The sequence below is a fragment of the Clarias gariepinus genome, chromosome 3 (genome assembly GCF_024256425.1).
Source record: "Clarias gariepinus isolate MV-2021 ecotype Netherlands chromosome 3, CGAR_prim_01v2, whole genome shotgun sequence".
NCBI lineage: Eukaryota > Metazoa > Chordata > Actinopteri > Siluriformes > Clariidae > Clarias > Clarias gariepinus.
In genome coordinates, this window is record NC_071102.1 from 21,272,348 (window position 1) to 21,560,705 (window position 288,358).

At 39.1% G+C, this 288,358-nt stretch overlaps 8 protein-coding genes and 1 pseudogene across 13 annotated transcripts; 5 read left to right on the top strand and 4 right to left on the bottom strand.

The window, feature by feature from the left end:
• Positions 1 to 12,932: 12,932 nt before the first annotated feature.
• psmb2 (proteasome 20S subunit beta 2) lies at positions 12,933 to 20,829 on the top strand. Its single transcript, XM_053493453.1, has 6 exons — positions 12,933 to 13,146; positions 13,876 to 13,998; positions 14,927 to 14,997; positions 19,406 to 19,568; positions 20,351 to 20,400; positions 20,639 to 20,829. The coding sequence occupies exons 1-6, from the start codon at positions 13,056 to 13,058 to the stop codon at positions 20,738 to 20,740; spliced, it is 600 nt and encodes a 199-aa protein (XP_053349428.1). The 5' UTR covers positions 12,933 to 13,055; the 3' UTR covers positions 20,741 to 20,829.
• Positions 20,830 to 24,137: 3,308 nt separating this feature from the next.
• tfap2e (transcription factor AP-2 epsilon) lies at positions 24,138 to 34,907 on the bottom strand. 2 transcript variants are annotated; one of them, XM_053492710.1, is made up of 7 exons: positions 34,780 to 34,907; positions 32,071 to 32,517; positions 29,518 to 29,572; positions 27,192 to 27,423; positions 26,333 to 26,451; positions 26,054 to 26,192; positions 24,138 to 24,491 (listed from the first exon to the last, which is right to left on the bottom strand). In XM_053492710.1, the coding sequence occupies exons 1-7, from the start codon at positions 34,822 to 34,824 to the stop codon at positions 24,230 to 24,232; spliced, it is 1,299 nt and encodes a 432-aa protein (XP_053348685.1). In that variant the 5' UTR covers positions 34,825 to 34,907; the 3' UTR covers positions 24,138 to 24,229. The 2 variants fall into 2 exon arrangements, with proteins under 2 accessions (XP_053348685.1, XP_053348686.1); XM_053492711.1 differs by lacking the exon at positions 34,780 to 34,907 and adding an exon at positions 33,947 to 34,122.
• Positions 34,908 to 39,820: 4,913 nt separating this feature from the next.
• On the bottom strand, positions 39,821 to 46,036 carry ncdn (neurochondrin). Of its 3 annotated transcripts, none has more exons than XM_053491333.1 (7): positions 45,995 to 46,036; positions 45,320 to 45,537; positions 42,909 to 44,093; positions 42,559 to 42,800; positions 41,437 to 41,652; positions 41,144 to 41,286; positions 39,821 to 40,350 (listed from the first exon to the last, which is right to left on the bottom strand). In XM_053491333.1, exons 2-7 carry the CDS (start codon positions 45,518 to 45,520, stop codon positions 39,932 to 39,934), a joined length of 2,406 nt encoding a protein of 801 aa, XP_053347308.1. In that variant the 5' UTR covers positions 45,521 to 45,537; positions 45,995 to 46,036; the 3' UTR covers positions 39,821 to 39,931. The 3 variants fall into 3 exon arrangements, with proteins under 3 accessions (XP_053347308.1, XP_053347310.1, XP_053347309.1); XM_053491335.1 differs by lacking the exon at positions 45,995 to 46,036 and adding an exon at positions 45,926 to 45,951; XM_053491334.1 differs by lacking the exon at positions 45,995 to 46,036 and adding an exon at positions 45,739 to 45,806.
• A 1,488-nt stretch (positions 46,037 to 47,524) lies between these two features.
• zgc:114119 (Mediator of RNA polymerase II transcription subunit 30-like) lies at positions 47,525 to 57,705 on the top strand. The gene is made up of 5 exons (XM_053492778.1): positions 47,525 to 47,622; positions 47,804 to 48,079; positions 55,365 to 55,523; positions 55,752 to 55,841; positions 57,046 to 57,705. Exons 2-5 carry the CDS (start codon positions 47,804 to 47,806, stop codon positions 57,139 to 57,141), a joined length of 621 nt encoding a protein of 206 aa, XP_053348753.1. The 5' UTR covers positions 47,525 to 47,622; the 3' UTR covers positions 57,142 to 57,705.
• On the top strand, positions 50,321 to 50,468 carry LOC128519700 (uncharacterized; annotated as a pseudogene).
• Positions 57,706 to 57,785: 80 nt separating the features above from the next.
• Positions 57,786 to 122,292, bottom strand: LOC128519636 (exostosin-1c). The gene is made up of 12 exons (XM_053493430.1): positions 121,510 to 122,292; positions 113,160 to 114,415; positions 63,470 to 63,563; positions 62,033 to 62,140; positions 61,797 to 61,916; positions 61,347 to 61,479; positions 61,026 to 61,144; positions 60,845 to 60,940; positions 60,654 to 60,740; positions 58,640 to 58,800; positions 58,270 to 58,441; positions 57,786 to 58,177 (listed from the first exon to the last, which is right to left on the bottom strand). The coding sequence occupies exons 2-12, from the start codon at positions 114,095 to 114,097 to the stop codon at positions 57,992 to 57,994; spliced, it is 2,214 nt and encodes a 737-aa protein (XP_053349405.1). The 5' UTR covers positions 114,098 to 114,415; positions 121,510 to 122,292; the 3' UTR covers positions 57,786 to 57,991.
• A 1,592-nt stretch (positions 122,293 to 123,884) lies between these two features.
• On the bottom strand, positions 123,885 to 131,071 carry LOC128518359 (probable thiopurine S-methyltransferase). 3 transcript variants are annotated; one of them, XM_053491435.1, is made up of 9 exons: positions 130,996 to 131,024; positions 130,732 to 130,835; positions 129,990 to 130,082; positions 129,727 to 129,859; positions 128,530 to 128,582; positions 128,091 to 128,165; positions 127,295 to 127,380; positions 126,941 to 126,985; positions 123,885 to 125,495 (listed from the first exon to the last, which is right to left on the bottom strand). In XM_053491435.1, the coding sequence occupies exons 2-9, from the start codon at positions 130,827 to 130,829 to the stop codon at positions 125,371 to 125,373; spliced, it is 708 nt and encodes a 235-aa protein (XP_053347410.1). In that variant the 5' UTR covers positions 130,830 to 130,835; positions 130,996 to 131,024; the 3' UTR covers positions 123,885 to 125,370. The 3 variants fall into 3 exon arrangements, with proteins under 3 accessions (XP_053347410.1, XP_053347409.1, XP_053347408.1); XM_053491434.1 differs by having other exon boundaries at positions 123,886 to 125,495; positions 131,020 to 131,071; XM_053491433.1 differs by having other exon boundaries at positions 123,886 to 125,495; positions 131,004 to 131,041.
• A 690-nt stretch (positions 131,072 to 131,761) lies between these two features.
• Positions 131,762 to 139,377, top strand: LOC128519235 (protein phosphatase 1 regulatory subunit 36). The gene is made up of 11 exons (XM_053492881.1): positions 131,762 to 131,810; positions 131,942 to 132,006; positions 133,169 to 133,255; positions 133,428 to 133,564; positions 133,726 to 133,795; positions 133,894 to 133,992; positions 135,828 to 135,968; positions 136,377 to 136,419; positions 136,873 to 137,078; positions 137,185 to 137,379; positions 137,512 to 139,377. Exons 1-11 carry the CDS (start codon positions 131,787 to 131,789, stop codon positions 137,783 to 137,785), a joined length of 1,341 nt encoding a protein of 446 aa, XP_053348856.1. The 5' UTR covers positions 131,762 to 131,786; the 3' UTR covers positions 137,786 to 139,377.
• Positions 139,378 to 143,599: 4,222 nt separating this feature from the next.
• On the top strand, positions 143,600 to 184,870 carry sdc2 (syndecan 2). The gene is made up of 5 exons (XM_053492925.1): positions 143,600 to 143,964; positions 178,571 to 178,685; positions 178,828 to 179,003; positions 180,506 to 180,635; positions 182,679 to 184,870. Exons 1-5 carry the CDS (start codon positions 143,905 to 143,907, stop codon positions 182,840 to 182,842), a joined length of 645 nt encoding a protein of 214 aa, XP_053348900.1. The 5' UTR covers positions 143,600 to 143,904; the 3' UTR covers positions 182,843 to 184,870.
• Positions 184,871 to 288,358: the final 103,488 nt, after the last annotated feature.

Below are 288,358 nucleotides of genomic sequence, written 5' to 3' on the forward strand. Positions count from 1 at the left end.
TCACAATCGATAAAACTAAACCAACAAACGAGCAACAATATGTAAGTGCTGCTGTGCTGTGTCAAGTCTCGTTTCGTCTGAAAAGGTGACGAAGGAAGCAGCAGTAGAACTAGTGCTGTAAATGCTCCTGCTGTTGAGCTAGAGGTGGTGGACAGTTCAGCGTTTGAGTCAGAGCAGGGACCTTCAGGTAAAGTTAAAGATAAGCAAAACTAAACATGCAGGCAGCAGGCTATACTTTTTAAACAACATGTGCTTTTTTATGATTTATAAGATCAGTAGTAGGACTGTGATTTTGGGGACATACAACTGATGGCTGCACAATTATAAGTACAGATTATTGAACACGCTTATTTCATATTGCAGAGCAACTAGATGTGCAGAGTGAGAGAGAGGAGTCAGGGAAAGATTAAGGAGACAGTGAAAGCCTTTATATCTCTTTTGATTATTTTGCCTGTCCACAGTCTAAAGATTTAGATTTTTTTTTTTAAGTATCACCCAATTCAAACGCCTACTGGTGTACTAGTAGTGCTAATTACTTACTGTTTACTCTTACTGGTCTGTTTCACATAATGCCATAATTGAGTAAACATTGTTATCTGTTACTTACGCTGTTATAGGTTTTGTTAAGTTTATTTGTGTTTGTGTTTCTGATGCATTTGATATACTAGAGTTGAGCACTGAAAATACATAAAATGTAAATATTTCAACATGTGAATGTGTCTCTTATTATCTCTTTTAAAAAGCCAATTTTCTATTTGTCATTGGTTTGGTAGTATAAATGGTGTATTCCTAGTGAGTTGTTAAGGGCAATTTTTTTATTCATTTATATTGCATCTGGTAGTCTACCTGTTACAATAATAGGGTTAGCCTACAAGTTTATCAGTCCAGTAGATTACATGAATAGGGTGGTGGTGACTGCAGCAGCAGAGGTGGCCTGGGAGTGGAGTCAAATTCCCGGGCTGAATTATTGTCCCAGTCCGCCACTGGATGGGTGTATAAAACACCTCACAACTGTAATTAAATAATACACAGATTAGTTTGCATTAAATCATGTTTTTATGAAAACTTTTAAGAAGCAGGGGAATATGCTTGGAAATTAAGTGTTACTGTAAGTTTACTGTGTTGATATAATTTTAAAGATTAATGTTTTTTGTGGTCAGTTTTCTTTTTTGATATTTTACATAATCTGATTTCAGATTAAAGTTTAGAAAAGATTGAGCATGAATTAAAAAAATAAAAAATTCTATAAACCCTATAATTTCTGTTATTGCTGTAAGACATTAAATGATACAATGTGACCCAGTCCAACCTCATCATAAAGTTACATCGAAAAACTAATGCAGTCAATTGTCTGTTGTGTTCATATACAAACCCGATTCCAAAAAAGTTGAGACACTGTACAAATTGTGAACAAAAACAGAATGCAATGAAGTGGAAGTTTCAAACATTTCAGACATTTTGAAATGTCATGCCAAATATTGGCTCATTTTGGATTTCATGAGAGCTACACATTCCCAAAAAAATGTGGGACAGGTAGCCTGAAAAGTTGAATGTACATATAAGAATCAGGTCAATTAGGTCAATTGGCAACATGATTGGGTATAAAAAGAGCCTCTCAGAGCGGCAGTGTCTCTCAGAAGTCAAGATGGGCAGAGGATCGCCAATTCCTCCAATGCTGCGGTGAAAAATATTAACGCAATATCAGAAAGGAGTTTCAAAGAGTTTAAAGTTATCATCATCTACGGTGTATAATATCATCCAAAGATTCTGAGAATCTGGAACAATCTCAAGGCCAAAAGACCATACTGGATGCTTGTGTGATCTTCGGGCCCTTAGACGGCACTGCATCACATACAGGAATGCTACTGTAATGGAAATCACAACATGGGCTCAGGAATACTTCCAGAAAACATTGTTGGTGAACACAATCCACCGCGCCATTCGCCGCTGCTGGCTAAAACTCGATAGGTCCAAAAAGAAGCCATCTCTAAACATGATCCAGAAGCGCAGGCGTTTTCTCTGGGCCAAGGCTCATTTAAAATGGACTGTGGCAAAAAGGAAAACTGTTCTGTGGTCAGACGAATCAAAATTTGAAGTTCTTTTTGGGAAACTGGAACGTCATGTCATCCGGACTAAAGAGGACAAGGACAACCCAAGTTCTTATCAGCGCTCAGTTCAGAAGCTTCATCTCTGATGGTATGGGGTTGCATGAGTGCGTGTAGCATGGGCAGCTTACACATCTAAAAAGGCACAATCAAATGGTAAACATGCTGGTAAACATGGCCTTATCCCAACTTTTTTTAGATGTGTTAATGCCATGAAATTTAAATCAATTTATTTTTTTTCTTAAAATTATAAATTTTCTCAGTTTAAACATTTGATATGTCATCTATGTTGTATTCTGAATAAAATATTGAAATTTGAAACTTTTACTTCATTGCATTCTGTCTTTATTTACAATTTGTACAGTGTCCCAACTTTTTAGGAATTGGGTTTGTAGAACACGGTGATGATGAATTTTTTTTATTGATGAAAGGAACATTTTCAAGTCTTATTGAAAGTTATTGAAATTTGATTTATTGCTGCCATAAATGTGTTATAAATTAATAAAGTATCATATCAAGATTTATAAAAAGTCTGCAAGCAAAATTACATTTTCTTATTTTTTTTCCCCAAAACAGATCTAACCATGTTTAGTTTTATGATCAAACATATGCATAAAAATTTGCCACTATTATAATAAGCTCTATTTCTTTTTTTTTTTTTAAGATTGCGTCCTGAAAGTAAAAATTCCAAAGATATTTTGATCTTCAAAGAGGCAAAGACGATTGTTGGTCAGTCTGAGGGTGGACTGTCAGATAAACACCTAGGAATCTTGAAATATGTCATTCTGCTGTTAACAAAACTATAGTTCTATTTAAAAAAAAAACACACACACAAATTAAACAGAGTCATGACCTTTAATTGAGTCAATTGAATGATCGGAGGTTGCATAATTATTCTGCCTTTTGAAATTCTAAATCAGCACAAACAAGTAGATAATGCTGCTTAGGTTTTGTACAGGGCAAAATATAAAGATCAATCTGTGCCGCTACTGCAGGACAGGATTACTGGTGACTTTTGTCAGTCAAAGGACAAAGTAAAGTCTCCAGTAGGGGGCAGCACTGAGCAGATCCTTATGTTTATCTATGGGCAGCCCTTTACTCTGCACTTGGGGGCAACATTATTCATATCGCTCATCAAATGTGCATGAACAGGCCACCAAGTAGAAACACTTCTGGGTTGTAAGATTAAAAAAAAATCTTTCTCTCTCCCTTTTTTTTTCTCTCTCTCTCCGTCTCCCTCTATCCCTATATTGCTCCATCTCTGTCCCCACCTTTCTCTCTACCTATTCCTCTCTTTATATATCCCTTTCTCTCTCTCTCTCTCTCTCTCTCACTCTCTCCACCCTTCCCTCTGCCTGATGCAGTGTGACAGTGCACTAGCCTCTAGCACTCTGTTGGCGCGGAAACAATCAGCTTTGACAGAAAGGGGGTGGTGGGGGAACGGAGGGATGTATGCAGCCCCGGGCCAGTGTATGATGAAGTGGATGGGGAGATCTGTCTACAGAGAGTTCGAGATAACACAACAGGCCGCATCCAGCCCATTCTGTTCGAATTTTGGTTTCAAACCTTTAATAAACAGTTTCGAATAAAATAGACTCTTTGTTGCCATGTGACTGACCGAACACGACACCACGAGTGATGCACTCAATGCACTTTTCGTTGATTTATTTATTTATATTATTATTATTATCCTTTTTTTTTTACATACTCCTGACACCAGAGCTGAAGTCTCTCCCCTATTTCTTCAGTTGACACAAACCATTTTGAGCTTATTTGTGTTGTATGTTCAGTAAAAGCCCTGTATTGAATCAGTGAATAAAACACTGCATAAAATTAAAAAGAAAACAAAATAAACTGGCAGATCGCCACAAGCTGCTAAAACAGCACACCTTTCAGTGCACCTTGGTAACGACTATATGAATCAATGGATGAACCCCATTCTTCAATAAAAAAATACAACATTGTTTTGTGATCATAACCCAAAGGAGCTCTCAAAAATGTATCATTTATGTCTTAAGTATGGGGTCCGTGTGGAACGAAAATAAATGTTCTTTCCCCCTCTAAACACAAAAATGTACAAAACCTCAAATTAGCCTCCTTTTAGGTTTCAAAAGAGCTTTCTTCAAGTTCTAAAATGTTTCTTGTACGACGTTCATACATCTCCATGCTGGGCTCAGAGAAGGTTATCGTCAGGACTCAACTTTTATTTCTCAGCTTAAAGATTCATTTTGTATTATATTTGTAGGTTAAATGAACAGATTTGAAATTATTAATTGTAGGCTGCGCCATTTACCCAAGTTATATATAAACTCAGCAAAAAAAGAAACATCCTCTGACTTTCAACTGCTTTTACTTTCAGTAAACTTAATGTGTAAATATTTGTATGAATACTAAAAGAGTCAACACCATAAGACATAAACTAAAAATGTTTCACAATGTGTCCCTGAATGAAGGGAGGCTCAAAATCAAAAGTACCAGTCAGTATCTGGTGTGGCCACCAGCTGCTTGAAGTACTGCAGTGCATCTCCTCCTCATGGACTGCCTATTGCGGACAGTCTGAGCACTGATGGAGGGATTGTGTGTTCCTGGTGTGACTCGGGCAGTTGTTGTGGCCATCCTGTACCTGTCACGCAGGTGTGATATTCCCGATCCTGTGCAGGTGTTGTTACACGTGGTCTTCCACTGCGAGGATGATCAGCTGTCCTTCCTGTCTCCCTGTAGCGCTGTCTTAGGCGTCTCACAGTGCGGACATGGCAATTTATTGCCCTAGCCACATCAGCAGTCCTCATGCCTCCCTGCAGCATGCCTAATGCACGTTCACGCAGATGAGCAGGGACCCTGGGCATCTTTCTTTGGGTGTTTTTCACAGTCGGTAGACAAGTCTCTTTAGTGTCCTGCGTTTTTAGAACTGTGACCTTAAATGCCTACTTTCTATAAGCTGTTAAGGTCTTAACGACCATTCCACAGGTACATGTTAATTAATTGATTATGGTTAATTAAACATGCATGGAAAACATTGTTTAAACCCTTTACAATGAAGCTCTGTAAAGTTATTTGGATTTTTACAACATTATTGTTGAAATACACAGTCCTGAAAAAGGACTTCTTTTTTTGCTGAGTATATTTTTGAATAACTATTCTACTAGACATTATTCAATTCTAAATCATGTACTTCTCAATAAAACTTTATTATAGGTGTTTATCTATGATTGATTTGTTTTGGATTGGGTCCATAGTGTAAAATCAAAAGTGATTTATTGGTGTTTGGACTGTGTGAGTCACTATTTATCATGCACTTTTTCAAAATAAAACTCTTTTTTATATATATTTTTTAATCTGTAGGATAGCTGTCTTTAAAAAAAATAGTTAATGTGTAAAATATTAAAATTTCCATCTTAGAGTTGCCAGAGGTCTTAAACCTTCACACAACATAGGTCTATTATGCAATCATCAATAACAATAAGAAGATCTTTTAAACAGAACTTTTTTCTTAGCCTTATGAATAATAAGAATTTTAAGGCCCTGTTCAGCTGTATAAGGAAAACACTATAGTTTGGACTTTGTAAAAATGACCCAAGCAGAGGTACCTCAGAGGTTAAGGGGTTGTATTTCTGGTCAGCAGGTTCCAGTGTTTCCAACCGGCCACTGTTGAGCCCTAACACCCTCGACCACTTAGATACAATGGGGCATCAAGCTTGCAATTCGACCCTAAGAGGAAGCCCCGTAAGAAGACCGCCGCTGAGATAATGTCTCCAGGGAAAGGAGTATTTTCTTGCCCCATGACCTGTGGCTGGACCTTACCTTATATATATTATATAGTCTCATATACTGAATTGCTCCATAGCAGCTGTTGTATTGCTCACTTTCTTCTCCAAAGAAAAAAGGCGCCATTAATAACGGACTTTAAGAGCCATTAAGAATGGAGTTTGGTGAGGCATCGTCCCTTACGTCTCAAGGTTCGGTCCTGTTGCTAATTGTCCTGTCTCACATATTTCTTCTAGGGAATTTCAGACAAATATATAGAAACTACATTACAGTTTTGTCTCCTAAGTTTTGAGCAGTGATTTTTTTTCCTCTGCAAGCAGAGAGTAATTTCGAATACGTTTGGTTGAGATATCATACAGGTGTTTAATCGTTTTATTTATCTGATATCCTGGAAATCCCTGGCATATGATTTATATGATTTTCACACTTGTTTCTTATACTTTATATACATATTTTATTACAGTATACTAATGTATATGTACACTGAGAAAAGTGTTTTTTTATATATAATTGTAATTTTTATAGCTTAGTTATTAAATTCCTTAGGCCTTAGAACTTCAATTGCGATGGACAGTTTTGCACATAATTCTCCATCACTGAACGGTTAATAACTTCAGTTCAATACAATACACTTTAAAAAAGTTAAAAAAAAAAAACTGTAATGAATTCAGAAATCCCTCTGATGCTCATATTCATAAGTTGCTCATAGGCTCATAAGTTCCTTTTAACACACTTAGCACACTTTGACACCACGGTATACAGTTATAGAAGACAAATGATTTATAATCTCATTATCCGGTGCCACTCAGACGAGGATGGTTTCCCTTTTGAGTCTGGTTCTTCACAAGCTTTCCTCCTCATATTGTCTCTGGGAGCTCTTCGCCATTGTCACCTCCGGCTTATTCTCTAAGAATAAATTCCTAAACTCAAAAGGTACATATTGACTTGATATATATTTCTGTAAATCTGCTTTGCGATAGTTACTTTTCTCAATAGTGTTATACAAATAAAATGAAATAAAAGTAAAATAAAAAGGGTTCGAATATGAACGAGGGAAACGATCTACATTGCTCAGAGGCACAACACAAAAGCTGTGTTGTTGTTGTTAGTCTATACCGTTATTCAGTGGACCATACGATCCGCACACAACTTGGCAGAGGTTTTATGCTGGATGCCCTTCCTAACACAATCCTCCTGTTTAAACTAGGATTGGGACTGGCACTGCATCCGGTGACTGGGGTTTGTGCATTCAGTGAGAATCAAACCTGAGCCTTCTGCATGGCAGGTGAGAAACCTACCACTGTCTTTGTATTATAAATTAATTAATTAATTAATAAAGCAAAATATAACACAGGAGCACATCTGTATACATTCTCAGCCATATAGGAGAGTATTTTATGTTACACTGCATTGTGAGTTGGCCTTCCTGTTTATTCAGAGGTTATATCTGACAGAATAGCTTATGCCCATAAGTTAGCATTTTAAGAAGGGTTAAAAAAAAAACTTAAAAGCCGAAAAAAAACCAAATATGCAATATGAGGCTATGTGTTATGATAGAAAGCCTATAAAGCCTTTGGCCGCGGGCTGAGAGCTCAGCTGTGGCTGCTAAGGAGCAAAGCTTTCACATGAATGCGGTTGAAGGAGCAATGCTGCTCGGCTGGCCTTCCTTCAGCTGCCTCGGCCGCTTTAACCAGCTAATAAATATGAAAACAGCGGGTTTAAACATTCATTCGTTCACTTCTTGACAGGATTATCCCCGTCTATGGAGTCCCATGTAAATCTCTAAACCTCATAATGGCCAATGTTGTCCCATAAAAACGTGTTAAACAATAGGGTTGAATGCAGGCTCTTTCACGCATTAAGGATCTCATGGGGGCCTCGTCGGCCCCGCCCCTGGCTTAATCTCTGCGCCGGTGAAGGCGCGCCTCTGAGCGGCAGGTGCGTGTGCCGAGCACCGGGGGTCACAGCGGCGGCTTGGGGGAGAGCCGCCTATGTCGAATCCTAACAGCTGCTCCAAGGAATTTTTTCAGAGGCTGTCACTTGCATTTAGCTTGCTCTTTTTGTCCGGATGAAGTGGTCTCTCTCGTGCTTGTGCTCTCTCGCCGCCCTCTGCTACTTAAGGGGAAAGAAAAAGAGCCGCTAAACGGCGACAGTCTCGAACAAAAGGGGAAAGGCACCCGGCCTCGGCAGCGTGAAATCGGCGATTAATCGGCCCGGCTGACACCCCGCGCTGTTTCCCTTCAAGAATGCAAATGATTAAATTGCTAGGTTAAACACTCGAGCTCGGACACTATTCCCCTGATACTGCCACTTTTGTTCATCTGCAGGCCTAAAGTTTGCAAAGATTAACTGCAGTAGTGACTGTATTAAATTTAATCTCTCTCTCACTTACTCACCCACTCACACACACACAAACACATACAAACCTCACACTCTCACAAGTTCTTCCAATGATTAATTGTAATTTTTTTTTAACACCATTTATCAACACCAAGCAACAATCTCCGGATTTGCGTCCTTTGCAAGCTGCTAAACACACACTTGAACTTAACTCATGAATATCATTAATCCAGCCAGTCTCAGGCTTTAATCAGAGCTCAAAACCTGTCTCAGTCCAACAAACTCTACCCTGAGGCTATGTGCGCCCGCAATCTCGACACTTTTTACTGGCTGGTCCCACTGGGACGGTGCGAAACTGCTGTGTTCCATGGTCGCTGCCCTGAAATTGGTACATTTGGACCACTTATAGGCCATGCTTCCTATTTTAGGCTAAAAACGACCAGTACGCAATAATCTTTCCATTAATCTTTCATTCAAAGTGAATCAGATATTCAGGGATCCAATTATAAGTGGTGTACTTTTAGCAGAACAGTTACGGCCAGTGTATTTGGCTTAAGGCGCTATGATGATGAGAGCAGAGTGAGTGGGATTTGACCCCACAACACGCTGATGGACAAGAACCAGATGCAGCTGTGAACGGCGTGACAGACAAGTAAGTAAAATATACACAGAGAGTTGTATAGATTTTTCTAGCAGATAGCATAGGGAAGCGTTGTGCAAGAGATCTGTGTCACTGTGTGTATGTGTGTGTGTGTGTGTCAGTATATTAGCAGTCAGTGCACTGGAGGCCGGAGGCGATTCCTGTGTGTGCTTATGATAAAGGGAAAGAGCGAGGAAGTAAGAGAGTGGTGGGGGTGATAGTGGGGGGAAAAGTGAGAGCTGGAAAGAGTGAGAGAGAGAGAGAGTTAGAAGAGCAGGATGTTGGGGGTGATAGATACAGAGAGAGAAAGTGAATGAGAAGTAGAAGAAAGAAACAAGGCTAAAAACCAGCAGAGCTTGAAGCTTCCATGATGCTGTCAAGATCACATCCCCATCGGGCACTTTGTGCTTGTGTGTGTGTGTGTGTGCATGTGTGTGTCACTTTCTTTCTCTTTCATGAAACAAGGGGAAGAGTGCCTTGGCAGGGTAATTAAGAATGGCCTCTAAACACTAAAGTATGGCAGAAGCACTCCAGATGAAAGTAAATGATTAAAATAATTACAGGCACTGAGCTGACAAGCTGGAGTACGGGGTGGCCGCCGGACATTTGTCGGTAATTAGATAATTAATCTGAATGCAAATTATGAGTCCTAACGAAGCAGTCAGGCTAAACCAGTGACAAATGTAGAGAAAGAGAGAGATAGAAAGGCAGGGGGACAGAGGATAAAATAATAAATTAAATGAATGCGACACATCCAGACTTACTTCCACTAGAGTGATTACCTGCGTATAGGAAAACAAACTTGAATGTGTGTCGAGTGAGTAGGTCATTTATAAAGAATGTTGGGGGGGGGAATGTAATTACCCATTAATGTGCTTCTGCTATACTGTAGGTGCTGCTGCATAGAGAATTAATGTTTAAGCAAAACTATACTTTTAAATAGTTCTTATTGTCTTTAGAAATATGTTTTTACCACTCTTAAAAATACAAAATAATTTATACACCATTACTCCGTACACCATTTAAAGTAACCACATGTGATATGAAGCTTTGGGAATTTGTTGACTACTTTCCAAAAATCTTTTTTTTTTTTTTTAAAAGAGAAAAGCTTTAGCCACCCCTCATTTCTTCATACTTTGCTTCCAAAGACACAGACTTTCTTGTATTTTTAATGTAGTATCAAGGTTTGGTTCTCCAGGCTTCCTGAAGGACTTTTTGGCCCTAATTTTTGGCAAGGTTTTGTCTCAATCCATGTTCAATCCAGTTCCTGTACCTGAGAGTTTCAGAGGAATGTTTTTTTGTTTGTTAAGCCACACAGTGACCAATGAATCATTCATGCATTAAAAAATCCATCTAACTTAAGTCCTGATCCAGTGAGAAACAAGTGCAGATGATGACAGATGATCAGGTGGTGATTAGTAACTGCTGATGCTGAATGGTGAGGGGTTGGAACAGACGAGAGGGGAAATGAGGTCGCTGCTGAGGCTGTTACATAAACAACCAGGTTTTAGATTTTATCTTTAGGCCCTTTGCAGCCTGTAAAACATTTTGTTTACATTTTCTTAATTTAATCTACATTAATTTCTTAATAAAATGTGGCCTTAAACGTTTACTGTATATTGAATGTAGATTTATTTTCCAGTCAAAAAATTAAATATATAATTAAATTTTCAACTACATAATATCTACTCTAACAATGGCCATATTTAATAGTAAAATCTATGGTGAAACTAATTATATTTTATATAAAATGAACTTCATTATGTTTGTGATTTTATGATTCTTAGGTCATTTTGCTTTACATAAAAAAACATGCCAGACCATAGAGACCAATAAAATAAAAAAAGGAAAATAAATAGGTGAAGAATTTATAGAAGGATCTGTAAAAAAAAAAAAAGAGAGAGAGAGAGATTTGGAGACCATGCTGGAAACGTTGTTAAAGCACCTTGTTAAATATTGTAATGTCTCCCCTGGGCAAATAAATCTGATGGTTAAGTGTCAAGTCAAGGTATACTCAACAAAGAGCATTCAAGTATGTATTCCAATTTTATTTGTGAGAATATATTAATTTGCTAAGGGGACAGTATATTCTCAGTCTTACTTAAGTCATATAGGAATGAAATAAAAAAGTGTATTAGCTAGGAGTGTTGAAATAAATCAGTCAGAAAGTAACAACAGAGCATAGAACTGTATATTTCAATAAATATTTAAAAAGAAATATTTAAAGAAAAGTGTTTATGTGACAGAAATTGCTGGATGATGCTCATGTTGTCTTTTAATGTGATGCATTTGATATCACACTGAACCTTCTAGCCTACTATTTTATTAGCATGTAATGCATTCCTTTTTTTTGTATTTGATGTATTGTCTGCCTGTACTGTTTTATGTTGCACCATATGGATAGGACGACAATAAAAGTGATTTATACCTGATGTATGAGTCATATTTCAAATACAGCCTGGGAGCTTTGACTTCAATTAATATCAATAATTTTCACTTTTGCATAATGAATTTAAACCGCTCATGTCACATTTTGGTGTATTTTCTTTATTACTTCTTGCTAGGATTGTTTACCTGGAATAGATGGCATTGGCGTTTGATATCAGAGATCGCAACAAATTCTCTGAACAAATCTCAACAAAACAAAACAAAGATTAGAATTGGATTTGGAAAATGAATGTATTATAGAGTATGGCTGCCTCGTACCTCCAGATTTGGGTGTTTGAATCTTGCCTCTCGTCTGTGCGTGTGAAGTTTGCATGTTCTCCTTGTATTTTGTAGATTTCCTCCACTTTCCAAAGACATGCATTGTGAGGTGATTGGCATTTTCAAATTACCCATAGTGATTGGGTATGTGTGCTTGTACCATGCGATGAATTGGCACCCCATCCAGGGTGTCCCCTGACTTGTGCATGATTGGAATGGCAACTACAGTATGCTCTATAACACATTTATTTTCCTAATCCAATTTTTATATTTGCTTTGTTTTGTTTTGTTCTCATCAGTGGCCTCACAGGAACTCCTTTAATTGATGATTAATCATTAAGTCATTCTTTATTTGCATGACAATATATTGCCCACTGCACCACTTGCCCATTCCAGGAACCTGACTGAAAGTTATTGCTACATCCCATGTACAGTCCCGAGCTGCTCCAAGGGATTTCCACATGTTTGGGCCATTATAGGAGTTCCTGGGAGGCCAGTGTTTCAGACATCAATCAGGTATTCTAGTCATGGCTCTAAAACTCTGTGATAGGTTTATTAGTGTAGCTGGGAATTATATAAATAAGTTAACAATTGTATGCACCTCATAATTAATTTTGATTTAAATATAAAGTGACTTTATTTGTTAGCTCTAAACATGTCTATTAGATGCATTATATTATGTGGCATAGTGGTAAGCACTGTTGCCTTGTACCTCCAGGGATTCCTCCCTCAGGGTCTGTGAAGTTTGCATGTTCTCCCCCTGCTTGGCGGGTTTCCTCCTGGTATGCTGGCTTCTTCCCACAGTCCAAAGACATGCACACTAGGTTAATTGGTGTCCCTAAGTTGCCCGTAGTGTGTAAATGCACGTGTGAGTGTTCAGAATAAGAACCAGGTTTTATTCGGCAAGTATGTTGACAGACACAAGAAACTTGATTCCGATGTTTGTGGCTCTCAGAATACAGACCAACATAAAACACTGTACATTTGTTGCAGACAAAACACTATACACAGGAATTAGACAACATTACGTCCTACCAAGGTCGTGAAATGGGAATAAGTACAAATGTCACCATTTGCCTCCTAGTTGTATCTACAGAGGTTCCTAGATGGATGAATTATGTTTATTATTATTTAATAGGAGTGAAAGGACTTATCTGTGAAATAATAATTAAGGTTTTAGCATCTTTATTAGTATTCTTAATGGAAAGAAATTTGTATCATGTGATCTTTTTTTTTTAATGTACAGAAACTGATTTAAAAATATTTGTTTAGTTATAAAACTGAATGTGTTATTTTCTCTTTCCTTCTCTCTCAATGGCACTGTCTAAACCGGTTACAGATCACGTGACCTGGAAGACTCTGTCTGCGACCTCACTTCCGGTGACGTCAGAAAAGCGCGCCGGTGTGCTGAAGTTTTGCTGTGTAATTTCTTTCAGTGTCCATTCAATACCGGTGTAGCTGAAATTAAATATAGTTTGTTCTACTTTTTTCCTTCCAAGATGGAGTATTTGGTTGGTATTCAGGGTCCGGACTTTGTCTTGGTTGCGGCTGATAACGTGGCTGCCAGCAGCATTATCAAAATGAAACACGGTAAAGATTTGACAACTCACGAATCTTAGCATAGTTTAGCTTAGCTTAGCCTAGCTTAGCTCGCAATCTTAGCGGGGTTGTTAACAGACGCACAGCTACAGTTAGCATAGCCACGCAGCTCCCCGGTTAGCTATTATGCAGCTAGTTAATAGTTGTTGGATTTCTTTATTAATTAATCTAGTTAGTTTTTTTGTATTTAGAACTCTTATTTACAACGTAATCACAAATAACTATGGAAATTCTTTGTAGTAGCCTGTGCTAGTTAATGCTAACGGGTTAGCCAGGCGCTTGTGTGCGGAGACGAGATTTCTTGCAGTTCAAAGTTAGTGAATTATTTAACATACTGTACTAAAGAGCATTTGTTATAAAGTATGGAAGTTGAGAATAAATCTATTTCTACGGTTTTAATTTGTCCAGCTGTAAATATCTAGACCGGCTAGTCTTAGTAGATGAGTTTGCGAAATCCGTTTAGAAAGTGAAAGTGAAAACTCTTTCCCTTGTTAGTCCTCATTAATCAAGAATATTCATGAATTAATATCTTTGCCTATTATTCATTGGCCAAATTAAGTTTTAGTCCTGTGATGATAAAATTATAATAGCTATTTTGCAGGTTTATCTTGTAGCTTTATATTATACAAGGTTAATGCTTTTGTGTTTCTGTCTATCTCTCTTTGTTTCTGTGTCTTTGTGTAAGGAAGTTAAACCTAATATGCAATGTGTTTATTTCAGACTATGACAAAATGTTTAAACTGAGTGAGAAGATTCTGCTGCTGTGTGTCGGGGAGTCTGGAGACACGGTACAGTTTGCAGAATACATTCAGAAAAATGTCCAGCTCTACAAAATGAGGAATGGTACGTATCGTTGTGTTCGTGCATACTTAGTTATTTACTTACATAAACGTCTCTGTAATACTGTTAGTCGTGTTTTACATGTACCAATATATTAACCGAGTAAGTACTACCAAGGGCTGTGTGAATCACCTCGATATCATCTTGTTTAGGGTTCTCCGATCGATTGGTCACAGGTCGGTTGGCTCTCAACTGGCCGATTACATAAACCGATATTATCGTGATGACTCAAAATACATGATTCCACAGCCATAAGAAGATGCCACCACGGTTCTGGGAATATAATTTTACAAGATGTAAAATTTGCAATATATAAAGTTTTTATCTAAAAGAAAACCATGATCACATGCCCAAAAACTTTTCCGTATTTGCTGGTTAACAACACAGTATGAATAATTTAACTATGAAAAGTCATCTGCAAATAATTATCTGCTAAGTCTTGTAAGTCAGCCCTTACTCAATCACTTGTAGCAGAAACCTTTAAAAAGGTAGAGCCTTACCTCACCACTCCACACATTCGGGTTGACAGTGAGCGACTATTCAGCATGGCTGCCAACATTCTGGATAATAAGAGGAATAGATGGTCTCTTAAAAATGCAGAAATGCTGATAAGTGTGAAGAAAAATCTTGTCCTTGCTGCTTAGTAAGATTAGTTATGATTAGATTAGATTAACTCGCCAATACAAAGTGACTGTATATTTATAATCTTCTTCATGCTTCATCATTGGGATTTGATAAGATCAGGTGTTCACATACTTTTGGCTGTATACAGATGTTACTTTAAAAAAAGAAAGTATACAGATTTCTACAGATTGTGTAAACTTAACATCTTTGTTTAGTTTCACAGGATAAGCATCATGTGTTTATATTGTGTTGTTTTTATATCTTTACTGACATTTATGCTAAGTTTTGTCCTCTGTATATCTTTCAGGATATGAACTCAGTCCAGCGGCTGCTGCAAACTTCACCAGGAAGAACCTAGCGGATTACCTGCGTAGTAGGGTGTGTATATATGTTTTTGTCTAGGTTTGTTTCTACCATCGCTAAGTTTAAAACTTGGTGAATGAAGCATTAGGTCTATCCACTGAACTTCAGCCTGCCTGCTGATCGGCTTGGACACGGTGGCCGACTGGGAGAGATCTCTACACACACTAGATGGTGGGGGGTTGTTTGATTCAGTTAAGAACCGCAATTCATGCATCCCCTTATAGACTCCAAATAAATAAAAAGAAATTATAATATAGATGCCCGGTCGTGTGCCCAGTGACGGGAATTATCTAGTTTTCAGCTTGAGCAGCCACAGAGATAACTGATTCTGTACTGAGTGCACAAGCTTCTAAGTGGCACAACAAACACATTTTTATTGTGTCGCGTTATCAGAAGTTGTCTGCATTAAAAGCTTCTGATCTACCCTTTTCTCCAAAACCCACTCATTACACATGCTTATACCAGTCTAAAAACACCACGAGCAAAAATCAGTCTTGAAATCATGAGCATTGGAAACTCCACATCCTCAGGGCTGCTCAACCTGCTGTTTGTGGTCAGGTCACCTTTTAAGGCATTTGAAGTGGTAAAATTGTATTAAATTTTTTCCCCCCTAAATCAAGTAGTATAGCTTGATGGTGTCCATGCATTCGTGAAAAATTGATAAGTACATTAGTGTAGCAGCGGATTATATAGAGAAATAAAAGGAGTTTTTACTCTCAGAACTGTGTTCTGTTATTCTGTACAATCAAAAGTCCCAGTTTGACTTAAACACTCCTTGTATTTCTAAGCACCAAGTTCAGCCTTTATTCGTCATTTTCGCGTGTCCCAGCTTCTTGTTAGTAGACTGGTGTCAGAGCGCAGGGTCAGCCATTATATGGCCTTGCTCAAGAGAGCTGGGGCTCGAATTGCAGACTTTCGATCAGTAACTCATAGTCTGATTTGTGTTAGTATCCTACCACCTAAACAATGTTAGTTGAACTTATGAACAACTTGGTCTTACAAACAAGCTCTCAGAACCAAACTGTGTACGTAGGAACTTACTGTAGGTCTAAGGTTGTTATTAAATAGTGTGTTAATAACACTACTCCTGCTGCTCATAATAATTCAGAGCAAATCTTTTCTCTTAGAAATATGTTCAGTGCTTTATTTGACAACATTTTGTTTATTTTAATGTTGTATCAGTCACAGCTGCCTGTACAAGCGTAACGTAGGATTACTGTATAGGTGTAGTTTATTAGATGCATCGAGAGCATCGTCAAAAATCACTTCATTGTCTAAATGCACCAGTAAGATCGATAAATCCTGAAGTTTACAATGGCGCTGCTCTAAAGGTGTGAGCATATTTTTTTTTTCCCCCTGCTTTCCTGCCCTCAGAGCGGTGGTATCAGGTTTTTAACACTAAACTAATCTGTAAATCGAGTTCATGCTGCGGTGGCGGACTTGCCTCGTACACCGCTCGCTGTGTCGAGGCTGATCGGAGACAGATGTCAATATGTTATGTGTCTACATTGTGAATATGAGGTGTGATCTAAGTGTCTGTGCTCCTGAGCACCTGAGTGTGTGTGCGCCGTAGTACGAAACTATCCAGATGGGACCATCTTGTCTGAGTATATATATATGTATGTATATATATATATATATATATATATATATATATATATATATATATATGTGTGTGTGGTTCTGTTTGTGTGCATGTATGTTTTTTTTGCATGTGTGTGTGTGCGTTTGTTCATTCGTGCACCCATCTGTGTCAGCGGCCTGTCTACACCCCGGCCCTGTTGTCTGCTAGTTTTCGTGTTAATTTGTTAGGAAGAGTAGCTGCTGCTTGTCACAATAGCAGAAGGGAGAAAATAATTACAAAAAACAATTAGAGCATTTGTTGCAGGAGGGGCTGCAGAGCGAGAGCGAGCCCGTGGGGGGAAGCGGGAGCCCTCGGGGGGCATCGGGCATCGTTCCCAAATCAACATGCTTCAGCTGCAGCACATCTAGTGCATGTTTAAAGAAAAGCCTTCACTGGCTGCCTACCAGACTTTCCTCAGAGGATTCGTTTTAGCGCGCTGGTCTCAAAGGCTGGGTGTGGTTAGGCAATGAGCATAGTGGAAAAACAATTATAATTATTTTTTTTAATTCCTAATGCATACATCTTGTCCTTTCGGTTTTTAACCCTGAATCGCTTTAAAGTTTAATTTTCATGTGTAAAGATACGATAACAGCGAGCACTCTTATTGCTCTAAAGTTTAATCCTGAAAGCATCTCTAATTTATTATCGAAACTTCAGTGTTAAAAGAAAGATGTAATACAACATTTGAAATGATTCTTTGGTCTCTAGACTGTTGTGTCTAAAGGGAGTTAGAGAGTGTATGGTGTGTGTGTGTGTGCGCTGTATGGACCGAGATTTAGGAGGGATTAAACAAAAAATAAACGGCAGGGAACTCTTGGAGTCTACCTGCTTCTTCAGAGGTAGCTATTATTATTTATTTATTAGAGAAATAAATAAATTGGTGTGATGTTGGGTCACATGGTTGACCCAAGGTTACCTTGTTTGTTTCTGAGGTTTTTCATTACAACCTATTCTCTGTCTACAGGCTTAGGTTCTTATGACTGTTATCATCATATATGGTAAAAAAAAAATTGGTTATGTGATTTAAAAGTAGAACTATAATGTACTACACTATATGTAAAATAACTATAAAACACTGTTAAAGAAAAAAGCTTTTAGAGCTGCTTTTTAGTTTTTAGAAAAAACATTATGTAATTTGGATGCACTATTCAGAAACATTTATGTAGTTTACAAGTTACTTAAAATTTCTACCATGAAATACAAAAAGGAATCTTGATGCTAAAAAACAAATGTATATATTTGGAATAAAATTCCCAAATAATGTTTAACAAAATAACTTGGGGAAAATTATTGTTACACGTGGAAATTAAACGCCCGCCCTAGGACGTTTGTTATAAACAAGATACAGATTTGCAGAACTGATCGTTCAGGTATGCTAAAAAAGACAATAGACAACGGTAAGCCTTTCAAATCTACTCGCGAGTATGGCTTGGCATCTTTTGACTTCCTGAAATATTGCCTGGTCCCTCGACACAAATAATCGCAAACGCGTTTTATGTTGTACTTTGGCACAGCCGTACTTTTTGAAAAGAAAAAACGAAAGACGCCAGGACAGAGGAAGAGAAGGTTTGCCTTAGGGCTGTCTGAGAGTGTGGAGGAACGCTGGAACACAGACAGGGAAAAAAAAGGAGGTGGAAGAGAAACATCTCTATCTTGGCTGTCCCCAAGCCCGAGTATCCGTGTCAAGCCGCGTAGCCTAGAGCGCTGCCGTCGAGCCGCCTTCGTACGCTCAGGCGCTAATATTCAACGTTATGTTCTCTCGGGTGAGGTGAGAGAATCAGTGTTGTGTTAAGAACTCAGGTGGGGTGTGTATGAAACAGGTGTCGAGTTAAGAGAGAGCGGATGGAGATAGCACCCCTGGGAGCTCGGGCGTTCCCCTGCCTGGTCTCTCCAACAACCTGGGCTCGAAAAGCCCGTGTCTTCAGGGATGCTTGGATCACAGCCAGGTTTCTTTAACACTCACCAAAAAAAAAAAAACATGCCCCTGAGAGCGTCAAAGCCAAGGCCCAAATCAGACCGCGGGCTTTTAAGACGATACAATGTGTACCTCCAGCATCTGAGCTCCATCCTAGATGGCAGAAAGCCAGATGCTGTCTCCTCCCGCACCGCAATGAAGTCAGGAACCAGGTGAGTTATTATTAATGTAGTTGGACACCGGTGTTTTTTTTTTGTTTTTTTTTTTTTAAGAAAAAAAAGGAGCTCGAAGCAGTTGTAAAAAGAAGGGTAGGTGTAAAGGAACAGAAGTAGAAGATGGCGAGGCAAGTAGGAAGGAAAGAGACTAAAGGAAGTTTTAATGAGATCTGGCGCAGCTCCAGGGCGTCAGAGCGAAGGTGGGAGGCTCGGAGAGGGGAGAAGGAAAGAGGAGAAAAGGAAAGGTGGTGAGGCGCTCCGAGCAGCGGGGGTGCTGTCATCCAGCAGATGTCACACTGCCAGTGACACCAACGACCCCCCAGACCGCTTAACACATCCCCCCCCCACCACCACACACACTCTACCTTGCTTGTTCTCCCATTTTGGCTTTTCACACCCTCCCCTTTCTCTTTCTCAGACACTGGTTTTGATGTTGATGATGCTACTTCAGTCCTGAGTTTTTTTTTGTTGATTGAGTTTAAAACCGAACTTGTTAATTAAAAACAGTGTGTTAAGATCGTAGCGAGAACGCCGAAGATATAACTGTAACCTCTTTCTTAAGGCACCTCATATGCTTTTAATGAGAATCCCTGTATATATTTGTCGCTCTTTCTTGATTATGAAGAGATCTCTCTCACTTTTCTCTCTTTTTCACTTTTCTCTCTATAGACTCCGTATCATGTGAACCTCCTTTTGGCTGGTTACGATGAGAGCGATGGGCCCGCGCTGTACTACATGGACTACCTGTCATCGCTGGCTAAAGCCCCCTTCGCTGCACACGGATACGGGGCTTTCCTCACCCTGTCCATCATGGACAGATACTACAGGCCAGGTGATGCCCCTCTCCCCTCTGGTGTTCTCTTTTATTCCATGTAGGAGTTTTCCTGGTGTTACATCACAACAAAAATAAGAAACCAAGTAAAAGGACGTCATTTTTTAAAAAATTTATTTATTTTTTGTCTGAATCCATAGGCAAAAAGAAATGGTAGAAATTAGTCGGCCTCACTGGTTTTAAATTCAAATTTTTGTCTTATACACAGTACAATATGCAGTGAAATGCTTAGACGACTGCCCGTGACCTTAAAATAAAAGACTGTTAATAGGAAATAAAAATGAAAAAGAAATTGAAGGTAAATGTAACTAAGAAGAATAAAATAACTGTATAGTACAAAATATACAATTTTAAACAATTTATGAAAAATAAAAAAACAGCTGTAGTTTTAATCAATCAGTCCGGTAGTATGATGATCGAAAATGCCCACTCGCGATTTAAAGGTGCAGTTTAATGAAAGGATAATGTTGAACCAAAACACCAAACTTGTTTCTTCTTATTTTTATGCTTTATATTTGCTTTATAGTTGTATAAACGTCACTTTGTTGGACTTGCGAATGAATCCAACTTACAAACATGCTCTTGGAACGGAACTCGTTTGTAAGTCGGGGACTTACTGTAAGTGAAAATTTATAGCTTTAACAGTTTGTCCCTATTGAGTAACTCCGAGGCAGAATTGCTTAAAGTGCAATCTGCCCTTTCTTGGTACACTTACCAGTTGGGTCCGACACACTCGCTGCCCAGGAGACAGAACTAAACCTTTGTTGTTGCTCTGTGTGCAGATCTGACACGTGAAGAAGCAGTAGATCTCCTGAAGAAGTGTCTAGAAGAAGTAAGCTCTCGCTCACTCACTCACTTTAACTCTTCTCTCTGTCATGTCTCGTTTCCTCCATCGTTTATGTCAGCCTTCTCTTGTACTTCTGTTTCTGATGGTATGAATTTTAGCGCTAGTTAATGAAGTCAAATTAAGTTGTGTATATCGTTTAAATAATTTAAGCCATTTTTCAGTGATTATTAACTTTCCCCCTTATCTAAAAACTAATGTGTGGTGATGATTTTCTGTTTTATAGCTCAGCAAGCGCTTTATCCTGAACCTGCCGTCTTTCACCGTTCGCCTCATCGACAAGGATGGCATTCACGACCTGGAGAAGGTTAATGTGGGGGCAAAGTGACAGTCTACTGTGACATCTTCACACCATTTCTTTTTTGTACTGCATATCTAATTCTTTATGTTCTAATAAATCTTCAGTCATGTTAAGTATTTTTTGTTTTGATTGTTTTTGTTGAAAGCAATGTTTCTGGTTTTACTTGTACGTTGTGACAATTAACAGGAAGTAATAAGAATCCATTTTTAGCACTTAAGCACCACATAAGGAGTAGAATTGGTAGTTGTTTTAATTTTAAGATGTAAATGGTCAGCACTGTCCCCTCGCACCTCAAGGGTTAAGGGTCGTTGTGCGGGGAATGTCCATGCTCCTAGTTTGCTTGGTGAGTTTCTTCCCTCAGTACAAAGAAATGCAGAGTAGGCTAATTGCCAATTAGTGTGTATACTTGTGTGCCCTGCCATGAGCTGGCACCCTGTTCGAGGTATACCCCACCGTGTACACCGAATCCCCTGGGCTAGACTCCAGGCCTTCTGTGACCAAGTACAGATGATGCAATGATAGAGTTATAAGGTATATGGACGTGTATGAACTGTTTGGGGCAAAAAAGTATTTAGTCAGCCACCAATTGTGCAAGTTCTCCCACTTAAAAAGATGAGAGAGGCCTGTAATTTTTATCATAGGTATACCTCAACTATGAGAGACAAAATAAGGACAACCTTAAACAGTCACACTCCAAATTCCACTATGGCCAAGACCAAAGAGCTCTTAAAGGACACCAGAAACAAAATTGTAGACCTGCACCAGGCTGGGAAGACTAAATCTGCAATAGGTAAGCAGCTTGGTGTGAAGAAATCAACTGTGGGAGCAATTATTAGAAAATGAAAGGCATGCAAGACCACTGATAATCTCCCTCGATTTGGGGCTCCATGCAAGATCTCACCTCGTGGGGTCAAAAAATCACAAGAACTGTGAGAAAAAAATCCCAGAACCACACGGGGACCTAGTGAATGACCTGCAGAGAGCTGGGACCAAAGTAACAAAGGCTACCATCAGTAACACACTGCGCCGCCAGGGACTTAAATCCTGCAGTGCCAGACGTGTCCCCCTGCTTAAGCCAGTACATGTCCAGGCCCGACTGAAGTTTGCTAGAGAGCATTTGGATGATCCAGAAGAGGATTGGGAGAATGTCAGATGAAACCAAAATAGAACTTTGTGTTTGGAGGAGAAAGAATGCTGAGTTGTATCCAAAGAACACCAAACCTACTGTAAAGCATGGGGGTGAAAACATCATGCTTTGGGGCTGTTTTTCTGCAAAGGAACCGGGATGACTGATCCGTGTAAAGGAAAGAATGAATGAGGCCATGTATTGTGAGATTTTAAGTGAAAACTTAAAGTGAAAACTTCCATCAGCAAGGGCACTGAGGATGAAACATGGCTGGGTCTTTCAGCATGACAATGATCCCAAACACACTGTCCGGGCAACGAAGGAGTGGCTTCGTAAAAAGCATTTCAAGGTCCTGGAGTGGCCTAGCCAGTCTCCAGATCTCATCCCCATGAAAAATCTTTAGAGTTGAAAGTCTGTGTTGCCCAGTATGGAGGAATGGGCCAAAATACCAGCAACAGTGTGTGAAAACTTTGTGAAGACTTACAGAAAACATTTGACTTCCGTCATTGGCAACAAAGGGTTTATAACAAAGTATTGAGATGAAATTTTGTTATTGACCAAAAACTTATTTTCCACCATAATTTGCAAATAAATTCTTTAAAAAATCCTACAGTGTGATTTTCTGGATTATTTTCTTATTTTGTCTCTCATAGTTGAGGTATCCCTTAAAAAAAAGGCTCACTAAATACGTTTTTGCCCCACTGTAGTTCAACATGTCTACAAACAGCTTTAAATGCTTAACAGTTTTTAGTTTTTTAATTTAGTTCTTGCAAACAAAAACCATCAGCTCCTTTGGTTACGTTTCTCACACCTGAGGATTAAGCTAAGTTTCAGTCAACTCCAGTATTGAAATCCCAGTTTTGACTTCATCCAACATCTTGAATTAATTTCCTGCATTTTAAAGTGTTAAAATTTACCTGCGACAAAAATAATGAAAGAAATCATAATAATAAAGCACATTTTTTTTAAATGTGCTGCTGTTTCTCACCTTGTGCAGAGAAAGTATTTTTGTTCTCTGCTTTATTTATGAGATCGTATGTGTGTGTGTGTGTGTGGGTGTGCATATCTTCCCTCTGCAGATAGGTGAGATTAATAAACATTAAACAATCCCCTCTGAACATACCCGGAATCTGCAGGGAAGAGGAGCATATGTTCGCCTGCAGGCACAGAGACGCTGAATAGCGTCTCTGTGTATCAGAGAAAAAGAGAGAGAGAGAGAGAGAGAGGATCAGGGAATTGACACTCGGGGCGTGTGAGCTGGTAGGGGGGCAGGTATGGAGGTGTAGTGCCCCTGAGCAGATGAGGAAAGGTAGAGTGGCAGATGGAGTGAGAGAAGGACTGGAGGGGGATTAGCTACTCTGAGATTAGTTACTTGTGCTTGCAATCGTCCTGGAGGTTTCATGCTACCTTCTGGATTACCTGCTGAGAACCTGCAACCTATTGGTGCGATCTGATTTTTAACACTTTAACATCAAAACATTTGGATTGCACTCATGTAATGATGGAGAGGATTACCGAAAATAACTTCTATACAACATCAACTGTGAGCTTGACTTAAACATGCAAATGAATATTTATTACATATACTGTATAAGCAGGACATGAATTCATAAGCAGCGAATGTAAAGATTTCAGCTTTCTTGTGATGAAGCGGAAATTATATTATATATATATAGTTATCGTAATATTGTAAGATTCTTGACGCATCTTCGAATATGATTTGAGTAAAATGTTTGAGGGGGGGAAATTATATAGTAAGAATAGCAAGATTAAATATATATTTAAAAATATACATTTTAAATTGTACCAAAGATAATACGTCAAAGCCAAATAAGAAATTAACACCAGAGGTATGAACCAGACACAATCCATTATTTTGTTTTAATAATATATTACATTTAGCTTGAAATACATTAATAACAGTAATAATAATAATAAGGATAACATGGGTAATAAACATACAGTAGGGAGTACAAAAAGACAATATTTGCATTGCTTTTTAACAAATCCTCCCGTGCGCCCTCTCTAGCTGCCCTTCACACTTCCTGTGGCTCTTTTATTTATTTTATTATTTATTTTTTTCTCAGGACGAGTGCACAGGGGAGCTGTTGTGAATGTCCGCCTCACGATCAGGAAGAGTGAGACACTTATAATTCTCTCTCTCTCTCTCTCTCTCTCTCGAGGACATCACATCCTAATTGCTCCTGTAACACAGAGGTTGAATCAAATCCAGCAGCTGATTCACTCAGATCTGGATATCAAGCACACACACACACACCCACACACATAAATACACACACACAGTCTCTCTCTCTCTTTTTCTTTCTCCCAAGGTCTGGGGAAGAGCTCAGTCTCTGTCTTGATGATGTTGCCAGATATGCTCGACTGCTTCATTTGCAGTGTTTGAGGTCTTTCTCCTGGTGGCCTTTGCCACCTCCTTCGGCTTTGTCCAGCACTTTGACGGCCTCCAGCAGGTAGCTCTGGAAGGCGCAGAGTGCGGCGCAGATGGCTGGCGTGCCGAAGCCATGGGTGAGCAGGCTGAAGTGGGTCAGGCTGCCTTGGACCCCGGGCTCCAGGCACGGCGTGGGCCGACTCGCACCCAGCGGCGACCTGTCCTGGGACATGAGGTCAACAAACTCTTTGCAGATCTCCCTGAGGACAAGAAGAAAATGAAGGTTAGTGCACAAAGCAGGGAAGGGCTTACTAAACCTTTGGGGTCTATACTCTGATCAACCACCCAGGTTTCAGGTTCTCCACCAGAACATCTGGTGGTGTGCTGTAATGTCCGACACCAAGATGTTAGAAGAAGATGCTTTGGGTGCTGTTTGTTGTGGGTGGGAACCTCATGGAGCAGACTTGTTTGTCTAGAGCATCCCATGGATCCTCGCTCAGATTGAAATGAAGGGAATTTGGAGGCAAAGTTTGTAACCACCTTGTACTCTTTGCCTGCTGATCCCCAGAAACAGCAAGCTCTGATACCCCTTTCTAGTGACCAGGGTTGACTTTTATTCAGCTTTTATTTGTGCTACATTGGCTTGTCTGTGGGATCCAAACGGATGGATTGGCCTTTTCTCTCCGCAATCATAAATATATATATATATATATTATGATGTATCTGTTAAATGATTCAACTTGTTGTTCAATGCACAAATGCAGACTTTAAACACAACTGTATAGTATGTAGTAAGTAAGTAAGAGTTTTTGTGTGTGTTTCAGGAGCTATATAACAAGCTATAACTATATAAGTAGCTATATAATAGTCACTCTTTCTTAGTATTAAAATATTTATACAAGTTTTTCTCTTTCATAACATGACTCATGACATCATTAACCATGTGTTTATTGTTGGTTATTATATGTACATTTATGTATTGAGAAAACTGGTGGTTCAAGTTGTCTTTGTTTTGCTGCTTTTTCTGTTCCCCTGTGATGCAGGACTTCAGGGACTTTGTGTTATATACAGCGTAGTAGATCTTTACATATAGAGACAATATGCTACACTGTATGTATGTATGTAAGTATGAACTGAAACGAAGTTTTGCATGACATTCAGATTTTTAAAAAAAGAAATGCATAAATGAATGCCTAACTATCAGTGATTAAATAGTAAATAGATATCTGTATTTAAAATATTAACACTTCTGACCCACATATGCTATTGACTAAGATATGAATAGTTTAAGAAAGCAAGAGAATTTTCACCTTTTCTCTATTTAAGTGGTATGAAGTGTGTAATAAAGCCCTACTCTTAACCTTCAGTCTGAGTGTGCGCATATAACATATATAATATGATCTGCAGAATTTAATTTTTGAATGCAAAAACTATCATACACTTGTTTTTTTTTCCTTGCATGAGTGTATTCTCATATGCAGTGATTATGTCAGTAGTTTATAATATGAAGTTCTGGAGAGGATAACCCTCATCAGCTCGTCAGCTAATGATCACGCTGCCTCAGCTGTGTTGGGAACAGAGTAGTGGATCCTGAGGCCTGGATTTGGATTCGGATTTGCTGCTGTACTGCACAAAATATTTGGATCGTTCCGATGTTAGGATCAGAATGGTAAAAGAGGAAGAACTCGCATCATCAAGGTTCCAAACCTTGAATTAATTGTATTATTGAATATATAATAAATATATAGTACATTTATACAGCATATAGTACATTATGGGAGTACTGGTGATGTTAAAAACCTGAGATAAGACTGGGACTTACTTGGTGGCCAGCAGCATGCTTCGCCGTGTGGGTAGCTGGTCTGGATCGCTCTGCCTGCATAAGTACTCTGCAGTCGCCCTCGCCGGGAACTCCGTCTCACACACGTAGCCAAAGTCCCGCGCCAGGTGCACCGCCTCACCTTAAAGATTGATCATTTAGATTAGACTAAAGCTTGGAATGTAATCAGTGATGTAATTTCTTAGCTGTAGTTAAAAAGTACATTTTTCCTTTAAATTTTATTCTGTCTATTTAATGTCTATATATTTGGTGTGTGTGTACCTTCAACCAAGGCTGTGAGGAGTGTGACGTTAGCTGCCTTGCGGCGTCCGGCGGGGAGGTTGAGACCGATCTTCTCCAGACGCTCACGGAGGCAGCGGCCGCCATTCTTTGACTTTGCTCTGAGGAAGGGGACAAAGAGATGCTTAACACTGCTGACATGCTCTCATTAGCATCTGACCGGTTCACCTCTGTCCAGTTTATAACCTAATTTCCCCCAGATTAACCTTTAATAATCAAGCAAATAACTTTTTTTGTGGTCTTTTTGATGTAATAAGGTAATAGAAGCAAAATGCGAAAGTAAAAAGTGTCGAAGTTAAATCATTAAAGAATATAATGTATATAATGAATTTCTGTACAGCTGGACTAAAATTATCTATTTAAATATAATTAGAGCAATTCAGGAAATTATTGATAGATTTACAAATATTTAAATAACACATGATCGACAAATGGTATTGGACATATTGGACATTTTATTTCAAGTTTTTCTATATTTGTATCATTTTCTCTTATTTCATATTTTATTTCTTTATTTGAATACTCTATTTTAAATTTTAGGACATGTAGAAACCTTTTACTGCATATTATACTGTGTATGGCTGTGTATGTGACAAACACCATTTTAATTTAAATTTATAAAAGTAACACCCTGTTACAGTTGAATGACGTATTTTACTTTAACTGTCCTCACTGATTTGTTTTTAAGTGATGTCCATAACCGTACTCTATCTGGACTAGAAGACTCTTGGCTGTTTAGTAAGATTATCCATATAAACTGTTGTGATTTCATGTGATTTGATTCTATAACCATTTCTTTTTAATATCTGATGATCTCTCAGTGCTGTTCCCCCTCGCTCACCTTCGCAGCACTCCTCCCAGCAACGAGGCGTTGAGACACTCAGGAGGAGACAGCCTCCTCTGGACTTCCCCTACTGTCACCTTGTACTTGGACGTAGAGCTGAGGAGGGACAGACGTCCAGGTACCGAGCAGAAGACCTCAGCAGGGTTGGACACACCACCCAGACCCAGACTATCCTTACCGAATGACAGGACAGACAGAGCCGATCCATTTAGCTTGGACGGGACAGGAACTAGAGAGAGACATTGACAGTGAAAGGAGACATATTAGAATAATTTCAGAGACCTGACTGCATTTTTCCTCATGCTGGTAGGGAAACTATAGAAGGAGGTAATGAAAAGTGGAACACTTGTGCAATAATTTGGTGCATTATTAAAATATTAGATATACTCCAAGATAGCAGTTTCTTGCTAAAAATATGTAGGCTTTAAGGTTTTAAACTCCGTTTCAGTGCTTTTGGAAGATGATGTCAGTCATATGGACTTTTAAATTGACCTCCTGAACTGTCTTTAAATAACTGAATTAGTCTGCACAGTCCTGCATCCTTTAATGGCTACAATCTTTTTCACAGATAGATCAAGCAATGAAAACAAACCGGCATTTAAAACGTACTTTAATTATATTTTTGAAGCCAACAAACAGCAAGAACAATATTGCAAAATAATAACAATAATGAACGTATAAAAATAGATGACATTCCGAGAAATTTAGGGATACATTGAATCATGAAGCACTCTTTGCTTTCTAAAGCAGTTCTCCTTGGAAACTTCTTTTATAGAAAAAAAAAGACCTAGAGGATTCTTAGATGTGACATTTTTTTCTAGCGGTTTAATATGCACCACTCAGTAATGATCCCCCAAAATTCACCTGCTTCTAACTTTGGTTTTGATGGCATACTATATCGGAGCCTGAATTATAAACCATTGTCTTTTTTAAACATGAAGCTATAAAACTTCAAAAATGGCTTCTTTGGATTGACTCTCTAAGGATGCCCTTAAAGAAGGAAGGGTTTCTCTTTTAAAACTATTGAACCTCTTTAAAATGTTAGAACCAGTAACGATGCAAAAAAAAAAAAAAAAAAAAAAAAATATATATATATATATATATAAATATATATATATATATATATATATATATATAATATTTTGAGAATGTATATATAGTGTAAAAGCGGCAAAAAGTGGGGTCCAGAAATGCGCAGAGGTATGTAACATCTGGCCTGGGGGTCTGTCAATTCTATATATTTTTTATTCTGTTATATTGTAGAAGTCTTAACCCATCATTACCAATATATACAATATATTATATTTAGGCTGAAGTTATTGACCTGTTTGACAGATCACTTTTTATGGAATGGGTTTAATCCAAATCTTAAATAACTAAGTCTTTTAGACTTAAACCTAATGTATTTTATTGATGAAAAGTTTAAAACTAAAATCTTTAAACAGCCAACATATTATACTAAACATTTAAATAACAAGCCTAATATTTGATAATAATAAGCCTAATAAGTTATTCAAGTTCATAAAAAAAACGTATGCTGATGGGGTTTTTGGAATTTCTTTTGCATTCAAGAATAGGGCCCTTGGCTGCAAAATTATATTTTATACATGCAGCACGGGTGTACAGTATTTATTCTCTCTTGGTGTTTGTGTGGTGTCCTGTGTGTGCCTCTGTGTCTTACCCTGCTGTGATAGCCAAAATAAGCAGTGTGTGTGTGTGTGTGTGCATGTGTGCATGTCTGTAAGTACTCTACACACCTTCCGTTTATTCATAGGAGCTTTAGAGCTTCTTATCCCCCCAGAGAATCTGCTAAACCCCTGAGAGTGCTCTGTAACCGATCCACAAACGTGTGAGTTAAGATGGCATTTGTGTAAAATACATGATAGCTGCAGAGCTTGGAAACTTCTGAGAGCACATAGAGCCTGAGTGTCTGCATGACCTATAAAAATCCAATTTCTCGGTATTTCAGTGGAAAGATCACACTGTGAATTCTTCATAACTCTTCTTCATCACCCCTCCTCCTCCCCTGAGCTGGTTTCTAATCCCTCTTTTTTCCTCTCATATGACCATGAACAGTTCATTAAGACTTACTGCCTTAAGGGTGAACTGAGCCTTGGATGATTTCTTGACTTCACATGAAACGACACTGCTGAATTATTTTGTGGTGGGGACACACTGTGTGTGTGTGTGTGTGTGTGTGTGTGTGTGTGTGTGTGTGTGTGTGTGTGTGTTCACATGCATGTGTTTTAATCTGTAAATATCTGAGCGTGGAAATCTTATGATTTCTATTTCTACTTATCCTCAACAAAGAACAGTTTCTTACCTTTCTTGATCACAGAATGATCCAAGATTCCCAGAGATGATGTTTCCTCCATGCCCTGTTGAAGAAATTAAGGATTTGAATTAATACATTTGTGCATTCATTACAAAAACAATAAGTAATGTTCTTATTGTTTGAATCTTTTTTTTAATAATATGCAATCTGACTGTCCTATGTGGGTAGAAATTAACTTAATTTAATTAGGTAAAATAAAAAAATTAAATCTGCAAGTCAATGCTGATTATTTATGCTTCAAGGATGAGTTCTCCTTGTTAATTAGACTATAGAAAAACCCAGATAAAGCCACTGGAAAAGCTCAGATTTAATTTAATGTCGACACATTGTTTTTTAATGTGAATACTTAACACTAAAATTATGTTTAGAATAGATAGGAAAGAAAACATTAGTGCAAATAAAAAGTAATCATACGATTGGCTATTTTGAAATATTGCCCAATTCTGTGCGTAATTTATGGATTTGTGGTTATTAATACCTTGTTCCAATAAATATATTGTATTTTTTATTTGCATAATTATAATATAAAGTAGTTCTCAGTCGAAATGCGAGAAACTCGTTTTCCAGTCTGCATTTTTGCTGAGTGTTTTGCAAAATTAAAAACGCGTTCCTGTGTTGCGCATTAAAATAGTCTCACGCGAAACAAAACAAAACAAAACAAAACAAAAAACCTTTTTGTTGACCTGAACTGCTTTAATAAATCGATTGGTTGCGCTCAGTTGTCAAACAGAAAGTCATTGAGAGCAGTTTGATCCTGCACCTGCTCAAAACCACCGACACCGCCGAGTCGGGAAGAGGATTGTACAGCCCTGTGGATGATAAAGCCGACTAAATAAAACCTTTTCCTGTTCATATCGATCTAACCGTCCTATTGTTTATTGTTTACATGTAACAATGTGTAGCTATTTTATCCGGTATGTTTACAAATATACAGAAAACTTTGTTTCTGTTCAATCGCTTTACAAAATAAAAAAAACTATTATTAAATCTATTCACGAGTTCTGGCTCTTTTTAATTTCTGTCCAGTCCATCTAATTCATATTAAAATGTAAATAATTAGTCTGGCACAAATAAATTAATCAGCTACATTGAATTAAAATTAAATTGTGTGCCTATAGTTTTACGCCAAGTCTACACTTATTAAATAATAATAAAAAATCACTATAGCTTTAAACAAATCGAATTTGTTCATTTAATTTAGTGTTTTTTTCGCCTAGAATGTGTAGGGATATGCAATGTGATTATGGAGGTATATGCAGGTTATAAGAGTAATTCTAATTCTGGGAATAATATGTGAATAATTGTGACAGTAATTATAACAATCGTACGTGATTATAATAGCAATTAGGTTGAACTGCGTGCTTAGAGTGATATTAAATGTTATATATTAAATTACATGATTATATGTGGTTTTTTTTTTTTACTTTTTGTGATTATGTAAGAACTGTACGATTATGGGAGTAATGAAAGTAATGTGTGATTAATTATGAGAGTAATTATAGGTGTGATGTGTGATTATGAATGTAATGTGTGATCATAGAAGTAATATGTGATGTTTGGTGATTATTTGAGTAATGTGCGAATAATTGTGAGGTAATTATTAAGGTCGTACGTGATGATAGAATTAATTAGATTGTATTGAGTGGTGTTGTTATGGTAATAATGTGCAATTATGAAAGTATTTCCTGATTTATGATTATGATTATGAAAAAACTGTGTGATTATGGGATAAATTAAAGTAATGTGTGATTAATTATGGGAACGATTATGAATGTTATACGTGATTATAAGAGTAATTACGGGAGTAAAGTTTACTTAAGGGAGAAATATGTTATTATTAGAGTAACGCGTGAATAATTAAAAGCAATTATGAAAATAGTATATGATTATAGGAATAATCAATTTGTATTGTGTGATTAGAGTGGACTTATTATATTGTAATAATATGCGATTATGAAAGTACTGCATGATTATATGAGTTTTATGTGATTATGATTATAAAGGAACTGTGTGATTATGGGAGTAATTAAAGTAATGTGTTATTATATGACTATAGGAGCAATTATGTAAGTAATGTGTAATTACGTTGGTAAAATATGATTATAGAAGTACCGTTTGTTTTGGTATTGATATTGATTATGGGAGTTTTACCTGATTATTAATGTAATGTGTGATTATGGAAGTAATTATAAAAGAACTGTGTGATTATGGAAGTAAAATGTGACCACTGCATATAAAAAGTGAAAGTATTAATCCCAAGTCTTCATTAAGTCTTAATTTTAAACATGAAATATGAAATATGAAAAAATAAATGGAACATTATATCTGAATTTGCTAACCATCACTCACATCATTCATATATTTGATGTTTGTGTAACTTATTTTGTTGGGAATATGTCCAGATGGTGGACTAAACAAAAGTTGCTCATGGGGAATTATAAAGATTTTATAGAAATGAGAGGAATACTTCTGGATTCCGGTGGGATTGGTGGGTGTTCGATTTCCTGCATGATGCACTGAGTGTGTTGTGTGAAGACTTGCCTGCAGATCGTCGGTGCCGTGCTGACCCGCGTGCACACCGAGCGCCGCGTCTCCCAGTGCGCCTGGGCCCGCTCCCTCACCGAGCGCGTGCAGGAGCCGGGGAACCCCGGGGTAGTCCCGCCTGGGCTCGAGGCTCAGCGCGCGGTGCGGCTGCGGTAGGACTCCCGCGTCCTCAGGGTTGCGGCCCCGGGGCGGGTGCCAGGCGGCTTGCTGGTGCTGATGCAGGGAGCTGATGGACTGGTACGGGTCGGCCAGGTGCGGGTATCCTGAGTCCTGAGCCTGCGAGTAGGAGAGCGACGCCTGCGGATACGGAGGAGGGAAGTACGGCGGCTGGAAGTCCGAGGCCGGGGTGTGGCACAGCGGAGGGGCCGTAGAGTAAGCCGACTGATTGAGGGAGCAGAGCTGAGAGAGTCTCGGTGAGGAGCCCGAGAGCCCATCCGCGCGCTCCTAAACAACCAAACAATCACCAGCATCGTCAAGTTTTCTTCAAAATGTTTAAGTACGTGTTCCAATTTGTGTATCCAAAAGAATCCATTAAAAGGTCTGGCTGTGTTAAAAATGCAATTACTATAAATTCTTGCTAAAAAATCCATAATTTTAATGAGAGCATTTAAATGTAATGTCCTAGTTTTTAAGGAAACGCTACAATACACAGGTTACACCTATGACAGGTATAAAGTAATTTCACCTACAGGGTGTCTCGAAAGTCGCTATACATTGTGGAAATGAATAACTTTTATAAAGCACAAAACCTTTGCATGATCTTCGGCATCATCTGCCATTTCTTTGTAAGCACACACAGAGACGTCTCTAACACTCTTGACTGACTCTTTTTTAAACACATCTGGTGTTACGCATGGAATAGCTCTGCTATCCTTTAAACGATCTTTGTGTTATATACATAAGTATGATATCAATATTTTCTTTTTTTTTTGTCAAATGCATTTTCAACGAAAAAAAAAACAATAACTATAGTATCAAATATCAAAAAAGTGTTACAATTTTGGAAGATGATTTCCCCAAAAGTGTTAATTTACCCTAAGGCAACATTGGAGAGTTTCGAGTTGTTTAGTTGTATTTACACTCTTTAGATATCTTTTTTTTTTTTTTAAAGAAAATAAATAATTCTAAAATAATATTAAATAAACAAAATGGCACGTTGGGAGATCCTAATTTGATTTACACACTCTTTACACTTTAAATTTCAGGTCATTTTACAAAACAGCAACAAGATAGAAATACCATCATCATTTGCATTATAATGCAGCAGGTGTTTCAGTGTTTTCAGGTTAAATAAACACGACTTATTGTGCTTTTTTTATGAGAAACGAAATAAGCAAAACCTTCCTCTCATTTTATTTTTAACAATCACAGACCCATAATGAAATAGTGTTAGAGCCCTGCGCAGTAGCTCAGGACGCTTTCAGCCAGAGCCAAATCAATTCTGTCAAAGTAAAATCAATCTTGCGACCTGTGATCTGTGAGCACGGGTTCATTTTGTGATATAAATCATGAACTGTTTCCAAATATCCTCCTGGAACTACCACGCATGCGTTAATTACAGTTAATAATCTCTCTTTAATAACCTACTTTCTCCTGCACACATTTCTGAGTGATTGTCAGTGCGCACAAATGCACAAATGGGTTGGATTATTCCAAAGCTAATATGTTAACCCGATATGAGCGTATTTTCCAACTGAAAACATCTGTACATTAATCCGGCGTAAAAGCTCAGGTCCTCCGTTTTTACGCACATGGCAATAACAAACGCCGTAGAATAGAGCAAATCCAGCGCATCATCTGCACTTTAAGTGATTATATAGCCTAATAGTATATGAAAAAGCATATGCACATCTATAGTTTCTGCTCGACTCACCATCGTTGAGTAGGTGTGCACTAACATGTGGATGCCAAAGTGGGTCGGCGGTGAAAGTTGGCTCTCTGTCCACTTACAGGATCCTCGCAAACGAACAATCAGATGAGTTTACACACTCGTGTACGTGCTAGATCCATACAGACAGGCCTGTGTTTGTCAGAAGTGTCGGTGTTATGAGTGCTCTTTGCGTGTGTGTGTGTGTGTGTGTGTGTGTGTGTTCGTGCGCAAATGTTCAGCTCTCCAGGACTGTGCGCAGTGTGCGCTCTTATAGCTTCACCACAGCTGGGTGTACTATACGGGGGAGGGGTCGTGTGGACCACCTTAAAGGGACATTTATGCATTTTTTAAACTGATAATTTACTAATTATGCATTAAACGGATTAAGATTTTAAGACTAGTAAATGTTATTCCATTTAAAAGCAAGTGAAATAAAGGATGTTAGGTATTCTTCTCTTTATATAGATGCATGATCATAAATAGGCACAAATTATATATTAAAAAGTGCCAATGCTATAACCTTTATAATAACATCACATATATAAAAGTTATGATAATTTTAAAGGGTGTCCCAAAAGTCACAAAACTTAGAGGGAAATAATATATTTTTAAACTAAAATGCGTCCCATGAAACATTTTAATATTTTGTAATATTCTACATTTTTTATTCAGATTTCAGAGAGTGTTAATTTGTCTTATACTGTAAGCTGAAACTTTTGGAAAACCCTATGTTTGTCTTGACAAATGCATGGTACTATTCCCCCGTTTCCTTGGACACTTGATCAACACAGATGTATCAATAAGGCTATGATGGAATGAGCTGGCTGCTTGCTTACCTGTGCGCAATAGGGATCCGTCTTGGTGCGGGATTTCCACAGCATCTTGTTTACGCTTTAAAGCTCTTGGATGCGATGCTGGAGTCGGTGAAGGTTTTTAAAGCTGCAGGTTGAGCAGTGTGTGTGTGTGTGTGTGTGTGTGTGTGTCTGAGAGAGAGCGTGTGTGTGAGAAAAGAAAGGCGACACTCAGGACTTTTATGAACACAAAGAGAGACGGGACACGGAAAGGGGCGGGGGATGGGTTAGAGTGACATGGGGTGAAAAAGTGGGGACACAATGAACACCTGCTTAAACCATGGGATGTGTCCTAAATCACACGGCCTATAGTACAGGACTAACTAGTGGGCGGATTTTTCTGCGATTGTTATCATTGTTTATTTTTCTAATGCAAATAAAAATATTACACAATTTCTTCTTGACATGTTATTTATTAAAAGAAAGTTGTGTGTAGGTTAGTTTGGGGGAAACTGATGTATTTAAGATTGTTTGTCTGTATTTCAGCTAGGTCATATGATCATGTTTATGATCTAAAAGAGAGAGATGCTGCCATTTCGGTGTGCTCACTAACTTTGCAGCTCAGTCTAAGGCAAGTCTATCAAACTTAATAGATTTCAAAATCACATCTACGTTAACACAAGGATTTGTGCAGTGGTCATAGGCTCAGTGGTTAAATATCTAGTTTATTGATCAGAGAGTCAAATGTTCAAGCCCCAGCATCCCTGATTGGGCCTTTGATGAAGGCCCTTAACCCCTGGCTGACCTTATGTTCTGAATCCAGGTAACAATCTGAATATACACTATAAAAAAGTATTAGGCCAAACCAGCAATTCCATATAAAAACTTCAATATGGAGTTGGTCACCCTTTTGCCAGTATAACATCTTTCAATCTTCTTGGAAGGCAATTCACAAGATGTTGAAGTGTTTCTGTAAGAATTCATGCCCATTCATTTTGAGGTCAGGCACTGATGTTGGATGAGAAGGCCTGGCTCACAATCTCCATTACAGTTCATCCCACAGCTGCTCGATGGGGTTGAGGTCAGGGCTCTGTGTTTGGGCCAGTCAAGTTCTTCAACACCAAACTCGTCAAACCATGTCCTTATAGTTCTCGCTTTGTGCACTGGGGGAGTCATGTTGGAATAGAAAAGGACCTTTGCCAAACTGTTGGCACAAAATTGCATAAAAGTATAGTATTAAGATCGCCCTTTACTGAGGATAAGGGACCTGATTGACTGAAACAGCTGAATTCAATAATTACAGTAACAGGTTTGGACAAATACTTTTGTCCATATAATCTATCCAAAAAAAAAAAACCCACATTATTTATTCACTATAACTAAATGTAAATTATAACTATAAAATGTAAAAAATTAAAAAGCGTAAAAAATGGTAACATGACTGGCAGCAGTGGCTGCCAAACAAAAACCGTAAAATTAAGGTAAAATTTAAACACCATTATTTGTAAAGTTTTTTCCTAAATTTATACGATTAAACACCTTCATTAAACTAAAAGCACTAGAAGTTTAGCAGTAAAATAGTTATTTTACTTTTTTTCTTCAGATTTATACGATTAAACATCCTTATTAAAGCAACAGCACTAGAAGTTTAGCACATAAAACACCATTATTTTACAGATTTTTGCTAAATTTATAGAATTAAAGACCTTTAATAAAATAACAGCACTATAAGTTTAGCTGTAAAACACCATTATTTTACATATTTTTCCAAAATTTATACGATTAAACATCTACGCTAAAACAGCACTTGATGTGTAGCAGCAAAATGTTTTTATTTTACAGTTTTTTAAAAAATTATTACAATAAACACCCTCAATAAAGCAAAAGTATTAGACATTTAGCAGGGAAACACTGTTTATTATTATTAAAAAATTTTTTTTTTACAGATTCTTCCTAAATTAAAGATCAAACACCTTCAAATAAAGCAATAACACAAAAAACTCTGTTATTTCACAAATTTTTCATAAATTCCTATAAACACACATGTTCAATAAAGTGTTAACACAAACTCAAGATTATAATAATTGTAAAATAGCCAGTAGAACTGTGACACAGTATAGTACAAGTATGATGCAAAATACAATAAAAAAGTTCAGTTTTATAGCATTACAGTAAAATTTTTAAATGAAAAACAAAATAAAATATTTAGACTGTTGTGCTATAACAGTGGAACATTACTCTCTTACAAACTTAAACATTGCAGCTACATATACTTAGAAGTTTTCAACATATTGATTTCTATGGAATTAGAACAAGATGTGTCAATATGTATACTATATTATAATTGTGAGAATATTTAGATAAATATACATTTATTTTGACTGAAGTATTGACATTAATTTAGTGAATGGAATGAGTCGTTTAAGTACAAATACACAATGTTTGTGAAACTTTACATTTTGGAGAGTAAAAGCAGCTGTTAATGTAACATAATTCATCTATCTGCCCCTGTCAGGCTAACAGTGTCAGACACTAATACTTATACTGCAGTTAGGTTTCAGAGTACAGTACACACACTGACTCTCTCTCGAAACTCTTAATGCTGCTCATCCAATCAGAAATAATATAAGAATGTTCCCACCTCCAGTTTCTGATTGGCTTTGACAGGTAATGCAGAGAGTTCCTGAAGTTTTCACTAATGTTTATGGTACAAAAATAACACCACACCCCACATACAAGCAAAATATCAAAGTGTAACTTAAAGCTCTGCTTTAAAACAGCTACACAGCAAATACATTATCTCTGTGTCAGAATATTCAGGCCTGCATTAAGAAAGCTGATGGCTAGATTGCCATGGTGATATTTCAGAACAAATGTCTTCAAAACAAACAAAAAGTAGGCTATTTGTGGCGTTTATAACGTGTGCATGGGTGCCGCACTATATCAGAGTATCAGTCTCCTACAGTACATTCTCATCACATTCTTTGAAGGCATTAAGGCGATACTATAGTCTACATGTAAGGGTGGGGCTTCTGCTGCCTTACCTCTGCCACTTACTGTGGATAATCTTTTAAAAAGTCGTGAAAAAATGCTAAAGTTGCATCTAAAACTTGAATGTCAAAGTATTATAACACTAATATGATTTACCTTAAAATTACAAAGAAAAACACATTTTTAGTATGGACATAACCCAATTTAATTACAATGTATTATTTACAATAACAAAAAAAACCAGTAAAAATAATATGGTATTTTTACTGTTAAAAATAAATTTTTCAGTATTGAAATAATACTTAAAAACACAGTCGACTTAATAATTTACAGATATTGTAATGTCTGTAATTTTACAGAGATTTGTATTTAGTTACAAAAACTACTCTAAAGTTTTAAAGTTATTTTCTGTAAAATTAGGACTTTTTTTTTACAGTATAGCTTATACCTGGGCTGATTGAAGTCTACTGCATCCTTCTTTAATTTTAAACTGCTTTATTTAAATAAATGTTATAGTTTAGACCAATACTGTACAACAGTGTACAAATATGATCGGTTGCTGTTTATTGCCTGCATTTTAAGAAAGGATTACTAGATTTTTACACATTTTAGGTACCAAAGATGCTTTATTGAAAATTATATGCATGAAAATAATGACATAAAAACATTTATGTGTCTGTCCAGCACATTTTTAAGACATGGTTGTACATAATCAGGGAAAGATTTTATGCTCATCCAGTTTAGCTAACCAGATTTGTAGTAAGATCGCCATCTAATGGCTGTGTAAGCTATTGCATGCAAACCTTATATTTTTATTCACCTTTACAGATAATTCACTTTGAGGTCATTTTGCATTTTGAGGTCACTCACTCACTCTTTCTCATTGACTATACTGCTTTATCCTGTATACAGGGTCGCAGGGGGCCTGGAGCCTATCCCATGCGACGTAGGGCATGTGGAATACACGGGGGGTGCCAATCCATCGCAGGTCACAAACACACACATGCTCACTCACGGACTTTGGGTACTTTGGAAACACCAAGAAGCCTAAGGAGCATGTCTTTGGACTGTGGGAGGAAACCAGAGAACCCCAAGGAAACCCACCAAGCATGGGGAAACATGCAAACTCCAAGCATACAGAATCAAACCCGGACCCTGGACAGTGCTAACCCCTAAATTACGTGCCTTTTTTTTTCCATCAGTGCAAATTATGAGAAGCATCAAGTCCTAGAAATAAACTGCAGTGATGCAATCACGCTGTCTGTATTTTGTGCAGTTTGTTCATGCTCCTCACTGTTACATGTCACATTTGGTTTAACTGTTGAATAGTTAGAGCTGACCCTGTCTGGAACATTTCATTAAAAATGTAGTGAATTGATTCCATGTTGTGACAGAAGTGACAGATCTTGAATTTGTATTCCCAAAGTATATTTATCACTTGGCTCTATTAATCATTTTTTAACTGCTCTTAAAGACCTCTTTTTTTAAGCTGGCCTACTCACTTTAAACTGCATTTGGCAAGTTAAAAGTATTGTTTTTTTTTTTACTGTATATTTGGGTTATTGTGTTTTGCTTTTATCTTGCCATTCCTTTATACATTGTAAATGATGGACGAGGAAAAACAAAAACAAAAACGATTCCTTTACGTATTCCAAATGTTTTGCGAGGCAAATAATGTATCACCATACTGACTCCAAAATACATTTTTTAAAAGATATTTTTAATTTATATATACAATTGCATTTGAGGTGATAAAATGTTGCAATTCCTCTATAATCCTACAGGTGGTGCACTGTAAACTACCAACACACTGGCAGGCAGCACAGAATCTTGTGTGGTACGAGCAAACCTTTTGCTAAGTTTGTTTAAAAATGTAACAAAATCTAAAAAAAGGAAATATATCAAATCAGGACATTTATAAAATTGTGATTACCACAACACAAATCAAATCTGCACCCAGGTATCGTGATAATATGGTATCGACAGGTCCCTATTTCTCTACTGTAAAGTGACTGAGTGTTTTGGAAGGCGCCATTAAACAAAATGTAGTACTTATTATTATTAAAAATAATCAAACAATAAACAAAAATTGTAAGCAAAATATTTTTATTAAATCTCTGCATTATAAATCAACAACTTTAGAAACCGTTTGGCAGATGAGTAATGTGAACGTGACATATTAGTTATTACCCAACAGCTCATGCTCTTAGCTCACTAGAATCTTCCTCAGCTGTGACATGCAGTGGAGCGAGTCCTCTGCCCCCCTGTTCATGTGTACACTAACATCTTGGCGACAAATTGTGCACTCCTGTGCGATGGCACACAGAGCCTCCTCCAGGGCTTCCTGTGTTTGTGGATCGGGGAGACTATAGCAGGACTCCAGGAGGCTGAGGATGTTCTGCAGCCAGCCCTCCTCTCTGATGATGGTGGTTATCCAGGGCTGCACTTTCACGCAGCTGCCCAGAGCCTGCAGACTGAGCCTCCAGAGCTCACACACCTCGTCCCACCACGGTGCCCACACTGGGGAGACTCGTGCCTGGCTCTCCCCCTCGACCGCCTGTAGCGCCCCCCGAAGGAAACGCAGGGCGGAGGAGAAGAATTGCTGCTGATTGGAATTCCCCAGACCTGTTGCATACACAACCCACACACACACAATTATTTTATTTAAAGCGTATAAATGATGTACGAGTAAAAATTACAACTGCAAATGAGGATATCTGATAAAAGACGCTCTTTGCCTGGTTGTCCAATATCATTTTTATTTGTGTAGTGTTTGTAAAGTTTAATTTATGATGACTAATTGGGAGGTCTGTCTGTCTGATCACTTGTGCTGAGCACATAATTAAATTCATCATGGTTTATCATAGTCTACATATTTGTTTACATAATTTGTGGTCATAATAAAAATAATAAAATAATAATAATACACATTGCACCTTAGAGACAATATAAGGGACCAAAGTCTTTTTCTTAGTAACTAAACTTAATTATTAAAAGGCACCTATTACACAAAATTCACATTTTTAAAATCATTATTAGACATTCAGATGGATCTCCAGTATGCGTGTACGAATAAAAAAAAACATTCCTTGCTTTTTGAAATTTTTTCATGTTAGTCTCAGCCGGTCCTCCTCAAGTGAATAGATTTTAACCCCTAATGTGACCTCACATAAGAGCACCCATGATCTTGCAGGCTTGCAACATTCTGTCTGGGTGAGGCTCAGCAGTTTGTTTATTTACATAGACACTGCCGCATTAACACACACACACACACACACACACACACACACACACACACTTAGGAGGAGCTGTGTTCTATTGTTAAAGAAATATAAGGCCTTTAAATATTATACTTCTACATAAAAGTTTTGGATAAACAAAGAGCAGACTTTATGACTGCATTGCTTTATGTTCCCACCTGTTAAGGTCGGTTTTAATCTGTTAATCATTAGACCCAGAGTGCAGAAGTTGGCTGTCAGAACCAACAGACGTGACTTGTGAAGGATGATCGGGAGCGCTTCACTCAGTAATGCATCAAGGGAGGCGAAGCAAGCATCAGTCCTGAAAACACACAGACCAGGAACAATCAGTAATTTTACGAAAAACCTTACAGGGGAAAAAAAAAAAATTAGTGACACACACACACACAAATGATTGAAGATCAAAATTGGTTTCATCAGCAGTGTGTGTAACTGTATAGCGTCTGCACACCTGACTCGCTCAGGCTCCGTGACAACAAAGTTGAGCAGGGCGGAGCAGGCCGTTTCCAAACTTGGATCTCTGCGTACCGTCTTCCCGCTCTGAGTCTTCAGGACCCTCCAGCCGCGGGTGAGATAGTCCACCAGTAAAGCCGGAGTGTCCAGAGAGAGCAGCACCTTCCTCGGGCCTTCCTCGGCCGACAGGTGGCAGAGTGCTGGGAGGAGATATCTGGGAGAGAAAGATCATCTGATATAAACTAGAATAAAACTGTAATTTAGGATTAAAGATCTTCATAAGGTGAGTAATTTGGATTTTTTTCTTAGATCATTCTGAAGCTTGCAAATCGAAATGCATTAAAACCGTTTTCCAAAAAAAGATTCGGGACCGCTTTGAAAAATCTTTCAACTCTGTAAGGTTTGTATGGCAGCATTGTGGTATAATGGGTAGCACTACACTGACTGCTACACTTATTTTAATGTATATGTGTTTCCATTTGAGGTGGTAAAATCTGCCAGTTTCTCCATATATAAAAATTCTGATCGAATCAAGATATTTATAAAAACATTAACAGAATTGTAATACAAATTGAACTGGCAATTATCAGCATAATTTATCGGGACGTCCCTGTTGATTTCCATTCTTGGTACTGTGCAAACGTTTTAAGTCAGTTCACATTACTTCATATTCTGCTCCCAAAGATCCAGCATTTCTTGTATTTTAAAGGTATTTTTAAGGAATAGTTCTCCAGGGTTCCTAAAGGACTTTTTTTTTGTCTCTCATTTTCAGTCCAGTCCCTAAACAGTTTCAAAGGAATGATTTTTGTTCGTCTGTTAAGCCACACAGTGACCTATGAATCATCCAATCATTAAAAAATATTATAAAAAACATCTAACTTAAGTCCTGACCCAGTGAGAAACAGGTGCAGATGATGACAGATGATCAGGAGGTGGTTAGTAACTGCTGAGGCTGTTACATAAACAACCAAATTTTAAATTGTATCTTTAGGCACTTTGCAGCCTGTCGGAGTAAAACATTTGTTCCCTTTTCTTTAATTTATGAGTTTGATACAGAACCTGTCCTGAAAATAATTTCCCTATAAAGCGACACAGTGTACACTTTAGTAATGTTTTTAACCTTAGCACTTGCTCGTTTTTCCACGGTTCAGCTTGTGAGCCATCGGTGACTGACATCTCTGACATCCAGTCAGCCAGCCCCTTGTCTTTCTTGTCTTGTAGGTGATGTTTGGTGTAGGTAATGAGGAAGGGCAACAGGGCTACGATGTCTTCCTTTAAACATGACGTCTCCTCGGCCAACCAGGCGCACAGAGAGCGGAACGTCGCAAAAACGAAGGGGTCGTCGTACTGGCTCGGTTCCACCTGGGGAAATATGTGTTACGACACGAACGTGATACGCTGTGGAGATTTGGACTGAAGAATAACGACACAATTTTCATTTTGAGCTGAGAGCGAGTATCTTGTCCTCACCTGTTTCAGGTAGTAAATCACAGCAGAAAAAGCTTCCTCTAAGACCCCCAGCACCTGCCTGCTCTGCTGCAGACTCAAACCTGCAATGGCGACCCCCGGCTGAGGAGGACTCCTGCTCTCCTCCGTGATGCACGCCTGCTCCATCGCTGCTTCCAGGATGCGGTAGCAGGCGGTGAGCGTGTGCTGCTGCTGAGCCGTTAGCATCACACTCGGAGGCTCCTCTAGCGCCATCCTCACCTCCACGCAAGCCCGGTTCACTAGCAGGCAGCAGAACTTCGGCGGACCTGCTGGATCCCAACCACACAAGTCCAGCAGGCAAGCAGACAGCACCAGAACGTGGCCCAGCTGCTCCAAGCCGAGCTTCCCCTGAACCGCCGGGCGTAACGTTGCCCAAAGACGACCGACCGCATCCCTGAGCTCTTGATTCGTTGGCTCGCCTCCAGGCGGCGGAAGAAACTGCGGTATCTGAGCGCACATCTCCAGACGCTGCAGATCCGAAGTCTGGCTAAAGTTCTGGGTGATGTGATTGAGGAGAGAGAGCAGTTCTGATGGGTGTTTGCTCCAGGCTCGCTGCCTAACACTGCTGGATAGGAGATGAGCCAGGAGCGGAAGACCCTTCTCATAGCTAAGAGCCTGCTTGTGAGACACGGCCCTGCACAGAGCCGGAATAGCACCGCGGGACAGCAGACGATCCGGGCCTCGCGGCAGGGCGCACAAAGAGCTCAGGACCTGATAGCAGTCAGCTGCCACCGCATCATCCAGGGTGCATGCGGGAGGCTGGCCCGCCTCATCTCTGTCCTCTAACCCTGAAGGACTTGTTGGTGCTTGCATTCCCGGAGTGCTTTTGCTGCTCTGATGTGACGCAGGACTGGAAAGCGTCTTCTCAGACACTCCAGTGTCACACCGGACTCGCTTCTGGCTGACCGGCGCTCCACCTTCCAGCAGACCCAGAACGAGCGGGACGGTGCTAAGCAGCTGGGGATGACTGGCCATTTCCGGGTCTGTGCTTAAAGCAGCCAGCAAAGCGGTACCAAGAGACAGCAGCTCCTCGGGAGGAAGCCCGGAGCTCTCGCCCCCTCGGATCGCCGTCACGAGCAGGCGTGCAGGAAGGTTAAATCCCACCGCTTCAAAGACTCGATGCAGCGTCGCACGATCCAGCTGATTGGCGGGACACAACCGTGTAATCTGGACATAAGGGAAAAATGAAAACATCAAATGAGAATCATTGCACGTTTTGTTCTTTTATTATATTTTATACTATAACCAGATATTTAAGTAAGAAGTTGATAATTCATTAAATGCTAATTTATAATCAGTAGAGTCCTAGTCTTTTTGATAAATTCATTTCCTGTCTGTAAGAATCAGATGTGTCCTTATATTAGATTATTTACATTTTATGAATTACATGCAGGAGACCACAAACGCCTTAAAAATCAAACTAATTACAGTAAACAGTAATTAATGAAACAAAGACGGTATCTGCCGTGATGATGCTTTGAGGACCTTTTGGTCTCAGGTACAATTTGTGCCATTTTATAAAGAAATTTCCTACTTTTTTTTATTTTATTTTTTTTACTGAGCATCCTGCAGAGCCACACACACTTCTTCTGAGGACTTCTGCACCTGCTTTCTTTATTTTATTTTTTCTTTTTCAAAACCCGGCAGCTTCCACTTTGTTTTTTTTTTGTCTAAAAAGTGGTTGCTTATACAATGTGCTGCTTACTTTTCTGGCATACAAATATTCAGAAATAAACAGAAACTTTGTGGTGGAATGTTGATGTTCAAAAATCAGAAATGTTTTCTGGTACTTAATAATAAAGTCCTTAAATAAAATAAATAAATTAAAATTTATTGGAAACATTTGTATTACGTGGCACAGTGGTTTAGTGGTTAGCACTGTAGCTTGATTCCTGTGTCAGGTCTGTGTGCATGGAGTTTGCATGTTCTTCCCGTGGCGAGTGGGTTTCCTCTGTTTCCTTCCACAGTCCAAAGACATGATCCGCATGGGCTAACTGACGTTCTCAAATTGCCTGTAGTGTGTGAATGCATGTGTGAATGTTGACGGGAGGTTCTACCATGGTCAGAAAAATGGGAATAAATACAATAATAACCAACATTGGCCTCCACGGTCCCCGGTTCCTAAATGGATGGATATATAGCTAGATAGACTTTCTCCTTTTAAGGCATAATAACCGTTAATAATAACCGCCTAATAACCGCAGTGTGTGTAGATTTAGAAAGATAAATAGATAGTTATAGGAGGATACGCTACAGTTCCCCGCTCACCTGGTACAGAATAAGCAGTCGAGATAATGAGTAAATAAATGAATGGACGTTTGTGTCATAAATCACAGGTTGCCTTCTTGATGAACTATGAAACAAATAAAACAGATTTTTTTTGGTGACCTCACCAGGAGTAGAGCTGCCAGAACGTGGCTGTCATTTTTGGCGTGAGTGAGCGCATGGAGACAGCGCTCCAGGACATCTTTCTGTGCAGCAGACAGACAGTCCGCTTCGGCTGCAGGACTCGAACCCTCGGCTCCTGATTCTGTCTCATGGTGTGGATCAGAGTGTATGGAGTTCTGCTCCGAGCTGCTCTCAGTTTCAGCCATCCTCTAACTCCTCATACCTATAAACACATGAAAATGGATTTCCACTTCATATAAAATGCTTCCAAGTACACATTCATGCAATAAATAACGTTTAGTGTGTATTTAGGTTCTTTAAATGAAATAAAGCAGCAGAAACACTGTATAATCAGTCAGGAGAAAAGATGAGCTAGAAACAGAATAAAGATAAAACTATCTGCTTAAACACACACAGTTCTCACCTTTCACAGAGACACAAATAATCACAAAGTTTTAAGAACAATTCCTTCTTTATAAAAAAAAAACAACAACACTGCTAGCTAGCTAATGTTGCTAACTATCTTTGTCATTCCTGCAGCACAAATCTAAAGATAATGTAAATATAATATAAAAGGGAAAGTAAACAAAAACAGCAAACAGTCAACGTACAATAAACACCTGTTTGGGCAACAAACAAACACAGAATCAGAATAATAGAAATAAAAACGTGTCACTTACATCGCCCACGTGACTCACCATGGACGGTTTGTTGACTTCCGGTAGAGACCGGAATTACAAATTAAAAGCAAGAAATAAGAATTTCTAAATAATCATATATACAGTCGGTCATAAACCTTTTATTGTGCGTTTTTATTGTGATCTTATTAGATCATTAGTCTATGATAAAAATGTAACAACAACTACACGTAATAATAATAATAATAATAATAATAATAATAATAATAATAATAGTACGGATTTTTTTCTATACACAGAGTGAGGAAAAAATAAATAAATAAAAATCAACTTAATATGTGGGACCAACACACTAAGTATTAAATTAAAATAAACATTTTGTCATTTCATGTCGAAATAGCTTAATATTTTTTAGAAGCAAGTTATTTAACTTGTGCCCACACAGCTTACCATCAAAGCACAAAGCAAATGAATATATTCAAATACTTTTTTTAAACATGAAAACAATTATTATTATTATTATTATTATTATTATTATTATTATAACTCTGTATACAGATTAGGCAAAAAATTTATACACATTAAAAAAAACCTAATAATCTTATATGATAATATTATGATGATATTATTAATACTTTAATTCAGTTCAATTCAATTTCATTTGTATAGCACTTTTAACAATTGTCATATACAATCAAGATAATTATTTAAGTTTGTATGGAATGTAAATGTGTATGAATCAATATTATCACCCAGATGAGGATGGGTTCCCTGTTGAGTCTGGTTCCTCTCAGGGTTTCTTGCTATTGCCATCTCAGGGAGTTTTTCCTTGCCACTTTCGCCCTCGGCTTGATCAGCTTGATTTGATTCATACACATTCACATTCATATTATATTAATATAATATAATCTATATTACTTTTTCTTTTCCTGAAATGTGTATACATTATCTTGGCTGACTAAAATATACAGTATATACATATGACACCTTGATTTTAGTACATAGGCTGACATTACAGAATTTTAATTTTAACGGTTATTAAACCTAAAAAGGAGAAAGTCGGTTTTATTTGTAAGACCAACACACTAAGTATAAAATTTAAATATATACTGTATGTTTGTCATTTCTTGTGGAAATAAGCTATTGTCTTTTTGGAGCAGGTTATTTAACTCGTGCCCACACAGCTGACCATCAAAGCACAAAATAAATTAATAAAGTCAAATAAATTATTATTATTATTACGCACACTAAAAAGGTTGATGATATACAGTGTGTATCTTTATAGCTGGGACTGATAATGAACTTTACTGAATCATATATTGCTCTAAATATACTTTGAAAATGAGCAAAGTCTTAACTTCTTATAGTTGTCATGCAAATGGCTAGTATTCCTTTTAAGATAATAACTTGTTCGTATTGTGTGTGTACAAGATAAAAGGACACACACTGGGCATTGAGAGATTCTGCTTACAATGAATACTTTAACACTAATCTGTATGCATTTGCTGCCCCCTGGTGGTAAAATAACGCGATGAATGAAAAAAAAAACTAAAACCGGAAACAGGAAGTGACGACAGATTGGTGTTGCTGCGGTGTTTGAAAGCGAAACGAGGATCTTCTTTAAGCTAAAACGTGAACCTGTGTAATTTTTAAAGCTTCGCGTTGTAAAAGTAAGTCTTAGCGAACTTAAATCATTTAATTTATTATTCAATTAATTTATTCATTCATTAATTCTAATACTTTCACTGTGTGCGTTATAAACATTCAGAGGTAACTAATTGTTAGAGAGCAGTGTGTATTGTTGTTGTTGTTGTTGTTGAAGATGCTAACATGTAGCCCCCTGTCCTGTAGATGTCCTCTCTGCCTCAGAAGGCTCCAGGTCCGGGTCTGGGTGGTGTTCCGGGTGGAGTTCCGCTTCAGCCGCAGAGCCTCCACATGGGCGCGGGGTCAGGACCCTCAGTCCCCGGACAGGCCTCCTCCTCCTCCTCCTCCTCCTCCAACATGCCCCCGAACCCCGCCGCCCTCAGAGAAATCTCCCCCGTGTTCCTGTGTCGCATCGGACAGGACACCGTGCAGGACATCGTCACCCGGACCATGGAGATCTTCCAGATCACACGGGCCACTCAGGTGAAGTTACAGTCTTACACACACACACACACACACACACACATATATTTACACACTCAGCAAAAAAAAAAAAAAGAAACGTCCCTTTTTCAGGACTGTGTATTTCAACAATAATGTTGTAAAAATCCAAATAACTTTACAGATCTTCATTGTAAAGGGTTTAAACAATGTTTTCATGCATGTTCAATTAAACATAATCAATTAATTAACATGCACCTGTGGAATGATCGTTAAGACCTTAACAGCTTACAGAAAGTAGGCATTTAAGGTCACAGTTCTAAAAATGCACAGGATCGGTACATCCGAATATCACACCTGCGTGACAGGTACAGGATGGCCACAACAACTGCCCGAGTCACACCAGGAACACACAATCCCTCCATCAGTGCTCAGACTGTCCACAATAGGCAGTCCATGAGGAGGAGATGCACTGCAGTACTTCAAGCAGCTGGTGGCCACACCAGATACTGACTGGTACTTTTGAGCCTCCCTTCATTCAGGGACACATGGTGAAACATTTTTAGTGTCCTATGGCATGTCTTATGGTGTTGACTCTTTGAGTGTTCATACAAATATTTACACATTAAGTTTACTGAAAGTAAAAACAGTTGAAAGTCAGAGGACGTTTCTTTTTTTGCTGAGTGTGTGTGTGTGTATATACACACTCACTTAAAGGATTATTAGGAACACCTTTTCAAATGCTCATTAATGCAATTATCTAATCAACCAATCACATGGCAGTTGCTTCAATGCATTTAGGGATGTGGTCCTGGTCAAGACAATCTCCTGAACTCCAAACTGAATGTCAGAATGGGATAGAAATGTGATTTAAGCTATTTTGAGCGTGGCATGGTTGTTGGTCCCAGACAGGCCGGTTTCTGCTCAGCTACTGGAATTTTTACACACAACAATTTTTAGGGTTTACAAAGAATGGTGTAAGAAGGGAAAAACATCCAGTATGCTGCAGTCCTGTGGGCGAAATTGCTTTGTTAATGTTAGAGGTTAGAGGAGAATGGGCCGACTGATTCAAGCTGATAGAAAAGCAACATTGACTGAAATAACCACACCGTTACAACCGAGGTATGCAGCAAAGAATTTGTGAAGCCACAACACTTAAGGCGGATGGGCTACAACAGCAGAAGACCCCACCAGGTACCACTCATCTCCACTACAAATAGGATAAAAAAGGCTGCAATTTGCACGAGCTCACAAATTGGACGGTTGAAGACTGGAAAAATGTTGCCTGGTCTGATGAGTCTCGATTTCTGTTAAGACATTTAAATGGTAGAGTCAGAATTTGGCGTAAACAGAATGAGAACATGGATCCATTATGCCTTGTTACCACTGTGCAGGCTGGTGGTGGTGGTGTAATGGTGTGGAGGATGTTTTCTTGGCACACTTTAGGCCCCTTAGTGCCAATTGGGCATCATTTAAATGCCACGGGGTATCTGAGCTCTGATGGCTACTTCTAGCAGGATAATGCACCATGTCACAATGCTCGAATCATTTCATATTGGTTTCTTGAACATGACAATGAGTTCACTGTACTAAAATGGCCCCCACAGTCACCAGATCTCAACCCAATAGAGCATCTTTTGAATGTGGTGGAACGGGAGCTTCGTGCCCTGGATGTGCATCCCAGAAATCTCCATCAACTGCAAGATGCTATCCTATCAGTATGGGCCAACATTTCTAAAGAATGGTTTGAGCACCTTGTTGAATCAATGCCACGTAGAATTAAGGCAGTTCTGAAGGCGAAAGGGGGTCAAACACCGTTATTAGTATGGTGTTCCTAATAATCCTTTAGGTGAGTGTGTGTGTGTGTGTATATATGTATATATATATATGTATATATATATATATATATATATATACACACGCATAACACTTATCCTTATACACATGTATGGTTAAATGTATTTGTCCAAACCTGTTAATTATTGAATGCATGTTTCAATCAATCGATCAATAATTGATCAATCAATTATCTCCAATAAAGGACAATCTTAATGCTTCAAGCATAACAAGACAATGCTATACTTCACTTAACTTCGTGCCAAGAGTTTGTGTAAGTTTTTTTTTTATTAAAACATGACTGTAGACCCTGTGATGGTTAGGTGATGCCTTTTTTAGGTGTCCAGGCTTCACCAGCTAATAGTTTCACAAAAAACGTTCATTTTTTAAAAACGTATTGATAATTTTTATTATTTTGCTGACAATAATACATACATGCATACATACATACTTACCTGGCAGGGGTGGTACCATGATAAAGAAGGTGGTTTTCCCAAGACAAGGCTCAACCATTGCACTCTTTGCTGACTCTTGCGAATTGTATCTCAACTGCATAATTTCTGGTAGTGGGGAACCACGTTCACACTGTTCTCTGATTCTCTGGGGCAGTGGTGGCTCAGTGTGTTAAGGCTCTGAGTTACGGATTGGAAGATCTGCGGTTCGAGCCCCAGCTCCGCCAGGTTGCTGCTGTGGGGCCCTTAAGCAAGGCCCTTAAGCCTGTCTGCTCCAAAATGGCTGACCCTGCACTCTGACCCCTGCCAACTAACAAGAAGCTGGGATATGCGAAGAATTAAACATTTTATTGTGTATGACTGTGTATGTGACAAATAAAATTTCACTTTGAATTTAATATTAAACAACACACAATTTTAACAACATATCCAGAGAGGATAAAATGAGCAGTATTTTAAAAATGTGTGTTTTTTTTATCTTTTGTTTTTGTTATCTGCTTCCCTTTTTATCCTATTTGTGTACCTAGTGATGGTGAGATGAAGCCTCATTTAGGTTTCCAGGCTTCTCCCAGCCAATAGTGTCACCACTAATAGTGTTTTTTTTTTAATTAATTAATTTATTTTTTATTAATCAGTGCAACTGTATGACCAAGTCAAAGCAATTTCCCTCTGGGATTAATAAAGTTCTTTGAATCTTGAATTTTTACATGCAGCTGCATTGGCCAATGCAATGTTTATGTACATAATCAACTTCTCTGACTCTTTGAAAATTAACTGAAGAGTGCACGATCCTTTACGAGTTGGTTATGTCATTCCAAAGGATTAATTTGGACACGCCCCCTTGTGCTTTTATACAAGCTTCAGAGCTTTTGTGTCACAAAAACATCACCAAACAAAACGAACAATCAAAAAAACAATGTAAAGGAGCGCCAGAAGTAGGGACTAATAATCTATCCGATATGACTCAAGTAAAAGTAACATTTTAATAGCTTTGGATTTTTTTTTACTTTCCAAGTATCTCATAATTTCATTTTTAAATACAAGAAAGAGGGGTGTACTACTATTGAATTGACATTTATGAATTATAAAGATTCCATTTACCATTAAATATCTATCCTCCTCTTTGTAATCAAAGAAACCAAAAATATCTTCTTTAAAAAAAAAAAAAAAAACAGGAAACAAACTTTGTGAATAAAACCAAGAATATAAATTTTTTGTATAATCACAGGTCCAAAACAAATTGTTACAGAAGGAACAGCAGGTGTCCACATCCCTCTTAAATACCAAAAGGTTCAATTCATGGAGCTGCATTTTAGAGCTCATTGTGCTGCCACAGATTTTGTGTTTTTGTGTGCATTTTCCTTATATATATAAGATAAGAACGAAATGTAAAGTTCCTTATGACATGCAAAATATGGCTTAGTTTTCCTGAATCTTGATATATGAATTAAAAATAAAAATTACAAATATAATGATTCACAACAGTATGCCAAGGTACCGCTGTATATGTATTTGGATACAATGTTTTTGCAGGTTTGGTCAAATACTTTTGTCCATATAGTGTTATAGTGTAGGTGTTCACCAAACCATCATACCTGTATGTGTATCTCTGCATGCTCCAGCTTTACAGTTCACCTCCACTAAAACCAGCATGAGAAGTTTTCATTTAAAAGAGCTCTTGAGTCTCCATTACAGAGCCTTGACCTCAACTCCTTAGGGATGGTAATGGGAGTCGGTAACCATTCCTTAATCAATCATCAGTTTGAGTAAACCAATCAATGATCGATTAATAATCAGTTAAATAGCACAGTACAATGCTTCTTGTATGTGTTGTGTTTCCTAAAAATCCGTCCCACCACCACCATTCGCTATTACTACACCACCAGTCGAAAGTCTGGACACTTGTAAAACAATACTGAAGGTGTTTATCCAAAATACCTAATAATCTGTAAAGCTTTATAACGGCTCTAATCTGAGGTGCTGGTTGTTAATTGGTGATTTCTGAGGCTGGTGACTCTAAATGAACTTCTCCTCTGCAGCAGAGCTCAGTTTTGGTCTTGCTTCCATGGGAAGGTCTTCATGAGAGACAGTTTCATCATAGAGCTTGATGGGTTTTACAAACCCACTCTACACAATACTGTTCTTGCAAGAACCGTTCCAGAACAACTGACCATCACGTTTTAAAATAACAACTGACTGGGTATAAAATTGTTATTTTATAGTTCTGAAAAAATCCAGTATTGTTCTAGAATGTGGTGGTCATTGTGTCATTTCGTAAAAAAAAAAAAAAAAGTACCCCTATATCTGTGAGCAGCCTTTTTTTGGTGGTGCAGTCACTTTATGATGCACCATCCAGCATTTTACCCAACCGTCTTGTGAGCATGTGCAGTTATCGGCATTATACGTGTGCTTGTTCTTTTAACTTTATTTATGTTTCTTGCCATGATGCACAAAAAAAAAACACGCACAACATGACTTTTATTAATTTTTAGCAATTAATTAAAATCGACTGCCATGTTCCATAATCAGTCACATATAATGTACAGGAAATCAGTCTGTCATTGACTATAAGCATTGATTGTCTCGTCAGTACCTTGGGATGAACTGGAACACTGACTACACCCCAGGCCACCTCAATCGATCCCAGAGCCCAACCTCATTAATTGTGGCTAAATGGACACTCACACTCTCCTTAATTACACCCCAAACTCTATTGCAAAGCCTTCCCAAAAGAGTGGAGGTTATTCTAACAGCAGATGAGGACTAAATCTGGGATGAGACACTTAACATGTACAGATGAGGGAGGGGGTGGGGTGGGTCAGATGTCCACATACTTTCGGCTACAGAAGTTGCAGAAGACATGCCACAATATAAAGTTTTTTTTTTTCCTTTTTCTTTTTTTCCCCCTAAAATTAAATATGAAAAGAAATGGAAAAAAAGGTGTGTTTGCTGAGGCAGCACTATGGATGCTTCAAAATCAAACAAAAAATGATGCATCATGAACCTTATGAGGTGGTTGGGTCTGGAGTTATTGGTCTGGAGTTATTGGTCTGTTATTTGGAAATTCTGTCAGCATCTGTGAGCTCGTGCAAGCGGAAGCGGCGGATAGCGTTTCTGTTCCAGATGTGTTACTTCGCCCACTAATGTTGAGAAAGCAGCAGTTTTATTTATTTTAAAAAATGTGGTTGGTGGATTCCAGCAAATTTTTAGTATGTGCATTTTTGTGCTTGTGTTGATTGCCTGACACCAATTTGCTGTACATTTAAAAATCCAAGGATTTCCATAAAGTTCTAAAGGAGACAGTAAAGCATGTCTTTAAGTCATGCTCAACAAATTTTACACTAGATGTGGATTAGTTACACACAAGGTTTTAATAAAGAAAAAAGTCTGGTGATTCTGATTTATTTATTTTTTTTCCAAATTAATGTTGCCCTGGTAACTAAATGATATCTCTAACATTAATTAGACATTTCTTGCCAGACTAGATAATCATACATGAGTACACAGAAAGAAATAATAACTCCCAATCCATCTTGAGAGTCTTAACACTGAAATGAACTGACGTGGATTAAACCACAGGGATAGTTATTATTTATTAATAATTTTTTCCCCCTACAGTGCTCACAGGCGCAGGTGTTGAGATCGAAAGAGTCTAAATTTGTTGCACTCGATGCTGTTTCGCTTTTGTGTGACCGTCTTTGGAGTAATTACTTTAAATGAGGCACCTGCTGCATGTAATCAGTGTGTGGAGGGAACGAGACTGCGGCTGTGTGCACGTGGAAAACCTTAACAGGATCTTAGTATGGGAAGGAAAGATGATCTGTGTTTATTTTATATATATATATATAAATAATGTGTATGATAAGTATAATGATATATGTTAGATTATATATAAGATATAAGTGTAATGATGTATACTGAATTAAATTGATTATTAAATATAAGATTTGTTTAACTAAATTGAATTAGATTAGATTAATATAATAATCTACTTAAATTACTATGATATGACCATATTATTTCAATATATGATAATAGTATATTATAATGTTGTGACATCATTGCATAAGCTTATTTAAAGGATGGCACTGTGAATTAAATTTTTTGGTTTGGCATACATACACATACAAACACACACACAGTCTACTGTATGTTTATATGTCAAGTCTTACAACCTGCATTGTTTGTTTATTAATTTATTTTTTTCATATCTTTTTTTTTTTTTTTTTAACCTTACTTGTTTCTATAGTAACAGCTTGCACTGGGACTTGCATGCTACTCATGACACACAAACTGTTTAAAAGGAATGTGTAAATGTTGCTATGGTGAAGTTTCAAGTTACAAGTTAGTTTTGCAGTCTTCGATTCTTTTAACAGCTTTATTGTCATCGGGACAGATGGGTTTTTGGTTTATCATGACATAACATGACAAGCTACAAAGTTTTATTTTATTTTTTCATAAAAGAGGAAAAAAGAAGGAACTGCTGCTTCTGGCTAATATGTTTAATATGTTGTTTTTAAAAAGACCGTTAGCCTTGTCACATTTCGGTGGTGTAGACTGAAGAAAACAGTAATTGATTGGAAGAAGTCTTGAGATCCATCACTCTAGTTTCCTTTATCAGCATATTGAGTCGTGTACTGTTCCTTATTTAACCTTCATGTTGCATCACTATACTTATACTATACTGTGCCTAATGTACTAACGTTTCACTAGTGCAGATATTGGGTCCGTGCTCAGTATTTTAAACTAAACTAATAATCAATTCACTAAATGTCATAAAGCAGTTTATAATTTATTGCTATCTTTAAGATCGTGTCATGTTGTTCAGCAGACTTATTCTTTGCTGAATTTGCATGTTTTGTGTAAATTTCTGAATTTAAAATCTTTAAATCTAATAAATCTTTATTTACGTCACATACTGCTAATGTCTACTTGAAGACGGTGTTCTTCTAAGTAAATACCCTGTTGTTTAAGTTTTATGTTTTTATGTATTGTTTTATTTATTTATTTATTTATTTTTTGGTCCGTCTTTTTTCTAGTTGCCGAACGGTGTGACACAGAGTCAGGCAGCGTATCAGGACCGCTTCGGGAAACTACAGGAGCACCTTCGCCAGCTCACTTTGCTCTTCCGCAAGCTCCGACTGCTTTACGAGCGCTGCGTAGAGATGACCTCTGACCTTCAGGAGTCTCCTGCTGAGGTGGGACATGACATCACCGTCTCGGGTCTAACGGCGTTACATAAAAGATTAACATTCGGCCAGTTTTACAATATTTCTTACTGTTAAAAATAAATAAATAAACACTATGTAATATGAAATCATTAACAGGAAGTAGAATCAGGAGTCTAATGAGGTAAACCTATGAATTTCTAGTCATCATGTAAAAGACGTGTGTATGAAACTGATTGGTGCGGGTTGTTGTTTTAGCTGGTACCGTATGTCGGAGACGAGATTGCTCCGGTGCGAGTGGAGCCCTGCAACCCTGCCGTGACTCAGGACAAACAAGAAGTTTTAGAGGTTTGTGCCAATGTATTATTATTAATAGTGATAATATATGGGAAATAAACATACTTGGCTCGAATTGGAATTTAAAATTCAGATCAAGCAGTACATAATTTAATTGTTTTTGTGGTCGTATTCTACCTCTGTGTTTAATTTTCTATTACAGCACACATGGTGTATGTGTATGTGGCATATCACAGGTTTATAATTTGCTCCTAATGTTTTACCATTTTTATAATTAAAAAAACGGCTCATTGTGTGGCAACAGGAACTTGTTTCATGGATGTTTGACAACATGAAAAGTAAACATAAATACAAAATATCATTCTTTAATTGATTTTATTGCTTACTAATCTGGAATTTTATTTATGACCTCCCTGTTTAAGTTGTCACTCTTAAACGAATAACATTATACTGTAATGCTGTGATTTATCTTACAGTCTGAATAAATTTCGTATAGTTTATATCACTTATATACACTGGCCAAAGAAAAAAAAAAAATCACTGTTTAACAAAGGTCAAATTATTGGCCTGAATCAAGCAAAGAAAGTTTTAAAGGTAGTGCTTTAGAAAAATGTGGTCAAGACACAAATCGTCAATCGTCGGATCCCTGTCCATGTGACCTGATGAGTCCAGATTGAGCTTATTTCAGAGGGATGGCCAGGCAGGGTAAGAAGGGAAGGACATGATGCATAGTGTCCACTGTACAAGCCTCTGGAGACAGTGTTATGATCTGGGGTTGATCAGTTACTCAGGTCTAGACTCAGCAACATTATAAAATAAAGTCAGCTAATTATTCAGGAGTCAAAATTATATTTCACAAATCATCCCTGAGTGAAGTACAAAGAACTAATTTGAATAAAATTTTACTTGCTAAGTGATGTTATATTGCAAGTACATGGCTTTAAATACTTTCAAAAGCAAATGAGCCATGATGGTTTTATCCTGTGTGTGTGTTTTCTTTAAAACAAATTAATGACTGTTCCAGAACAGCTGTTAAATCTCTCCGCCTTCCAGGCTGCGTAAATTAATCTTTAAACAGTTTGAAATAAATTACATATATATTTTTTTTCTTTATGGTTTGTTACCCTAAAATAACGGGCATTTAGATGTTTAAATTAGCAGATTTGACTTGCATGATGCAAAGCTTTGTTTATTTATTTATTTTTTCAGAAGAGTTATTTAATTAGCTCTAAAACTCTGTAAAAACTCTCCACAGAAAGTGAGGCAGAAGAATCAGGAGATGAAGGTGCTGATGGACCAGATGAGGAACCTCCTGTGGGACATCAACGCCATGCTCACGATGCGCAAATGACCAGAAAAAAAACAAACAAACTGTCAAGTCTGCCTTTATTTACTCGTAATCCGATCTCCATCAAGTCTCTTCTAGTCAGGCAGCTAAAGACAGCAGATCCACCGGTACCTGTTACTGCTGCATTGTTTAGTCTTGATTAATGAGAGAAAGATTCAGGTGGAGAACAGCATTCATCAGCTCTCATCGGTGATATGTACTGTACTTCTTGCTATAAAAAAAAAAAAGAAAAGAAAAAATGTTCATGGATTGGCAGGGATCTAGGGATATGAATTCCAGGCCAAATGTTAAGGCATGATCCCAGGTAATGTCAAGAGGGACAGATGGAAAACCAGCCTGAGACACAGGTCTCCTGTGTGTCATGAACATGGAATTGCTGAGCCTTTGAGCAGGAGACTGTTTGATGTCTCATGTATTTCTTACTCGTATTTTTAGTATTTTTTTTTTATAATCATGTGGATGCTGGAGTGTAAGTCTATGTGTAAATTTTCACAGTGATAATCTTTGTAGGGTAAATATTTTGTACAGTTAAATATCTTTACAGCATATTTTTTTTATATATGAAATAAAAAAAATAATGGAAGAAAATTCTCCCTCATTTTCTTTTTAAACACAAGTTCGGAACACGATGCATTTCCGAAATGATTTATTGGTCATGTACATACATACATACATACATACATACAATTTCATGTATTGAGTCAAGTTGCTCTCTAACTTGACTCCACAAACACACAATAATGTGTTAGTCCAGGATTCTGTTAGCAAGGGGAATTCTTGCCCTCTGTAGAGTTTATGCGCTCTGAAAGATGCTGAGGCGACTTCAAAAGATCGTCTGTGCTCTCCGCGTGGTTCAAGCACGCTCGAGGTCCTTGTACTTCTTGCGCAGGACGGATACGTGGTCCTTAAAAAGAACAGGGTCCAGACGGAGCTGCGAGTGCACCAGGGGCATGTAGCCGAACCAGCTAGCGAAGGTGTTTATACACTCCTGTCTCTGGGTAAAGTGCTCAGGGTTTGCCCAGGGGGCCATGTTGGTGCTCTGATTAAGAGACGAAAAGAATGGAGTACATAAAAATGTTAAACTGTGATCAAACCTACTTTTGTTTCTTCGGTGTTAGACTAATGACTTACCTGTGGGCTCGGCATCTCTTTGTACTGCTTCCTCTGAGCCACTTTAATGGGTGGCAGGTGGGTCACAGAGGACACTAAGAAGTTCATCAGGATGTCCTCACAGTTTGAGCTGCGGTCCACTAATGCCCGTAGTGAAGGGGGCAGATAATGAGAAAACAGGTAATGATAATACCTATCAGAGGAAAAGAAGAAATAACGTGAGCTAACACTCAGATTCAAAGAGCGGTTATGAAAGATCTGTTTTTTTTTTTTATGTCGTTATAAAGGTTATGTGAGTTCGAAATCTCCACACATCAGCTTTTTTGTTGATTCAAGCATATTTCGTTTTCGTTTAGGAAAACTTTTTGGGAAAATTTGAGTAAATCAGTACCTGTGATAGAAGGCTGCTCCAGTCAGCACGATTGAGTATTCATTTGTCCATTTGGAGGTGTAGCCCCAGATTTTCTTCACTGGATCCCAGAAATGACTCCTGGGTGGATACCCGACTATTCTCTCAGGGAAACTCCGCCACACATGAAAGGCAAAGTTGATCTGAAAAGAATCAATGCAGTTGCTTTAACTACACCTGGTCAGGTCAAAAGTATTCGGACACTAGAGCGTTTGGCAGAAGCTTTTATCCAGAGCGATAAAATGCTCAAAAGTTTCCGTCATTGGATAGATCCTTACCCTGAGTTACTAGGTTACTAACTATGTACCATCAGTCAAACACCGTTGTGAAGAAACAAGAAAGGACTGAAAAAAAAACAGGTCATTGTGTAAAGATTAAAGATTGCCAGAGAAGTAACATTTTTATACTTTTGCTTCTTTTGTACTTCTTTTTTCTAAAAAGAAAGGAATCAAGATTTGCATGTTGGAGTTTAAACTTGTAGAGTTTCTGCTTTAATTAAAAAAAAAATTAAAACAAAAAAAATTACGTGAATTGTAGCTTATAAACAAGGTCCCGGCATTTTTACAGGCTGAATTTTTTTTAAAAATAATCTAACAATTAAATGTATTAGGATTATTAATATAATTAATTCTTGATGCTCTGAAATCTGGATCCCATGGACATCCAGATGAGGCTGGGTTTCCTGTTGAGTCCCCAAGGTTTCTTCCTACTGCTGTCTCAGGGAGTTTTACCCTCGGCACGGTCACCCGCGGCTCGCTCATCAGGGACCATCTGATCATTCTGATTCATACATATTTTCATTATTTTTTTGGGATTATGTAAAGCTTCTTTGCGACAATAACCATTGTTAAACGCGCTATACAAATAAAATTGAATTGAAGTAAAATTGAATGGACATCACCACATGCTGAATGTTCTCCCTTGAGACACTTTCCCCCAGGGCTTTACTGCAGCTGGCTCCAGTTGCTTCTTGTTTGTGGGCCTTTCAGACTTCAGTTTGTTTTCAGGAAGTGAAAATCATGCTCAATCAGGTTGAGATCAGGTGACTAACTCTGCCCTGTAAGAAGATTCCCTTTCTCAGCATTGCATTGAGTCTTTGCGTACTGTGACGCGTTCTCCTATACATTTTGCAGCATGTGACTGAATCGGAGCAGAATGTAGGAGAACTATCAGGAGTCACATCATCAATGACCACCAGTGACCCGAGTCCCAGTGATAGCCATAAATACCCATGCCATAACACTGCCTCCAGCATATGACAGATGATGTGGTCTGTCTTGAAACATGAGCCCTTCCTTTTTTCCCTTCCATGTACTTCTGGTACTCTGTAATCTGGGTTTCATCAGTACAAGGAATCCTGTTCCAGGCTTTTAAAAAAAATGTTTTCCAGCAAAGTCTAATCTGGCCTTTCTGCTCTTGACAGTTATCCGTGGTGTACAGCTTGAGGAGGTAAATCTCTCCGTATTTAAATTCTCAAAAGTGCCTCTTGATTGTAGACTTTGCCACTGTTACTCCTACTTCCGTCCGTGACTTGGCTGGATGTTGAGAAGGGGTTTTTCTTCGCCAACTAGACTTTAATTATCTTCCCTGCCTTCGGGTCTTACAGAGCTCCCCAGCGAATTCCTTCTTTTTAAGAATATATAAAATTAACTTTGGCAACTCTCAAAGTTTCTGGTATTTCTCTTAGAGGTCTGTTGAAGTTTTTTCTTTTATTTTTTTAAGCCTAATGATTGCTTTCTTCACTTGCATCAATTCCAAACTAGGAATCAACTCCGAACTACTTTCTAAACTGTGCTGTAAATACATTAATAATTTTAAAAAAATTTTTTTTTTTTTAGCATTTTGCATTGATTATAGCCATAAAGATCATACCACATTATTTAATGCCTAAAGTCAGGATGTTCAAAGTTCAGACTTATTCATGCAAATGTTAAACCAAGACTTTCAAAAATAACCATCACAATTCTTGGATTTATTATAAAAGGGAAAGTCTAACCTCACTAGTCAGTAGCACTGAGTCTTCATCAAGGCTGAGCACCGCTTCAGTCTCAATCGCGACATGTGGCAGGAACCGGCTGCTCGTCTGTAAGAAGAAGAGAGTAAGTCATGGAGTGAGCCTTGGAAAATGTGTGTTTGTTCTTTGCATATGGCCGCAGCTTGACTGTACCGTCGTGTGGAGGCACTTACTTTCCTTCTGCCATCTGTGACGACGAGGGGCACTGGCATGGGCGGCCACTTGCTCCGGTGAGGGGGCGGCTTCTCGCTGTTCCACAAGATGATAATCTGTAAAGGGCCAGAGTGGAGTAGAATACGGTATGTAAAGCTCAACAGAGAAGAAAATTATGTTTTCTGGAAACAGCTGGTGTACCTGTGAGCAATATTTCGACTTGGACACCACCTGCAGGAGCTTCATAATTGGCTGAGACTGGGAAACCAGCGGAGATGTGGCATGGATGACGGCAGTGAATTCCTGGCCAGGCATGACTCCTGCATTAATGGAAGATATGGAGGACTGAGACTGCTACAGAAAATTTCGACTTTGGTCACGATTCGTTTTGTGAATTCTTCTTCAGGTTTGATTCAATTTGTGCCATTTCTGTGCACTTGATCAGAAAATTTATTGTGAAAAAAAAAGCACTAGGTGTGTGTTGTAAAAGGAGCAACTTGCCTCGCCGTTCTTAATACTTACCCAGATTCAGATAGTAGAAAGGGTAATGGGCCAGGTGGATTGAGTATTCGGGCAACACCAGCAGACCTCCAGGCAGAGAATTCCACATGAACTTGTTCCTTGAGATGTGGGCATACACTCTGTCCTTGATGATCTAACAGACGGCAACAGTGAATCAATTTACTGTTTATTTACCTCCTGAAATGGACAGTCTCATTATATCATCCCTAATCATCTGTTTACTACTTGCTTTTTCAAAACTACATTCCCAATTTCTCCAGCAGAGGGCACTGCGGGCTCTTTTCATTTACATTAAAAACCAACATTGTGCTTGGCAATTAACCTGAAGGCACAGCACTAAGTGGGTGCTAATGATGCGGAGCGTCTTCATCCCCGTTTTAATTTCCCCTGACAGGCCCTGTCGGATCGTCTCTGCCTGAAACCTACATACAAGAACCGCCTTACGCTCACCTCTAAAGTGGTGAGAACAATCTTGTCCACTGAGGAGAAGTAGGCCTCCCAAAGCATCTGGGTGCGCTGTCTCAGAGCCAGCACCCGGTCGATGCCCACTGCCCGCACGGTAGACGGCACCTTATGGAACAGAGACAGGGATTTTATCTAGGGGACACGCTAAGTGAAAGGCTGTTCAGTCGTCCACTAGCATGTAAGGGTTGATCGCGCTTAACAGTTGTTAGCGTGCAGTATACCTGAAGCAGCAACCTCTCGTCTCCCTCGATAACTGCCTGGTTCCACTGGATGACATCAGAGAAGGGCAACTCCCAACCGTTGCTGAGCAACACTGGGATACAGGCCGCCTGGGGATGGGGAGACAGGAAAGAAGAATTCATTGAGGTTGACCAAAATTTTGCTAAACAAAGTAGGTTAAGAAATGTAGCCTCCATATAAAAAAAAAAAATCCTATTAAGGACAGAATTCTTGTTCAGCTGGATCAGGTTGAAAGGTTATCCCAAAGTATGTCTCAACCCCCATATCAGTTCTCCCAAAGAAGCGGCACTAAGAGCACCTGACGTTTTGTGGACCCTGGGCTGCTAATTAAACAGTATCCTTCCCTTTGATCAGCAGTGGGAGGATGAGCCATGGATTATTAAATTCACTCTGCTATTCCTTTTTTCCTCTTGTTTATCAAAGATGCTGTACTTTTCATTCCCAGAAATGTTGTGTTCAAAGTTTGCTTTTTATCTCGCAGCATGTGTTTTGTTCTGTTGTTAATTATTTGAGAGAAATCTTAGGAGAGTATAACTTTAAGAACATGCAGAGATCAAACGTCCCATCATCAGCCCCATCTGGTGTAGTGATTTCCAGCCTTTATACTAAGGAGGTTTTCTTTGGTGCTATTCTTGGACAACAACAAAAAATAATAATTTCTGTTTACATCTTCAGTCTAGATCTTGCCTGTGTGTTTCTACTTGGAGAAGGTGGCTTTAGAGGTGGAGGAAAGATGCTGCTCCTGGCCGAGAGTCAGGCATGTGTGCACATTGTGTTAGGTTTGGAACCTAAGGTTGATTGCGTCAGAGATACTGTATTAGCGCGTCAGTCTGGATGGAGTGCGTGTTTTTGTGCGTTTGGAGGGTGGGATGTTGGGTCAGTGGACGTCCTAGAACTTTCCGCTTACAAATCCACTGATAATTGCCAGTTCTTTAGTGCTTTATGTGGCTTTGGCTGGCGCTAAAGAAAAGACGCTCTAAAGAGGAGTGAATGGAAAAGCGATCGTGCAAGAAGAACTTGTACCAACGGAATGAGAAAACGTGGGATCGTGAAGAGGAGTTACTGTGAGGGTAAGGCTGCCAAACTCACCCGTTTTTTTGTGGATTTGTCCATTCAGCACTCCTCAGCGGCGCTGCGGGTGCCCTAATGTGAGCTTCCGGCCCTTTCACACAATGCCAGTAAGCCTATAAATATATGCGCTGCAGTTTCCCACCCAATGCCTTGTGATGCTCTGCTTTACCAGGAAACCCCTGGACCATTCCTCGCTGTTTGGAGTTTCCAGCCACAAGGTGGATGTGTCACTTTATTTATTTATTTATTTATTTATTTATTTTTGTGTTGTGGATCTGCTGAACCATTGCCGACCATCGACATCAGGTCCGACCGGTTGAAGTAAAACCCAGCTAAAGCTGTCGTACCTGCAAAGACTCGAGGAAACGGAAGGATCCCAAGCGCCGCCCACGAGGAACCAGGCAGAAGGTGGAGTTGTGGAGCAGCTCCTGATAGTCGAACCTACACAAGAGACAAACACAGGGCAAGCATGAGCACAAGCAGGAACATCCTAAACACTGCAGAAAGAAAGCTTTGTAGTTCATTAGCACTGCTCTGGCACGGCTCGAACCACAGCCTCACTGAGAGGCGTTCTGATCTGGCCACCGTCCCTGCCTCAAGCTGTTGTCCCTGGCAACCTTTTAGCCATTTGTAAGAGTACGCTGAAGGAACCGAATCCAGCTCCTTTGTGCAGTTGCCACCATCAAGTGATTAGTGGGACAGAAATGGGGAGAGAAGTCACTGTTGACCCAGATTGAGCTAATGAGCGTGGATGACAAGGATTGGGCAAGTGATCCGGTTTGATTAAAAATGAAATTCTTCCAGTTTGTCGCAGCTGTCAACAGAAAATCTGCTGGAAGGTGAAAGAAGAGAAACAAATGATGTGAACCACAATCAGCACACGGAGGCATCTTTACTAGAAATCAGAAAACTTAGCCTAGACATGCGCTTTGGAGGGAACGCAGAAGACCAAACTGCTTCCTTTAGCAAATGCCCACTAAAATGGCTCAGACTTTACAGCAAAAAATCTTCTCTGTGCACCTGAGAGCTGGGATTAATATTATCATCAGGTTTCTATGAGAGAGGGAGTGCTTGACTACAAGGGCAACAATTAGCCTATCAAACCCAAACTCACAATTAGCTGCTTTGGAGAACACTGACCTTCTCAGTGTCCTGTAGAAACAGAAATGACACCACCTTCTTACCATAGATTTGTATGCGTTAGCATACACAAATCTTCCTTTCACCGATAGCTGGCTCGGACTGTAAGAACCCTGGTTTTGTTTTCGCACCAGGCCGACCCTGTGTGGGCAGCAGGCTTTGCTCTTGAAAGGACCCAGTGTTCCTCTGCAGGCCGGCAGGGTACGGCGACCGTGGCTCGCCTCCAGTGCCACTCCAGCAGGAGAGCAAACACTCTGCCATAAAAGCACCTCTATCTCTGTTCACTCGCATACATGTTTATTTACCGCTGCAGCGGGAGAGCAAACGCCCCCGTCATCCATCTTAGCTCCCCTTCTGGCTCTCTGTCTAAGCCCGGCAAGTGGCCAAAGCCGAAGCACCAGGTTGACTCAACATGTGTCTGAATTCGAGTGTGTAATACAATTTATTTAGCCTCTCCTAATGCTGTTTGTATTGATATGAACCTGGAATTACGCATTAAATGTGTTTTAATGCTACATAGTATCCCTGAGCTGTCAAGCTGTCTAGCCAAAAGAAATCACTATAATTTATTTATTTATTTTTTTTTTATATTATGACAATAACAATGAAACGGGAACATTATAATTTGCAAAAGTATTACAGATTAAAAATTTGAATAAGGTGTATAAGTATTTACTCCCTTGCTTCAAAAGCCATATATAAGTTCTTAAAAAAAAAAAAAGCCTAAACTCTTAACTCTCGCACTCCTTTTCCGCCCATAATGATCTAGACTGTTACTAAAAATGTTGGTACATGTGGCTTATCTCATTTTCAAGTGAAGATTTTGGTCTATAACAGACATGGGATTTACTTTAGCAGAGGAATAGAGGCTGGAATAAAGAATAAAATTTCTCCTTGCTTTATACACCTCTGGACAGAGCAGTGCCTAGTGCTTCAGGGCAGCAGGGTGACCTTAGAAGGTCTACCAGCCCAGAACTGCAGGCTTTACGCAGCTCGGGTCAACGGGAATCCTAAAGATATGAAAAAGTCATCGTTTTCACACTTGTTTGTTTATTTGTTAAAATATGTCTATGCACTTTGTTAATGCATCCATATATTATTATATTACTGTTATTATATAGATTTTATTCCAGTGCTAGGTCATTCAGTCACAAATTAGGCTATTGTAATTCCTAACTTGCACATAGCATGTAACAAAAAAAATCGAAGCTTAAATTCTAAGCTTTCTACTGTAAGGATATTTTGGGGGCTCAAAAGTCTGATGCTTAAAAATGATGTAAAATATAGTAGAAGTGTGCGCGATGAAAATGTGGTCATATGAGGGCTGGTGACAGAAGCGGTTATAGTATCAAGTTTCTGTAGGGTGGAGGAGCATCGTTTATATAAAATATTAATCTGCACTATTTCACATATAAGCTGATGTTCTCTTCATTTGCTCATCTCTATAAGGGTTGAACGATTATAGATCAGATAGTAATTATTGCTGAAAATAGGAATTGCAACAAGCGTTAATATCCACTGGGGCAGGAAAGACGCTACCCCAGGAGGCAGGACCGTTATTGCCAAGCTGTGCTGCGTAAAACTCTCTGTTTTAGGACATTAAAATCTAATTAAATGTAATACATTTCCAACCAAAATGCCGCTGGTAAGCACCATTTGTGCACCAGGATGGTTTCTTAAGAGAATGCTAGTAGAAAAATCTCTTTCTTTTAAAGTGGCTGAATTTATTTAAAGCTAATTTCAAGTGTTTTGTGTGGTTCTATCGAAATTTTGTTTGTAATTTTTATGTAGTTAGGCTGAAAATTTGTCCTGAAACCTTTTAACCCGAGTTAATGAAATTCCATCAAGGTCTGTAGAACGAATGCACATCTAAAAGAGCTAAAGACTATCTGATAGACTGTATGCTGAATGCCTTTTTTGAGAGCTCCTATCTGACTACTCTATCCATCCATCTAGGAACATCTGTAGTCCAATTAGGGATCATGGAGGCCAATGTTGACCACTGTATTTATTCCTGTTTGTACGACCTTGGATCAACATTGATACATGCATTCCCAAACTACAGGCCATGCCAATTATCTTAACCTGCATGCTTTTGGACTGTGGGAGGATAAAATACTTGGAGGAAACCCACCAAGCATTGGGAGAGCATTGGGAGTATATATATTGACTGTTTTACCCTCAAGTTTACATCCCTCTGTTTAAGCAATGAGCTCTGCTGCTTGTGCAGATAGATGTTTAGGAAGTGGCTCTGATTTCAATATACCATGTGCAGTAACCACGGCATACCCTACACAATTTTGGCCTGTTTGTTTGTCCTGAATGCTGATCCATCTACAAACACTTCCATTTTTGCATTTTGCAAAAGAATACTTGTAAATCGGGTCTTGGGCTACAAATATCTAACAGATTAGAAATGCTGGCGATGGTTTGTACATCCTTGATTTAAACATATGATATTTTCTAGTCATTCCTCTAGGCAGAATCAAGCAATTCATTAACATTGCAACGTGGTGACTGTGAAGAACTGATGCTACCAATATAGTACCACTACGTAAGTACTGCAGTAACCTGTAATGGGGAAAATCTCATACAGAAGCTCACATGAGTTTTTGGGTTAGTAGCCTCACACTTGTCTTTTAATGCTGAGTTGTTGAAGTTAATTCATGTATTGTTATGTGTTGTGTTTTAGTATCTAAGTGGATGGAAAAGAGGATTCATCAGAGCCGCAGTTGAGTACCAATCAACCTGTTTTTAACACCACCACAACTATGTGGGTGGTTTTGAGATCTTTTCTTAGCTTTTATGCACCACATGTTACACTTGGTTTGTTCTATGTGTCTGAACTCAACGTCTATGTTTGAATATAAATTAGGTACGACCCACTTTTCCCTCCCCCCTCTCTCTATCTCTCTCTCTCTTGCTCTCTCGCTTACTCTTGCTGTGTGTGTTTTTTTAATGAAGCCATTTACACAGAAGTGACGGAACAAACAAATGATGTAATTGTCCCTTTTGTTTTCTACTCGCTATTAAACCGGCTTCTTGCTCTCGCGTTTACAGAGGCTGAGTGTTGAAGTGGGCCAGCTTGTCTTTCCACGGAGTAAATGCATGCATATATAGCACACTACTGCTGTTACGGGACACAAGGGGACATGGAGCGTGTCTCCAGTCTGTAATGTTGGGGCACGACCCACAGCCGCACTGCATACCGAGCAGCTCAGTGGTGTGTTTATGATTTATGCTTGTGTGTGGGGTGTGTGTGTGTGTCAAGGTCAGTGTCTAAATAGTTGCTTTGTACTGTATATCTCAGAGATTTGCTTTACAATGAATTAGGGCTGCATGATTCGATCAAAAAAATTGTCAATTATTTTTGACACACGTTTAAAACAGCAAATAATGTCACAAACAAATCATTATGAGTTGGTTTGCCAATATACATTACTGGCCAAAAGTTGAGAATGACACAAATATCAAATTTTCACCATCAATCCTGCATCATGCCAACAGTAAAGCATCCTGAGACCATTCATGTGTGTGGGGTTGCTTCTCAGCCGAGGGAGTGGGCTCACTCACAATTGTGCCTTAGAACACAGCCATGAATAAAGAATGGTACAAAAACATTCCCTCAGAACAACTTCTCCCAAACATCCAAGAGCAGTTTGGTGATAAACAATGCCTTGTACAGAATGATGGAGCTCCTCGCCATAAGTGATAACTAAGTGGCTCGTAAAACAAAACAAAAAATTTTGGTGTCCGTGGCCAGGAAACTCGCCAGACCTTAATGCTATTGAGAACTTGCAGTCGATCCTCAAGAGGTGGGTGGACAAACAAAAACCCACAAAAATTCCAAGCATTGATTATGTAAGAATGGGCTGCACAATCAGTCAGGATGTGGCCCTGAAGATGATTGACAGCACCCCAGGGCGAATTGCAGAGGGTGGTGAAAAAGAAGGGTCAACACTAGAAATATTGACTTTACTTAATGTAATTGTCAATAAAAGCCTTTCCATCCCTCCCTCCATCCCTCCTGGAACCTCTGTAGTCCATTAGGGACCGTGGAGGCCAATGGTCACCATTGTATTTATTCCCATTTTTGAATGACCATGTTAGGACCTTTGGTCAACATTCACACTCGGGCAATTTGGGAACTCCAATTAGCCTAACCTGCAGGTCTTTGGATTGTGGGAGGAAACCAGAGAATCCAGCAAGCACGGGGAGAACATGCAAACTCCATGCTCACAGACCTGACGCAGGAATCGAACCCAGGGCCTGGAGGTGCAAGGCGACAGTGCTAACCACTAAGCCAGCGTGCCGCGTCTCTACAATGAGAGAGATGGCTAACAGTAGATATTGCATTAAACAGTGCTATCAGTGACTTAAGTGTTAATATTTCTGTAAATTGGTCAAGCTCTCGCATTCGGACAGCTGTCAATAAAAGAATTACTCGGAGACTAAACTCTGGTCTCTGCGGCTGCCCCAGGGCAGGAAAGAAAAAAAAAGAATGATGTGGATAATCAACATCCAGCCATTCAGGACAAGCAAGGTCAGTCATATTACCTGTCAAATTAGAAATATCTCCCTGCTGCATTGGCATTCTAGGGGTGTAGTTTTGGTATGTGACGACAAGAACATTTTAACACAGCACACGGTAAAGTCCATATATATTTGGACATCTAAAAATGTTAATGTTCTTTCAGCTGTCTGTGACCGTATATTAGAGAGGAAATGACATCATGAATATGATGTCAATTTGGACAAGCTAAAAATCATACATTTTATTCTTGGTTGCAAACCCTCTGCATGCAATGACTAATGCCTAAAGTCTGAAACCCGTGGGATCTCCATACACTGGGCCATCTCCTTCCCTGGTGATGCTCTGCCAGACTTCAGTCTATACTTCACTTTTTAGTTTCCGTTTGTTCTTGGCGTGTTTTCGCTTCAGCAAAGTGAAATGCAGCTCAGCTGGATTCAGGTCAGGGAGTTGACTTGTGCTGTTAGAAAAAATTCTATTCCTTTGCCTTATAAAAGTCTTGGCTTGCTTTTATACTATGCTGCCCATCTGCACTGAGGAACAATGAGTTCTGAGTAACAGTACTGGGAAACAATGAGGAAGTCCAATGAGTTTTACAGTATATGGACTTCTCTATACACTTCCCGAGTCATCTTGCTGAGGGTGTCGATAGTCATTGATAGCAGGCTTTGAATCATGAGCAGTTCCTTCCCTTCTCCATGCTTTTCTTTTCCCATCATTCTGGTACTAGTAGATGTTGGTCTCTCCTGTCCCCATCCATAATCTGGTCTTCCTGATTGTAAGGTTTACTATATTTAGTTTACATCTTCTGATAAACCCTTTTTATTTACTCTAGCTAATTCTTTTCTTGATCGTTGACTTTGGAGCACATACAGAACCAGTCAAAAGTTTGGACACACCATGTCCTTAAAGTTTTTATTTTTATTTTTATGACTTTCAACATTGTACATTAATACTAAAGATATCCAGAGTATGATAGAACATGTATGGAATTATGTAGACAACAAAAAAAAAGGGTTAAACAACCCAGAATATGTTTCATATTTTAGATTGTCCAAAGTAGTTACAGTACATTTAACTTGGATGCCAGCTTGGCACACTCATGGCGTTGTCTTATCAGACTCTTGAGGTAGTCACCTAAAATGGTTTTCAGTCCACGGGTGAGTCTTATCAAGAGTTTATTTGTGACATTTCTTGATCCCTATTAGCGCTACTACAACTACTGTACAGATCCATATTATGGGTAAGTAAAGAGAAAAAAAAACAGTCCAACATTTAATTTAAGAAATGAAGGTCAGTTAATAAAAAAAAATCTCAAGATCTTTGACTGTGCCCCCAAGTGCACTCGCCAAAACCATCGAGCGATATGACTAAACTGGCTCTCATGAGGACTGTCCCAGGAATGGGTGACCAAGAGCTGACTCTGCTGCAGTGTATAAGTTTAATAGACTGACCAGCTTCGGAAACCACTGGTTTACAGCCCCTCAGATTAGAGCCCACACAAATGTTTCTCGGAGTTCAAACGGCAGACATATTTCTGTTTCATCCACTGTTCAGAGGAGACTGCGTGAGTCAGGCCTTCATGGTCGAACTGCGGCAAATAAAACATTACTTCGGAAGAACAACAAGCAGAAGAGCTTTGAAACCGAAGGGCCAAGAAACAGAAGGAACGAACATTTGATCAGTGGAAAAACCATCCTTCGGTCTGATGAGTCCAAATTTAAGGTTTTTGGTTTTAACCACTTTGTGTTTGTTGGAGTTTGAAGGGGTGAATGGAAGGTTCCTGAATGTGTGGTTCCTACTGAAGCATGGAGGAGAAGGCGTGATGGTGTGGGAGTGCGCCACTGGTGACGCTATTGGACACTTAGTCAGAATTGAGGGCAGACTTGACCAGCATGGCTGCCACATCATGTCATCCCATCTGGTTTACACGTAGTGAGACCATCATTTGGGACATCGACTTTCAATAATCGAAAATGTAAAACATGTTCTGTGTTATTTAACATGTTTTTGTTGACGACATAAATAATACAGTTATTTAAAGTCTTCAGCATTGATGTACTGTAGAGTGTTGAAAACAATAAAGATAAAAGAAAAAAAAAACCACAATAAGAAGGTGTGTCCAAACTTTTGACTGGTAGTGTAGATCTACCTTCTGTAGTGGTCTCGATCTGGCCGACTCTTGCCAAGGTCTATTTCTATTCCCTGGGGAAAGAATTCTCCTGTTATGTACCCGACATGTTTTCCAGGCCTTTTGATGTTGCTGAGTTTACTGGTGTGTGTTTATTCTCTTTAAGATGGTGGATAAATCGACTATTTGGTCTAATATTTTTGCTTTTGTTCCGTTTTGATTGAGTTCTTTAAAGTTAAGAACAATGTATATGTATACATATGAAATTTCTGGACTTGAAATCAGCTCTGGATCTTTTATGTGTAAATGTAATACAGTAATGTGTATCTGGGCACGGACCAGCCAAGCAGCAAATTTTTTCCAATTAAACTATACAAAACTTCATTTAGCCCTAATTGATGCAGTGAGTAGTTTCTTATTTCTTTAACCTCTAAGTAGATGTGACACGTAGTCATAGAAAAAGTTTGTTTTTTAGAAGGGTCAAATTATTGGTCTGGATCAATCAAAGAAAATCAGGGAATGAGGAGTGCAGAAATTACTGTAATTGGGTTAAGAACTGTCAAACTCATCATCAAACTCAAAACCTGGAAAGACAGAGCTGAACCATCAACCACGCAAGAAAAGTATAGTCGAGGAAAAAAAGCTTAATTAAATGTTGGGTGAATTAAATGAATAAATAAAAAAATCGACACCAGAAATCACAGCTATGTTTAACAGGGCAAGTGAGAGCGAGCATGCACTCGCATCGACTCTCCCGCCATCAATGCGATATAGCGGCCAAAATGTAACGCAAGACTGGGCAGAAATAAACGTTATGATGTTGCATAAGAGTTTTTGAAAGCATGCCACGCCAGATCTGCATCGCAATCAAGACTATTCCAGTGAAATATTAGTATCTGGCCAGACGGTGTATTTTGAGTTTTACATTAATTAAATTTTATATATATATATATATATATATATATATATATATATATATATATATATATATATGCTTTAAATAAGGAAAGTGGTATAAAAAATATGGTATATTGTGGAAAAATGGGAAAACAACATTTAGTCAGTGTTATACTGCTTTGTTTTATTTATATTCATTAATTAGTTTATAATTAACTAACTTTCCGAATTCTATGATCTATATTTTGGTTATAATGAAAAGGCAAAAAGTTTTATTTTTTAAGTCTGTGCATTATGCTCTTTATGTCAAATTTTAGAAATTGATGGCAGTAATCTGGTCTGTCTGTGTATGTGCTTGCATGTGTGTGTGTGTGCTTGCATGTGTGTGTGTGTGTGTGTGTGTGTCCTGGCATACATGGACATGTTTACTCCATCGTAGCACAAAGATGCCTTACAGTCTTCTTTCCGATTGCTGGCGACTCCTTGGGGAAGGGCTTGTCAACATTTAAAAAGGAATATGCAGGAAATCCTATCTGGATCGAAACGAGCGGATTTTTTCCGTTGCCAGTAACAGATGAACTGTTCCTCCAGTCTGTTCCCTCTCGACTTCCTCTCTCTTTTTCTCCTGTTCTGTCTGGCTTGGCTTTTTTTTTTTTTGGTGTGTTTTCCCAATAAGACCCTGCATTATTTAGGCATAAATAAATTATAGCTTCCCTCTGTATCACTGAGAGGTCTGAGGAGTGTTCTCTGGAGGCAGCTGCTCGTCTCTCTCTCTTTCTCTCGCTCTCTTTGTAACATCACTGCCCGGCATTTTCTGACTGCTCAGCTGTTGCCAGTGCCTGGAGAGCTGCCATGTGGAAGTGTGAGAGTAAGAGAGCGTGCGTGTAAGAGTGAGCCAAGTGAGGGAGTACCTGTTTGGGAATGCAGGGGCGGAAGAAAGCGGATAAGAGAATGGATAAGAGAATCCTAATCGGGCACGCGATGTGTGTGTGTGTGTGTGTTTAGGTTTAGGTGATGGAAGCTGGAACTGGAAAACTGCTCCCCGGTTACGACACTGCGGTAGATATGATGGGACGGCTGTTATACATTTGATATAGTGCATTACTGTGTGTGTGTGTGTGTGTGTGTGTGTGTGTGCGTGTGAAAGCAATATTACAGGGTGCATTTTCTCAGCAGCGTTTTATAATGAATCTCCCGAATGCAGCAGCCTGCCAACCTCTCTGTTTCTCAATGATTTCATTATCATTGATGCTCCTGCCAGACAGACTCCAGTAGCTATCTCACACACGCAGCTGGGCCAGACCCATCTCTAATGACAGACAGCCACCAGTTGTGCGCTGATCCTTCTTTCATCCATATCGGAAGCGCAAAGGTCATCGGTCAGACTGTCTCACATTGGTTGGTGCTTGTGAGGGATCAGAGTTTTTTTTTTATCTCTACGCTGGTACATACTGGAGCTCTGGAACAACAACAACACAAGACTCTTGAGTTAAAAATATTCCGTGCTTAGAGCTACACTTCAAAAGCCCCCGATCCCGCTCGTAACTCAGAGTGTGTGAGCAAGTCGATGATTCGTCAGTGATGCACAGATATAAAAATACTGAACATGCTTAACATCTAGAACCCCATAAATCATGTAATATATTTAAGGCAACATTTTATATTTGTGGTCTATATGTTATTTTATATTCGTCCATATTGACCTACTGATCTCATTGGCTAGTCTTTTTTTTTTTCTTTCTTTCTTTTTATTACCTGCTACAGCAACAAGCCTAAAATAAAGATTAATGCAACACAAATTCAGTGCATTAAACTTAAAATAAATAAATAAATAAAATGTTCACTTCCAACCTGGCAAGGGCACGGATTTAACAAAGCATGTCCTTTGGACGCCCTCATAAGTGTCTTTATGCCATTAAAATTGATCTGCACGAGTTGGGGAAAGGTCACTATGGTAAACGAGATTTATTTCGTCACTGCAGACGTCCCTGAAAACATGCTCTATGCAGAGATTATTATATAAACGAATGGCATCTCGAGGCGGGAATCGCATGAATCAGCGGGCAGTTTTTGCAGTTTTCTTTAACTGACATGTTGAAGTGTTTGAGGTTTTTGCTTGCCAGTGTTTGTACGCTTCATTAAACTGCGCTGTAAGACTCTTGTGGAGACTCACTGCTGTGGAAAATTTGTGTATAAACTTCCAAATGAGTATGTGGAGGGGCTGATGGCGTGAAATTATCGTGGAAAAAAAGATTAATACAGTAATAGTAATATAGTGTGACTCGAAAAAGGATCACCAGAATGAAAGAGAATATTATTATTATTATTATTATAATTATTATGATTATAACCGAGCAGAATTACCATTCATGTTACCACCCATAACCTTATTTAATAATTTACTGTTTATATACTGTATATGTATATTATGCTGAGGTGTTTTGGAAGCCCTGGTGTCTCTGATGGCAGCCTTCAGCTCTTCCGCATTGGTGGGTCTAGTGTCTCATATCCTCCTCTTCACAATACTCCATAGCTTGTCTATGTGGTTTCGGTCGGGCGCGTTTGTTGGTCCATCAAGCGCAGGGATACCACGGTTCTTAAACCAGGTATTGGTACTTTTGGCAGTGTGGGCCGGTGCCGAGTCCTGCAGGAAAATGAAATCAGGTCTCCATAAAGCTGTTCAGCAGAGGGAAGCATGAAGTGCTTTAAAACTTCCTGTTTCCTTCCTGCGCTGACACTGGACCTGATAAAACACAGTGGATCGACACCAGCAGATGACGCGGCCCCCCAAACCACCACTGACTGCAAACTTTACACTGGACCTCAAACAACTTTTTTCCTGGAGGCTCTGGGAACTTGGTTTCCAAATGGAATGCAAAATTTACTTTCATCTGAAAAGAGAACTTTGGCCCACTGAGCAACTGTCCAGTCCTTTTGTTCTTAGTCCAGGTAAGACGTCTCTGACGTTGTCTATGGTTTAAGAGTGGCTTGACACGGGTAATGTGACAGTGGTAGCCTGTGTCCTGGATACAGTATGTCTGTGTATGGTGGCTCTTGAAGCACTGACTCCAGCTGCAGTCCACTCTTTGTGAATCTCCCCCAAATTCTTGAATGGGCTTCGTTTCATAACCCTTTCCTTCTTCTACCACATTTTTTCCTTCCATTCAACTTCCATTCCATAAATGTGCTTGGATATGACACTCTGTAAACAGCCGGCCTACTGGATCAGACTAACGCCATGAGTCTCCAATTTCAAACGTTTTCACAATATTCAAATTTTTTAAGATACTGAATTTTGGGTTTCATTAGCTGTAAGCTGTAATCATCAAAATTAACACTTAATAAACACTTGAATATATCAGTACATGTGTAATGAATCTATATAATGAGTTTCACTTCTTGAATTGAATTACAGAAATAAATCAAGTTTTCATAAATAAAATTTGAGATGCACTTGTATGTATATATACTGGATATATAATACACATATGTGTAAACAGTCAATTATTATATCAGGTTATAATGCCCAATATATGTGCCCTTGTCGTGACAAAACATCTGCAAACCCAGACCTCTGTAGGTGTGCTGTAGTATCTGGCACCAAGACTTTCGCAGCAGATCCTTTAAGTCCTCCGTTTTGTTGGGTGAAGCCTTGTGGATCAGACTTGTTTGTCCAGAGCGTTCCCATACAGATGCTCAATCAGATTAAGATCTGGGGAAGCCAGAGGCCAAATCAATATTTTTTTGTCTTCCACAAACCATTCCTGATAATTTATTACACTGGATCAGAGTGCAGTAGACCTTTTGAAAGAGGCCACTGCAATTACTAGGTCTTAAAGTAACATCCACATGAATGGCAGGACCCAAGGTTTCCCAGCAGAACGTTCCCAGAAGCATTGCATCGTGCCACTCCCTCTCCCACCCTGCCTTTTTTTCCATAGTGCATCCAGGTGACATCTCTTTCCCCAGGTACAGTAAGCGATGCACACATGCAACCGGCCATCAATATGATGTAAAAGAAAATGTGATTTACCAGACCAGGCCACCTTCTTTCTCCGCTCCATGGTCCAGTTCTGATGCTCACATTGACCATAGGAGATCTTTTAGCTCTGGACCTGGAACGGCATGAGCACGCTGACTGTTCTGTGGCTACGCAGCAAGATGCAAAGCACTCGGTTTAGACATTTCTTGTCACAGCCAGCATTAACTTTTTTCATCTTTTCTGTAGGATTGGAGCAGACGGGCTTGGCTTCACTCGACATGCACATCTGTACGCCTTGGATATGAATACCTATAACCCTGTTGCTGTGGTTTAGAAGATCATTACAGTTAAAGTCGGCCAGATCCTTATAATTACCTAGTTTTTTTTTCTGCTCGCGACAGTGACGCCTCCCATGATAACGAGAGAATCAATGCTCTTCCCTGTTCCTGCTTGATTTTTACCGTTATGGCTGACGTTGTGTATACTGCGTACCTAAAACGTATTCTAATTGCTTGTATTCGGGCTTCTGGTAGACACTGAGCTACAGTTTGTTCCTGAGTACCTGGTCTGTGTAATAAGAATAAAGTTCTATCTATTTGCCTAATAACACTAATGAATACGTTACTTATAAAACTGCACTGTATAATCAGTGAACTTTCTTTTTACTAAGCTGCGCCAATACTACTAGCGTAATGGGGGAGTTTTTTTTTTCTTGGCAGGCAACGTGATTGACGCATGATTGAGGCAAGTGGAGAAGTTTTTTGTCCTCACTGGCTGAATGTTGGTCATTTTGGTTTTCCTCCAATTTTTATTTTCTGCGCAGATCTTTCTTTTATTGATATTTGGTGGCAGAATGTGAGGAGATCTTGCCAAATACAGCGAAAACCAAACATGTGCTAATCTAAAAACCACTGACTGCAACGAAAGAGAAACATACTGGCCATATTTTCACTTGGAAGAGTTGATCGCTCGTTTTGTTAGGTTCTTCAAAACTCCAGTGCGTCTCGTTATACTGAATGCATCCATCCATCCATCCATCCATCAATCCATCCAGGAACCTTTGTAGTCCAACTCCGGACCGCGGAGGCCAATGGTGACCAGTGTATTTGTTCCTATTTTTACAAAAGACGGCATGCACAATCTACAGGCAATTTGGCAACGCCACTTAATCGCCTAATCTGCATGTCTTTATTTTATTGTTGGAAACCGGAGTACCCGGAGAAAACCCACCAAGCACAGGGAGAACATGCAAACTCCATGCACACAGACCCCGAAGTGGGAGTCGGACCCCGACCCTGGAGGTGCTACAAGGCGACACTTTTAACCGCTAAGCCACGGAGCCGCCGCTATTGTACTGAATGCGTCTCGTTAACTGCTTTTCATCCAACATGTCAATCATGTCCTAGTTCTAAGAAGATGTTATATAAAGAACGGAGTGTGTCGGTATTTACAGAAATATTCCACTAATATTTGTGCTGTTAAATGTTTAAGTAGAAGACTAGACTCGGTGACTCCAAAGCCTCCTGATTGTTTATAAATGTCCTAACACTGATTTCAGGTCAGTGATTTCAACCTGCGGCGAATGAAACCGAGGGTAAAGTAACAGGTAGGTTAGATTGAATACGCGCAATATGTAACGACTCGATGCGTCTGTATAGAATGCACCTCTCACCCTGAACCACGAAGATAAAAGTGAGAAGGAGAGAAGGCGAGAGAGAGATGAGAATGACATCAAGGGTGTGAGAAAGTAAGTCGAGGGGAAAAAAAAAAAAGTCATATTGTTACTGTAAATAGATTTCATCTGTGACACGAATGCAATCTCTCTCTCTCTCTCTCTCTCTCTCTCACGCTGTCCTTCTTTTCTTCTTTTCCTTCTGTGAAATCTTTACTATTAGGGCTGCAAAGTCAGAATGTCGCTGATAAAGCTTGAAAGTGTGTTGCACGCACACACACACTCTCTCACTTTCTAATCTGATTAAACGTCCAAGTTTCTTTCTTTCGTGCCTTTTTTCCTTTTTTTTAATCCGTCCATATGCGAGTTACAGCGCTGTTGCATTGCACAACAAGCTTCTCTTATTTTCGTCTACCTGTCCATCCATTCATGTCTTAGACACCTGCACACAAACACACACTCGTACACACTGTCTCCTTTAGCGTGTGTGTGTGTGTGTGTGTTTGTGTGTCTGGTTTATGAGTCACTTGATGGTGATGTGTCACCCTGAGCGGTCCCATTAGTTTTTTCGTTGTACAAGAACAAACCTTTATTACACAACAATGCATGCATTTATACCATCAGCCTGTGTGTGTGTTTGTGTGTGTGTGTGTGTGTGTGTGTGTGGCTTTCAGCATTTCAGCTCAGTGCAGCAAAACACACAGCTAAATTCAGCACTATTTGTCCTGGCTTCTAAACCGATGCCTCCCACTATGTAGTCGTATACTGCCAGCTTGCTCCCTGTCATTAAACATACACACACATACTTGTGTGTGTGTGTGTGTGTGTCTGTGCGCAGTTCCTAAACCCTTCCATTGAAATGTGTGTAGTTCCTACTTCTTACCCCATCCATTTTATTCTTTTTCTTTCTCGCTGTTAATTACAGAAGGATGGGGATAAAAGGCCTGAGTTTTCTAATCTCGACTGATCCTTTTACACAGTTACTTACTCTTGTACCACACACACACACACACACACACACACACACTTCTGTAAGAAAAAAAAATACAGACCCATGCATGCTCGCGCACACACACACGCACACAAAAAGGCATGAATTTAAAGGACGCCGGTCTGCCATGTTGAACGCATTACACTATTGACTCACGTGCACCGCGCTGTATATAAACTTTTGCATATGATGATATTAAAGGCTTGATATGATATAATTAGAGATTACACTATAGGCACACTGTGTACTGTGTCATAGTGCTTGTCAGGAATATACCAGCCTACATCATTACGTGGTAAATTTAGCAACAGATCACAGCAGGCTAAAAGCATTATGGGAGGGGTGTGTCTATGTGTCTGTGTGTTTTAGTGAGTTAACGCGGCCGTGTTGCTGTTGTAATGCTGTCACAACTCTTCGGGAATCCGAACGCATACCCTGCCTTTTAAACCGTGCACGGTCGTTATTTCGGGAGGAGTGCAAACCGTGCGGAGGGGGGTGGGGGGGATGTGGGGACACACGACCCAAAACATTTTACTGATTAGAATACAGTAACGGTGATGTGACTTGGCAGGACATATGGACTGAATACACACTTTTATACCATGTTCTTGATTCTGATGGAACATTTAATGGATAAGAAAAAAAAAAAAAAAAGAAAACCTCCACTGGTGATTCAGTACATTCAGGTGGTCAGCTGACTTCATTTTATTGCCCCATAACGTTACTGAGTCTAGACCTGAGTAACTGATCAACCCCAGATCATAACACTGTCTCTAGAGGCTTGTACAGTGGACACTATGCATGATTTTCAGTCTCCATCCTTTTTATATATATATCACAGATTTTTTTTTTTCTTCTGAAGTTTCTTTTTGAAGTTGACGGTTCTTCCAGGTTTTAATAATGCATCGTTCTTAACTCAATTCCAGTCATTACAGCGATTCTCTTAGTTATTATATCTGTTGCATTGCCAGTAATTTAAGTTTTTTTTTTTTTTTTTTTTTTTGCCAGGCTGTGTAGATTTAACTTAGAAATCTATCAGGCTCAGTGATGGTCACTGGAGTGCAATTTGATGCCGAGGCCTTCAAGTTGATGAAAGCTTAAATTCTAAGTTCTCTAAAACATGAAAGGCTTTTTGCACATCTGAGTATCAGTAAGCTTGTTCCGTTTGCCATTTTCCACACATGTTCCATCGTTTTTAATGTCTCTATTCCATGGAAAATGAAGATGTGTTGTTGTTTAATAAATAAGTAAATAAAAATCTAAGCATTGGCAAAATTCTGCGGTAGAAGATATTCATCACACCACGCTGTCACTGATTTTTCCTACACCAGCAGATTCCTCGTCATGGTAGAGTATGTAAGAGAATGTAATAACAAGAGCTCTACTTGTGTGGTGTGCAGTTGCATGGATAATACAATGTTCTAATGTTATATTGCTTTTAAATTGGGTTTTAAGATTTTTTTTCTAAGTTTTTTGGTCGGTTACTATTTTCACGAAATGAATGAGTTTGAATTAAATGAACGCACCTGCTTTGATGTGGATGAAGCGAAGGCAAAGTAGGTGCGATTTATAATTCCAAACTCGCTTTGATCTAAAAACATTATAGCCTCGGGGGACTCTGGGTTAATCATGACACAAACCCAAGAGAACCTGGGATTCATAAAGCTTGCTTTTCAGATGTACTCGAATAAAAAAATGATTCCACTTTAATACGAATAGCTTTTCTATTAATTGATGATGAAATTATTTTATCAGATCTATAACGGACAAGCATGTTAAATTTAGCAAGGAAATGTAAATCAGAAAGTTGACACATCAATCATTAAACATGGAGCATCATATAATAGACAGCGGTCATGGCTGCGGCTGGCCGTGAGGACATCAACGTCCAGACCTGGGTAGTCTCAAAAGGTTTTGTTTTTCTGCAAATGTCAAATTCAGTATGGAAACGTTGACATCCTGATAATGTAGTCCCTTATGCAAACGGGCTGTACATAAGGTACTGTGTCAAAGTCATAGGCAAATGCATACGTCGAAAGTTAAAGATGGAAGTTTAAGATATTGTGCAGTATTTGGCATAAAATAAGCAAAACGTAAATAAGAATACGTATTGGGCATAACAAGCCATTGCTTTTTACGAATCATGAAGGCCTTAGCAACATTTTGTAATATGCTCCACTCTTGATTTATGCAAACATTTTTCTGTAACACTGAATTTTTTAGTTCAGTGAATTCAACATATTTTTTTCCACTGCATCAATAATGCAGAAAACACTAATTATAAACCTAAAACAAATTCTGTATCAAAATAGGGCAGCTAACACTTCTGCAGAGCAATGCAAATTAAAAAAAAATTATAATAATTTACAGTACATAGAGCTGTAACTTTAGGCTACAAATGAACACTTTGGCAATAAACAAACACTTAATGTAATTACATTTTCAAGTGATTATTTTGCATAATAATCACTAACTACATGATAGAATGTTGATGGAACGTGTTTAGTTAATTGTTCTAATGATCACTTAGTACCATGTAACATACAGTTGTGGTCAGAAGTTTACATAAAGTCATCATGAACATGAATGTCATAGAAATATAAGTCATGAAATGATTTTGTTGAACTCATCTTTCATATGTGTTATTTTATAGTTTTGAAATCCCCAGTATCGTTGTAGAATGTAGAAAATAAACCACTAAACAAAAACAAAGAAATTTGCAAGTGACCCAAACTTTTGATCGGTAGTGTATATATATATATATATATTGTATATACATATATCCAATCAAATTCAATATATTATGAAGTATATTGTTAAATATAAAATTATATAATAATATTTTAATATATTTCTTAATATATGAAAAGCTGCAATTCCTTATGCATTTTTAAATATATTATATCAATCAAATGTATTATTCTGTATATTGTGAAGATATCTTTTTGAATATTTATATATTTTTTCTGTTAATTATTAGTTACTATCAGTTAGTGTAGCAACGAGGAATATTAACATTATAAAATCTTTTCAATTTACCAGTAGATCAGAACACTAAATCATTTAATATACTGACAGTTAATATATAAGGAAATATATTTACTTTGCATAAGGGTTGGAAGCACAATTTAACCAAGAAAAAAAAATAAATAAATAGCAGTGGATGTAGAGCACCTGCTGCGTTGTGTATAATTTCTGCCATATTTTCATCCTGGTTACGACGCTGGAAATGGGATCAATTTATTGCAAACTATTCCTTATTCCACCACAAAGTCACGGAATCGGCTGATAAATCACCTCATTAGCGTTACGCCCAGAAAAGCCTGCGAGACAACAAAACACCTTTCTTTAAGTGACGTCCTCCAGCAGGCTATTTCCACCGCTATAATACTGATGTGTAATCTGTATGTCATTGCGATAATGTTACTACGCTGCACTGCCGGTGCACTCTGTCTGGACATACTGTATTAACAGCACGCCTTCATTTAACCCAAGTGACGCAGCTTTTCATCAGGTTGCCACGTTACCGAGTGTACGGCATACAGTATCTGTCCCACCAGCACTTCCATGTTAAATCGTATGTCTGTGCGTGTGCACTATGATCACCGCAACAGGGCCTGTAGTTTCCAGAGAAGTAACACTTCCTCCACTTCTTGCCAGTATTAATCTTGAATAAAGCTCTGCGCTATTTGTGCGAGTGCCGACAAATTTATGAGTGCGAAAACCTGAAATATGAAACCGCAGAACTATAACTTTGTCGCTGTTTCAGTCCATATTTATTTTGATGCAGTATCGAAGGCCAGTTTCCAAACTTAGCTGGTGATGCTCGGGTCTAGGTAAAGGGAGAGATACATCACTGCTGAAGGAAAAAGAGAAGGAGAAATGAAAGATAGGAGGAGAGAGGGCTGCGAGAAAGGAGAGATGCTTGACTGGTTAAAAGAAATGCTGATGAATTATTTATACACAATTTACACATCACTGACGGTTCTCTCCTCTTGACTCAAGTCTTCTTTTTACATGAATAAATTGAGGTCATGTGCCCAGATCTGCAATCTAAGAATTGGGGAGGGAGGGGCTTGTGTGTGTGATTGTATGATGAGATGCGAATGCGATGCGTGAGCTTGTTTATTCCAAAATAATCTAGTCCTTATACACATGGTATACACCTTCCTTTCTTTCTAAGTGCCCCATGTCAGTGTTCATGATTGTTTTTTAATTCCACAGCCTCCTCTATGTGTTTGACTTCTGTTAGAAGGACCAGTGTTAAACAAACCGTCCCCGCCGGACTTCAGACCTGTCTAAGGAGTCCTGTCCGTTTGATTAAAAAGTGATCCAAAATGTAGGCGAGCAAAACAAACATCTCACCCAGCCGTCGCAGGAACTCGTGTCGTACCGTTCTCGATTCTCCCGAAACACCTCGCATAATTGAGCTTTTTTGTTTGCCTCGGCACTTTTAAACAAATTAATTAACGCAGCCTGGTCATGGACAAACAGAAACAATGAAGTGTTTTGTATGGGAGCGGCTGCGATAATAGTGGCAGGTCTACACCCTGCTCTCGTTCACAAGCCCTCCCGTGTCTAGTTTTTCGGCCGTGTCTTGCTCTTTTGGTCCTTTTGTTGTTTCTTTATTCTGGCACCGCTGATTGTTTTTTTTGGGATGCTGATTGACTCGGTTTCTCAGAGTTGGCACATTATGTTATGGCTCATTAGGGCCATTAAATCATTAAAATACAAAGATGATTGAAAAAAACACAAAGACGGTTGAGGGGAACTGAAATAACATGACGAGGCTGAGAGCTGGAGCTTGCTCACTATGAGAGATCTGCTCCATTTAGACCAGAGTTTCGCAACAGGGGGTTCATGGTGGCGTTGTGGGGGGTATATGACGGGAATGTCAATGGCACATGTCTATAATTGAGGAAAGAAAAAAAAGAAGTACTAATAAACATTTTGAAAAACATCGTTTATTACAAAAGTTTTCCCTTAATGCCAGTCTGCTTACTATCTTGATGCGCCGTCTGGTCTAGTAGCAGTTATCACCAGGGGATGCTTGGATGAATGACCTACAACTTCATGCCAGCGTATGTGTTGCTAACAGAGAGAAGACTTGGAGTCTTGTCCATGTGGTGATATTGCCTGGCTAGCAAATTTTTTTGGCCGTATATTGTGTCTTTTTTTCTACTTATCCTGTCATTGTGGCTTTTTCAATAGTGTCTCTGGGTTTTTTTATTTTATTTAAACCTTACCTAGAAACTCAGGAATTGATGGACACATTTATTCCAAAAGCTTGGATTCCTTTTGGTGCAGAGTTCAGGGTTCACATACATTGGCTAGACTGAGGCTTTAACAGGTCTGATCTTTGCCAGTAGGTTTATATTTTTTCCAGATCTTGGTTAACACCAATGAGATTCATGTTGATTGTGGTCTTGCTTTAATATCTCAAGTGCAACCAGTGATCTCTTGTAAGTAAAGCTCTGAACGTGTACTTACTGTATGCTTTTCCATTTGATTTGATGTTTTGGCTTGATATTGTCATCACCTCTGACTTACACAGATTTATTCGCAGGTTGTAGTTTTAGTTCACACCTAGTTCGTGTTGGCTCAGCTTCAGGTACTTACAAACATCCCACACTTCGGAATCTTGTTGATCATGAGGTTTGTAGAGCAAGACGTTCATGTGTTCATGGGCAATTCAAGGTAGGTATGGCAACATCAAAAATGATTAGAGTTTTGTTTGATCTGAAATGTTGCTGGTTAATTGGTTACAGCGTCAACAGCTTGATTGTTTGCTACATCAAGTGGATTTTCTAGAGGTAGCAAGAAGACTTCTGCAGCGAACAAATCTTGACTTTGATTGGGATCTGCATTTCCGTTGTCTATTAAAGCAAAGCCTGAAATACTACAAACAAAACTGTAGTGTTTGTATGACGCAAAGCGATAAATGGGAGGTGACATTTTCTTCTGAATTCTAGACATGCTCTTTATGTTCCATAGAGCTGTTACTTTATTAGGGAATGTTTTCACTCCTTTGGAATCTGACTTGATTTCTATTTATTTCTGCACTGCTATAAAACATCCACAAGGTAAACAAGAGCCCTTCTTGTCCTTGCCAATAATTTCAAAATCTTTGCTCTGTCTTTGATCTTTGATGGATTATATTCTCTTTAATTCTCCATTTTCGTCTCGCGAGGTCTGCCCACAGACGTGTTTAGATTGGCGGGAGGCTTGCGGCCATTACATTGTTCAAGTGAGTTCTTTTATACCCGTTTTTATTTCTTCCAAGCTGCATTGTTTATATTTTGCTTTGATTTTCATGACAATAATTAAAATGAGGTTTGCCTTGATTAAGTTTTTTACAATCAATAAGTATTTCAGCAAAAGTTCATCCTTAGACGAGTTACCAGGTTCCTTGATCGACTTGTGATTCGCATTTGGCGCCTTCACCGCGATGGGCTAAGTTTGATTCCTGGTCGAGGAACAAAACCACCAGCCGCTTGGGGGTTAAAAAACAACAACACGCTCTCAGTGCCAGTCTCAAGGCAGGATAAATGAGAAGAGTTGTGTTAGGGAGGCCATATGGCTTAAAATTTTTGACTTAACCCAAACCCACGACCAAATAGTTTCTATAGTGCCCTTTATACAGAAGTGTATTTCTACATAAATAAAAGAGAGGTTTTGTCTGTGCATGGGTCAGAACTCGCTTTTCCAATAATATCTTAACGTTTTATACATTGGAGAAACCAGTCCCCAAAAATTTTCGTTTTGTATGTTTTGTATGTTTATGTCGCAGCATCACACAAAACTGTCTGGACAGAATTTATTAAAACTTGTGCAGTACTTGGATATCTGCCTGAAGTTTAACCTGCACCATAAGTAAAATCTAAATGTTGATTAAAAGGGATGGTATGAATCGATTTTATAATCTACTTTAAAATAATCTACTAATGCGCTACTGTCTCAATGTAAACAAACACCTGCAGCAATAGATATTAATTAGAAAAGATAAAGTGAATATTTTTACTGAGATTAGTTCATATTTTCACTTTGGCTGTAATAACAGTGCTGAAGTGGTATAAGTGAATTTTAACACGCTGGAGTCATTTTAAGACAAAACTTCATCTTTCATTTCTCATCTGTGATTCACTCTCGATTACCGAACAGGGAGTGTATTTGTCTGACCACCAAAGAAGGACAACTTAGTGTAAAACAAGGTGTAAGATACTCAACCTTACAGAATGTGATTTCTGTGTATTAATAAGTTAGACAGAGAGTTCTGCTGTACAGAAAGACACACAGACAGACATGTACGTGGGCTTTAACCTCAAATAATAATAATATCACTAATTAAGATATTATTAAAGATCAGCATATTTTTACCTTTAACTCTTTTCCCGTCAACGACGCGTACTTGTGCTAGGTTCTATGTATATGTTTTCATACGGGACAGTTCTATAGTATTTTTAATCATTTATTTCTATAGCCATTCTATGGTATTGGTTCTTTTGGATTTTTTTTTTTCGGTGAGACAGTACTATGACCCATGGACCAAAGATCTTCACAAATACACCTAAACACAAGCAGATTTTTACCTAGGATTATTCCTATTTCACATCTTTCCCATCTTGTTTCAGCCGTACAGAACGCTGAGCAAATTTAGGTGGCTGCACGCCTAAGAGGAAAAACAGTGCTTAGTGAAGAATGGGAGAATGTTGAGGAACGGGAGGTAAAATATTAGAAGCTAGCAGGGTGTAAATATGTAATTCCTCCATTACTGCTGCGAGACAGAAAGAGCGAGAGATTAAGTGGCCCGTCTTCGGCAAACACGCGAAAGAATCGATCACCAGCAAATGGATGACAGGTAATTCCTATTACTGCCTCTGCTTTATGTTGCTGACATCGCCTCTGCACTTTAATCAGTCTTAGGCTGACACACCTACTCTCTGGGTGTGTGTGTGTGTATGTGTGTGCGCGAGCCTCTGTGTTACGGAAATAGTAGTTTAAAGCCACTTTCAGAATGTATCAGGCTGTGGCTCTACTCTGTCTCATGCAGGACGCATGCCGTAGATAAATATTCACGTCATCTGCATAGGAAAGCACTTTAATTCTTTTCTGTCAGAGAATTATTAAGCTCTTGGCTCGGTGCAGCAGCGTTACGACTCCAGCAGGGGATGTTTCAAAGCTATTTCCGTTCTGTCTCGCGGGACGGCGTGGTCGCATTGTTTACATGTCACCTCTGCGGTTGTGTGGGGATCACTGGCGTGTCATGGAAACGTTACTCAAAAGAGCGAACAGTAGTACACCGGATTGCCTGAATTGATATATGTTTCATACAGTGTAAAAGGAAGGTCAGTCCAGCAGAAGATGGTTTTAGTAGGTTTAGCCAAGGCGTCGGTACGCAGAGGTGGGTAGTAACAAGTTACATTTACTTAGGTAACTTAAAAAAAAAAAAAAAAAAAACTTTTAAGAGTAGTTTTACTGCACCATACTTTTTCCTTTTACTTTGTGAAAAAGAAGAAACGCTACTTTTACTCCGCTACATTCGGCTACACTCGACTCGTTACTTTTCTAACTGTTTATTCTACACATTATATATATATAAATATATATATATTTTTTTTTGCCAGAGTGGATCTACAACATGACTGTGTTTCACCAATCAGATGTAGCAACAATAATCACATGACTCCGTTTCACCAGTCAGCTGCAGTAACAATGTAGTCACATGACCACACACAAACTGGCGGCGTAGTAGAAAAAAAATAGTCTAACCTGAGGAAGCATGTCGCGATTAGTTTAGCCGTTTTATTTAATGTTACAATGTTAAAATATATAATTGGCAAAAAAACTAAATAAATAATTACGATTGAAACACTTACGCAGTACTTGAGTTCTCTTTTCACCAACACTTTTTTTACACTTACTTGCCTAATTTTTCAGATGAATACTTTTTACTTCTTCTTGAGTAATATTATTTTGAAGCACAGCTACTCTTACTTGAGTACAAAAATCTTTGCCCTCTCTACCCACCTCTGATTATCACAAACGAGGACGAGTCCATGCGATGAATTGTACTAATTTATGTGTGTGCATGTTTGTTCACGCCGTCAGAGCATGCATGACGACACTGTCGAGAGCAAGTGAGTGACACCAGTGTAAACACATGTCGGGCCGATAAATACCGCCAACAGAGGTCATTTCAAGAGCAAGGCTTTATTTGTGTACAGACACTGGTATGTCTATGTAACGAGAAAGATCCCTGCATTGTAGCCCTGACTGCACATCAGCTTCCCACCTTGACCATCTGTCACACACATTGGCTCCATTCTCTTCCTCTCACACACACATTCCTTTGTAGGAATGTGAAGAATGGTATTATATTCATGGGGTAGAGACAGGCTTCTGATGAAGAGCAGCAGCAGGCCATTGTATTGCCAGTCACTCTAAGCTCCGGGCTCAGCATGGCTCCACTGACGCCCCCCTGGCTACCACAGAGAGAGAGAGGTGGGTAGAGATGGGTAGAGGTGGGCAAAGATGGGTGGAAATGGGTAGAGATACAGAAAAATGGCGGAATGGTGCTCGGAAACCCAGGATATTGACTTGGCATTGGGAGTCCAAAAGGGGTTTTTCACATTTACTGTTGGTTCTGGTTGTCCAGTAAAAAGACAATAAAAGCCAATTTGATCTAGAATCAAGAAGAACTTGTGACATTAGAGGCCTTGGAGCACCATGCCATGGTGTCATGGCAACAAGTTGAACAAAACATTTATCAGCATGACCAGCATTAAAAATCATCGTCTTCATCTTCATTTGAAATTTAAGGACGGGTCAAACCTCATCTCTAACACATCAGTACCAAATGGGCATTTATGACGGACCAGACTTTTTCTCAGAAGGAAAAAGAATAGAAAACTAGTTTAATGTAACTTTATTTGTCCTTTTCAATCACGCATGTCAATATGTTTTCTTTTTATTTTAGTAAGTATATTTATTTTTGTTTGTTTGCTTTTAGCAATAGCAGTAGCTTGATCGTATCAGTGCTTCTCGGTTCGCAATTATAATTCTGTGTAATTGATATATTTTGATATATTTCTATTTTAATTATGTTTTACTGTAGCCTTTATAAATCCGTAAATTTGTAGATTTGTACATTCCAGCCCCTTTTTTCAATGTTTTTTTTTATTTTAGTTTTCATTGAAAATTTTGTTTTTAGTTTAATTGTATTCTCCAGTGCAGTTTTTCTTTTATTATAGTAATAGCTTTTTATTCTATCCTATGCTTTTCCTATGCCGTATAAGCATTCCACTGCACATCATACAGTCTATGGTTGTATACGTGACAAATAAAATTTTAATTTAAAATAATAAAACCAGGGTTGTGGGTCCGTGTGCATGGAGTTTGCATGTTGGTCGGCTTCCCCTGGGTAGATTATCCAATGACGGAAACCTAAAAGCACTTTTTTGGTTAAGAGTGTCTGCAAGATGCCTAAATATAAATCTAGATTAGGCGAATTGGCATTTCCAAATTGGCTGTAGTGTGTAGGTGGATGGATTGACCCTCCCGCCAGGGTGTACCCAACCTCGTGCCCTGAGTACCCTTGTACAGTATAGACCTCCGGGCCTCCCTGTACAGCATGCGTGTTATAGATAGTAAGTGAGTTTGTATGTGAGTGAGTCTCCTAGGACATCTTTAATTGGCCCAGGTAGTACAAGATCTCCAAAACAAATCCTCCAGCACCTCTCACTATTTCCGAGGCTCTTAAAGCGGTAGTTCTTAAAACACTTGACTGATTCCATCAATGATCACTGGCTCACATTGGCAGTTGTCTCTCTGTGTTTATTTCCATCGGTGCTTGCGATGGAGACGGCGACCTGCGAAGCACAAAAAGTCTTAAAGGATCCTCTGAAGATGCAGAAGCGCTCCAGTGGGGTTCTAGTTGGAACTTTTTCTGAACGGGTTTAACATGAAAGGGTTCTACAGAGAACTTTAAAGTGTTTTCCACACACAGACAGCTGCAGGGTGTTACATGGAACTTCCCTTTTCTCCTTAAGACAAAGACGTTAGATGTAAAACAAGTGATGTTTACAGTAAATGCATGGAAGAGTATAGACCAGTGATAAACTTCCTGCATGTGTGTTTACGTGTTTGCATGAGTGCTCGGTGGAACAACGCTGTGTGTAATCCATGCCTGTGTGCTGAACCTGCTCCTGCTGAGATACACAGCATAAATTCAACAGCACTGCCTTAAGCAATGGAGCGAGCCTACCACTTGTTCTCCCTCACACACACAGGCCATATTCAGCTCTGCCAATACACTAATGCACTGCAGTGTGTGTGTGTGATTTAGGTGAGAGTTTACTTCTCATACTGTTGTCTATCTTGTATGTAAATGTGTTGAGATTCGGGAAGCGCTCGAGTTTCGCTGGATATTCTGGAAAAACTGTGGACGACATCAATATGTGTGTGTGTGTGTGTGTGTGTGTGTGTGTGTATAAATGCGTACAAGTGTGCTGGGAGCTGGGTTGCACGTCTCGAGACCGTGGTGATGTGGAGCTGCGTTTATGAGTGGATTTCAACCCTCCAGGGAGCTCCGTGTATAATGACTAAGCCATGCAGAGAGCAGTTTTATTAATGGCAACTTTGCTTCCTTTTTTTTTTTTGCAGGTACAGGCAGAACAAAGGGAATTAATATTATCGCCATGGTTACGGAGCTCACCCACCCAACCACGGCCACATCCGTCTGTCTGTCTGTCTGTCCCTCCGTCTTTCTGGCTGTCTGTCTCTCCCCCTGATCCCACACACACTTTCAGAAGTTGTCAGGCTGCATGTTGCCACTGCGCAGTGTATCCTTTGCATATTCTACAGTATGTACAAAAATAGGAAGAGGAACTGGGAAATATTTGTGCTATCACACTGCCTTTGTGTTCTCCACCCCTTGAGGCGATGCTTCAGTCTTCACCACATATCACACACACACACGCACACACACAGACAAAAAGACATGTATAAACGCAAGAATTGTTGTTGACGCCACAATTAGCAGTTAATTAGGATCTGTGAGGAACTCTGCTGGTGTCACATATAACATATTTCTAAAAGCAAAAGAGAACATCTCTCTCTCTCTCTCTCTCTCTCTCACTCTATTCCACTTTATTCTCTGTCCTTACTTTTCTCCATCTCTCTCTCTCTCTTTCCCTCCTCCTCTTACACGCAGAAACACACACATTAACAGCTCGAGTCCTTCGCAGCAGCACTTAAAATGCCGTCTGCTTATCGCCGTGCTTGCTGCTGGCAAAGACGAGACATCAGTGCTGCTGTAAACTAGCCTCTTTCTACCAGCACTTTGTAGCCTTGCCTTCTTGTTTTAGAGGCACAACATGCCCAGAGACGTTTCCTATCCCTAGGAGAGACACCACCATCATCATCATCATCATCATCATCAGGATGATCATCAGGATTAGCCTTCTTATTAACGAGTACAAACAGAAAATCTTAATAGTCTTAACTCCATTAATATATATATATATATATATATATATTTTTTTTTTTTTTTGTTACAGTATACGTCACAGTATAATAAAAAAAAATCATGGCATCCCATCACTTTAAATGTCATCAGGGGTGGATTATGAGTCCATTATGATTATGATCTCAGAACTGAAATACAAATCCTACAGTAGGTCTATTGTAGAAGCTTCACATCAACCCTGTTCGAATAAAACGGACACTTTTTTGTAATCACGACCCTTTTTTTTTCTTTTCTGTTGTCATGTGACTATTTTAGTCTCGTCTGGACAGATTTTTTGCAGGCTTCCTGTTGCATTGGAAATGTTCCGCTAGCATGACTAGCACAAACGCGTGATCACACATAATAATATAGCGACAGCTGCGGGTATAGATCCACTCTATATGCACATACATTTATTTATTTATTTGGAAAATGCTTTTATTTAGAGTAAATTATGATTCAACTAGGACAAGGGATTAAAATGCAACTTTCGCAAGTGAGTCGGCACTTATAGTACGTCGATACAACAGAATGTGTAATTGTGATTCAGTACGTTTCTTAATTATTTCATGTTAAACATGATCATATGAACATGTGTGGAGCTGATATCTTGGTTCATAGACAAAAAAACATGGCAGAAACTTGTAAAAAACAAAACAACAACTATTAATTAGGTTACCTAGGGAAAATAATCCCATCCGAATAAGACAGACGATTCTGCGCGAGCCCGTTTTGGCAGAGGAGTGTGTGCGAGCGTTTTGTTTACATGTAATTGGGGTTACAGATGAACATGTTTCCGTCTTATTTGCGCACAAACACACACACAGGAGAACAGACGAGGAGAAAATGGAGAGAGTTGTGAAGAGATTAAGACAGAAATTATCAGGCGTCACAATTATAGCAGCCATCAAAACATGATTTCACACTGGCATACAGTACAAAATGTGGATACCAGTCAAAAGTTTGTACACCCCTCTAATTTCTTTTCACACTGTAAGTCTAACACACTTAATGCGTTTATCCAAAGTACACAATAATCTCCTTTAAACAGTTAATATTGAGATGTATATCTGATACTTCTGCTCTGTAAAGCTTCATAACGGCTCTAATCTGAGGTGCTGGTTGTTAATTGGTGATTTCTGAGGCTGGTGACTCTAAATGAACTTCTCCTCTGCAGCAGAGCTCAGTTTTGGTCTTGTTTTCCTGGGAAGGTCTTCATGAGAGAGTTTCATCATGGAGCTTAATGTTTTTTTTTTTTGTGCAACGTTTGCTTTATTAGCGCTTGAAATGCAATAAAAAGTCCCTACAAATATACTGTAACACAGCTGACAGCTTTCATATTCAAAATATGTGAAAAGGATTTAAGGGAAAAGAATAAAATTTCCATTAAAGCTGTAAAACAAAATGACTATACAGTGTAACAAAGATTTCAAAGATCATAAAGAGTTCTTAAAATATGTATCAAAGTATATCACAAAATACAATTTAAACGAATCTGCAAAAGGCAGAAATAACAATGAATACCAAAAAAAAGAGAAAAAGAACATACGAACTAGATAAACAAAAGAACAGCAACAGAAACAATAAATACTATCACCACTACTACTCCTAGTTTAATGTTCCCAATATGACTCATAGAGGACACCATATGTCCCAAAATCTTTCAGACTGATGTCTCAGATCGTATGTCAGCTTTTAAAGCTTTTGAAGATCTAAGAGAGCCGAAAGTTTAAAGACAGTTCTTCTGTTTTAGACCACATCAACCGAATGCATTATTACTTTGCAACAAAAGACAACAACATAAAAATGGTTCTCTGCTGATGGGACAATACTGTCCTTGCAAGAACTACTCCAGAACAGCTGACCTTCGTGTCTTGGAATAACAGCTGACTTGTTATTGTTGTTACTTAATTATCCAATGCCATATGTGTTATTTCATAGCTTTAAAATCTCCAGTGTTGTTTTCTTGAATGTAGAACAATAAATCCAAACTAGTGTCCAAACTTTTGACTGGTACTGTATATGTGTGTATATACAGTAAAGTGGCATGGTGACTTATTGGTTAGCACTGTCACCTTGCGCCTTCAGGTCCTGGGTTAGATCCCTGCGTTTGGTCTGGTGTCGGTGTGCATGGAGTTTGCATGTTCTCCCCATGCTCGGTGGGTTTCCTCCGTTTCCAAATTGCCCATAATGTGCATGCGTATGTTGACCGGAGGTCCTACCACGGTCGTACAAATGTGAATAAATACAATGATCACCACTGGCCTCTACGGTCCCTAGTTGTGTGCGAACGTGTGTGTAAGCACTCATATCTTTACCCTTCTGCAGCTCTGCTTATGCCTCCGAGGAGAAAACAGACTGCATTTCTTTTATTTTTTTTTCTCCCTCCTTTCTGTTCCACCCTCTGGAGGCCCTGGAACCGTTTTGTTTTCTGAAATTCCATCAGGCCGTGTGTCATTTGCGTGCTCCAGATTCAATTTCCTGTTTGGCTGCCGCGGTGACGCCCGCTGTCGAGTCCCGAGGTGCGTTCCTTGCATCTCAGGCACGAAGAGGCTGACGGCCTGCTACACTTTGATGCAATGACTGATTGGCTGTGGCCAGACTCCGAGACAATTAGCCATGGAGCGGCGTGACCACCGGGGTCCGGAGCAGAGCGGTCTATTTGCATGTAACATTTTCAAAATGCCACTCTTCATTCAGGCTGTAAACAGTGCGCTTTTTTTTCTTTTTCTCCAGCCCTGCATTTACTGCTAAAGAATGGCTCCTTTGCTTCGATCCAGATGGAAAATTCCTGCTTCAGATTCGTTTCCGCCAGAAGACGCCATGAAGCTCATGCTTGTGTATCTTAAAATAATCCTCCAGGCCTTCCAAATATAGAATGTCATCAAATCCTCCCTTTCAAGAGTCACAGGAGCAGGAAGTTATATCCAGCATCTGTTAAGTTCAACGTTTCTGTCAAATGTGTGCTTTATTTATGAAGTTTTCCACGACTTGTATTTGAACATTATACTGTACATAAGCAAATGTAGAAACAAAAGAACAGAACATTACACAGCATTAAGTAAAGGAAAAGGGCAAGAAAGACAAAACCCTTTGTCCTACTCATGTGGAAGAACAGTTGGGTAAGAGTTTTACATAATACTGCAGGGAATGAACGGCATCCGGGGCACATACACCAATCAGCCATACTGTAGCTTTTGGGTTCCCCATGTGCTCCACAGGTCCTCTGGGGGTGTGTTTTGGTATCTGGCACCAAGCACCAATGGATCCTTTGGGCATGGTGGGTTGCAAGGTGGGTCCACGATGGATCGGACTTGTCCTGCACATCCCATGGGTGCTCGTTCGGATTGGGATTTGGAAAATTTGGGTGCCCTGGGCTCTTTGCCTGATGGGCCCATTGCATGGTGAGCTGTGGTGCACTGGATGTCCTGATGTCTTTCCTTTATGGCTAGCATTGCATAGCATTTTTTCAGCAGTTTGTGCTGCATTGCCTTTTCTGTGGAATCGGACCAGATGGTCCCTGATGGGTGGCCATTAGTGACGGGTCGTTCGTGAACGATTCATTCCTTTTGAACCAGTCTTTAACGTGACTCAGATGAACGAGTAGTCTCAGAGAGTGATTCGTTCCTTTTCTACTGGGCGCAAAACCTCCATAGGTTATGTACAGGAAACAGCAATGAATAGTTACCTCTTGAGTCTTGGTCCAAATCGTTCATCCTTTTGTCACATGTCTCTCATAGACGCTATGCAGTGCAGTACGCAGGAAACAGAATCAAGCGATTCTTATGAGTCTTTTGGTCCGAATCGTTCGTTCTTTTGTCACGTGACTCTCATAGACGCTAATAGCGCAAAGGAACGAACGACTCGGACCAGAAGATATGACAGACGAGCTGCTCATTCTCTTTATTATAATATGTCCTTAGCTGCATTGTAATATTTTCATTACTGGAAATATAGCCAAAATTTGTGTATATAGACATGATGGGGGTCTGTTTATTGAAAATGTTGCATTTTATTTTATTTTGGATTAAAGAACGCAATGAACTAAATGACTCAAAAAAGATTTGTTCATTTTGATGAACGAGATTCAAAGAACCGAGTCACTAAAATGCTCCAAACTTCCCATCACTAGTGGCCATGATCCTGTCACCGGTTTACTAGTGTATAGTTGATTATCAATTAAAATTTGTTAATGTTATGTGGTACAGTTCTCTGCATTTAAGGGATTGGCATATTTTGTCAGTAAAAAAATGAAATCCTTTACCCCCGCCCCACCCAAAAAAAAAACTCTGCAAACATAAGTGCAGGCTTTTTCAACAAACTTAGAATGAGTCACCTAGACAACGGTGTCAGAAATGGTTCTAAATCCATGAAATGGGAGGGCCGACTCCAGGAGATGCGACAAACGACAAACAGGGAGCAAGAAACCCAATTTTTTTTTTTTAACATTTCTGTCAAATGCAACCCCGCATCACTGCCACTTTGCCTGGAGCGCTTACCACATATTATACAGGAGTAGCTACAAGCTGACAAAGCATTAAAGTATTGAGTGCATCAAACTCAAATCGCAAACAGACTATCAGAGCTGATCCTGGATCAGCCTTCCTTTATCCTTATGAATATATGCACGATTTGATAGACAAACTCTCTAATGCAAATCAGTCCCGTAGTCTTGCTTCGACTCGGAGAGCTTTGATGCATGCATTTCCCGATCGATAAAGCATTAAAGTTCGAGTGGTGTGTGCGTGTGTGTGCAGGAGTGCACTCTGCCAGGACATTCAGACCTTTCCTTCTCATACTGATGGATGAGAACTCCATTTGGGTGAAGGCAGACAGGCAGACAAGCAGTCAGGCAGGCTCGCTGATGAGAAAGCTACTGGTTTTGAGCCAGACTTTCACAGCCTGGCACTGTCAATCACTCCACTGTAGTGCCTGACTGTGTTTGTGTGTGGAAGAGACGCATCATTACACACATCTTTCATGCTCTCTTGACCTGCTAACGCTACTTGTTTTCACCGCCGCCTGCCAAGCTGGCTTGTTAAGTGGAACCTCCAATTAATTGAAATCCGATTGATGCCAACACTGGTTTGCTGCATTAAGCAGAGGCAGGAGACGTAAGGAAGAGTAAAAGTCACCGCTGCCATTCCTTCATCCTTCATTCCTGCTGCTGCTGCTGCTGCGGAGGAGGAGGACAGACAGTGAGGAGAAGCAATAACGTGATTTAGTCAAACACAACAGCTTCAACACCGCTCGGTTTATTGCACGCTCAGACAATCTCTCATTTACAAGTTTGTCTGAGCATGCAATAAACTAAACCTGATTTGCTGCTTTAAAAAAAAAAGGATAAAGAAGAGAAGTGCCGCTGCTCTTTGCTGATCAATGATGCACTGCTTTTCAGCAACATAGTCAATTTTGGTTAAGCTCAAAAGGAGAAAGAAAACGAATAGTAAATAAAGCCTGGAGATAAATTGATATTCAGGTGTTCTACAAACAATCCATACATTTTTAGTTCTGAATTTACTGCCTTATGAAAATAAAAAAACAAGGAAACCCCAGCTGTCCGGTTCTCTCTGGCATTTCTGGTGTCCATACTGCATTCTGCCAGGAGCTCGAGTGTGCCAGGTCCACACCCGGACTTAAACCTCAATGCAGCGGTAAGCTGATCCGGGCACAACACTAAAGAGGAACGGCAGAAGCATTAGAGCTTCAGCTGGTGCCTGGATTCTCCCTGTGGGAGGGCCGCGTGCATGAAGATTGGTGAGGTCATCTGATACACAGATCCACTGGCTACCGGGGCTGTGGACTGCTGCTGGAGCTGAAATGAGCGCAGGTCGGAAGTGCTGATGGGAAACCCTGGCCAGGGCTCCATTACAAGCGGTGATTGAGTGCCAGAGTGTCTCTCATTCCAGGAGAGGACTTGGCCTTTGTGACCCTAGCCTTGATAGTATGATATGGGCAACAGAGGCAGGCGGGCCAGAGGAGATGGCCTTAATGCAGTTACTGGAGCAGAGACAACTCACTCAGTACACCTGATCACATTACTGCAGCGAGAAAGAGAGAGAGAGAGAGAGAGGGAGAGAAACGCATATATTGAGAGAGATAGTGAGCAAAAACGGAGTAGGAGGAAGAGGAAGAGGAGGAGGAGGTGAGAACTCAGAAGTGTAAAATTGGGAAGGGGGGGTGGACAAGGACGTGCTGGAAAGGTAAAGAAAAGTGATAAGGAATCTGGGAGAGCGGGTCTCAAATGATGAAGTCTCACAAGTCTCAAATGATGAACAGAGTCTAAGATTGATCATTAGAATGTAAGTGATACCCAGAAATGAGACAAAGACAGAGGCAGAGAAAGTGCGAGTTAATGTATGTATGTGCGTGTGTGTGTGCGTGTGTGTTTTGGGAGACAGAAGCTCGACACTCTCTGCATCACTTATTCAGGTGAAAAGAAGAGCAAACAGCCTCCACAGAGAAGGTGAAGAGTCCTTGACAGCTGGAGGAGACCACTTCCTCTCTCAGCTACATGAGAAGAAGAGAGTCTGGGGTTTGTAGGCGCGTCCTAAAAATACACCAACACACCCTATTCAAATATGACTGTAGTACGAGCCCGGCTGATAACGAAATGTTTGTTGCAGATGCTGATTTTTAGTAGCTACAAATCTTGATGACCTATGCGTATGCACTGGCTGGACACTTTATTAGGAACACTTCAATAATAACGGATGGGACAGCTCTTCGCTGCATTTATTTATTTATTTTTATTTACTGCTTCCCATAAATGTGTCATTGCAGTTTATTCATGCTGTAAATCTCCTGTTCTACCCTGTTGCTCCGCTGGATTTAGATCTGGTGACTGTGGAAGCCAGAATTGATTGTAATAATAGTGGAAACAGGATGAGAAATCTTTTGGGAATGGAACGTTATCATCACGTCCTTTTTTAAAATAGGTAAATTGTGAAGTTACAAATATAGCAACAATCCTTAGATTTAAATGAGGTCTGGTTAGTATGAAGTGTGCCAAGAAAACACACCGTTATACAGTACCACCTTCACCAGCCTGAACTATTCACACAATGCAGATTGGATTAATATTCGTGTAGATTTTTACTGTTTTTAGTTGGACACGACTGATGACAAGATGGACAACATGGAACTGGATAAGAGATAAGATGTCAGGCACATGCAAAAGAGTATCTTCATCAGCTGACTTACTCATTTCTTGTTTCTGTGAGGATTTGCTATTATACAAGAAGAAACAACTTAATCCTAAAATCCTTAGTCCATGGTTATTTTTCTAACTACTACTACTTTATTAATTTATTTATATATTTTTTGTTCTGACAAGCCTGTAGATATCTGAATAATTAGAATTTCTTACATAAAATTTTTCCCGATATTACCATCCTTATGCCAGGTTTCGAACTTTTGTTTCCTGGAAAAAATAGCTAGCGATCATACACAAGAGAGACAGGTTAAAAAATTCTTGTAAATTTTTGTAGGTTAAAAAATTCAATTCAATTCAATTCAATTCAATTCAATTCAATTCAATTTTATTTGTATAGCGCTTTTAGCAATTTTCATTGCCGCAAAGCAGCTTTACACAGTCAAAAGAATTATTTAAGTTTGTATGAAAAAAAATGAGTGGCGTTTGAGTCAAACAGGGACTGGTGATGAAAATCGTCATGAATGAAGGCATAAAACTTCCAAGATGGCACCGGTGAGGTCGGCTGCCGTCACGACTGCTCCAACCGTTTGTGTGTTTTAAATTTGTTTTTTTAGTAACTTAAAACTGGTTAAATATATATATATATATATTTTTTTTTATATCCTATATTTTATATTTATTTCTGCAGCAAAGTTTTTTCATATTTTCAGAACTTATTTCTTATTGATAATCCTGATTTTAAAGTCACGAGCAGTCGTATGAGCATTTCATTGCATATCGTACGTGTATGACTGTCTATGTGACGAATAAAATTTAAATTTAAAAACTAATTGACATTTACAGAAGAGCCAACCGAGGTCGTTCCCGTGAACATTCAGCGAGAGGGATGACTGATACAACTTGCGGAAGAGATTCATCCGTACAGTGTGAACTGTACACACAGTCTTTCACCAACTTCACTTGCACATTACAGGGACTTGGCTGGGAGTTATTGCCACGCGGCCCCGTACGGTCCTGACCTCGCTCCAAGACGTTTCCAAATGTTTAGGTCGTTTGGGAGAACTGCGTTTTTAGACGGTTTATTCACGGCCTCGGCGTACTGAGAAAACTTGATATTGTCCAAGCACTAGTGAAACACTTGACTAAGTGCATTAGTGTATCAGGGATTATATAGAGAAATAAACTCTTTTTAAATTTTACCTCTCACAACGGTGTTGTGTTATTTTGCACAATCGAAAGTCCCGGATTCATTTAACCACCCGGTCAGATTTTAAGACAATGAGTCTCAACCGGATTAACAGTTCCTATGCTGGTCTGCGGCCCTGACAATTGCTGGCAAAGACACGCAGGCCTGCATGAACTGGCTTCTATTGTTACTCAAACCGGACATTCCGTATCTCGGTGAAAGTAAATCCAATATGTCATACTGCATAAATTAGCCTCCCAATAATAGATACGAAAGTCATGCTTGGGCTGCTGGAGATCAGATCTATGCCAGAGCTGTTTTGCCATTCACAATGCACAAAGATATTATCGAGTCTAGAGATTTTATGGTCCCATAACTTACTATTTCTTTAACAACTTAATAAGGTCTCAGAGATCGGCCACAGTGTGCTAGTTAATGCTCCGGCTGAAATAACCCTCAGATAATGGATTTTTTTTCGTAAACTCCCTCTGTTTCACTCCTCCTTTAAACACACTGTTTCAGTGTCTATGTAAATGAACTACTGCAAAAAAGTGGAAGTGGAAATGGGAGGGGCTAATAACATGGCCAAGTCCAATTTGGTATCGTTCAAAGTTTTTCAAAATTATGCTTAAAAAGATTTTCGTATGTGATTAAAAGCTTTTTTGATCACTCTGAACGGCAGCCTACTTCCCTCCAGGATTGAAGAATCAGCACTTAATGGAAACAGCACACTTTTATTCAAATTGAATTCATACCCTGAAATTGGTCCAAACTGCTATAGTAGTTTAAGAAGGGTAGGAGATGTGTGTGATCTTCTACTGTTGTAGCAGATGTGCATTTAACACATCTGTGAGGCTTTTCTGCTCACCACGGTTATAAAAAGTGGCCTTCTCCTTTGACCACTTGTCATCAGCATAACGCTTCCACATGCAGAAATAACTCACTGGATGTTTTTTGTTTTTTAGAGTCACTAAGATAACATTTTTCTTCATTGATGATGTGAATCAGATGGCTTTCTTCCTCATGACTGTCTGGTTGACTAATTCATAAAGAACAGGCACAATGGTATTCCTAATAAAGTGGCTGGTGAGAGTACGTTTATTTTTGCGGTCATAAAATCTAGCTCTATCCAGTTAAAAAAGCCTGAAGGAGTAAAACATAATTAAGTTTATTAATTAAAAAAAAAAAAAGTCTGCAAGAGTTGAGCATAATGAAGTCTATTTAATGATGCAGTACAGAGGGTATTTATTCAAGGTCTACAGGATGTATTATGATTCTGTGCTGTGTTGCTCGGCAGATGAGTGGGGAGGTGACACCGGACTTGTATCGAGTAAGAGCAGTGCGGTAAAGGCCATCATTAAATAAAAAACTTTGACGACTTTTCTCATGATTAATTCATAAAGTTCAATATGTTTCTGCCTTGTTCAGCTGACAGCCTTATCTAGGGCATGTCACCATGCTGGTGTTTAATGCCTCGCTCCCGTCCGCACAGGGACAGTTCACATGACCAAGGGCTCCGACACTGTTACCAGGAAACCTGAGACGGAGAGATTATCTATAGTCTGTTACGCTTTGGATGCACACCGAAAAAGAATGAAGAATCATCATATACCGTTATCATAGGTTAGTTTTCTAATCCTGGTTAAATTGTGAAAGAGACAGAGGGATAATGATGTAATTCAGGAACGTGTATACTGTAAGTCTAATTAAAGGACAAAAAAAGGGAACCGACCACCAGCGAATTCGATTAAGATCCAGAGCTGAAGGTGCTCTGTTACTTCGAAAAAGGGTTAAATTACATCCAGCGCAGGCACAGTAAATCAGTTAAGAGGCATTTACTGTGAATGTCCAATCAGTGGCTCACAGAGCTAAAGATGATCAATCCTAATATGAAGCTTGCCATATCATCATCTCAGTCCACAGGGATCACATGCATTAGGATAATCTAAAATCTTCATTGAGCGAACTACAGTATAGTCAAATCATGATTATTTAATATTTCTTATGTTCATGTTTGCATTGTATTTCTGTATTGCTTTAAATATCTACATCTTTCCAGCTAAATCATATAATATTTGTCCTTTAATGGCGCATATATTGTATACACAAAATTAACCTCCAAAACCTCAAATTATAAAAGATTATAAACAACAGAATTCGCTATTTTGTTGCTCAGTTTATCAATATACAGTATGAGTAGAAAAGATCCAATAAGGGAGTCTATTTTAATTTCATGGACTGTATGGAATCCTTACCGTGGCTTACATTAATATCAACACCAGCATACACTGTATGTTTCACACTGCCTCGCCAAAAACCTCGCCTCACACCTCAATATTTTTGTGTGATTGCCTTAAGCACTGATTTCAGCACTGAATCCCTGTGGCATTATTTCAGGAACCTTTTGCAACATCACAACATTTATTTCTAACCAAAGTTACATTTATTTCTGGACAAAATCTTGTAGAGATTTGAGACAATCTATAAAAATGAATACGCCTGTTTTATTACAGATGTGATAAACTATGCATGATGGGAGCATCGCTTCATGCGCTTCCATTCTCACCCTGACACGCCCATCACTCTGGAATAGGCTCAGTCTGGACTCGTCAGATCACATGACCTTTTTCTATCACTCCAAAGTCCAATCTTTATGTTCCCTAGCAAACTGAAGCCTTTTATTCTTATGAGTCTCACTAACAAGTGTTTTTTTCATGGACACAACATTGTTTTTTTTTATAAATATTATCTATGCTTAATAGACTAGATCACTCCAAATCGAACAATGTTGGACAGCAAACTTTAACAGTATTAATTATATCATTTTGTTCGGCGCAATTTATTTCACCCATCTGCCTTGTTAGATATATTAGCGAAGATGCTTCTTTATAAATACGTTACATAAAAATGGCTAAAACCTTTGTACTGTAGTAGTGTTTTACACTTTTACTATTTTTTTTTTTTTGCAAATAGTTTGCGGTGTTTCTCAGTTGCTTAGTGCGGCTCATGCAGGCGATGGTATGTGGTAATTAACAAAGCAGCACCTGTGCTACACCATGGAATTCAGTTCGAGCCAACTGAAAAGTGGTTTTACAGAGCCTGCACGATGAAAATTTAGTTTAAAATGAACTAAATTTAGCCATAGTTATTTACACTAAATATAAGATTATACCACCTACATCTAGACATTTCTGTTCATTTAAATGTTTATATTTTTATAACTCTATTTTTCTTCGTTTTTGCAACTTCAAAAGATGTTGACAATTAGCAAAAATACAGTATCTCTCAATATCATAGACCAAAGTTGAAATGAGTATTGAAACCTTGAACTTTTCTAGAAACACATCAGATTGAATGATCTTACTGTTTATTTGGCTTATTGTAATCTTAAGCAGTCTGAAATGTGACTGTATAATATTTTCACTTGATATAATGCAATATTTTGCGGTGTGTTCACGGCATGCTAAGACAGATTAGCGGTAACAACGCCACAACCGATTTCACTGTACAGTAAAACCCTGGATTGCGAGTGACTCAGTTTGCGAGTGTTCCGCAAGACGAGCAGAGATTTTCAATAAAATTTTAACTTGGAAAACGAACAAGTCTTGGTTTTCGAGTTCGAGTATCATGTATCACGCATGATCACAACTGAGCCAACGGTTTTTCTCTCTCTTGTGCTGCGGAATTGTGGTTAAATCGTCTCCTCTTACTGGTATAATCAACATCTGTGTGCATGTGTGTACTGTTTTCTATAACACTGTTACCACGTGTGTTTATGTAAAACATATTTTGTGATGTTTTTCTGTCTGGACAGTATGCGTGTGTGCGTGATGAATAAAGAAAAAGCAAATCTCATTGGAGAGGTTAAAAACCATTTTCTCTCTCTGCTCAAGACTCAGCCTGCTCTATGTGTCTGTGTGCATGCGTCATTGGACACCGTGCCACACACGCACACTCACACACAGACCCCTCCTACTTTCGCCCTCTTTCACACTCTTTTTCTCTGCTCTACACAGAAACACTGCTCTGTCGTGATTCTTTTAAAAGTAAAGTGCAGGTAATTTTGTTTTATTTTTACTTTACAGCAGTGATTTTGTTAGTGTGACGCTCAATCGAGTATCATTAGAGAGATTTCTTGTTTATTTTTTCCGATAAAACAGTGTTTCCGTTGTGTGCGCGCGCGCGCGCGTGTGTGTGTAAAGAGTGAAGGAAGGCTGTGTAAGACGAGAAAAGGGGGAGCGGCTCCTTACTTTAGCTTCTCACATACACACACACACACACACAGCGCCTGAGCGCACGAACGGAAACACTTATCTGATTTATTTGACTTTTTTTTAAAAGGTAAAGTGCAGGTTAATTTGTTTTACTTGTACTTTATATTTTGTGTTAATTATTTTAATGTATTTATTTGTTTTTTTATATAACGAATAAAATGAGTTTTCACGTGTGCTTTGGAATACGAGCCTACTTCCTGAACGAATTATGCTCGTAATCCAGGGTTCCACTGTATCTGGTGATGTTTAGATGAGGAATGAGATAAATAAATAAATAAATGAATAATATATATTAAAATAAACAAACAAACAAAAAAAAACCATCATATATTGATCAGTAGAGGGTTGTACAGTCCGGATCCGTAGCATGCTGCATTGAGTAACAGTGCCGGTGTTGCATGATGTTCTCCAGGTTTATGATCCAGTCAATACATTTAGACAGACACGTTTCTTCAGGATTAAGCCCGGATGATCTGATGACTGTGCCGCATCTCTAATACCATCTAATCTGATGGTCACCACATCTACATTTAATCACTGAGTACCACCCGCCCCCCCCCCACCCCGTTGAGAATCAGAACACTTCTGTTTTAGCCCTGCCTTCTTAAGCCACGCTATTATCCCTGTCCGGCTCCCTCACTGCGCGCTCTAGTGTTCCCCGCCCCCCCGATCTAATGCAACTCCAATTCTCATTCTCATGAGCTAATTACCAAACGTTGCTTCGCTGAGTGTCGCTAAAAGGAAGACATTAAATGATGCATTGGGATGTGTGCTCTGACTCTGAGAATAACAGGAAGCCCAGGACCTTGGGGGTGGGGTGGTGGTGTTGGAGAAAGGGCGTTTGTCCGAAGTGCTTGGCTCATATGCTCCTGAGCGCTTTCTGCTCTGGTGGAGGTTGACAATAGGAGCCATGACGCTTCTGGCTTTCCTCGCTCCTACCTTAAGAGCGCAGAATACGGTGCACAAAAAGAAGATTTAGGACTCTAAATGCCCTCCCATTACACAGATATACACGACAGTAAGCCCGGAGCGTGCCAGCCTATAAAGCTGAGACACACTCGCCAACCTTCAGGCTTCAGAAATAATCAAATTTTCCAGACCTGCCGGGGACGTCAATAGAGTTTCAGTGACTGTGATTCCTGCATTGCGGAAAATCTTGTGCATGGGAAGAAAAAAAGCTCCAAACAAAAGCCAACATTATGAACAATTCTACTGTACTAAATAAATTATAATTATGTGTAATTTTGGTCAGCCTTAAAAGCTCTCAGATGCTGTTGGGGTCACTGGCAGTGTTCATGTACAGTATCTGCATTCAAACATAACACAATTAAGTGACTCCTCGTTGGCTGTATCTGGAAGATTGATAAGTATGTGCCTAAAAGGTGACCTTTCCCAGCACATGCCAGGCAGGAATCTCAGCAACTGGCAGGCCGTTTTAGAACGCCGCAACAATAGATAGAGTTTACGGGCGACTGTGGTGCTCTTATGGGTTTGAGGATTTGTTTAGGGATACAGTCCAGTAAGCACGAATGCAATCGATTAAAATCCAACACACCACATCATAATACTGTAACAATGAGGAGAAAGTCTACTATATTAAAAACATGCAGGGAGTGCGTTTGCGTGTATGCATGTTTCAGCTGTGTTGTGATGTCTTTTTCTAGTGCACTATTTGTGTAATTGAAGTGCACAATCGCTGCTGTCAGGCGAAACTCAAATAATGAGGCTCATATATCAGTTTTATACAGTACTGTATATTCTGAATATTATATATTCTATTCTGTCATTTACACCAGCAAATAAACAACATATAATTGTTATGTAATGTCAACATAAAAAAATGCAAAATGCTTTTCATCAGTGCTATTATTAGACAATATGTAGACAGATAATAGATCATACTATTAAACAGATATTTAGCTGCATCAGAGAAAGTATACTAAAAGCTTTCCCATTGTGTCACAGAGTTAGAAAGCAAACCGTGCCAGTGTTCTACAGTATGTGTACATAATGGTGGTAAGAAATGTAAAATAATGGTGTTCTGTAACTTTTGCTTCAAGGATGAATGCACACATCTACAAGGCTTTTCAAAACAATGGGCTCATTTTACTCTAAGAAGGCCGTATTTCCTTCTAGCCTGAATAATCTACAGAAGAATGCAGAAGGGTACAACAGAAATAAAACAATGCTGAAAAAATATGTCTATGCAGTATGTATATATTCGATCATAAATATTTGTTTCAATGTTAACTGATTACTTCTGTTTGATGTATTTATTTTATTAGAGCAATCTTGATCATAGATCTAAACCTAAACAAAAAGCATCAAAGTTTCTTAGGCAAGTAGGCACTTTATACAGTACAGTACATACCAAATATTTCTTCCCCATACAGTTACCAGCACTTTCTGTAAGTCTTTCATCTGTTATTTGTTTAACCCTTTAAGTGCACCTGCCTCTGCCTACTGCACTCATTCAGGATTAGGTTCCCATGAGGATCTGAGAGCAAGCAGTTAATAAGTCCAACAAAGATTTTAATCTCCGCATTTAACGGCTAAACGCTGTGTCACACTCTTACATTTAAATCATGCACCTCATACTGTCTACCTGTAGTACCTGTATATGTGTTGTATGTAAGGGATGATGGGCTGTGCGTTTCTAGGAAAATAATCCACCTCGGATGGTACGATATCGCCATCTCAAAAGGCAACACATGAGGTGTTGGGTTTTAAAAAATTATACAAAATGTCAGGCATGGCCGTTTTCACTTCGCCTGAGATTACAATCTTCAATTGATTGACGAAGCATATGTCTCTGTATTAAAGCATTTATAGAACGACCACAAAATCTTTTGTCATCATTTTATTCCCTTACCGATCTGACACCTGAAACTCATTCAACACGTTAATGAAATCTCTTCTAACCAGAAACTACACCACGTCAATGATCAAAATTTTTTTTCCATTAAACGGATCCTTTTTTTTAAAAAAGATGAAAAAGTTTTAGTGTTTATTAATAGCCCTAATAGCTTTACATTTTGACAGCACATCCACCATACCAGAGCTGTTTCTATAGAAACCAGTACAGAATGATTGCCTTTCTTTAAACATAACATATTTATGCTACAGCTGGAATTACTGGAACACAGCTGCTGTTATACAGTAGTAAACTAATGCGCACCTTCTGATTTGACAATTCAACAGTGCTGGAGTATGAACTAATGCTAAATATATTACCCCATATAAATCATAATCCAAATGAAATATGTGAAACTAAGCAGAATTCATTTACTGTATAATGTCTTAATACAGTGTATTAAAAGTATATATTTAGCATAAATCAAATGGGCAGTTGTCGCCTCGCACCTCCGGGGTTGTGAGTTCGAAACTCGCCTTTGATCTAAGTGTCGGTGTGTATGGAGGTTACATGTTCGCTCTGTGTACGTCGGTGCTTGGTGCTTTCAAACTGCACTTACTGTAGTGTATGATTGAGTGTGTAAATTTGTGTGCTTGTGCCCTGCGATGGGTGAATAAATAAATAGTTTTTTTTTCTTTTTTCATTATAATGATATAGTCATTAGATTGTACTACAACTGCTCGATGTAAATAATGCTAAATATGGGGCATGATAATGTACACGCTGTGCTTTCTCATAAGACAGAGCCGTTCCAAATGTAATATTTACTCTATACTGCTTAGGCAAATGTAGCACAGGTATAGTAATGTAGCCGTCTCTGAAAATATGATTACCTAAGCAGACTGTGCATTATCTGTAGGCAGACGTACAGCACAGGAACTTTTACATCAAAAGGTTCTTAATATTATGTGTTTTACCGTATGTGATCATAAAGTACTGATTTTTTTTATCTGATTTAATCACTATGGGGTAATATTTGCTCCCATAACTGCTCATACGGAAATGTAATACATGGAAATATGGTATATTAAATATAACAGATGTCTTTTGTCAGTGTAAATTGATAAAATATATAAATATATTCAGTATAAATTATCTTGGAAGCATTACCTGGTTAAAAAAATTATTTGGCAACTTATGGACAATATACCTTTATATTGTTGTATTGTTGCACTATAATTGAATGTATGGGTAACATATAATTTTGACATTTAGATGGCGTACATCACCATATATCGAAATGATTAATATACATTTTTAACATACAGTATATGACTATTTATATAACATATATGAAAACCTGTCTCTAATATATGGACATATAAACTGTAACATTTGGGTGGAATTTATTATTAAATTTATCAGAAAATTATCTCCATTTGCATGTTGATGCTGGTAATCCAGCATTAACCAACATAAACCAGCAAAAACTAGTTTTGAGTGATGAGGAATGTGCCTAGTTTCTGATGTTAAACTGAATATACATGTTTTTTCACTACCTGTTATACCAGTCGGTCCAGGAACAAGCCTAACTCAAATATACATTACATTCTGAAACCATTGTTTAATATATTTCATTAGAAACTGCAGGAAAAGACAACAATAACAGCAAGTAAGCTTTCAACATGCCTCTTAATGAACCAGTTAAATAGCAATCTATGTAAGGTTTCTAATTTAATGTTTATTATAATTAAATATCATCAAACTTTATAAAATGATTAACTCATATGTACGGTATTACTGTATCATTTTTTGCTGGATGACCCTGACTTTTTATTTTTTGAAATACAATAAGATATCAGGTCGCCATTTCTCACGGTTAATACTACAGTATGTAGCAATAACCACCAATTGTGCCACCAATGACCTTTTGTAACGCAAATAATTTTATGAACATACAGTAACACTTTAAATGTCCGGTTTGAGTGTATACAAAGATATGGTGACTATTTCTTTTTAATTAATTGTAAGGATTTATTTATACATCTTTTTAAAACAGTCAGTACAGTCTGCCTAAAATTATTAATAAACCTATTAGTTTTTTTTCTGACTTTTTCTTTTTCTTTTATGTCTGTAAAAAACTTTAAAAGTTCCCTGTTAACTTAAAATGTCAATCTGTCTGGTCACAGTTAGCCAGCTAATTAGGTTTCTTAGTTAGCTACAGGTATGTAGTTTTCTGTTAATTTATGTTGCATGTAGCACCTCGGTCCTGGAGGAAGGTTGTTTCGTGTCACTGTGTACTGAACTGTATATGGTTAAAATGACAATAAAAACCGACGTGACTTGACTTTAAACTATAGAGCTCACTAATAAAAAAAAAAAACTTAATATCTTTTTTCATGGTGGTTTGAATTAATTTCCTAAACTGTAAATAAATAAAAAAAAACGGGACCTCCTATGGTTCCCTTTACAGATTCCCTGAACCCTACGTACAGAACTATGTTATGATCATGGAATAATTTTAATCCAAACTTCATGCACAATAAAAATGAAAGTAATTTAAATGAAAAAAAAAAAAGGAAATCCTTCAGGGGATCCTTAAAATGAACCAAGCATTTTATTATTAGATGCAGTTCCTTGTGCTTGAAGCTTGACCCACACTAGACATGCTCTGTCTAGGGGCACAAATTCACACCCTCTTTATTACAGTTGGATGTAGCTTTTTTTTTTTTATTCTTACTATTGGGAAACGCCAGCCAAACACACACACTCACACACACTTACTCAAATTCTCTCTCTCTATCTCTTTCTAAAGATGGTGTAACTAATACCCTGATAAAACACTATCTTAATTGCATCCTTTTAAATACACTTTTTTTCCCCCTCTCCACTTGCTTTAACAATCCAAACCATTTATACATCCGTTCACAGATCTGGTGTTTGTTTTTTCTTCTTCTGCTGTTACGTTTTATTTATTTGGACAATAGAGTAGAAAATGTGTGTTTATCGCTTTTATTAGCTTCTTTTTGTCTGCTTCGCTTTTTATGTTCAGGAATAATGACCTGTAAGGAAGTCCTGCACATGGCGAGAGAGCGCGTGGCGAGCCCAAATAAGGCGTCCTGAAAAAGTAGGCTATATCTTTTTTATCGCTGCTTGTTCTGCTTTTGCTGTGTGTTTGATCACAGACATCACACATTGGTGTTTCTGCACAATATCTTACATAAGAGTTTGAGACAGACTTCTGGGAAGGCAGTGCATGTGTGATAGTGTGAGTGTGTCCCAGAAATGTCCCCCAACAGCTTGTCCTATTTTTTTTTTTCTCTTCTTCTTCCCCTAACTTGCTCTCACATTCATCCTCATTTGCATTCTCAGTACAATGCCTGTTTTTCTTTCCTCAAAAAAAAAGCAGCGAGCGAAGTAGGCCATTAGGTTGTGATAAGCCCTCGCTTGCTTGTATCCCTCTCTGTCTTTCTCTCTCTCTCTCTCTCCACTTCCTTCCTTCTTTGCAAATGGTCTGAGGTGATGTCAGGTTAATCTGTTGCGGTGGCAGATGCCGGACATCATTAACCTGCGAGTACCTCCTAAGAACGTTTCCTTTCCTACGTCTCTATCCTCCATCAATTGAGAAGACCAGACAGAGCGACTGCGAGCAGGAGAAGGAAACAGGGAAACAAATGAGTTAATAGACCTCATTTCATGCAGTGCTGATCTTCACAGGCTTTGTTTTTTTTTTCTGTTGCTCTGGTTCGTCTCCTTTAGATGCCACCGCTACCCTGCTCGCTGCCTGCCGAGTGTGAACACAAAATGAAATCCTTTTTTCTCTGCCTAGAGCTCAGCAGCTTTGGTCTCCACTCTTATTACGTGGAAGAAACAGAAATGGCCCTCAGACCATGGACCACCAAGCAGCACTATACCTTTTTCCAAGTAGTGTGGTTATAAGACCCCTTTCCTTTTCTTGGAGAAAGCGAGAGAGAGAGAGAGAGAGACCCTCAGAACTCGTCATGTGGAATAAATGAACTCATTCATTCACTCCGTGCTGTGGAAATGTGTCCACACCACAAACCCAAAGTAAACAGGCATGAGGCGCTACGCTACGCTACGCTACGCACTGATGGAACTATTAAGACGATACACTTTGCCGCACATTCGCAGCAGTTACATAAGCAGCCTGAATAACAGGTTACCGCTTGCTGTTAGTCAGCCTCAAACTTTAGTAATGATCATTATTCTAAAATAAACTTCATAAATTGTACTTACAAGTCAATTATCTCCAAAACAAGCCTTAAACGTGGTTAAGATTCTACAGATCTCTGTAATTGTACCGGTATTTGTTGACCATTCTTCCATTCAATTGGGTTGAGATCTGGTCAGACATAACATCCATCCATCCATCCATCCAAATATTAATACTATCCATCCATTATCCATACCCCTTATCCCCTGTAGGGTCGCAGGGAACCTGAAGCACAAGGCGGGGTGCACTCTGGATTGAATCACACACTCAATCATGCACTACGGCCAACATGGAAATGCCAATCAGTCCACACTGCATGTCTTTGGAATGTCTGAGGAATGTGGAGTACCCAGAGGAAACCCACCAAGCTCAGGGAGAACATGCAAACCCCCCAACCCTGGAGGTCTGACGCGACAGCGCTAACCACTAAGCCACCATTCCACTCGAGACACGTATCCTTCGCTTACAAATACATGCATCGTGGAGCAGAGTCGGAATAACTCTGTATTGCTGTGACCCGTCCCTTTATAAGGTCGTCTCTTGCCTGAAAGCAAAATTTCTTTCACAGCAAACAGTTTTTTTATTGTGTATGTTTGACAACTTTGGTTAAAACCACATTGATTAATGATTCATCTGAAGGCATCACCTCTCTTTAGACCAGTGTCTACGGTTTTTGCAGCACTGAACACTTAAATGTGCTTTTGTCATTCAGGGGGTTCTGCACTGCAGCCCCGTTATAATATCTCTCTCTCTCTCTCTCTCCCTCTCTCACTCTCTTTCTGTGTGCTTGTGGATGGGAGCGTTCATGCCGACAGTCTAATCACATCCCGCAATGACATTTTTAGTCACCGAAAGGACAGTTAAACACTCAGTCAAACAGTCTCTTGGCCACAATTTTACAAAAAAAATGTATTGATGCGTTTTTACATAGAGCTGAATGTCACTGTTCCTACTGACACGACTCAGTGGGTTGAACTCCCGCCATCAACGCCCCAGTAAGAAGCGCTTTCTTATACAAGAACAAGGGCGAGTCAAAAATGATCCGTACTCCGGTTATATTAAAACTTTTGCAGGCCGCTGTGTCCATATAAGGCTCCTCTCTTCCCCGGTCAGTGGTCTGAGGGTGTGTCAGGTGCTGAAACAATTCACGGAAGTGCATAAACAGAAATGTTTGGATATTTGCGAACACAATGTGGGGCGAGTTTCTTAAAGAGAATCATTTCTAGGGACGAGACACGGATTCATCACTACGAGCCCGAAAGTAAACGGCAGCGTCTGGAACGAAAACACCCTTAATCACTGACAGAGAAAAAGTTCAAAAGTCAACCATCAGCTGGGAAATTCATTCATGCTTACAGTTTTCTGGGATTCTCAAGGGTCAGAAGTATTGGAACATTATCAGGAAAAAGGTTTGACAATCAACAGTGCTCGTTACAGTGAGACGCTTATTGAAGAGCTGAAGACTAAACTTCAGATTAAACACAGAGGACCGCTATCCGAGGGTGTCGTGATCTCATGTCCGCACGTTTCCACCCACTCTATCAAGGTGTTAAAGTGTCCTTCCTACAGTCATGATCTCGCATCATTAGACCCTTACTGTACCTGTTTGGTCCCCTGAAAGCGCCCCTACGAGGACGAAGATGCACTTCTGATGAAGAACTGGAGACAGCGGTGCATTCATTACTCACAGCTCGGACTAAAACATTTTGTAATGAGAATATACAGTACACCTTACAAAAGCTTGTGGACAGATGGACAGTGTGTATTGAAACGCAAGGAGATTATGTCGAAAAGAAATGATGTATTTGCCTTTTCTAAATGTTAATTAAAATAAACTCAGCCGGAGCGCGGATCATTCTGGACTCGCCCTCGTACATCTGCGCGGAAGCATCTGGTCTCATCATCTTTCTCGAGTTCGATTTGTTTCTATATTTTCTTCTTCCATTAAAAGGAGGTTACGATTCTATAACTGCACGCTGGTACTCCAAGTAAATTTGCATCGAATCATCTAATCAGTTTGCTGTGATGCCAGATGTAGTATATGTTTAGTGAAATATGATTAGAGTTACATCAAGCCTGCAGCTTGTACATGACACAGTATTTATGCTAACAACAGTAATGCTATGGGGGAAAAAAAAACTCCGCAAGTATTTATGAATAATTGTGGTCATTACGCCAGCAGAGAACCAAAATGGATTCAAGTTCATGTTCTTGATTTGCACTAGTTCCCATGATTGCTCCTCGTTTCCTGATTTACAGCCACCGTCCTGAATAGCTGCATCTGTCTGAACCTTAACACTGTGTACTTTACACGCTGTACACACATTTTCATCGCTACTTCATAAAGTGTACGATTTCATGCTCCTCTTACGCACTAACACGTCTTATAGAAGGAAGCTACCCTCTTAAACACTAAGCGACAGCATGCTTCGTCACTTTATTCTCAGCAAGCAGGAGCTCAGGTTCATCGCTAACGTGACTTACCTCTCGTATTCCTGGTTGTCGTGGTCACAGCGAGCATCCTTGTGCTTCTCCCAGTCCTTGCCGTGGCGGCAGGTTGTTAAGGATATGATGTCTTTGCCGTTATGGATATGATGCAGTGCGTTCCGTGTGTCAGAACCGATCCCTGTTAGGTAGCGTTTCCCCTTGAACATGAGTAAATATTTCCGCTTCGGTGGCACGGTGTTGCGCAACAACCAGCCACGCTCGCCGCCTTTCTGTGGATGCTCTTTTGAGAACAATGGAATGGAGACGTCGAAGCCGGGCCGGAAGTGCTCTGTGTTCAGGCTGGCCTTTGCCAGGATGGCCTGGCCTATGTTAAATCCCAGGTCCTCCGTGTAGTTTGGCCAGGTGCCTGAGTACAGATTAAAAACCACATGGTTGCGTCCGTCGTTCCAGAGCGGGTAGCCACGGATCCGCTCGTCGACGTTGGGGACGAACTGCGTCGAAAGCTGGTCACGGTCCAGTGTGTCGATGCCCAGCACGAACAGGCAGGCCTCGCGTGGGTCTGATGTGTAGTATCTGGACTCGGCCACCGAGGCCAGGATTTTGCGGTAGCTCTCCGACACGCGGTCGCCCTTCTCGGGCGGGTATACGTACACGCGAAAGCCGTCGCGTCCATGACAGCGACTGAAGTCGAAGCACGTTTCCATTCGACACCGGCTGTCCTTATAGATACTGTTCCAGGCCTGGCGTCGCAGCACAGGTGAGTCACCAGGCCCTGCTCCGTTCTGCAGCTCTGCATGGCTGGCGTACGCTGGTAAAAGGGCTCGGTCCAACCAGTCAGGCCATGGGCGCAGCACCTCGGCCCTCCTGTGCGTCACCAGGCCGAGGAGCCGCTCGTGTAGGCCGCCCCAGTAGAACAGCAGCAGCCAGCAGCACGTACACAGACCCAGCAGCACATACTTCTTGCGCGCCTGCATGGGGGTTCGTCGCTCTTAGCCTTTAGCTCTCCAGGACTCAGCTGGGAGCTTCAGCAAGGAGCAGACGCGGTGGGGGGAAAAGGCCCGAGGTCTGGCATAGCTCCCCCAGCCACTGGTCCATTAGAAGAAGTAGGAGATACAGCACTCAATGGACTAAACTCTGGCTTTTACACTTCTTTCCTCTTTCTCACAGCCGGGCTGGAACCCGCCGTCCAAGCGGTGTGTGGTCCTCGTCTCGTCGTCCAATCAAAGTGATGAGTGGCACGTTCTTCCCTCTCTCCAGTTTCCTCATGGCTCACCGAATCCCTCTGTGCTGTCCTAGCAGAGAAATCAACAGCACGCATCACTAAATAGCCTTCTGGTCAGTTAGTCTAGCAAGTGACACTCATGCATTCTGTCACTAATCAAACGCTTCACATAAACGAATAATATATTATTCGCTTTCTGTAATACTGCAGCTATTTTGAATATTTTAATACGCAAGACTGGGAATTTTGCATGTAATTAAAACTAAATGGAATGAAATTTTAATTAAAAATATCAAGCAAGGCAAGCAAAAAAAAAAAAAAACTTGTCCTAAGCAACACAAGGAAGCTGAGCAGACAATCAAATATACATTTAAATGTGTACAATACGTGCAGTAAGCATTTCCCGGAAAATTATCCATTCGTCAGCGAGTTCTCTCTGTTCTTCCCTAGAACGTCAAAATCTTACATCCAGCATGCACTCAGTGAAGCAGCTCCAGCGCGCACAAAAGAGAGTGTGTGCGCCAGCATACAGCCATGGTTGATTTGCGGCGGCTGCATTTACACCGGTGGTCTGAGACCGTTCTGCTGTTGACACACACACTGGCCCAGTGTTTGGCCTGAGCATGCTAAACATGAGCCGCACAGAGATAGCATCAAGCTCTCTCCAAGCTCTAGTGAAACAGAGTTTGGTACAGCCAACATTGAAGGAGGGCGGAGGGAGGCGTGGAGGTGGGGGTGTATAACAAAAACTGTTAAGAAGTTAAATTAAATCTGTGCAAGCAGGGAAAATACAGTAAATCGACTTCATGAGCGGTTACTCTTGGGAATGACTGGACTCTGTGTTTGGTATGAAAACATGGTGCAGTTTTGAGGTTGACTTATTTGCCCTCTCTCCTCTTCTTTATAACCCCCTTCATGTGTGTGTGTGTGTATGTATTTGGGGGAGTGTAACGCGTGTAGCACGTCACAGACTAGGTCAGTGTTTCTCCTGCCAGGCTACGCACAAAGGCAGCTTTCAGGTCTCACCTGGCGTCCTTGGCTTTTTCTTTTATACTCCTCTTTTTCTCTTATTCTTTATGTGTCATAAACGCTCATGTTCTTCCCTATCACCGCTACGGTCCATCATCACTCATCACTATTGCTCCACGCGGAAGGCGTATGGTGTGTGAGATTGCATGTAAAAATCAGTAATAATTAAACATGGAATTCTATAATTCCCTTTTTGTACGTCTAAATTTCCATCTGGCCCAGATTTATCGTCGTTACAGCGCTTTGCGATACGCCATGCCAACGCATACAGATATTAGATCCGCTTCTAGAAATGCAATAGCGAGCTCCGCTAATTACTAAAAAAGAAAATGACACGTACCAGTAGGAAACGTTTCCTACGATTCTGTCCCTCTGCAATACTGAATAGGCAATAATTTCATCTCCACATTTTGCTTTTTCTCAGTAGGCTCCCAACCCGTATATATGCTTCCGTAGAAAGCTCAGGCAGAAATTTTTCAGAATTCCCAGAGAGCAACAAATTACTCTATTCTGGTTAGTGTTGGAGTCCAGCTGTGTAGTTCAATATGGCTTAAAAATTCTTTTCAACTTGTACTGGATTCCTGATTTTTCTTTTCTTTGAAAGAAACACAGTCTGGGTTTTTAACTCTGCTTTATTATCAACCATTATTTAAACGCGTTTACACAAACAAGGTTCGTTATCTTGCGAAATTAAATGCATATCGAACATTTAGGTCTATAGAATATGAAGAAATAAAACAGCAAGAGATTCTGAACTACTTTTGTTGGGGCAGGATGTGACATCATCAGTGACGTCGCCTAAAACAAAAATGAAGCAGAGACGCTTTTACACTTGCCTTATGCAACTATCTACTATTTTTGGTGTAGTGTCGAGTAATCCTGTACAGTTTGAACATTGTTTAACTGGGTTCGATACAGAAGGTGTTTCCCCTTCTGCAGTGTTTTCGCTGAACACACAAGGTCTGAACACACTGGCAAACATAGTTGCCAGGTTTCAGCTAAAATTTCCAACTACATCTCAAATCACTAACCCAAAAATTCAGTCAACAGGAAAACACCTGTGTTTATCTTTTCATCTTTCCCTTTTCTTTGCCTTTGTAACCCTATTAAATGAAGCATTTCAGATGTACGGACATTATCCACTCCATAAAGCCCCCATTTCCCCCCCAATCTTTGCAACATACTGTAACAATTTAACAACATTAATGGTTCTGTACATTAAAGATACACAGCTTACAAATTGCCTGTTTTGGGGGAAATTTATTAGAATAAAATATAATACGCAATCTCAGCATACAGCTACACATGGTACTGTATATTAAAACCAGCCCAAACTGGTGACACTAACCGTGTCGGTAACCGTGCTGTCTGTTACTCTTCCTCCACTGAATATCCTTACAGAATCAGCGTGGGGCAGCATGCGTCCTGCCCCAGTGGCCTGGCTGTAGTCCCTGTTATTTTGCATAATAACCCAACATCTTTTTAGATGCAAAACACCTATAAAGGTAGGCAAATTCACTAAGACTCTGGCTTATGTCTCGATTTGAATGAGGACTGAAGATGAATATTTTTGCAGCTGATATTACATGATGGTGTTCTGCTCTACCTTTCCCTATAAACACGCCCATAATAATAATAATAATAATAATACAGTATATGAACAGTACTACATAAATATGGGTGTGTTCACGAACTGAAAGTGTGCTGTGTGTATTCCTACAAAATGCTACAGTATGATGAATCTAAAGCAATATTTTCTGTATTCAGTCCCTGTGTGTGCTTTAACCATGCATCATTTTTATTTATAAGTGATATACAGTATGAGATACATATGTCTGCACATGCATAAATATATTCTTATGCATACAATATAAATAAAATTTTTCATCAGTCCTATATTCTGACATATTTATTGATAAATGCTGTATGTTTAAATGATAAATGATTAAAGCATTCAGTCGAAAGGGGTTGGGGGTATGTGGCTCATTCTACTGTACATTCACTGGTGTTACATATGTTGTTGTCATAATATGCAGAGGATAAATTCATCCTGATGCTTCTAGAACGCTCAACCAAATGATTATTAAGTGTTTTTTTTTCTGAGAGTGCCTCAGTATTTTGACATTTGCATATAGATTAGGACACAGCGGTATCGCAGTATGTCTCTTATTTTGTAAAGTAAATGGAAATTTCTTTAAAACAAGCAAAAATAAATATTCAGATCGGATTTAGATCATTGCTTTATGCCACTGATTCCAGAAGAATTCGATCTAAACAGTTGTTTACAACATATGTGACTATGCAATGTTTAGGAAATCCATAGTCATAAAAATCATCACATATCTAGTTGCTTTTTCCGGAGGTCATTATTTTCCCATGTGTTTCAGTCTTGGCAGCTGTGAATAAGAAATGACCCACAGCTGGCTGGAGAACAGCAGCCAACTGTCCAACAGTCCTTCAGGATCATCAGACCTACATGTAAAACGCACTCTAAATCCAATCTTCTTCACTGTGTAGACGTCACTGGTCTCGAATAGTGAAAAAGAGGATGCTTAAATAAAGCTGACATTTTGTATTTTAAATGTACTTAAAATGATTAGCTGTGATCTCAATTTTATAAAAAAAATACAATAATCAAATAAATAAAACACAAAGATGCAGATAAATGTGAATGTCATTTAACTGTACATGTAATTTTATGCTTTTTATATTTTGAATTATATTATTTTATATAGTTAACCTTTCCATATTTTGGTATTTATGCATTCTGTAGGTGTTCTTTTCTTTTCTTTTCTTTTCTTTAAATTAAATTCAGAATATAATGAAACAAGTATCAGCACGGTATCTAAAACATAATTTTTTAAAATGTTTTTCATTTACATCATGCCCCACACACCTCGTATGTAACTCTGGCCATGTTCGGATGCTCCGTCCCCATGGATATGCGAGCGTAAAATCAATAAGACACTGCTTGTGCGGTGACGCTTCTCTCACCATGTGCTGATATTAGTCAGAAAACAGATGCCTGAGATTACGTTACGTGCTGCTCATCAATAATTCATGCCATCCTTTAGTTAAGACATTGATTTCCCTTCTTTTATTTCATTTGGCTTTTTCTTACCTCGCAGGTGAAGTTAATCTTAATTTTCCCTGCGAATCGATTCCCGTTAATTCAGATGTCCCGGTAGCACCGGAGCACCTCTGCAATCTCTTGCAATAGATGATACGAGCAGGAGGGAGGGAGGAAGGGAGGGAGGGAGTTAGATAGCCTGGCTAATAAATATAGGCCAATGCAAATCGAGGACATGTGTGGGCTTGAGGAACTCGGCACCAGGCTTCAGGAGTGAGAATGGAGCTGACAGGGTAGTCTGGTTGAAGTGACTCTCTGACGCACGCTCAGCACTCATCTCAACCTGTCACTGGTGCCTTCTCTTATTAATCGCTGTCTCACTCTTATCTTTTCTTTCAGCGAACATGTTCAGGGTTTTTTTTTTTTTTTTTTTTTTTACACAGATGAGTAAACATGGATGAGTTTCCAAAATCATGGCTGGTTTAGAAAGAGTTTGCGATGTATTCATAACAGCTAATGAGAGCATTCCATCAGCGTAATCGCCCTGTCCAATCAATTCCATGATGTATTCATGAGACTATCAGTTAACCGTTCTGCCTTTTCCTTTTTCTTGGGTTAAAAAAAATGTCTCTGGTTTTGAGGGGCGCAAGAGAAAATGATTTATGGTGAATTGTAGGGGTTGGACAAGCAGGTGCAGCCGTTTGTTTCGATGTGCCAAGCTGGCCGGTCCAGACGGCGACGGCCTGCTTTGTTTTCTCACATGGAGGAGTCTGTGACAGCTGGACTCGCGGCTCATCCCTTCTCCTTCTCCTTCTCTTTCTCATACAATTCCTCAACCTAAGAGCGCCTTGTTGTCAAATTAATGTGTCCGTACTTTATCACAACGGCCGAAGCAACAGCTATTATTCCTCCCAAGGTCAAGTTGTTTTTCTATCAGTCCTCGGCAAAGCTTCTTACAGATTAGCTCCAGGTGGTTCGCGATCGGGTTCGAGGAGACTGGCATCTGGCAGAGTGCAGTTACGGGAAAGAATGCACCTTCATGTCAACAAGAATCAATTTTAATGAATACGGCATGCCTGGTTTGACATCCATCTTGACATTCTTTCTCAGTTCATGACCCACAATGGCATGAATAAAAGACTACACGCTGTAAAAGTACTGCTCTTATACTAATGACCTACAGCCACGTAGAACTGTCAGAGTGTCATTGTCACTGTGGCTGGATCAGATCGCTCCCCGCCCGCCTGGAGACAAGGCTGATTCTGAGTGTAAGGCAATCACTGTGTGCGCTCAAAACACATTAGTGTGCCATCTATTTTTTTTCTCTGTCAGTGCAGACCTGTTATTATTGTAGTGTAAATATGTGGTTGCATGACTCCAAGTTTGATAAACAAGATTTTAATACGTACAATATACAATTGCATCAGGAAGGGCATCCGGCGTAAAACCTGTGCCAAGTTCGGATGGTAGGCTGCAGCAACCGCTCATTAAAAAGACTAACGATATGTATATATTTAAATAAACTATGTACTGTATATATGCATTCATATATACAGTACTGTAATGTTATATTGTCTATAAATCCAAGACTCTAATTTTCCTGACTTTTGTCAAGACATAACACACTATTCATTATGAGGCAAAAGACAAGTATCTAATATTTAGTCAACACTGGCACAGTCTGTCACACACCCCAGCTCTGCTACATTGTCTTGTTAGCTTTTCCCAGCTATAATTGCAAAATAACTATGCACAGTTGTTGACAATGCCTGTTGTTGCTGGCCGTGTGTTTCGGGTTGCTCTGTGATTTTTGACCCCTGCTTAAGACACAGCACGGAGGTTGAATACATCGTGGCCATTTCTGGATAGAAACCAACGGTAGGACGAGGTGAGCGAGGCAAGATCCGGCTAAAATTAAACGTGGAACTCTATCATTATGGGCTGGAGGAAAAGCAACGGCGGGGCAACCGCGGCTGCGCTGCATGTTTGTGGCAGTGAGACTGACCGGGCCTCAGGCTGTGGTTCGGTGTAACTGCTGCATCATCTGGCCTCACCTAGAAATGTGTTTTTCAACCAAACAGCGGGTTGCAAATGAGAAGTCTAGTGTATGCCGTTCCCGAGATTTGGTGTTGTTTCTTGGGCAAGATTGCACTCCGTCTCCAAGTAATTTCACAGACGTGCTCGAGGAAATTGTGGAGAATTAAACAACACACTGTTGCCTCAGATGGCTCGAAAGGGTGTGACTGAGTTAATAAGATGTTTACCTTTTATTGAAAGCCAACCCCCTCCGCTACACTCTCACATTTTAATTTCCAATCCACAATAATTAGAAGTTGGCTTGATTAATTATGGCTCAACAATATGCTGCCCGCGCACATGCCTGGAGGGCTAATTAACGAACAGGATGAGCGAGGACAATTACAGCTTTTCTCTCCTGTTCCAGTATTAGTAGTCTCGGCTGTAAGGATGCCCACTCCAGGCGTTAAGATGCTGTGAATGCACAGTGAATGCACAGTAAACGCTCCCCTTGTGCCATAATGCAGAGCTATTCATGCCTATACTGCCCCTCCTCCTTTTCACCTTCCCCTGGCCCACATGCATTCGGGTTGCATGACGCCGTGGAATGAGTTAGTTATTACTAGACGCTGTCTATCAAGAGGGCGCAGCCTTCAGACCCCGCGTCCTCACAACGCAGCAAAATCGAAACTGGCCCATGATCCAATACCTAACGTCTGATTGCCTGGTTGAGTCATGACCACGGTTTAGTGAGGTCTCGTCTAGGGATCTCATTAAGTCGGACGTCCCTGACGGACTTAAGCCACGAATTCAGGACACCAAAGTGGGCAAAGTGTGGAGATATCTGGAGAGGAAACGTGCTATGGGGACACACATCTGATTTGTAACTTTGATGTCAATAAAATGATGAGGGCAATAAAAGCAGACTGTAGATAACAGTCTGGTGTTGGGTTCTTCATGGTTAGCTCTAAAGTGTCAAGTGTGTGTGTGTGTGTGTCTCTCTCTCTCTCTCTCTCTCTCTCGCTGTGTGTGAGTGTGTGTATCGGTACCTTCTCTTGGAGCGCTGTCCCTCCGAAGTGGCTGCAGGTCCCGGGCATCCCGTCGCGCCCTCCTCCTCCTCCTCCTCCTCCTTCTTCAGCTTAGGATGTGATCAAGTGCCATTTCACAAGTGCCCAAGGTGCGTACTTTCTAACCCCCCGTGTCTGAGGAGCTTCTCGACCCCGGTCTCACCTGTGACTACTTTTAATGCCCCGATCATTAACGGAGGCTCGCACCGGCGCGTCTCCAGCGGTTCAGCACGATCGCGTCCCGCGTGCGTTAGGGCGCAGATCTGCACTCCCTCCTCTCTCTCCCTCCTCTCTCTCCCTCTCTCTCTCTCTCTCTCTCTCCACCTCGATCCCTCCTGTATAATCTCAGCAGGACACAGCGACAGGTCTGATGCCCTGCTGGAGGAGGTCCGGCTGGGCTACGCGGATGTAACCGTGATCCCCGCGCACGCACAACGCACGCCGGCTCCTCCTCCTCCAACACGTTCTAGTGCTCGTTATCGCCCGGTCTGATCGGATCGTCACGGCGTTCCTGTGATGGCGCTGTGTGGAGGAAACCCACCCGCTCTCCGCTCTAGTGTAGCGGCTTCTTATCTACAGTAACACAATGTAGAATAAATGCGCTCCCGCACCGCGCGCTCCATCACTGCCCAGGAAATATTATTAATAAAATAAATTTTAAAAAACACAAGCGTCAGCGGCCCCGCAGCACTCACACCTCACGGTTTCCTGCTCGAGTCTCCGTTCGCCTCCAGTCCAACACTAAGACAAAAGACCGCGTTCGGCTCCCCGGCCTGTCACAGCACATGGGGTTATTATTGTCCGTTTCCATTATCCGCGCAACCTTCGGCAAGCCCCGCCCCCCGGCGCTTCTGATTGGCCCGTGAGCATGGAGGCGTCTTAGAGGACGCGCGCACACACATCTGGCGCGCGCTCTCGGGACAAATGAACCTCAATCGACCTTGGCCGCTAAACTGACACTCGGCCAACGATGACAGAAAAATCGATAACAGCAAAATAAAAATAAATAAATAAATAAATAAACAAATCCCTGTTTCCTGGAACATGCTTTAACACGAGGATATAATTATAGTTTAAACTATGAAGCGCTGAGAGCAAAGAGGAGGAGGAGGATGATGATGATGATGATGATATATCCGGGAATATAATACTCAAGGTTGTTATACTCCATTATATTATTCCCAGGATATTATACCAAGGACATCATACCGCTTTATATTATACCCCAGGATGTTATATCATATTATATTATACCCCATTATATTATTCCAAATATATTATACCCCATGAGAGTATACACCCGTTGTATTATACCCAGGATACTATACTCCATGATATTATACCCCATTATCTTTTACCCCATTATATTATACCCAGGACATTATACCCCATTATATTATGGCCCGGCTATTATACTCCATTATTTTATACCCCAGGGCCTTATACCCCATTATATTATACCTAGGATACTATACTCCATGATATTATACCCCATTATATTATGCTCAGGGTATTAAACTCTTTTCATTTATTTTATACATTTTACCTGATTATATTATACCCAGGACATGTTATCCCATTATATTATACCCAGGACATTTTACCCCATTATATTATACCTAGAACATTTTACCCCATTATATTATACTCCAGGTCATTATAATCCATTATATTATACCCAGGACATTTTACCTGCTTATATTATACCCAGGACATTATAATCCATTATATTATACCCCAGGATACTATACCCCATGATATTATACACAGAATATTATACTCATTATTTCACTATAGCCAGAATACTATACTGAGTATATACAGTATATTATACCTAGGGTATTATTCCCAGTTTAAGTGGCTCTAGAATGATTCCTGGCCATTTCTGGATTGACTATAAATGAGAAATCCTGCCACAGACCACTCAGTTCTGTCATCGTCTCATCTCATCGTCTATAACGCTTTATTCTGTACACAGGGTCACAGGGACCTCGAGCCTATCCCAGGATACTTAGGGCATGATGTGTGGTTTACCCTGGACTTTGGGAGAAAACTGGAGCCCCTGGAGGAAACCCACCAGGCACAGTGCTAACCACTAAGCCACCACGCTACCCAGTTCTGTCCAAATGAATCCAAAATGCTTTACTGTAAGACAAACAGCTTGCACTCCAAACTTATAACAATATACTTCAAATGGAGAACACTAAAATAAACTGAATTGACGTTGCCAATTGATGATGATGCCATCTTGTGTTTAAGTATTGAACTACACTATATGTAGACACCTGGCTTTTGCAGCTGTCTTTCTAAGAACACCCCAGCATATAATTGTCAAGAATGTCTTTTTTTATTATTAGTTTTTTTTTTAGTTTCTTTCATTAAAACCAATGGTACCAAACCTGCTTCAGCATGGCAATGCCCTTGTGCACAAAGTGAACTTAATGAAAACGGTGTTGTGCGAGTCAAACCCAACTGAACACCTTTGGGGTAAACTGGAATGATAGCGTCCCCACCTAACATCAGGGTCTGGCCTCACTAATGCACTTGTGCATGAATGATTACAAATCACCACAGTCATTAAAAAAAAAAGCCTTCTCAGAAGAATGGAGAATACATTTTTATAACATCAAAGAGGAAACAAGTGAATAATAATAGTTCATGATATTGGAAAGGAGATGTTCCAATACTCAATTGTCTATATAGAACTAGGTGTAGACGTATCCTGGTCAGTGCTGATGAGAATCCAGAGTTTATCCTAAGAACATGATGAAGGTGTAGATACAGTTTGCACACAATTACTGTACATGTAATGCAATTAAACATGGCTAATTCAGCAGCTGGCATGTTTTAAGTGTGTGAGGAACCCGAAGTATGCAGAGGAAAAAACAAACACACACACACACACACACACACACGCAAACACACACATACACACACACACAGTAATCTAAATGTAATAAATACAAACATTTTAGATCAAAAGTACATCAGTTACATACAGTAAGTGTCAACATCATAAATCACGTTACAATTTCATTAATCAAACAAGACAATATGTAAACACAACTAAAATAAATTTATTAGCTTTCCTGATGCTGAGATGCATACACGAGAAATTTTATTTGTTACTTTTTCTTCTCTTCTTGTCTTTTTCTGCTGTCTCCTCTGGAGTGCAGCAATACACGCACTATCTAGCAGATAATCGGACCATCCATGGAGAAACATCACCGCTGCTGTGTTGGAGCGGGTGGCGTGTGTTAAAAGGTTTCTTGATTTTCTTTAAAGATAAAAACCTATCCAGATGTGGAAAGAATAAAAATGCCTCGCCAAGCTGTTTTACAGGATCCACAGGAGCTTTATGCATGCAAATCCTTTAATGCTGCCTTTTTAAAAAAACTTTATTAATGAATTAGGTCTAATAGAATAATGGAGGGATCATTCATTGGTTTCTCTTTCATAATTTCAGTGAGGTTCATTCTGCTAATGAGGTTCATTATTCAGCTACGGTTCTCTGATCGTGAGGCATCGCTACCTTTTGAAAATTATGCCCTAATGATTTTGACATTAAAGGTTTTCCAAATTGTAAGGCTAGTTCACAGTTAGATGCACAATTCTATCATGGTGATTAACGTACAGTACTAGAAGATAAATTTCAGTATTAAAATTAATACAAAGGTGTGATAAGATTTGATCAATTCTGTTCCCTGATTCATGTCGGGAAAATCAAAAATTTTTAGTATTGGCTATTTTGGTTATCCCCATAATCCCACACGATTTACTCAACGTTATAAATATTTGCAATATTTTTACTTGCTGAGAAATATTCTCCAAAACTTCTGTCAGTTAGTTCAAGTTGGCTTTTGGACTCAGCAGGTACACTTTCTCTAGAAGGGAGTCTATTCCCCATGCTTTATGTCTTTCTTCAAATGCATCTTCACTCCGCACCAGCTCAATGTCACAAGCATTACCTGCAAAACACAACCAAAGTAAACAGACTTGCCAGAAAGTGCTGTTTCAAAAGGCTCAAATTGTTGGCCTGCATAATAAAAGAAAACAATAAAATTGGATCAAGAACTGTCCAACACATTATTAAAACCTGGAAGGATAGTGCTGAATCTTACATTTCTGTGCAATAACACAATTTTAACCTGTGCAATATTATCCTAGTGCAATTCGCTGGACCTGGTGCAATTAGTCTGTCTATTGTATTGGTTTTCTTTTTCTTTTGCATTTATACGCTGTACTGTCCTTGCTTTCTAGGTGGATTGGACATGTTTACAGGAGAGATTGTAAATATATTAGAAGAAGGGTGCTGAGTTTGGATGTCTAGAGGAAGACCAAGGAGGAGATTTATGGATGTAGTGAGAGAGGACATGAAGGTAGTTGGGGTAAGTATGGGATAGGGTTAGATGGAGGCAGACAATTCGCTGTGGCGACCCCTGAAAGTGAACAGCTGAAAGACAAAGATAACTGTCCCTACTTTCTATGTGCACATTTTTCTATGCTGCTGTGACAAAGAAATTTCCCACTGTGGGACGAATAAAGGTATTACTTATCTTATCCCAAACTATTGGTTACATTATTAAAAAAATTTATTACATTATAAAAAAAAAATTGGGACTAAACAGCTGTGTGTGCATAAGAAAACCACTAGTTAGTGAGACCCATCAGAAAAAAGTTTTCAGTTTGCTGGGGAGCGTAAAGACTGGACTTTGGAGCGATGGGAAAAAGGTCATGTGACCTGATGAGTCCAAATTGTCCCTATTCCAGAGTGATGGGCGTGTCAGGGTAAGAAGGGAAGCGCATGAGGCGATGCTCCCATCATGCATAGTGTTCACTGTACAAGCCTCTGGAGACAGTGTTATGATCTGGGGTTGATCAGTTACTCAGGTCTAGACTCAGCAATGTTATGGGGCAATAAAATGAAGTCAGCTGACCACCTGAATGTACTGAATCACCAGGTTATCACATCTATGGAGGTTTTTCTTCTTCCCTAATGGCATGGACATATTTCAGTGTGAAAGAGTGGATCTAGGGGCATATGCAGTCATTTTCACACATAAGCTGCCATAATCAATGCTAGAAGCGGTCGAGTGAAATATCGCACTACAGAACTTTAACAAGAGCAATGTGCACAGATGGATGATGAGGTTTAAAGAAGTAAAAACAAACATCAAAGACAAACCGCACAGTGGGGGACCATCAACTGTGACAAAAGGGATTTTTAAAGAGGATTCAAGAGTTGTGTTTAATGGTGGTGCAAATGCATGGCCTGTGATGGAGATTACGCTGAATTGTGCCTTTGTATAGAAAGTATGGAATATATATATATACTATATATATATGGGTATATACATTATATATATGGGTATATACAGTAGTTACTTTAAAAATTGCTCTCTGGTAAACTTACCATATAAACTTTTCACAATATCTTCAGGCACAAAGAATGGTGGCCCTGTTAGGTAGAAAAACAGAAATACTAATACACATTCTCATAAGCCTAGTTCTTATTTTTCATGATTTTTAATACGGTTAAAAAAAATGTGCTAACTGTTACTATTACAGTACTAATGATTAAAGATTACTTGTGCTGTGTGGCTCTACAGAGAGCTGAAGTTATATGACACGGGCCGGTAATACATGACCTTACCTTATGACTACCAACGACCTCATCATAATTCATAAATATCTACTGTACTGATCCTTAGCAAAAATCACGAAAGTGGAAAATGGTTTAAACAGACCAAGTCAATTATTCTTTTACCTTTGTACAACTCTGGGTTGTATTCCAGGGTGTCCAATAAATACCTGCAGTCTTTGTCCATCAGGGACATGATGAGAGTGGCATACCTTCAGGACACAAACAAACAAACAACACAGAACAGTCATCATATTATCTACATTTGTACCCCAGTGCTGTGTAATTCTGGAATCAGATTGCTTAAAGGGTGTTGATTAATTTGCTGTAACAGTGCAGCTCTGTGATTAGTGCCAGCTACAAATCACAGGTTTATACAAGTACTAATTACACTGAAGCATTTCTACTGTAACTATTTACATCAGGACACGTCTGGTTAAGACTCCATATAAACAGACTTTAATACATCTGTATAAACTTTAATATGATGATGTTTTCAGTTTGAAGTGGATTTAAACAGAAACTGTATATACTGTATGTACACTCAATCATGTATACTCTCCACTGTCAGTGATTTGTAATAATATCAGTTAAGGCTGATACTGTATGTCCTGATCGGTGTTTTAACCAGGGAAGTCTTCAGGAGAGAAGAAATTGCAATTTTTCAATTTTTTTATTTTTTGCTAACATAAGTTGTATTTTCATGTCTTGTTAACTTTAACTCAGAGAATAGAAAAAAAAGGTTGTTAAATAAATTAATATTTATAAATGTTAATAAGTAATTGGATGTCCAGTAGGGAAAAAAAAGGTGTTAAATAAAATACAGGTAACTATATGCTGCATCACAACCACTAACTTTTCTAGAATAACATGGATCACAGTGATTTAATCATTTCTTAACAACATTTGACAGATGACTTACTTTTGCCTGTCACATGGGTTTATTGCCACCAGAGACCCCCTGTCCCAAATCCCTCCAAACTGACTCCCCACTGCACTGCACAGGCACAGAGAGAGATAGAGAGATCATTATTATTATTATTATTATTATTATTATGTTCATATATCTATATATGCTTTCCTTTTTATTATATATTTTTTTAAATGTTCACGAGCCACTTTATCTTTAACTTTACCAAAATATCTGTATTATCATTTATTTATTATTACTCTTTCTATACATTTTTTCTTGTGATCAAAGGTTTGGCAATATAAAGGTAAATATTTGTCATGCCAATAAAGCACCTTTGGATCTTGAATCTTGAGAGAGAGAAAGAGAGAGAGAGGGAGAGAGAGAGAGAGAGAGAGAGAGAGACTCAGATAGTATAGTCTAAACCTGTTATAGTAGGTCTGCTTTGTACCTGGAGAACTTGTATAAATCACACTGATAGAGGGAGATTTTGTCATCCAAACTCTGGGAACAGAGAAAACAGAACGTACAGTACAATAATGTGCATACAGTCTTAAAATGTTTTTTGTACACGCTTTGTTAAACATGTATAATAAAAACATTTATGATTTTTCAGCAAGAAAAAAAATCTTATCAAGAAAGGAAAGGAGAACATTATGTATAAGTGTATAAAACAACTTTTTTGATAACAGAAGCAGGTGTGACAAAGTCCTCAGAAGAACCGAGGCTGGTTCTGTAGAATGTTCAGTAAAACTAAGCAGCTCATTTCCTAATAAAACTGCACAAACTGTACCCGAGACTATATTTTAACTAAAGGGTCATTACACTAATTATTGACTTTGTTTCATGGGATGGGAATCACCAGGGATGTCCCGATACAATATCATCACGATACCGATGTGTATTACGATTCTGTAAGTATCACAATCTTATAAATATCCCAATTCAATATTTTTTTTTCCTAAGATTTTATTACCGTTCTAAACAAACTTAGCAAATAATTTTGCTAATGTGTAAAGAGTTTAGATCTCACTGCAGGGTTATAAAGGAGCTGCAACCTTTTACCACCTTGAATGCAAACCTATACATTAAAAATAAATTTGAAAAAGTTTACTTGAATTACAATACGTAGCAAAATTTGTTTTTAATGAATGTTTACTGCTTTTTATAGTATTTTATTTAAATAAAGAACCTTTTTTGATGATCCTTGCGGTATAGCAGTTATCTGACTTTTGCACAGTACTGTATCTGAGAAATAATTAATACCAAATAAAACCTAAGGATTAATTTAAAACCTGAATACTTATCTAGAGAACCTACAACCAGCAAATGTTGCAGTAACAAGTCCAAGTTTTACACAATCATACAGTAACAATACAGTAAGTGATCGATCTCTCAGCATCTCTTTATCTACACCAATTAATTATTGTTATTATTAATATAATTAATATTAATTTAAGGGTAATAATGAGCGTAACAGACAGAGCAAGATGTACAGATGCCCCAGCTATACCAAAGCTAATACTAATCCTGTAAAGAGTGCTGCAGAATTAGACACTCATTCTAATTTAACACCGTCTGTTTTCTGATTCCTAAAAGATTCTAGTGTTAAAATTAATAAAATGACCTGAAAACAGTTGCGCCATACCTTGAATACTTTTGCTCCAGGTATAGCCGGCACCGGCTCCTCCTTGAACTCCAGGTTGTTTTCTTCGAAAAACTGCTTAATCGCTTTCTCAGAAATCTCAACCCCGACGATTATGTGACCCATGTCAGCCAGCCTGAGACAGAGAGCATACCAGGCATGAATCACTCTGTGACACATAATAGTTTGGCTGTCTGTCAAACAACAGGCACATTCTGTACCACTCTCTTGTAATTTTAAAGATATAAAAAATTGAAAACACCTACCATTTCATATCTACAGCTTTACCACAAAGAGGGAAGAAAACACGGACCTGCTGTCGTCCACACAAGATTTTATCTAGATTATCCTTTAGCATTCTGAAGAGAGAAGACAAGGGGGAATCACATGCAGGTGAGAGACGTAAACCCCTTGCAGATTATACAGATTATCCATGCTCATGCCTGCCATGCATTCTTACATACACTATATACTGTGTATATTATATATACACTGCCTGGCCAAAAATTAAAAGAGGCATCCTTTTGACAAGCGTATTGATAATGGGAGAGTCAGACGACCATATGAAGCCTTTTCCAGCACATTCCAAACACTCCCAGTGGGGTTAAGGTCTGGACTTTGTGGTGGCCGATCCATGAGTGATAATGATGTCTCATGCTCCCTCAACTATCGTTTTACAATTTGAGCCCAATAAATCCTTGCATCATCATCATCATCTTGGAATATGGCCTTCCAGGTTTTAATAATGTGTTTTACAATTTTTTACCCTATTTTACTATTTTCAGCAATATCCTTAGTTGTTTTCTTTGCTGGATGCAGGCAAATTATTTGACCCTTCTGAAACAGATTAACATCTTTGCCACGACCACAGGATGTCTTCTGACATGGTTGTTTTTATAAATAAATGTTTGTTTTTTTATCCCTGGTCTGGGTTAAATTCCTACCAAGTGCCCAATGTCTACACATTGATCATAGACATAATGATTAGACAGAAAAAGTGTCACTTGCTGGTGAATGTGAGGTTGATGGAAGCCAATCCTTCCTTCTTGCCATCTACCCTCCCATTCGCTTAGTGCCATCACTCTGTCTCTCTGAACTGACGTCATATTCACCTGGAAATCAAGACAATCAGACAATTTCAATGAAAAATACAACTCTGCTCCAAAACATAAGCTTACATACTAAAAAAAGAGCCTTTGTGTTCTGTTTTAAACAGTTGAGGCATTCTTAATAAAAATCTGTTATATATATATATATATATACTGTACATACACACACACATTTGTTTTTACCCACTTCCTGGTTTCCTGCCTTAAAAATGTATTAGTGGAAGAACAGGAAAAGGCGGGATCAATGGGCGGAAGCATTGCAGCTGTCTGTAAACGTTGGCTCCGCCTACTTTATCTGACGCAAAGCTTCAAAGCACAGATAAACTGCAATATAAATGCTACAATTAAGTGAAAGTAAAATTCATAACGAGTAATAAATTGTCCACAAATATTTATTTATTTGTTTATTCATTTATTTATTTCTCTTTTCATATCAATTCTTCTTATTTTCCTTTCTTTCTTTTCCACAAGGTAACGTCTTGGTGATTAGTTTGTTTTTAGCGACCCCCAGTGGTCATTTGGTGTACAGCAGATGCTGATAAGCTTTAGTACTATACAGTATAATAGAGCAACAACAACAACAACAACAATAATAATAATAATAATAATAATAATAATAATAATAATAATAACAATATATTAATTATAAGAAGGTTTTTCTTTGTATTAAAGTAGTAACAATTAGAAATTACCGTTAAGTAAATATGTTTCATTTCTAGTTTATAACATATTATAATATTTGTTAAGCTGACTTTTACATTCTGCCTTTGGTCTTAGGTCGTGACGTCACAACAGTATATTCTGCTAGATATGTATTAAATAAACGTGTAACTGTAAGTTACCGAGGCGTCTGGCCAACCCGTTGATTCCCAGTGTCTGATTGGCTGTTGCTGGGATACAGACAGTCATTTCTGTAAACACTGGTTTGAATGGGAGGACTGGTGCAGCCGGGGGATGTCGAAGTCACGCAAGGAAACGGTGATAATTATTACATTTATTACAGTTTATCAGATCTACTCTGTTAGTATTGGATAATTAAAAAGATCAATTACAGGTCGAGTAAAAAGTTTTTTCGTCTTTTCGTTATCTTGTATTTATGATCTTTACAGGACAGTGTGCCTCCTCCTGGGACATGGACCTGGAACGACGAAACACAATCTCTAGAGTTCACTTGGTATGAGCACATATTATTATTATTATTATTTAAAATTTTGTCCCATAATTGATTGGGATCGTGACGTCACAAAGGCGGCGTATTTCACGGAATGACGTCACGACGCCCAATCCTTTGGGAGCATTTTAGCCAGAGGTTTATTAAATAGACAGCGATTTATTTGTTTTTAAACATTATAAAAACCTTTCTTTCTATCTATCTATCTATCTATCTATCTATCTATCTATCTATCTATCTATCTATCTATCTATCTATCTATCTATCTATCATCAGCCAAACTTCAAGTATAGAAAAACATGTATAAATATTTTAATACTAAATTGTAATGCTTTACGTTATATTGATATTGATATATATGATCATATTAATATTATATTAATAGGATATACATCATATTAAGTTTTTTTTGGGGCTGACACTGTTTATATACCTTTTTTTTTTTTTTAGCACAACCCAGGCAATATGATAAATCGAATTAAATTTCATTTTACTGCAGCGGTACCTCAGCATATAAATTTCATTTGTTCCAGAGGTTCTTAAAGTAAAATTTCATTATGAACGTATGCGCAACTTAATTGCCGTTTGGTTCAGTTCTGCTCGGCTCAGCTCAGCCAAAAATGCTTCACATGACGAGGCACATTTTTTGCAAAATTTCTGTTCAAAATTCATTGTGAGTTGGGTGGGGTGTTTGTTTGCTGAGGTACCACTGTACCACATGACTGAGCAAAAAATAATAAAATGGGTCACATGGGCAGAGAAATGGCACAGATACACATGATCAGCTGTTTTTTTATTGTTTCTATTTGACCAAAATAATAATATTTTGAGAGTTTTACATTTTTTTGTGATATCATTCCGATAATTTCTGTAGTGGTAAAATTTACACATTATAAAAGTAATGATGACTTTCATTCTCCCTGAAATATCTGAAAACCCAAATAAACAGTTTGAAGTGTGAAGCCTCTCCGTTAACACACACTGGAAAGGTTTCCATATAAGTACATATATATTTTTAAATTCATTGACCTATGCTGTGTTGTCAGCTCAGACTGACGGATCTGTGCCGCAGGGGTTTTTAAGGTTAGAATTAAACACTCACCCATATTTTATGCATCTAGCGACTCTCCCTAACGGATGTTTTTTTAATTTATTTTTTATATAGTTTTACTATCTCTGATGGGAAAAAGAGGAAGAAAAAAGACTCACAGACCTCTACATACCAAGAGCGTATTAGAGAACATCTATTAAAGTAATTCCTTTCTTCTCTTTGAGAACATTTCGAGAAAAATGTTTTTACTTCAATGCCCACATACAAAATTGCTCTACAATTTCTTTTAATGAGTGCATTATCTCTGTGCTGCATAAAGAAATATAATCAAACTGACTGTAATTCATTGTATTAAAAAAAAAAAAAAAAAAAGAGTTTCACAGTGCATGTCTTCAGCCAAAGGAGGGAGCTCTGGTCTGAGGAAGAGGGCAGGACTGGATGAGCTGACGGCGTACAAGGATGCTACACGATCATCACAGAGAGACTCGATCACTCTTGAGGATGTTAAACGTAACTGATATTACACTCGGTCCCGTCCTTGTGCGGATAATGATATTGATAATTTCAGTATCTGAAGTTAATCTGTTCTGAAGTTACATCTGCTGCCATGCTAAATGACAGGTTCATAAATCACAAATTATGAACTGGGACAATTTCTATTTATATCACAGAAGTGGCACTGTCAGCGATGCAGGAAAAAGAAGCACTGCCTGTTCCGCTTTGCTTTTCGGTTGTGATTAGGTAAGTCGTTCTACTTCTTGATAACTCGTACATCTGATCATGATTAGGGTCTTACTAAAATATCATCTGTATTGATCATTTCATTGGCATGAGTGCAGGAGTAAGGAGCTGGATGAGTTCCTGGTGGCTCTTCTGCTGTACCTGCACTGCTACTGGCAGAAAAAGGCTCTGGAGGAGAGGCCCAGGGCCCCCATGGAGTAAGTCTGAAGTCAGATTAAATGTAATTTAAATGGTTTACTAATAATCTCATGACTGTAGAGTTTACTGTCACAGAGTGGAATGCTTGAGACATTTGATAAGTATGAATGTGAGATGGGTGACTTTAATGTAATGCCAACACAATATGCAATAGTGCAGTTTTATTATAAACAATTACAAATAATTAAGTTGTTATTAAATAAATATAAATGTATAATCATTTACTGTATATGGTGACATTTTTTGTGAGGAGACACTTATTTAATGATTATGGAAAGAATCTTAGATGTCAAAGTAGTAAGTTTTCAGTACAGTGTGTTTCTTTTTCTTAACAAGAAGACAAGCTGTTTCTTTTTGTTTGTTTGTTTGTTTGTTGTCTTATTACTGTTAAGACAAAAGACAAAATTTTGAGGTACAGTAAGTGCTATTACATGAACGACAAAGGGAACTGACGTAAAAATATAAAAGATTATAATCTGGGATGTCTTATTATACAATTAATGTGATATAATAAGAATAAAACACTTTGGGGTGTGCTGTTATTGGAAAATAATCATCTTCATGGTTCAAATTTATTTACATTTATTTACATTTAGGTATTTGGCAGATGCCCTTATCCAGAGCAACTTACATTTTATTCTTACTTTACTTCTGAGCAGTCGAGGGTTAAAAGACAACTTGGTGGTCGCGGGGTTTGAACCTGGGACCTTCCCCCTGGCTCCTTTTTTTATGTCTGAACTAATGACATATCCATTATCGTTTGGTTGTTTTCTTATAACAGCACCCCATGTTGTATTTTATTTCTTAGTTATTTTTATTGATAGACTTTTCCTCTATCTAATCAGTTTACATAGACACATTGTTACAGACACACCACTGTATATGGTCATTTGTTTGTGAACACCTGACCATTGCATTTTGTTTTTTTAACCAAACTGGTGCCACAAAGTTGTATGACCAGACTTGTCTATAATGTATTTGTAGACTGTGGCAGAACAAATTCCCTTCACTGGAACTAAGTAGCAAAAACTTGATCCAGCAGGACAGTGTCACCGTACCAAAAGTTCCATAAAGACATAATTTAAGGAGGTTGGAGTACAAGAACGTAGGTGTCCTGACTCCTGCACAAGGCCCTGACCTCCACCCCACTGAACACCTATATATTGGATATAGAGAGGAACCTTGGATTACGAACATAATTCTTTCGAATCACTGCTGTAAAGTAAAAAAAAAAAATAACGACAAATTAACCTGCACTTTACGTTTCTGTGTAGTGTGTGTGTGTGTGTGTGTGTGTGTGTGTGTGTAAAGGTAAAAGGAGGGGTGTGAAGGGGCATGCGTGCGCTTAGACAAAGTGCAGGGAGAAATAAAATGGATATTTAACCTCTTTAATGAGAGCTTCTTTTGCTTTACACGCACGCTGTACACACAAAGATACAAACACAAAATAAAATATGTTTTACACGCACACACACATGGTCACAGTGTTCTAGTAAACAGTACACGCGTGCACGGATGTTAATTATACCAGTGAGAGACACGCACTAAGACGTGCTACATGATACTCAGTTCTCGTAAACTAAGAATTGTTAATTTTTCAAGTCAAAATGTAAATCTTTGCTCGTCTTGCTGAACGCTCGCAAACCACGTTACTCACAATCCAATGTTCCACTGTATACAGTAGGTGTTCATCCATAATGTATATGCACTGAAAGAGTAAACTCATTACTTTGAAGTCCAAGCAACAGCAACAGTGTTAACCTGACCCACTGACCTAGTGATGGCTAATTGTAAATCTGGATTAGTTTAATCCTCTTTCTCTTGGTTGTTTCAGGGACCAGAGCATAAGAGAGCAGCAGATAAAAGCAGAAGCAAGCGTTAAAGTGGAGCTGGCCAAGAAGCACCTGGCCTTCTGTTACTCCAGTCTGGTCCTGGGGCAGGGGCTCTCCCAACAGCACCACATGGCCTGCGGCAGGTCAGTGGCAGGTCTTTAACCATGAGCAATCTGGCCTTTTATAGCAGTTTAAAGATGGCCCTCATACAAGAATTTACAGTAAATTGCCTGATATTACACCGCTGTTTGGTTTATACTGTAAGTAGGTCAGGATCTGAATAATTTCAAGTTATGGAACGCTAGGATGAATAATGCTCTTTTGTGGAAACAAAACAAATCATGGCCTTACAAGACATTACTATTACTGTAGAGTTTCTTCTCCCACATGATGTATAACTCATCTGCTGGCCGTGCAAGCAATAAGAAATTTAATAGTTCAAAAATAAACATGTCCTAATTTAAAAAAAAGAAGAAGCTCTAGCCATCCTCACGTGTGGCGCTTAATTATTTGGTTAGAGTTGTGTAACATGTGATGATTTATGTCCACAGGAGCAGAATGTCATCCACAAACAGAGATATGCTTCTGTATGAGGTTGGTGAAACAAAGAACAATGAAAAGCAGTCATTTATCATTTATTATTTATTATTAAATAGTTTATTTATCTTTGGGTAAGTCTCCAGTCTGGAGTCCGTTTTTCACAAAGACAGTCTTTAGGATGGAGGGCTTTGCCCTTTGCAGTTAAGCTCCTATCAGAAGATGATAAATGTGACAATAAATAAAAAAGAAATGTGTCATTTTGAGGTAGCATCCTATCATGCTGCTATTAATTATTTTCCTTTAAAATTACACTATTCTACATTTTATTTCTCACAAATCACCAGTTTTACTGTCTACAATAAAATATGTAGATGCATTGTTTTACATATTAATAATCATCGTTCATTGCTCTCGTGTTTTCAACAACCAGGTGTTTAAGCAAATAGAGGCAACTGAGGCTTGAAGGAAGATTTTCATAAACCTGTTTGTTTTACATGTGTATGCCAGTGTCTGTACAGCTTCCTCTGCTATGTAGCATGGGTCACCTTTGGAAGGCAGAATCTAAAGGACATTCAGACTGAGATTGGTTGCCTGATGCGCCCTGACATGTTCAATCCTGCCCTGAGAGCTCTAAGGAACAAACCAGAAGAGGAAGAAGAGGAACATGAGAAAACCCAGAAAAAGAGTCAGTCTGCGACCATCCCAAGCATCAGGTCTATCTCTCACCTCGTCCCTGAGTATTGTAACTATACTACTATAGTATTACATTTTGAGAACCATTTTACAACTTAAGATGGTATGATCTGATCCTTGACACAGGAAGCCTCGACATGGGCCAGGCCTCGTCTCCGTGTTGAAGGGGTGCTCACCTGTCATGAGTTCCATCCTGCCTTCCTTACGAGAGAAAGCATCTAACGTGTTCCAGAGCTTCAGCCTCCACAAGCAGGAGTCAGATGTGCTCATTGATACAGATGTTCTCATGGAGGAGCTCAGACAAATGCTGGAATCATGCAGGTGACAAAAGAGTTATTTTAGAGTATCTATTACTCTACTATCAATTAACTCTAGTTACTCTGATATACTCTGTAATATTTGTAGCTGTAAGTGTTTATTTTAACTTATCTGGTTCTCCTGTCGGGGTCTTAGCTTTGGAATACTGGGAAAACCTTTGAGCCACTTGAGTCACACCGCATCGATGCCTCAAGAAGCCCATGTCAATAGTGAAGAGTTGGACCATGAAGACCAGGTCCAGGATGATGATACCAATGAAAATCATTTAACAAATAATAAGGATAGAAAGACCACCTTTATGCACCAGACATCTGCCATAATGACAGGAGAGAAACACAGCAGCTTAAGTCGGGCTCACACTGTGACCTCAAGAGCCACCACAGAGGCACCGCTGTCAGATACAGAATAAACATGCATCCAGGTTGTGATGGTGGGCCTACAGCTAATGCCTTTATTCTGAGCTCTGCGCTTACTGTAGCATTGAAACATTGAAACAAAGGAAAGAGCAGCCAAAGGGTTGGGCTGCCATAACTCACCACATCTGGCAATTCATTTTTCCCTCACCGTTCTGCTGTCAACATCCCCCTATAAAAGGTGAGAGTGAGTGAAGTGGGCAGGTGGGGCTTTGGCATGGTCGATTACAACGCCTGGGATATATTAAGGTCAGCCAAAGCTGAAGGTGACGATACTAGGGAAGTGGTTCGGGATCGATAGGGGCCCCTACTCTGCGTGGCTCCTGGTGTTGATGAACATTCTGATTGGTCCGTGACTGAGGTGAGACCCAGGAGAGCTCATCTGGCTTCAGCAATGCAGTGCCATCAACATTCTATTACTCAACCCCGATGAGATGTTCAACTCCTGCTATCGAAGCTCTGCACCTCAATGTGGAAGCCTTTCTCCAAGTGTGTAAGAGCGTGGATGAAGTTCACAGGAGAGGCACAGAGGGACCTACTTCTCTATGACCTCAGAAGAAGGGGTACTGGCAGGTAGCCAGTACAGGAACAACAATCTTTTCATCCAGGGTATGAAACACCTAGCTTCAGCCCATCTACTTAGCGGGAATTGTGGGGTGTGGAACACCATCAATTATGGCATCAAAAGCCTGTTCACCTACCTTGTGCAGCACGACATCCCTATCAACCCCCGGAGGCCCGCCATTGCACCAGCAAAGCCGGGGGGCCCAAAATACTTAGTGATGGCTTCATACTATACGTAGATGAGTCCAGCCATATCACCATGGTTCCCAAACCTGACGCATTCAACCAGCCATGCAATGACTTCTGGCGACCAAACCAGATTTCAGAGTTCACTGCGTAACCCCTTCCGCAAGTGAATGACCTCATTGAGCGGTTGGAAGAGGTTATTTCAGCTCTGGATCTCAACAAAGGGGTATTGGCAGGTAGCCAGTACAGGCAGACAACTCCACCCCAACCTTCAGAGGAGGAGCGATGGGAATGTGGAAATGTTGACTAACCTGTGAAAAGTATTGTAGAAAATGGAGAAAGAGTACAAGAAAAAAGCATTTGATGAGTTTCTTAGGGGTGATGAGAGTAGAAAGCAGGATTTAAACTGGAATAAAGATAAAGAAGATCAAGACTAGAAGATGGTGGTAATGCATCATAGTGAATGCCAACCACCGGTAAGCACCAAGAAGACTGGTGACTAAGGCATCCTCTGCACTTGCTCATGACCCTTTGGCTCCCTGTGTCTTACCTTAGACCTTGACCAGTTGAAAGGATCCTCAGCACTGGGAGCCATGCCTACCTTCAACCACCTCCTTGGCATTCTTACTTTCAGCCTTGGATGACCTTGACTGACACATACCCACGCTGCGCCATTATCTTTGCCCACTTATCCGCCAGGACACCCTCTGCCTCATCATTGAACCTCTTTTTATAGTATTGGGTGCATGGAGAATCATTATGTAGCTCTTGCCTCAAAACTCCAGGGTTGGGTGTTTGAATCTTGCCTTTTGTTTGTGTTGTTGTGTTGTATGTGTTGTTGGAAATTTGGTTTATACCTTCCCTATATGGTGAATAATTGTGTGTAAGTGTGTGTGCTTGTGCCCCATGATGGATTTGTACCCTATCCACTGTGTCCGCTGCCTTGTTCCCTGAGATAGGCTTTAACAATTTTCAGATGATTACAGTATAACTCCTGACCCCAAATGCTCTGTGGAGCATTCTGGAAAAAACTAAACCTTACAGTATGTGTAATGTGGCTGTTTCAAAAATCAACGATGTCCCATATCACAAATCTCTTGTTCAGGATGCTTTCACACTAGGGTCTTGAGAACAAATCCCAGTACACTTGACTTCAAAGTCCGGTATTTTTGTGTAATGTTAACAACTCTGTATCGTGCCCAGGCATGGATCAGTGCTTGAGTCCAATTGTAAAGGTGTTTAAAACTCCAACATCTTTGTGTGCAGCATTCACTGATCTCTGAACTACAAAGCCACACTTGTGGATAAAGTAGGAAGTCAGACGAGAGGGTCACCGCTGACATTTTTCTCAAAATATCAATACTATTAGGTTGACTTTCTTGTACTCTTCTTCGTTGGGTTTTTATTGGCAGCTTGCAAACCAACTAAATCAATCAGCTCTAGTGTCAAAACAGCCTTGGGCTGTATTTGACAACATTAGCTATCTAATAATATTTTATCAGGTTTACTTTAGCTTTTGCGGTTGTTACATTACAGAAAGATGAAAAACGTTTGTTGTACACACGTATAAACCTGGGACACGCTTAAAATGCACCTCAGAATCAAAATTAGATTCTTTATGTGGGCATTTGATTAAATCACTTAAATAGTATGGGATTTTTTTATTTAGTAACATATGCAGAATAAATACAATATTGAACATTTTTTATTAATTGATGCTTGCTGGAGATCATGCAAAGGTCGTGAGCTACATGAGGCAATGGCTCAGTATATGAAACCATATTTCTGTTGTTTGTAAAGAAATATGTTTAAAATGTGGTCATTTAGATGCTCCGGCTTTAATTATTCATCTCCAATTATATTTATTATGCTGTGAGCAAGGGTGCCAGTTTCTATGTGTAATGTCTGTATAATGCAGATATACTGTATACTGCGTACTACAAATCAGAAATGCTGGCCACTGGGTTAGGTGACCAAATACTTAATTTCCACTATATTTTGCAAATAAATCCTTTAAAAATCCTACAAATGATTTTTTGGATTTTTTTTCTTATTTTGTTTCTCATATATACCCATAAAATGCAAAATAAATGCAACAAAAATGTTGACCTTGAATAAAAGCTCACAATTATACAAAAGCATGTATATTGGCACACTGCATATATTAATTTCACTTGAGTTGACCAAATTTCAGATAAAATTGGGAGCTAAAAAGTAACCATTTACCAGGAACAGAGTGCATGATGTGACTTATAAACTCAACTATCACATGCAAAGTCCGGCTGTTTGGAACAAAGGAGACTTTTGTGAGATACAAATACAAAATCCAGTACCTTTAACCAAAGGTTAACTTTATTACAGAGTGCACCGTCACCATGGTGGATCATAAATGCTTTAAGGGGTATATTTGCCATGTAGTGATCCACAGGTTTTGTCTTATGGAGATTATTCCACTATAACCCAGGATCATTTCATCTAAGTTCTGTTCCCTGCCAGCCTTACAATCTTGATTGCACCAGTGCAGAAAATAGTCACCACCACCAATGTTTTATAACATTTTACGTTTTTTACAAATACTATTTTACACATGAATTATTCAATATAGTATAATACTGTAGTTGGTACAGTGGCACAAAGGAAAGCATTAAAACCCACAGTGCTGTGCTTCTCATGTTATATGTTTTCACTCACCAACCACTTTATTAGGAACACCTGTACGTCTGCTCAATCATGCATCAGCGTTTGTCATCCAATCAGCCAATCATGTGGCAGTAGCACTATGTATAAAAGCATGCAGACGCAGGTGAAGAGCTGTCTTAAACAAGCAGACAAGAAGGCCACAATAAGTCAAATGTCCAACCACTATGCCACTGTGTCGTCATATGTGTGGATCCACACATGGATCCAGGTTATTGAAATTTTTTTTTTCATTTGTTTTTCACTTTGTTGGTTGTACATTATCAAATTAAAAGTGAAAAAAAGGTCTTCAAGCACCTGACTGATTTCAGGTTAATCTATTATCACACAAAATTAATGTCATAGTATATTAACACCCTGGGGTAGACCTCCAATATCCCTGGTATATTTAGTTCTTTGTTTTTTTACTGGATTAAAAAAGATAGATGTGGCATCCCAAAATGTTGAACAGCTCCCCAAATGCAGACCATAAATCATCTGTTTAATAATCTCCTGGAAGTAGCAAAGCTTACAGTACAGTATGTGCTGCTTATTTGCTACTAGTGTTAGTTCGAGTCGTTGACAGGTAAGGAGTTTGTAGAAATAATTAAAAGGTTAGTGCTAAAAATAATCTGCTGATCTTTAATGTAATCAGTGATATTATTATTATTTATATTTCAGGTTAAAGCCCATGTACATGTCTGTCTTTCTTTCTGTACGGCAGAACTCTCACATTCACATTCTGTAAGGTTGAGTATCTTACGCCTTGTTTACACCAAGTTATACCTCTTTCGTGGTCAGACAAGTAATCAGAGAGTAAAATGAAAAAAGTAGATCGGATAAAGATGAAGTTTTGTCTTAAAGGGACTCCAGTGCGTTAAAATTCACTTATACCACTTAAAAAACCATAACAAATTAAAATATGAACTAATCCCAGTAAAAATATTTACTTTATCTTTTCTAATTAATATCTATTGGTGCAGGTGTTTGTTTACATTGAGACAGAAGCGCTTTAGTAACTTAGTTTAAAGTAGATTATTAAATCCAGCACATAACATCGTTTTTACTTAATTTTGATTTCACTTATGGTGCAGATTAAACTTCAGGCGAATATCTAAGCACTGCAAAAGTTTCATTCAATTCTGTCCAGTGCTCGATTTAAGTCGCGTCCACAGTTTGACGCATGGGCAATATGCTGTCAAAACATCAGTTTTATAATCTGGCACAAAACTGGTCATAACTTCATCTTTACTCAAAATTTTTATTTAATTCATGGCACAGGTTTAACTTCAGGTAAACACAGAAGGACTGGAAAGGTGTTATTAAATTCTTTCAAGCCAGTTTTGCGTGATGCTGTGACAAAATTTGGCTGGACAGACATACAGAAAAACAGACAGAAAAGACTGGTTTCGGGATCTCCGATGTATGAAACATAAAGATATCACTGAAAGAGCATTGGAGTTCTGACTGATGTACAGACGAGACCTTTCTTTTATTTATATAAGCAACGTATATACATATCCTATTATTCACTGTTCCTTTTTATGCACGTGTACATACACTGATATTTGCATATTTCATCTATTTTCTTAAGTTCAGCCTTTACTCATCACATATACATTACTGCACAGTGAAATTCTTTAATCTTCGCATATCCCAGCTTCTTGTTAGTAGGCAGGGGTCAGAGCGCAGGGTCCAGCGCCCCTGGAGCAGACAGGGTTAAGGACCTGCCCAACAGTGGCAACCTGGCGGGCTGGGGCTCGAACCACGGATCTTCCGATCCATAACTGCCAGCAATACTATGCTAATTCATACTGTATGAAGTACAATTACATTTTCACCCCTCCCCCCCACCTTTTCCCTTCCCTTACTACTGTTTGTGTAAACTGCTGCTCCTGTAACACAATAATTTATCTCACGTGATAAACAATAAAGATAAACGTGATAGACAATAAAGTCTATCTATCTATCTATCTATCTATCTATCTATCTATCTATCTATCTATCTATCTATCTATCTATCTATCTGTCTGTCTGTCTGTCTGCCTATTGTATGAAGCTCCCTTAGATGTCCGTTAGGGGGAGCCAGTGCACACGGTTTCATTGTGGAGAAATACCCACAAAGTCAGAAAGGTGCAGAAAAATAAGTGTGTGTGATTCGTCCACAAAGTTACACAAAGGTATTTTATTATAGAAATTGTAAGAATAATAAGAAAATTCTAAAATAGAATGGAATCGACAGATTATATAAGAGAAAAGACGAGAGAGGTATGTGTGTCTGAGAGAGAGAGCGAGAGATGTCCCACCCACTCTGCCTTACGAGTGGTCGGTTGAGATGTCAATCATCGCGCTCAGCTGACCTGGATTTGCCGTCGCGCTTTCACTCGACACAAAGTAACCGCTCGATACAGACTGCGCGTGAAACACTCAGGCGTTTTCGTGATTATTTCTGGGAAAAGAGAAGAAGGAGCAGAAACTGTACTGCGGAGAAAGTCTGAGGGGAGGGGGGGTAAAGCAACACGTATCTAAGGGGGTGTGTGTGTGTGAGAGAGGGAGAGAGAGAGAGAGAGGGCGAAGGTGGAGAGAGAGAGAGAGAGAGAGAGAGAGACACACACACACACACACACACACAGAGTTACTCAGGAGAAGAGATTTGCTCGCTTTTGCTGCTTGAAGCCTCGTAGGAATTATGAGGAACGTTGGGATGATACTGACCCTCTGTCTGAGCGTCCTTCTGTCCGGAGAGAGGGTGAGTCACTGTTTACTTTCATCTTTTTAAATCATGAAAAAAAAAAAAAACTCTTTAAAGATTTGAAAAGCCTTTCATGTCGCGCTACATAGTAATCCCAGAGCCCTGCACCGCTCAGGTTAGTTCCCCTACACACACACACACACTATACACACACTGCACACTCTATACACACACACTGCACACTCCATACACACACTCCATACGCACACTCCATACGCACACTTTACATACACACACACACTGCACACACTCTACACACACACTGCACACTCTACACACTCTACACACACACACTGCACACTCTACACACACACTCTATACACACACTACACACACTATACACACACTACACACTATACACTGCTTTTAAACTTCACACAGGCAACATGAGAGAGACAACATGCTGCACTGCTTTGTTTTTCTTTTCTTTTTTTTTAAACCTCGTGTTCGAGGTTTAAAGGTTAGAATGAAAAGATGATGAATTAATACTCTGTGTGTGTGTGTGTGTGTGTGTGTTAATCTGATAATATGAGCTGCAGTGATATTTCTCTTGCAGTGTGTTTTCACAGCTGTTTGGACAAGCCTTCCTCAGTATGTCATGAGTAGGAGATTTTTTTTTGGATTTGTGTGTCTGTTTATAAAATGATCCCTAAACACTGATTAATAATAATTATATTTGGAGCTAATAACCTTTTGCAAATTGTTTCAGTCTAAAAATGCATGACGGTAATAATTAAAACTCTGGTTACTCAAGGGGCGTTCAAATCAAACCAGGACTTCTGAGTTCTGAGAGTAAAAACTAATGCACACTACACTAATCCAATCGTTTCACTAGTGCTTGGGCATCATGAAGGTAGAAAGTTTTCTCAGTATGCCAAAGCTTTTCCCGGATTGCCTGCCTGCTCTGCCTCAGGTCTGAAACGCTGGCCTCCCAGGAACTTTTTTAACGTCCCAAACATTCGGGAATGGCTTGGTGTGTGCGACTCTCTTCTGCAAATTGGAGACAAGTATCAATTTTCAATGCTCAAGTGTTCCACTCCCTGAATGTTCACCTAGGCCCAAGAACATCATTCACTGATATGGAAGGGAAAGAGAAATGGTGGCTCAGATGGCTAAGGCTCTATGTTGTTGGTTGGAGGATTTGAAGATCTGGGTTCGAGCTCTGCCGTTCATGGGTTGCCACACTCCATACTACCCATAAACTGCAAGCAGTGCTGCTCCCAAGCCTGCTTAGAAAAATGGTAGGAATTGCATAAGGAAGGACATCCAGCATTTAAAAAAAAAAAAAAAAAACTTGTGCAGATTGGATGGGACCTCAACATACAAATAAAATTTGTTCTGGAGGCGAGTACTTAAGGTGAAAATGTGTTATTAATTTAAATGCAGATAATCCGTTCCAGCCACTCAGAAATATTACCATTGTTACCAATTTCCAACACTATAATCATATTTTTGCATTGCCTATAAAAACAATCAAAACATGAAAATTTTTCCTCGGAAAGCGCTTCATTGTTCTTTTTGCTCCCGTCTTTGCTAACCTTTTTGAGACCCATGTTGCTATGTCTTTACTAAATCTTGCACAAAATGGCAAAAAAACCCACAAAAAACCATGAAATATGTACAATTGCTTTGCTTTTCACTGGCACAAAAAAGTTTTGAATGGCTCCCGGGTGGACATCCAATATAGTCGGGGGATTTGGTTCGTTAATTCATATGTTGAAAATTCTTTTAAATTCTTCTACGCAAATTTCTTTCAAAATTTAAATTCTTAATGTGAAAATTTGTAGGGGAGGTCATTTGTACGCTTGTAAAGTGAGTTTTCACTGCGTGTGTGTGTGTATATTTTGACTAGACTTTAAGTTTAGTTAATCTGATGCTGCCACCACCATGCTTCGCTTTGGATGTGATGCCGTTTGAATGGCGAGCTGTCTTGTGTATGTTACAAGCATATCTCTTACACAAATGGCCAAACAGTTCACCCTTGGTCACATCACACTATATACATCCACCAAAAAATAACAACTTTCGACTTTGATTACGTTGCATGTTTACGATAGCGTTTTTTCGGCAGCCTTGTCCAACATGACAATGCTCATTTCCATCCAGAGCTGTATACATTTTTGCCCAGTATCCTGTATTGATGATCTATGATGTTCTCCAGAACATTCCAAAGGTTTCTAGAGGTGACCATTTCATCCTTTAAGCTTGATTAATTTTTTTTCATTGTCATTAACTCTTATCTTGACTGATTATACAAATTTTCAAATTAGCATCACAGCAGGTGTCTGAGTAATATGGAAATTATTTAAAAGTATCCCTATTATCGTACTTGTAATTATACCAGCTACTTATAATGATCTTGTTGGGCGGGACAGAATCTCAGCACACTTTAACATCATTATTTTTAAGGTCATGTGCACGTGATGTTTGTTGACTCATGCGTACACTCATTATCCTGTCAGATATGACATTTCGATCCTCACTCGATAGCAGTATGATGTGTGTTGACTAATGCGGAATGTCGTTTCGCCATCAACCCAATGTTTGAACATTAGGCGTTCGATCAGAGCAGCAGAGAATCTGCACAGGGATGGATGTTTGAGTCTGTGTACAAAAAAATCTGATTAAGTATTGTTCTGGAAACTATTTTGATTCCTATAGGAGTGCAATAAAATTTTCGATAATATAACAGTACCGTAACGTCCGACCGATAGTTTTATTATAATAATCACAAAAACAGTTGTAATAAGCAAAACTCTGTTAAAAGCACAGATTGCCCTGAAAAATTTTGGCTTATTTTCCAGCATATTCTCTTTTGCCGCTGTGCCGTCACATGGTAAGGCATGTACAGCGCTCGAATGACATCCAGATGAAAGTAAAAGAAGATTTTGCTTTAAAATGCAGTTGAATTGTATTTTCGCTAACTTACAGATGCATTACTACCTGGATAATATTTAACCAAACAAATTATTATTTCTGTCCATTTTCCTCCATCCTTGAACGTCTGCGGAGGAGTTTTTTACAGAGCTGTATTGATTTCATTTAGACGATCGAGGTTGGACTTCACACTTATTTGCTTGTCCACAGACAGCATTGTTCCGACTGCTTCCTGACAAGAGATGATCGAAAAGTTTTTAAAAGGGTTTGCAGGCTTTAGAAAAAGTAGTCAACCCAGATGGCAAGCCGAGTTGCCCTGTTATGTTCTCCATGTTTGGGTTCCTGATGGCACAGCCAATACGTACAGGTAGCATTGGAGACATGGACTGTTCACGCTGTAATGCTAGATCCAGGATTTAAGCGATGTGGAGTAAACTGGAATTTAATAATAAACATGTCCTAACCAGCTCGGCGTGCAGACAACCATAGTGCAGTGGGTTACGTTAAGTGATTCTTCTGGGTTTCATTTAGATGTGTGTGTGTGTATATATATATATATATATATATATATAATATATATATATATATATATATATATATATATATATATATATATATATAATATATATATATATAATGTGTGTGTGTGCCCTGTAATGGATTGGCACCCTGTTCAGGGTATATCCTGTCTTGAACCCTACAGTAAGTCTCCTGTAATAGGCTCCAAGACCCTCACAAACCTGTATACACAGGATAAAGCGGTATATTGGGTGGATGAGTGAGTGGATGAGTGGATGAGTGGGTGGGTGGGTGGATGAGTGGATGAGTGGGTGGATGAGTGGATGAGTGGGTGGGTGGGTGGGTGGCTGGGTGGGTGGACAGTCCCCTAGCAAGCCAAGGAGGTACTGCAAGTGGACCATCAGCCACAATTCAATAAAAAAAATTAGAGTTTTTAATTTTTATAATTAAGTTTGGAGTTGTAACCAAATATTTATGATTAAAAAAGTAATCAGCGCTAATCTAACAAAACCATGGGATTTTAAATTGCACATTTAAAGGCTTTAAATGTTTGTTTTTTTTCTTTCTTTTTTTCTGATTTTAAGTTTGAGAATGGCTGCTTTACAGGTATACGACGTAAAGATGGCTGTCTACCAGTGAAAGAGCGCTAACCGGTGGGGGGTGGGCGACACACAAATTAAAAGCACATAACACCTTGAGTGCGTGGAACATCATGACATGCAACTGCATCTCTCTCTCTTGTCTTTAGTGATATGACATGACGGCAGGACGGATTCTGAGGTGTATGAAAGATTCATAACCGTTCCATCCAGATGTCTGAAAATGCACTGCCTGTTGCTTCACCTTGCAACAATTTGAAACGCATTACCGAAGCAGCCATGGGAGTTTTTTTTTTTTCTTTTTCTCCTCACTTTAGAGGACTGAACTGAAAGCACAATGCCGTTGAAACAGACACGAACCCTGTAATGGCTGTTTTTTGTGGAATGACAAAACGCAAAAGTGGAGATACCTGATGTGAGTCAGGTGATGCCTGAGACACGAACCTCATCTTCAGCTTTATCTAATGGTTTCTCGATGTGTTCCATTACTGTGATGCCTTTCAAATAGACCTGTCTAAAAGCTTTCTGTATGGGCTGTTGAAATCTTCGGCAATATTTACTTCAGATTTTTACAATGTCCGAAAAAAAAAAGCCCCTGTTGCTCTCGGGCTGTGTAATACCAGTGTTTTTCACAAATCGTGAGATGTCTCTCAGTGTCAGCGAAGCAAAACACAGCTTTTACAAGCACACACATCTATTGTGCCTAATGGGAGAACGCCCTTAAACCGTGCATTTTTTGACAATTGCTTTTCTTAAGCGAAAAAAAAAAAAGACATGCTGAATGTTGATTAAATGATTCATCAGTAGTTTAGGATTTAATCCTGAGCTTTTGGGGACCAAATCATGACACTGTGCTGTAAGGTACATGTGACAAATAACAAAATCTTGATCTCAATCTTAAATTGACAGTGATGACTGAAAACGATTAAATAAGTAAACAAACTGATGGACGAATTTTTACAGATTTTTGAGAAATTCAACCGTAAAATGCTGTTATAGCGTAATATCACCACTGTTAGACTTCCCTGGTTTAATGTACTCATGAAGCCAAAGTTTCCTTGCATTCCTTTTCGCCGCAAGGTGTACGATTATTCCCCCCCCCCCCTGTTTTTTTTTTTCTGTGGCATCGTTACAGAACACAGTGACTTCATTGTTGTCTGCAAAGAAAGCATTTTTTTTTTTACGGTCAGTGATGTAACACAATATGGGGAGCTGATATGGAAAAAAAAGGAGGCACCAAAGTGCGTTCATAGATTACTATTTTCTGGCTGAGTAAACATTGTTAAAAGGTAAATTACGGATCCTTTTAACTTGGTGCGTCTTTATTATCATCTGTTGTTGTGTTATTTGGCTGAGTTTGCTGGTGTTGGTGGTAATGGCTCATTATTTTGCATGAGATCACTAATTATGCCAGTCAGCCATAATTACAGTCCAAGTAAAAGAGCTGTGCTTTTGAACTACTTATTGTGTCCCTCTTTTACACACACACACACACACACACACACACACACACACACACACACACACACTCACTCACTCGTATTGCATGGTGTTCTGTTATGTAGTGGAGGACTATCGGTTTCCATTACAGCCTGTAAAGGTTTTGGTGACGTGCCATAGCAGAGGCACCAGCCAGAGAGTAATTCCATGCTTCGCTGGCATGCTGGTTTGTTCTGCGTCCTGGCATTGATTGGAGCCTCAGTCAGCGCGGCCCGTAGCCGTGAAAGCTGCATCAATCTCAGTGAAAGCTGGCGTAGCACATCGATTCTCCATGCTGGCACCGTGTTGACATTGCAATTAAAGTGGCCTGTCTGGAAACCGGGCAAATCTGTGTTGATCACAGATGATGATTTTTTTTTTTACACGCACATTTTGCCTGCTGGTGTAAACGGAGGCATTTAAGTCATAGAAGCCTATTTCCTTTTTTTTTTTTTTTTTTTTCAGAAATGCTATTTCCGTCTAAAAACTAAATGAAGAATGACAGTTATTTCATTCAAAATTTAGACAATTAAAAAGTCGCACAATATATCGGCTTGATTAGGAATTTAAAACAAAAATCGTCGTGCATACATTAAACAACACTAGCAACCTGTTCAATTCCTTATTATTGCCTTATTATGCAAAATACTTAAATTCCTTAATAGTTAATGAACCCAAAATACAAAAAACAACAACTTGTAATTACAAATTGAGTTCCAGTCTGGAGCTGATAGCTATAAATGTGCACTTTCTTTTCTTTTAAAAAAAAAAAAATAATAATTTTCTCGTAGTTTCGTCCGAGAGCGTAAACAAGAAGCTAAATAAATTAATATTGTTCATGCAGAGGTACAAAAAAAGCAGATTAAGTAAAAACAAGTTTGTCCTTTCATTATTTCTGTTACATTGAATTTACATTTTGTTGCATCACTAATTGTCAGCACATTCACAGTCTCTGTGTTATCCTTTGCTAAAACAGTTTAGTTTTGACTTTGTGAACTGGGAGTCAGCCCCAAACTGGCACTGCTGTGTTTTACTGTCAGAAATTGAGGTCACTTTTCTGGATTCAAAACAGATTTATCCGAGGTCGCGACTCCCTTGCCTTCCCTCGCAGCCGAGCATCACGCCTCCGTTTCCTAAGGCAGCGGAGTGTAAATTGTTTTGTTAATTGTTTTGTCTTCCTCGCTCGTGTTGCAAATTGTCACGGCTGAACGAAACTGTTTTTGCGGCTCAGATTAACATAAGTCGTACAGGTTTGCTGCAGGAAGCGTCAGAACCAGCAGATGATTAATTGATTGTTTACAGCGAAACAGTTTCTCATGATCGTTTTTGGATCATTGTTTTTCTGTGCTTCATGTTAGGTGTGCATGTGTGTTTTAGAATTGAAGAGACAGAATTAAGATGTTCACACTGATGTCTCGTTTTCCAGACACACTCGGCTCTTCGTGAGATCTTCCAGAACAAAATCCTGAGCCTGAGTGTTTTTAAACCATGATTTAAAATACTTGAGTTTAAACCGTTTGTCCGACGTTAAGTGTTAATATGAAAAGATTGTTTTGTAATAAAAAAATATAAAACAAATTGCACAAACGCCCCTGAATGGTGTACCTAGTCACATGACTAATGATAATTATGATGTTTGAGGAAGAAATCTGTCTGACCGAGTTGAAAACAGTAACAGCTCTGGCACAGAGGAGGCGTAAAGTGGCACCGAGCACTTTTTAATCAAAGTAGAGGTCACCGAGCACAGCATAAAGGTGAAGATCAGTAGTAGTTTGATGCACTTTGAATAGATTTCCATAAATTAATTTTCAGGATTTCTTCCAGTTTTGTGCAAGGCTGTGAGCCGTACACATTTTGAAACAAAGAACTATTTTTTATTTTAAAGTGTGGCTTGTGGCATTCTCAGTCTCTTGATTCCTGCATATGTGGGAAACGTTAATAATGTAAGTGATAACAGGAGCTAACGTCTCTCACAGATCGAGCATAAGTGTTGCACAGAGTTTGTAGCCTAATTGCTTTGGTTCTTTGGAGTCGGTGATGATGCTTTCAAACCAAGTGAAATGTGAATGGCTCACTTTTACTGATTACGCTGCGAGTGACAGGTCTGAGATATTTAATAATAAAAAATAAATTAAATAAATTAAAAAAATATATATAATAAAAGGAAGATTATCGTCGGGGGAAAAGCACAGGTGTCTGACTTATCTGCAAACCTTAAAAGGAAACTCTACGTGTGAGTATCGGCTCATTTACCTAAAATAAGTAATTGGTGCAGAATTTCCGAGCTAGGGCCAAGAGGTTATTTGTTCAAACCTTGAAGTCTTTAAACGAGTCTCTTAACTCTGAACTCGACTCAGTGGCTTTGAATAACGTGTCTGGCAAAAGAGCAGATGTAAATGTAATAACGCACGTATTTCATCCCAGTAATAAGAAAGCTGGTGTTAGATACTTGTAATTAGGCCATTAAAAATGTAAAAACAACTAATGCGCCGCAGATTAGATGGGAACCGTAAAAACGGTGTAAGTGACACGGATTGCAACCACGCAGGTTTTCGTTCAGTCACATGACATAGCGGAAATGTAGTGATTCTTAGCATCCATTAAATAGTTCTTAATAGCGTCATGGAAGGTTGTGCATGGACTAGCGTTCCACAGGCCAGACTCTCAGGACTGTTCGGGGATTCTCGCTCTCGTCCTGCACGTCCTCAGCCGGCACGTCCAGCTTGGCCGATCCCATCCTTTCTCTCCGCAGTGCTACTGCCGCTCTGGCTAGAGTCTCTTCCATTTACGCCAACATTATTTTTCCTTCTATGTTTTTTTTTTTTTCCCCCTACAGATGGAAAAAATGATGAGATGATGGTGGTGGTGTGGGGGCGCCAAGGAGAAATCTGTCTAGCTCCGCTCTCCTGATGTTAACTTCGTATATATGAGCAGCAGAAACATCTGCAGGACGTATGTGCGTTTGTTTTCCAGCGGGGATTTTTCCCACCCCCAAGAAATTTTCTTTGAAAACTAGCAGCAGTTCCGCCACAAACAGCTCGGGCAGGGCAGAAAGTAGCAGTTATTTAAAACCAAAGCAAGTTAATGTCGTTTTGTTCCATAATATATATGTATACATGTGTGTACATACAGGATACACACTCGCACACCAACACACAATCAGCCAAAAAAATGTATACACACTTCAGGAAAAGAAAAATAGTACAATGTATATTATATTATATTAAGGCAACATTAATATTATCATTATATTAGATATATCAATATATAACGTATAGCAATACATTTTAGTATTAAAATATTTATACATTTTATTTTTTTTTGTGTATGCATTTTTTTGGCTTACTCTGTGTTTGTGTGCGTGTGTTTGTGTGTATATAATATGTTTTTAATGGGATTTCTATTTCTTTTTATTTAAGGTCAGTCAAGTAAAGGCTGTAATATGCATAGTGTTCAAGTCAAACCAGGACTTTTGATATTGCGCACATTAACGGTTATTCCTTTATATAATCCCCTGCTACACCAATGCTAGCCTCCCAGGAACTCCTTTAACGGCCCAAACATGTGAAAATCACTTGGAACGCGGTCAGCACTGACTGCAAAAACTCCTGTGACGTGCAAGTGTTGTGTGCAAAGTTTAAACATTCTGACTCAAATCTAATCCTAGTGTGACACAGATCTTTAACACGGCAATCTGATTTTTCCCAGATCGGACCTGAGTCACTTTCGCGTGTGGTCCTAGATCTGATGTATATCTTTGCATGTGTTCATGTGACTTGATCGGAATTCATGTTACTTTTTGCCTTTGCGCATGCGTTTTGCGCTGACATCATCGGTTAGTACTGACGGTGCGGGGGTTTCATAGCAGCACTAGCACCGATAAAACCGCTAAAGTGAGGCATCTGGCTTTCTTCCTTTTTCTTGACCTCAGCAAATAAAGTAGATTGATTAGTTTATGGCATAGTTTATTAGCATCCATTGTTTTGCGCAAGCAAAGACGTAACGATGTTCCATTTTAGACGACAGACGTGTCGACATCAGGGTCAGATAAAAGTCTCTCGTAATTATGAATCAACCATCGTGACGTGCAAATCCGATCTGACCAGCTTGGCTTGTAATGTGAACATAGCCGCCTTCTTTTTTTTTTTTTTTTTTTTTTTTGGCGTATTGCCGAGTCATCGCTTTGCACATGATTAAAATGACAACCAAGTGGTGCAAAAGGAAGCTGGAGATCGCAAGTTTCTGTACTGATGCCGTTACCGCTCTCTCTCTCTCTCTCTCTCTCTCTCTCTCTCCTTTTAATCCCGGCAGCGCTAACAAATCATTCTACACCACCCAGTGATGCAGAATGAGCTGCAGATGGAACACATGCCGGGTTTATCTCCCTCCCGGGGGTTATCTCGCTCCTGGGTTGGTAGCTGTCGTGTAACAGGATGATGTCATATGAGTGGTAAAAAAACAACAAAGAAAAAACAACAAAGAAAACTGAAATCACAGAATTAAAGCCAGTTTCCTTATACAGTATATCTGCCTATAATAATAGAAGCGCTTGATTGATTCGTCTAAAACGATGAGCTGAAACCGCACGTAGACGAGAGAGCGAGACGATGAGTGTGTCGGATCAGATCTCAGACACTAAACAAGTTCCTGTACAAGCTCCTCTCATTTCCTTTTGCTTTTAGCTCTGGCATGCCTTAACACACCCAACAGAAAGCTGCTTTAAAGGATTATGTTTGCAGAAAACAGTAATTAGAGTCAGAGAGGTGTGGAGAGCGTACATCCCTTTAAGCATTCTGTCGGGTCGGAGATCAGACCTCGTCACAGTGAGGGCTTTGTGCTGTTTGGTGAGAAACAACAGGAAGCTCCATGTGTTAATGTAGTCATGATGTGAAACGGTTTAACCTACAGGACGGTGACAAATGCTGAGACACGCTTCCTGGCTGAGTTTTTTTTTTTTTTCTTTTTTTTTTCTTGTTGTTGTCTGTAATACCATATGTGAATCTGGGAAATGCATGACTTTGACGTTTGGTGTTTTCGCTAGACTCCTCGAAATGTCTCAACCCTGGGCTAATCTGAAACGATTAAAGTGTGCCCTTAATTAGACTCTGACACCATTCCGTCTGCAAAACATCCCAAACCAAAAGGCTGCAGTTTCTTTGACTTCGTCACGCTCCCGTCATTGCATCGAGCCCATATCCTGTAATTGTGAATGCCCCAGTGATCATTTAAACATGCGATACTTTGCAGACATCACACGTTGGCATAAAAGTGTCGCCATGCTGTCGGTGAACTTTTCCTTTGTGCGCTGTAAATTGCCGCGAAAAACGGCACGGTACATTTAGCACATCTGCAATCGCTCATAATTGCGAGCGCTCTTTATTATCTCTCGCACACGCCTTATTGAAATCTCCACTGTGCTTCGTGGAGCAGAAGAATGCACATGAATGTAATTTCCATTCTTTCCAACTTTTATGATCTGGCTACGCTGTTAGCGCACAGTCAGATTAGGCCACCGCGTGCATGTACGTGCCAGTTGTACGGTATAGTCGCTGTGTTTAAATGTTTTTAAAGAATTTAGAAATAAAAATAGAATAAAGGTGTACAGTAATGCTTTATGGATTGTGCGCTTAATCTCATGTAAGAGATCCCTGTGGATAATAAAAAAATTAGTAGCAAAAAAAAAAAAAAAAAAGTCGAGCTCTTGTCTAGTTCCTTGAAAGAAACAATTTTCTCTTTAGCCAGGAATTTAGAGGACTGAAGGTCCGTCGCATCGTCTGCTGTGAAGCATCAATTTCTGGCAGACACCAGTTGCAATGCATTTAAACTGTGACTACCTAATCAAGCGTCGAGAGTGTACATTTCACAGAGAGAAAAACAGAAAAAAGAAGACCACGTAATGTCAAGACAGCGATGGGAATTGGTCAGAGAAGACGGAACCAAAGGGAGGATAGTGTTGATTTTTAATAACTTTGGGTCAAGCAGCATCCAGACCCGCAGCGCCTTTTTAAATTTTTTTTTGTATTCATGTGTTCAGGCGCATTTACGTGATGGCTCTGAGAGCAGGAGTTAATCTGAACTAATGCACTGTGTTAACGCTCGTCTCCGTGCCGTAATCTCCTGCAGGCCCTTAGTTTTTGCTCTGTTTAATAGACAGTGGGGGATTGAGAAGCATTAGAGGGGCACAAATGTGTTTTCTTTTATGCAGATACAAATGACAGACTCTTTTCAGGGCTGTTCTTTAAGCTCAGCATGTGGTCTGTCGTCTAGAGCAGAAGTTATTGGTCTCTGAGCGTGGTAGTGTCATCCACAGATGATATTTTTGTTTTGCCTCTTCACTCTCGGATGCAAATGTGAAAAAATGTTTCAGTAATTGCTAGGCGTAATGTTCTGTGTGTGTATGTGTATGTATATACATTTTCCCATACATACCAACGTGTTCCGTAAGTCCAACAAACTAAGTAAGTAAACTAAGTCTAAGTAGAAGGATACTGACACAATCGGCTGTACACAGTATATTACCTTACAGACATCTGCCATTTTTTCACCTCGCCGCTGCTTTTATGTTTGTTGCCAAACATCCTGGGCTTATACTGGACGTGCAGATGATGCACGCACGTGATGACGTATGATCTAACTTTGCAAACGCGTGTTTGTATTTTCAAAAGTTCGTAACTCGAATGTTCGTATGTAGAGGACTTGCTGTACCAGGAGGAAACCTCTATACCTGTATGTGTGTGTAATTATTATTGAATAATTTTAATTATTTATTTTCACAATATTGGTAACTAATAAACTCAACCGAACATGCAGTTATAGAAAAATAATCAATGACTGGTTGTTTAAGGAGGCCATGAAAATAGTATTTTCTAGTAACTGCATGATCTGTAATTTTTTGTTCAAGTTATACAAAGGTACAATTGGTCAACACTTGCATTTTTAAAGGCCATTTAGAAAGTACTTTTAAAAAGATTTACAAAAGTCCAAGTTCCGAGAATATTTATGGTCCAGCATTCCAGATTTCATATATAAGAAATGAAAAAGAAAGAAGCAGTTGAGGTTGTTTAGTGAGTTAATCATCATTTTAAGTAGAAAGGAAACAAAAAAACATAACAGCTGATATCTGATGATGATGATTAAAGAGAAGAAGGTGATATTTTACAGTCCTGCTATTATATTATCATGCTGCCCGAGCCCTAGTTGGTAAAAACGGATGGGTCTTAAGTATTATACAGCATGCCTAGGTTTTGTTTGACATTTAACAGGGGCGAGTTTCGTAAACGTGGAAGATGGAGAGTTGTTTATTCGAAGCAGCTCTGGCTAAGAGGTTCTGGGTTCGGAGGTCACCGTTAGAGTAGGTGTTGATTGCTAGTCATTTTGTTTTGCTTTGCTTGTGTATTCTGGTTCCTAATTAAAGTAAAACTAGTTGAAGGTAAATGCATGATCGTTCTTAGACATGCCGATGAGTTTTTAAACTGCACGATGTCCAAGCACCTGTGATGTGTCTAGGCTCAGTACTGCATTGCAGCTCTTTTATTGCTTCGTCTTTTACTCTCGGTTCCCTGCAGTACTCTCTCTGTCTTTTTCTTCACTGTAACGGGGATCCGGCAAGCTAGAAGTATTTCCTCTGCGAATGTGCCGCTTATTATTTTTCCATGTGAAGGAGGGTGGTTTAAAAAAAAAAACGACCTGCGTGACACCAAACCACAGGCCAATTAAAACGTTGCCTGACAAATGTACAGTGCTGAGAGTTTTTAAGCTTTTCAGTTTTAAGTATTAAATAATTCTCATTGCTAAGTGATTTGGATCCTTTTGTCATGCAGGTAGAAGTGGATGCTTAAGGTAAGAAGTGAAGTCGGGGCATGACGCTTCACTTGTAATGTAGACCAAGGTTATGTCTTATGAAGAATTAAGTAGTTTTTTTTTGTTTTTTATATTAAGGCAAACCATATTTAATTACTCCATATAAAAATGATTATTAACTTTAAATTTTATATACTTTAAAATTATTTGGATCGTGTATATATATATATATATATATATATATATATATATATATATATATATATATATATATATATATATATATAGAGAGAGAGAGAGAGAGGTTAGTTGGAAAGAAGGGCGTCAGTTTGCTAGGGAGCATAAAGACTGGACTTTGGAGTAATGGAAAAAGGTCGTGTGACCTGACGAGTCAAGATCAAGCCTATTTCAGAGTGATGGGCGTGTCAGGGTAAGAAGGGAAGGAAATTAAGCGATGCTCCCATCATGCATAGTGTCCACTGTACAAGCCTCTGGAGTGTTATGATCTGGGGTTGATCAGTTACTCAGGTCTAGACTCAGCAACGTTATGTGGAAATAAAATGAAGTCAGCTGACCACCTGAACGACCAGGGTATCGCACTACTGCACATTACGCAAGAGTGGTAATGGACCGCTGTAATCTAAGCTAAACATGGCCAAACAAAAACATTGAATGGGTGTATTTTTTTTTTTTTTGTCCAGACAGTGTATAATTTAACACTTTGAGAATAAGGTGCCATCATGAGCTGCATTATATTAAATTCATTCACACAGTAAGATCATTTGGTGCTGAAATACACACATGCCGAACACACCCCATTCCATGACCGTATCCTGACGCACATTAAATGTCTGGCTTTGTTAGTCGAACAAAAGTGCATGACTGATCACTGCTGGCTATTTGTTTATCATGGAAGACTAGGATTTCAAGTCCTTCCGCCAAAAAAAACCAAAACAAAACAAAAAAAAAACATCTGAGCGATCCTGTATGAATTCTACACTCAGTTAGGCAGTTCCTCAAGAGTTTCTCAGCCCATTCTAAGAGTCAGGGCGGAATTAAACCACGGGTTCTGGGATGATGGAAAGGAAACTCGTAACCCTTTTGAACTGCGCCCGTTTCGTCATGGTTACCGCAGGGAGTCAAAATGAATCAGGCCTGTTTTCAACAGGGACATTTAATGAATGATTTTTATCTCTTGTGTGATGAAAAAAAAAAAAAAAGTTTGTACTTTGGGGCTGCAGGTGCTTTCTGTAGTAGAGCTTTGGAGCCTTGATGGGAAGAGACGAGTCCTTCGACATGCATTTCATCATGAAATATTTAAAGCACAGGCGAGGTCTGAGCACATGACCTATTTCTGTTTCCTTGAATCATTTACATAACACAAAAAATAATAATAATTTAAGTTACGGTCGCACGCTTTGACTGTACTGCATGGGTGATTTAAAGTGGCCAGAGTGACATCTCTGCGGTTTTGCTCCGTCCCCGTGTGGACGTCCGGATTCGGCTGGTGAGCCACAGGAAATCCGACTAATCTCTAACTTGTGCCACGGTGCCCCCGCTCACTTCTCGAGCTGCTAATCCCCCGTAGTAGTCGCGCTGTGCCGCCGTATGAAAGGGTTACAGGCTACAGGGTGCCCGCTGTGTCTGGCACTGTGTTTGCGGCGCTCAGTTTTTCCTGTGCTACCGCTCATTTCACATCGCTAAAAACTATAACCGGTCTTTATGCTCCTGCTGAAATCCTCCATCTTAAACTCTCTAACCACAGACTATTCTAAGCTTTAGATGCTATACAGCCTAAGATATAATACCTCCCGTTCCTGGAACCGACGTTGCAGGAGAACTCTGTTCATTGGTGTCTTATTTTTTTTGGTTCACAGGCGGAAAATCTTTCCGTAGCGTTGCAGATTGTGGATAAGCCCCACATAATGAGATCACAAATCACCACCTGGTACTTTTGCCCGCGGCCTGCATACCTCCTTTATGCTATTATGCTGCGATTCTCCTACCTGCCCCGGGAACACAAAAGTGCTCTTCCACTTCTGAGTGCGAAATTAGTTTAGACACCCGTCCCCTATGTGTTTTATTTCTCCAGTCTCGGAGGTTAATGTCTACTCTGCTGCCTCTTAAATCGGTTACGTGAGAACTCCATTGTCGCTTTATCCTCTTCGCTTGCTTTTTTCCTATACTTTCTTTCATCTCATCTTTTTTTTTCTTTCTAACCATCACTTTTTGGCTTCCTGTGCGACCGACCAACCCCCCACCGAATACCGCAGCCTTCTGACCCCTTGGAGGCCAAATCCTCTTAATGGAAGACACACATTTAGTTCCATCGCTGGGAGGGTTGCACAGTGACTCACAGACAACAACAGGAACAATTTACCCTCAACTGTTAACTCTAAAAATAGATGCTTGATTATGTCTCCAATTTAGGTCCAGTCATCATGTTGATGTTTTTCTGGCATGTGTTGGTGCAAAACAACAAAAAAATAGTCTACCTATAATAAGAGTTTTGTCTGTTTCTGTGGTTCTCACACTACCCTGGGGGGTCCATGGCATGTTTAAGAAACAGCCCGAAGCAGATCTAGGCTCTCTTTTAATTTTCTGAAAAGGCCATTGTGGCATTGTTGTTGGTTGGCCTTTACCCCCTTGCCCAGTTGAGCCCCTTTCATGGAGTGGCCCCGCCGACCACTGAGAGGTTAATGAGCTGACACTTAAGAAGAGTTTCCTGTCATAGAGAGAGGGGGGAAAAGCCCGGCCCTGATACCGGGTAAGAGCATGCCACAGGCGCTCGGGCCGAATCAGAAATCTGGATTAAATTAAACTTTGAACCAGCGGCTAATTTATACATCAGTGTCCCGCGAGTAGAAAACCCGAGGGCGCGCTCCGGAGCAAAGGGCCACGGCCTGATGCTGTCTCAGTCCTCGACTGTCTTCACCTTTGCAGGAAGTGTCGCCTGTTTAGAGTGAATAATGTGACGGGGTTTTTTTTTCTTTTCTTTTTATTTGTGAGGACCTTAGTCACACTGAGGCTGAGGTTATCTCCCTGTGTACATCGTCGACACACTTTGTCTGTCTGGGTGCAGGACTTTACTCTGTGTGCTGTTGAGGTTTTCGGGTCGTTGTCTTTTACTAACAACACCGTAGTGTATTAAAATTATTTTATATTAGCTTTTTTTTTTAACGTTTTAACACCTAAATTCATTCAATTTTTTTTCTACTTTTTTTTTCTATTTGTAAAGTACTCAATTGTTGTCTAACAAATGACCCAAAACATGGCATCAGTGCTAAACGTCTCACCTACGTTGAAAAAGTTAATTTACAGATAGGATCATATAACACTATTGTTTACAATATTCTCCAGATCCATGCTTTTAAAAAAAAATATATATATATTTTGTAAATATGCATACGCATTTATATTTTTATCAGATTAAAAGAATTACATTTGCTAAATACAATTTCATGTCCTTTTATGTCTGTAGTGTCCGTAACTTTTTTAAAAATTCAAATCTTTCAATGATATTAATTGTCATTAAGATGAAACTTGGCCAATTTAGATTTTACATAAAGATACATAAACCTAAAGTTTGTTATTCCACAATGCAAAATTAAGATGTTGCAGCATAAATTTGACATGGTTACGGACACTACAGACTTTTCACTTTGTAAGCTTTTACAAAAAAACATTTCTTTTTAATTTAACCAACAATTTTTACAGGTTATATGCTTCTAGAAGCTTGCTCCAATTTTGAGTAAGAAATTTAAAATACGAATCATTTGTATTTTAAAATGTTACTGTTGGAAGCGAGACAGTATGGACGTTTTTCGGGCAAATATAAAATCGGTAGCAACTTGACATTTTTCAGGGACGCGAGATCGGTCACTTCCATGTTGCGTAAACTTAGGAAGTAGCTTCTTTGGCGCACACATTTTCTGTATTATACGTTATGTATAACAAAAAATATAAAAAAAAATACAATAAAATCAGCACCAATCCTGGGTTTTTGGCTACAAGGTAACCGAATAATCCTTAAAAAAAAATCCTTTCCCTGTGGCCTTATGTAGGTTTGCAGTCGAACTACATAACCAGCTGCGTTGCCTGATGGTCGGGGTGATTACATATGCTGTAAGGATGAGCTTCCTGCCGACTTCTTCCTCAAGTGCCACCTGTGTTTAGAGAGCACTGGAGGAAATTCCAGACACGCTGCGGTCTGAAAGAGTTCATTCATCCTCATGGACAGCGCAAGCGAAGCTGGGGCGGGGGTTCCTGGAGCACTTCGGGAAATATGTCGGTGTTAAAATGCATGCGATCACACATATTAGCTTTTCTTCTACAGCTTTACTGGATCAATTTGCTAATAATAAAGTGGGAGATCGTTTATAACCAGGGAGTATTGTTATAGTAGTGCGCTTGTTAGGATGTCTTTACATTGCAGAGTTGTAAAACACACTCCTACGCTCATACTTCGTCCAACAGCGATCTGGAATGTACATCAGAGACGAGCAGGTGAACGTTAATGCGAACAGCTCAGAAATGTCCGCGCTGTACCAGATATCGGCCAGGGCGTTCGTCCAACAGTTTAGAGTCGGCTGTCCGGTTGAGTTACACTTTCTCAGTCACCGGGCTCGGCATATGACGGGCTTTTGCAACACGACCTCGCTAACAGTCTTGTAATATGCACGCCTCCTGAGAAAGTGCATGCCCCCCAATCCCCCTCCCTCCAAAATTCAGATCATATTTCTAGTCCGAGCAAATACCGTGTCGTCTGAAGGTACGCCGTGAACCTAGAACACTGTAGCGTGCTCTGTCGCGGCCAGATGTGCTCTTTTGTAGCACCTTCCTTTCACAGTCAGTGAATCTAAAATGGCTGTCTGGTTTCTTCTTTATTACACACTTTGACATTTAAAGGGAGGTCGCTTTGATTTTTGGAAAATAAATTAACCGTGGCAGAAGCTTCATCTTGTTAATTGTGCTACACGTCATTCATTTTTATGCTCTTTAAGATTAACATTGACATATGATTTTCATAGCCGTGAAGAAGCTCGCTTTGTCTGCGCGGTAATATTGCGTTTCTAAGGTTACACTGAAGTTCAGGTTTGATTTAATGAAATGTATAAGGTCTTCCAGTGTGGGGTTAATCACAAAGGCTTTTATGTGGTTTATGAACTTGATTAATTATGTTCCATACAGCTTACGGGGCATTAGGATTCTTGTCAAGTTCCCATCAGGCAAGAGAAATAATCACACTTAATTATGCGGATACTTTTCCAGCTGTGTGTGTGTGTGTGATTTTGTTTTGGAGACGTAGATGTCTTGCGTTAGATACAGTACATATCCCAACCGAGAGCGCTAAAGTTGATGTATTTCCTATACTAGAACATCCTGAGGTTTTATTCATTTAAACTTGGACTGGTCATTTTCTCTTGAAGTGAGATTTAAAATGCATTTATGTTGAGAACCTGCGGATGTGTCAGTCGTTTAGTCTTTCCTGTATCAAGAGCCTCTATCTAAAAGTGCTGAGTAAACCCGAAGCCTCACTATGGTAACAGTTGCTTGCATAAATATAGGACCTGTTTATGGAAATGAATCAATTAATCATCACTTTAATCATCGCTGATGTTTCAACAGCACTCTGTATGCAAATTGTTGATGTATGTTAAGTAATATAAGTAAGTTTAATAAGTGTAATTTAAGTGTTAATTGTATACCACTGTGGCAATAGTCTCAGGTTTAACCTATGGATTAAAAGGTTGAGAGTTAAAATCCCAGCAGATACACTACCAGTCAGATGTTTGTACACCCTTTAACTCCATGGTCGTTCCTAATTTTTATTTATTTCTACACTGTAAAACAATGCTGAAGGCATTTATCAAAAATCCACGATAATCTCCTTTGAACAGTTGATATTGAGATGTATATCTGCTACTTCTGCTCTCTAAAGCTTCATAACGGCTCCAATCTGAGGTGCTGGTTGTTAATTGGTGATTTCTGAGGCTGGTGACTCTAAATGAACTTCTCTGCTTTCCTGGGAAGGTCTTCATGAGAGACAGTTTCATCATCAAGCACAAGTTTTGCAAACACGCTCGATAATACGTCAACTAATATCGCGATTCTGTAAGAGTCATGATTTTATAAATAAACCTGTTTCTAGGGCTGCAACAACTAATCGATAAAATCGATAATTATCGATAATGAAATTCGTTGTCAACGAATGCCGTTATCGATTAGTTGGGCTGCTCACGTCACTAAGGCGCGCGACCACAAGATGCACAAATACACACAGATACACAGCCGCTCGCGCAATGGAGGTTACAGAAGCGTCTGCAGGAAAAAGCGCGCGTCCCGAGTCCTCCAAGGTTTGATAGCAATTTACATTAAACGCCTCTAAGAAGACGGTAACCTGCACGCTATGCAAGACCGAGCTTTCATGGCATGTCATGCACCAACACTTAAAAAGAAAACATGTTGGTGTTACGGATGGCGAAACGTCAGCAGGGTCAGTAAAAACTGTATCTCCATCGTGTAAAAGTTGTATAGTTTAAGTGCTTTTGTTTAAACTGTTTGCTAACTTCGGGACAGTCACGTTAGATCTGTTCACGCGCTACTCGCTAGCATCACATTGCGCAATCACCTCATGAGCAATAGTGATTAGTTAAATGGCGCTACTTTAGATCATCTTAATTTACACGATGCGAATAACAGTAGAATATTACATTTAGTGATTGTTGTGGTTTTCAGCGAACGCAAATAACAGTACATTTGTGACTATTAGCTTTTTGCATTTCTACAGTTTTTTTATAGTCCACTACAAAGTTAACTTGTAATTTACTGTGGTTTTACTTATGCATACATAATTTTTTTATACAAAATTACATTATTTTATCTGTTTATATCTTATCAACTGAATAGACCAGTGTATTTATATATCTCTCTCTCTCTCTCTCTCTCTCTCTATATATATATATATATATATATATATATATATATATATATATATATATATATACTGTGTGTGTGTGTGTGTACACACACACATATACATATATATATTATATACTACATTTCATTTAAGGTTTAAAATGTCAAAATTAAAGATTATTAAACTCTATATGTGGCTTTTGCATTTTTAAAAGTTTATTTTTATACATAAATAATACCCTGATTTATGTTTTTTTTAATAGTTATAAGCAAAATATCAAATTTAAGGAGCGGTTAGGTTTTATCCGATTAATCGATTAATCGAAAACATAATCGCCCAACTAATCGATTATCAAAATAATCGTTAGTTGCAGCCCTACCTGTTTCCATAGATTACTTTGTTCAATTAATTTATAATTTTATGATGTTAAAAAAAAGTAGTCATAATTAAAAATTTTATTACTTAGATTCAAAACTAAGCATGAATAAATACAAGAGTTTTAACATTTAACTTGAAATTAAATTAAACAACATTTAAAAAAGCAAAATTTTTACCGAGCAGCACATATCCACCATAATTATTATTTCTAAACAAACTTGGCAAGTAATTTCTTTCCTACCGCGTGGGATGCCGGTGTGTGATTAGTTTAGAGTGCACCTCCTGCGGGATTATAAAGGAACGGTCACATTTCACCGCCTTAACTGCCTCCAAATTCTTGAGCGCATGTCGAGTTGTTGTGAGCAAATGTGTGTGTGTGTGTGTGTGTGCAGCTTCTAACGCCTAATTAGCGCTAGTGCTGTTTTGAAGCTGGTGTGAGGGTGTGTAATGAGTGGGCGTAAGACTAATTCGCTTGCAGAGTTTGGGGAAAAAAGGCAGATCCAAGGCTTTTTTGCTGAAAAAAAACTTTTGCTAATGTAACACCAAAGATATGCACTAAGGTGTTTGATCGCTCAGCATAGAATCATTTGTATCCAAGCTGAAAGACAGCCGGTCACTGGAGAATTAACGGGTGCATCTCTATTATAAACCTAATAACGTAATAATATAAAATAAATATAAATCATGGAGTCAGTGAGACGATACATAAATCGACATGCAATAGTTTTTATACATTACTTAGTTATTTTTTGCCCATGTCTAGTATATTACTAGAATGTAGAAAATATATAACAAAGCAAAAAAACTTTGAATTACAAGACGTGTCCAGATTTTTGATGGGTGTACTGTAGAAACTCTCATTGGTGTGTTGTTTAGCAATGTATTTTCTTGTCTAATTGGAAGTTGCTTTGGATAAAAAAGTAGGACTCTAATATTTCACTGATAATCAGAATAAAAATGCATTATGTAATCGTAGGGCATTGTGATTGTTTTAATTTAATTCAGTAGTGTTAATGTTTACTTTTTCATTTTTCTCATAATGCAGTGATATTCATTGCAAAGGTTATGAAGTATTAAAAACTACTGAAAGTTTAATAAGCACTAAAATGCTGTTCACTTGGAAAAACTTAAAAGAAGAACCAATAGTCTTACAAAATATGAGTATTTTGGACATTTAGTTAAAAGTTTTATAAGCATTAGTTGATTCCGAATTGAAAACTGATGCCCTGATTCAATTAATTGAATTGATTAATTGGCCTATGGTTAACGTGTTTCAGTAACCACCTCAATTGGGAGGTAATTGTCTGATCTCATCAGACTGGAAGGACTTTTCAGTTGTCTGAACCATTCAGTAGGAAAATATTAACCAACTTGATGTAAACACGTGAGTCGATCGTTTCTCCTTCGTCGGAATAAATATATTCATCATTTCTGAGCATGCTTGCACCACATGGGGTAACGTTAGGTGATGAGATATGCTTCTAGGAAAAAGTTTGCGTCCTTTTCAGATTAACAAACTTTGTAAGAACAACTCTCTCCCGCACTAGTCTTAACTTTTCTGACTTCTGGACAGGACACTGAGAGGCTCGTATTACACATGGGGTGAACAGGATAATTAATCACAAGTCATAACTTGGCTGGATTTGATGGATTGCGGGAAAAAAAAAAGTCGTCTTCTGTTATATTTTTGGCAGATTAAACACTTCTCAGTGGGCAGAACAACCCCTTTGCTCATGTCGGAAAAGTCCGATTCTGGCTAAATCCTTCGTGCATTTATTTAAAACAGAAATATGATCAGATCAGCGTCCATGAAAAGAGTTACTGTAGTTAAAATAATTAAATTTGGTTAGATTATATCATGAAACCTTGTCCTTGTATGTGTTTCTAGTGTCAGGATGAAAGTAAGTCTATTGTTGGTTGTGTTGCTGTTAGCTTCATTGTAGGCGGATTTGGAGGAGTTGCTTTTTGGTAGCTGTTTTGTGTTTAGGCACACGTAGGAAATCGTCCAGGTATCTGCATTGTAACAGAGCTTTGTGCTTGTTTATTTATTTTTTAATTAAATTTATTTTACTACTTTTTAAATCCCTTACATTATATGGGTAACTTTAATATTATATTTGTTTGTATAAATTGGTTGAATGTTTAATATGCATCTGCCATGGAATAGCCTGTGAAGCTGATATGTCAATAAACCATAATATTAGTGTATGTAAACCACAATAATAAGACTGCGCCGCAGGAGCAGATAGGATTAAGGGCCTTGCTCAAGGGCCCAATCGTGACAACCAGGTGGAGCTGGGACTCGAACCGCCGATCTTCCGATCAGTAACTCTCTACCTTAGTCCTCTGACCCTAGCTGCACCACTGGATTTGAAATGAATTAATCTTCAACCAAGATGTAATTAAAGTGTGAAGTTTGATTCTAGAAATTTATCCAAAATATTTCATGAACTGTTAGCAGTAACAGCCAAGGCCCTTCATTTTTTTTTTTTTTTTTTTTTTTTACCGATTAGCAGTTTCCTTGCCGTTTATGACAAATTGATGAGCTTAGAAGTTTTGAGTTTGAATCCAAGTTTGTTGTTTCAAAACATCTAAATGTCAAAATGTGAAGAAGCCCATCATTACACTGAAAAATAAAGCGCACAGATCTGATGGGTCTGTTTTTAACCTCGTCAGGAGTATATTTATATAGTCCAGAGTACCAGTTTTCCTGTTTATAAAGAGCAGAGAATCTATTCAGGGTAAAACGAACGATCTGTTTTCCTTTTTTAAGTCACTGTTGTATCTTAAGGTCGATTCCATCTTTGAGCTCTGATCCTGCTGAAAGCAATTTTTTGAAAGTGTATCCGTGTGTTTCTTTCAGATTTACCACCGACTTTCGCATCCCTCCTTCCACTCGTGCTGTAAGCGGAGTAGACAGACCCGCTTCGCTACGCCGAATCTTTAAGTATTTTTATTCAAATCCTTACTCAGAGGGTGAAGCCTATTTCCCAGCGTATAACGTTTCACAGCACACAAAGAATCCTTGCCTTTTTTTTTTCCTGTGTGCATCAAAAGATGTTTAACTGGGTCGAGAAATCACAGGGTGGCCATAATCCTTTTTGGAGCCACAGGGAGTCGTAGAGAGGCGAAAGCAGAGCCCCATCACGGCGATCCTCCGGGTTCTATTAAAAATATCCTTGAAAGCGCCGCGAGCCAAGTTGTCCCTGTCGATGGCTTTGGTACAGCTGGTGGAGACGTGCGCTCGTGAACCGTGTAGGTTGTATAGCTCAAGTTAATTAGACATTGTTATTCATTACCAGATCTGCAGTTCAGGATTCTTCTTCGTCCACCAGTTTTAAGTGGCGCGCGCGTACAGGATTCGAGTAGGATTTCATGACGTCGTCTTCAGCGTGAAGATAATCAAACTGACAATTAAAATAAAATAAAAAAACATAAAAAAGCTCCACAGCCTTCATTAAATCTTAGCACCAGCTGGCCGTGTTCGATTTTAGCTCGCTAACCAGACGCCGAGCTCGCCAAATCAGTGTTTGTTTCTTTCACTGCTTACCTTTTCCTATTAAAATTCCATTGAAAAAAGGGATACAAAAAAAAACCTCTGAAGTATCTTCCCGGCGCCAGAACATATTTTCGAACATTCTGTTATTAGGTTGTTTTCTGTCCTCGGAGCCACATGCCCTGAGAGTTCAGTTCTCACGGTGAAGTGTGAAAGCTGCTTTCGAGCACTGTAATTAGCTCACTTTTTCTTGTACGAGTGCTTGCAGTTAAGGCATTGAAGAAAAAAAAATAGCCTTAGGAAAGAAAGAAAGAAATATTCTGCAGGAAAGCAAACCTGCAAACTCCAGCCCCTCCTTCAAACGAGGCCGGAATCAGTCCTCAGAGCATTTCTGAGTTTTATTTAGTAATCACAGAAGGAGGAACGCTCGTGGGATTATGGTGCGCGGCGTCATCAAAACATGCGCAGTGCGGTTTCGCTGCAAACCTGAAAGCTGTTCCACAGACAGGTTGCTTTTTCTGGATGCAGTTTTGTGAATAAAAACAAAAAACAAAAAAACAATGGCTTAGTGGGTGTGAATGGTGTGAAGTGCCATCATCTGTCAAGGGCTTTAGTATCTGAGATGGCACGGTAAGGAGGAGACGGTTACGCTGGCTACTTAAACACCCTCGACGCCTCGTCAGAATGTTGTGAATTTAAATTAAATGCATGATGCACACTCAGGGTTGGGTAGATCACTATAGAATAAAATACATTAGCTAATTACGGTAAACACCTAAGTTTAAATATATTTAGTATTACTGTATATTCCAGAACGATGCATAGAGAGAGAGAGAGAGAGAACATGTCCAGTTATTGTTTATTCTATACAAGTGTTAAGCAGTGGCGAAGGTTATACATATAACATTTATTTAAAACTTTATTATTGTTATTACATGTTTTAGAAAGTAGCGAGGTCATTAAAAAGAAAGAAAACAAGCTAATACAAATTTGAAAACCAACACTAAGTGTAACAAATAGGGAGAGAGAACTGATTGTGACAAAATATTGGTAATAAAGATTAAAATTTTTACCAATCGAATTTGAAAGATGATGTTAGAGACACTTTAATACTTTGAATACACTTTGAATGGAGTGGTGATGGTGGTATTACTCTTTTATTATTATTTTTTAGCATTTTTCCCCGATTTTCTCCCTATTTTAGTCGTGTCCAATTCCTCCCTGTCACTAGGGGTGACGCCAGCCGACCGCATCTTTTCGAACTGCTCGCTCACGCACCGTTAAGGGGGCGGCGTAAAACACTTATATATATATATATATATATATATATATATATATATATATATATATATATTAAAGGGAGAGCGTCGGTCTATTAAATAGTATTTAAGTCTATTAAATAGTATTAAATAGTATTGTCGCTTTTCTAGAGGAATTGTAGCCATCCGAATAGTTTTTTGGCCATGCTTAAAAATATATATTCATAGACATAGAAAGGGAAAAAAAATCTCTGCAGTTTATAAATATGACCGTTTTTTTTTTTTTTTTTTTTTTGGCTACCTTACTTGAGTCCTTGACTTTGCTCCTGGTTTCTGAATGATCTTTTTTTTTTTCTTTTGATCTGGCAACCCTGCAGAGCACAGATGATGAATGATGATTTGTTTTTTGTTCTTTCCATCCACATTCCAGTGTTTGTTTCAATAATTCCGTTCGTCTTTTTGCCGTTATTACATTGTGTACTGTCTGTATAATGGCTGCTAAAACGGAGCCGTTTTTTAGATTTGCGCAGACGTTTTTACACCTACTGCGCAACAGAATTTGTAACAAATATTCTATTTCCAAATGACGAGGTACGTTTCGATGCTACCGAGGGCGAAGCCTCGGTAGGGTATCGCCTTCTATACCGCATATTCTGTATATGGGGCATGGGAGGCCTGGAGCCTATCCTAGGGGTCTTGGCTGGGTTACACCCTGCCTCACACACACACTTAATCACACACTATGGGCAATTTGCATGGCTTTGGACTGTGGCAGGAAACCCACCAAGCATGGAGGAGAACATACACACTCTGAGGCAAGAATCGAACCCTTGACCCTGGAGGTTCGAGACCACTGGGCTGTCTAGTCTGTGATAGAAATGTATCTAAAAGTTTGGTACTTAGCCCTAATCATAAGTTATTGATAGGGAGATTGTAACGGCTTGTAGGAGGATTGTAGACTTTATGCCTCTTCATAATGGATCATGAAGTCAGAAATGTTGTTCGAGTCCTTGTTTAATGCTGAAATAGACAGCTTCGAGCAAGCACAGCTTTCCTTATAAAAATAATTCAATCTAATACAGAAGGTGGAGGAAATCTGCTAAAATGGCTAGATACACATGCGTATGGCTAAATACGTTCACGTATGGAGAGTTTGTGGCAGTTTGTAGCCGAGTTGTAGGTGATCGCATGATGTTCAGAACTACATTATAATTTCTTAGGCAATAAATAGATGATTTAAGGCATGTGAAATGTCACAAAGTCAAGCGAACAGGACTTTTAAATCAGGCCAATAGTGTGTGTGAGAATGTGGGAAATCCCTCTAAGGCTTTTTAAACAGGAAAGTGTAAATCCCCTTCCAGCGAGGGCCGAGATTGGTGGAAAGTCAATGGAGATATCAAGGGATATTAGAGCGAGATGATCGTCATTGTTCAACAGATTGTTTTGCCACTTCCTACCACGGGCAAGGTGGATTTAAAATAGTTTATAAACAGCTAGCGGTGGTGTTCCTTTTAAAAAGAAAATTGGCCTGTTTTATTATTCATAGTTAAAATTCAACGCTGAACTGTCTGTGCCCTTTGGGCTGAACGCACATTAAAATTTGAAACGTGTGATGTGTGTAAGTGCTGTGGATAAAAACGGTCAGTGATCATTAAAAACCTCTCAAAGCATAAATCATTCTGAAATGTACTGTTTTGCGTACTGTATCTGTGAAGCGGTGGATGAGCCACAAACTGCTAATCCACAAATGCCTCTCATTGTGTAATTCTTTCATTTATTATTATTTATATATTTTTTCTTTTTTTTACAGTTTAGGGATTTGAACGAGTAGCAGGAAACGCAGGTCTGGGTCAGACAGGAATGCCTGGGAACTGGACCGACCGATCGAGTCGAGTGTATCCAGATGCTCGTTTCGTATCACGATGCCAGATTCTGGGCTTCACTTGTGTTATTGATTGATCTACTGGGAGAAATAGTCTAAGGCTTATTGTGCATTTGGGGCGTATTGCTGTTTGGACTGGAAACCATGAAATCGAAAGTCTTCCTCTAAGGAAGTAATACTGGGAACGGGAAGTAATAGCGGCAGTACGTGTCGTCTAAACGGGTGCCAACTGTCTGGGTTAAAAAAAAACCAAACAAAACAAACATAAAAAATAAAATAATCCTTATCAGCTTGTAACTCTGTTACTCTGGCCCCAGAGTAAAATATAATAAATGTGTTTGAATAGAATTGAACAACGGATTGATTCGGGGTGGGGGGTTAGCACACGCTTTAGATCCACTTGTTTTAGAGGATCTTTGGGTGAATTTAAGGAGGATGGTTTTCTAAGGAGGCCACTAAAGTTTAAGGTTTTCGGTTTCACCCGATGTGACGTGACATGATGTGAGACTTCTGTTATCACAAGCGGATTAAAGTTAAACCCAAAGCATGCTGATGTTTTACTACAGTAATTTTGAACCACTGTGAATAAGTGACTTATTTTTTAATCAGTTTACCATACCTGCAGAAATTCTTGGCCAAATATAACAAAACCTGGTTAAGTTTTAACTTTTAAACTAAAGTTAGCATGCAATGAATAGTTAACATTAGCATGCAATAAAATGATTAGCTCATACTGTTATATGTTCGACTGATTCATAGTGTACACTACCACTTAACTGTGTGGATTAAAAAAAAATAAGGATTTATGGTAAAGTAGTGCATGTCTAATCTTTTAAGATGCACTATTAGCCTAGAAGGTTGTGGACACCCGATGATCTCACCCCTCATGTGTGCTTTCACAACGTCCTGTTCCACATTTAATCCCCTTTTTTGCTGTTGTAATACCATCCACTCCTCTGGGAAGGCTTTCCACTAGATCTTCCACTAGGATTTGTGTTCATTAAGGTATAAAAGCTTTCGTGATGTCAGGCAGTGATGTGTCGGGTAATGAGGTGCGAAGTGCAGTCAGTGTTCCAGTTCGTACTGAAGGTGTACAGCAGGGTTGAAGCCTGGGTTCTGGAGGATACTCAAGTCTCAACTATTGTATAGGGCCATGGAGCTTGATTTGTGCTGAGAGCATGTTCACGCTGGAACAAACTTGTGCCTCGCGGTTCCAGCAAAGAGTACTTCAACAGTTTGGGGAAGAAATGCGCTCTGGTATTTCAAAAATGATTACCCGTCTAGTGTATTTATGGAAATATATATTTACTCCGTGCATGTTCTTTTGATTATAAGTCTTCCTCTTTCTGTCATGTCGTGAACATGAACGCATCTGGAGATCCAACAGGTTTTCCCATAACTCACTACAGATAGGTTACGCATGCCGCCAGCCTCAAGTCGTGGCACATGGTAATGCTTTACGCGTGTTTTGAAATATTATCCGGTGGATCAACATACATTCTGGGCCTCCCTGCTCATGCAGTGCTTTCCCAAACCCTTGGAACCATATGAGGAGACCTTGCGTGAAGTCCTGCCAAGCGTGATCAGAGGCTTTCACTCCACTTATACCTTCAGGCTTCACCTCACTCTCTAGTATTCCTCAGAACTCGATATGTCCATTGATTTCACGACTTCAGATGAGAGATGAGATAACTCGGTAACCACTTTACAGAACAGCAGAGGAATTTAAGTCGCCGCTTTGATCTGTCTAATCCAGCTATCTAGCTTTTTTTTCCTTTATTTAAAGGCAAAGGAAACATCTCACATGTCTGATTAAGCATGCTCCTGAGCTGACTAACCCATTTCTGATTGGTAAGATTAGTCTCGTCTTGGTCCACGAGTGATATAATTTCACAAGCGTTTATACCCGACCCACACACTGGACCATATCCAGGCCTATTGGGTTCAGTCTGGAGTTTGATTCGGTGTTTACTTTCTCCCCCCTCTCTCTTTCTCTCTCCGCTCCACTCTCTCTGAAAGACTATTAATTAGTCCCTGATTATGATCCCCAGCAGGACCATAAAAAATAAATAAAATAATAATAATAATAAAATCTCAAGCATGCAAGAATGCAGAAATTATCCCACCCTTTCCTTTTCTTCTTCCTCTTCTTTTCTTTTTTTTCTTCTTCTTTCTTTATGCTTTACTGCTGGAACCAATTTCATAAACTTGTTTTCTGTTTCTTGAAAACCGCTTACATTTTGTCTTCAGCACCCAATTACTCCCGTAACGCCCCGTTTTGCCCGAGACATCGCACAGGCATGAATAAATCACAGGTCAAGCAATACACGGCGTGTAAAATGGATACGGCCAGGTGCACTTGGCGGTGCCCCTCCAGAGGTAGAGTCGTATCCATTACACCACAGTATCACTCTTCCTTTTCCCATGTGCGCAGCGCGGTGACAGGAAAGCTATGGTCAGCTGTTTCACCCTTCAGAGGTGATAAAGCAAACCTAATAATTTTGCTGCCAACTTATGGAACGGAAAAGGTTGTACTGGTGACCGAGGGATCCATATTGCTTACGGTGTAGATCTCCTCCTGTCCGGCCGTATAGATAAACTTAGAAGTTTAAAGACGAGCTCGGGGGAGGAGAGTCGAGCTGTCTCCCTGGAAATGTTTTTTCTTTTTTTTCTGATTATTTGAAATGTGCTGGCTGAGCAAAATGGAGGAATCCGCTGGAATAAGTGAAACTCGAGACACATCTGCAAAAAGTTTCTTTTTCCCCCATCATATAGGGAATCTATTTAAAGGATCGTTGACCAAATGTAAGCACTGATAGATGTTTTTCTCAATAAACTTAGCCTGGAACTTTATGCTTGTACAGAACGAGGCAGATGGCCAAACACAGACCTTTTTCTTTCTCTTTTTTTTTTTTTTTTGGTAGCCTGTCGACAAGCACGCACCATTAACCGCTTCAAACAGCCTTTTTAAACCTTTAAAGATGGCATCGCATGAACTTTTCTGAGTCTGCTTCTCTGGCTGAAAAAAAGAAAAGAAGAAAAAAAGCTAATTGTGTTTTGAAGTGTTTTTCGCCAAAACTCAGCTCAGACTCGTGCATCCGACGACCTTCAAGATTCCAGAAAAAGTGCACAAATGATAATCTTGCATGTGTTTTTGAGGTTGTGCGTCTCTGAGTTGGTGGTCATAATTTAAAGAAAGAGGTTTTATTATTGTTACACTGTTAAGACTGTTACATTGTTACACTGTTAAAACAATACATTGTTATACTATTAAAACCGTTACATTGTTACACTGTTAAAACAATACATTGTTATACTATTAAAACCGTTACATGGTTACACTGTTAAAATAATTACATTGTTATACTATTAAAACTGTCGGTTTTCTTGCTGTTGCCGGCAGCGTCACTGATGAATTCGAAAGCAGATGAGAGATTGATGCATTTATGCGGTTTTGCTGTAATATCTGTGGTTGGGGATTCTGACAGAATTGCCCTTTAAGGTAAAAGGTGAGTCCAGGTAGAAAGAATACGAGCTCGATTCCGTGATCTCCCCCTTCTTTCCGTTTCATCCGCTGCCTGCTTGAGTAATAACATCGCTTCCAGCTAACCACACAATGCACCAAGGGACCCTTTCTAGTCTTTCAAAGGTTGCTAGGCATGAACGTGCAGTTTGACAGGCTTTTAGTGAAGTAACCTGCAGGCAACAGAAGTAATCTCTCTCTCTCTCTCTTGCACGCTTTCTCTTTTTTTTTCTTTTTGCTCCTCTGCATCCTCCTCTCCCTTCTCCCTCTCTCTCTCTCTTTTTTTTATTTCCTGTCACATTGTTTGTTTCCCTTTTCTCCATAATCCATCCTTTGCTTCTGTGTCCTCATCTGTGGAACGATGTAAGCCTCCAGCTGGCTCACTGTTTGTTACACACACACATACACACACACATACACACACACATACACACACACATACACACACACATACACACACACATACACACACACATACACACACACACACACGAACACACACACAAATAAGTCTTGTGGCTGTTTCTTTATAACGGGCCGCAAAGTCGTAAGGTCTTGTGTCACAGACGACGTGTCTCGTTCTGCTGCTTGTTAGACTGTCCACAAGTGTCCACAACATTACTCCAAAAAAAAAAAAAAAATCATTCATAAGAAATCACTGCTGTTCTCAAGGACACATGCAGCTGATAATGTTCTGTTGAACGAGTGGGCAGGCATTTAGGTTTGTTAGGCTGTTTGGGAGTGTGTGTGTGTGTGTGTGTGGGTGGGTGTTTGGGAGTAGACACTGCACACAGGATGGGGGGTTGGGAGAGTGGTTGGAGATCAAAGCGAACCAGCAGATAGGTTTATAAGGCGGCACTTTGTTGTTCGATAGGTTGTCAGCTCCAGTACGTTCCATTTCAAAGCAAACGGGTCCAAGCAGCAGGTTTTGTGGTCAGATCCGCACTGTACGCGTGAACCGTGTTCTACAGGTTTCAGATCAGTGGTGCAGAAGTCCTTTGAAGTCCACGTCAATGGGTCGTGTCCTGGGAGGGAGTGTACTTTCAGGAATTCCATTTTTTTCTTTTTCTTTTTTTGCCCTTTTGCCTATTGTGAGCAACTCTTGGTGCCTCGCACCCGGGCACGTTGATACGACTTGAGAGAAAGCCGCTCAAAAACCTTTTGTACAAACGAGGCGCATGCTCTCCGATGGGGGGGGGGGGGGGGGTGGGGGTGTGTTGTGAAACCTTTGAACGGTTTCTCCTTCAGATCATTTTATGCTTGAGTGGCATTTACTCCTTTTTTTTTTTTTTTTTTTTTTTTAAACGGATCTGATATTGTTCTGGTTTTTATCTACTGCCTTTTTTGAAGGTCTTTGAATTCTTGGGTTCAAAAAGTGTGTTTTTAGGTTGTATTTGCGTCTTTGTTTGTTTTATAACATTAATATCGTATGACATGATAAAAAAATGGAAGAATGTCCGTTTTGCACCAAAAACCCTGTCCAGGTATTTGTGTGTCCTGTGAAGCTTCATCAGTATGGAGAGCTCAACTGAATGACCAGAGACTTTGGGTAAGGTTGGCAGTAAACCGAGGTTGTCATGGTGTTTAAGAAGCTATCCTGAACCACACAAAGACGTGCCACTGATCCTACTTTGAGCACCCTTGCATATAAACAAGACATGACCTACTCCCATAAAGTGGACCTACATCATTTCATATAAACATCAAAAACACGCCCTGTTTTTTGTATTTGGAACTACATTTTTAAATGGTTACACGGTTATGCAGTCGTTGTTATGCAGGTTTATTCTCGTGTATTGTTGAAGCACCAGCCAGTTATTTTAGGTTTCAATAGGACACTCGTAAACACTGGGAGACAGACAGATCATTCCTCCCGGGGTGGTTGCCAGGGGATAAGGGGCGGTGGGAGACGTGACTCCTTTAATTTGAGAGTGAACATGTGGCGCTGCTGCTTGTGGTGTCGGTGCCATAAACCAGTGACGCGTCCCACCAGGAAGCCTCTCCAGCACAGGTGCAATCAGCACTGCGGCATGTAGTGAAGAGAACAAAACCCCTTATCGGCAAGCAGAGTTTTGCAGATAAGCGGAGGCTTGGAGCGGGACGTGTTATGACTGAAATAGCACATTTCGAGCTCCGCTAGTGATTAGGGAACGGACACAATGTCACAGTTTGAATGTCAAGTCATACAGTGGGCTTTACGTATCAGTTTACTTTGCCTTGGAGCGAGAGTGTTGCAAGTTACAAGTCGCGCTAGGTAAATTTGTTTTTGCATCCAGGTAACTTCCTGACATGACTGAAGGGCGACCGTTTAAGTGATTACTTTATGGCTGCAAATAAGACAAAGTGGTTCATTGTTTCACACTGAATAGATAAGCATATGATGCAGAATATGAGCACAATGAACACATGCTCCTTTGTCCAGTCGTGGTTAAATCTTCTGCTTTGTAGTTCACTTTTTTTGTTTTGTTTTTTAAAATGGTGGCTGGATCAGGCTGTAGAATGAAAACTATGAAAGACCGTTTTAAGTCCTGTAAATAACATAATTAGCTTTTTATATTTCCCTTATTCCGCATTAGACTACAGGCTCTGTTAACAGCGTTAACTAGAAATTTAGTGCGCTATGGACGGCGTATAATTCCTTGCCACAGGGGCTCGAGACGGGGATTTGGGATTCAGCCTTGTGTTAGAAGCTAGTTAGCTTTATAACTCACCTTAGATGTAAATAAAACGACACAGAGGCAATTCAGAACGACTTAGAAGCCGTTATTAAGTAGACTAGATTAAGTAGTTAAGTAGATTAAGTTGTTGCTAAGATGACATTATATTATGTGCAATATAATTTAGCAATATCAAGTCCAATAATGTTTGGCAATAATCACATGTAACATCATTTAGCAATATCATGTGCAATATTATTCATCATTGTTGCCATGTAAATCCCACATCAGAATCTGGTTTGTGTCACTCTGCACTTCGTTGGTTGTTGCATTCTACATCCAGTTTGTGGATTTTTATTTTATTTCATTTATTCATTCACTTCATTGTGTATATTTATTTACTCTCTTTGCTCTCTGGCACAAGAATTTCCTCCAGGATAAATAAAGTGTGATCTTATCTCATGAAGTTATCAGATGTGTTTTCTTGCTGAAAGTGCTTCTGTGACTGTTTTTTTAATGTTTTTTTCCCCATACTTTTATCTTTAGACCTAATTTTACCCATGCTGCAATCGACAGTTTGTGTAATTATTAATAATATTAACTAATAATTATTAGAACACCTGGGGCACCGAGTGATGTTACCATCCATTATCACCATTCATGGGACGCCTCTTGTCCAATTAGATGTTAGGATCTACTACAGTAGTAGAAGTTCTTTGCACAATTATTTTCACATGTAATTTTTTTCCCAGTACAGTGAAACCTCGGATTGCGAGTAATGCAGTTTGCGAATGTTCCGCAAGACGAGCAAAGATTTTTAATAAATTTTGACTTGAAAAACGAGCAAGTCTTGGTTTACCCGTACCGAGTATCACGTATGTGCTTCTTATTTTGCTCCAAGCATCACGTGATCACAACTGAGCCAACAGTTTTTTCTCCAGAACAGATTATGCTCGTAATCCAAGGTTCCACTCATTTTACTGAGATACTCACCAAGTCATTAGGTCCTGTTCTGAGGTTGGATCCAAATTTCACATGACGTCTGCTCAAAGCAAATGAAGGAAGCAACCGGACCGTTTAAAATCCTTCAAGCGTCTGTTTATTGAGCGCTTCAGCAAGCTTAATCCTCAAGCTGTGAGACAAGGCGTTACATCTCTGGACAAATATTCGTCAGATTTATAGGTACTTATTTGCATTTTTTTTTGTCGCCTGTAGATATTGGTCACGGCTGCAAAGTCTCCGTCCTCCGCAGATGATCTGTACCTTGAGGAGACAGGGTCTGGAGGATACCCTGAAGATGACGACGACTTCAACTCTGGATCAGGCTCAGGTACCGTGAGAGCTTCCTGTTCAACAGAAACAACATGCTCTTCACCTTGCACAGTTGTTGTTTTCCTAGAATTTATTCCGAGCCATAGCGCTTGGCTTTCTGGACTGGTTGATTGATTTGGTGCGCCTTTTTTCTTTTTCAGGTGCTGGTGCGGAAGAGGAGACGGTGGTTACAGTAAACACGATATTCATAGCACCCAAAGCAAAGCCTACGCAGGACACCACCAAAGACTTCACACCCAGAGTGGAGAGTTTCACAGCCAGGGACTGGGACCGGGACCACACAAGAGACCTGCCTAAACAGCCTGTCAGGACAGAGGTTGGTTTAAAGCTGCAATGTTTATGGCTAGAGGAAAAGAAAAACAGTATTTAAAATATGATTTAAACACTTGATCTACCATATAATGTAGGATTTTGCGTGATTCTGTGTGTAATAAAGCATATACAGTAAATACGTTCACATACCCAAGTCTTTCCATTAAACAATGTCTCTTATGACATAAACATAAACAGGATGAAATGAAATAAACCTGAAAAATTAAGATATTGCAGCATGAATTTGACATGGTTACGGACACAACAGATTTTTTGCTTTCTAAGCGTTTCCCTAAAACCATCTAATTTTAATTTAAGCAACAATTTTTTACAGGTCATATGCTTCTAGAAGCTTACACCAATTGTAGTATTAATACTCTTAAAGAAATATAAATAATTTGCATTTTAAATGATTATTATTTGAAGCGAGACAGTATTACGCTGAAAAAAGGCCATTTTTGGGGCTCATATAAAACCATCTCTCCAAAACAGCTAGTTAGCTACTTGACATTTTTTAGGGAAGCAAGATTGGTCACTTCCATGTTGCATGAACTATAAAAGTAGCTTCTTTGGCCATGCACATTTTCTGTATTATACAGTTTGTAATACAGATTGTATATACAATTGTATAACAAAAAAATTTTTTATCAGCACCAATGCTGTGTTTTGGCCGTCATGTACAGGGAATTGGCTCGCTCATTTTGTGTAAACTTTTGTGTTTGTTGAGTGCTAATCTTCAGGGAAATTCAAAGTTTCTAAAATACTCAAATCAGCCCATCTGATACAGTACCAACAACAGTGCCGCACTTGAAGTCTCAGAGATTACACTTTCTTCATTTCGAAATTCCCAGTTTTTAAAATACTCAGACTAGTTTATCTGGTGCCGAACTGATGCTCTTAACTTGTAGATGCTTCATGTTTTGTGTTGTGCTACTGCCACATGATTGGCTGCATGAATGGAAAGGTGTACAGGTGTTTTCATAAACTGTGTGAGTTATGGACATGCATTACAAAGTTCAATTACTGTGAAGGAAGCTAAATAACTACACCTGCGCTGCACCATGTGACAAATGGAAATCTGGAGTCCATGCGTCTCTCAGTCTTGCTGAAGTGTTTGCCATATGGAGCCCAAATTAAAGGTCACATTAACATGACAGCACTTTGCATTGTTGCTCTTGCTGCACGTTGCACCTTTTGGAGGTATTAACTTACTACAGGATAAATAAATAAAGATTACCCTGCTGAATTAAACCAACCAGTGTGAATTATTTATTAGAAAAATCATTTAAAGAAGAATGTATGCACTGAAGCTACACTATATTTAACTATTTATAAGTGTTTATCGTATTAGAATCCAAATGCTGTGATCATTCTATTCCATTTGTTTTCATTTATAACTATGGTGTATGTAAAAGACATCTTTGTGTCACAGTGGAAAAAAAAGTCCAGTGTGATCGCTTGATTTACACTCTAACGCCAGTTTCTCTTCTTTCTTTTGATTTTCAGCCTCCGGTTCCCATCACTGAGGATATGCGCAGAAATGGAGTCGCTGGAACCACTAGCTCTCCTCGCTCCGCTGTAGAGCCCTACGAGGTGCACTCGGAAAACCTCTTCCAGAGGACGGAGGTATTGGCAGGTATGTATGAAGCTGGTTTTTGGTTGCGAGCCTTTTTTTATTGAAGCATTAATGATGTAATAGCTGTTACTTAGTCTCAACTAACCGAGGTTGGTCTCTGATGGTCCATGTTATGCACTTTTTGATTTTATTACCCCGAAAAGTGTTACAATTTGTGTCCGTAGTGTTCTGAGGTTCTGAGTGGAAAAGCTGTGTGAGGATGTGTTTTATATTCCGGTTAGCAAAAGTCTGCTTTAATAAAATCTGCAAAAAGCAAAAGAAAAAAAGCTTTACAAGGTCAAGCACAAGTTTTCATATTATGAGACTGTTAGAATGTTGCCTTTAAATACTATCAAAAACCTTTATGTATGTAAAGTTATGTACTACCATTGGTTTTATAAGCTTTTAAGAATTATACAAGCTCTGTTTTTTCTAAGCGTGTTTTCTAAAATGCATTTGTTGCAAAAAATATTTTAGGCAAAATCTGTGCGTATGAACAAACTGAGCCCACGAGTAACTAAACCAAAGCACAGTTTACTAAATGGTTCGTCAGTTCGTGCATTCGTTCAGTAAAACATGCACATAGATTTTCACTGAATCCCCTCAGGGACAATGTGGTACTGTATATATAGGCGAAAAACTAAGAAACATGTTACACATTTTTTAAAATTTAAAGTTATTTTTAAATAAGATATTTTACCTTGAAATTTTATTGTAAAACATTTAACACTTCTTTTAAATGCATATTAAAAGAAAATCAAAACAATTAGAGTTGTGAACTATCAGAGCTAGAATGTTGATGCGATTTAAATTCATTGCGGTTTTCGATCAGATTCAGTAGCAAAAAAGTTTCCTGTCTAATTTCCTTTAAGCAGCTCTATTTTTTAGTTTCCTCTACTACTAAAATATTTAATATAAATTTAAATACTGTGTAACTTATGTTACTTATTTAAGTGTAATGTCAGTTAAAAAGCTGTAAATCATTCCCCCCCCCTGCCAATCTTCTCCTCCACTCTCCAGTCCAGTAGGTGGCAGTAATGAAACAAAACAACCTCTAAACTCTAAAGAGGGAAAAAAAATTGCAATACTCACATAAAATGCGAGTATTTGCAGAATATGGTAGTGGTTTCGCAGCATACGCTATAATACAGTTTGTTTAAGAAATTAGTCAATTTTAGACCGTTTAACGTATCTAAATAATTTACAAAGTATGCCACAGTTCTGAAATCTGAAAAACTGACCTAACGAATAAATTGAATCGACCAACAAAAGGTTGATTAAATTGCACAGCTTTAATTTAATTTTAATTTTAATTTAATTAATGATGTGCATTAATTAAATAACGACATTAGTTGCAAAATAGGGTAGATTTATTAGATCTATTGTGTACACTTATTTTTATTTCTCTCATGAAGAACATCCCTGGCTACGTGTTACTTTTGTTAAAACGTAAACAGAACATGGTGCATTTACGCTGGATGAAGATTAGCTGAGATATACATAACGTTCACATACCTCATTTTCGAACAAAACTCACGCTAAAATCTTACAACTCGGATTGTTTAGCATCTTCTGCGATGCCTCCCGTGCCGTTCCACCGCCCCCGCACCCAGAACCCAGAATAGAAGATAAAAGCATACAGCACTGCCTTCAAATAACTGAACATTTTCATGAAGTTTACATCCAGAGGGGAAATATTAAAAGTGAGTTAACTCTGTCTGGATAATATGCTGCACTGCCGAGGTTTTGCAGTGTGGGTGGACAGACGGCTTCCTACATCCTGCCACCTTCCTTTTGTTCTTTCCCCTCAAAAGCAGCCGAAAATCTCTTTTATTATAATTAGGCAATTAAGTGAGGCTTAACTGAGAGAGAGCATAGCCTGCGTTTTTATGAACTTTAGAATTTAGAAAGCCAGAGCCCAGCCCCGGTGGGCAGATGATTGTCGCTGACATTAGAGTCGGGGAGGACACTCACTCACTCACTCACTCACTCACTCACACACACACACACACACACACACACTGAGCTCCCTTTAACCCTGGCGTTTATTTCTTTCCCCGGCAGCCGTCATCGCGGGCGGAGTCATCGGCTTCCTCTTCGCCATCTTCCTCATCCTCCTCTTGGTGTACCGCATGAGGAAGAAGGACGAAGGCAGCTACGACCTCGGTGAGCGGAAACCGTCGGGAGCGGTGTATCAGAAGGCTCCTACCAAGGAGTTTTATGCATAGACTCCATTTCCACAATTGTCTCGCAAGCTAAACTTCATCAGTGACGGCAACGACGGTCCCATATCGCCGACGAAGACAAATAACGTTCAAGTAAAGATCAAAACTAAGACACCAACCGAGGAACATGAGTAACATAAAGAAAGCTTTTGCGTAGAGTATTGTAATTCCTTTCTTTCTTTCTTTTTTTTTTTAAATAAATAAAAAAACAAGCAATTATGGTAAATCTCAGTGTATTTAAACTTTTATTGTGTATTATTTTGAAAAAGGCTGAAAAGAAAAAAAAACACAAACAATATCTGTAAAGGTGAGGAATCTTCATCTTTCTGTCAAAGGAGCTGTTTTTAGTCGCTGACTACTTTTTAACTGTAGCAGTATGTATTTGTAAAGTAAAAAAAAAAAAAGAAACGATTTGAATAGAATTGTTCTGTATCAGTCCTGCTTTCTTTTTCAGCATTAGGTTTTTGTCTTAGCATGTCTAATGTTGATGTTAAAGGTGTATCTCATTAACTTATCTTTTTTTTTTTTTTTTTTTTACACCCTGGTGTTTTTAAAAATGCCTTTCTTTACTTTTTTACAGAGCTTTTCATCTCGAGATTAACAGTTATCCTTCAGTGTAAGCGTGCTCCCAGGGACTTTTTATTTTTAAGCCCTCGTGTCCACCTGGTCAGTTAAAAAAAAAAAAAAATCATTTTTTTCTTCTCGCTTCTTGTGTAATATCACTTTGTGGTTCAGTCAGTAATTGGACGTGAGGGTGAGAAGTGACGGGACAGAGGTAGAGCATGTAACTTTATGATTTTGGTTAATTTGGTCCCATTTGGTACGTGTAGGTGCTTGTCGGAGTTTGAGTTTAAAAGAAAAGGAACAAAAAAAAACAAAAAAACAATCCCCTTTATTTTTCTTCCTCGCACCACTATACAATACTGATTGACCATGACGGGAACTGAATGTTTTTGGCTTCGATATCAGTCATATCTGTAAGTTTAGATTACTGTGTAGAAGGAAGTGACACACTGGGGTTTCAGCACATCCTATTTAACCACGACTGGTGCATTTACGCATAAGCTGATTTTTTTTTTGCCATTTTTTCCCCCCACCCGCTGAGGCTTAATGGTTGAGTCTGCTGCCCCACTGGTTTGTTTGTTCCTCTCTCTTGGGTGTGATGCCTTTTGGATTTCGAGCCCGGCCCGGCCCGGCTGCCTCCCTCCCCAAGACACATGGGTGTTTTTTTTTTTTTTTTTTTTTTTTTTTGCTTCTGGTAAAGTCTCCAGAGTGATTCATGCCAAACTGTTTTGATCTAATCAGGTCCCTTTTGTTAGAAGCTATACTTAGACCTGGAGAACTGCTCTGATTAATAGCCTGCGACTCATCTTAAATGATAATGAGTCCAGGAAGTTCCTTTCCGAGTGGTTTCTCTGCTCGGGAAGGCTACATGAATTCGGCAGGTCATGAAGTCGTACTGAGAAGGAAGGAGAGCAGAGCGCGGAGAGGCCCCTGTTTCTGAACACGTCACACACTGCATACTAAACTCCACACATTCACGGGCTTTGCTTCATGTTCTTAATGCCGTGTGGACATGATCCACCTTAGCTGGACATGGACACAGAACATTACTGCAACACAGAATTAAGGGATTCTTACATTGTGGTATCATATTCTCTTGGCCACCTTTTTGAGTTTTCACATTTTATTGTGACTTTTTCATCATTGTTATTATTATTATAAGTTTTTTATCCTTTAGACTTTTTAAAGACGAGTCCAAATGCTTATTCACATATAGAAAAAAAACTATATCGAATAAAATATATAAATGTATATTCACGAAATGTTTTAAACCTTCAAAGTGCCTATCATTTGAAAATGTGCTTGTGTGTGTGTATCGGCTAAAAGGGAGTGTGTACACCGGAGTGGGCCGGAGCAACTGGTATCGTGTAAGCACAGCTGACTGTAACGGTAACCTTTTTTAGTCTTACAAAATGCAGACAGTATTGTAAGTTGAAACAACACTACTGAATAAACATTGTGGCCTAATGTTGCTCATTTCCTGACTCTTTATTAAGGTGTTCCCTTAATCAGAGGAGATTTTCTAGCGGCTTGGTGGCGGGAAACCTCTTCAAATGGTCAAATGCTGACAACTGAAATCAGAAAAACAGGAAAAACACAGATTTCTCCTGGGGGGAAAAAACATAGTTTTCAATTCCGGTTTCTTCAGCAAAATAAAAAGGGAGAAATTGCATATAAAATCCTGTTCTGACTGGGGTGCACTTACATTTTGACAACCGCTATGTGATGGCAAACGTGTATAATTTGGTTTGTGTCCATTTTATTATGGTAGGTAAATATCTTAACTGTAACTTTATTAAAGTGTACAATTAACTGCGAGCATAAGTATAGATGTTTTTTGGTGAAATAGTGTCTGGATAAAAAATAAAAGTCACTACCTGTATTGAACAAAACAAATATTTAAGAGTCTTCTCCTGGATAACTACTGTAATGCAGTGATTAATATGGTTCAGCTAGCAAAAAGTTATTTAACCCTAACTGATACAGTAAGGAGCTTCTAATTTCTTAAACAACCATATCAGAAGACCCATCCTGTGAGGGTTCTGGTTCAGAGGGGTCAAATTACTGTACTGCATCAAGCAAAGAAAACAACTAAGGAGATTGTGGAAACTACTGAAATTGAGTCCAACTAATTATTAAAAGCTGGAAGGATAGCATTCAGAAAAAACGTCCTGAATGAGTGTAATGAAAGATCACTAAAACACAATGAACTCAAATCATGAAAATTTCAAAAGTATGAAAACTCTCAGCTATGTTTAACAATAAAAGTAAGAGCATTTCCACATGCACGCATAAAGGACTGGGACTAAACAGCTGTGTATCCTTAAGAAAACTATCAGTGAGGGTAATCAGGGTGGAAAATGTCACATGGTCTGTTGAGTCCAGATCTACCCTGTTCTAGAGTGATGGGTGCATCAGGTTAAGGAGAGAGGTGGATAAAATAATGCAACGCCATGCCTTGTGCCTACCGAACAAGTCAGTCTGGGCCGTGTTATGAACTGGGCTTGCTTGGTCAGGTTTAGGCTCAGTATACTATATGTGTTGGTGGAGCAAAACTACTGGCTAAATAATTAAACAAATCAAAATCTGTTGATTTATGGTGTTTTTAGAACTGTTCTATAACATAAATAAAACACTTGAGGTCATGCTGTTGTAATGAATATCAGCATGGCTGTGATGCCTTTATATGGCATGCTATATATAGTCCGTTCTCTTTAGCCCATAACGGCATCACAGCTGTGGTGATATTCAGTACAATAGCACCCTTCTCAACCACCTATCTGGTTTTCCCAAACTGGCAAAAAGTGGACTAAAAATGAGTCTTCTATAAGACAAGATAGCAACAATCAATGGGACAAGCTAAACATCTTTACATAAGACATGAGCACTGGTTCCAGGTTACCCTACTGTAGATCGTTGAGGGTTAGTGAGTTAACCCTGAACTCTTTGTAGTCCCTTTGCCAAAAGGATGTAAACATCTGACCATCACACACATATGTGGGTCTTCATGGAACTTTTGGAACAAAGTTGGAAGCAAACAATTGTGTAAGATGTCGTCTGTGTTTACATTTGCACCAGAATTTCCCTTTACTGGTGTAGAGGCAGTGATGGCTCAAATGGTTAAGGTTCTGGGTTACTGGTCAGAAGGTCAGGGGTTCAAGCCTGAGCACTGCCAAATTGCCTTCAACCCTATCTAAACCAGAGGCGCTGTGTCCTGACTGACCCTGTGCTCTAATTTTACTGTGCTGTAAAATTCACGTGACAAATAATCTAAATCTTAAAACTTAGAGTGGAATAACTTGAGTGTCCTAAATATATATTCTTTGCCTAAACCCAACTGGAGTACTGATTTGGGCGCAGAACACTTTAGACTCCAAAATCTTTTGAAACGCCTTGCTCTTTGAGTAGATGTTATTTTAACAATGGAAAAGGGACTTTATCTGGAATGTAATGTTCAGTCAGTTAATATTGTTGACATGTGAGTCCACAAATATTTAGCTACAGTATATAATTGATTACAGGTAAAGGAAATTTCCATAGTATCTTAAATTCAAATAAATGATTAACGTTAACAGAAGCTTAATATTAAATGGTGAAATAGTGAATAGATCTGTGCGGCACATGAACATTTCTATTATAATGGTGTTTTTTTGACGGTGCCCATACACCCACTTTTTTCCCCCTGTCCCCTTTCCTCTCTTGTCTTTGTCTTTTTGGCCAGAGGGTCAGAAAAGCCTTTGACCGTGGCAGATGTACAGACACGTCCCTCTCTATATAGTTCGAGGTGCGTGTCATCTGCAGCATCTGTCCCACTTTCTCCCAAACTGCACCACGAGCCGGGCCACAGTCAGCGTCCTCCACGTGCGCTTCCATCCATTCAGAGTGTCATACACACATCACATCACGTCCTACCATTTGTGTTTGTGTGCTCGTGTGTCAAAGTGCAGCCTGGATTTATAACCCACTGAATAGGTTTCCCTGTGTTTGTGTTTGGGCTGGGGTGTAGGGGTCTGTCTGTCAGAGTGTGGCTTTAATTTATAGCGCTCTCAATAGGGCACATGAGGAGGGAGGGAGGAAGGGAGGGAGAAAGGGAGGGCATGGGTGGCTGCATATGGGAGACAAAAGGGAACTGGGTCTCCTCTTTCAGGTGACAGAGCTAATTCAGTAACGAGGGCAGAGCTTGTTGTTAAACCATGCAGAAATTCCAAACGTGGTGGACAATATGGAAGTGAATGTACTTTCAGCTTTCTTCAGATGCACGTTTTGGAAGGTAGATGCAGGACCAACACACACACTTGTTTATTCTGAATCATATATATTGTATATGATTGTATATATATATATATATATATATATATATATATTTTTTTTTTTTTGCATGTCACAGTTTGGGTCAGTGAGGATACAGACAGCGCCCCTACAGGATACATATAGTATGGTAGCAGAAAAGTGCAAAACAAAAAAACAAAACCGACAACAAAATTAACAAATCAGAAATAACAAAACTGAAAACAAAATAAATTCAAAAACAAAATAAAAACCCCTAAACAAAAACAAACCAAAACTGGAAAACAGAATAACAAATTCAAAAACAAAAAACTAAATGAAAATCTGAAAACAAAATAAAATCTGAAAACCAAAAAACTAAACTAAAAACAGAATAACAAAACCAAAAAAACTATATGAAAATCCAAAAACAAAAAAACAAAACCGAAAGCAAAATAACAAAACTAAAAAACAAAATAAAAATTTGAAAACAAAATAAAAAATTCAAAAACAAGGTATGAAATTTTTAGTTTGTTGATTTTTACCACTGATTGGACGAGACATCTGTCACTCAAAATATACAGGATGTACTGCAGGCTCACGGTCATTTAAATGCTGTGAGTGACCGATGTCTCTTCTGTGATTAGAATTTCATTTGCAATCCATACTACTCTTTCCAGATTGACTGAATTGTCATTGTGTTTTCTGATTTTTTTTTTTGCACTTTTTTGTCCACCGTAAGACAGGGTGATGTGGCTTGAACTCCCGACTTTCTGATCAGTACTGGCCCAGTAACCCAGCATGCAGTGGTTAGTACCTTCAAAAAGTGGTCGTAGGAAGGACGACTGGTGAGTGAGTGACGTTGTCATCTGTGTCAAAGACTCAATGATGACTGTGGTGAGTGAAGGCTGGAGCATCTGGTCCAATCCCAGAGAAGAGCTATTTAAATTGCTGAAAAAGTGGCTCTGATAGAAAGATTTCAGAACACATGGTGCACCGCAGTTTTTTTGCGTTTGGAGCTGCGTAGTCACTAACCAGTCAGGGTGCCATTGTTGACCCAAATAAAGCATCTCAGAAATCATGTGAATACCCGGGTGCGTGTGGAGCACTTGCACCTGGAGAAGAGATGGCACCAGGATGCATTATGGGAAGAATGCAAGCTGGCACAGACAAACCTTTGGTCCTGGCATTTGTGTGAACTGTTCTTTGTACCACCTACAGTACCGAAAGATTGTTGCAGCAAAGCACACGCCTTCATGGCAGGAGTATTCCTAATAACTAATAGCACAGCACAAATTGCTCAGCAAGGATTTGAGGTACATGACAAAGAGGTTCTAGGTGTTGACTTGGCCTCCAAATTACAAGTTGGTTTTACAGTTATGACAGATCTGCGCATTGCTTCCTTCGAAGCAGAACAGTTCTGAGTGTTGTCTATAATATAACAAATATTTTGCCGTGCCTTTGATTTTTGTCTTTACAATTTGTAAGACAAACTTCAGAAGTAGGCTACTTTTGATTCATCTTGCATATGATGTGTCAGAGTTTATAATGCAGCTGTGTTCTGATTTACTTGGATGATTTTTTAATAAGCCCTTCTTTGATGCAAGTCATTATTTATAGAGCGTAGCCCTAGGACAGTGTATAGTATTGCTCCGGAAGAGGCACTGACACATGGCCTGACTTCAAAGCCATATAAAACTGCTTGATTTTCTCCCCTACAATAATTTACGCCGTGCATATAAAGCCAAGTGCTTTGTGTGATTTAAAGGACACGACTTGTAGCGTTCAACCATTGGAAATCGAAGGTAATGAAGGAGGAGTGGCTCGTATAAATCGCAGACATCACCAAGAGCCACCCAGGATTAGGTGTACACTGCGTTACATAGAACAACTATTAAGAATGGATAAATGGAACACTGGAAGTGGAAAATCAGACAGGTTCACATTTCAGGTGGACTGGATGGACTGCTTCAAGTCAGACTCACTTTATACCACTTTAACTGCACTTAAATGCTATATCATTCTGTATCAACCAGCTATTTATACTATTTATTGCAGCTTGATGCTTTTTATGCAGGGATGCAGCCCAAATCTACATAACAAACATGAACAAAGACATCTACCATTAGTATTTGCAATTTCGACAATAACTGGAAATAAGAACAAACCTGTCAATGAAACCTTTTCATTAATTCCTCGTTGCTTATCACCTTATGAGTGAGCTTTATTATTATTTATTTGTTTTTTTCATTATGAGCGAGCATTTGGATTGAAAATGTCACTTGCAATGAAAGATTGCTATAGCACGCTGACTTTTAGTGACCTTAAAAGATATGATCCTTATGCAACCTTTCCTCTATCTATATTTCTTTTTTTCTTATCTTATTTTCTTATCTTACAATCTTTTTAACAATATTGATTGGCAACAGTTGTTACACAACTCAGGAAAGTATACAAAACAATAATATATATAAACAGAGACTACATTATAACATCTTAAAGCCAGAGTGTTCAGTCCAGCTCCTGCCGAACCCGCTGTATCATATCTTGTGTAACATTCACCAGCGCTTTAATGATTCTCTGCTTGAGTTCCTCTAGGCTTGAATAGCAGGAATAAAGACCAGGCCTTTCACATAGACTCATGGAAAAAATATCATGGGTCTATGTGAAAGGTGTCAAGTCAACACATTGTCACTATCACTGGCACGCCTGATCTTTTATTATTTTTTTTACACATCTCGTTAACATTTGAGATCATTTGAGCGAAAATTGGATATATTGTTAGAACACAAAATAATATAACTATTGGACTAGGCTTAACCAAGCCAGTTATTGTAGGTTTTTATCCTAATATGACCTCATATGAGGGAAACCCTCCCCTGAAATGTTGCTCCGCTCTCTTTTCTAATTAATATCTATTGGTGCGGGTGTTTGTTTACATTAAGACAGTAGCGCATTAGTAGTTTATTTTAAAGTTTGTTTTTACTCAACATTTTAATTTCACTTATGGTGCAGGTTAAACTTATAGATATAGCTAGCAGATATCTAAGGACGGCAGAAGATTCATTAAATTCTGTCCAGACAGTTTAGTGTGATACAGACAAACAGAAATTTTTCTGAATGTTTCTGGGTCCTTCAATGTATTAAATGTAAATATATCCTTAAAAGAGTGAGTTCTACCCAATGTTTAGACAAAACCGTTGTTTTAATTATATAGAGTGCCTAGTGGTCAGAAATGGGAACTGCAAGTGCTAATTAGGAATTAGGGCAGGACTCATGGTGCCCCTTGTTTAAAGGTAAGGCAGAAAACAAGACAGCTAGTGACAGGGGTGCCAGGCTAGTATAAAAATAGTCTGTGGCTCTCTTGGTGACAAAAAAGTCTTCCTTTTTGTATGTGTGTGTGAGTGTGTGTGCGCACGCATGTGCAACAATGGTCATTGTCACAAAGCAGCTTAACAGAATACAAAACAAAATTTTGGAAATGTGTATGAAATAATCAGAGTATGTGTGTGTGTGTGTCTTTAGATGTTAGTGGGCTGGAAATTTTGTGAAGACCTGTAACTCTGGTTAATAATAAGCTGTGTGCCTTGCTGGCATAGTTGAATAAATATATCGTAGGTCTAAAAACCCTCAAAATAAGCTGCTTGTCTCTATAATAATCTCCTTATCCCTGTAAACAGAATGAGGCAGCACAGTGGTGTAGTGGTTAGCACTGTCGCCTCACACCTCCAGGGTCCAGGTTTGATTCCCGCCTCGGGGTCTGTGTGTGGGGAGTTTGCATGTTCTCGCTGTGCTTGGTGCTTTTCCAAGGTACCCAGGTTTCCTTACACAGTCCAAAGATATGCAGATTGGGTTAATTGGGGTTCACAATAGCTGGGATAGGCTTCAGGCCCCCAGCGACCCTGTACACAGGATAAAGCGGTACAGACGATAAGAGAGTGAGCATGTACAGTATAAACAGTACTAGGCTTGCGAATGATTGCAGTCTTATTCAAACAGCATGGTGTTAGAGGTTAGCTTGGTTAAGATATGTCAGTGCTTTATGACACGCACCTTTCAGGTGAAGGTTTGACACACTGCTATGCAATGCCTGATTTTGGATATCGCTATTCAGCGTACAGGATGTACAACACCGCTGTTTTCTGTGAGGCTGGGTTGGTGACGTTCGTGTAACTTTTCCGCGCAGGTCTAAAAGGGTAATTACCAACTCTCCACTTTCCGCAGTGAAGGTGTGGGAGGTATAATGTGCTTATTTGAGAACATTTATGAATTACATAAACGTCCTACACGCACCTCAAGCCGACAAGAACATATTTTCATAAATTATCCACCTGTGGAAGTTGTACACAACAAGGTGAAAAAAACGTATGTGCTGAAGGAAATAACAGCTGCTAAAAATGTCTTTTCTCCCCAGAGACTCTGCATGCTCAATGCATTTACTGGGCCAACCAATTCAGCAGGTTTGCCTTCTCAGTCTACCCCAGAGGGAGGCTCTCAGATCAAAAAAAAAAAAAAAAAAAGAAAGTGCATGTACACTATACTTTCAGGTGCTAGCTGTGTTTACCCAGAACTTCTTGATTGCATACATCTTCTCTGGAGTTGGTATAATTCCAAACAGTGTTCACATGAGTATTCACTCAAATGAATGAAAGTTCTGACAAGTGACTGGAAAAAATAAAACCATGCTCCTTGCACAAAATGGTTTGATGCCAGAGTAATTGGTCCCAGTGGGGAAGAGGTGTAGGTCTATTTGCAATGTTAGTCTCGCTCCCTTAGTAGACAGAGTGATGCTTCAATGCTGAAGGCTGATGCAGAAAAAAAGACATTATAATTACACATGAATCATGCACCGCCATTCTTGTCAGCGAGATGCTGTTTATTATGTTTCACTGACTGTGCTCTGAGAAGATGATTAATTTCAAAGCCTTTACGAGGTAACCATTTGGCGCTTCGGGAGATTTCCTTTGACTCTGAAGATCACACAGATGAAAAATCGTCTATGCATCAAGTTAAAGAAACACTATGTTGCCAAAAGTTTGTGTATATCTTCACTTCACACCCAAATGCTGTGCTTGCTGAATATTCTGTTCCAGATTTACTGTATGCTACATTATTCTTGAATAACTTTTCAAGGGGGAATTTGTGGCTCAGGCGGCTGAGGGGCTAGGTTGGTGGTTCCAGGAACTGAGGATCCGGGTACGAGCCCTACCATCAGTGTGTCGTCACACCCCATACTCCCCAGTCACTGGATGCAGTGCCAGTCCCAAACCCGGATAGAATGGGAGGGTTGTGTCAGGAAGGGAATCTGGTGTAAAACCTGAGCCAAGTTGTGTGCGGATTGGATGGTTCACGCTGGTGCCCCCTTGACAAGAGCACCTGAAAGAATGTTTTGAAGTTGCTTCTTGAATGAATTTTTACTAGATTTTGGTATTCCAGTTCATCCCAAAGGTCTTCACTATAAGTAGGATTTAGGTCAAGGCACCGGAGTTCTTCCACTCCAACCTTGGTGCACCACATGTTTATGGTGGTTGCTTTGTGCACAGTGGCATTGTCATGCTGGAACAGGTTTGGGCCTCTTAGTTCTAGTAAAATATATTTGTAATGCTACAGTATACAAAGTACAGTATTCTGTACAATACTTGTACTATTTTGACAACAGATTTTTGGTGTGATGTAGAAAGCATTTATAATGTTATGTACAATATAACTTCTAAGAACTGTAAGTATATGACAGTGTTTATATGCCCTGATGGTACTGAATCCCTTTCAGAGGCTTTTAGTTATGGTATTGCACATATTATAGAGTGACATCATCCAGCAGGCAGAGTCGATGCCTCATAGCTCAGAGCATCAGTTCAATCATAAGCTTTTAGTTTCTCCCAGCTACAAAAAGAGAGGAGATGGATTGGCTGTATTAAAGTGCCTCCAAGTGTAAATATGTTTGTGCATGGTGTCTTGTGATGGACTGGTGCACCATTTTTAGGCATGTAGTGGTGGGCAAAATGTCACAAATCTATTACTTGGGTAAAAGTAAAGATTCCCGTCTCTGTGTGCATGGAGTTTGCATGTTCTCCTCGTGCTTGGTGGGTTTTCTCTGGGTACTCCAGTTTCCTCCCACATTCCAAAGATATGCAGGTTGGGCTAACTGGCGTTCCCAAATTGCCGTAATGTGTGAATAGGTGTGTGAGTGTGTGTGTGCGCTGCAATGGATTGGCACCCTGTCCAGAGTATACCCCGCCCTAAGTCTCCTGGGATAGGCTCCAGATCCGCGTGACCCTGAATACAGGATAAAGCGGTATAGAAGATGAGTGAGTGAGTGAATTGAATGTGTACAAGTGGTTTGTTCATCCTGACCACTAGGGGCAACAATAGCAACTTGCTAGTTTAAATATAAGAGGAAGTAGTAGAATTAAGAATTGCGGCCTTGAGTCTCTTGAAAGGCGCTATATAAAATAAACTTATTATTATTAGAATGAGAGGCAGATTCAGCTGAGTTACTTCATGGTGTCTGCTGCTTCTCTAGAGGATCCAGGTTTGGGAATAATTTGTTTGTGTAGCAGGTGAGAGGGCGATTGTTTGGGAAGTTATTTATTCAAACGTTTTGTTGGCAGGTTTGGTTAATAGGTTGTTTTCTTTTGTAAAAGATTTTTGTTTAACCTGCTAGTTTGTGCTATTGTGTGAAGTGCAGGATTTGGGAGTTTGGGTGCAGAATTGGATCTGCCCAAGACCTTTGGCCTGTCCCAAGAAGGACATCCATTTAGGTCGCTGTTTTCACCTTTTCATCAATCGACTCTGCAACAGATAAGACTTTACAACAGTGGTTGTTACTGTTTGTCAGTGGGTTTTCTCTCCCAAGATCTTAGGTGGACGTTTATACGACCATACTTTCATGTTGGACCTTGACCATAAAGCTGGCAAACATTTCATATTTGTAAGTTTTTCTATTTATGTAAAGACTCAATATATGCTGGCAAACGACTTCTGTTAATCATTGTGTATTATATTTTGATATTACTCCTAGGTTATAGCAAAGTTTGTCCCCCTTATTTTCTTACAACAAAACTGGTTTAAAGAGCCGGAACAGTTATAAAATGTACTTAAATATATCAAAAGTACTGAGAATGAATCAGCTTACTGTAGCCTTTAAGTCTTAGTAAATGTCTCTCTCTGTTTCTGTAACCATTTTGCTGTCTCCAACCATCTCTGTTTCTAATTTTCAAACACCTGCTACATGATTGAGTGTTTTACAGAGGGAAGGCAAATCATGCGATTACATACAACAGTCATCAGGTGGTGAAATTATCGCTTCACATGCTACAGTACGCAGTAATTACAGTAACTGTAATTATGTAACGCATCGACATGCACAAATATAGTGAAGTATAAAGTACAGATATTTGTTGTCGAATGTAGTGGAATAAAAGTAAAAAGTATCATCTAAGAAAAGTGACTCAAGAACAGATATGTGAAAACTTAGATAAGCTAACAAATTAAATGCACCTTAAATGCAATGTTACCTTCCACTGGACGCTCTCAGTACAGGCTCGGGATTCACATCTACTGCTTCGTGACGATGAATTTCACTAGTATTTCAAAGAAAAAACAGACAATAATCACTATCATGCTAATCCGTGCATAATAACAAAAATCATGTTCTCTTTTGAGTTTGCTCCGCTGAGCTGAGATGGGATGCCTTTCTTTCTCTGACTCTGAATTTAGAAATGCTGTCTTTTTTTTTTTACTGCAGCTTCCGAACTTCAAGCCTTAAATTACTTTAATGAAAAGATTAATATTCCTCCACTCTGCGACAACCATCTCAATTTACAGAAAGTGACGAGTCTCTTAATTTCTCCAGTAAATCATTTTTTTTTTGTGATTGAAAGTGCCCCTAGTAATGAATGTCAGCATGTCAAGTTTCTTAGACTTGATAAGTGCAGTGAATGCGTTTTCATTTGACCATAAAACTCCGGTGGAATTCACAACCGTATCTGAGCCGCAGGATGATAGTAAGGCTTCATTTTAATACAGAACATCTACTGTGGTCTCTCTGGAAATTAAAATTTGTAGCGATTAAGATCCTTGGAAGCCGCCGTGTGTACTAATTCATTTTAATTAAATTCCAAAGCTCCTGAATGAAAATGATATGAAACAGTATTTGATGTGATTTGGGCTTCAGGTGAGCTTGAATGGAAATATGACTCATGCTGCGACTTAGGAAACTCTAACGTTCTGCTGTACTGTACCTCTTCATGGGAAACAATATACCACACTTTGGTATCCTCATGAATGATTTTATTACACTTAATGCAGAGATTATGTGTTCGTAAAAAATCTAATTGAAAAATTTTCCACCAACTTAATCCATGTATTTATCGCCAGCTTTAAAATCAAGCTCCACTAGAAAAGAAAGACGTTCTCCGATGGTTAACATTACCACATTGAAATTCACGGCCAATGTTGGGCGACTCCTCGGATACATAAAACAGCCTGTGACCCCAAACAAGAGCAGGTCAACACACTACTACTCAACATGTATATATTTTAGCAATGGTAATACTGAACTCTGGGTGCAGGGCAGGAGTACAGCCTGAATGGGATGCCAGCTGCACACGAACACATTCACTGTGCACAATTTCGAGTCACCAGTCAACACCCTGACGGTGGGTTTTGGGAGGTGGGAGGAAACTAGAGAACCTTGATGAAATGCACACAGACATGGAGAAAGAACTCAAACCAGAGAGCCTTGGGCTGTGATTATACAACAATGCACCACCTGCTGTATAGTACAGAGTACAAGGTTTTAAAGACAGAAGAGAACAAAACATACTACTTAGCAGGCGTAGCATTCAAAGAGACCAAGTTTTACTTGCTCTCTTTCTCTTTGACTTGGTTGATTTTATTTAAAAACCTGAACCCTAGGACACACAAACCCTAATTTTACATTACAGGTTGACGGAGCTTCTACAGGGTGGGTGAAGATTAACCAGGCATTAAAAATTGGTAATAAAGAACATATTTCTAACAAATCTATTAAAACATATTCAGGCTGAGCAGTGGCTTAGTGGTTAGGACTGTCGCCTTGCACCTCCGGGGTCCGGGTTTGATTCCCGGCCAGGTACGAGTTCCACCTCTGTGTGCATGGAGTTTGCATGTTCTTCCTGTGGGTTTCTGTCCAAAGAAATGCACAATTTAGGCTAATTGGCGTTCCCAAACTGCCCTTTGTGTGCTCCAGGGTGAACCCCGCCTCGTGCCCTAAGTCTCCTGAGATAGGACTTTAGACCCCCTGTGAAGATGAAACGTATTGTACATGTACTTTATTATATAGGAGAATGAAATCAAATCTTTAAATTTCAACGTAGGCACCGGTGGCGTCAACCAAATTCCTTAAATTGCTGGGGATTGAATAGACAGTCTCTCCACCAGAGACTAAGGTACAGCTTCATACAGTACCTTACGTGCGAGGCTTCGACCTTTACACCTCCTCTTTTGGGTCACCCCACAGGAGATCACATAGAGTGAGATCTGGGCTTCTTGGAGGCCGTTAATGAGGTCTAGTTAATTTTCGCCCACCGTGTATGTTGCAGTTAAACAATCGACTCTTTAAAAGCTACCAAACAAAAAAATACTATTTGCAGTCATTTGCTGGATCCTGTTCCTGAACCGTGTCTACACAGCTCTGGAAAAAAATGAGACAAAACTTTTGGAATGTCATCAAGAGAACGATAGAGGGTCACAAACGAACCATCAAGCTAGGATGAGCTGTTTGCGGGTTTTTTTTTTTTTTTTTTTTTTTTTAGCAAAAAGAGTGGTATAAAGTTACCCAACAGCAATGTAAAAAACTGCTGGAGAGCCAAAACGCATGAAAGCTGTCATTGCAAATCGGAGTTATTATTCCCCCAAATACTGATTTCCTAATGTTATTTAGACGTGGCATTAACAGCAATCATTTACAAATTATTTACATTTTGTTTGGTTTGAGTTATTAAAGCCCTGCAAATACTGCATGATCTTGGGTTCTTTTTGACGTGTTGTGATGTCATTTTCTTTAACTATACACTCTATATAACAATAATTATATTTTGAATTCAGGAAAAATATTGTCAGCAGTTCACAAAAAATGAAACAAAACTGTTCATCTCACCAACACATGCATCTCTAAAAAAACAAACAAAAAAAACCATAAACTGATTATTTTGCAGTGGTCTCATTTCTTCAGAGCTGTATAAGCATAAGCTGTAAGTATTATCTTGTCCATATTGTCAGAGAAAGCAGTTCTCCTGAGGCTCAGGCTAGAGTCGTGCAGATCTGTGCAGTGGGACTCATTCAGGTATTTCACTAGTTGCGGCCATTTCACAAATTAAAACTCATACACTTAAAGAGCAGGCTAAGAATTTAATCTCTAATGAGTAAATACTAGAACAACACCTTGGAACCAGAAATAAAATAAAATTGCTTACTAAGAGCACAAAATAAGAGAGCATGCCTTTGAGCTGTAGTAGAGTGTCTAAGCAACAGCGAGGGGGGAAAATGGAGGAGAAGAAAAGGCAGCGTTCACTCCAGAGCTCTTGCATCATGTGTTCACCTGCCATCGCTGGGCTGGGAGGGCAGGAACCTTTGAGGTCTCCTGGTTCCGCTTTTAATGAATGCTGTTTGAAGTGTACCATGATTGCACAACACTGAAGCTCTCTTCAAAGGCAAAGCGTCTCCAGTGATGCATTCTGGGCCATGCATTGAGTATTTAACCATGGTCAAATTACTCAGTGATTTAATTCACATTGCTGAGGAAGAAATGGGATGGCTTCGGAAAAAAAAAAGTCATCTTGCGCACACACACACACACACACACACAGTCTTAGAGTGGTTTTGGAAAGTGGCCCAAGGCTACAGTAGTGGGCGGTGACATCAACCAGTGGAGCAGCACTTTGTTATCTCAACAAAGTGGCTCTGGGGGCAATTTTTAGAGACTATTCGCAGTGCCGTCCTCCCCCACACTTCTTTTTATTTATTCTCATCTGTGTATCACTTTCATGCTTGTAATTAGTGACAAATTCATGGGAATATTTTATAGATCTGCACAAAAGTAAAAAAAATTTTTGGACACATAGCTATATACAGTATATAAAGGAATGTGTTTAAGTGAGTATGTGAGAGGAAAATTAGAGCACACATGGTTTTTGTTATGAGTTTAGCTCCTTCCTGGCTGCATGGTCAATTATGATAACCTGACCTCCGTGCTGTACACAGTGATCCTCCTGGTCATGTTGTTCTGACGGTCATGCAGAGAAGAAGAGGAAGCTAATTTGAAGAATAATGTGTTGGAGGAAAATACCAGGCTTGTTGGCTGACGTAGCGTAGCTTCATGCTGTACCTTACGTCTGTCGAGACGAGAACATTAATAACGAGACGAGAACATTAATGCAATTTAATTCTGATGTTGCGAGAAAACATTAATATACTACCAGTGTTAGTACGCGTTGTTGACGGGAAAAGTGTTTGTAGAAATAGTTTAAAGGTTAAAGATAAATATAATCTGATCAGCTTTAATGTAATCAGTGATATTATTATTATTTCAGCTTGAAGCCCATGTCCATGTCTGTCTGTCTTTCTGTACGGCAGAACTCTCTGTCTACCTTATTAATAAAGATGAAGGTTTGTCTTAAAACGACTCCAGCGCGTTAAAATTCACTTATACTGTACCACTTCAGCCCTGTTATTTTAGCCAAAGTGAAAACATGAACTCATCCCGTAAATCCAGTAAAAATATTCAGTTTATCTTTTCTAATTAATACCTATTGGTGCAGATGTTTGTTTACATTGAGACAGTACAGATAACATTTTCTGAGCCTGGTTTCTGGTCCTTTAATGTATGAAAGGGTAAGATATTAAAAGAGCGAGTTCTGACCAATGTATTTCTTTTATTTATATCAATATGTGTGGAACAAGAAGAGACAAAGAATGTAGTCTTATTTCCAAGCTGGAACAACACCTTCATTGGTGTTGGATTAATTGTTGCAGTATTTATTTAAAGTTTAAAATAACATTATAAGTAGCATTTACATTTACAGTACATACAAAGGATACAAGTATAAGGCCTATTAATAAGGGTTTATAGCCTTAAACAGTCTGGACGAAGGACTCTCTCCACATTAAAGGAGTGCATAAACAATAACTTAAATCAATAAATAAATCAGAAAACCAATTATAATCCAAAGACAATGACAACTGGATTTTAGCCATGTTTGCCAGATGGCTATAAACACAAATTGGAACTTCCAACAAATTGGAATTGGAAGTCCAATTATTTATTTCTGCGTTTTAAGCATGTGGAAGACATAAAAAAAAAAGTTTTTAGAATGGAAGGTTTTTTTTTATACTTCTTTTCTTAATACTGTTTTCACTGTAATTTAATTGGCTCCATTTTAAAATACCCAACCACTACATGTCTTAATCATGTGGTAATCTTTTAGGATCTTATAAAATAAAATAATCCATATTAAATCTTATGTTACATTTTAACCATATGGAAATCGAGGCAAATTTATGCAATATAAGATTATAGCACACTGAACACAAACTTTTTCAAAAATGTCTTTGTAGTGAAAAAAATAATTTTCTATCATAATTTATAACGTAAAAAAATCCAGTATCTCAAAATGACAATATTTCATTTTAAGTAAATTACTATTTAAACAGCATAAATACAGTGTCTAGTCTAGATCATCTAGAAGATGATCATAAAACACCCTACACGAAGAGTACAAGCCACAGAAGGTGCTGTATGGAAGCATATTCATGTAAAGTTGACTGAAAGGGAAAAGTATGGTACTATAGGATGTCAAGGATTGTCAAGGAGAGCTGATTCAATAACTTGGGAGAGAGTGGGGTGAGGCTGGAGTCAGTGCATCAAGAGGCACCTCTTACACACAGACATCTTTAGGAAATGTTCTAAAACTGCCACATTACTAGTATCAAGCCACTCCCACAAAGGTGGGATAAGGAGAAAAAGAACTGGACCGGTGCTCAGTGGTCCAAATTCATCTTCTCATATAAAAGTAAATTTTGCATATAATTAGAATCAATTATAAGTTCCCAGGAGGGGCACAGTTTCTTGAGGTCCAGTGTGAGGTTTACACAGTCAGTGATGATTTGAGGTGCCATGTCATCTGCTGGTCCACGGGGTTTTTACCAGGTCCAAAGTCAACATAGCTGTCCCTTCACAACCTTTGTGGAGATGCCGATTTAATTTTCCAGCAGGACTTAGCACTTGTCCACACTGCTAAAACTTCAACTTAATGGGTTTGCCGACCATGATATAACTGTGCTTGATTGGAGGTCCAACTCGCCTGACCTGATCCTGATAGAGACTCTATGGCCTATGGGCTATTGTAAAGAGGAAAAGAAACAACCGACCCAACAATGTAGATGAGCTGAATGATGCTAATCCTGAAAGTTTTTACTTTCATTTTAAAAGTAAATTTAAGAGTTTATACTTTTTTACCTTGAGTAGAGCTGTACATAAGCTTTTACTAGCATATTTATTTAAATCAGAAATGCATTTTTCATGAGTAAGGGATTCAGGTTCCACCTCTAGTTATAACGGTGTCAGTGTTAATTTCAAGGTCCAGCTTAAAAGATTAAAAAATAAATAAATAAATAAATAAATTGAAAAAAAAAAAGAGTAATGACGATACCTGCTGTGACATTTGGGACATGGTTGATGGAAAGGAGAAGTGAAATGTTATCAGTCTACCTGAGCCATGTGATCTGATTATTATGCTGAATGATTTTGTGATATTGCTCAAACAAAAGGGGGCCGAAAACACACCCCTGGAGAACTCTACTCATCACTGAGTAGCTTGAATGTACAGTGGTGTGAAAGTGTTTGCCCCTTACTGATTTCATATTTCTTTGCCTGACAAAGATCCTCAAAAGCTAGACATTATGCTGAGATCAAAAGAAATTCAAAAACAAATCAAAAAGAAAATGATTGAGATGTATCAGTCTGGACAAGGTTATAAAACCATTTCTAAAGATCTGGGACTGCAGCAAACCACAGTAAGAGCCATTGTCTACAAAAGGCAAAACATGGAACAGTGGAGAACCTTCCCGGGAGTGGCTGGCTGTGACCAAAATTACCCCAAAGGCGCAGCGACAACTTATCCAAGAGCTCCGAAAAAGACTCCACAACAACATCCAAACAACTGCAGGCCTCACTTGTCTCAGTTAAAATGAAGACTTTGGAGTGGCCTAGTCATTGCTCATTGCAAGTTATTAAAACCGCTTAATTGCAGATGTTGCTGCTAAGGGTGGCCCAACACTTTTTCACACAGGGCTATGAAGTTTTGGATTTTGTTTTCCTTTAATAATAAAAACCTTCATTTAAAAACTGCATGATGCGTTTACTTTTGTTATCTCTGACTAATATTTAAATTCGTTTGATGATCTGAAACAGTAAAGTGTGACAAACATGCAATAAAATAGAAATCAGTAAGGGGGCAAACACTTTTTTACACTACTGTATATACAGTTGTACTTTCAATTTAAATTTAGAAAGTTTAAGTTTAAGCTTGGAGAGTTGCAATGCTCAGATAGAGATGCATAACAGCTTATTGACAGAATAAATTTTTCATAAAGCCTTTCAATTATTTATGTGCAGAATGCTGTTTCAGATGAGCCAGTAATACAACTTTCAGTGAGATCTCATGTGGGGGGGGTAAGCTGGTGCAAAGTCTTTTCAGATAAAATGAAGTCCAAATCCAATGGTTTTCACTCTTCCTGAGACAACCATTCTCTCGAGATTCTAAGCTTTAAATCTTGCAGTACGGACTTATGTCTTGTGAAAAATGCAGACGGTTCTCCTATAAATGATTTATTGGGTGATATTTTTAGGTCAGGCCATTTTCAGTTAGGTATTCAACAGGAAAAAGTTCCGGTTATTCATTCTCACAGATATAATGCCTAAATTATAAAGTATTTTTTTAGAGGATAAATCTCATTGGTCCATGTTTTAAAGGGATGGATTCAATCCTGGGTAAATATTCCATCATTATTTAGGTGTAAGTGTGTGTGTGTGTGTGTGTGTGAGGTAGCACCTACTAGTGATTTTTGGTTAAGAAGTTATTCAAATAACCATTAGATTTTGAATCAGCTCATTTAAATTACAAAATGCGTTCCTCGTCTGAATTTCTAAAATAGCTTTCACTCTAGCGTGCAGCATATTTGATACCAAAAGACAGAACAAAATGTTAAAATCGTGCAGATATGACCCAATACCATGGGGAAAAAAAAAACAAAACATTTCCTTATTGTATCCAAAAACGTTTATTTGGTCCAGGTATTTCATAGAAAGCAATTATGCATGGTTTGGTTTGGCTTTGGTCTCAAGCTATCCCTGAGAGGTTGTGATGAAATGTTTTTTGTACTTTCATATCCCTTAAGCCCACTGAACCATATTATTTGTTGTTCCCATTGGGAAATTTTTTAGAGCCAGTAAAGCTTGCTAGTTTAACAATTCATAAGAAAAAAAAATGTAATAATGCATTCTTCTTCTTCGTTGTGTCTCTATGTACTACGTATTCTTCTATGCTTTCTCATTTCTGCTCCGGTCAGTGATAATAAAATAGTGGTCGAGGAGGGCATTTAGCCAACCAGAATGAAATGAATTACTCAGCAGTGAAATTGAACAGGAATGCAAAATGAGATGCTTCATACGTACCAACCTAAATTGTTTAAAAGGTATGTAGTGGGTATTTTAGGGGTCATTGGGGCATGACAGCTGGAGCTGAGGTACAGCAAACCAACACGTCTACTAAGCCATGAGGTTCAGAAAACAAGTCCTTGTACTACCTACTTTACCTTTATGTCTAGTAAAGCAAAAATCTGGCAGAAACAAGAGTCATGGACTTAGTGTACATCCTTAAATAAAAAAAAAAAACGTATAAACAAGGCCATGCCCTTACAGAAAAAAATCACAATATATTGTAAATATAATGCAATATATTAAATAATATATTTCCATATAAAGAAAACAGTGCTTATATTTATTAATATATTGCAATATATGAATGGACCATATATACTTAGCAAAAAAAGAAACGTCCCTTTTTCAGGACTGTGTATTTCAACAATAATGTTGTAAAAATCCAAATAACTTTACAGATCTTCAAAACACCCAAAGAAAGATGCCCAGGGTCCCTGCTCATCTGCGTGAACGTGCATTAGGTATGCTGCAGGGAGGCATGAGGACTGCTGATGTGGCTAGGGCAATAAATTGTCATGTCCGCACTGTGAGACGCCTAAGACAGCGCTACAGGGAGACATGAAGGACAGCTGATCATCCTCGCAGTGGAAGACCATGTGTAACAACACGTGCACAGGATAGGTACATCCGAATATCACACCTGCGTGACAGGTACAGGATGGCCACAACAACTGCCCGAGTCACACCAGGAACACACAATCCCTCCATCAGTGCTCAGACTGTCCACAATAGGCAGTCCATGAGGAGGAGATGCACTGCAGTACTTCAAGCAGCTGGTGGCCACACCAGATACTGACTGGTACTTTTGATTTTGAGCCTCCCTTCATTCAGGGACACATTGGGAAACATTTTTAGTTTATGTCTTATGTTGTTGACTCTTTTAGTGTTCATACAAATATTTACACATTAAGTTTACTGAAAGTAAAAACAGTTGAAAGTCAGAGGACGTTTCTTTTTTTGCTGAGTATATATATTGCAATAAAGACAAAAACATTATATTTATACTTGTAATTGTTTTATGAAAACATTATTGAAACAGTTTGCATGGATAGGAATTATACACACACTTTAACTTTGTTGTTGTGCTCAGATTAATGGCTATAAAGTCCATTTTGTTTGAACTACACTAACATATAAGCATATTGTAAAAAAAAATATGAGAAATAGATACATTTAGTCAAATTCAATATATTATTTATTTTGTATTAAGTATATTGTTTAATATAAAATCAGTCAGTGTAGCAACAAGAAATATTAACAATATAAAATCTTTTCAATTTACCAGTATCAGAACACTAAATCATTAAATATACTGTATTTACAGTTATTATGTAGAGAAATATATTTTCTCTGCGTAAGGGGCTGCTAAGGTATGTGCACCATGTTCAAATTAGCAAGTTCTTTTTGTTCTCCTGTAAATCTGTAATGTTGGCATAAATACAGTACAGGGTGGGTGAAAATGAACTGGGCAATATTAAATGGCTATAGAACTTGTAGTAACACTGGAGTCACGATGAAAACTTTCTCCAAATAGACGATACTAAATAAGATTTTTGCATCGAGAGTACAGGCATCGGTCGTGAGAGGCAGCACATGCGACGTAAACGAAGATGGTCGACGACTTGCCTGTTCAGAAGTAAGCTAAGATCGCAGCACGCTATGAAGTGTGGAATTCCATTGTTCTTGTGCAGAGAAGATGGTGTACAGTGAAAGGGAGGGATGCAACACTACATCCGGAGAAAAATGGTCATGCAAAGCTGATGACCACAGGCTCGGTGAATGATGAAAGAAAAAGCTGGTGCCCATGTTGAAATTTAAATATTGGCTTTCATGTTCCTGTGTAATAAAGCACATTGACAATTGTTTATGTCTAGTTTCTTTTCACCCACCCTGTACATGTATGTGGACACCTGACAGCCGCACCAATATGTGGTTCTTTCCCAAAACTGAGTACAACAACCTCATCATGCTGTATCCTTCAATCTCTTCAGTGGACCTAAGAAGGCCAGACCTTGTTCCCAGCATGACGGTGCATCTATGCACACAAAAAAGCTCCATGAGGACATGGTTTTAGCAGTTTGGTGTAGAAAAAACTTGAACGTTCTGCCCAGAGCCCTTACCTCAACCCCACTGAATGCCTTTGGGATGAATACAGGACTGTGTGCCAGAACATCTCATCCAACCTCAGTGCCTGAAAATCATCAAAGATGAACGAACACAAATCCCCGTAGTCACTCTGCAAAATCTAGTAGAAAGCCTTCCCATCAGAGTTGAACTCATTTTGACAGCACAGGGGGGAATAAATGTGGAATTGGATGTTTAAAATTCATATGTGAGTGGTATAGTAAGATATCCACATACATTAGTGTATATCTCAGGCCCTGGTCCTGGAGGACCACATTCAGGTCTTGCACATTTTAGCATTTTTTTTTTTTATCTTAGCTTGATGGTTTGTTTGTGATCCTCCATCTCCCTCTCGATGACATTCCCGAAGTTTTCTGGAGTCAATTGCAGTGCTCTTTTTTTTTCTTTCTTTACCCCCAAAGCTGTACTGTATAATGCATAGTTCTCCATAAAGTGCAAAGTGACTTAAGCATAACATTTAAGTGAAATAAATAAAATTAAAACCACTGTGTCCCTTCCTGTGCGTATTCTTACCCCACAGCCATTGTTCCTGACTCAGGATAAAGTTCTTACTGAAGATAAATGAAAATAAAACCACAGTTGCTGCACTCTTTCTGTTACTGTTTAAGACCCTTTATGGTAATTTAAGTAAATTTACCACTTACATCTACAGCATTATGAAAAAAAACCCAAAATAAATAAATAAATACAATTAAAGTAGAGTTTAACAAGCTTTCTTGATTACGGCTGGACCAAAATGGCCTTCTCAAAGGTGTCCCAAATGCCTAGTTATGCACTTTCCTTCATTCTGATTGGAAGGTGAGTCTTAGGACCAAAGTTAATTTCCACTGAACCCTCTAGAGGAGCGATTTTCATCGCGCTGGTGTTTTTCTAATGGCACAAAAATCAAGAATTGGAGTGTCTATGCATAAATGAGACTATTAGTTGAATAAGCACTTGAGTCGCTGCAGGATGAATGTGCAGTCGCCGTGATGGAGTGTAATTATAGTAAGGTGATAGACAATATGACAGTAAAGTCACAACAGAAAGGCAATACTTTTTGAAAGCATTTTTCTTCGATCTTCAATCCCACTGACAGATGTATTATCACAGCATGCAGCTTTCTGTTTTGTACTGTATGCTCTTGTTTTTGCAAGGTTTGTGCACCTTACTGTAAAATCTGTAACATGTTTATGCCATCATACCATCCCATGGGACTGTGACATGTTTTAATGCCACTGATTTGGGTATCATATACTGCAATTGATTTAAAAGTAAATTGTGTAACCCACTTTTACAATAACAGCATTATTATACAGTATAATACGGTCATGGATTAAAAAATGACATTACATAGATCTGAGCTGCCCTATTTTGTAACTATAAAATAATTAGATATAGTACTACTCCAAACCTATTACATTACAAGGACAAATAATATATTTTTTTCTACATTTGCACACACAAAACTGATAAGGACTTGACTGAAATGTGGATTATTTGAAAAGGTTTTCTATCTATCTATCTATCTATCTATCTATCTATCTATCTATCTATCTATCTATCTATCTATCTATCTAGCTAGCTAGCTATCTATCTGACCTTAAGAGCATAATTCGTTCCAGAAGTGGGCTCGTATTCCAAAACACTCGTAAACCAAATTAAATTTTCCCATAAGAAATAATGGAAACTCAAATTATTCGTTCTACAGACCAAAAAAAAAAAAATACATAAAAATAATTAATACAAAATATAAAGTAAAAATAAAACAAATTTTTTTTATTTTTTTTATATTATTATTATTATTTGAGGTTGAAGCCCACGTACATGTCTGTGTGTCTTTCTGTACAGCAGAACTCTCTGTCTAACTTATTAATACAAAAAAAATCCCATTCTGTAAGGTTGAGTATCTTACGCCTTGTTTACACTAAGTTGTCCTTCTTTGGTGGTGAGACAAATACACTCCCTGTTCGGTAATCGGAGAGTGAATCACAGATGAGAAATGGAAAAAGTAGATCGGATAAAGATGAAGTTTTGTCTTAAAACGACTCCAGCGTGTTAAAATTCACTTATACCACTTGTTATTTCAGCCAAAGTGAAAATATGAACTAATCCCAGTAAAAATATTCACTTTATCTTTTCCAATTAATATCTATTGGTGCAGGTGTTTGTTTACATTGAGACAGTAGCGCATTAGTATATTATTTTAAAGTAGATTATTAAATCCCACACATAACTGTTCATAACATCAATTTTATCTTTATTTTCAGTAATCACTTTATCCTAGGTAAGAACACGGTAGAACTAATTTTAGGGAAAGCAGAAGGACAGCAGTCCATCATACAGTAGTCCAGTATGCACAAACACACACAAAAAAGGATTACCCACTACAATCCCCCCCTGCACCACTGTGCTGCATTTTATAAATCCATTTAAGAAGGATTTACTTCTACTGACCAAATGTACAACCCACTGAAGATAATTAAACGCATTTGAAAGTGATTTTTGCGTAATGCATCCGCCCTGAAGTGTTGTATAATCTCTGTGGTGATGAGACTTTGATATTTCAGAGTGCTGCTTTGACGTGATTATGCAGCACTAAACAAAGTGTTAGATTAGAATCTTGACCAAACACCAGCTGTCAAGCTGTTTATTTTAAGCTGTGCATTACATCAGCACTACATCAAAGAGTAACATGAATATTTCAGTGTCTGCAGGTATGGTGATGTGGACCACTGAAAAACTTTCTATTGCTATTTTGCTTTTATATAACACTCTGTCTGTTACTTTATGCTGCAACTATACAATGATATCTATTAATTACCAAGCCAAAAAAACCCCCCACACATTAAGATTCTGTTTATCATTCCTGGGATATGGCGTGTGCCATCAGAGAAGGAAACAAAAAAATCCACAGATGTGATAACCTGGTGATTCAGTACATTCAGGTGGTCAGCTGACTTCATTTTATTGTCCCATAACGTTACTGAGTCTAGACCTGAGTAACTGATCAACCCCAGATCATAACACTGTCTCCAGAGGCTTGTACAGTGGACACTATGCATGATGGGAGCATCACTTCATGCTCTTCCCTTCTTACCCTGACACGCCCATCACTCTGGAATAGGGGCAATTTTGACTCATCAGCAGTGCCGGTCTGTGGGTTTGTGAGGTCCTGGGTTTGTGAGATCATGAAAACTGGGCTCACTGGTGTAAATAAGTGTCATAGCTTTTGTTCTGATGAGTCTCACTAACAAGTGTTTTTCTTATGGACACACAGCTGTTTAGTCCCAATCCCCTGAGTTCTTGTCACACTGTGTGTGTGTGTGTGTGTGTGTGTGTGTGTATGGAAATTTTCTTATTTTCATTATTAATCATAGCTGAGTTCTGGCTGCACGATTGTGTTGTGGTTACTGTAGCAATGTCACTCTTCACCTCCAGGGTCCAGGTTCGGTTCCCATCCTCGTGGTCTGTGTGCATGCAGTTTGCATGTTCTACCTGTGCTTGGTGGGTTTTCCTCCACGTTCTCCGGTTTCCTCCCACAGTCCAAAGACAGGCAGATTATGTTAATTAGCGTTCCCAAATTGCCTGTAGTGTGTGTAAATAAGTGTGTTAGTGTTTGGATAGTATGTGTGTGTGTAGTTGCCTGCCTTGTGCCCTAAGTCTCCTGGGAGAGGCTCCAGGCTCCCTGCGACCCTTTATACAGGATAAAGTTGATGAGTGGGCAGTGAGTTCTGCTGTTGATTTTTTCTAATGTAACGCCACCAAGTGTTAAATTGATCTCCGATTGCGGTCATTTATGAATTTTCTGACTACCAGTCTTTTGGCAAATTTGACAATTTTGACAATCACTCTGGTTGTAAGTTCTAATCATGCATTGCACAGATCTTAACCCCATTCCTGCAATCTCCTTAGTTGTTTTCTTTGCTTTATGCAGGCCAATTATTAACTCTTCTTATTTAACTCTTGACTTTCATTCATTCATTCATTCCTTGATTTATTTATTCATTTATTTATTTATTTTACCCAGACGGTGTATATGTGCAGAATAATCTCCAGAGCTCTTCCTCTCTTGTGCTTTCATTTTTCTCTTACTGGCTCTGCAGGTGATGATCATTCATATTCCAGCACGGCACTTTTTAATGAACACACTATCACCTCCTTTTTTTTTTTTTGCAAAGGATTGAGAGCGCATCTGTGTGTGACTGTCAAGTCATGGCAATGACTAAAAATTAATAAATAAATAAATAAGGTACTGATAAATGATGAATGAATTTGCTTAAAAGGAATCTGATTTCAATAGAGGATTAGTTTGTTGCCTTTGTAATGCAGAATTACGCTTATTGTTTAATGTTACGATAAATTATAATAGAATTCAATCTTGTTGTATGTGTGTGTGTGTGTGAGAGAGAGAGAGAGAGAGAGAGAGTGCATGCAACTGCACAATAAATAATGCATATGGTCGTCTAATTCTGTATTCCAGATTTTCTGCAGTTTAATTAGAGCGCTGAGTGAAGCACCTGCCAGAATTTCCAGTCTGATTTCCAGCTGCGTCTGTGCCGTCCAATCATCGATCCCGAGTGTTTTTTGTACGCGTTCCAATAAATCAATGGCCTTCATGCAGTCTGACAAATGTCAAATGGCCAAATGGAAACTGTGGAAAGGATTTTCTTTTGAGCAGCATGCTTGAAATATAACGTAGTCTTTTCAGATAAGCTATCTACAGTAGCTCTCCTGTGATGTCTCACCCATCTAAATACAAAGTACAGTACAGTACGTGCTCATGGTAACTACAATCTTTAAATCAACTTATGCGTATACTGTATATCTCCGAGAAACCTTCACCGATTTAGATCAGCGTTCGATTTTCAAACCCATAGTATCATTTGTCTCACATGGTGTGTGTTCTGTCACCGATGTCACGATGCTTTACACACCTCTCAGTCATATTGATTTGTTTTAAAAATAATTTTACTGCAGTATTGAGTGAAATGTAGAAGAACAGCAAGACAACCTTTGAGCGACCTAAAAAAGAAAAAATCACCCCTTTATATATGTTTTTCAAGCAACGTCTTGTGTTAAATTTAAAATTAATTGAAAATGTTTAATTAAAAATATCTTGAATATTGTAAAATATATCCTAGTGTAATATTCCATGGCAAGACAAATATAAGATTATTAAACCTATTTTCAGGCAGATTTACTAGATGAAAGGATCTTGTTCTATTGGCAGATCTTATTAAAAAGTTTGAGCGTGATGTACGATGATCTGACAACTGAACAAGAAACTCGAACCATGAAGTGAAAAATATAACACTGGAAATAGGTTTAACAATCGGTGTAACCTTGTCATAAGAAATCTACAATAAATTTCGCTACATTCAAGATACTTTGATATATGTCGATGATATGCACTATATGACCAAAAGTTTTTGGACACCTGATCATCACATTTATACAGTACTAGTGTGAGTGCGCGGGAAAAGATTTAAAAACGTTAAATATAATAATAATCTTCTGATCTTTAATGTAATCAGTAATATTATTATTATGATTATGATTATGATTATTATTATTATTTGAGGTTGAAGCCCACGTACATGTCTGTGTGTCTTTCTGTACAGCAGAACTCTCTGTCTAACTTATTAATACAAATAAATCACATTCTGTAAGGTTGAGTATCTTACGCCTTGTTTACACTAAGTTGTCCTTCTTTGGTGGTCAGACAAATACACTCCCTGTTCGGTAATCGGAGAGTGAATCACAGATGAGAAATGGAAAAAGTAGATAAAAGGATAAAGATGAAGTTTTGTCTTAAAACGACTCCAGCGTGTTAAAATTCACTTATACCACTTCAGCGCTGTTATTTCAGCCAAAGTGAAAATATGAACTAATCTCAGTAAAAATATTCACTTTATCTTTTCTAATTAATATCTATTGGTGCAGGTGTTTGTTTACATTGAGACAGTAGCGCATTAGTAGATTTTTTTTTAAGTATATTATTAAATCCCACACATAACTGTTCATAACATCACTTTTACTTCATGTAAACACAGAACGACTGGCAGAAGGAAGTTTTGTTACATAATTTTGTCCAGCCAGTTTTTTTGTGATGCTGTGACAAAATAGGTCTGGTTTTGAGACAACACTTGTCTGTTATTTATATAGATGCAGCTGTTTAACATCTCGTTCCATCTCGTGTGTTTACATGAAGTTAAACCTGCACCATAAATGCAATCAAAATGTTGAGTAGAGGTGAAGTTATGACCAGTTTTGTGCCAGATTAGAAACCGGACGTTTTAACAGCGTACTGTGCATGCATTAAACTGTGGGCGCGTCTTAAATCATTCACTTTAAAGAGTGTATTACTGAGATCAGAGATCAGATTTTGTGCAGGACATTCAGGTGTCCTTAACTCCAACCTTTTTAAACCATGTCTCCATGCAGCGTGCTTTGTGCACAGCAGTATTATGATGTTGGATCAGGTTTGGGCCTCTTTAGTACCAGTAGAAGGAAATGTTAATGCTACAGCATGCAACGGCATTCTGTACACTTGTGTCCTTCCAGCTTGGTGGCAAAGGTTTGGTAATACAGTATCCGATATACTACAAGAGTGATGTTGAGCCGTGCAGAAAATCGTGGCCATACTGTACGGTGAGTGTGGTTCATCTATTTCTTTGCACAAATGGGTTCTGTGGGTTTTTAATCTGGGCGTGTGGAGATAAAAGTAAAGTTAGAAAGAAGCTCTTTCAGTATCTCTCTCTCTCTCTCTCTCTCTCTCTCTCTCTCTCTCTCTCTTGCTGCTTTCACGCTCTCACACTCACATACTTACACTATCTGCCAAGTCACAAATGTAACTGAAACCCTGTGGCACATGATTTGTCGTCTGCTTTGTCCTTGGTCTTTGCAAGAGAGAAAGAGAGAGAGAGGGAGCGACAGATAGAGAAACATAAATTCTGCAATAAAAACCATTATCTAAGGATACAGTCCAGTAAGATCTGCTAGGACACACTGGCACTTTCACTCATGCCTGTTGTATCTCTCTCTCTCTCTCTGCTTTTATAAAAACTGATCAATCAAATGCTAGCATTCAGCACTGCTGTGATAATCAAAGGTAAAAGCTATGGTGTGTAGACAGTCTTATCCCCAGGGTCCACCATCTTAAAAACTTAAGTCTTCTAATGCTTTTTATACATACATAATATTAATGTTTCACTTATTATGGACATCTTAAACATCTTACTAAAAGCATGCATTGATTTCCACCTTTAAAAAAAAAACATTTATACTAAATGTAAATACTAAATACTTTCTGGCCAAAACAGCACCAACACATTTTTAGAAGAGTCAAATTATTGAGCTGCATCAAGCAAAGAAAGGACAGAAAGCAGAGCTGGAGGTAGCAGAGATGAAGATGTTGAGGTTCTCTTTGGGAGTGACAAGGATGGACAGAATCAAGAATGAGTTCATTAGAGGGACCAGCCATGTTAGATGTTTTGGAGATAAAGTCAGAGAGGCCAGATTGAGGTGGTTTGGGCATGTTCAGAGGAGAGATTGTGAATATATCGGTAGAAGGATGCTGAGGTTGGAGCTGCCAGTCAGGAGGTCTAGAGGAAGACCAAAGAGGAGATTTATGGAAGAAGTTACAGTAGTTGGTGTGAGAGAAGAGGAATCAGAGGATAGGGTTAGATGGAGGCAGATTATTCACTGTGGCGCCCTCTGAAAGGAACAGCTGAAAGACAAAGAAGATCAAGCAAAGAAAACACCTAAGGAGACTTGAAATGACTGGAACCGGATTAATAGCTTGTATTAATAACAGTAATAATAACCGTGATAACTAATAACAGTATTAGCAAAACCCGAAAGGATAGAGCTAAGCCGTCGACTTTGTGGAAACAATGTGATCGGCAAAAAAACAACATCAGAAATGGAGATGAGATGTCATGTGTCAAGATGGACATCTGAACATTTTGTGAAACATAAAGACTGGACATTGGAGCGATAGAAAAAGGTCATGTGACCTGATGAGTTCAGATTTACCCTATTCCAGAGTGATGGACGTGTCAGGGTAAGAAGGGAAGGACATGAAGGGATGCTCCCATCATGCATAGTGTCCACTGTACAAGCCTCTGGAGACAGTGTTATGATCTGTCACGTTTAAAACAATGATTTTGGCTCTGAAATGAATACAGAATACAGTAAATAAATTTTTCAAATAAATGCAATTTTGTTGAATGAGTTTAACATGACCACACCGTTATTTACCTTTTACCTTACAAATTATACTTGAGTTGAAATTCTGCCCTTAATTTACATATGAATACATCAGAATTCCAGTGCATTTGCTCACATAAAAATTATTGTGAAGCATATTGTACTCAAACAGTGAAACATTTATAATCACAGATTATGCTAATTATTATTATTCTTCATCTCTTAACGACTAAAATAAAAATATCCAAAAATAACAAGCATGAGTTATAAATTGGTGGAGCAATAAAACTAATAGGATGAGAACATGCCTTTTAGCAGAGCCATGCATTCACTTTATACAACACTCCTGTAATCCTATTCTCCTGCTCATCTCATGCTTTTAAAATCACAAACATACATGAATACTGTAGGTGGTGAGGGTGAAGAGCAGTGACTGATCCAGAGTGGCTCATTGAAAGACAATGAATTTACAATTACGGTTACTTTAGAACAAGGGGAAAAAATGACCTTCACAACAGTTTATACGCTCGGTTCAGATAAACAAATCGAAAAACGTGAACAAAATACAGTATACACGTACTGTAGAAGTTAGAGAACCGAATTTTTGACAGACCCAGTTGACCAAATCCGTTTCATGTCTCATGCTTGAATTGTTTATTTCCAGGAGTCATATAATCATGGATTATATTAAAACTTGCTTTATAAAGCCTTTTTTTTTAATAGTTATTTTTGACATGCTGTGATATGGTGGTGTAGTGGATATCACTGTGGCCTCATATTTTTAACGGTCGAGGGTTCTAGCCCTGCCTTTGAGTCTTTGTGTGGAATCAAATTGGAATTTCATTTCTCACATACACACCTATGCACAGTATGATATGCAGTAAAATGCTTATACACCCGTTTGTGACCTAAAATCCTAAAAAAAAAAAAGAAAATAGAGCATTCAAATAAGGAAATAAAAATATGCGATAAGAGAAAATTATAAAAAAAATTAGAAACAAGTTAACTGATAAAATATAATTGAAATAGCAGTGTATGAGGTGCTAAGTGTATAATCTGTACAGGATAAGTTACAGCTGAGTGCAGTTAAAAATGAGCAAGATCCAAACATTGCGAACGCACTTATCCATTATACATCTTATTATACGTCTTATACAAGGCCTTGTACACGGGCTCCAACTGTGGTAGTTTGGTGGTTGAACCTCGGACAGTCCGAACCATACTCGAATGCCTTCCCCTCTGAGCTACCCCTGACCGGTTAGTCTGCATGCTCTCCACATGGGTGGTGGATTTATTCCCGGATAGCCTGGTTTCCTCCCAAAGACATGCAGATTATTGCATAGACTAATTGGCATTTCGAAATGACCCGTATGAGTGTGTGCTGAAATGGATGGGCATCTGTTACAGGGTTGTACCCCGTCTAGTGCACTGGGATGGACCTCCACGTCTCCCATGTCCTAGTACAGCATAAGTTCCAAAGAGAATCAGAATGAAAATATCGGTGACATCATAACAAAATAACACCATGATATTGACTGATTTAAAACCCTTACTCAAGGTGCAAAGTAGCATATTATTTTAAAACAGATAAGACATAAGCCTGATGTTTCAGCATTTTGTGCAATTGCTAAAAGCTCAAGAGTGTCACATTCAACCTTTATTCATTCAAGAGCTAAATGCATTAACAATGAGGTTGCGGCTTGTAGAAAATGAGAGATTGCTACCTGAGAGCTGAAAGTGGTCTCATCAGTCACTATCACGGCGTCATGGTAAACTGAAATGAATCATGACTTCGTGCCATCAGTCACTGCTGTTAGGGGAGTTTATGTTGCTGAGGACCCGAACCTTTTTGTGACCTACAGGCACATACACACATACACATACACAAATTCAGAAATGCCAATCAGCCCATGTCTTTGGACTGTCCGAAGAACCCAGAGTACCCGGACGAACCCACCAAGCACACGCAAACTGCTTGCACAAGGACTGGAGGTGGAATTTGATCCCCAACTGTGGAGGTGCGAGACAAAAGTTTTACAGAGATAGCAAAATTTTCCATAGGGGAAATCGTGGCAAGGAAGAAATCATCTTTTTCATCACATTTTTACACGCTTAAACCCTGTAATGGACTCTTATGGAAGCATCTGTTTTATGCACGGAACATTAAATAGATTTGCACACAATGTTTGAACAAAAATAGTTCCAAGGCCTTGATGTCATCTCAGTCGTAACAAATGAAAATAGGAGTCATGTGTTTTCTAATTCGAAATCCCAGCGCATGACTCCAACGTTCTCCTATTACACCCCTCTTCTTTTTATTATCATGTCATTATATTATCCAGAAATTTGAACTTGCCGGCCAATATTTTGTTACCTTTACATTCCGTTCAGGTATCTTGACATCACAGTGAGTATAACATAGAACCAGAGCGTCATACAGAAAAACCCACAGGATCTAAAGAATACATTTCAGCTACACCAAAGCTTGATTTGACGCTGTGGTTTGTCTGGATGCAAATCTCCGTGTTTAACCAAACTCTACTAACCGAGTGTGTATTGTTGTATCCCTTGCTGCTTAACACTGAGAGAAGCATCTTTCTTTGTTTGGGTTCATTCAGTTTACTTCTTCCCGTCGCTATCCGACACATGACGGATGAATCGACACTCTCTGGACGAGTGGAGCAGCTGCAGCACAGTGGAGATGTGGAGATAGTGATTTAGACCATGAAATCTCTCCCGCCCCTTGTGGGTGCGTACCTCCGAGCGACAATAGGGGACTTTCATAGACGCTCACTCAAAATGCCAGTTCCATGAGGGCCATGTGTCTTGATCTGTTCCCCCGGATTTGCTGTGTGACTTTCTCCCCCAAACATCCCTCTCTTTCACAATATCGCAGCATCTCTCTCTCCCTCTCTCTCTCTCTCTCTTATACTTTTATCTTTCTCTGCACATTTTCTCTGGTCTGCCAGTCCTATTTGTTGTCAATTGAACAATTCCTCCAAACCAACAGCAGTATACTTTAGTGGAAAAAAAAAACGGCTTGTGATTCATGAAACGTGCTTTTAAACTTTGGAACGAAAGTTTGCAACCACCTCTCTCTCTCTCTCTCTCTCTCTCTCTCTCTCACACACACACCTTTGTACTTTTTATTCTTAAATAATACACGGGCAAAATGGAGCTAAACGAATTAATTAGCAGAATGCTGGATTATACTACAGTATGTATCAGTGTCAGATCTCTAATTAGCCAAAGTACAATATCAATCACAGGAATTAATCTTCTATTTTTCAATCCACAATTAAACTTGACCCACAGGCCATGTTCTAGTTCCCACATATTTTAACAATATCTCTAAATTAAACCACTTTAAAAAGACCTAGGATATAAATTTACCCCGGTTCCTAAGACAAGTATTTATTAAGGGTTTGTAAGGGTCCTCCACTAGAGGTCACTGTTTTTAGTTTGTAGTTTTTGTTGGCCGACTCAGTTTCCCAGCAGGCACCTCGGTCAGGTGATGCAGTGCACACCTGAACCGAGGTAGCCATCAACCAATCTATAAATAGCTGTTTAGACTGGGAAACTGGGTCGAGCATTTTTGGTAAAACCACTGTCAGTTATGTGGGCATTTTGGTTTGTTTTTATTTGTTTAATTTGTACTTTGATTTTAGTTGTGTTAACTTGGGCTCTCTTATTGGCAATGTCTCTGTGTATGTTTTGTGTGTCTGTGTTAGTGGAGCTGATTCGGTCCTGTCCTCCTGTGTTCTTGTGGTTAGCTAGAGCAGGTAAGCAGTTAGGTGTATGTGTGGCTAGGAGCATGATTAGCTAAATGCTATGTTGAGTTTATAGTACAGTAACAGTACTAGCATGCTTCTAGCCATAGTCCCTCTGTGTCTCTAGCTATCCTGTGTTTCCTCTCCCCCAAGTTGCCCAGTGAGCCTAGCCTTTAGGTGTCCCCTAGCCTAGCCTTTGATGTGTCCTCAGCCTAGCCTTTGATGTGTCCTGAGCCTAGCCTTTGATGTGTCCTGAGCCTAGCCTTTGATGTGTCCTGAGCCTAGCCTTTGATGTGTCCTGAGCCTAGCCTTTGATGTGTCCTGAGCCTAGCCTTTGATGTGTCCTGAGCCTAGCCTTTGATGTGTCCTGAGCCTAGCCTTTGATGTGTCCTGAGCCTAGCCTTTGATGTGTCCTGAGCCTAGCCTATGATGGTCCCCGAGCCTAGCCTATGATGGTCCCCGAGCCTAGCCTATGATGGTCCCCTAGCCTAGCCTATGATGGTCCCCTAGCCTAGCCTATGATGGTCCCCTAGCCTAGCCTATGATGGTCCCCTAGCCTAGCCTTTGAGGGTCCCCTAGCCTAGCCTTTGAGGGTCCCCTAGCCTAGCCACTGGGTATCCCTTGTCTGTGTTTCCTCTCCCCCTAGCGTCCCAGTGTGCCTAGGTTTAGAGTGCGGTCCCTCCGGGCTTTGGAGTAATGACTAGCTTGTGAGTGCTGCCTCGCTTAGCCTTGGAGGGCTGCCTCGCCTAGCCACTGGGTAGTCTTTGTGTTTCTGTGCCCCTATTCCCTAGTGTGTTTAAGCTATTAGGTAAGTATAGCTTAGTGCATGTTGGGGCTGAAGACATGCTTAGCTAGGTGTATGTGTAGCTAACTGCCATGGTTAAGCAATGCTTAACCATGTTTAGCTAGAAGCCATGCCTAGCTGATTGCCATGTCTTTAGCCCTTGTCCTGTCCCTCTCTTGGTCTCTCGTCTCGTCTTTACGTGTCTCCTGTCCTCTCTAGTGTCTCCCGTGTCTCCCGTGTCTCCCGTGTCTCCCGTGTCTCCCGTGTCTCCCGTTCTCCCTAGTGTCTCGTTTCAGCTCCACGCCTCGTTTGTGTCTTGTTACGTTTGTCCCCTGCCTGTGTCTCGCCACAGGACGTGTTTTGTGTAACCCCCTGCCTGTGTCTCGCCACAGGACGTGTTTTGTGTCTCCTCCTGCCTGTGTCTCGCCACAGGACGTGTTTTGTGTCTCCTCCTGCCTGTGTCTCGCCACAGGACGTGTTTCGTGTCTCCCCCTGCCTGTGTCTCGCCACAGGATGTGTTTCGTGTAACCCCCTGCCTGTGTCTTGCCACAGGACGTGTTTTGTGTTTCCTCCTGCCTGTGTCTCGTCACAGGACGTATGTTTGTTCCCCTGTCTGTGTCTTGCCAGAGAGCCCCTGTTAGCACACAGTTAAGTATGGTTTAAGTTTGTTTGTTCCTTTGGTTGTAACTTTATTTATACTTTGTGCTTATTTGTTATTAAAAGACTCTTTTTTTTGGTTACACCACCCCTCTGCCTCTATGCCTGTTCCTTCCGCCCACGGCGTTCAACACCTGCCACCACACCCCAGTCATGACAGGGTTATTTTATTTAGGTAACGAAGCCGCTGCTGTTAGACACATGATGGTGATACAGCTTTGGTCCATTGTGCAGAGGCTGGGGCTTACTGTACTGTATCTTTAAGGTTTGTGACCTCGATGCTAAATTTGTCCATCTAGTGAATAACCCTTCGCCTTGACTGTATTGTATTATTTTTAAAATCCTAATTATTATTTTTAAAAGCCTGCTTAAGGCTGAAAAATGAAACTCCCATATCTATCTATCTATCTATCTATAATCTATCAATTGTCAAACTTACAACATGTTAAAGACTGTGTTTATGTAGGTAAAAGCCTCTGTAACTCAAACCCACACACCAGATAACTTGCTGTCATTTCCTCTTTAGTGACCGCAATCGATATGATATAGGAAGTCAACACACAGCTCAACCTTTCAATTCTTATTGCGTAAAACTTCTCCTAAAATTCCCAGAGCGGATCCGGGCCACTCATCGTTCCTGTAACCACATGTCCTTCCTATTGGTTTCCTCTACAGTTCAGGATGAATAACCGAGTAATAAGGGAGGATTTATTACACCTTGACAGTCCGATGTTTCCTGTAGTTCGTGAACCGTATCAGTTCTTGGCGAATGATCCAAATTATTTCATGAGTAAGTTCCTTTGAAATGATCCAAGTTCACAAGTCAAAAGCATTACATCATCTTAATGAGATTCTTTGGCACGGGGTAAAGTAAAAAAAAATTACGATGGTAAAAATTATTTAAAAATCATTCTTGATGATGTGGTTTAATACTCGAGAACAATGGATCAGATGTCCATCCATCCATCCATCCATCCTCCTGTCCACCTCCTCTACCTCACACACACACACACACACACACACACACACACAGGGATACTCAGGCACTTCCAGGCAAGACGAGAAATACAATTCCTCCATCTAGTTCAGGGTCTGCCCCGGCGCCTTCTCCCCATCAGATTAGCCCGAAACACCTCCCTAGGAAGGCTCAAACTTTTTTAACTCGATATGGAGGAGCAGCTGCTGTACCTTGAGCTCCACCCACCTAGAAGTCTGATCTCCTCACCTTATGTCTCTTGTTCAGATTTGCTAAGTACATTAGTGATTAGTGGGCTGAACTAAAAAAATGCCATAGCAGATGGTACAATGCATAAATAAATAAATAAATAAATACATTGCAATAGTTTGGCAGTTGCGGATTTTTTGTGTGTGTTTATATCTTAAAACGTGGTGTCTCTGTAGCCGTAAGTCTACTGATCCTCATCCACTCTCCTGAAGGTGGCTTATTAGACCAGAAAACCAGCAACAGGGCTGTTAAACCACAGGTTTGTTTGATTACAAATTAAATTATTATTTGTCTTACATGCCACACACAAGCATACACAGTACGACATGCAGACACAGTAATAGTTAAACAAAAGATAATTCCCGTTCGAGGGTTTGCAAGTTCTCCCCGTGCTTGGTGGGTTTCCTCTGGGTACTCCATTTTCCTCCCACATGCGGACTAATAAGACTAATTGGCGTCCCGAAATTCCACCTGTGATAGATTGGGTGTCCCTGTCAAGCTCCAGGCCTCCCATGACCCTGTACAGGATAAGCAGTGTGAGTACAGAAATATAAATATGAATGCAAAAAAAAGAGGATATAAAATGTGCAAATCTGTTACAGGAAAACGTATCTGTCATGACAAAGTGCAGATACTGTATGTCCACGCTCATTATATGTGCAAATAGAGGCAAAGCTGTGCAAATAGATAAAGATTTGTTCTGTAGAAGTTGTGGTTAGCTTCTAGGGTCTGATTTATGAAGTGACAACATGGCTTAGAAAAAAAAAAAAAAAGAGGACAGCAAAACAATGCGCATAGATAAACTGTCAGATGTACGCAATTATTTTTTCCATGTCGATTTCAAAACCATATGAACCTCTTTATCTGTAAGTAATGCAAAGTGCCAGTGTGAAACGAAGCAGCTCCTTCAAATAGTCTTATTTATAGGCATGAAATATTTACTAATGTAAAAAAAACAAAACTTTTTTATAAAACCTAACCTTCATAAATCTTAGTACAATACCCTTAATCTTGGTTAACCTTAATCAGATCTTTGTCAGATTTTTCATCCACAACCTTTAAGATTTTTTTCTCTTAGAAAAGCCTCTCAGAACAATAATAATAAAAAAAATGAAGGTTTGTTTACCGTGGAAGCAATCAGTCCGGTCACTGAGTTCAGACGGACTTATTTTCAGAGTCTGCCTGAAATAATTTCCAAATGCTGACTGCTGCCAATCAGCCGCCGTCCCCGCCATTGACCTTCACTTTGATATTGTGGTCACCTGTCTGTTTGGATCATGGGATTACAGGTTTGACCTTAAGCTTTCCCGCTTGACTTTCCTAAAGAGTCCATATCAGAAAAACATATCTCTAGTACCAGATCTCAGATAGTAGTTTGGGTAAAGATTGCACAATAATTTAGTGTAACATTTTGCTTTAAAAGATTGATTCAGACTATACAAGGTAACAATAAATAAGAAGAATATTTATAAAATGACGAATGATACCGTTATTGTCTTGGCCTTGCACATCTATCAATAATCAATTTTGAAAATCTTTTTTAAACAGCCTGTACTATTAGTATGCTAATTAGGCCCAACCTCTCTTCCATAGCACTTAGATCTTGTGACCTGAGACCTCATTATAATTTCCTTTTTAAAAAGCTTTTTACGGAATCTGCCAAGAAAAATCTTCACTTGTTTGGGTTCCTCTCATTTTGTTTGTTTTGTCACTTTGTCACATGAACATTCCATTGCATGCTCATTAATATTTATTAGCTTCTGCCAAAGATGGGCGTGTACAAAGGATCAGCCTTATCCATGTTAAATTTTTTCAATGTTTATACAACACGTTGTATTTGCCATATTGACTTTATTTTTTTTTCGTTTCATTTTAACATACATTCTTACACAAGTGATATACATTTCGTGAACCACAAATGGTCTGTGTCAATCTTTAAAAGATAAAAGTAACCAACCAAAGATTAAATACTACTAATAAACATACTAATGACAATCAATATAATCAGCACAATCAATCAACAGAATCGAATTGTTTTATTTTATTCAATAAAACTAAAATACAAAATCCGTAATACCTATAAAGGTTCTGAGAATAAAAAAAATTATAATTAAAAAAGCTGTTTGTTCTTTAAATCCTGCTGGATCCGTCTGGGCATAAAGTCAAAAAGATGTCTGCAGTACCCTGGTGTTACTTACTGTATTTAATCCGTGCCTGCTTGATCGCTTCTCAAAGATCATGTATAGAAGACGGTTTGTTGACTGCTACTGCCTCCTTCACTATTGTCCAACAGTTCTCTATTGGATCTGGAAATGACCTGGATTATGGCCCCAGAAGCTGAATACCATTCTCACATAGACAGCTTTTCACTATTTTTTTTCCCGTTAATTAGCACATTTTTACGTTTTTCAGCCTTATGTCATGTACAGCGGTTACTGAGATACAATGATAATTAGCATGTTTTGGGTAGAACGAAGAGAATTACATATATGGAAACTTGGAGACAGACAGATGATAGAAAGCACATTGATGATAGAAAGACAAAAGTATTCCAGCAAGCCATAGGAAGAATTACCAAGTAAGGAATGAGGAAGAACAGTAAATGGGTTGTATTATGGATGTAAGAGATAGAGACATAGGGAAGTTCACACAAGGTCAGAAAACCTTATTGTATTAATACTTATGGCCACTACTGTGTATATTAGATTGCATTATATTAAGCAGCCAGTAGGAATACTGGATATTTTACTGGGTGCTTTCCAGAAGTCAACTATATTTAAAATGTTATATATATTATACTATACTATATACAGTATCTCACAAAAGTAAGTACACCCTTCACATTTCAGCAATCACTTTATTATATGTTCTCAATGGACATATGTTGGGTTATTTTCAGAGAACAGTAAATCTGTACTGTTATACAAGCTGCACATTGACTACTCTAAAATATATCCAAGTTTCATTTCTATAGTATTGTCCTTTGAGAAGATATACTTAAATGTTTGCTGAAATTAGGGACTGTACTCTCTTTTGTAAACAGGTATATAAAGACGACCTTATATTCAATATATAAAACAAATTTTACAGTCCAGACCGGATGGACACATCCTTTTTGCTACAGCACATAACTTATCTACAGTATAGCCTCGATTAAACCTTGACATTCCTTGTGTCATGGAGTCACATTAATCTAACAAGGTTATAAACATTCTTAAACAATCTTTTGCCAGTATTTAGCCACAACAATATCCAACCAGCTTTCCCAGACTTTTCTATTTACACAACACTCCAATAGAGTAATGGTGGCTTAGCGGTTAGCACTGCTGCCTCGCACCCCCAAGGTTGGGGGGTTTGAATCTCAGCACCATTGCAGTCAACCATTGGTTAACCATTGGAACCATTTGTCAACAATGATGGTTTAAGAATAGAATAATTACACTGCAGTTAAAAAGACAACGAGCAGTAAAGTAATCAATTCATCACATTTTTTTTTTGGTTTTCAGCACAATGATCAAGGACGCAGCAGCTAAGGAAGGTCACATTACTTATTTGTTCTTGTTTTATATTTAGTCATTTTGGCAGATACTCTTATTGCAAATGACTCAGACAAAGTGCCAAAAGATAAAGGTGGCACATTTTGCTTTGTTCCATGAACTGGTTATTGCACAGTTTTCAACCAGCTGTGCACAGCATGCAGTATAATGGTGGTCATGCATGCACAATGGCCACTTTTATACTTTAAAGCTATACAAGTCTTTGCCTCTTGCTGTGAGTGGCCCAGCAACTAGAACTGCTATAATTACAAAGTACACTTTCACGTGTTTGACGCGCTGATTGCGCAAAAACAAAAATCCCACTTTTCATTGGTTGTGTCCTGCTGCTGCTTCAATACTACTAACTTTTACTACTGTCGTTCGTCTTATTACTTGCCACGTGGCTAAATACAAACTTTGTGTTTAATCAATGAGTAATATTCAATATGGGAAACTCTGCCCCAAATATTAATTCGGTACAGAAAATAGTTTTTGAAATAGCAGCTCCAGCCCAGGAATTAACAGCACACACACATACACACACCTCAACATTTCATGAAAGTGTTGCGAAGTGGAAAAAGAAAAACATGTCCTTCTTAGAATCCTTCATGTCATGTAGACAATTTATTCAAAAATAAAAAAGTAATCTAAGACTATTAATTCATGATTGAGAATATTAATTGACAAAATTCATGTTAAGTTCATGTTAACTTCACACTATTACACTAGAGATTTGCAGACCTTTTAAAATAATTATTTTTCAATCATGCATGGACGGGCTGATGCTCTGATAAAATTCGCCAACAGCTACTTAAACAATTAATTTTTTCCTACCTTTATACTTGCTTAAAGATTGACACAGACCATACTATGTTGTGTGTAAGTATGTACAGTATGTTAAAATAAATAGAAAAAGTAAGATAAAAGTTACTATAACAAATACAGTGTGCTGTATAAATATGAAAATTATTGAACATAGACACGGCTGATCCTGTGTACACACCCAGCTTTGGCAGATGCTAATGAATATTAATGAGCTTGCTAATGTGACGGTCATGTGACACGGTATCAAAACAAACAAGATGTCAGAAACCCAAACAAGTAAAGATTTTTTTTTGGCAGATGCAAAAAGCTTTTTTTTTTTTTTAAATGGTTGTTTTAAAGAAATCTATAATAAGGTCAATTTTCAAAAATTAGATTTTTTTTTATAGATACAGTAGATGCGCAAGGCCAAGACGAAAAGAGTATCACTCGTCATTTTTATGAATATTTTTCTAATTTATTGTGTACTTGTGTAGTCTAAATAAATCTTTAAGTTTTTTAAAAATAATATATTGTTAGCCTTTTTAACCCAAAACAGACCTGAAATTTTATAATTTATTCTTAATTCTAATATTATTCTATCTATCATTTTTTTCCTTTTTAACTGATTTTTTTCTAGCTGCTTATAATTCGTTTGAGTCTCATCACTTTTACCGTAAGAAGTTGCTACTGAAGTTGCTGAATAATTTGTTTCCCAACTGGGCAAATGGATTTTATAATTAGAGCAGTGAAATTCTGCCATTCTGCTTGCTTTGTGGAGTCATTTTGGCTTCCCCATCTTTCTCCCATATCTGTGTGTTTAATTCATGTAACACTGAAAGTAGCGCATTACAAATACCTGACAGGTTTCCACTTATTCCCAAGGTAAAGATATCCAAGCGGCTTTCACCCTAAATCTGTGAATTACCTTTTCTACCCTGAGCTCATCCCCACTGATTAGAGTCTAAGTGTTTTTTTCTGCTAACAACAAAAAAAAAGATACATTTTAAAGCTTCTTTGAGAGTGGTGATGCTATCAAAGCACCTCAAATAAATTGTTCTGGTATTGTTCTGGGCTTGAAGGGACTTCTGTCGGATTCAATTCACAAGATGGACTGGAACAACAAGCGCTGCCAATCAATGTGCCGCCTTTATTTTTTTCCGTGTCCTTACTCTTTTTTTTTTCTTCCATCTTGTCTCGCACTGTTGTTATGCCGTTTGTAGGTGGTGTAGGCCAACGACAAACCACTAACTTGTTTTGACAGGAGCAATTTTTTTTAAAAAAAGCTACAAGCTCTGCCTCTACCATATTTACACAAACATCTTTTATAAGTGTGTGTCTGTGTATGCTTAGTGAGTGAAAGCAGAAAATCTCAAATCTAGGACTATTTTCCTATATACATATATAATGTGTACTTTATATATACTTTATATATGTATGTGTGGTTTGTGTGTATGTTTATCTGGATTTTATTTAAAAGACATCACCATGCCAGAAAAAAAGCAGGCTATTAAAAAAAAAGTTAATATTTAATTAAAAATGATAAAATATTCATGGCGCTGAAGTTGACTCTGCTGTCGACTTGCATCTACTTGGTTTGTTGTTGACAGTTTGCCTCATCTGTCCCCGTCTGCGTTACCTCACATTTAGAGCCCCTCGGCGCGGTGTTTGCCAAGTGTGCCTGGTGAATTGCACGATGGTGGCAGACTCAACACACAGGCGCGAACAACGAAATGAGCTTGGCACGAGCTGAAGTGACAGGGAAGTGCAGACTGTATGTTTTTTCCCCTGTACTGTATGTGTGTGGGTGTTGTTTTGAGAGTTTTATAGGCTACACTTTAAAAAGGTGTTTGTACACTTTTGTATATACGGCGCTCTGCATAAAAGTCTATTTCCTAGTCGGTGCTGACATCATCGGCGGTACATTTCTCATGAATGTAACGTTTGACTTGAAAAATGAAAAGAAACAGGGAAGCAGATTGTACTAGAAGACAAAACGTCTGCTGCGTACATCACGGTGTTACATGCATTACTCTCTCATCTGTTAGCTTCACGGCTTGCTCAGTCACTCTCTCGGTATGGCATATTTTGCCCGTTACACACAGACTCACTTTCATGCTAGTCCTATAATATTAAGGTATTTACACAATTAATACTATTTGTACTGTTGTCACATCAAGGTCGCACTGCAATTTACATCCCTTTTTTAAAACTTGTGATTTATATGCTTTATTTATCTGCTTCTTATATATCATGTAGTTTTAATTCATCCATCTAAATCAAAGTCATCTAGGTAGCCTCTGTAATGTGCTATATTTCAATTATGTGGCTAGTTCAGGATCTGTTTCTGTTAGCAAAAAAACCCAAACATTTGGTAACATTCTGTCTGTTACGCAACAGTAATTTCTCTTTTTGTTGTATAAAAGCAATATCAAACTCTCAATTGTGCAGCTGTACCGAACACCAGCACGACTATGATTACATACAGAACTCAGCATGTGGCTTTGTGCCTACACTGAACCACGAGTTTGTCTAAATTCAGGCAATATTACTTAAATATCCCTAGTAAAAAGGAGTCAGACGGTGCTGTGTCTGATATTTCAACTGATTTTTGGACAGACTGATTTTACTGACCCTCCCTGCTTTTACTAGCAAAAAAACAAAACATAAACAAACGAACATACAGTATAACATATATAAAAAAAAACATGTAAGTGAAAACCTGGCTAAAAACATTTTATGTTTTATACAACGTTTTCTGAATAATATCATAGGTAGAATGATTTTATGTATAAAGCAGTGAATTACACACACACACACACAAAACATTGAACATGAACATTTCCAAATGTGTGTGTATATGTCTTTATTTTGCCTATATCCTGCAAACATCATGTTGGATAATCAGGCAGTAAAATCATTAGCACTTTGATCATGGATAGCCATGTGTCTTAGTGAAATAAACAGAAAAGAAGAAGAAGAAAATAACAAAAGATACAAATTCTCAAAATGCAAGCATTACCGTACAAACACTTTACAACTTTAGCCAGTAATAGATTAATTCATTGGTTTTCTATATGACCTATCCTGTATGGCCACAATGCGGGGTACACCCTGGAAAGAGTGCCAATTTATCACACACGGCATACACTCACACACTATGGGACCCTAAGGTGGGAATCGAACCTGGACCCTGGAGGTGCAAAGTGACAATGCTAACCACTACGCCACCAGTAATACATGAACAAGTCAATCTGGATGTATTTATTTTTAGTGCTTAACAAATCAATAATCCATAAGAGTTTTTTAACAGTATCCTTTTGGCTTTTTTCGCACAAGTCTTTAGTTTTGATTCTTTAGATTCCCTCTGTACAGTACATAGGTCTACATAATTGTGTGCGATAACCCTAAGTCTTTTAATTTATTCATTATTTCTTGTATTTATTCTGTGCATTTTTAAATGCCACAAATATTTAATATGTAAATGATGCATGTGATGTGGATGAATTTATTTTACCTCATATAGACCTAATTATCAGAGGTAAACATTACAGCTCACCGGGCTCTTTGGGAGGTTCCCTGTGAAGGCTCAAAATCTCAAACCATCCATCCTTATTAAAGTCTGGCTTTGGTCGAGTGCTGTTTAAACAGTACAGAAGCCAAGATCCAGTACAGCATGACTTTAACTAATATTAAAAATAGTATTACAACCGCAAGGGAAGAAGCAGACCCAATAATGGAAAACGGAGTATTATGTATATAAAAATAAACCACCAGACCCAGCAGATGGTAAGGAATAAGCACTATTTGGAAAGCCACATGTGTAGGTTTTATAACAATGCCTTTTCAAGGAAAGCACATGCACCACAGCTTTTTACAATGCTACAAACTGTTGCCATGGCTACACTTTCACACCCGGGGAAACAGAAGTACAGAGTACGATAATTGAAGCAGATTCAGAGGGAAGAAATCGTGAGTATTAAATCAGGTGAGTAAATCAGGTGTTAACCGAATTCTGACATTCAGAAATGTTTACCGTGCAGCTGCTTCCAGCAGCTGTTAACACCTCGCTGCCTGAATCAGCTCTGTGTGTTACACATCTGCAAGTCGTCCAGATGCACAAATCATGCAGAGGTAAAAGCCAAGTCTGCCAGCATGGCGTTAACACAAAGAAAGAGAAGAGAACTAGGCAAAAGAAGCACCTGCATGCTTGAGCTGGGAGAGAAAACAGGAAAAGGATTTTTAGTTGATACTTTTATCAGTGATGCTGTGACATCGTGACTCAGGTCTTCAAAACAGCGGCGGACTGATTAAAGTGTTTTAAAAAAGTTTGTCAGGAAGGATGTGGAATGCCAAATCAACATGTTTTTGAACCAAAAGGGCAAATTACTACCAATTTGGTCATAAGACGCATGACACATCCTTTCAAACTGCTGTTATATCGCAGCTAAGCGGACTCACAGGAAAGAGCTACCTGACCTGCTAAGCATACGTGTTGCCCTGGCTAATTTGATAGCGTGATAATTTTGCTAGTTAATCAAAATATGAACTCACAAAAAATATATATATATTTTATATATATTTGGCACACACCCTTATCCAGAGCAACTTATTTACATTTTATCTCATTTTACATCTGAGCAGTTAAGGGTCTTGCTCAAGCACTCAGCGGTGGCAATTCGGCGGTTCTGGGGTTTGCACCTATGACCTTCTGATCAGTAGTCCAATGTGTCAAGGTAAAGGTTTTCTGTTTCAACACTCAGAATCCCCAACTTCTCCCTCATGAGTTCTAAACAAACTAAGTTTAGAAAACTAAACAAAATCAGGCGGTAAAAAGATAGGTATATTTAGTTAGTCTCCTGTAGTTCATCTAATTAATTATGAATGTGAATATGTAGGATTCTGAGTGAGGTGTTAAAATAAATGACTGAAGAGTTTCCGGATGTGCCAACAGGTTCTGGGGGATTAAAACTTTTCCAGCAGTATCCCAACGAACGGTAATTGTGTGACAGTCTGGGGGAATTTACTCAGACTTTACAATTTTAAGAAAGCATCCACACAAGTGTATTCAAGACGAAATATAAACACACACAGTTTTACAATAAAAAAAAGTAACAAAATTTAGTGCATTTTAACATGTAAGGTTTAGCTATTAATACTTTACAGTTAGTCCCCTACATACAAACATTCGAGTTACAAACTTTAAAGATACGAACATGCGTTCGCATGTGTTCAATCTTAGAAGTTAGATCACATGCCCGGTGCACATTGTCACATGCGTGCAGCATGGATCCTCTGCAAGTGCAATACAAACCCAGGATGTCCTGAAGCAAGCGTAAAAGCAGCGGTGAAGAATCTGGTACTAAAATAAAGCACAAAGTAATAACGATGGAGACAAAAATTAAGTAAAACAATGTGTTTGTAAATTATCTTAGTTTCACTAATATTCGTAGATGTGATTTCTACTATGTTATGATGCAACTTTTTATGGTGCAAGTGTTTAAGTTATCTCAGAGGATGAGTGAGATGTTGACGGTCCAGGACTATCCCTCCAAGTTTTAGTGATACATTGGACATTTCTTAACTTAATTACAGTACTTTAAACTTCTAGTTTGGCAATTTTTTTTGGCCAGGCAGTGTAGGTAAGTGTAAAGTTTACCTTATTACACGCCCCATTCTGTTTTTATAAAATAGCTTTTACTTTCCAAAAAGACAAAATAATAAATGTGATGGTCACCACGGTCCACTACAGAGGTTCCTCGATGGTTGGATGGGATAAAAACAAAATAAATAACGAAGATGAAGAAAGGTAAATTGATTGCAAAAGGATTTAGTTTCCTAGATGTTCCTTCATTGGAAGTAAAAAAAAAAAAGCCAAACAGAGTTTATAATGTTGTTGTCGGTCTTGTGGCTGCTTCCATCGAGGGGACGCCACAGTGGACCATCCGGTCCGGACATACGACTTGGCACAGGTTTTACGTCTGATGCCCTTCCTGACACACCCCTTCCGTTTTATCCAGGGTTGGAATCGGCACTGGTCTAATTGTGTGAATGTGTGTTAAGATAAGAAAATGAAAAGAACGCGAAATGATTCACCTCTTACTTTCTACAGTAAATGTGACAAACATTCTGTTCAAACTTGTTCATTCACCCTCTGGATCCCATCTATAGATTCCTACCCTGAACATCTGATCGAAACTACTTCCTGTTGATTTTGCTTTACATTTTGGATTGTTGTCTACTTCCAAGATACACCCATATTTCATCTCTTTGTAATTTATTTATGTTCATGAAGTCTGCAATAGAGGGACATTTTGCTTCACACAGGCTATCTCAGCTTGAGTTTATAATGTTATAAATATTTAACAGAAACCAACAATAAGTAAAAAAAAAAGGCTTGTTTTGAGCAGTTTTGAATCCTCTAACTTTCATCCTCCCAGATGACATGATGTGCTGTTTATCATGGCTCTGTGATGAATGAAGGTTTTGCCAGTAACCTGATATGACCCTGCATACCAGCCTAATAATCAGCATATGGGCACACTCAGGCGTCTTCCTGCTGCTCTAAGGGCATAACCTCGACGTGACCCTCACTTAACTTCTAAACATAGATTACTGAGCAGGGTCTTGGAGACAGACTCATCCATCATTATGTCCTTAAATGTGTATAAGTTTAAGGACCAGAAAAGTGTATGTTAGCCACTTCCTTGTTCAGTTTCTTGGGGATTTTTTTAAGGACCACAAAAGCCTGAAATGGCACAAAAAAAAAAAAAAAAAAAAAAACTATCATGGCACTTAAATTAAATTTATTTTTATGGATTTCATGTGGTGGGTGAGTAGAGTCTTTTCAGGGTGTCTTGTATTAATAGCAAAAGAATATTTATAAAAGATTAGGATTTACTGCTAAGCTATTGAATTCTCATTTGCTTGAAAAGTGTTGATTCATTTTTATATAACGTGATCTCTCTGACTGTAGTTCAGGGTTATATCACACCAGGACTTCCCACATACAGTAAATGGTCATGTTTATTCAACCTTTATTTAGAAATTCTATGTCTTCATTGACAGTATCTTTGTAACAGTCACAGGGTCACAGGAGGCCTAGGGTAATCTCAGGGCATTGGACAGTGGGACACCCTGGATGTGGTGCCAATCGAACCTTTGGCCCTTGATATGCGAGGTCACAGTGTGCTAACCACCATGCCACCAGCTTTGCAACAAAACTGTGTTTTCTTGTTTTTATATAACATCATTGTTGTATTTCATTCCTTAGTCCCTTTCAAGCATTGCTTTCAGGCTGAATGGATTTGAAATGCTCAGGATTATCAAGTCGTTTATAGCTTTTATATGTCTTATCAGATTTTTAAACTTCCATCAGATTTCCTGCCTTCCGCCCGGGCAATGTGTGTGTTTTTATGTTATTGTTTGTATGTGTGTGTGTGTGTGCCACTTTTGTTGCTAGTTCCTCCCTTTTCCCCCATTCTGAACTGGCCAGAGGCATGATTGCAGCATACTCTCCAATTCTATTCATTCTCGCCTTGAACATTATTACCGAATTCTCATCGGCTTTTCCTCCCACTATTCTGAGATTAGAGTGCTTTCAGGGGACTTTCATTTCCCTTTGTGCTGTGATAATACTTCCCACCCCACACACCTTGTCCCTGCCACATTTCATTAAGGCATTATGAGGCGTTCCAGTGATGGGTCCACTAGGCCACGGCATCTTATTCCATTACCTCTCCACACAGGTAATCAAAGCCAATCTTCTAATCTCTCCCCATCTCCATCATCCTGGAGAATGGCCTGGGTGCTATAACCGCTCTACCACCACATCCTGCACACACATCCAGCAAACAAACAATCGCTTCTGATGATTGTTTCCATACTTAGTGCTAGTTACATTTGCTTTCCTGCTCAGCTTAGTGCATTCGGTTCAGAGATTTTGGCAGAGGGAAAGCAGCTTGTAAAAAAAAAAGAAAAAAAGGAAAATTCCTGTTGTGGTTTGAGTTTCTCTTTTTGTCTGCCCTACATTCTTTCTGTTTTAGAATATGGGTAGTTTAATAAAATGTCAAAATACTGGCAAGATATCATGTAAGTCATGTCGGCCAACACTAATCCTGCTTCGTTAAGAAAAAAAAAAAAAAAAAAAAAAAATAATATATATATATATATATATATATATATATATATATACTGTATATATTTCGAGATTAGTCTGTGGTTGGTAAAACGCTGAATTCTGCTAAAACGGTTTATTATGACTTCCTTACTTTTTCCTCTGTAATTCTGTCTAATGTATTCCATTTCTGCATTTACACATTACTGCCATAACACTTCAACCTGCAGTGGAGATTTGTACTGATCAGAGCTACAGAATATAACTTAGTAAGATTAGATAACTGCATAAAACTATAAGAAAGATTCATACATGAATGGCATGCTTAGTGGTTAGCACTGTCGCCTCGGACCTCCAGGTTCCGGGTTTGATTCCCACCTCTGGGTCTGTCTGCATTGAGTTTGCATGTTCTCCCAGGATTTCAGGGCTTGGTGGGTTTCCTCCAGGTACACCAGTTTCCTCCCACAGACATGCAGATTAGACTAATTGGTGTTCCCAAATTGCCCATACTGTGTGAATCATCCAGGGTGTACCGTCTCTTGGGATAGGCTCTAAGCCCCCTGCAACCTAAATACAGGATAAAGTGGTATAGCAATGAGAATGCAATATTGATGTTTGAACAGAGCCGTCCATTTAAATAAACACAACGGTTACTATAAAGAATGCTTTGACCACCATCAGTACAGTGTAATTTATATTATACATATACTTCATATAATTCATTTACAATACATTTTAACTACTACATTTTAATGCAAAACTGGATTTATTGCAAGAAAGTCGTTCTGAAAACAGGAACATTTCTCATCATTACTTTCTCAGCATCTCCATTTCTCCGCATCACTTCTTAAATATAATGAGCTTTTTTCTAACGCATGCTGTCAATGCACCGTATGCACACACGGATACCTTCGTTGTGAATGTGACGAGCAAATAACGCAAGACTTAACGCAAGACTACGCACGCTGTTAGTTATTCAAGTTTTTGCTTCATGCATAGTACGGCTCAGAACTCTGACTACAGTAAATAATGTCAGTATGTTTGATTAATAATTTGTGAGCTGTCTGAGTGCGTGTTAGTAAAGTTAAAAAGTGGATTAGGTTAATCTGCTTTCAGACTCTGCCTCGATACCTGAGGACTTAACTTGTCATGTTGTATGAGATGATCCCAATATTTTCCTCCTGGCAGAAAATTCTTTCACAGACTCAGAGATAATATGCTGTCCAAGCCGCAGTGGTGCTCGTCTGATCGGCTCGGGATGGTTACAGGGCATGACAGAATATTGGCGTTTTGCACAGGATCTCACAAGCCTATATCTGATTAAAGAAAATTACTGTGTTCGGTTCAGGGGATCAATCAGCACGATCTGGGCTCGAGCAGAAAATGGACTTGCGTAAACAGAATCAAGCCTGCGGTATTGCAGAGCCAATGCCGAGCCATGTATTAAAGCTAAAGAAGAGAGTTTTGGAGCTGGTCATGTCTCTGTAAGAAATGGACAATGTTGAACAACAACAGGAATGTAGGCTGGTATCATTATATTAATTAATGATCATATTATAGGAGTGAATTAGATCTTTACCTTTTTCCCATTGCTCCCTCTGTATTTGTAGTTAACCTGTGATTTTTATGAAATCTCATTGCCTCCTATTAGAGAAACAGGATTTAATAAAAAGAAATGTCTGACACTACCAGAACATAGACTGAATAAAAACTGGACAAACCCTTCGTGACATCACGTTCCAGGGGCTGACTCTGCCTAAACCCCAGTTAATCCATAAATAGGCAAATGGGCGGAGCAAACAGCACCTGGCTGTTGTTTGGAACCTGCTATACGGCTGTGACTCAATTCAGCCACACCCCTGATTATGCATAACTTAATATATTATAATGAGTTACATAAAGGGCGACACGGTGGCTTAGTGGGTAGCACTGTCACCTTGCACCTCCAGAGTCCGGGTTCGATTCCCGCCTTCCTGTCTCGGGTCTGTGAGCATGGGGTTGGCTCCATGTTCTCCCCAAGCTTGGTGGGTTTCCTCAGGGTACTCCGGTTTCCTTCCACAGTCCAAAGACATGCAGATTAGACAAATTGGCATTCACAACTTGCCCACAAAATGTGAATGAGCATGTGTGCACACCCTAAGTCTCTTGGGATAGGCTCCAGGCCACCGTAAATGAGTATGCAGTGGCTAAAGTTTTTGTACTAGGCTGTAAACATGTTTATTTCTGTTGTCAAGATTATAACATGGGGTCAACTGGGATTGACTCGCTTTGTGACATGGTGACATGGTGGCTCAACCTCTCTGGTTTTCACTGTCGTCTCAAACCTCCAGGGTTGGGGGTTTAAATCTCACCTCTAGTCTGTGTACTGTATGTGTATGTGTGGCGTGTGTATGGAGTGTGCATGTTCTCCTTGCGCTTGGTGAGGTCATAAGTATAAATCTATATAAATCTCATAAATTGGTGTTTTGTATTTTATAAACAATGTTTAAAACATTTCCCTTCTTTTAACATAAGTGTTTCTTTCTAAATTCATTTCATTCAGCATCAAAGTCGTAAAAGACAGGATTTGGCTCAATCTCAAGCATTTATGCTGCCTGTTTTTGACTCGTGCAGGATTGAGTCCCTGAGCATTGAGAGATGATTTACTAGCTACCTGCCTAAGACAGCTATTCGTCAATGGCACTGGTGTCATAAACTGCACACATATGCACTTTTGGCATCTGGTCTCGCTTTTTCAGACCTTGAAAAATGTGTCTGTAATCTCTAGTGGTTCTCTTGTTTTATTGAGAGCTGGATGGACATCTTATAAAGCAGTGACATGCCGAAACCAAGGACAGTACAACGTAATGTACTTGTTTTCGCCGCTGTCAGATGAATATATTAGATTTTTCTGCTGAGCGAAACAGAGCCATAGACCTTTAACCTGCATGAGTTGTGTCGAGGAGCTAATACACACTCTGTTAGACTGAAAGACTATTTTTAAGAACTCAATGGAAATACTCGCTACTACGCGTAAGCATAGTTAGCTGTATATTTGAGTAGAATTAAAATATAATAACTGTTTAACATTCAACCAGACATTAAAGAAATTAAAAAAAGAAATCAGGAATAATGCTAATTTGTTACCCGAATTGACCTTGATGTTCAAAATGTAGTTTACGTTGTCGCTGTTCATGTGTGTTTGATGGAAATGCTACACCTGAAAATAAGAGTCTCTAGCTTTACTGTATATCAGCAAATCTAACAAGAATCTAACAACTTGACATTAATTTTGCTAATGTAAAAAAAAAAAAACGTTAACTGGATCTATTCTACTCTGTCTGAAATCTACACTAACACTAGTTCAGTGGTGGCAATTTTGCTACAATGCTACGCATCAGGTGGCGTAGTGTGGTTAGCACTGTGGTTAACACTGTCTCCTCGCATCTATAGGATCCGGGTTTGATTCCCTCCACGAGTTCTATGTGCATGTAGTTTTCCTGCGCTTGATTGGTGGGTTTCCCCTGGGTACTCCGGTTTCCTCCCACAGTCCGAAGAGGTGCAAATTAGGTTTATTGGTGTTCCTCAATTGCCCATAATGTGTGAATAAGACAGTGAGTGTGTATGCGTATGCGAGCCCCGTGATGAATTGGCACCCCGTCCATGGTGTACCCTTGTGCCCTAAGCCTCCTGAGATAGGCTCCAGGCCCCCGTGACCCTGTACACAGGATAAAGCGGTATAGAAGATGAGTAAGTGAGTGAGTGAGTGAGTGCTAGGCAGCAAGTCAATTATTACACTTTGTAGCTTTTTTCATGTATATAACCAGCAAATTGTTTATAAAAAAAAATTATAAAAAGTATAAAAAATTCTTATAAAACTGCTTAAATCTGTGTCTTTAATTTCTGATTTTAAGCAATGAGTTTTCACTTCAAATATTGACTGTTTATTTTATTCCTCTTTATTGCTCTTTATAGGAGTTTCTTTTATGCAGAAATGTTTTAAAAAGCATCTATTGCTTATGCCATATTTTTGTATGTGCCTAAGACTTTTGCACAGGACTAAAACTGAAACAGCTGTTAAGTTTTACTGAGCTTGCTGGAGAATATACAGTAGGTTCTTCTGCTAACTTTGTCACACTCGCTCCTTTTTATTTTTATGCAAAGTATATGGAAATACTGATTGAATGTGTACATAATTATGCAGACATGGTAAACATATATAACAAAATTGGTACAGCATATAATATGGTGTCTAAGACTTTTGCACAGTACTCTCTCTCTCTCTCTCTCTCTCTCTCTCTATATATATATATATATATATATATATATATATATATATACAGTGGTGTGAAAAACTATTTGCCCCTTCCTGATTTTTTATTCTTTTGCATGTTCTGATCATCAAACACATTTAACTATTAGTCAAAGATATATTTTTAGAATACTAAAAACAACAAAAAATCTTTTAGTTCACGAGCACCTACACAAGGATTTTACAGCACATTCATAAGCACTGCATTAATATTTTGCAGTGTGGGTTGATTTATAAAAGGCTTATGTCAAAACTTGTGAGAAAAGATTAGAGGTGTTAGGTAGTGATGCCTTTGTCTTTACATGAGACAGAGAGAGAGAGTGAGAGTAAAGAACTTTGACTGTTATCTGATCATTATCTTGCAAGGTGTTAGCGTGTGTTCGGTGTATGCATTCCTCCTTGTAGCTCATATACAGTACAATATGGGCATCTTGAATAAGTGAATTTGAAGGCGCAAGACTATACATAGTTTTCTCAAGTGTTTTAAATGTGAAATGGATCACTACGTTAGACTAAGGACATGAGAATGATTCATCATGGCCATCTTAAATAAGTGAAGTTATACTGGAACAGTGCTTCATAATAGTCCAGAATGCAAATGGGCCTATTTAATTACATTCAAGAAACATCCAATTTCACGCTCTTATATGAAGTTGATACAGTTGGTTTATAGGCTGGATACTTTGTTAAAAATGTCTTTAAAGCTTCATGAATATGCTGTCTCAATTATTAAACTAATAATATACGTTTATTTATTTATTTATTTTTCTCCGTTATTTCTCTATTTGTGAAGACAAATGTAAAACATTTAACGGCTCCCTACAGGTGAGACATAAACCCATAACTTTTATTTAATTAAAGATTTATGCAGTGCTTTTGTAATCCAATGCATTGAATGAAGAATGCAACTTTATTTCACATAGAGTTACCTAAACGTTTAACACTATTACTTCTGCCGCATTTTCCAGTCGAGATTCACTGACAGATCACAGGATGATGGAAAATAAAAGGAGACGGTAGAATAATAAAAAGGGACCCTTCAGTTACACTGATATTCTGCTGTTGCCTCGCACCTCCATGGATCCAGGTTCAATTCCCACCTCGTGGTCTGTATGCATAGGGTTTGGGTGTTCTCTCTGTGCTTGGTGAGTTTCCTCCGGGTACTCCGATTTCCTCCTACAGTCCAAAGACATGCAGATTAGGCTAATTGGCGTTCCCTAATTGCCTGTAGTGTGTTAATGTGTGTGTGAATGTTGACCGCAGGTCCTAAGATGGTCTTAAAAATGGGAATAAATACAATGGTCACCATTGGCCTCAATGGTTCTTAGTTGGACTACAGAGGTTCCTAGATGGGTGGATGGATGGATGGTTGGAGGGATGACTTTCTGTTATAGTGAAGTATTTAAAGCAATGCTCTGGCTGGACTCAAACTGTGTCAAAAACAGTTGCTTATTGCTTTAGCATTGAATGTGATTTAGTGTTGGAAAAAAGGTGCAACATTTTTACATTAAACTGCATAGTCTGTTAAGGAGTGCTGTGCAAAAGTGCTATTTTATTTTTAACACAGTATGTGATAATAAAATGTAAGGGAATGAAAATGGTATTTACTTAATTTACGATGACAATGATGATAATGATTACAACAACTACTACTACTGCTACTATTATAACTTTGGAAAGAATATATAATTACAGTATAAATAAAATTATAAATAAAAAAATACTTTTGTTGAGCTAATTATTAAGCAGAAATGGGGGGGAAATGAATGAATTTGTATTAAGGTGATAACTACATGTATGTGATTGAATGCAAAACATTATATAGAATTGTAACTGCTAAATTGCTACTTGACATAAATGCAGAGAAGGTTGCAATTATATTTGACAGTATTTTTATGGAAGGATTTAGCAAATGCCAGGGTGAATTGGATGATGTTTACACATACAAAGCTGGCTGTGTATAGAGCTGCCTAGGCACTGACCAGTCAGTCATGTGCCCATGTTGATTCCTTGTAGACTGATGAAAGCACCCACAACGAGCACGTGAGCATCGGAACTCTGGACCATGAAGCAGTGGAAGGAGGTACCCTAGTCTGATGAATATTTTGGACAGCCATTGTCCTTTATGATGATGAATGATTCATTAATAGTTTAAGGACCAACATAAGTTCAAGGCGTTGACATGGTTTCCAATCTGCTTGAGATGCTGTGAAATGTGCTGGACAAACAAGGGTCTGATCCATGGATGTCACTCCTCACGACTTAGAGGATCTGATACTAATGTCTCATTGCCGGATACACACTACAGCTGACATTCAGAGGTCTTGTGGAGTATGGGTCAGGTCAGAACAGTTTGGCAGCACAAAATACAATATGTTAATGTATGATCAGTGTACGAGTGGGCTGCAGATTAAATCTGATTTTCTTTAGAAAGAGAAAAAAAAAAATCCATGTTGTTTTACATGACCCTCAATGCTTTAAATGCTTAAGAAAGCCCAAGCAGTAGAGATTTCAGTGGACTACAAACTATAAAGCATTGTGTGAAAAAAATCCTGAAATCTACATATAGGTTTTTTTTTTTTCATTTGCAAAGAGACCAGTATTTTATATACGCAGAGTGAGGAGCGCAAAGATGCTTATCTAAAGGGTTTTGTAAGTCATGGTGGTGGTAGTGTCAGGGGCATTGGGTGCGTTTCAACCATGTCACATGGGGGTTAAAATTCTGTAGAATGATAAATGATAAGAAATGTAAAGAATTCACGTCATTATGTTGTAGCTTAAATGAAGTGACTGAGTTGTAAATCATAATCGCCACTCCAGCACACTCATACAACGCTGCAAACACATGGTGGTGGGTGAGTCCAATGGGAACCTACAACCACAACATATTTGCAGCATATAAATGTTTCATGAAGCTTGTAACAATTTATTAGAACTCCAGTTCTCAGTATCGAAACAATTCTTTTTACTGTTTTAATTTATTTCAAGCAAATATGCCACAACTATTGAAATAAAGTTTTAAACTGGAATATACAGTACACCGAATCTAGAATGTACCAATGCAAAGCATAATATCCAATGTTATATAAAATATAGTGTATATACATATACATATATTGCTTTCCAAGCAATAACTTGAGCAAAAGCAAGCTTATGATGTTTTGATTGTGTTCTGTATGTTTAACCAATTTAGTCACTCAATCAGCCGAGAAACTCTCTTTCTGCAGAAAAATAACTGTATACAGAGCAGAGGGTAATTTCACACTGTAGTTTTCCTTCATTTGGAGCAATTATGCAAAGCCAACATTCCTGTTGGAATTTTGGCAGTTTTGACATTTTAATGTTTTTTTTTTTTTCCAAGCAAATAAACAGCAACTATTAAGATACAAAAAAAAAAAAGGAATATACAGTATACAGAATCTAGGACATACAGTACGAATACAATGCATAATATTAGATAGGCAACATATTAACTGTCCAAAAAAAAAATATTATCCGATGTTATATAAAATATAACAGTATACAATATATAAAACCTCCAAACAATAACTTGTGGAAAAAGCGAACTTATCATGTTTCGATTGTTTTCTATATGTTTAACCAATAGAATCACTCAGACAATAAACTCTCTTTTCGCAGGACATTACCGTATGTGTCATGAGCGGGGTGTTGTGGCAGGTGTTGAACGCCGTGGGCGGAAGGAGCAGGCATAGAGGCAGAGGGGTGGTGTTAACCAAAAAAGAGTCTTTTAATAAAGGTTAAACAAAGTATAAATAAAGATACAAACAAAGGAACAAACAAACTCAAACAATGGTTAACTCTGTGCTAACAGGGGCTCTCTGGGGGTTACACAAAACACGTCCTGTGGCGAGACACAGGCAGGGGGTTACACAAAACACGTCCTGTGGCGAGACACAGGCAGGAGGACAAACACATAACAGGACACAAACGAGGCGTGGAGCTGAAACTGGACACTAGAGAAGAGACCAAGAGAGGAGCGGGAGACACTAGAGAGGAGCGGGAGACACGTAAAGACTAGAGACAAGAGACCAGAGACCAAGAGAGGGACGGGACGAGGGCTAAAGACATGGCAATCAGCTAGGCATGGCTTTTAGCTAAACATGGTTAAGCTAAGCTTAACCATGGCAGTCAGCTACACATACACCTAGCTAAGCATGTCTTTAGCCCCAACATGCACTAAGCTACACTTACCTAATAGCTTAAACACACTAGGGAATAGGGGCACAGAAACACAGACAAAGGATACCCAGTGGCTAGGCGAGGCAGCCCTCCATGACTAAGCGAGGCAGCACTCACAAGCTAGTCGTTACTCCAAAGCCAGGAGGGACAGCACTCTAAACCTAGGCACACTGGGACACTAGGGGGAGAGGAAACACGATAGCTAGAGACACAGAGGGGCTAGGGCTAGAAGCATGCTAGTACTGTAACTGTACTATAACGTACTCTCTAGAATTTAGCTAATCATGCTCCTAGCCACACACACACCTAACTACTTACCTGCTCTAGCTAACCACAAGAACACAGGAGGACAGGACTGAATCAGCTCCACTAACACAGACACACAAAACATACACAGAGACATTGCCAATAAGAGAGCCCAAGTCAACACAACTAAAATCAAAGTACAAACTAAACAGAACAAACCAAAAATGCCCACATAAATGACAGTGGTAGTACCAAAAATGCTCGACCCAGTTTCCCAGTCTAAACAGCTATTTATAGATTGATTGATGGCTACCTCGGTTCAGGTGTGCACTGCATCACCTGACCGAGGTGCCTGCTGGGAAACTGAGTCGGCCAACAAAAACTACAAACTAAAAACAGTGACCTCTAGTGAAGGACCCTTACAGTATGTCCCCTATAAAGAGGGAAATGAAATTTTACACTGTAGTTTCTCTTTATTTGGAGCAATTATGCAAAGCCAGCATTCCTGTTTGGAAATGCAGTTTTGACATGTTTGCAGTTTTTAACATTTTTTTTTCAAGCAAATAAAAGACTATTAAAAAATGGAATTTACAGTATACAGAATCTAGATGGTACCATTGCCAAACATATTATAAGATATGCAACATATTAACAAAAAAAGGGTATCCAATGTTATAGAAAATATCATAACAGTAAATCTGTATGAAAACTTTAACAATAACTTGAGCGAAAGCAATCTTTATATGTCTATATATGTTTAACCAATTTAATCACTCAATCAGCCAAGAAACTCTTTCTTCCTGCGGGAAGATAACCGTATGTCCCAGAGGAAAATGTCACACTGTACAGTAGTTTCCCTTCATTTGAAGCAATAATGCAAAGCCAGCATTTCTGTTCCTAAAATGCCGTTTTGACATTTCTATGGCCTATTTATTTATTTATTTGCACATGATTCATGTTCACTCATAGACCTGGATTTATCGCGATGAAATGAGTAATCGCAGCCATCTCTAATTGGTTTGTGGTTTTTATAGTCGTCCACTCTGTTTTTTTTTTTTTGCTTGCCTCAGATCAATGTGAGTGACATTTTTCATTTCAGCAAGCTGCTTTCGAGCAGATGACACGTCTCCCTCCCTCCCTCTGCCTCAATCGGTGAGCAGAAGTGGCATGGGAACTGCGATCACAGCTGTTACAGTCATTTTCTTTCTCTCTCTCTCTCTCTCTCTCTCTCTCTCTCTCATCAGCAGACAAAAACAGTGTGTTTATTCCTTTGCTTTTGCCCCCTGCGCCTGCTTTTTTAATCAGCTCCTCTTGCTCTGCTCTCGTTCACTTACGGTGGAATGTCAACACACTGACAACCTGAAAGCCGCGTTGTTTGCGCTGCACGGCTGAAAGCCCTCGTGTTTGCGCCGCATGGCAAAGATTTACTGTTAAACAGTGGATTGTATTCTAGTCTATTTGTTGCTGTTCTAGAGAGAGAGAACAGAGAGCGTACACGGGGGTCAAAGGTTACAAAAATAACTCGTGGCTTTGTCCCAGCACCTAAAGTACATTACGATAATCAACATTAAAGATGATAAATCATTTATTTTCATGTCAAACTACGACCCAGCACAGAGTCTTTTATGTAAATGATTTAGGTTTCTGTTTAGGTTTATGCATTTTTGTTCTGCGAACTCTTCCTATTACTGTGAAGCAAACAACATCCTTTTTTTTAAAGACTCCAGAGTATTAAAATTCCCCAGAGATGGCTCTGGCAGCGAGGGCACTTCCCTTTTCAAACTGTTCTTTAAAGGTAGCACTGCTGCTGGTCAGCCTGGGAGATTTATTTGCTCGTGTTGAAAGAGACATAAAGGGAGAAAAGAAAGAAACAAAGGAGGACGTCCTGGAAGTGAGAGTGTTTGGTGGCCCCGCTGTGAGGTGTGGGGGATTGGTTGGGGAGGGGGGGATTTCTGGATACCATGTCCAACATCTACAGCATGGGTTAGTAGAAACAAGTTATGGTGGCCCTGAGACATACTGTAAGCTCTAAGCTCCATCTGGCCTACCAGCAGAGGAACAATAAAAAAGCACAGCAACGTACTATCCAGATCACAAGCAAGGAGGACAAGGTAAAGTGGAGCACTCAGGAAACCTTTGTCCCATAATATGTTTTAGGGAGGAACTTAAGAAAACAAATAAGACACAGTTATGCAACCCTGCTTACAAAATGCATCCTCTCTCCATTTCCTCCACCGTGTCGTGTCTCAGGCCTCAATTGAATTATATCCCACATGCCCTTGCATTTCAGCCTTTCTTTGACTGCCTACTGGTGTAGCACTGATATTGTAATGAGTGGCTGACGAAAAAACATAATTTCGTCATGTCAGCGTGTACGAGCTGGGAAATTCCATCAAAGAAAAAAAAAAAACCTGATGAAATGATTTAAGCGCATCAGATGTTTGCTGCTTTGTTTATGTTATGTCTGCTCGCTCCTGTGGTCTGTTGATTTGCCCGGCTCGTCGCTGGCTCTTAAAATGAAAATGACACCCTGTCTCCAAACCTATCAGACCTTATTTGCTCTCTTCCACAGTGCCACCGAAGGCATGCGGGCCGTGAGCTGCAAATACCTGAGTGGTTTTGGCTCGCTTCCCCGTCCAGCTCGAGTGGCGCACCAACGGTTACAGCGAGCCCTTTTAAAGTACAGGCCTGGCAGAATTCATCTCAGGCTGTTCGCTGGAAATTCTAAACGAGTCCTTAAAGCCAAGATGAGCCACTGTGCATAGTGCGTATGATGAATCTAACAGAAAAAAATCGTCTACATTGTGGCTTTCTGAGCAGTTTAATGCGCCGGAGCCTGGCTCGGGTTTCGGTACGGGGGAATGATTTAAGTTCCAGTTTTAATGCACGCGCAAAAAAATTCAGACATGACAAAATAAATTATAACAACTTTGATTTATTCCTATTAATATTGTTTGTTTGTGATATAAACCGTGAAATATATTTACATAGTGCGCAGATATTTCGCTTGATTTCAGACAGCACATGGACTTGTTTACGCCATAGCGCTCCTACACTTGTTTTTCTTTTTCCATTTTTTTTTTTTGGTTTTGTTTTGTTTTGTTTTAAAATAGTGGTTCAGCACTTTTCCTGTGGGATTACTATTTGATGTGGAAAAATGGTTTCAGGGGTTTATAAACTAATATTTAAACTTCCCTGCTGAAACAACTTCAAAATGTCTCTTCTGTGTTACCTACAGACAGACAGTCATTCATGTTCCCATAAACCTCCATTTTAAACCTCCAAAAACAAATCAAAAACAAAAAAATCTAATGTTTGTGTAGTAGTTTTTTTTTTTCCTTTTCACATAATATTATCCGTAATATGCTCAGCCAAAGTGGTATACTGGCCTTTTTCAGGACCTTGATGTCTTTAAATGTTTCTAGCTTAATGCCAGGTATTTGCTGGTCCAAAAATATCTTGCGTCAGAGCAGTTACGGAGCACAGGGTCAATCTTTAAGGATCTTTTTTAGACGGCACTCATGCATGCTTGTGTATTACGCTAAATCAGGAGTATGTTTGGAATAACCAGGAACCCTAACATGAAGAAAGAAATCTTTGTTTTTGTTTTTAGTTTTTTTTTTTTAAGAATCATTTCATGCTACGCCCAAAATGTATAAGCAAATATTTTCATACTCGTTATACATGTCAAAAATCTAAACACTTCCTCAAAAAGCTCCCTTTACTCCATAATATTCTGGCACTTCACACATAACATTGTACATTTATTTTTTTTTTTGATTTTTTTTTAAACTAAGGTCCATTTAAACCTTCTGTGAGTACTGACGTATCAGTTTTATGACTAGTACCATAAAAAGCATGGTTTATTTTATCATCAAACATTTCTGGCAATCTGGTACAGATGCAAAAAAAGGATATTTATACACTGCCACATAGTAGGAGAGTGAAGAACAGCGCAAAACCAGTGCTACTTTATTGCTTTCTAAATCCCAAAACATCTCTTGGTGAGAGAAGCTCCATTAAACACTTACTATCTCATAAAGCTGAGAACAGAAGGGAATCTTACAAAGTTACATTTCTTATTCATTTTCACCCCATCTTATGGCTCACCCAATGCAGGGTTTTTAAATACAGAAGCAATTTTCGTGTGACTTGTCATACAGGTACATATATGAGGGGCATTCAAGTCAAACTGGGACTGTTAGCTGCAGTAAGACATTCGAAACGTTTTAAAGAAGGCTGCTTCAATCACTATTTAATACATTAACTAATAATCTGCTGACTGTTAATGAGACTCGTTGAGAATGGTCCAATCACATGAGCCCAAATATTTAAAACCAACATTGATTCGCTAAGAACAAAAATGGGAGGGTTCGGGGCGCACAGTGCTGCCCCAAGGATGATTTTTTACAAATCCAATTAAAGCTCGGCTTTAAATAATAAATTTCATAAATTTACGTGTCTACATAGACACTCATTTGTCCGGCGTCCCGCGTACACGAACACAAATGAACGTAATACAGTTTTGATTTTTTTAATAAGTAAGTATTACAAGTAATACAGCGGAATACTGTGACTAAATGATTAATAAAAATAATTTCATTATTAAAATAAATAATTATGATGTTAAATGATTAACATGTTAAAGTAGCATTCTTCTCTGCCTAACTTTAAGGGGAGGTGCCCCTGCGCCCCTTATTGACCGGCAGCCACTGCTTTGTACCATATTTACTTTTACAGAAAAAAAGTTTTTTTTTTTTTTTTTTGCTTTTTGTAGTGATTAAATTACCATCCTCACTCACTCACACAGCCAGAATATTTTCACTGTTATAATCTTACCTTGCTCAAATCAACCATGCAAGATTGAAATGTGCTATGGTTGCTTGTATTAATCACCATGCACCGTGCCTTTATTCTCTCCCGAGGTGTCAGGAGACTCACAAAATGATATTTAATACCAGACTGATTTCTTGTTTTTGCCAAGTATCAGGCAGGATCTGCCTGTTCCGTCTCAAACTGGAGTCATTGATTAAATCCACTTCTGCAAATATTGATGTGCCTTCTACAGTACCACCGCACAATGCTTACCCCTCCCTCCGTTCAGGCAGCCAGTCTTATCAGTAGTCGTTATCATGCAAAAATCAATGCTCCAGGTCTTCACAGTGAAGAAACCGACGGGAAGGACACGCCAAAAACAAAACTTACACAAAAAGTTCCCCTTAAAACATTCTCGTTATTTTCTCATGTAATTATCTGTAAATTATGTTTCACATTTATTGGAAAGTAAATTGCTAAAATTGTTTCAAGGCTGACATTTCAGGCAAATTACTGCAAATTGCTGGCTAAAATTTTAGTCCATATAAAGCGTCTGAGTAAAGTAATTAATTTAAAAGACTGGAGTACAAAAAATCCAAGAAGAGGCGCTTGTGAGATGCCATTTAGCGATCTTTATTTATGTTTCCTTCTAACCTGCTTTTTCACTGCTTGCTATCAAAATGTCTTATTCTTTAGATAGGATAAGATTTGTGGTCTGGCTATTTACATAAAATGTAAGGTTTTCTTATACAAGGAGCCAGCCGTTAATTTATAATACTTTCTTTCCATCATTGGAAATTTATTTCTACAGTATACACACTACCAGACTCTTTTTTGTTGTTACTGAATTACAAAATTCAATATGTGGTATTTTTCTACTTTGAAATCACCAGTATTGTTCTAGACTGTAGAAAAACGGTCTAGAACTAGAATTAGACGGTGTTTCCAAACTTTTGACTGGTTTGTCAAATGTGTGCCACCGTTCCTAATAACCATAACACCAATCTTAATTCTAGAGAATTTGATGCCAAAACACAGATTATGACCAACAAGCCTAGCACTTCTAGCTACCTCTAAGGAGACTGAGCTTGTTTTAACATTGCTAAAACTGAACCTTGTGTATGAGCTACTGTACATTTACATGGTAAAACCTGATAAAAGTGTCCACGGACAGCCAACGGTTGACTGCAGAGGTAGCAAACAACTGAAAAACCCTTGAGAAATGCCCAAATGCTGTTCCAATTCTGTTTACAATCAAGGGATTAAACTGTATTTAGAGATAGCACCAATAAAACTCACCTGAGACAACTCGTCAAGGCCTTATATCTACTTTTGAAGATTAGGGGAAAGGAGAATTAACAACATCCTAGTTGATAAAAATCAGCAAAAAAAAAGAAAAAAAAAAAGATAGATTAGGCCTGAGCTGTAGACGCCATATCTTTATTTATTTTTATTCAATTATTTAATCCGTTTTTCAGTTAAATTACTGCCAGACTTTGTTTAAAAGGGAAATATGTGCTGAGTTCAGGGGTTTAAAAGTAGAACTTGACAACTAAACAAGCACCACAAAAAAAAAAAAAAAAAAAAAATCCCAATGAGGACCAAATGCAGTGTGAGAAAAGATGGGAAAGATAGATGCTAAGGCTTTTGAATATTCCGAAGAATATTCATGTCGTGTGTGTGTGTGTGTGTGTACACCAGCATTGCATAGGAATATTAAAGTGTATGAATTATAGAGTGTGAATGCAATACAAAGTACAATATCTATCTTAAAGTATGGATTTGTACAAATTTGATGAAACACAATAACATCCTTTAATATCTGGACCAAGACCTGACATCACTGACAAATCGGTGTAAAGTGCTTTAAACAATTGTAGGTCAAGGCTAATAGCTTTTTATGTCATCTAAGTAGTATTAAATATCTAAACATATTCATTTAGGTAGCTCTGGAAGCTAGTATTACAGCTACGGTAACACAAGGTCTTACTTTTTTTTCCCTTGTAAATTACAAGTATGGTGTCTTTCTGAAAACATTAAACTCATCCTTGACAACATGACTTTGGAAATATGTCATATTATTCACTTTCATAAAAAAAGTAAAGTGAACGAATACACAGTGTGTTAGATACTCTATAGCCTCGTGTTGTAATGTTCCAACTAGAAGGAATTTAGTTGTTTCTTTAACTTGCGCATTACTTTTTAGGGAAAATAAACCGTCACCATCTAGTAGTAACCGGGTTGGCAAAGAAGGGGACTAATATACACTAATACTTTAGATCTTTGTTTCTTTGGACCATCCTGGAGTTAAAAAAAAAGGGCTAAACTATAGCTTCCTTGTCACTGGTGTTGTTCCTTCAGCATGTTGTACATCCAGTATTCCCTTTAAAGCAGTACTCTAAAAGATAATAAAAGGTGCCGGAGATGTCTTTAACATAGATCTTCAACATAGGTCTCAGAGGTACACCAAATGTGTTAATACCCCATAGACAATATTTTTTAATACCCCCTAGACAAATTCCCTTTATACTCTCGCCAAGGCATAATTTCAATGTCCAGAAGAGAACAGCAGATTTCTCAGGTTTATTTAAGCCTAGCCAATGCAAAAAGGTCCCACCTGAATGTCAAAACAAATGACTAAAAAGTGATTTTTGCATATTAGGTTGCCTTTAGGTATACAAAGGATGTCTCCTTGAAGGTATTACACCAATGACAATTAAAATGTAAAGTTAAGAACCTTTTCTTGTTTTCTGTTTGGTGCTACAATCACACCCATCAAGTGTTATTGGTCCTTACCCTAATTGTCTTGGTTTCACATTGGAAGAAGTCCAAAGAATATATATTTACTGGACACATGAAATCTTCCAGTATCTTGTCCCCTGTCCAATTCTGTGTCAGAGCCTGAGAAGACGAAAGACACCAAGGTACCAGCAATGCTGCCAGCGTCAATGCCAGAAGTCAAGGACATTCGAGTTTGTAGCTCTTGCATATCTGATACTGTAGTGGCATCGTTTTTTTTTCCCCCAGCAGGATAACAACCATGTGAGCCATCTAAATCTGGCAGCCAAGCTGTCTCATTAGCCAAGTCCTGAGCAGCATAAAGTAAGATTGCAATAGGTTCATAGTCAGGATCGTCATTGGACAGCGCTTGGATCTGTTGAATCAGTAAAGCCCCATGAGCCTCCAGCTATTCCAAAGTGAACCTTAATCCTTTTACTGATTTTGGAGGCATGCCCTCTAGTTGCACAGGAGGGATATTTACATTCTGGAACTTTGCTAGCTTCCCAGTGTCGTGGCCAAGTGAGATTTACATGTCTTCGCTCTAAGCATGATGCAAGAAAAAATTTTTATCCCCCTCATAGCCCGTATGGTAGACAAGATGGTTGGACATCAGCTAATCCAATTCCTGGGCATGTCACAATAATGTGATATGGCAACTCAAATCAGAATGGTATGCTGTGGTTACTATGTGCTTCTCTGACTGAAGAATCAAATCTTTTGTCCTGGCAGGGTGGTGGTGGTGGTGGTGTTCCGCGCAATGCACTTGGTTCATTTCCATTAAAAACAAGCCAGATTTTTTTAGCTCATTAGATTTTTTTGGGTAAGTATGTATATACATATGGAAATGTGCTTTCAGCAATTTCAAATTGTGTAACTACCCCTGCATAAAGCACTCCAAAACACAATTAAGGCATATTTAAGGCATTAAACAACAGCTGCAAAAAATATTACTCTAACAGCTAAACCTAGACAGATCTTTTCCTCAAGTCTAACAACACAAAGGTGAAATCTTTTAAACACGTACTGCTATTGTGGCTTTATGTAGAGGTGATCTAAAAAACTATTTTTTTTTTTTGCCAGAAAAGCATACAGTCTGTGTATTGTGGAAATATTTGCACTATAGACCAATAACTGTCTAGCCAAGACAGACCTCTAATTCCTATTCTATTATGTTGCAAATTTAAACAGTTAAACAGTTAAACAGACACCAGGACACCAGCAAGGGGAATGAGAACAAAAACATAATATGAGGCGTGTTCTGTGATCTAAAAATGGCTTTTATTGCAGTCCTGTAATACCATACAAGAATTTATGATCTACATATGGGAAAATAATCGTTTAGCACAACGTTATAGATCTTTTTATGATGCCTTGACAATACAACAAATGAGAAAAAGAAGAAGGAGGAAAAAAAACGCTGCCACTTAGCAGGTGTAATTATGCCCTGTCGAGTTTTTTGAATAAATGGTGTGGTGAGCAGACCTGGAGATGATGAAGATAAAACTATTACACCACTGATGTGTTTGGCACCTTTATTTACCTCCTATTAAGACAAACTTCTTTGCTTGAAAAAAAATAATGTCTTGGGTTGCTTCCGAATTATGCTCCTGGTGATTGTCTGGTTACAAAATCCATCCTCTGAAGTTACTCGGTTGAAATCTTTTCTTGGTTGTTGACTTGGGCACTGATACCACGCCCTCCTGGAGAGAGTTCCCGATCCAACCAACTGCTGAGAATGTTTTTTTTTTTTTTCTTCATAAGGAAAAAAATGATTCTTGGTTGTTTTTCTGTAATCTTTGGGCGTTTTTGGCGTTTCTGAGCTCAACAGTACATTCTTTCTTTCTTTCTTTTTTTCTTTATTTATTTTCCTTTAAAAAAAGTTTATCTGGAGTTAGACAGATTTGATGGATTCAAAGTAAGGACTAAAATGGACCAGAAAACATTTAAAGGTTTATTAAGGGAATTTCTATTTGTTAGAACTGCATTGCTTCATTTGTTCTATTTGAAATCCTTTCCAAGACTTATTTATTGGGAAAGTTTGACTAAGAACCTTTTGGGTTCCCCAAAGTGAAAGAAGAAAAACACCATAAACTTCATTAAAAGTCTAAGTAAAAGTCTTGAACCACCTCTCATTTTTTTTCATATTTAAAACCCAAAGAGCAACCATTAATTATTTTTTCTAATGTCGTCTTAAGGAATAGTTCTCCAGGCTTCATGAAAGACTTTTTTTTTTTCGCTCTAATGTTTCTGAAGAATGTTTTGCGTTTCGTAAACTGTATATGGGTGATGCTAAATCCTGAGTGGTTGAAACAGACAAAAGGGAAAATAAGGTTGCTGCTCAGGTTGTTACATAAACAATTTTTTTATTGTATCTTTAAGCACTTTGTAGCCTGTTGCAGTAAAAATATTAGTTCCCATAAAAAAAGTAATCATTTAAATTAACAGTGCTAACCCAAACTTCTTCAATATTTCCTCCCACAGTCCAGAGACATGCAGATTAGTCTCATTGATATGTATACAGTGGAACCTTGGATTACGAGCATAATTTGTTCAGGAAGTGGTCTCATATTCCAAAACACTTGTAAATCAAAGCAAATTTTTTCCATATAAAATAATGAAAACTCAAATTATTCATTCCACAGCCCAAAAAAATAATTACATAAAAATAATTAATACAAAATATAAAGTAAAAATAAAACAAATTAACCTGCACTTTACCTAAAAAAAAAGGAAAAATAAATCCCGCCAGATAATTGTTTCCGTTTAAGCGCGCAGGCCCTGTGTGTGTGTGTGTGTGTGTGTGTGTTTGTGTGTGAAGCTAAAGTAAGGGGAGACTCTTACTTTCAGCCCCTCAGACTGTCGTTATGTGTGTGCGTTGTGTGTGCGCGCACGCACGTAATTTGACCCCATGCCGGTTCACTCACATGCCTCTCTCTCTCTCTCTCTCGCCGTTAGTGTGTGTGTGTGTGTGTGTGTGTGTGTGTTTGTGTGTGTGAAGCAGAGAGCACACACACAAAGAAATAGAGAGAGTGTGTGAACCGGCACGGTGTCAAATTATGCACACGCACACACATAACGACAGAGGGAGAAAATTTATTTTTTTACCTCTAATGAGACTTTCTTTTCACACGCGCACACACGTGTGTTAAAAGAAACAGTACACGCGCACTTTTGAACACAAAATAAAATATGTTTTATGCACACACGTGGTCACAGTGTTATAATAAACAGTACATGCATGCACGGATGTTGAATATACCAGTAAGAGACGAGCACTAAGACCCAGCAGGGGAGACAATTACCCACAGTTCCGCAGAACAAGAGAGAGAAAAAACATTGGCTCAGTTGTGATCACGTGACGCTCGACATCAAAATAAGAAGCGTGATACATGATACTCGGTGCTTGCAAACCAAGACTTGCTCATTTTTCAAGTAAAAAATTATAAAAAATCTTTGCTCGTCTTGCGGAACACGCGCAAACCGCGTACCTCGCAATCCGAGGTTTCACTGCATGTGTGTGTGCCCTGTGATGGTGTACCCCACCTTGTACCCTATAAGTCACCTGGGATAGGCTTCAGGCCCTCGCGACCCTGTATACAGGACAAAGCGCTATAGACGATGAGTAAGAGTGAAGAGGTTGGGTCTACTCAAGACTTTTGCACATTCTGTTTATTGAGAAAATAACATTATTTGAAACTCTCAGCACAGTGTAAATTCCCTTTTAAACAGTTTTGTTAAGAAATTGACATTTCCTTGTTTTCGACTCACAATGATTGAATTGAATGAAAACACACAATGATTGCATACAAAGATTATCACTCGTAGTCATCTACTTACGATTCACTAATCAACTTGCCTCACCAATTCCTCTAAAGCATCCTAACGTTTAGTAAAAAATGTCAGTCTTTAAAGGACATTTCAAAAAGTCTTGAAGTAGACCTGGCAGACTCCAAACATTTCCTGTGTGTAGGTCTCATATAGAAAACAGGAAATCTTTGTATGCCTAGGTATTTAGTCTGCCCCTACACACACACACACACACACACACACACAGAGAGCAAGGGAGGTGCGATTCGCTTGAAAAGCCAGTGAAATGCAGCTATGTGAGAAAACACCTCTTCAAGTAAACACTGAGACTCACAAGGCGAGCAGTTGTTCGAAGGCCAGAGCAGCGGCTTGCTTTCCTCACATCTCCATGAGAGGAATATAAGAGCTAAGAAGGTGGCCTGAAGTGTCTTCATAAAAAATTTAAAATCACATGTGCTGCTTTTGCCCTAAAGAGATCTGAAACCCTGGTAAAAACAAGGCCCTCGATCAGTGTAGGCTGATAATTCTCTAGATCTGCATCCACACTGTGTACAGTATATACAGTACAGTTGTTTGTGTGGATAATTGCTTGCAGTGTGACACCCTGCCTTGGAGGATCTATCCCAAACAAGTCTGGTATTACTGGCACGGACATCAGGAATCAGTGGGAATCTGTGGAGGGAAGCATCTGGCACATTAGGCAACAAATACCCCACACCTCGGAGATACAGTATACCCGGCATTTCGGTGTTAGTTACTCATGGGGTCGGTGTGCCATCTTAACCCCCCGGTTGTAACTGAGCACTTGAAGGTAAAAGACTTTGCCCAAGGGTCCAGCAGTGTCAGTCTGACGACATTAGGGTTTGAACCAGAGACCTCTTGATCATCAGTCCAACACCATAACCATCAACCCCCCTGCCCCCAACAGATCACCGTGGGGATTTGACCTACAGTATTACAGTATTACTACAGTGCTATTATTGATAGAGACAGTAACTGGGGATTCCAGTACAGCTAATTTCCGTGAATACTGAAAGCAGAATAGAGATTTATAACCAATAAACACTTTTTCCAAGTTTACTAAGAGTCAGCTATCTGTTTATTAATTCTGCTATTAACTGTTAAGGGCTGGCCGTGCTTTCTACGGTTGATGACAAAACCCAATGTCCAGCCTGCATACTGCAAGATAAAACATGAGCTGCAAATAAACACACTTTGCAGTAAAGACTCAAAATGGATCAATCCATAGAAGCTTGTTTACTTTAGAAGTGCATGAAACCTACCCACATACACAGTTTTATACAGTACAGATATTTCGATAAGTGCCAAGCGGTACAACTTCACCAGAACAAAAGTGAGATAACTAAAGTATATAAGCCTTAAAACCTAAGCAGCACAGATCCGTGCCACCAATACGGCTTAGGCAAATGACAATAAAAAAATGTGCTTATATGGAAGCTTTGTCGGTGTGAGAGAGGCTTTACATTCAAATTCTTATTTATCAACTAAACAACCATACACAGTCTGATATGCAGTGGAATGCTTACATGACTGTTTGTGACATAAAAAGAAAAGGAAATAAGAGAGGTGAAATGGCCTTGGAAAAGAATGTAAAATATAAAATCTAACTAATTTGTTACAATAAAAAAATGAAGTATAAAATAGAAAAATGTAAAAGTATGTAAAAGTTTAAATAAACTGTATGAAGTATATATATATAAATATATATATATATATATATATATATATATATATATATCAGACTTCAAACTGTTTTCTTCTTCAAAAATGTTCTGATATTTCAGGTACAACCAAAGTTATCATTACTTGTACATATATATATATATATATATATATATATATATATATATATATATAAAACCAGGATAGGGGAATAACGTCGAAATGTAAAACTGTCAGATTGAGCATATTATTATTATTATTATTATTATTATTATATATTATTATTATTATTATTTTATATTATTATTGTCATAGATACAAACAGAAAACAAGCACATAATCATGTGTATCTGTGCTATTTTTTTCCTGTGTGACGCATTTTTTATTGTTTTCTCAGTCAAGTTTGTATAGTCGGTTAAAATACTCCAGTGTATCAGTTAGATATACAGTACGTATTTTCAAAAACTCTGTCGTGCATTAAACCGGTGGATAAGGATAAGGCAGTGGGCTATGGATCGGAAGGTCACAAGTTCAACACACTGCCAACGTTGGGTGGTTGCGCAAAGCCCTTTAACCCTTTAACTGCTCATTTGTTTCCTGTCTCAGTTTTAAGTTACATTAGATAAAAATGTCAGCCAAAAGAAGTAAATGTCAAATTTCCAGAAGTTCCTGCTTGAACCTTATGAGGTTATGTAACAAAAGGACTTGCAGCAGTCATTGCCATTTTGATGCAATTGTTCAGACATTTTGCAGACATGTACTGTGGTTGTCTTGCTGATAAATCGTGCTTCATTGCTGCATACTGATTAATATTTGTTAGCATAATCACCTTTTTTTTTTGGTACCTACAGAGAACAAACAGACCAAAGAGCTGCGTTCTGTCCCAGAAAGCTTCATTTTTGTTCTGCGTGTCCTCTACATGTCCTCGTTAGATCTCTGGTATTCACCCACATACTGTATGAACGTACCACTAAGTAACCGAAACGCACTGGCTATGCTAAATAGCATTTAAATGTAAATGAGTGTGCGGAAAAATGAGTGTGTTTCCCATTCTGCCTCATGGCCAGTGTTCCCAGGATAAGCTCAGGATCTATTACAACCCTGTCTGAGATGAACGAATAGATGAACGAAGACAGATTTATGCACATCATCTGGAGCCTCAGAGTCTTGTTTGCTACGGACGTAGACATATTTCAGCATTTTCTTTTTTTCCCCCAGCATTTGCTCTCCCATTATACTGGGCTCGCCACACCCAGCTGGTATTCCACTTTTTTGCAACAGAAAACCTGTAAAAGTCGAGTACATGCTCAGCCAGCCCCAGTGATTTAATGGCCTTCTTTGTGCCTGTTCTCTGTCGAAAAAAACAATCATTTATTTCAGTTCTAGTGATGCTGGAAAAGTACCATGTAATGACTCCTTATATCATATATATATATATATATATATATATATATATATATATATATATATATATATATATATCCCCCTCCTCTTTTACTGTTGTTTTGTTCTTTTTTTTCCAGCTCCTTTCCATCAGTGCCTACCTTAGGTATGCTAAGTATGTTTTCGTCTGGTTTTTCCTAGAGATGGGTGTGGATAAGCTCGTTGGCACATAAAGCCTTGTGGCAGGTCATGAAGAGTGTATCCTAGGCTTACAGTCTCGGAGACTTGCCTGTTTTTATTGGCCCAAAGCAAGATATCTGGATATGGTCTTAGAGGTTGAAACAATTCCACAGTAATATAGATACAATCCCGAAGGCCAAACTAAAAGATTTAAAAAACAGACCACTTCATTTATTATTGTTCTTTATGGAAACCATTTACTGGTGTTAAAATGAATTTATATGCAGAGTTTTAAATGATCTGGTGCAGGTTCTACGAGAGAATAATGAAACGAGGCTTAATCCTAAAGCAATGCTTTAACCAAGCCCTGCATTTTATTTAAGTTTTGTATTGCATCATACATATGATTAACAATGAAATATCAGCTAATTTGGTGAAGTGAGGAAACAAAAGAATTTGGCTTAAAAGTTAAAAGAAGCAAAATAGACTAAGCCCAGACCAACAGATAAAACGAATAAGACAGTCCTAGTGGTTTTTTTATCTGCGTTTTCTGGTTTCCTTCCACCTCTCAAAAACATGATACTAGGCAAATCGGTGACTCTAAACTACCTCTAGGAGTGACAGACTTTGCAAATGCATTCCAACTTTGTGCCCATATTGCACAACAGGCGAGAGATATTAGGAACATCTGTCATTCATGTGTCAGTTACCTCCGGGTTCGTGTTGCCAGCTTGATGCCCGATAGCTTCTAAGCATTCGGGGGTGAAGGATCTCGCTCATGGGTTGAAACGAGGACCTCCTGATCAGCAGTCCTACACCTCAACCACCTCATATTCGAAGGCACCGCGGCTCCTGCCTCCGAATATGTTTATACAGGGATGAATCATATTACTGGCAAACAGCACAAAAATACAACTTTCTTCAAAAGAGATAAAAGCCACAGACTAAACAATAAAGACGAAACTGTTCATGTCTTCCATCTAGCAGTGGGTTACAAGATCCTATCTGCCCACGCCGACAGTTATTCTTGATGTCTCATAGATAAATCCATGCAACTGCTGAGACAATACGAGTGACAATATACAGTACTGTAGGATGAGTTATCGGCCGCTTTGTGAGGGTTACACTGCAGTTTTAAATCACATACGCTTCTGTATTCTCCCTTTCTCAGAAATGGTATACAGTAGTAGGAATTTTATTATTTCTCTAAAGCAACATATAATCTATATAAGAATCGAACTGAACAGCTGAAGCCCAGCTCAAGGGCTCAATACTGAAAGTCTAAACAGATGTAGAAAAGCAAAAATACAATGCTCTAAAGCAGGGGTCTCAAACTGCCGGCCCGTGGGCCATTTACGGCTACCCCTCCTTCTCCCTCCGGCCCGCAACTGTTGCCAAAAAATAGTATAATCCGACCAGCATTTTTTCCCGTTGTTTTTTCATAAAAGCTACCCCTTCATATTTAATTAGGGTTCAATTAAATAACTGTGAATAACCGGTGATTTGAGAAGAGGTTTTGTGGCTTTAGTAATTTTTTTTGTTTGGCTGCTAACGAAATCATGTCTCTTTCCAAATCGAAAAGGAAGGTGGATGATGAACACAGACAGTTTCAAGAAAGATCGACATTGCAGTATTTTTTTGTGGAGTTTAATGAAAATGCTACATGTCTGATATGCAAGGAAAAAGTCGCCGTTCTAAAGGAGTATAATCTCAAGCGCCACTACTCGACTAAACACAGAGAACAATATGAAAAGTACCAGGAAGACGATAGAAAAAAATGAGCTACGCAGTTGCAGAGCGAGTTAATGTCCCAGCAAAGCCTTTTCCATAAAGCCAAAAAGGACGCTGATGCTGCAGTTAAAGCTAGTTATGTGGTGAGTGAGTTGATCGCTAAAGCAGGAAAGCCATTCACTGAAGGGCAGTTTATGAAGGATTGCATGTTGAAAGTCGCTGCTATTCTATGTCCAGAAAAAAAGAGCTTGTTTAACCATCTCTCTCTATCGGCAAACACCGTAGCAAAGCGTATTTGTCAGGCTCGGGCCTTGAACCCGGATCTCTGGTGTGGTGGCTGAAGAGTTTACCACTGAGCCACAAGGGTGATAGGTTTGGACCCAACTGAAAGCACTCAAAGCAGAAGTCTCAGGTAGAGTAGATATATTTGAAAAAGGGCAAAAGATATAAACAGGCAGTTAATAATAAAGGTTCTTCTCACTTAGAGGAATTAATAAAAATAAACAAAAACAAACCCTTAAACAGAAGCTTCCACAAGGGGAGAAAACAGCCAGTGAATAAACAATCAAAAACTTACAGCAGGGAACTCTGAATAGTTACGGAAGGTTAAGCAGGAGACACAGGGCAGGGACTCAAAAACCGAGTGAATAAGAGGGGAGAAAATGAACAGCTTAAATACACTGGGGGGAAAATACACTAATGTAAATACACTAATGAGGAAACACAAGGAAGAACTAAAGATAAGGGGAACACAAATGACCTCTAGAGGCCTGGGGAGAAACTACAGGAGGAACGAAAGGCTGACAGGACCCCCTCCTCTAGGAACGACTCCTGGCGTTTCTTTTAGCACCTCCCAATTGCCGAGTGCGGAACTCCCGGATTAAACTTGGATCCAGGATGTCCTTGGCTGGGACCCAAGAGCGCTCCTCCGGCCCTTAACCCTCCCAGTCCACCAGATACTGTAGTGAGTTCCGGATCCTCCGGGAGTCCAGTATCCGGCGGACCGTGTAGGCTGGCTGGCCATCGATGACTTTGGGAGGTGGAGGGGTTCTGCGTGGGGGGGCAAAGGGAGAAGACAAAACAGGTTTTAACAAAGAGACATGAAACGGTGGGTTAATTCTAAGGGAATGAGGAAGAAATAAACGATAAGAAACAGGGTTAACTTTCCTGGCAATGCGAAAGGGGCCAATGAACTTCTGAGACAACTTCCTCGATTCAACCCGGAGGGGCAGGTTCTTGGTGGATAACCAGACTCTTTGAACAGGTCGAAAGTTGGGCGCTGACTGGCGGTGGCGGTTTGCCTGACTTTGGTATCTTTTGGAGGATCGAAGAAGGATTTGCCTAGCTTTCCTCCAGGTTTGTCGGCAGCGCTGAACAAAGCGTTGGGCAGATGGAACGCCCACCTGTGCTTCTTCCTCAGGAAACAATGGAGGGGCATACCCAAACTGACATTCGAAGGGGGACAGTCCAGTGGCCGAAGACTGGAGGGTGTTGTGTGCGTATTCCGCCCACAGGATGTAGGTTGCCCAAGAAGTGGGGTTATGGGCTGCCATGCACCGCAGGGTGGTCTCCAGATCCTGATTAATCTGTTCTGTTTGGCCATTGGACTCAGGATGGAACCCAGATGAAAGGCTGGCTGTGGCCCCAATCAGCCTGCAGAAGGCACTCCAGAACTGGGATGAGAACTGAGGCCCCCGATCAGAGACCATATCTAATGGCATACCAAAAATCTGAAAGACATGATTTATAAGGAGTTCAGCTGTCTCCTTAGCAGATGGCAGCTTGGGCAGAGGAATGAATCGGGCGGCCTTAGAGAACCGGTCCACCACTACCAGGATGACAGTGTTACCTTAGGATGGTGGGAGTCCTGTAACAAAGTCCAGATACAGGTGTGACCATGGCCTGCGAGGAATGGGTAAGGGATGGAGTAGGCCCTGGAGTCGCTGCCGAGTGGACTTACCCTGGCTGCACACAGTACAGGCCTCCACGTAGCCCTTTACATCCACCTTGATAGATGGCCACCAAAACCGCCGCTGCAGGAACTCGAGTGTACGAGCAGTTCCTGGGTGGCATGTCAAGGAAGACCCATGACCCCACTGCAAGACCCGGGCCCGAGCAGAATGAGGGACGTATAGGCGGCCCGCTGGACCGCCTCCTGGATCTGGCTCATGAGCTTGGGTCCCCGCACCTCCCGCTCTAGATCCCACTGAAGGGGTGCAATGATCTTTGACCTTGGGATAATCTGGGCCAGCGGTTTGTCCTTTGTCTCGGGAAAGTAAGCTCGGGACAGGGCATCCGGTTTGACATTCTTGGCGCCGGGTCTGTAAGACAGAATAAATTGAAAACGATTAAAAAACAACGACCACCGAGCCTGCCGAGGATTGTGCCGCTTAGCTTTCTGGAGATATTCCAGGTTCTTGTGGTCCGTGAGAACTTGGAACGGATGCAGAGCCCCCTCAAGCCAATGGCGCCATTTCTCCAGAGCAAGTTTTACCGCTAGCAGTTCTCGATCCCCCACATGGTAGTTCTGCTCTGCATCTAAAAGACGATGAGACATGAAAGCACAGGGATGCAATTTACCGTCCTCACCTCTTTGTGACAGGATGGCCCCTACGCCTACCTCCGATGCATCTACCTCCACCACAAAAGGTTTTTCTGGGTCAGGGATAGAAAGGATAGGAGCAGAAGTAAAACGGCGTTTGAGATCCTGGAAGGCCCCTGATGCTTCTGGGCCACAGCAAATCTTGGTTCCTCCTCCCTTAGTCAGCGCTGTCAAGGGAGCCACCACAGAGCTAAAATTCCTAATGAACTTCCTATAAAAGTTTGAAAAGCCAATGAAGCGTTGGACCTCCTTGACGGAAGTGGGAGTGGGCCAATTCAGGACAGCCTCGACTTTCTTAGGGTCCATCTCCACATGGCCAGGAGTGGCAATGAACCAAAGAAACTGAGCCTGAGTAACATGAAACTCACATTTCTCGGGCTTCACTTAAAGATGGTTATCGAGAAGTCTCTGGAGGACCCTGCTAACATGCTGCTTGTGCTCCTCTAGTGATCTTGAGAAAATGAGAATATCATCCAGATACACGAAGACGAATAGATTTAGCATATCCCGAAGAACGTCATTAATTAGAGCTTGGAATACAGCAGGGGCATTTGTGAGTCCAAAGGGCATTACCAGATACTCATAGTGGCCTGTGGGGGTGTTGAAGGCTGTCTTCCATTCGTCACCCTGCCGGATCTGAACAAGATGGTAGGCATTGCGAAGGTCTAGTTTTGTAAACACGGAAGCCTCTTGAAGTAACTCAAAAGCCGTGGCCATGAGCGGAAGGGGATATCGATTCCGAACAGTAATCTTGTTAAGGGCCCGATAATCAATACACGGCCTGAGACCCCGTCTTTCTTTCCCACAAATAAGAAGCCTGCACCGGCTGGAGAAGTAGAGGGACGGATGATGCCGGCTGCCAAGGACTCCTTGATGTAAATGTCCATTGCTTCACGCTCAGGAGGAGACAAGGAGAAGATCCGACCTCTTGGAGGGGAGGAACCAGGGAGCAGATCAATGGCACAGTCATAGGAGCGGTGAGGTGGTAGGGAGGTGGCTTGGGATTTGCTAAACACCGTCTTGAACTGATGATAGCACCTGGGAACTCGAGAGAGGTCAGTAGGCTCCTGAAGCTCTGGACTAGGTGTGGGTGGATTCGGAAGTACGCAGGTAGCCTGGCAGATGAGGCCCCAGCTAAGAATAGTGCTAGCAGCCCAGTCGATGTGGGGATTGTGTGTGTGCAGCCAGGGGTAACCAAGGATGACGGGGGACTCAGGACAGTCAATAAGATAGAAGGTCTCCTTCTGCTGGTGTTGAAGAATGGTGAGTTGCAAGGGCTGAGTGGCCTCTGTTACTCTGCCTGGTTCCAGCGGTCTGCCGTCCAATGCTGTCACGGCCTGGGGATGAGACAGGGGTTGTGTTGGGATCTTGAGTTGTTTAGCCATTGACAGATCCAGGAAATTGCCCGCAGCACCAGAATCGATCATGGCTTGGACCAGAAGCTGGTGACCCTTCCAGGACAGAGTGGCCGGAATGGCTAGGACGGCATTAGTAGGAGGATCTCTAATCTTCCCCATCACAGCCCTCCCACAGCTGGGCGGGGACCCCCATTTCACGAAAGCTCATGGCAAGAGGAGCGAAAGTGGCCAGAAGATCCACAGTAAAGACAAAGCCGCTCCCTCATGCGGCGTTCCCTTTCCTTAGGAGTAAGCCTGGAGCGACCCAACTGCATGTTCTCCGGGAAATCACAATGCTGTTCAGGGACAAGGGGCGCTCTAGGGGGCACACCAACTGGCGAAACAGATCTGCTCATAGGTACTTGAGGTGGAGGTGCCTTACGACGAGCCAACCTCCGCTCTCTTAGACGATGTCCAGACGGATGGCAAGGGTAATGAGGGACTCGAGATCAACAGTAGGCTCACGGGGGGCTAACTCGTCTTGTAGGGACTCTGACAACCCTCTCTGAAAACAGACCATCAGCGCCTCCTCATTCCATCCACTCGTCGCCGCGATGGTCCGAAACTCTATGGCGAAGTCTGCTGCACTGCGGGAGCCCTGTTGGAGGGTAAGCAGGCGCTTGGATGACTCTCGACCACTGACTGGATGATCAAAGACTCGCTTGAACTCCTCCTTAAAGGTCACATATGAGTCACAAGAGGCATCCTGGGATTGCCAGACTGCAGAGGCCCAGGAAAGTGCTTTGTCTGAGAGAAGGGTAATCATGTAAGCAATCTTCGAGTGGTCAGTGGGGAAACTGGAGGGCTGGAGCTCAAAGGTCAGGGAGCACTGGGTGAGGAAGCCCTGACAGGAACTAGGATCCCCAGTAAAGTGTTTGGGAGGTGGTATGCGAGGCTCTGAAATGGGAGAAGGCCCCTGGGATGGTGCAGTGGCAGGTGGGGCCAGGGAGCCGTTCAGCAATCTGGTGGATGGAACTTGTCACCTCTGCCAGGAGTTGAAAATGCTTAGCCATCAGCTCCTCCTGTCGGCTGAGAATGGCCTCATGGCGCTGGAAGGATGATTCATGTTGAGCAACCACCCTCATCAGATCTCTGGTACCGAGTGTTTCTGGGTCCATGATTGACTCGGTTTTTCTGTCAGGCTCGGGCCTTGAACCCGGATCTCTGGTGTGGTGGCTGAAGAGTTTACCACTGAGCCACAAGGGTGATAGGTTTGGACCCAACTGAAAGCACTCAAAGCAGAAGTCTCAGGTAGAGTAGATTTATTTGAAAAAGGGCAAAAGATATAAACAGGCAGTTAATATTTAACAAAGGTTCTTCTCACTTAGAGGAATTAATAAAAATAAACAAAAACAAACCCTTAAACAAAAGGTTCCACAAGGGGAGAAAACAGCCAGGGAATAAACAGTCAAAAACTTACAGCAGGGAACTCTGAATAGTTACGGAAGGTTCAGCAGGAGACACAGGGCAGGGACTCAAAAACCGAGTGAATAAGAGGGGAGAAAATGAACAGCTTAAATACACTGGGGGAGAAACGAGACACAGGTGATCTAAAAAACTAATGAGGAAACACAAGGAAGAACTAAAGATAAGGGGAACACAAACGACCTCTAGAGGCCTGGGAAGAAACTACAGGAGGAACGAAAGGCTGACAGTATTAGCGAGTTATCCAATGACATTTATGATCAGTTACGCGACAAAGCTCGAGTTTTCACTACATACTTTGTGGCGCTTGACGAAAGCACAGACAAAACCGACAGTGCTCATCTAGCTATTTTCATCAGGGGTATTAATGACCAATTTGAAATAACGGAAGAGTTGCTGAGTTTGTGTCCAATGCACGGCCGCACATCAGCCAAAGATATATTTCATCAGCTTTGTGATGCAATTGAGCGCGCTGGTTTGCAGTGGAACAGACTGGTAGGCATTACCACTGATGGCGCCCCGTCTATGACAGGCAAAAAAAACGGACTGGTAGCGCTGGTACAAAGAAAGTTGGAAGAGGAAAATGCAGATCCAGCAATTGTTCTGCACTGCATTATACACCAACAGGCACTGTGCTGTAAATGCTTGAAATATGAACATGTCATGTCTGTTGTCCTGAAATGTATCAATTACATCAGGTCAGGAGTTTACAGCACCGCCAGCTTCGCGCCTTTTTAGAAGAAATTGAGGCAACATATGGTGATGTACTTTACTTTACTGAAGTGCGCTGGCTCAGCAGGTGAAATGTCTTGAAGAGATTTTTTGAATTAAGAGCAGAGGTGAAGAGATTCATGGAAGATGGCAGAATGGATGTTCCTGAATTTGATGATCCTAAATGGGTCATGGACCTTGCATTTCTAGTGGACATAACACAGGAGTTGAACATCCTTAACCTGAGGCTCCAGTGGCCTGGTCAGCTCATCACAGCAGCATATGAAAGTGTGAAAGCCTTCTTCACAAAAGTAAGATTATGGAAAACTCAGCTTTCTGCAAAAAACCTCAGTCATTTCACAACATGCAGATCTCTTGTGGAGAATGGCACAGTATTCAGTGGTGATGAATATGCCTCTGCTATTGGAAACCTACTGCAGGAATTTGATCAGCGTTTTGCTGACTTCAAGGCATACCGTGACACTTTCCAGTTGTTTGCAGACCCCTTCTCAGCTGATGTGGAGAGTGTTCCAAGTGTTTTGCAAATGGAACTGATAGAGTTGCAGTGCAAGAGTGAGCTAAAAACTAAATTTAGAGAGGCACAAGGAAAAGTAGACAAGACTGAACAGTTTCTAAGAGAATTACCTCTTATGCTTCCCAGAGCTGTCCAAAGTGTTCAGTCAGGTAATGTGCCTTTTTGGAAGCATGTATCTGTGTGAGAAACTTTTCTCAACTATGAACTTCAATAAATGCAAGTACAGGTGTAGGCTTAGTGATGCCCATCTTCAAGCTCTACTCAGTGTTTCAACCGTGACCTCCATTAGGGCAAACGTGGCTCAGTTGTGTGAGCAGAAGTGCTGCCAGGTGTCTGGCAAGAAATAGAATATTGTGCAAATGTTTTCGTTGCATTTTGAATTTCTGCAATATTGTTAGTTCTTTAAGATTGTTGATTCTTAGTTATTAAAGTTAAAATAAAGTAAGTTAAAGGATTTGCAAACTGTTAAAAACTAATATATAAAACAATGTAGAGACACTGTTTACATTTTTAGTTTGAAAGTATAATAAAAAACGTTAGTAATGTAATTTAAATTAAATGAGAGCTAATGTCTAAATAAGTAAAGAAAATTGATGGAAATATTGTGCTTTTTTGTTGTGCTTGAATGTTAAAAAGGCCTTCGTATGTGATGTCAATCACAGCAGTGGCCCCCAAACAACTTGAGTTTGAGACTCATGCTCTAAAGTAACGACTGGAAGGTTGAAAGGTAAAATTCTGGCTTTGGCAAGCGGACACTGTTAGGTGTATGGGGAAGGCCACTAACCTGCTGCCCAGGTGTCAGCAATTACCCACAGACTTCCTCTGCGTCACACCTTCTTTCTACTTAACTTCACTGTACTGTAAGTCACTTTGCATAAAAAACATTTAGCAAATGAATAAGTATTAGGTTTGCTAGAGTCCACCGGTCCTGGGATTTGCACCTCTGCTGCCACTGTTATTATACTTGGAGGGAGTTTCTTTTACAAATCTGCTCTCAAGGAACAAAAAGTTTGTTAAGCAGAGATTGTGGTTCAGAAGCTAATTTGAGGTTCAGCATCATAACAGATTTAACAAATTAAAATGCGTCAAACTCAAGAGGACCTGAAGGTGGACTCATATGGAGACATTTTCTGTGATTTAGCTTCCTCTGTGATTCCTCTCTTTAATAATTCCGCGACCTCAATCAGTAATCCCTCCAAAGACGTTCTCAGTCACGGTGTAACGTGTCTATCGATTCTGTAGAATTATGTGAAGGATGTGCAAAAAATCCAAATCCACATGCACTGGTTAAGGACTGTCAGACATTATCATTTTTTTTTTTTTTACTGTTGTGTAATTTATATTGTTACAAATTGCAATGAGAGCATGTTTTGGGAAAGCAAAACATTTGACATTTAAGAAAAAAAAGCACCACCATCTTCAAAACAGAATACTTACATAAAGCAAACTGCCGCAGCATAATTTTTTTAACTCTTTTTAAATCTTTCCTGTCTCTCCAGCTCTCTTCATTTTCTCTCATATCTTTTATTTTAGTTTGTTTATTCTAACCCAGGTAATGACAGTCATAGCAGGTCATTTTTTAAGGTCATTGTCTCCTGGGATAGCCACCAGGCCCCCCGTGACCCTGTACATACTGTAAGTGGTACAGAAGATGAATAAATTAATGATGGAATGTATTGTAGTCATTTTGATTCATACAAATTTACATTTCATACAAACTTAAATAATTCTTTTGATTGTGTAAAGCTGCTTTGCGGCAATTAAAATTGCTAAAAGCGCTATACAAATAAAATTTAATTGAATTGAATAGTTAAAGGCCTTGTCTACATGGTGCAAACTACACACACAAAAAAGAAAAACTAATAAGGGTTAGCATTTCTTTTGTCTTGCACCTTCAGGGTCTGGGTTCGATTCCTGGCCAGGCTCGATTTGCATCTCTGTGTGCATGGTGTTAGCATGTTCTCCCCATGGTTGGTGGGTTTCCTCCTGGTACTCTGGTTTCCTCCCACAGTCCAAAGACATGTAGGTTAGGCTAATTAGCATTCCCAAATTGTCTGTAGTGTGTGAATGAATGTGTGACTATGTGTATACAGTATATGGAAGTATACCCTGTCCAGGGTGTACCCCACCTTGTGCCCTAAGTCTCCTGGGATAGGCTCCAAGCTGCCGCGACAGTGAATACAGAATAAAGTGGCATAGATGATGACTGAGTGATTGGATAAGTGTAAGTATATCTGTAGCCCTTAAACTTAGAGCATTTTAGCTTTTTTTTTTGCATTAAAAAATATATATATATACAGTATATAGGGCTCATGATTTTGCGGTATAGAGTGACATATTCTTGTTATCAGCACAAAATAGGCAAAATGATGAAGTGGATTTTAGTTCATTTTAACCAACTACTCAAACATGAATGAGCAAAAGATTAGAAACTGGGACATAAAGGCAAAGAAATAGATCAAACACATGATTACATGTTTTTTCTGCTTGTTTTTGGTTGTTTCTATGACCAAAAAAATATATTTTGAGAGTTCTATGTTTTTGTTACGTCATTTTTATATCAAGTCAAGTAGGCTTTTATTGTCATTCCAACCATATACAGTTCAGTACACAGTGAAACGAAACAATGTTTCTCCAGGACCAAGGTGTTACATTTGAAATTTTAGGTCATCTGCAGTTGTATATGTATTTCACTTCATATTATACTGTGTATGTGACGAATAGAATTTAAATTTAAGACTTTAGGCACATTTAAATGATACAAACAATTTTTAAAAAGGCTGTACTGTATTTCTTTGAATGACAATCCGAGCCGAGGTGGCTCATAGTCCACTGCAATCGTTCCCATGAACATTCAGTGAGTTTAACACCTGAACCTTGATGGAAACCTTGTCACCATTTTGTAAAAAAGATGCATACTGTAGCACTTCACAGCAATGCACATTACAGGAATTTGGCTGGGAGTTATTGCCACATCCACCGTACAGTCCTGACCTCGCTCTAAGAGCTTTCCCCATGGCCATTAAAGGAGTTCCTGTGAGGCCAGGGTTTTAGACAGTCCGATCTTGGCTCCGGCACACTAAGAACACCTCTCGTATATATATTGTACATTATTTCCAGCAGCGCAGCGCCTTTTACCTGGTCCATGTCCATATCCAGTACTGAGCGACAGAGCATGAGGGTGCAACGTGGAGAAACACAGTCAATATTACGCCTGGTTTATTGACATGGATTTCAATTAGCTTTACATTTTTCTCATTTAACAGCCTAGTGGAAAGCAGCTTATTAATTCTTTAGAGCTCTTTAAGCCGAGATTAACTTTGCTGTATTTGAATTTTTATGTGGTGAAGAATTTATCATACAAATATTATGAAACTGGGAACTCTTTATACAGTAGTGTTTGTCTGCCATGTTGTAGTGTTTGGTGAAGCTCATGACTGTTTCAATTACAATTTAACTGTCATTCCTGTCACAGTTTAAAAAACGTGCAGTCGAACTTTTCAGCATCTCTGATTAACATATACAGTAAAATACTAAAACAGTTATTATCTATACTATATAATGGTTATTTTCACTATAAAGTGCAGCAGGTGTCATCATCAGGATCAACTAGTTATCATCAACATATTGCAGTAAAATTTTATTCTGTAGCTTCATTATAAATAACCAAACATTCAGATAAAATATCAGTACAATTATAAGTCTCCTGTAATATGCTGCCCTAATTTTATACCATTTCTGTTGACTGTGTGTGTGTGATTTTGTCATGTACCACATGTTGCTAGGAATCAAACCCTCAACCTTGAAAGTACAGTATCTCAAATTTTAATAAGTTGGGTAAAAGTTATTTTTTGTTTCGCTGTTGAAATGTCCACTGGACACCTTGTGATTTTGTTTTATGGGGTCTAAGTTAAAGGACTGGTCTCTATCCTCGCTCTTCCTACAAATCTAGAATCATTAAGGTGCTGGAGAATGTTACGCAAGATACGCTACAGCGTGTTCGGCAGGAGCTGGACTACTAACTTGACGTGTGTTATGTCCCAGCCGGTGTGCATACCAAACATTCGTGAAGCTTTGTGAAATTGGTTATAAAATCTATATAAAACCGTTTGTTGGATTTTTCATAAATAAATCTTTTATTTTTTAACACGAAGCCTATTTAATTTCGTTTGCCTAGGACGAAAATGTAATTACTCAGATATTCATATTTCACTCACTCACTTACTCACTCACTCACTTATCTTCTACACCGCTTTATCCTGTATTCAGGGTCGCAGAGACCTGGAGCCTATCCCGGGAGGCTTAGGGCACGAGGTGGGTTACACCCTGGACAGGGTGCCAATCCATCACAGTGCACACACACATACACACACACTCACTCACTCATTCACACACTAAGGGCAATTTTGGGAACGTGAATTAGCCTAATCTGCATGTCTTTGGATGTGGGAGGAAACTGGGGCACCAGGAGGAAACCCACCAAGAACAGGAAGAACATGCAAACTCCATGCACACAGAGACGGGAATCAAGCCTGGCCAGGAATCGAACCCTGACCCTGGAAGTGCAAGGTGAAAGTGCTAACCACTATACCACTGAACGCTTCCAAAAGTCATGTGACTTAGTCATGTGACTACAGCTCATTATAATATTTAAGGAAGAAACATGGCTGAGCTGAAACTAAGTGGATAAAAAAAAAACAGATTCTGCAAAAAAATCATTTTTTTTTTTAAGTTTATTCAAAGTTGCGTTCACTTTCGACAGCAGTTTAAAGGATCCTTTCGTTCATGTCAGCCTTTACGTTAGCTGCAGATCATGCACATTTCTAAACTAATCTTTAACTTTCGTATCTCAACAGTCCCGAAAAGTCTTTCCATGTCTTATTTCATCTATACGCAAAACTCTTATTAAATTCAAGGGTTAAAGATTTCTCTAAAATAAGCCCAAATCCTTCTTTAAATAAGCTTTATTTAGAAGCAGAATAACAATAAGACATACAAAAAAAACCCACAGAAAGTGTTTTTTTTTTTCAGTCTTTAATCAGGCTGAAGACAAGAATACATATTATGCACGTATTATGTGTGAGTATTTAGTGCAAATGCTTTTGTTGTTAATTTCCTGCTGATTATGCGGTGAGTTTATACAGCAAAGCCTCTCCATAATCATCTCCCGCAGCAGGCTCTCCTGTACGGGACTTAAAGTCTAAGGTGATCATTTATCTGGAGACGGTGTAACAGAAGTGGAAAACTGGAGGTTATTACAGAATCGTTGATGTATGCAAACAAAATAAAAACAAAGTCTGCCACACCGATGTTCCTCTCTCTCTCTCTAATAATCATATAGATACAGCCTTACAGTATTATCTTCTCTTTTGACTCACACTCTCTTACACAAACACATACACACACACACAGACACACACACACTTAGGAACAGAGTGTAAGGTACTGTACAGTATGTCTAGCTATCGAATGCTGCAAAGGCACACACCGATCAGTCATTACACTATTTGTTTAATTCAGATCAATTGAATAAAATTGATTATCAATAATATACAAGTAAACTGGTGACCTACACCAAGTCCTGAAAGTGAGTACACTTCAGTAAACCTTTTTGTATATTTTCTCAAAAGGACTATACTATAAAAGTGAAACTTTGTTGTATTTTAGAGTAATCAGTGTGCAGCTTGTATAACAGTATAGATTTACTGTCCTCTGAAAATAACTCAACATACAGAACAGCCATTATTGTGCACTAAAGCAACTAAAGAGAGTGCACCCTAAGTGATAACAGCTGTACATCTTTAACCATGCAAAATCACATGTCCTGTTTATCATGTTCATGTGGCCGAGTATGTCTCCAGACCTAAACCCTATTGAGCACCGAACGTTCTCAAGCAGAAGGTGGCGAAGCGTCGTGTGTCTGACATCCTGCAGCTCCGTAATATAGACATTTTAGTCACAGTTTTTACTCGTTTACCTAGGGTTATTTAGCCAATAAAGTCTGCATGTTGTGTTATTGTTAGAGGACAGTAAATCTGTATTGCTGTACAAGCTGCACATTGACGACTCTAAAGTTGATCCAGTTTTAATTTCTATAGTATTGTTCCTTGAGAACGTATAATAAAGTGGTTTCTGAAATGAGAGGGGTATACTTACTTTTGTGAGATGCTGTAAGTCTAATCTATGCCTGTTGGGAACCTAATCCCACAGAAAAGCCAATGTAGCACAAATAACTGGAAAAAAAAGTTATCAAAACACTCAGTGTATCACAGCTGACTGTTTATGGGCCTTAACAAGCGAAGAGTTGATATCTGATTCATGGAGCTCCACCGTGCAACATGCAGCACTTAAAGGATCTTGAGAGGTCTTGTGCATTCACACCTCAAGGGGTCAGAGCTGTTTTGGTGGAACAATGAAAACCTAAAACCTACATTGTTTGAATGTGAACTGTTTTAATGTTATGGCTGATCAGTCTATGAGCACTATAAGGCTTTTGCTTCTTTTTTTTAAATTATTGTTATTTCTTGCACCCTAATCTATTACAGAAGGGACACATTTTCTTTATGTAGGAAAGCCTGGCTCTGAGAAATAGAAATGCCAAAGCAGTTGCTAAACATTAAAATAAAAATAAAAAAACACATAAACTCTTTATAATAAAGTAATCTGAAAATATGCACGTCTGTGTTCTAACTTTGCCAAGATTCATTCGTGCATTCAGTGCTTAAAAAATATATCTCGTATAATGTTCGCTATTATAATGAACAGTTATGTAATGGACTAAAGGCCCTCACTGTGTGTGTGTGTGTGTGTGTGAGACCTTAAGGCTCCCCTCATCAGTGTGTTTACAGGCTTTTAAAGAATAACAATCTGATTTAAAGTAATTAGCGTGTTCCTGCTCTGCGCCAAAGACTTTTGTTTTAATGTGCTTCATGCTTTAATTTTGTTGCTTTTACATTTTTTTACATGGCAAAAAAACCAAAACCTCAGTCTATTACAATAACTAAGTGACAATGTTGAAGATTAATTACTCTGGCATTATTATTATTATTATTTATTTTATTTTTTTTTGACTACTCAGATTGGACCAGTCCAATAAAAACACATTTTAGAGAGTGTTATACTCTGTAAGTGCTTATCGAGCTGATAACAGTCAGCGGCTGTACTTTATTCACAATCTCACATTAAAACATAAAAACAGACAACAGACAACTAGTCAGCTGAGCTAAAAAAAAGGGGAAAAAATAAATCATATAAGCAAAATGAAATAAAATGCATGTTTTTTTTTGTTTTTTTAGATGTTCATCTGATCAGTTTGTTTTCGGTGTAATAAATACATTACCTGTATTTAGCTAAAGGTTTAATTTCACTTTAATTTAAATCTATTATGACTAGTGTAGTCATTTTTGTCTCAAAGCAGCCTCACTACTGTATATGCAGCCGTGGCCAAACGTTTTTAGAATGACACCAATATTAAATTTCACATTAAAGTCTGGATGCCTTACTCTTGACATCACACAGGACTGATGGTAGCGCTCACCTTTTCTTCTCTGGACAAGCTGTTTTTTTCCAGATGCCCAAACAATCAGAAAGGAGATTCATCAAAGGTAATGACTTCACCCTAGTCCTCCTCAGCAGTCTGATCCCTGTACCTTTTGCAGAATATCAGTCTGTCCCTGATGTTTTTCCTGAAGAGAAGTGGCTTCTTTGCTGCCCTTCTTGAAATGCATAAAGGTGAGCGCTACAGTATCATCAGTCCTGTGTCACGCCAACAGTAAGGCATCATGAAACCATTCATGTGTCACAGTCGAGGGGGTGGGAGCTCATTCATAATTTTGACTAAGAACACAGCCATAAATAAAGTTATGTACAAAAACATCTTCCGAGAGCAACTTCTCCCAATCATTCAAGTGTTTGGTGATGTTTGGTGATAAACAATGCCTTGTCCAGAATGATGGATCTCCTCGCCATATGGCAAAAGTGATAACTTAGTGGATCAAAACATTAAAATTTTTGGCCTGTGGCCAGGAAACTCCCCAGACTTTAATCCTATTGAGAACTTGTGGTTGATCCTCAAGAGGCGGGTGGACAAACAAAACCCCACAAATTCTGACAAACTCTGAGCATTGATTATGTAATAATCCATCGGTCAGGATGTGGCCACAGAATGGCAGGGCGAATTGCAGAGGTCTTAAAAAAAAAACATATTGACTCTTTGCATAAACTTAATGTAATTGTCAATAAAAGCCTTTGACACTTGAAGCATTAAATGCTTGTAATTGAAATTTAATTCATCTTCATGTAAGACCGTATAAGCCTTCTCTACTTTCTCTGATTGTGTACAGTTTTAACTGTTGTTTATTAGGCATACCGTGACAGTGCTATGAAGAAAATTTATGACAAAGTTTCAGCTAATATTTTCTTCCCTTTTTTTATTTGATTTTTATTATTATAAATAAGGTGTTCCCAGTCTTAATGTTAGCGAAGTTTAAAAGCTAATTAACAGAATAATGTTGCTGCTAATGCATAATAAGAAAGAGGTATAAAAGGTGTAATTGATTATGATCATTATATGTATTTAACAGGTCTCTATCTTAGGGGTATTTTAAGGGATACATTTTTGGTCAATAAAAATCCAGTATGCTTTTTAAATTATTATTTTTTAAAATAACATTTTGTGACTACATACTCTATAACATTTGCATAGATTTTTGAAACACTTATCCCAGTGTTTCACTAGTGATTGGACACAGTATCAAGGTAGAACATTTCCCCATCATCACCCTGATGCATGATCGAACTGCCTGCTTTATGTCTGAAATGCTGGCCTCCCAGGAACTCCTTGAATAGGCATAAGCATGTGGAAATGGCTTGGAGTGGTGATGTGGCACAAAGCAGTATTGTATACTGCACACACTATAGACAATTTGAAAATGGTAGTCAGCTAACAGTCCAGTCTTTGGACTGTGGGAGGAAACCTGAGTACCCAGAGGAAACCTGCATCATGTATCAACTCTGAAAATGAATCTTTTCTTTTTTAGGTTTTGCTTGTTTAAAACATTTCTTATTGTATTTTTAACAGTAAAGTATATTGTGTATAGTCAGAATTCAGCGAATATATATATATATATATATATATATATATATATATATATATATATATATACTGTGTGCATTAACAAAACTAACTAACTGATTAACACAGAAGAAACACTACACTGTAAGTTCTCCACCACCGCAAATCAAAAACATTAAGAACACCCTCATTAAAAAGGTTAAGCAATCTGGCCCATTCTCTCTTCACTGGAAAGACGTGATGCTAATTATATATTAGCACACATTTTTAATGGTGACAGTCCTCCAGTGTGTACTAATTAATCAGGTGCATGGGAAAGCATTGAAGAGTCTGTTGTTGGTGATCGTGGCAGTTAACAGCGGCCAGTGGCATGTGATTACTTCTACATTTAGTGATGTTTATTTCTTAAATCAGCATATTATAAATCTAGATAAATTATCTATATAAAAATCTATATAAGTAAGGTTTTGTCCTCAGGACTCGCTCTGTCAATGAAATCTTAGTGTTTCATACATTGGAGGAACCGAAACCAGTCTCAGTTTTGTATATCTGTCCAGCCGATTTTGTCACAGCATCACGCAAGATGGCTCAAAAGAATTTAATGAAACTTTGCCAATTTAATGAAAATCTTAACGAAATTCTTTTAATTTATTAAAAATCTGCTCCATAAATAAAATCTAAATGTTGAGTAGAAGGGATGGTATGGGCAGTTTTGTGCCAGATTAACTGCACAGGAGCTTTTTTGGCGTTTTTGGCGACCTTGAAGTGGGCGTGGCTGTACGGTATGCGTCACTCAACAGATCCAATCAACGCAATAGTTTACCGTAAATACACAGGGTATGTGAAAGACACTGAACCAAGCGTAAAATTTTTGTAGACACAAACGAACACGTGACTCGGCAAAAGGTCTGTAGCTTTTGGAAACTGAATCTTCAAAGATGTACAGTATGGACAGATTATTATATGTTTCTTCCTGCAGGAAGTTTAAAACCAATTTGTCTTAAACCGTGGTGCAGTGTTGTGAAGCGCCACTTTGAAATAAAACACGGGTTGTTAGAGCAAACATATTCACAGCAGTCACAGCGAGGTAAAATACCTGAACTGAGAGCCCGGTGTTATGCGCTCTAAAGTGATGTTACAAACAGCAATGTGCCGCACATCATTTTATGATCTATGGCTTAAAGAAGTACAACTTGGCGTAAACAAGGCGTAAGATACTCAACCTTAAAGAATGTGATTTCTTTGTATTAATAAGTTAGACAGAGAGTTCTGCTGTACAGAAAGACAGACAGACAGACATGTCTGTTTCTGCAAACTTTTTAATTATCAATGACGCGCACTAACGTTAGTCTTTAATATAAATAAAACATTTATAAGAACATTTGCTTCTGTATTGTATTTATTAACATAAACTCTACAGTACAGTACATACAGTACTATGTTTTCCATACTTGCCCTATCTGACAAAAATAACTTTTGTTCTTTCCGCTTGGATCATTCAGTTTATAATAACAAAATGTGTGTGCATCCTCACCAGCCTGTGAATATTGTGCACTCTGTCTTAGAATTAAATTTGTGTTTTTTTTGTTCTCTCTCTCTCTCTCTCTCTCTCTCTCTCTCTCTTATTTTACAGTCTCTGGAACAATTGAGAGTTTATCACTGAAGTCGGGCTTGCTTCAGAGCATTCCCTGGTAGTTAATGGTGCGTGGATTCACTCAATAAGCCAATTCCTAAGAGATTTATTCTCATTTCAGGAGAAACCAATATATGTACTGAATAAGGAAGGAAAAAAAGGAAACACTGGTTTGGGTTGCATCCAATGGAAATCACGGTGGTCTGTTTATTGCCTGCATAAATATGGGGTGCATGTTTAGAAGCCTGTCTACAATATCTTCAGTTAAAAAAAAAATACTGCAAAATTGCTTTGGGCAACTGAGGAATAAATTCTGTAAAGATTTATGACCCTTTGTCTCCCCAGCACCTCCATTCTTACAGGACATTGGTCTTGGACAGTTAGGTTTATACACTGGTTTAACTAATCTAGACAGTCTCATCTATCTTTTGGCCGAGTGACACACACACACACACACACACACACACACACTGTGGCTGCTAAAATAAAAACATTTACATAGCTATTGATTGTTCCTTGTGTTGCTTTTAGTTCCCCCGCTGAGAAACAGAGGTAAGAACGGAAAAAGCTGCATTGGCTTTGTTTTCCTTCTTATCTTCAGTTGCTATTGCTTAAGGTACAGTTGGGTTCAAAAGAAAACACTTCTCTTTTCTGTTAAACACTATTCATTTAAGCAATATCACACAAGATGGAGTGTTTGATGCAATCTCCTAAGTTTCTCTTTGTTCCACTTTTGGGTCCCAGGGGTTAAATTCCAAATAGTGTTAAACGGAAAGCTAGTGCGCTGTGTAGGATGTACAATCACTTGTTCAACAGTGAGACTCACAGTTAGTGTAACTAATAATTATTAAAACACCCGGGTTGTTAAGAGATAGTTCTATTTAAATGTCACACCTCTGTTATTTTCTATTATCAATTCAATTCAATTTTATTTATATAGTGCTTTTAACAATGGTCATTGTCTTCACTTTTTAAAGGTCTCTTGTCGAGTGAGATTACAGTGAAACCTCGGATTGCGAGTTTGTTCACGTGTGTGAAAAGAGTGGAGGAAGGGTAACTGTGTAAGATGAGAAGGGGGAGAGGGGAGCTTACTCACACACACACACACACACACACACACACACACACAAATACACACACAGCGCCTGCGTGCACAAACAGAAACACAATCTGTCGGGATTTATTTTTACTTTTTTTTAAAGGTAAAGAGCAAGTTAATTCGTTTTATTTTTACTTTATATTTTGTGTAAATTATTTTTATGTATTTATTTTTTTGGGCTGTGGAACGAATAATTTAAGTTTCCATTATTTCTCATATCTTAAGTTCTATTTGGTTTATAAGTGTTATAAAATACAAGCTCGCATCCGGAACGAGTTATGCTTGTAATCCAAAGTTCCACTGTAAAAGGTTTGAAGTAACTCTTGTATAATACGAATTTCATAGCTGAGAAAAAATTTAAATGTAAAGTAGAATCTTTAAAATATGTACTTTAATTTCTGACTTTCTTATTATTTAATCTTAAGAACAACGTGCACTCGAGCTGGCGTTGACTCCACATGATTGTCCAAGTTTAAGATCAAATCCATTTAGGGTGTCATGAGAACATGTGTTCCAATATATGACAGTAGACATGAGTAAAAACTGCATCTTGTAAATATGCAAAGCAGATAACATAGACAATATTGTGGCGTGGGTGGGGTTTGACAGACGACCATCATGCTTTGCGGGAGGCGTTATGATGTGTTCACCGTGTTGGGGAAAGGTGTTTGGGGTAGTGGCTTCGGCCAGGTTGTGTGTGTGTGGGTGTGTTAGATGTCTGTTTAGTGACTGTGGAATGTGCCGTGGCTCAATAAAATACTCCCAGCCATTTGCATTGGGCAGCCAGGAAGCTCGCTCGTCTCTCCAGCATTCTTTCCGGCGTAAAAACGCTACAATATCATTAATTTACTTACATTTAATTGGGAAGCTTAAAATAGTGCAGAGTTTCGAATATTCAAGATATTGTATATTTTATTTAGTTGTTTGTTTGTTTTTAATTTTCACCTAAAGGTGCGTGTCTTTTGACTGTGATGCCCCTTCTGGATATCAGAGGCAACTACTGTATATGGGAGGTAGTTGGTAAGTCTCATAGGTAAGACTAACAGTATATGGTAAGTCTCATTACTGTACCCCGATCAGCCCTGATAACATACCCAGCGAATAACATTAACACTGATTATCGATTATATATCAGTAAACTGGTTACAGGAACATAGACACATAAGGCTCATCTCTGCCTGTATGGACCAAAAACCAGCCTGTCTGTGCCGATCCCACAGAAAGACTTGGCCTCAAAATTCACCAGAGTCCAATTTGATCATGCCCCCATTGGTGTGCCGGGAAAACAAGTCAGATACATGGAGACTCCACCCTATGACCCAGACGACCTAAAGGATCCACTGCTAGTGTCCTAGTGCCAGACACCACAACACCCCCAGCAAACAGGCACCTTGCCTGACCTGCCCTGGTGAAACGTGGGGAACCTATGCAATACTAGGCTTAATGTTTTGTATTGTAATATCACGGCCGATCTGTGGATGTTGTCAGTTAATGTCCGTTTAAACAATTAAAATGCAATGTCAATAATGCTTATTAAAATAGCATTTAAAATCCCATTTTAACCCAAAGGAAGGATGGAATATAGTTGATGAAGATTATGTAATCATGGTGCTACAGTAAAATACTCGTACTGTAAAGCGGAAATATTTCCAAAGCCCAAGAACAAAAACAACATACATTTTAACACTGGCAAGAAGGGAAAATAAAGCAATTGTAATGAAAAAATAAATAAGTCAGTCACTACTTTTCAACCGTACTTTGCCAAAAGTAGTGCAGCTCACTTAATGCACATTAACAGGTTTTCAGAAGAAAGAGAGGAAAAACAGATGCAATAAAGAATTGCACTCCCAATTGACTACCACAAACTTTACAAAAAAATAAAAATAAATCTGTAGCATGTAAAACCCTGGGGTAGGAACACACAAGCTTCTTTTGCATAAGTCGTCAAAAAGCTAGTAGATGCTCTTGGTATTTGACGGGAATCCATATTGAAAGAAAACAGATTATCCTTGGTTTAACCAGTGGAGAGGCTTGGGCTGTTTCATTACTGGAAACACCCATAAAAAGAAGAAGAAGAAGAAGAAAAAGAAAAAAAACAATTTGCTTTGTTTTTTAAAATGTTGTGTTTGAGAAAGATCATTTTAGGAATACTGTAAAACTAAATCTTTTGAAATGGATTTAAGATATTACGTGTTGTATTCAACTGCATTGTAGTGGAGTTCTGTGCTAAGCTAGTGTTCGTTCGGGTTTAAATCCATGCGTGACTTTGATATTCCCACGTAGACTTAACATCAAAGCGCTGTTATATCAGAATGCTTAAAGACGCTTGGAACTGGATTAAAACGAAATGCATTAAAGGAACAATGGCTTAATGGTTTCAGACATTGAAATCCATGGAAAAAAGGGAGGCTCAGGAATGCCTGGAACGGAAGTGTGTGTGAGATGTTTTGGCCTTTCTGGAGGCGGTTCACCATTCTCTGCTTTCCTTCCAGCTATCTCCAGTTTCTTCTATGGTATCATTTTTCTTATTTGGGTAAAAACTGCCAGCAGGTGTCCAGTTCTTTACCAGTATGACCATACAGCACTCTGATCTTAGCTCTGTCCCAGCCAGTGGTGTCACTGTGGTCTCTTTGCTGGAAAGCAGACTCCACATGCTGTGTGCTGCTTGCGTTTTTAAATATAACACACCCGTACCATATTTTCCTTTCTTTTTAGAAGTCCAAGCATTGAGGCTGATTATCCATGTCTTACATTGCTCTGAAATTACAGGAGGAGTGTTTTCTTTGGCCCGAACTAGCCAGTCTAAGGCTAGATTCAGTCGAAAAGTCGAAATCCGAGCACGCCGAGGCTGTAATTACACTGCGATGGGCCAAGGACTTGGCCTAGCCCTGGATAATCACTGTTATTTCTCTCTTTAGCCATTACTGCAGTGCATAAATGTTGTGATCGTGTGGCCGCAGGCTGCAACGCTGATGACTTTACGTGTGCGCCACACTATTTATGGCGAGGCACGTGTAATCGTTTGAGCCCTGTGCAGTCGTCCCTGTTCTAAGGACAAATAAAACAAAGCTAAGCGCTATTATTTGCCAAGTTACAGCAAACGGTTGTAGTGACAGTAGCTGGATCGTGGGGGTTTAATGTGGTTTGATAATGATCATTAAATGATTTGGTAATGATACGAGACAGGTTCTGGTTTTCCAGATCTTCAGCTTGAAGTGTGAGGAGAAGAATCGCAGGCCTACTGAATTAAAGTGTGTGACACTCTTCTGGTGAATAAGAAAGGGTTTTTTTTTTTTTTTAGCTTCAGCAGCACCACCAGCAGGGTTTATGATGTGGTCAATGACCACACACACACACACACACATGCTTTCTCTCCCGAGCTCCAGAGTGCTGCATTCCTGAGGTAGATTTGGCTCGGTGTTGCTTATAGCTCCTGACGGAGCCATTTCAGGCCATAAATACTGGTCTTATTAAGCATAATAGAAGCTGCCTAAGACCTAAAAGGGTATAGTGAGCTAAAAGACATTGCAGAAAGCCATAAACCTGCTGCATCAGTCTATAAATCTGACCGAGGTATTCCCAATTCAACCTGCTGCCATTTAATTGATCCTTTATATCACTGCCAAAAGTCATGATGGCAAAAGTCAACAGTTAGAGCGCAGTTACTAGACTGTCATTTTGTATTGTGGTAAAATAGCAGATAATCATTTATGGTCTATTCCTTCAGCTGAGGCTAAGATTAAGAAGGAGCAGATGAGAAGAACTGAATTTGCTTTTGGGTTCAGATTTAGGGCCACATCTTAGATTAAATTCGATTCAACTTTATTGTCATTGTGCTAAGTACTGTACATATACAAAGCAAATGAAATGCAGTTAGCACCTAACCAGAAGTGCCAATTTACAATAAATCACAACGTGCAAAATGAGGGTCTTGCACCTCCAGCTCCTGGGTTTGATTCCCAAGTCAGGTCTGTGTGCATGAAATTTGCATGTTCTCCCCGTGCTTGATGGGTTTCCTCTAGGTACTCCGGTTTCCTTCCAAAGTCCAAAGACATGCAGGTTATGCTAATTAGCTCTCCCAAATTGCCCGTAGTGTGTGAATGTTTACTGGCGGTCCTACCACGGTCGTGCAAATGGGACTAAACACAATGGTCACTATTGGCCTCCACTGTCCCTAGTTCGCCTGCAAACATTCCTAGATGGATGGATGGATGGATGGATATATGGCAAAATAACAGATTTGCAGTAAGGACAGTAAAAAGTGAAGAAGATAGCATGGTCCTGTATGTACATATACAGTATAAGTTTCTGTATGTTACATTATATATACAGAATAAATCGGGTGAAATATACAGTAGTGCAATGATAAACATATCATACATAAACAGTCATGGATGGTGAGAAGATGGTGCAAATGGATGAAGAAGTGCAATATAAACTGAAAGTGATAGAAGCCAGGCAAGCTGCGAAGCTGCACAATGAAACTAAATATGCTGCAAATACACTCAGTCATTGGCTATACCGCTTTATCCTGTAAACAGGGTCACAGGAAGTCTGGAGCCTATCCCAGGAGACTTGGGGCATTAGGTGGGGTACACCCTGGGCTGGGTGCCAATCCATCACATGGCACACACACTCTCACTTACACACTACAGGCAATTTGGGAACACCAGTTAACCTAATCTGCATGTCTTTGGACTGTGGGAGGAAACCAGAGTACCTGGAGGAAACCCACCAAGCACGGGAAGAACATGCAAACTCCACACACACACTCGAAACCCGGATCCTGGGGTGCAAGAAGACGCCATCGTTTCCTCAATGCTGTAAAATGAAGATAATTATGAATAAAAGCAAAGGGAATGTGAAAAAACAAAACAAAAGTACAAATCATTAGAAAAAAACAAAACAACAACAATAAATGACAAAAGAGGAACAAAGGAACAGTACAGGAGCAGTAGAATTGTAGTACAATATTCTTTAATATGCTTAATTATAGCACAGACTGGTCTGCACCCTTCACTACAAAGACAATTTGCAAAGTGCTGTTAATGTCCACTTAGTGCATGACTCTGAGTGACATTGCAGCTATAGAGTGTTCTTTTAGGGTTGACTGGGTACAGTATAATACACACACACACAAAATCAATTCAGCTGTATGTGGCTCATTGATCTCCCCCCGACCCTAAACACTGCAGGCTATTACTTGTGTAACCATGCACTAACATTGCGATACAGCACAGTGTTATTCCAGTCTGAGTTGATTTTGCAAATCGTCTCCTTGTTGCTTGTTCTTACAGTAAACTGTGTGGCCCTACATGGAAATGTTTCTTTATATCAGATTTGGTGTTTTTCTTTTTTTAAAAATTTATTTCTGACCCATGGCTGCAAAACTAACAACAGATGATTGAAGAGAACTTGATCTACAGTAACACCACTTAGTCATGCACATACAAACATATAATGTTGTACAAATTTTTTAAATATAATTATTCAAAACAGCTCTAATCTGTTCTGTGGCTTAGTTGTAGCTCATTTGCATAGACACTGAAATGGTACATTTGGAAAAGGAGTGAAACAGAGGGATTTTGCGGTAAAAGAGAGAGAAAAGCTAAATCTAAGGAGTATTTTATCTGGAGCATTAACAGACTCATTTCGGGGGAGCTCTGAGACCTGTGCTACAGTATCTTGGTAAAGAAATACAGTATAGAACCTTCCCAAAACTACCCGTGACAGTATATGATTTTGGTAATAAAATAGTTTATCATTAGTTTGAATATCAGAATTATAGCCTCTAGACTCTGTTTAACTAAATCTTGTGTAGCCCACAACTTCTAACTGTTAAAATATTATTACAATTACAACAGATTGCACACTGATGATAATAGAAAACATTACTGTATGTTGAAACTGTGAGTCAGCGGTGATCCATGCCACCATGGCTCCAACCATCATTCAGTATACAGTAGATAAAATCTACAAGAAGATGCCATTTTGATGGAGTTGAAAATCCATTGCCCTTTTTGGTACAAATATTTGCCAGTGTCGGCCTATGTGGTTGTGCGGCCCTAGACGAGATCATGGAAACTGGGCCCACTGGTGTAACAGTGTATGTAACCTCCAATAAGTACCTGGACTCCATATTAACATCAACTAACATTAACTGGTATACTGAACTGGCTGCCACCTAACACACAGTATGAGTGCAGATCAATTCCTGCTTTCTGTTTTACCCAGATGAGGATGGGTTCCCTGTTGAGTCTGGTTCCTCTCAAGGTTCCTTCCTATTGCCATCTCCTTGCCACTGTCACCCGCGGCTTGCTCACCAGGGACTATCTGACTATCTTGATTTATACACAGTCACATTTCATACAGACTTAAATTATTCTTTTGATTGTGTAAAGCTGTTTTGTAAAGCAATTGTTATACGTGCTATAGAAATAAAATTGAATTGAATTGTATTGAATGTCATTTCGGCGTCTGCAATTAAGAATGTGTATAAAGTCTGTTTTTAGCAACTATACATAGTGCTACCTTGTACAGACATTAACTACACCCCCCAAAAAAATTATGACCATCTGCTTAAAATTGAGTAGGTTCCCCTTTTGCCACTGATGCACTGTGTGTTTTGACACCTTTCTATTGGAACTCGCATTATTTGCAGCTCATATTGAGGAAAGGGGAGATCTACTCAATATTAGACGGGTGGTCATAATGTTGAGGCTGATCAAGGTATATTGCACATGCACTGCTAGCTTAAATGAAGTCTGACTCATGTTCTGATCGCATATTCATATTAGATGAGCAGAGATGAGTCTCCGATCTGTGTTTAAATCTTGTTGTGTTCCATTCTTTTAAACAAAAATAAAATCAAATCTTGTGGAGTAAGGAAAATGCTGAATGTGTATTTCATTATATTATGATGACCAGAATGAGCAGCTCATCTCTCATATCTTCTGGTCCGTATCGTTCGTTCTTTTGTCACGTGACTTCTATGGATGCTATGCAGTGCATTACACAGGGAACAGAATTAACAGTTCTTCTCATGAGTCTTCTAGTCTGAGTCGTTCATTCTTTTGAATCTATTGTACTGCATAGTGTCTTTGAGCAGTGGCGGCTGGTGAAAATTTTTGATATGACAAAATATTTCTTTGCTTAGTCCAATATAAGAATTAAAATCAACAGTCAGACGATGATTACAATTAACAGTAATGATTTAATCTCCTCCTCAAAATCACTAGTTTCACAGATAAAGTAAATGAACAAATTTCCATTCTATAATACGCCATGCATGCTTAAGAGAGTATCAAATACAATAATCAACATCAAAGGGTATGATCAGCTGGATCACCTTTCAAGCAAAGTTGCATCTCAAAGTGGTTCACACAAATAAAAACAGTTTTAAAAATGCAATTTAACACAACAGTCTAAAACAATTAACAACAGCTATATGACGATTCTTATCAACCTCTTCATTGTGCCTTCTTACCGCGACACGGTGTCCTTCATCCAGCTGCGCTGCTATGCTAATTTTTCCTAGCACAGCTAGCTTGATGCAATTTTCCATATGAACTTTTGATCGCTCATTTTTTATGCGTTCAGAGAGGTGCTTCAAGTCGGTTTGTCCTGACTGTGTCCACGTTGAATCACATTTTTCGCTTTTAAAAAGAATGCAGGGGAAACAGAAAAGTGCATTGGCTATTCCACAGCCTGTCAGCCACGACTTGCGCTCGAACCAACTCCTGCAAAAACTCCGGTTGTAGACCTTATTTTTCTCCTTGGTCTGCTGGTTTATGATAAGGTCAGGCTTGTCGGGTCCCAACTCCTTAACCCGGATTTTTTCTTGTAAACGGGTATATTAATAAGGATCTCACCGAATTTGGTGGAAACTGCTCTTCGCTCGTTAAGTTCGCCATCATTACTCTGATTGACCGCGCCTCTCTCTGATTGACCGCGCCTCAAAAGAAAAAAAACTTAAATCTCGCGGTACTTTCTGCTGCTTGGGGCAGAATTTTCAGCGCCCCAAGACCATAAAATTCTGAGAAACTGATTGGCCGCATATTTATTAATTTACCCTAGCAACAGTACATGACGGGCTATTTGGCTGCACTCAGGGGCGCTTTTTCTCAGCGCCCCATGACAGAAACGATACAAGTCTGTCTGTGGAAATTCACTGGTGAATGAATGTCACTAGGTGGGAAATGTTGTATATGTTATTCATATCGCATGTACTGGTGGGTAAACCGAATTTAAAAACTTAATTTGTAAAAATATATTTTACATTTTTAGCCCCTCTTATCAGGGAGTGCGGTGCCCCAGCTCCCCCTATGGGCCGGCCGCCACTGTCTATGAGAGTCACATGACAAAAGAATGACTGACTTGGATTAGAAGACTTAAAGGTAACTATTAATTCCTGTTTCCTGTACATTACCTACTGTACGGAGGTTTTGCGATGCTTTGCACATGCGCGCCCAGTAGAAAAAGAACGAATCACTCTCTGAAACGACTCGTTCATCTGAGTCACGTTAAAGACGTTCAAAAAGAACAAATCGTTCATGAATGACCCATCACTAATGTTGACTCAGGACAGGCCTGTTAATTAAATAAGCATTTTCAGAGTAAAGAAAACATAATAATATGCATGAGCAAAGTTTTGCATCTAGTGCGACCCTAGATGCCAAACTTAGGAACTATATTGAACAGAACTGCATTGGAGCAAAATTTTATCCCCTTTTTTGGCCGATGTAGTGTTGAATTTTTTGCAGAGACAAACAGCATAAAAACGTGTTACACTCCAGTCTTTGAAGATCTACGAAAATGTTGAACAGTGTGAAAAGTTTTGTCTTAAACAGCACTGATTTTGGAGTTCGGTTAATTCCCATAGGATGAATACTAAGCTGATTGCGGCGTGACAGAAGGTGCGTCACAACAGTGAAACGCATTTTCATGACAAAATTAAACGAGCTCTTAGACCGCGCTAATGCTGATTGCGGCTACATGCACCAGACACTTGTCGGAAGCTGTAAGAGCTGTGTGCTGCCGTGCCAAAGCACGAAACACGAATCTAGACATGAATCGAGTTCAAATGAGATCCGCAGGGACACACGAGTGGGTGAAATGCTTGGTTAAATTGTTAGGGGCAAAATGGAAATGTGAATAAAAGTGAGTAGGTGTTTTGTAGAGCAAGGCAGTTTGCATTGTGTGTATAAAGTATTTGGATGTTGTTTTTCTGACTTACTGTCCTTGTATGGTTGCATTTCTGCTGAAAATAATGCTGTGTTGTGAAGACCACTTTGGCGGCTGTCCCCACAGTTGACTGGTATCATTTCACTTGGCAGCTTTTTAAACACAGGCATATGCGGTCGGTGTACTGTATACATATGCGCACTTTTGCAGCTTAGCTAACACCCTGTCGCTTTTAAAGCCTTCTGTGTTGTAGCAGCTGTACGGCTTGAACTACAGTTACAACTTGGCTGGAAACATGTTGCGCTTTATATAATAACCCTCTGTTGTAGCACACCTGCTTTGTCAATTGTAAATGCGCTCTTCCTTTGCTCATAGCTTCCTTGTTAAATTACACTTTTTGTCCTTTTTTTTATTAAAATTTTTTTTATATATGTATATGACACTCCCGGCTATAGCAATTGTCACAACACAGTAACTGATTGCAGTTTCCTGGTTATGCTTAACATTAATTTTTAATAGCTGATATCATCATGGATATGCTGGGTTCATCAGTTTGTCGGTGGCATCCTCATAAACACCTCTTTGATTTTTATAAGGTGTTATATGAAATCTGGTGCAGCACTGTATGCGGCATAATGGTTTAAGCACTGTCGTCTCACACTTCCAGGGTCACGTCCATGTTCTCCCTAAACTTGGTGGGTTTCCTCCAGGTACTCCAGTTTCCTCCCACCGTGTAAAGATATATATCATTAGACATATTATGCATAGGGGCAGTTGTGGCAGCTCTGTGTTTAAAGGGTATGAATTACTGATCAGAAGGTTGGTGGTTCGAACCCCAGGTCGGCTGATGTTGGGCCCTTGAGCAAGGCCCTTAACCCTGTCTGCTCCAGGGGTGTCATATAATGGCTGACCCTGCGCTCTGACTCCAGACCTCTAAGGAGCTGAAATATATGCAGAGAATAAAGGATTTCACTGTGCAGTAATGTATATGTGACAAACAAAGGCTGAACATAACTTAATTTATTAGTTTAATTGGCATTTCCAAATTTCTCTGAGTGTGTGTGCTTTTGTGCCCTGCTATGGTTTTGCACCCCATCCAAAAGTCCCCTAAGATACTGGTTCCAGGTTTCCTGTGACCCAGTATAGGATGAGTGGTATAGAGAATGGAAGAGAGTATATAAATTTTGGTTGTGCTTTTAGATGTATTAAATAAACCAGTTAAACTTGTGTTTGTGGAGCATCTGTATCTGATGTCTATTTGTGTTATCAGGAATCTGTTGCTGTGAAAGATCTCACTATCTTATTATCTGTCTCTATGCTACTGTACAGTATGTTAGACCAGTCTCAGTCCAGTGTTAAAGCATTGGATCCCAGGTTCAAACCCCAGCCCCACCTAATTACCACTGTTGGGCCCTTGAGTGAGGCGCTTAACTATTAAATCCTTAAAAAATTCTCATATTTGTAATAAATAGAATTAAGTTGCACTGGATAAGGACGTCTGCCAAATGCAATGGGTTTAGTTTACAAACTACTTTTCCCATCAGCCCCTAATCACTCTCACCTGTGTCTTGTCTCACTCTGATGAGGACCATCATTTATGTTCTGTTGTTCGACGTCTGTTCATCCAGCTTGTGTTGCTCAATAGTATGTAGTCCTCAGTTTGGTCTTTATAGTCTGTGCATAGTGTTGTGCCCATGGTTCATAGTGGTGAGTGTTTTCATGTTTACATTTGGGTTAGTTTAGATTAATTAAGATCTGAACTCACATCTGTTTTTACCATCTGTCCAAATATCCACGTCTGTAATCTGATTTAAACCCAAGTTGGTGTGGACTAAACCAGAAGGTTTAACAAAGAAAGAAACAAATATAATTCTTAATTAAAAAAATTTTGGTTTTATTTCCCAACATATAAAACAACTGACTAGTAACCTTATTTATTTTTCTGCAAGTTAATGCATTTTTCTTATGTATGCCGCTAGCTTCATGAAAGTTAAATCCTCCCACATGCCTGATTCCCACATCGTGTCCCACAAGATCTCCATCCTCACACACACACACACACACACACACCTCCACTCTCAACCAAATGCTCTGTGAACATTTTCCCAAGCTTTTTAAAAATAAAACCAAAAAATTCAGCCAACTAACAAAACAATAAAAAAAAAAAGATAAATACCACATTTTATCTTTAATGCATTCATTTCTGTATCTGTAACACTTTAAAAATGTTTGATTTGCATAATGTATTCATAATGCATTCACATCTCTCATGGATACCTTAAAAGATCACACTTCCCAAAAACTTTTTACCAGTGGATAATCTCATGTGGATGTTATACAGATTTTTACTTCTATATGAACTAGTTTTGTACTCATTAAACTCTCCACGATCATCATTTAAACAAGAACTTAGTACCATTTGCCTTTGGACTTTTAATGATGCTTATTGTAATGTACCCACTAAATTCCACATATATTTTTTCGTCCCCCAATGAGCAAGAGAGACGAGATGAAGAGCAACCATACTAGATGTTTGTTCCAATGACTAACATTGTTGTTGACCAGCTAGTTTACAGTAGCAAAATGGCTGGTTATAGGCGGCACGGTAACTTAGTGATCAGCACATCAACATCTCCTTGTACTGTATCTCCGGGGTCGGGGTTCGATGCCCGACTTGGGGTCTGTGTTGGTAGAGTTCGCATTTTCTCACCTATTGCTTGGTGGGTTTCCTCCAGGTACTCTGGTTTCCTCCCACAGTTCAAGACATACAAATTAGTTTAATTGGCGTTCCCCAAATTAGCCAGGTTTTGAGGTGGTGTGCAATCAAGCTGGCATCTCGACCCCTTAAGAAACGATGCCACAGTAACGATGGATATATCTCACGTGTCGCTGTCATGTGAACAGACTAAAAGATCACCTTAACGTGA

Coding starts and splice junctions, on each gene's coding strand:
- psmb2 (XM_053493453.1), top strand. CDS start 13,056: ATGGAGTATTTGGTTGGTATTCAGGGTCCGGACTTTGTCTTGGTTGCG. Junction 14,998..19,405: donor CGGATTACCTGCGTAGTAGG/GTGTGTATATAT, acceptor TTCTCTCTATAG/ACTCCGTATCATGTGAACCT. Junction 20,401..20,638: donor TGAAGAAGTGTCTAGAAGAA/GTAAGCTCTCGC, acceptor TCTGTTTTATAG/CTCAGCAAGCGCTTTATCCT.
- tfap2e (XM_053492710.1), bottom strand. CDS start 34,824: ATGCTGTGGAAATCCCGCACCAAGACGGATCCCTATTGCGCACAG. Junction 26,452..27,191: donor CTGGGAGGAGTGCTGCGAAG/GTGAGCGAGGGG, acceptor CCCCTTCCTCAG/AGCAAAGTCAAAGAATGGCG. Junction 24,492..26,053: donor AGCATGCTGCTGGCCACCAA/GTAAGTCCCAGT, acceptor TCTTGTCCTCAG/GGAGATCTGCAAAGAGTTTG.
- ncdn (XM_053491333.1), bottom strand. CDS start 45,520: ATGGCTGAAACTGAGAGCAGCTCGGAGCAGAACTCCATACACTCTGAT. Junction 41,287..41,436: donor ACGGAGCCTGAGCGAGTCAG/GTGTGCAGACGC, acceptor GTGTGTTTTCAG/GACTGATGCTTGCTTCGCCT. Junction 40,351..41,143: donor ATTAAAACCGACCTTAACAG/GTGGGAACATAA, acceptor TGTATGCAACAG/GTCTGGGGAATTCCAATCAG.
- zgc:114119 (XM_053492778.1), top strand. CDS start 47,804: ATGTCCTCTCTGCCTCAGAAGGCTCCAGGTCCGGGTCTGGGTGGTGTT. Junction 48,080..55,364: donor AGATCACACGGGCCACTCAG/GTGAAGTTACAG, acceptor TCTTTTTTCTAG/TTGCCGAACGGTGTGACACA. Junction 55,524..55,751: donor TTCAGGAGTCTCCTGCTGAG/GTGGGACATGAC, acceptor TTGTTGTTTTAG/CTGGTACCGTATGTCGGAGA.
- LOC128519636 (XM_053493430.1), bottom strand. CDS start 114,097: ATGCAGGCGCGCAAGAAGTATGTGCTGCTGGGTCTGTGTACGTGCTGC. Junction 62,141..63,469: donor GTTTCCTCGAGTCTTTGCAG/GTACGACAGCTT, acceptor CCCCATCCCCAG/GCGGCCTGTATCCCAGTGTT. Junction 61,480..61,796: donor TTGTTCTCACCACTTTAGAG/GTGAGCGTAAGG, acceptor GCCGTCTGTTAG/ATCATCAAGGACAGAGTGTA.
- LOC128518359 (XM_053491435.1), bottom strand. CDS start 130,829: ATGACGTCAGTTCAGAGAGACAGAGTGATGGCACTAAGCGAATGGGAG. Junction 130,083..130,731: donor CATCAACCTCACATTCACCA/GCAAGTGACACT, acceptor TTCTCTCTTCAG/AATGCTAAAGGATAATCTAG. Junction 128,583..129,726: donor CTGGAGCAAAAGTATTCAAG/GTATGGCGCAAC, acceptor CTCTGTTCCCAG/AGTTTGGATGACAAAATCTC.
- LOC128519235 (XM_053492881.1), top strand. CDS start 131,787: ATGTCGAAGTCACGCAAGGAAACG. Junction 131,811..131,941: donor CGAAGTCACGCAAGGAAACG/GTGATAATTATT, acceptor TGATCTTTACAG/GACAGTGTGCCTCCTCCTGG. Junction 136,420..136,872: donor GAGATATGCTTCTGTATGAG/GTTGGTGAAACA, acceptor TGTGTATGCCAG/TGTCTGTACAGCTTCCTCTG.
- sdc2 (XM_053492925.1), top strand. CDS start 143,905: ATGAGGAACGTTGGGATGATACTGACCCTCTGTCTGAGCGTCCTTCTG. Junction 178,686..178,827: donor CAACTCTGGATCAGGCTCAG/GTACCGTGAGAG, acceptor TTTCTTTTTCAG/GTGCTGGTGCGGAAGAGGAG. Junction 180,636..182,678: donor GAGGACGGAGGTATTGGCAG/GTATGTATGAAG, acceptor TTTCCCCGGCAG/CCGTCATCGCGGGCGGAGTC.